Source organism: Miniopterus natalensis, chromosome 4, assembly GCF_054644295.1.
Source record: "Miniopterus natalensis isolate mMinNat1 chromosome 4, mMinNat1.hap1, whole genome shotgun sequence".
In the NCBI taxonomy this organism is placed as follows: domain Eukaryota; kingdom Metazoa; phylum Chordata; class Mammalia; order Chiroptera; family Miniopteridae; genus Miniopterus; species Miniopterus natalensis.
In genome coordinates this window covers 10,601,082-10,846,127 of record NC_142084.1, presented here as the reverse complement: position 1 = coordinate 10,846,127, position 245,046 = coordinate 10,601,082, and the positions used below count along the sequence as shown (strand labels likewise).

The 245,046-nt window shown below is 43.7% G+C and overlaps 1 protein-coding gene and 1 non-coding gene across 2 annotated transcripts; both read right to left on the bottom strand.

Moving 5' to 3' along the window:
* Positions 1–36,780: 36,780 nt before the first annotated feature.
* LOC148093182 (small nucleolar RNA U13) lies at positions 36,781–36,884 on the bottom strand. Its single transcript, XR_015714486.1, has one exon. It is a non-coding gene; the product is annotated as a small nucleolar RNA U13 (small nucleolar RNA).
* A 38,167-nt stretch (positions 36,885–75,051) lies between these two features.
* Positions 75,052–223,947, bottom strand: JAKMIP2 (janus kinase and microtubule interacting protein 2). The gene is made up of 22 exons (XM_087816282.1): positions 223,685–223,947; positions 138,584–138,860; positions 126,552–127,049; positions 122,594–122,803; positions 120,685–120,783; positions 117,057–117,203; positions 116,042–116,182; positions 113,852–113,908; positions 112,610–112,729; positions 111,237–111,365; positions 108,774–108,857; positions 108,053–108,115; positions 105,356–105,454; positions 104,072–104,170; positions 102,316–102,369; positions 101,382–101,447; positions 98,518–98,586; positions 96,269–96,346; positions 93,711–93,914; positions 88,000–88,065; positions 84,315–84,385; positions 75,052–75,611 (listed from the first exon to the last, which is right to left on the bottom strand). Exons 2-21 carry the CDS (start codon positions 138,710–138,712, stop codon positions 84,335–84,337), a joined length of 2,463 nt encoding a protein of 820 aa, XP_087672408.1. The 5' UTR covers positions 138,713–138,860; positions 223,685–223,947; the 3' UTR covers positions 75,052–75,611; positions 84,315–84,334.
* Positions 223,948–245,046: the final 21,099 nt, after the last annotated feature.

Genomic DNA, 245,046 nt, shown 5'->3' with positions numbered 1-245,046 from the left:
GAGAGAGAGAGAGAGAGAGAGAGAGAGAGAGAGAGAGAGAGAGAGAGAGACCCTCCTATTTCACTGACAATCACAAAGGCCTATAATCGACTCAGACAAATCCACACTTTCCTCATACACAGCACCCAGCTTTTGCTTGCACCCAGCCTTACTTTGCCCACAGACAATTACATTACAGATCACAGGCATGCCTAATGAGTCAGTATACGTGAGACAATGACAATAGTTAGTGATTGGCATATTTTCCCTAGCAAAACACTTGCAAAATAGTAATACCCTGTCCTCATACAACCGCAGCCTAATACCCCATCTGCTGACTCAAGCTCGGTTTACCTCAGCCGGAACCCTGCACTTGGGCTTACAAGTAAGTTCAGATTTACCTAAAAAACGCACAGTGAAAGCCTTTGCTTTTTGTTACCTCAGGTACATGAGGTGAAGATTTAAAAAAAAAGAGTGCAGTCTACAGCCACCCATCTGGGTAGCACCGTCATCACCATTCTGTGTAGTGTACTAAACTTTATTTTTTGAACAACCCCCCGCCCCGGCATCATAAGCTCCATAAAGGCATCTGATCTGTTTGGTCTGCCTTTGAATATCTTGAGCCTAGAACACATACAGGCACATAATAGGTAGTGCATAAATCCTTTCTGAATACATGGATAATGACAATTAATAATAGCAGCCACAGGGAACATTTGTGGCGCTGTGCTATGTGCCAATCCCTATTGTCATTGTTTCACATATGTTGACTCATCCGATGCTCATAAGCATAGGGCGGGCTTCTTTGTGCACTGTGTACACAAACACAACCCTGGAAGGCATCTGCACAGAATGTGATGCCCTGAAACTCTGAACTTCAGTTGGGGGGGAGGGGTAGTTAGGATATTGGAGAATGGGATCTCAGGGGCAGGCCTGTGACAGCCTTGAAGGTTTGGGAGATGGAAGTGGACCTGAACTTAGATCAAAGACAGTTATGTTGACACAAGTTATACTTACCCCCAGTGAGGAGAAAAGCATTTGTTTAAACTGCCTGCCCTCTGTTAAAATTATTGATGATTTCTTAAGCTGACTTCCTCTGGGCAGCTGCTCCTTTTTGACAAATCTGATAGGTGATGGATCCAGAATTTCACGTGAGAAATCAGTAATGCAGGCCATTCCCTCCCTCTTGCTCATGTGGATTATTTCCATCTTCTTTCCCATGGCTCTCAAACTCTTCTCCACTCATTAATTCATGTATAGACTTTTAGGGGGACACTTGCTATGTGTCCAGCCCTGTCCTGGGTTCTCTCCTCTTTGGAACATAATTCTAGTGGAAGGAAAACAGACAGTAAATAAGAACCATCAGGACAGATAGTCACAAGAGCGATAAAGGAAATAAGAGAGCCAACTTTTAGATCGGCTGGTCATGAGACACTTTGAGTCTTTGCCCCTTGATTCTACAAGCACCACTGGCACCAACACCGTCAGGACTATAAGGATGTCAGCTAACATTTATTAGGAATCCACTCTGTGCCAGGCTGTGTTGAGGGCTTTCCATATAGGACCTTGATTAATCTTAATAACATTGCAAGTCAGGTACTATCATTTCTTTTTTTACTAGCGAGGAGCTGAGGCTCTGAGTAAATGCCCGAGTTACGGCAGGATCATAACGGGAGGCAAGATAGGTGCAGAGTCTGCTTCCTCTGAGAGGCACTTTCCGAGTGGAGATGCTCGCGTGCGTGTGCTCACGCGTGTGGGCGCAGCGTAGAGATCGGCCCCACGGCTGCAGCTACGTTGCCTCACCACGGTGCTGCAGTGTATATGCTCAGTAATTACATTTATTGATGAAGCATCATATTTAGAGTCAACAGCTGTGTATACACACATGTGTTTAATTAAGCAAGACGACTGAAATGGAAAAGGCTGATCTGGCTTCAGTTCTGCAATGACGGGGCCTTAGGCCATGTGCCTCACTTAGCTTCTTGCTATGTTTCCGCTTTGTATTTGCCTCAGCCACCTAACAGGATTGTTCAGGACTTCATTCCTTGGGTGAGACTTTGTGCTATGAATTTCATGTGCATTGCCTTCATTTTCATATCAACCCCATAAATTTGGTGAGATTGTTGTTGCCATTTACCAGTGGAGAACACGAGGCCTAGACAAGTTAAGTTCCGTGCTCAAAGCATCACAGCCAGCACTGCAAGCTGGAATTCAAACACTCTCCCAGCTAGTTTCAGAGCCTGTGCTCTTAAAAACCACCCCACGATAGAGTTCTGTTGTAAGGATCCAAAGAGATAATAAATGGGAGGACCAGAGGTAAGGTGTTAACAAAGGAAATAATTCTAAGTGACCCAATTGTTCTTAGGCAAATGTTAACTTTAATTAAGAGAAAAAGAAATAGCCTTGGCCAGTGTGGCTCAGCTGGTTGAGTGTTGTCCCATGCGCCCAGAGGCTGCCTTCCAATTTCCTGTCAGGGCCCACACCCAGGTTAAGGGCTTGTACAGGAGGCAGCCGATCCATGCTTCTCTCTCATTGATGTTTCTCTCTCTCCCCCTCTCCCTTCTTCTCTCTCTCTCTAAAATCAATAAAAAACATATTTAGGACAAAAAGAAATATCCTACCATTGTCCTCCTAACAAAGGCCTTAGCCCCAGGAACATGTGGGGATCTTGTCATGTCTCTTCCTAATAAGATAGAGGATGCATTTCTTCTGACAGTCACAGGCATGAGAGCAGCACTGTGTCTATGCCACCTTAAGTCCGACTTCCCAGAGAAGGGGCCCTTCAAAACACCGTGCAGACAGCAAGCTATTTCTATTACACGGCAACAAAAGAGAGCTCCCACTCTTCACATGCCAGATCAAATTTGCATTTGCTGTAACTCTGCACTAAATGACTTGCCACTCTGCACTGAGATGACTCCCGATGTGAGCCCCTAGCATATCCGATTATAACTTTAGGAAATGTATTCCGGAGGCATCTCTATTACCTATAGATCAGCAGAAGGCAGAGCCCGCCAGGCAGCAGCAGCACGCGCGAAGCAATCCCGATAGAGCTGGCGCGGAATGCCTTTTGTGCAAAACGAATGGCGCTGCGTTCTTAGAAAGCCAAATTCTACCCAATAGAAGATAAAATTTTAATACTCACTAAGGCTGTGCCTCCATGCTCAAAATAAGGAGAAATAGAGGAGTCGTGCAGTTTACCTTGGCTCAATAGTGAATGGGAATATTTCCAATCAAAACCCATCCTCTGGCTTTTTCTTTCTTGAATTGCAGGATTTGAACCTACATGATTTCTTTCCTATTTAAGGGTACAGAGATTAGAAACCTCAGTTTTTCCCCTACAGAGGGCATATATGAGGTGATCTTTGCAAAACATTCAGCTTCCTGACCGATACATAGTAGGTGCTTAATAAGTATCAGTCCTTCGTTTCCTCAGAGTATATTCAGATACATCATTAATATCACACAGAGTTTGTAATAATGAGCTCGTCCTGTGACTTTAGGTTTGCGGGTTTTGTGGAGCAAATTGACACTATAATAATGTTTGGAGTATATGTTTAAAAATAACTGCTATTTTCTGCCCGGCCAGGCGTGGCTCAGGGGTTGAGTGTCGACCTAGGATCCAGGCGATCGGGGTTCGATTCCCAGTCAGGGCACATGCCCGGGTTGTGGGCTCGATCAATGACTCTCTCATCATTGATGTTTCTCTCTCTCTATCCTTCTCCTTTCCTCTCTCTGAAATCAATAAAGATATATATATTTTTTTAAATCTAAAAATAACTGCTATTTTCAATATGCCTCCACCACACCCTAAGACTTTTCTTGACAGGCTGCTACTGAGTTATAGCCCAATACTGGTAAACAAAGCATTCATTAGAAACCTGAAAGCAGGTCATTTTTCAGATATATGCACAGTGTTAAAATCAGATGATAAAATATTTTTAATAATCCCAATTGTGCATGCAGAAAAAAAAATCATGCCATTTCGTAAATATACACATGTAGGGTGAAAAATCATAAGAATATATATAAAATATTAATAGGGAATGAGTTGTAGGATTATGAGTAACTTTTAGTTTTCTCTTTCATCCGTTTCTATATTTTTCCAAAAATCTTTATAAGTGTGAGTTACTTTTATAATCAAAAAGTACTTTATTTTTAAATGGGCATCCAGGGTGTTATTTTACATAAACACACATTTATTGGGCATGTCAAAAAAAATCTCTGGTGGGCAATTATTGAACCAAGCCACTAGCTCCCTACTCTATTATGAAGATCTATTCTCTAAAGTGAAAAAGAAAAAGAAAAGAACACTAGACCCCTCATCAGAGTCAAGTTGTCACCTCATGCAAAGCACCTCAGCAGTTGGACAGCTGAGAGAGAAGGTGATCATTATGATGAGGGTGTGACATGAGGGCTTATACATGTCCTTGAGGCAAATCCTTTCCGCCGAGGGATTACTTAATAAGATGCGACGTAATCACCTGCCTAGTGGGGAGTTGTTGGGGTTTCCTTCCCAGTTCCATGCACCCAGCATCTCTCTTTGATGTTACTGCTCTCAGCTGTTCCAAGGCCAATGTCAACCACAGAATCTCTGCCTTAAGCGGGAAGGAGACAAGCGGAGTGGAGTGGGGAGGCAGACACTCCCGACCCCGCAGGCCCGGCCCCCTCGGTGCAGCTTCACAGGCGCAATTGAATCTCCTACCCGAAAATCTCTGCAGGAGGGACAGACAATAAATCCAGTTACAGGCTGCAACAGAAAAACAAACAAGCAGACGCTCACCCCAAAGCCCCTATAACCCCTCCAACCTCTTTATCAGCCACAATGGCTCATGGTTTGTTTCCGAAGTTTTAAAAGATGTGCTTATTTGTTATTTTTCTAGTTACTTATCCTGTTTTTATTCATTTACCAAAAAAAAGATCTCATTAGTTTTACATTATTGTTATGTCTCATTCTGATTATTTAAAATAAATATAGTTTTCTCTTACTTTTTGCCATCCAAAGTAAAAATAACAGTATGCAATGAATCCTTTATTTCTCCTTCCCTTCCTTCCTTTTCAGTGACAATTTCAGAAGGACAGACATGCAGAGGGCAATTTAGCAAACTCCCATGTACTCGCTCACCCTCTAGAATTCATAAATGTTAACTTTTCATTACCTTTTATTCATGTCTCTAAGCAGTAAAATGTGATAGACTTCAAGTGCCCCTTCCCTCTTCAGCTCTTTCTCCCTCTGAAAAAGAGCCACTAACCTATATTAATCTCTTACTCTCCTAGAGACCTGCTCTCTGTTGGAACCTGATCCTTTAATTGGGATTTTTTTTTTAATTTAAATTGATTTTTAGAGAGAGAGGAAGGGGAGAGAGAGAGGAAGGGGAGAGAGAGAGGTTGAGAAAGAGAAACATTGATTTGTTGTCCGTTATTGATGCATCATTGGTTGATTCTTGTATGTGCCCTGACCAGGAATCGAACCCACAACCCTGGTACGTCGGGGGGATGCTCTAACCAACTGAGCTACCCAGCCGGGGCTAGTAATTGGGATTTTTAAACCCTTTTCTCTTACCTAATAAATTATTGCCCTAGTTTAATTAATTTTTTAAGAATAACCATCATATGTTTGATACATAGAAGCCCCTCCCTTCCAGAAAGCCGAAGCTGGCAGCAATAACACAATAAATATAATCATAGTGTATGTATCAGGGCAGAAAATGTCCCACTCAAACTCTTGCAGAAGGTGTGTGTTTCTGATCTCTGGGTTTCTGCATCAGATGATACCAACTCTGTCAGAAAACAGTTCAAAACCCAACCATTTCGCTGTTATGGGGAATATTTTTGTTGTTTTTATAGCTGCAGGGGCTCAGGAAACCTGGCCATGAAACTTACACTGAACACTGAAAAAGATGACTTTTATTTTAGGATTCCCTGGAGCACAAGCTAAGTAATGCCCAAGGAAAAGTAGCCAAATAAAATGACAGTCTGAAAAGAGAAGCTCCTTTCATCGCAGACAGAAACTTGCTGGCTCCACAAGACTAGGGCACATCCTGGCTCCAACATCAAGAGCTAACAGGCGAGAGCATGAATAGCAGATGCTAAGAGATACGGGAGAGAAGATGGAAACATGGCAAATAATACTTTCATTGAGGATTTTAGAGTTGTGTGGAGATTCAGAAAACAGAAATGCACTGGTAATGCCTCCTTACCCAGTGTTTCTGTCGGATTTCACTTTTCTGTTAATAAATTAACTCTTTGTTTAGGCAGCTCCCTGGCAGGCCTTATTCCGCCAGATCTTGCATAATTAAGACAAATGGATGGGAAACAGGATCCATTCACTGTTTCAAGCTCTTATAGCAGCGATTTACATTGGAAACGTGAAAAAATATATAGACAATAGTTTAATCATATAGCCTCAATTTCCATTTCCTTTCTTTTCTTTATTTTAGGGAGAGGAAGGAAGAGAGAGAGAAACGTCGATCGGTAGCCTTCCACTCGAGCCCCGACTGGGAATCGAACCCACAACCTGGGTATGTGCCCTGACTGGGAGTCGAACCCACTACCCTTTGGATGTATGAGAGGACACTCCAATCAACTGAGCCACACCAGCCAGGGCCCAGTTTTCCATTCTTACTAAGAAATATTAGAGTATTTATGTGGAATGTGATAAGTTTGAGAAAGACAAGAGATTTGAAGTGAGAAAATCTGGACTACAACTGTGGGTGCTCCCTTGGCTGAGTGAATTTGGTGGGATTGCACAAACTCTCTACTTCTGTTCCCTCATCAACAAAATGGTAATAAAAAGCTGTGGTGTTGGAAAAAATAAAATTGAGGTACTGCATACGAAGTTGTAACTGTTCTCTGCAAATGTTGTTTTGTTTTCTTCAGAGCCTCACCCTAATTTCTGTGACCCAACAGGTAAAAAAGACACACAAAAAAGCACATTTTGGATTAATGGTATCCAGGATTTTTGTTTTTCAGTGGTAGAACTGTGTGCTGTATATAACTAGTGATTACTAATCAGTCTTAGGCATGCCCAAAGTGAAAATATATTTGGGGAAACCAAGTCAGACCACCTGCAATTCCAATCCTAAAACTCTCAAACATTTGTTCCCTAAAGGTGTCCTAGATCAAAGGTATAGTCAGATGTGTATGTGAAACTTATATCAAAATCCACTAAAAATAGTAAGATACAGATGAATGTTTTTAAAGATTGCTATTTTAAAGCAGATCCCATGTTAAAATTTTCTCAGTGTTGACTATATAATGTCTAACAACTGATCATTTTTCATGTTTGCTGTCACTAGAAATTATAATATTGAAAGTACAATGTTACCTTGCTAAAGTGTTTATTTCTTGCTCTGGTCAGTGTGGCTCAGTTGGTTGGCATCGTCCCATACACCAAAGGGTGGCAGGTTCGATTCTGGACAGGGCACATGCCCAGGTTGTGGGCTCCGTCCCAGGTGGGGGGTGCAGTAGGAAGCTGATGGATGTTCACATGGATGTTTCCCTCTCTCTCTCTCTTCCTCTCTCTTAAAAAAAAAAATCAATAAAGATTCTAGTTTAAAAATAGGCCTTTTTCTCTCCTTTAAAAAAAATAAAGTGTTTATTTCTTATAAAAAATAGTCAATATTAGTATATGCTCAAATAATATACTATAAAATCATTAGTTGTATCAGAAAGGATTTTTTGGCTATAAAATTTATATTTACAAAATGACCTATTATGGTCTTTGGCAACAAAATCGATCAGTTCTAGGAATAACTAGAATATATCAACAGGGCATAATCTAAAATTCTCAAAACCATAATTTATTGAATACATAAATTAGGAGGGTTTTCCAAAGAAGATCTAAGATTAAATACTGTGCAAAAATTATAGTAGATACATTATCTGGCGAAGGATTTTATTTTTAATATAATAATTTATTTTTGTGGCTGAATTTTAACTAAAAGTTAATTATCAAACTAAAAAATGTGATTGAGTTAAACCTGGATAGGATTTACAACACACCTATAGCATGTGGTAAGTCTGGTGGATGTCAAACTTGGGAATTAGCCTGGTAACAAAATACAATAGGATGTGATATCCTTAGCTGGATTACTCATTCTTATGGATATAATTTTTGACAGTGGCTGGCAAGCCATAATTACTTATTCTAAAATTCAATAATCAGTGATTAAAATATAATCTTAAATTATATAATGATGATTAATTGCACTATTTGGATTATTACCAGTGCTTTTTACATCTGGATTCTGAGAAGTCTTTCATTTATTCCGGACAAGACATAAATAAAAACTTCCCACAGGGACGGCAGATCTGATTTTATTCTAATTTAACTGTTTCTGTAGCCCTTTAAGTATTCTTTCTAAAACTCTAGTATACCTCCAGACATGAAAATCAAATTTCCTTGGTTTTTCCGTTTCACCGTTGAAGACATTGGCTAACGTTTAAGAAACCACTTTGAAATGTGTTCTAGTTTTTAAAAAAAAGTGAAACTTTGAATTAGCCTTGCTCAGTCTTTCCCCTTTTTTGTATTCAAAGACCAGTTTCGTTTATTATCCTAAAATAGTTCAGATGCAGGAGAGACGATGTCTGAGCCAAGCACACTCTCCCTGAGCTAGGGGGAGGGCAACTCGGCTGGGGCAACAGAAAGGGGGGCCTGTTTAATCAGTTTCATTCATTACATATGTACTGAGGACTGATTTTTGTGTCAGGGAATTTTGTGGGAGTTTATAACACGGGAGATAAGACAAATATTCCAATCTAATGCCTCCCAGCCTGCGGCAGTGTCACCAAGGGGAAGGGAAGTTCAGGTGGGTGAGGGCCTCCTGAGAAGCAGACCCGGGGTGTTCAGGGGGGAGCGGTGGGGTGGTCCTGGCCGAGGGAAGCGGGGAAGCGGGAGCCTGGCTGCGGAGCAGCTCGCAGGGTGGTGACGGACGCGGCCAGGCACACTGGGCAGGGCTCCAACGTGGGGACCCTGAGTGACAGGGGAGGAACTTTTGGTTAGGAAAGTAAGTACACCCTGGGTCGTACCTGCTTTGTGACACTAACCTGAGCGACAGCCCCGAGGGCCTGGCTTTGATTTGCCATGAAACGCTCCTGCACCCACCCTCTGCCTTGATTTCCCGACTTCACCTGGCTGTCTGAGACCAGCTCCAGGGCCTCTGCTCTATTCCTTAAGGCTCCATGCTTTCGGAGACGCAAGTTCTCCTGACAGTGACAACGCCCCAGCTAGCAGTAGATAGACTTCCCGTCCCTGCTGAGCGGGCCGGCTCAGTCCCAAGGTGTGGGGCAAGGAGTGTCTCGAGAAAGGTTTAGAATCAGGAGGCAAATTCTCACCGTGGAAAAGGCACGTTTCTAAACAAGTCTGCAGTGAGTTTGAGATGAGAGTTGATTTCTTTTGGTCACGGGGGGCAGGTGGAGAAGAGTTGTTGGAAAACCAGTGATTGGACAGCAGAGCAGAAAGCTTAGAGCTGACGGAAGAGATGGGTGGACTTTACACAGAGGATGGGTGGGGTGTGAAACACAAGAGCAAGTAACACACACAAGGCACCTGAAGGAAGGTTTTCATTGAGCGTGTATTAGTTTTCTATTCTTCTACAACAAATTCCTACAAATTTAGCAGCTTAAAACAATACAAATGCATTATCTCATGGCTCCCATGGAGCAGGAATTTGGGTACAGGTTAGCTGGGCCCTCTGCTCGGGTCTCATGTCAGAAGGCTGAAATCTTGGGGTCCTCTCGAAGCTCACTGGTTGGTGGCAGAGTTATTTCCAGGAGCAAAACTGCCAACCATTTTCTTGTTGACTGTTGTCCAGGGACCACTTCAGCTCTTAAAATCCTGGTTGCTTTTAGTCTTTGCCACCTTGTCAAGTGTCACCTGATTGGGTAAGGCCCACCATGATATTCTTTCTAATTTCAAATCAATCAATGAAGGGCCTTAATTACACCTGAAAAATCATTTCAGAGCAGCACCTAGATTAATATTTGTTTGAAAAACTATATATATTTGTTTGGATAACTGGGAGATGATGTATACAACCAAGGTAGATGGACTGTTGAGGGGCATCCTAGAATTCTGCTTGTCACAGACAGACATATGCCAGAGTCTTTAATAGGTGAGGATGCTCTTATTCCATGGGGAAAGTTGTTGAAAAGTGGGCCAGCCTCGCCATTTCTTATATGACTAACAACTCCCTCTACTGCTTAGCACTTAGTGCTTAAAGATTTACTAAGTATCAAAATATCTACATGTATACCTGAGGATGGCTATGCAGATATGATCATATGATTCAAAATCATATTTTATTACCCAAATTTTGTTATATAATATTTAGGTTATCAGCACAAATTCACAAAACAATGAGATGGTAATAAGCAATAAAATAGATATTGAATTAAATAAAATGCTCTTTTTTTTTAGTGTAACTTTTTGAGAGTCCTTGTAGAGCAGTGGGAAGAGCACAGTAGGGGATCAGGATTCTAGTTCAGGTGGCATCTGTTACTAGCAGGGTGCTCTCAGGCAGGCCACTCTAGTCCTCTGAATCTTGACAATGTGCACCATGGACAACAAACCTAACAGGCTTATCTACTTTGCAAAGTTGCTATAAGGACCAAGCAATTTGACTGTAAGGATCAAATGGTAATAGTTGTAGAAATGTATATAATGTGTGAATTTATAGGAAATTTAGGGAGAAATTCTTAGGCCAAATCTTGATGACTTATTAGATGGGCAAGACCTCCCAAATATTTAAGCCAGAGAAGCCAAATATCGTGAGCCAGGACAGTGGCAGACTCTTGCCTCATGTGGTCACAGTAAGATGATCCTCCCAGGTATGCAGCCTTCCTTAATGAGGCCTCAGAAGTTCTCATAACGAGGCTCGGCAGTGGGCTAGACTTGGAGACTTGAGAATTTAATGTATGTGTGGCTAAGTCTCCTGGCTCCTCTACGGGAGATACCCTGGTGGGGCATCCTCCATTGAGTTGAAATAAAAGTTTCTTCTCTATATATCTTTTAAAAAGGAAATGATGGGAGTACAAAGGTAACAGTCAGGAGTTTTACCTTTTATACATGTTGCGAAAGTTCAGTGCTGGTCCAAAATAATTTCTATAATTACACTACAGCAGATTCAGGGGCATCTAGCCTAGCGACCAGCCTATTTTTCTGTGGCACTCAAGCCAGAATTTTTTTTTTTACACTTTAAATGTTGAAAAGAACATCAGAAAACATTTCATGACATGTAAAAATTATATGACTCAATTTTCAATGTCCATAAATAAAGTTTTATTGGATGAGAGCCATACTCATTTGTTTAAGTATTGCCCACGGCTGCTTTCACATGCTTACAGCAGAGCTGAGTAATTGCAACAGAGACTGCAAATTCCAAAAAACTGACACTATTTGCTCTCTGGCCCTTTATAAAGCAATTTTGCCAAACCTTGATCCATGGTGTGCTCAGGTTGTTGAATGTGCAGAGAGGTTCTCGTCACTTCTGGGAATGTTTATAAAGTGCAGCATTTTCGGAGGGCAGTCTGACAGTAGCTATCAAGAGTCTGAACATATTCAAGAAATCTGCCTGTTAAGATGCCTCTGCCGGATATTTCTGCAGCAAGTGGTTCTCAGCCAGGGCACATTCTCAGAAACAGTGTTCTCTGGTGTCTCTGAGACCAGCTTTATTGAAACTCTTTTTTTCTGTTATATGTTGCTGATGTTTCCTACCTTAGAGAGGATTCCCAGGTCTCCCTTCCCAGTCTCGCCTGGTGTAGGTGAAAGAGCTTCTGTAGGAACTGTTCTTTCAGCACCACAACCCACCTCAAATGCAGTTTACACACCTGAACGCAGACTGTAACTGATGGATCCTTCAAAGAGCAAATTCTTACAACTCCCAGGATTCCCTATTTTAAAGAGTAATGTTACTGATCCAAAGTCTGTGTGCCTGGTGCTTCAAAAGACCAAAACTCAAAATGTCAGATTTTGGACTAAGGAGAGGTTTATTGATCAAGAAGGCGCCAACCAAGAAGATAGAAGCTCTAGTGGTACCTCAAATCCATCTTAAGAAGTATAGAGTTCAGGCTTCTTTTATGCCAAGGGAAGGGGACATGGGAAGGGAAGAGGTGACTGACAACCACAGGCATCTGGGAACCAGCAGGGGTCCAAGGAAGATTGTGCTAGTTGATGTGAGTCTGGTCATGAGGTTCCTGCAAATCTTTAATAAGCAATGCATACTTCCCTTATCTCCTCAGGCTGCAAGCACAATCCCTGTAATGATTAGCATGTCTTTATGCAAGACGAGGCAGCAGCTATTAGCCCGAAGGCCATAGGAACAAAGCAGGTTTGAACATGATGAAGTCAGGGAAACTATTACTGTAACAGATTGATTGCAAGCCACACGATTTGGGGGATTTCCCTAACACATTATAATGTTCTAACTGGTTCTAGGGGAGTTTTTCTATAAAGAGTGTGCTTTGATTCTTTGGGGAAACAAATACTTATAGTTTTACAGTCAAGAGAAAGGTTCTGCACATAGTCCCCATGGTATAGCATTCTGTTTGGATTTCATAATTTTTTTAAGCCAAAACAGTCTGCTTTAAATTTTAATATTAATTACAAAGAGCTGAAATGTTGTTTCATTTGTCAAGAAGGACCAAAAATCTGGACTGTCGTAAGCAAAGTAATAAATCTGCTCCTTTTCCTGCTTCTAAATCTCAGGCAAACGATATTTTAGCTAATGCTTCTATGTCTGTCAAAGGTACAGCCTGAGGATGGCCCAGGAAAAGTTAATTATTGAAAAAGAAAAGAGAAAGTCATGGACTAAGTCAAACAGTTCTACATGTTCCTGCCATTTTGTTCCAAATCGCTTTTAGTTCCACTTCACAGGGGTTGACAAGGCAGGGACTGGAAATATGACAAGAGGTGCAGCCTAGGTGGTTTAGTGTGGATTACAGAAAGAGCAGAGAGTTCCCCTATTTAAAAAAAATTCCCATGTGGGGAGAGAAACAAGATGGCGGCGCAGGGAACCGCTGTGCCCGCCGCCTCCCGCAGCCACATCAAAATTACAGCTGAGACACAGAACCACCGTCCCTCAGAGCCGCCTGAGACCTGGCTGCACAGAAGCCCCACAACCAGGGAGCTGAAGGAGCACCGAGAGGGGAGGAGGGGCGGAGACGCGGGCGGGGCGGGGCTGGATCCCAGAGACGCGGCCGCGGGCCCACACCCGGTGCTGCAGGTTAAACCCAGGAGGGAACCTCAGTGGTGGGGGTTTCCCGGAGGAGGGAGGGGTCCCAGCCCCACAGCAGGCCCCCAGCCCAGGGCTCCAGGCCGGGAAGAGACGTCCCCACAACTCCGGGCTGTGAAACCAGCGGGGACTGTGGCTGAGGGTCGCGGAGGCTGCGGGGGCCCCAGCAGCTCCTCTAAAGGGCCCGGCGCGGACTCACTCGGACGCTCCCTCTGAGCCCAGCGCCGGGAGCAGCCTGAAAGGACCCGGGACCCTCGGGGAGGAACTAACCTGCCTGAGATCCGGGCGAGAGGCGGAGGGCGGCTTCCTCCCGGGCAGAAGGGCTGGCGAGGCCAGGGCTCCTTTGGCGAGTCCTCCCCGCACAGCCGGCGGGCAGGCGCCATGTTTGAGTCGCCAGCACCTGACTCTCACCTTTGGCCCCGCCCCGTGATCCCCAGAGGCCCCGCCCCTCCCCACCTGCAGCTCATCCAGGCCATTTCCAGGGGCTTTTCTGTGCAAGTGGCCTCTCGAGCCTCATGCTTAGGACTTTCCTAAAATCTCTCAAACAGGCAGCAGCGGGCCCCATACAGCTTGATAAGTGGCCCCAGGCCTGGCACTAGCAGCAGCTGCACTGGCTCATAGCTTGGCCTCTCCTAGGCACCTCCAAGCCCAGCACAAGGAGCAGCCAACTACGGTTTGCTGTGTAGCTCAGGCTGGGTGGGCCTGGGCAAGGCACTGGCACAGGCTGACTGTGCACCTCCCAGGAGGCCCCAGAGACAGTGCCCCTGGTGGTCAGACACGACCACGCTGGATTACAACCCTACCACATCCACGAGTGACACACTCAAGGGGCGCACCTGGTGAACACCAAAGCCCCACTGAAGTAAATCCTGCTCCACAGGGGTGTCTCCAGCACAGCAGCTCTCTGGCTGTAGTTGCAGCTGGTCCTCACAGCCGATTGGCCTGGGGGTCAGTTCCTCCCAGTGACGCCAACAGCAACCAAGGCTCAACCACAACAGGACAGTGCACACAGCCCACACAGGGGAGCACCTAGAAGGCCCAGCTCAGGCGACTGGGGAGGCTGAGCCACTGGGCCCTACAGGACACCTACTACACAAAGCCACTCTACAAATTCCAGGAGACACAGCAGCTCTACCTAATACATAGAAACAAACCCCAGGAAGCAGCAAAAATGTTGAGGCAAAGAAACATGTCACAAAGGAAAGAACAGAAGAAATCTCTAGAAGATGAACTAAATGAAATAGATCCAAGCAAGCTAACAGATACAGAGTTCAGAATTTTGTTTATAAGGATGTTTAAGCAGACTATTAGGGAAATAACTGAGAAAATCAATAACATAATAAAGTACCAATTTGAAATGCAGGCTACACAAACTGAAATGAAGAATAATTTACAGGGAATCAACAGTAGAGTAGAGGACACTGAGAATCAAATCAGCAATTTGGAACATGAGGAAACAAAAAACACCCAACCAGAAGAGCAAAAAGAAAAAAGAATCCAGAAATATGAAGATAGGATAAGGAGCCTCTACGACAACTTCAAGAGGCTCACCATTCGTATTATTGGGGTGCCAGAAGGAGAAGAAAGAGACCAAGAAATTGAAAACCTATTTGAAAAAATAATTACAGAAAACTTCCCCTACCTGGGGAAAGAAATAGACTTAGAAGTCCAGGAAGCACAGAGGGTCCCAAACAAGAGGAACCCAAAGAGGCCCACAGCAAGACACATCATAATGAAAATGCCAAAGGTTAAAGACAAAGAGAGAATCTTAAAAGCAGCAAGAGAAAAGCAGTTAGTTACCTACAAGGGAGCCCCCATAGGACTGTCAGCTGATTTCTCAACAGAAACCTTGCAGGCCAGAAGGGAGTGGCAAGAAATATTCAAAGTGATAAAAAACATGGAACTACAACCAAGATTGCTTTACCCAGCAAAGCTATCATTTAGAATTGAAGGTCAGAGAAAGAGCTTCACAGATAAGAAAAAGCTAAAGGAGTTCATCACCACCAGACCAGCACTAGAGGAAATGTTGAAGGGTCTTCTTTAAGAAGAAGCTAATGAACAAAAGAACCTGATGAACTAAATAGATCGAGACATTGACGCATGCAACAGACGATCATATTTCAGAGGAAAGAGGGAAGGAGGGTGGGAAGAGATTAACCAAAGAAGTTATATGCATATATGCATAACCTATGGACACAGACAATAATGGGGTGAAGGCCTGGGGAGGGGGTGGGAGCGAAGTGGAGGGAAAATAGGACACCTGTAATACTCTCAACAATAAAGATTAAAAAAAAAAAATTCCCATGGGTCTTCCATATGTGAGCACTTTGTTATGCATAGCTGATGTGTCAGTCATTGTAGCATATGGACTCCCAACATCATGGAGGAGACCAACAAAGAAAGTGCAAATGAAAACAAGCCCTAAGTATACACAGTGGTCCTTGGTTTCCGAATGTGGTCCATTCTGGAGACCGTCTGAGCTCTGAAACATTCAAAAACTGAGGGATCCACAGCCAACAGCTAGGCCTCAGGATCCTGCCCTCAGCAGAAGCCTCGGGGCATGTTCCACTTCAGAGGTGAGTTCGAAAACTGAAGCATTTACCTCTGGGTTTATGGCGCTCATAAACCAAAGTGCTCATCGACAGTGACATTGGAAAACCGAGGCACCACTGTACTCTATCCAATAGGATCAGCTCAGACATGGGCCTCATGAAGCCATCTTTGGAGGGTAAGAGAAACCGAGTTTCTTTTCTGTTTAAAAAATTTTTTTTTATTGATTTTAGAGACAGAGGAAGGGAGAGGAAGAGAGAGAGAGAAACATCGATGAGAGGATGAGAGAGAAACATCCACCGGCTGCCTCCTGCTCGCTCCCTACTGGGAATGGAACCCACAACCAGGGCATGTGCTGAGACCAGGAACTGAACCATGAATTGGCTCATGGGTCAATGCTCAACCACTGAGCCACACTGGCCGGGCCCGAGTTCTAAAGCATGAGTAGGGAGAAGCAAAGTGGTGTTGAAGGAACCCAGTGCTGAAAAAGATTATATGCAAAAGACCAGAGGCAAGAGGTTGCTTGTCTGGTTCCTAGAACAGCAAGCAGTTTCCTATGCACAGAGGGGGAGGGGGAAAGAGTGTGAGAAATAAAGTGAGCAGACATGGTATATGTTTGTAAGTACATATGCGTAATTTTCAACACGTGGAATATTTCATTAGCTAAATTTAAAAATATGTATATGGAAAGTCTCGAAGAGGTAGTTCAAAGGAGAGAAGGCATATACTGTACCCATCTGGTGCCTGGTGAGCCCTCAATCAATGTAAGCTATTATAGTAATAGAAACTCTAAGTGTAGGTTTTCCGAGATGGTTACGTTATTTGCTCTCTGATTTGAGCAAGAACAAAGGGCAGAAGCTGGGAGGGTCAAGAAGGAATTTAGTGTAATTGTTAAGAGCTAGACAGACTTGAGTTCAAATCCAGATGTTAAATATCAGCTCTGTGCCCACAGGCAAGTTTAGAAACCTCTATTTCTAAGCCTATTTCCTCATCTGAAAAATGGAGATAGTACTACACTTCATTCACGAAACTGATGTGAGGGTGGAATGCAAATAATATGTGTAAAATACAGCAGAAATGGAGTGGCACAGAGAAAGCACTCAAAATGCTCTCCTGTACCACTACCAAAGGAGACACAGGACGTGGGCAGGGATCGAGGGGCATCCCCAGAAGGTGTGTGGTGATAAGGACAATTGTCTCAGCTGGACATGACCTGGTCTTGCTGTGGCCGGGCCTGTGGGTAAAGACCAATCTGTCGGATGAAAAGGCAGCCAGCCGAGGTGGCTGGATCCTCCGCACTGGTTGGAGCCAGGGGATGTCTGAGTGTGAGGAGACTGTAAATCACCCGCTTACTGTAAATTAATTATTATTATTCACTCAGCGAAGAGAGAAAATGCTTGGTCAGAATTAATCATCATTCAAAAGCCCAGTTATTTTAAATTCATTATATTTGAATATGGTAATGAGACATTTGTCACTTTTATAACCCTTTGTTGTGTCTATCGTAGGATGGAAAGGATTAGCATTTAATTTTGACTGTGCCTTTTTTTTTCCTTTTTCCATATTTATTGAAGCCTAATATAGTATTTGTTGCATGTTCCCACTCTATGGATAAGAAAACTGGCTTTGAGTCTAAAGCGATTTGTAGGAAAACGGTATTTCAAGTCCAGATTTTTCTGATTCTGACAATGATTCTCAGTTCAGGCTGCACATTCAAATAACCCGGAGAACTACTGATGGCCATGGTCTAGCGATTTTATGGAGTTGTTCAGAGGTAAACAATTCCTAAATATAACCTGCCTTGGTCAGAAGCGACCTCCTTTTTTAAAGCTTGCTAAATACATGATTTTAAAAATATAAAATATGGTGCTGTCACTGAGGAGCCACACTGGACAATAAAGGGACACCCTCCCCCCTCTCCTGCTCTGCTTTATCCAGTTCAGCAACATTTCAGAAGCCGGCTTGAAAGCTTAGAGAATGAATTCAACCATTTATGCTGTGCTGGGGGGAATAGATTTTTCCCTCCTGACCTCTGTGATGAGTCACTGACAGCCTTAAAGTGGTGACTTTTCAGCCTCAGCAGAGAACAAACCCCTCCAAACATCCTAAATAATCAGAACATTATCTAACACGTCAAGGAGCTTGGCCACACCCCTTAACCAGTTGACCTTGAAGGCTTACTTCTCCAAAGAAAAGATGAACCCATTTCTCTTTATTACTACTTTTTTATGGCACTAAAGAAGCAAGAATTTTGAGAAGTGGCCTCTTGTTATTCTGTGGAATTGCAATGATCGCATACTCGGGCTTCTTGCAAACTCTCGCTCCCTCCCCGAGTGACACACTGACTCACGTCCAGAGCTGGCCGTGGAGCAAGGATGGAGCAAAGGCTGAGTCAGATCCCTTCCTCCCTCGCAAGTTCTTATCGCCGGCCGACTGGAAAAATGATAAACTTAATCCATTTTGGAAAACCCTCTAGAGCAGGGGTGGGGAACTTTTTTTCTGCCAAGGACCATTTGGATATTTATGACATCATTCGAGGGCCACACAAAATAATCAATTTAAAAATTAGCTATGAAAAAAGCTCCTAGATTTATTGAATTTCGAGTCCCACCTGCGGCTGCCTCGGCAGGACCAGACCCAATGATCTCTCCAGCCATATAGGGCCCAAGGCCGGACGTTCCCCACCCCTGCTCTAGAGCAATGAGTCTAAAATTTGGGTTCCTCTTGATCCTTTTAAGTAACTAACAAAGAAAGGTTCCCAGAAGAATTTATTAAGATATATATGCTTCAAATATTTACCTGTCTTGACCTCTAAAGGGTTCCATTAAGTCATAATTAAGAAACTTGACACTATGGACAAAAATAAATACGGTTAAGCTATGGAGATGGGCCCCATAGTAGAAAACCGGATTCAAAGTGAATTCAAAGAAATTGGTAGGAAAGCAATTCAAAGCTAAACTATGTATCAACATCTTTTAAAAATTTTGTTCTGATATAGACTAAACAAAAGCAGAAAAAGGCCCTTTGCCTCTGAAATAACAAAGACAAAATGAAACAAAACAACAACAGAAACAGCCCAAGCCTCCTAGGTGGGTCTGGCGCTTCCCATTTCTGCCTCTGACACTTCTGGGTTTGTTACCCTCGTCTTTATTGTCGCCTTCCAGACATTCACTCGCAGATACCATCAAGGAGCTCTGCTGTCATCTGGCCACAAAGGGAGATGGAATAAAGGAAGGTCATCAAGGACCCCAAAATGTCTCAGAAAATACTCCAGCAGGAACTGGCTGCAATGGGATTCTAAACTGACACCTTGAAAATGGTCCCCTAAGATAAGCGTGACCCTGGTAACTGGGCCTCAGCCCCATTTTCTATTTTGGATATTTATAACATTTATTTTGAGTTAGAGGGGAGATTTGTAAGAAATCCTGGGAGAGTGGGCATGGGGGGGCGGTGTCCAAATGTGTGAGAAAGAAACAGGGAGGACCCCTTGTCTTCAATTAGAGGCCTTGGTTTGGGAATCCCACGGCTGGCATTTAAATGCTTTATTTGCAAAGTAGGACAAGACTGCAGAATAATCTCAACTGAGCTTGGTTTTACCTCTTTCTATCAGTTCAACCTGTCCATCTATAAATGGAACTGTGGCTGTGAATACTTGAGACATGTGACTGGGAAAATTTGCTTTCTATCTCTAACCTGCTAATATTTAATGAGACCCAGAATTTACTTACATGTTTCCTTATTAAGTAATAATAGTAGAAGCTAGTATTTATTGAGCTCTTACTATATGCTACACATTGTTTGATTAGCTCATGAGATCCTTACAACAACCCTATAAAAGAAGTACTGTTATCTCCACTAGGCACAGAGAGGGTAAGTAGAGTGCCCAAGTCACAGAGCTTAGGTGGGAAAAGTAGTAGATCAGTAAAGAACTTGAACTCACAGAGTCTAATGCAAATCCTATACTCTTAACTACTACATTTGATTTCCCCTAAAGCCATGCCATTCGGGAATTTCCTCAGTACACCTTGATGAACTGAGCAACTTAATTCATCCAACTTTGTTAAAATATAACTTTGAAAAATAGGTAAAATCCTGACTCTCATATAGATATAAATATGAACACGGGTCAAAGATTTTATCGACTCCTTAATGAGGAAACTCGAGATGTGTTAAAAAACAACAGAAAAGACATTTATTTATATATCAGGACTGTTGAAATGAAGGTGAAATGGAGAAAAACCTGGACCCTTCCACAATGGGGGACAGAAGTCTGTTGGACCCCCAATGGGTAGAATTTGTGTGGCTCCAGGTGAGAATTATTTTGCATTGCTATCAATCACTTACAGCCTACAGAACTGTAGTTCCCATAGAATCAGCTAAGATAACACTAGAAGGCCGTGCTCTCGACGATGCAGTTTTCCACTGAAGCACAGAATCTTCCCTATAATACTTACACTTCACTCCTGCTCCTCAAACCCAGAAAAATTCACACGATAGCTATAAAAGGCATTTGGGGAGATAGACATATGAATTAAAAATGTCTTACAAACTACCAGAGCAGATAGTTATAAATAATTTCATAAGGCAGATTGTTAAAGAACCTGAATAAGGGAAGGGGAAATTCCTTCAGCTCTGGGCACCTGTCAGGACTTCTATATGAGACATTCATGGGGGGCCATCTAGCCGACAGGGAACGGCAGGCTGTCCTGAAGCTGCATTTAGATAACACTTTGCATAAAAATTAAAAAAAGTAGACCATCTCTATTTAAAAATGTCATGACCATGGTAGGGACCATTAAAGCCTCCCAAAACAATCTCATGTACTTCATTTGAAATCTAGAAAAATTCCCTGGAGGAAGAGGTATTTAGGTTGACCTGGAGGTAGTAGGAAAATGCAGAAGCACCATCCAGACAGAGGGGATTCTTGGTCCAAGGCACAGAGACCTAGGAGAGGGGAGGTGTCCTGCGATGGGAATTATGAGAAAGAGGCAGTGAGAGGGAAAGAGTCTGACTCCCTCGGCCTACGCAGGTCAGGACACCTGCTAGGCTCTGCTTCCTTTCACAAGGGCCCTTGACAGCAGGATCCTCTCTCAAACCCAGAGCCATGGTCCCAGCATAAAAACAGAGACTCAATATATATTTCCTGAATAAACAGAAGTATGGAAAGAAGAAGGGAGGGAGGGAGGAACAGAGGGAGGGAGAATGGATGGAAGGAGGGAAGATTGAGCTTCATCTCAGCACTCTGCCCCCAAAAAGAAATTCCCCAGGCTTTCCTGCTCCAGGAAAGAGCTAACCACAAAACGCCAGCCGTCCCGTCTGACTCAGTTACACCCCTCCTCCACTCTGTCTCATGATCCCTTTGTCTACTTCCCTTTATAAAGCCACAGGTCCCCCTTTTTTTTCTTTGCGCTGTCCTTCATTAATGGACATTTTTCTTGTTGCAACATCCTGAGTAAAATCATCTCTTTAATTGTGCTGAGTATTTTGTCTGTCACAGCTAGAAAAAAGGGGGTTTAGTGCATGATCTTGGGGCTTGGGAACCCTTCCGTGGGTCTGTGGGTTAATAGAGGGTGAAGGCGGGCAAGCCTTTAATTTGTCTTAACTGCATCCTCTCATATACATGAAAGGGCAGGGCCATGCTCTGTAAAAGCCTCAGATTATAAACTGGCCAAGGAAGAGCTACCGCTGGCGGGTCTGGCGTTTGCATCTTTGTTTTTGGGGACACAGGGTGAATTCAAGAGCTTCCTTGAATTCCTCGTTTTTGCAACAGGGCTCATGACTGAGGCTATAATAGGGGGAGAGCACGATGTGAGTCGACTAAATTATAGCGTCAACAGAAGGACCAGTTTTGGGGAACAAAGAGGCATGCATTTGTATTTATCCAAAGGAGGTATTCAAGATGGGGCTAAAGGTGCAGGCGAGCAACAAAGCTACCTTTGATCTGCTGAAGGAAAAAACAGAATCAGGGAATTTATTGGAAGGATGTGGTGTAATTGAATATTTGAAGAAAAAGTCGAAGTGTAAGTGTAACCCTGAGATGCATATGGTAGAAAATGAATGGACGGTGATGAATGAGTTCCAGCTCCTTTCTGGCTCGCTGTTCCTCAGCTAAAGAACCAAATTCCAGGGAGAGAGCATCTGATGGGTAGGACTTGGGCCACATGCTCAACCCTTTGGCCCAGGGAGGTCCTAAAGAGCTGATTGACAGTTTTACCGAGACTGTAGCCAAAGGAGAAGGAATTAGCAAAATAGGAGGGAGACAGGAAGGGCTGCTACTAGAAGGAGGAGTCAAGGGTTTTAGGCAGGCAAAACAGGGGCTTTACGTGGAATTTCCATATGGCCCAGAGGTTTCACTCCTACGTATTATACCCAAGAGAAATGAAAACGTACATTCACATAAGAACTTGTAAATGAATATTCATAGCAGCATTATTCATAATAACCATCAAGTGGAAACAACCCAAATGTCCATCAACTAATACATGTGTGGCCAAATAATGGAATATTATTCAGCTACAGGAAACAATGGAGTACTGATACATGCCGTAACATGTTCGCCTTGAAAACCTGTGCTAAGGGAGAGGAGACAGCCCCAGATGACACAAATTGCATTATGGCACTTTTATGAAATGTCCAGAACAGGCAGATCCACAGAGGCAGGAAGTAGGTTAAGTAGATTAGGGATTACCTCCGGCCAAGGGGACTAGGGCGTGGGAAGGGAGGGTGGTGGGGATTGTCTGGTAATCGATACTGGTTTCTTTTAGAGGCAAAACAAAACAAAACCCCACTGTTTTAAAATTATATTGTGGTGATGGTTGCACAACCCTATGAATACACTAAAAACACACTCTAAATGTATGAGAATTAATCTCAATAAAGCTGTTTATAAAGGAGAAGCAGCTTTTCCATTACAAAAGCATAGTTGCATTGATGACATTTGTCCTCATTGACTTTACTGCCTTCGCTTGTAAAGTAGGCAGAAGCTATTGGAGTGGATCTTCAGAGGGAGTAGAGATGGTCACTGGCCTCATGGTTTTTGAAACATAAATTGCTCCTTTGAATTAGTTCATTATTTTCTGATGGAGACAGCTCTCACCAGCATGGCGTCTTAGCTTTGTAAGTTATCAAAAATAAGCATGGGTTATTCTGTCAGTTCCTTCCAAATGTGTCAACCCAACTAAAACTGCCTGGGCTGAAGCTCACAGGAGGCAGTGTGAAACACGGCAGAGAACGCGGGCCGAGAAGCGGGAGGCCTGCATGACTGCCGGTGGGAGGCCTTTGCTATACGCTTAGAAGAGGCTGCAGGTAAGCTGCTCCCTTCTCTAGGCCTCAGCTTTCTGATATGGAAAAGGGGAGATGCAATAGATTAGTGGTGCACAAAGACTGCTTCCTCATTAAGGGTTGTGATTTGATATTTCCTCAGAACAAATTAATCTAAACACAAAAATGACCCAATAGAAGACATTTTTTTGGAAAGTAGCATAACTATTAGGTATATATGGGCGTTACTGAAATCTGGCAAATGCTGCAGGATGCCTTCTGTTGTAACCTGGCTATTTACAAGAGGTGGGAGAGTCCATTGGCTATAAACACCTTATTTTCTAAAGCTATCTTTCCCCCATTTATTTGGTTGGTGACATTAAGTTTCTAAATAAGAATGATGTCAGTAAACAATTCTCATTTGTTAAGAGCTTATTATATGCCAGTTCTGACAAATAAAGGGAAAGTTCAGGAAGGTGTTGTGACCAGCCTCCCTGAAGCACAGGGGCTGGGAGGATAGTAAGATTTAGCGAGGTGAAGGTCAAGAGGAGCTTCCTGCAGGTGAAATGGCATCTGTGCCATTGGACCTACATTGGAAACTGAGCATGTCGCTCATTTCAGGAACAAACATCCCATGTGGTCGGAACATGAGAGAGAGTTACATCAGGGGCGAGTGTTTCCTGAGCAGACACCTCACTTCTCACCGTGTGCTAGAAGCTTTTTTCATTTCATTCCAGCCACAGAAACGCTCTGTGGGGTCAGTATTTTTATTCCTCTTTACAAATGCAGACTGAGGCTTAAAGTTAAAAGATCTAGCCTGTGGTTGCAGAGCGAGGAGGAGGGTAAGTCTGGATGTGAACAGTCAGTTGGCCTGCAGAGCCAGTATGCTAAGCCACTACCCAATGCCGCCTGCTGACTGCACACCAGTCAGCTCAGCTTCTCCAAAGCATCACGATCCCTGGATTGTTTTTGGCCTCAGCTAGGATGATAGGCTGATTTAACAAGAGATCACTTGCTCTGTGATCCTGGTTAGGAAGCCTATTGTTAAAGTAAATAAGACACTTGAAAGTATAGCCAAAGCTATTAAAATGCTATAGGTCAACTTTACCCAAGATTCTGCACTGGGAATGAATGTCAAAAGGACTTGTTATGAAATCATATCTTTTAGAACTTCCATGTAATTTCTTTCTCCTTAACACAGAGTTCAGAAAGGTAAAAATAACAATGTTTTGTTTTTACTGGGAAAACAACATAGCTTTATTTGGGACAACGATTGAAAAATTACCGTTTGGTGAGTTTTTGCTCCCACACTATGATTTGATGCAAAAAGGGCAAAAAGTCCCTTTTTACTACATTTGTAAGGGGCTTGCTTTAAGTTGTGTTACCTCTCATGGTTCAGGGTGAGCTCCCCATAATAGAATCAATATCTAATAATAGCAGACATCACTCCTCCCATTGTTAATGCTCAAGAGTTCTTGTTCCATACCTTCAACCATATTGTTATTGAATAAACGATGAAGAAGGTAATACAATACAAGAATTACACCCTACCCCATTCCAACATCAACAGATAGACCAAGTGACCCAAACACTTGAGTTCCAGTCCAAACTCTGAAAGAAAACCTTCTTGTTAATGTCTGAGTTTATTATCTTGCCATCGGAAAGTTGAAAAAAGAAGAAACAAAAATAAAGACAATGTTTAGCCATGATGTCTGAGGATTGGCCCTGCATGCCATTCTTCCTAATGAAACTGGACGAGTGGGTCGGGGCTCTGTAACTACTTGAGCCAATTAAGCAGACAGGGTGGAATTGTATGTGAGCATTTATTCCAATAATGCTGGCAGTATGGGAGAGCAGCAGGATCCATCCATATAAAATCTGCTCTATTGCCCCTCATAAACCAGCTGCTTAGATTGGGTAGAAGGACAAATATTACATGGGAAAGTTTAGACCATGTAAAAGATTACATGGGAAAGCGTGCAAGGTATCAGACTAACAGGTTACAGGCAATGCGCGCCTCCAGGACTCCACTGTTTCTGGAACAAGGTTGTTAATCTTTCCATGATGATAGGCAGTTCTCAGATAAGGAGAATGGATGGCATTCCAAGGTTAACTCCCATGTCCTGGGGTGTAAAACACTCAGACAGGTTAGAACGTGCTTTTTCTAATCAGAACAAAACAATCAGAGTTAACAGACCATGATTAATATTTCTTACAACTACAGCTAGTCCCCACTATTCTATTTCTGCCCCGAAAACTAATAGGCATTTTAGATTGGAGTCCTAACATCTATGAGTACGTATCATATGCTCTTAAGTAAAATGCTCATTGGGAAAGAGAAACATTTGGGAAGTTAGAAGATTAAAAATCTAAGTGGGGTTTTTTCTAATTGTGACCATTTGATGGTTTCAACACTCCAGCAAAGAGAGGACTCGTGCATTTCAGAGATTTCACTCCATTCTTTCTGGTTTTCATTTCTCTGTGTTTGCACCATGACGACAATAGATTCAAGTTGTTAAAATACAAAAATCACCAAGTAAATTTGAAGACCTCATTGGCTTTATTAAGCAATTCAAGAATCTGGCAGCATCCCAGCTAGCAAGGGCCCTAGAAGAGTTGCACGAAATGGAAGGTTTTTATAGGCATAAAGAGAGTGGGACTAAGAAGTTAAAGAGTGGATTATTTCAGGCAAGAACACTTACCCTAGGTGAAGGCAGAGGGTTTATCAGGCAGATTACCTCACTGGTGTAAATCAGGACATTCCAGGCTGATTGGTTTAAAATGCCACTCCTGGGAAAAACTGGAACTGCAATTAGGTTAGGTATTAAGTTTAGGTTTGGTTGGGAGTCTGGAAAGAAGATTTAGGATGACCAACTGTCCCTGTTTGCCCAAGACCAAAGAGTATCCTGGGACATAGGAATTCTAGTGCTAAAATTAGAACAACTGGCCACCCTAGAATAATTTTTTTGGTTTGTTTTTGGCCTAGATCTTTGCTTATACAAACCAGAGAGTGAGTACCCCACCCCTTGTCCACTGAGTCATAATCTCCTGTCAGCCAGGCACCTATATTTCCAAAAGCTCCCCAGGTTGTTCCGATAACCAGCCAGGTTTAGGAGTTTCTGAAAACCATCAGGGAGCCTACAAGTAGAATTGTATCCGTTGGTCTTGTGGTAGGTAGTTGGACAGACAGGAGCAGAGCAAGGGTGATGGGCCAGGTACAGAGGGTCACAGGGCAGAAAGTCCTGGGTGCCTAGCAGAGGACAATTGTAGGGTGGGACCTCGCCCCCCAGGGTGACCTTTCCTCGCCTAGCATATCACTGGTCGTATAGTTTAGACCCCCTGAGCTTTTCCTCCCCAGAGAGAACATCTAGGCTTCCGTTGTGTTTCAGCTCCAGGCCCAGAAGAGCAGCAAAACCAGATAAGCGACACCAAGGCTGCCCCCAGGACCAGCTGCATCGGATAATGACCCCCTGCCCTGGCGCTGACCAATCATGTGGCCTTCATAACCATTAAGATATTGTATTTTTTAAAAATCTGGAGCAGGTAGGCGGGCCCAGGGCTGCTCCCGGTGAGGCCAGTGGCTGGGATGGGGGGTCAGTGAGGGGAGCTAATGACCCTGCTGGGTCTCATAGCGGTGCCAGCAGCAGCTCCTCCTCGCTGAGCACAACCAGCTCCAGCCCTCGGCCTGGACACTCTTCGGGTGTTTTTCTTTAGATGCTAGAATAGCTTCAGATGAAATCTGAAAAAGAGCAGGATCTCCCATGATTCTACCGCTGTGACACTCAAAGAATATAGGCATTCAGACTTTTATACAGCTACAGCCATGCAATGCATGCAATTTTGAATTCCTTCTTTCCACTTATTACATTACAGCTGCCCTGCCATGTTATTACATAGTCCTTATAAAAATCACTTTTAATGGTCGAGTAATTGTCCGCAAGTGATTGCTTGTGGCAACACCATTCCTTTGGGTTGAGAACAGGTAACAATTATGTGAAAAAAAACTGAGGAAGAAAAAAGTAATTCAAGCACATTCTAAAGCAGTAATTTTCAGATTGTGATCCTTGGCATACCCCAAAGTTTACCACGGCATGGGAGATGTCAAAAAGAAAAGAAGAGAAAAGAAACTGGCCAAAATGGAGTCACTCTTGTGAAGCCACATCACCGAGCCCAAACTTAATACCCAACCTAATTGCAGTTTCAGCCTCTCCCAGGAGTAAAATTCTACATCAGTCAGCCTGGAATGTCCTGGTCAACACTTGTGAGGTCATCTGCCCCGTAAGATCTGTTGCCTTCTCCTAAGGAAAGATGTCATTGCCTGAAATAATCCACTTTTAACTGCTTAGTCCCAGCCTATTTCTACTTATAACAACCTTCCATTCTGTACTACTCATTGGCATGTGCTTCTAGTTACTGGATGGGATGCCACCATGCTCATGAATCGCTTAATAAAGCCAATTAAATTTTCACATTGACTAGCTTGAATTTTTATCCTCAACAGACAGGAGGAGAATCTGAGATGACCCAATCTTTCTCAACAAAACAAAACAAAACACAAACATAAAACACTTGTTTTCTTTTGAAAATATGCTCTTTAAAAAAAATAAAGTATAACATTAGATGATGTAACTTTTTAAAAAATATATGATTTATTGATTTCAGAGAGAGGAAGGGAGAGGGAGAGAGAGAAACATCAGTGATGAGAGTCATTGATCGGCTGCCTCCTGCACGCCCCCGACTGGGGATCGAGCCCGCAACCCGGGCATGTGCCCTGACCGGGAATCGAACCTTGAGCTCCTGGTTCATAGGTCGATGCTTAACCACTGAGCCACGCCTGCCAGGCTAAATGATGTAACTTTTGTGGTAGAGTCTGCCATTTACTAGCTGTGTGGCCTTGGGCAAGTTACACGAATGCCTGAGCTCCTTATCTATAAAATGAGGCCTTTGATTTTACCTAACTCATTGATCGGGTTTCAGTAAAGATTAAATAAGTACGTATGTGATAGATATAGATTGCTTCGAACAATGCTTGGCCCCTAACTGTTGTATAAGGGTTTGTTAAATAAATAAACTAAAACACTGGCAAAACCAGCATCAGGTCAACAAACCTTGGATGCATTCATGTGAACTGTAAAGCCAGAAATGGAACAATTAGACAGTGATAGGTCTGTGGATGGCAGTGATGGCCCCCAATTAGAAAAAGGCTTCCACACAGGCTCAGGGGTGAGACTACCAAAGCGTAAATGACTATACTCCAATATTCCTTACCTTTGGGACTTTAGGCAGTTGACTTAACTTGGATAAGTCTCAATTTTTTTCATCTGTTAAAGTGTGGAATCAACATTAACTACACCATAAAGTTCTTGTGAGCAGTAAATGAAGTATTCCCTATAAAACATTAGGCCCTGGCTGCTATGGCTCAGTCGTCTGGGCACCAGAAGGTTGCCTGTTCCATTCCCTGTCGAAGGCACATGCCCCGGGTTGTGGGCTTGACCCCTGGTGAGGGTGTGTGCAGGAGGCAGCTGATCTCTTTCACTCTCACATCGATGTTTCTCTCTCTCTCCCCCTCTCCCTTTCCCTCTTTCTAAAAATGGATAAAAAAGTCTTTAAAGAAAAACAAACAAACAGCAACAAAAAACCACATTATCCCATGTCAGGCCCATTGTGAATCTTCAATAATAGAATCATCCCAGGTACAATGTATTGTTGATGACTTGCTGAAATGTTTTTGGCACACTCACAACTTGTTTATTTGTTAAAGTGCCAAATATGCTACATATGGTATCCAGATGATCAGGATGGAAATAACTTTGGTTTCATTTGCAAATAGACAATGGAAGAAGGAAATTGATGCTGATATCTCTGTGGAAGTTAATGTGCCAAGACCCCTCCCCCCTTTTTCCCCCCTCATAATTGCAAGCAGTGGAGTTTGGAAAAGCATGGGAATAGTGTGAAAAACAGTCTTAGGAGCTAGGTCCCACTTTTGTTCTAAACTTGTCACATGACCTTAAATAAGTGAGTCTTCTGCCTCACTCTTTGATTACCTCCTGTCCTAAAACAGGTGATTGAACAAGGGACAACCTCAAATATATCTTTATCTCCATTATTCTGATGGAGTAAAGAGGGCTGTGCTATTTTTCGAATCCATGGGGCATCAAGGTTTTGTGGACAAGAAGGTGTTCTATTTTGCAGAGCAGCGTGGAACTTTGGCGAAGACTGCCATTCGTAAATTGGTTATATTGGCTCCAACTTCTCTCTCTATGGGGGAGAAATTATCACACAATAATCAAGATTTGGTGGATAGATTCCTGGAAAATATGAATGGTTTAAGTATATGCTTTTTAAAAAAATATTTTATCCAGATATTTGTAGTCAGAGTTATGTATTTATTTTAAACACTTCCTTGTCTGTAAAATGAAATGAAGTTCCACCTTGCCTTAACATTATCTCTGGCTCTTAGCAGAGGGTAAAACATTTTTTTTGGTCAGCAATACAGTAGAATTAGAGAATGTTTGCCTTATTTAGTCATGGTCTGGCTGAGTCATTCCAACTGATATTGTTTGGAATAAAAACTTGACCAGATGTTCACTTAAACGAACCAGAGAGATTATCAGTCCTACCATATTATCGGAAGGCTGGGTATAATCATCTCCAAAGAATTTCCTGGAGCTGCGCACAAAGGTTGGAAATGTAAGTACAACTAACGCTCTATTAACACACAAGGTGCCAGGCACCACTGCAGGCGCTTCCCACATGTTAATTTAACTAGTCACACGACATTCCTTGGAGGGAGATACTATTGTTACCCTTATTTTATGAATGAAGGCAGGAGTCTCAAAGAAGTCACCCGGCTTGCCTAAGGTCTCCTACTTAGGAAGTGGTAAAAGCTATACTTCAATCCACAGACTTTGACCTCTAGGCCTATGCTTTTAAACCACGCTATACCCATTACCCGACATAATAACTCAACATGCTATTAAAACTTGAATATATTATGTAGGGAGGGACCCGGAGAGTATTATGCTGAGTGAAATAAGCCAGGCAGAGAAAGACAAGTATCACATGATCTCACTCATATGTGGAATCTAAGGAACGAAATAAATTGACAAACAAGATAGGACCACAGACCTGGAAGCATGGGACAGACAGACAGATCTCAGGGGAAGGCGGGATGGAGGGCGGGAAGAGACTGACCAGTGCACTTTTATCATATACGCACAGCCCATGGACACAGACAATAGACAGGCGGGGGCCTGGGGAGGGGAGGGAGGTGGGGGGAGGAGTAAAGGGGAGAAAACAGGGGACACCTGTAATACTCTCAATAAAAAAAGATGAAAAAGGGTGAACATGTAATAAAGATGATGTTGATGATACCAGCAAAAGAACAAAGAAAGCTTGAATATAGTAGGCTCATCATTAATCTATATATGAGTGAAGATGAATTTGAACTTTTGTGAGTGGGGAGAAAACATAGTGCCTGACCCGAGGGAAGGAAGAATGCTAGATTTTGGCGAAAACATTTACATACCTGATTAGAAATCCCTTGGGTTACCAAAACAACATACCCGCTGTTTATTCGTCTTTTGAAGTAATTTCAGGAATGTAAGAGGCACCGAAGTTTGGATCTCAACCTCTTGTCCGCATAAGTTGCCTGGAATGTTTGGTTGTTACGAAGGAGGCCCAGAGGGTAATGTTGGTCGAAGCTTCTCGGTTAACCTTAGGAAGCAGGCGTTGGATTCACCTCCCTTGCAACGGAATCCCAGCTATTTCTTTGTGGTTGCGCCTCCTTGGAAATACTATACTGGTTGACACTGACATTCTTCTGGGCTTAACTTAATGTCTGAGGGCTCCCTTATCTTTTGTTAGGACATACTCTCCAACAATTTAAAGAAAGCATAACACTTACATATCCCTTTAGGGTTTGAAATAACAGTGGTTTGGAAAGGTTGTTGGTCCTGGATGGGGAGATGTGTGGACAGATCCTTTCAAATCAGAGACTGAGATCTTGTAATAAATTTGAATGGCACAATTTCATCTCAGACTCAATTCCCCATTTTTTTTTTCTCCTAAGGACTGTGTTAAAGATATTTTTAATACAGTAATTTTTTTTCCCATTCCTGTCTCCATGAAGGTTTTCAATCCATTTGCATGTAGTGCAAGCTTTCGTCTATATAATTAGGATCCCAGAAACTTGCAACAGTTGGCTGTGACATCTGCATACATGCAACTTTGTCAGCTGAAGCATTGTGACATGACATGTGAATTAAAAGCTTCAGTAATGGGAAAAGAAAGATTGCAAGGGAAGCAGCTTTGACACAAGTTTAAATATTGTGTTCATCACAAGCAACCAGAGAAACTGGAACTTAGATTAAGACTTTGATTAGCTAAGATACAGTCTATCCTAAGAGTAAAAGAAACCATCTCTACTGTGCCTCTTACTCAATAGAGAATTTCTCCAAAGGGAATAATTCTGCCTCCTATCGTCTGAATTTTTTTCCTTTTAAAGAGTATATTTTTCTACTATTAAAAAATTGTACACAATCAATGAGTGAAGCATAGAAAAATAGAAAGATTACCTAGCGTCTCACACCCATCACACTGCTACGTAAATGCTGGCCCGCTTTCACTTGGTTAGAATATACTCTGCACATAAATGCTGCCTCTTTCATTTTAAATGCTGAACGTTACATTGTCTGCATTTTCTTTGTGTATGGAACCATAACTTTTTTTATTTTTTAATAGTTTTTCATTGATTTTTAGAGAGCGAGAAACATCAATGTCATTGTCTGCATTTTCTTTGTGTATGGAACCATAACTTTTTTTATTTTTTAATAGTTTTTCATTGATTTTTAGAGAGCGAGAAACATCAATGTCATTGTCTGCATTTTCTTTGTGTATGGAACCATAACTTTTTTTATTTTTTAATAGTTTTTCATTGATTTTTAGAGAGAGAGAAACATCAATGTGAGAACGAAACATGGATTGGCTGCCTCCTGCCCAGGACTGAGCCTGCAGCCTGGGCATGTGCCCTGACTGGCAATCAAACCAGCAGCCTTTCAGTGCATGAGACGAATTCCAACCAACTGAGCCACACTGGCCAGGGCTGGAACCATAATTTTTAATGGTTTTAATAATAGTCTTCTGAGTGGATGCTCTGTAGTTTAACTACATAGTCCTAGGTTCCTAAACAACTAAGATGTTTCCTGTTTTTCTATTTCTATTCTAATAAATAATAGTCAAGGATTCATCTTCAGGCCTAAACATTTTCCATTTTAGGATTATTTCTTTGGGTTAGCGTCCCTCAAGTGGAATCACTACTCAAAACTGTTGTATTCCGAAGTTTATTGCAGATAAACATATTTCATCAGCATATGCTAGCTTCCTACAATAAACTCATCCACAGTACACTGTTGTTTGGTTTGTCCAATACCCAAAATAAAGTTTGGAAAGCAGGACGTCACTGTTCCCCAAAGGGATTGTGACTTTTTCTGGTGCTTTAACTAGAGTTTCTGCATTTTCCTTAAGTGACTTTACCTTCCCACGTTAGCATGTATTTCTGCCATGGGTCCTTGACTTTACTCACTGGAAGGCCCTGGCTGTGATCGCTGGCTCCTTCCACCCCGATGAATCCTCTCTCGTGACCTCAGTCTCCCCCCTTTTTCCTGGGGAAAGTGGGTACTGTGCTTACTTCCCCACATCCACTCTCCCTATGTCTTTCCTACATGAGTCAGTCCTTTGGGGAATTGGCCCCATCACAGCCGCAGGGTGGCCTCTGGTTGAACCTAATTGGTCTTGCACCTGCCTGCCACTCCACTGAACCTGCTCTGGTCATGTCACCAGTGACCTCCGTCTTGTTAAATCCAATAATCAAGCCCCAGCCCTCACCTTTCTCGACCTTGGGCAGTGTTTAGCAGTCAATTAGCCCGTCTTCCCAGACACACTTTCTTTCCTTGGCCTCCAGGACCTGCTCGAGGCAGCATCCAATCAAGAAAACAAGCTATTCTTGTTATTTGACAAGAAGGACGTTAATTTGGGGCCCTGATGACACAGGAGACAAGAGAGCTGAAAACACCGACAGGAGATAGCGAGGAAACCAGAGATTGGCAGCAGCCGAAACACGGGACCAACCTAGGGGGGGACCAAAGAGGGGAGGAGGTGCCCGTGGCGTGGGGGTTCCAGGGGAAGCTGGAACGATGGAGAGCTCGTCTGGCAAAAGCCGGAGCCAGGCAAGAGATAGGCCACAGCCGGGGACACCGCCCGAGAGGAGAGCAAGTCCCCGAGGGGCTCCGGGCGCCCCGGGAGCCGTGCGGACATTATTTCTGGGTGGGCCTACGAGCATATTTCTGTAAGGGGCTCGCGTTTGAGTCAGCAGACTGAATTAATGTGAGTGGGCACCATCCCAACTGTTGAGGCCCTCAATAGGACAAAAAGCTGGACGACTGGTGAATTCGCTCTCTGCTCCTGCTAGGACATCTGCTCCTGCCCTCAGATATCAGTGCTCTTGGTTCTCAGGCCTTCAGGCTCAGCCCCTGGGGATGGCATAGAGACCCCTGAGGTCAACCCCGCCCCAAAGTTTCACTTTTATATACTTGATGGATTAGGGATCTGCACAAGATTTAATTTACTGCTGCTCCCTTAAAAATGATGGAAACATATTGATATTGGTACGTCAAAAAAAGTTGTAGTCATTCATTCGTTCGTTCATTCATTCATTCATTCATTCATTCATTCATTCATTCCTATGCCTTCTAGGTATTGCATATATAACAAATGAACCAACAGTAACTTAATCCCGGCTCTAATGAAGCCTATAGTCTCGTGGGTGAGACACAAATTAAAGCAGCAAACACACAATAAAAACTGCAAGCGTAAGCAGTGTTGAAGATAACATTTTTTGTTGTGAGTTAATTATTAAATTTATAATGAAATATTTTGGGGGGCAAAATGGCATCACCAAATGTAGAAAAAATGGTGGCTGAACTTGAATGTATTCTATAGAAAGACTAAAAAACCACTTTGTTTTGCAAGAACATTATTCAAATGCATTTCAACATTGAATCTAAAATAGCTAATATTTTTTAGCTAATATTTTTTAAAAGAAAAGTCCTGCTGTGCAGAGCAATGGAAACACTCAGACAAACAGTTTTGTGGAAATGGAAGGTCTTTTTATTTTTCTAAGTCTGGGAACAGCTTTGAATGGAATTAGTGGCTTGTAGAGAACCGACAGTAACATGTGCATTAGTTGTTTAATTCCTTTAAGAAATGCCATTGTCTTCAGGTTATTTTGTGGTGAGGCCAGAGTCTTTTCTGTGGTTTCATCTCTGAACAAGGATGGGTGTTGAAAGTTTGTGATCCCGGGAGCACAGAGCAAGTACCACTTTGGATCTAGCTGGGCTAACACTGTATCCAGGCTCATCAAGGGTCTTCTTTTTTAAAAAGTTCTTACCAAGGTATAGTAGGGCACAAGTTATGAGCGTATAGTTCACAGAATTATGGCAAAGTCAACACCCCTGTGCAGCCACTTCCCAGGGAAAGAACTACAACATTACAAAAGTCCTGCTCAGGCCCCCTCCCGGTCACTGTCCCTGCCTCCCCAAGGTCATTACTACCTGCACTTCTAACACTATATAGTCATTTCACTGTATACTATTCAACACTGTATATTCGTTATATATCCATGATTCTGCATGTTCATGGACGTCTGATCCTTTCTATCTGGCTTTTTCCTCTCAACATTGTTTTTGTGAGACTTGCCCATGTTTTTCATGTGGCAGGTGTTCTCTTTGTATTATTATGGCTCTGTGCTATTCCATGGTATGCCTTTTGTAATTTACCCATTCCATTCCTGACGGACATTGAGGCTGAATCCAGCTTGAGGATACCAAGAATAATGCTGGGATAAACACTGTTCTAAAGAATTTTTCGTGAGCAAGTACTGTATTTCTACTCAGCACACATCTTGGAGTGGAATTGCTGGGCCGTGGCTCTGTGCATTTCAATATTAACAGATAATGTTAGTTTTCCAAAGTGGCGGTGCCCATTTTTCTTCTCCCTGGCAATATGTAGGAATTCTGGTTTAAATTCAAGAATGGGCAGTCTTTCAAATTTTAGCCATTTGGGCAGACAATAACCTCATTTTAATAATGTTTCTTTAGGCAATCATTTTTTGCATTGTCAGCTAATTTTACATTCACTTACAATAGTTGTGCATAAATGTCATAAATCACTACTAAAACTACGTACTCTAAAAGCTTTGGTCTCCACCAATTCCCAACTTCACTACATTATCTCCCACACGCAATACATAGTAATAATAATAATAATAATAAAAGATAGTCTATCAATAGGCCAGACACTATTTATTCCTCTTAATATTGTTTAATTAATTTATTTCTCACAACATCACTAGGAGATAGGTGCTAGCATTGTCCTCTTTTTACAGGGTCCAGAACTAGGGCCCTGATAAGTAAATTAACTTGTAGCAAGTGAGTGACTGGTGACACTTGGGTTAAGTCATAAGCGGTTCAAGTCCAGAGCCGGTGTAAAACAATATTTGCATTCCCACGCGCAGCAGAAAATCCAGCACCCTCCCATTATCCCCCAAAGTCCCTGGAGGCTTACATTTGCTCCTGCCCATGTCTTTCTGACATGCTGGCTTTTGATGAGTAAATACTGTTGTTCTTATTTTTTCCATCTGCCCCATTCTCCTGCAGGCCAGGTATGCGGCATGCTTTCCTTCATTTCCTTAAAACACCCCAGGAAATGCATTACGTTAATTGAAGAGAGTAATGCCACATCATGACAAAGCTAATAATATAAAATGTAGCATAAGGGTTTCGTGTACCTAAAATCCTGTTGCGAGCCAGACCACTGAGCACTGTCGCTGGCTGAGGTCCTCACACTGGTGTCATTTTTATTCTGCCTTTTCATCTTATCTTTAGTGTTTTCCTTTCCGCTCTCCAAGCTATTCATTCATCTTCGCCACTCTTGAATTACTCTAGAAAACTTTAAAACATCTTCTCGTTTGCTTATACTGAACTATTCAATATAAGATCAAGTCTTTTGATGTGACTTCTTGGCCTTTCGGTCATCCTCTTGGGGCCTCTGTTTTCTCAGCTCTAATGGAAGATCATGGTGCTTGGCTGACACTGTAGCCTTTTCATCAACCTGATCAAATTCTTTCTTTTAAATCCTCCCCTGAGGACATATTTTTTCCCATTGATTTTTTTTAGAGAGAGTGGAAGGGAGAGAAACAGAGAGAGAAAGAGAGACAGAGAGAGAAAGAGAGAGAAACATCAATGTGAGAGAGACATATGGATGGGTTGCCTCCAGCATGAGCCCTGATTGGGGCTGGGGATCACACCTGCAACCCAGGTACGTGCCCTTCATTGGGAATCGAACCCGTGACCCTTTGGTGCATGAGTCAATGCTCTAACCCTGAGCCATACTCGCCAGGGCTGATCAAATTCTTAGCCATGGCCCGGCCGGGCGGGGCTCAGCAGTTGAGCGTTGACCTAGGATCCAGGCGATCGGGGTTCGATTCCCGGTCAGGGCATATGCCCCGGGTTGCGGGCTCGATCATTGACTCTCTCATCATTGATGTTTCTCTCTGTCTCTCTCCCTCTCCTTTCCTCTCTCTGAAATCAATAAAAATATATTTTTTTAAAAGAAGTTTACCATTAAAAAAAAAAAAATTCTTAGCCATGGCCTCTTCATGTCTGTCATTTACTTATTTATTTACTTACTTACTTATTTCTCATGTCAGACGGGTAATGTGCTGAAGTCCTAACAAGGGTTGTGGAAGGCACAGCTCACACAGGAGCATGAACACCCCATCATCGTGCTCATGAGCTGCAAAAGGATCACGTCTGTCTCTTTTTCAGTAGAAGAAATCTTGTGTTTGTTAGGTGAAAAGGGCTGCTGTGACAGACAGGCCTCGACATGCATAATGGCCCGACCCCAAGACATTCGTCTCTTGCGCATACAGAACCCATACGGACGTTCCTGATGGGCCAGCTCCTCTCCTCTCCTCCGCAGGGGGGCCAGGCGGGCCCGGGTTCCTGCGTCCCGGGCCCCGCGGCCCAGCACACAGCTGCCCCACTGCTGTCCCCTGTAGTATGGACGATGGGAGGGGGCAGAGTCATGATCCAGCCACATTTAGCCGCCAGCAGCCTGGGCAGCGCATTCCGGTTGCCGCTGTGGGTCCAGGAACAAGGGGACATGGCCTGGGGACTGCCTGGGAGGCTCTGTCCCTGAGCCGCGTGGAACTCTACTCCTCCTTGGACACAAAGCGAGCTTCCATCGTTGTGACATGTTAGTAAACATGTCCGATGGAACACAGAGCAGGGAGGCGCCTATGAAGTAGGCTTCGGGCGGCTTCGCATGCAACGGGCCAGCAGGAGGCCACGGTTCATGAGGACGGGAGAGCGGGAGGGGGGAAGGGAAAGCAGGCTCCCTGTGTCACTGGCCCGGGGACTGGGCTGCATTAGTCACGTCAGTTTACAAACCCTTCATGTTCAATGCACTCAGCAAAGAATCGATACTTTGCCATTGTTTCCTGTGAGAGGTGAAGTAGGAGGGCTGTGACTTCTTAGATGGGGAAAACCGGATTGCAGAAAGGCTGAAGTCCTGCAAGAGGGAATTTGGGGCAATTATGTGAATTTCCTGTTAATTTCATGTCACTGCTAAACACTGCCCTTGGGGTTGAGGGGTGGGGTTATGCTTGATGCTCCCACCTCCCTCTTTTCCCTCTATTGCTTAACCCCACCTCTATGCTTTTTGCTGTAAAAGTCGGCTGGATTGACCCCCCAAAAAGTTTATGAGACAGAATTGACATTTTCCCATTGTTTTCCAAAACGATTTCTATTTGGAGCATGCTGGGTAACTGGCAAGTTGTGTTCGGATTAAGTTATATTTTCTGTCTTTTCCATTTCATTTTTACTCTCAGATCATGAGTTCTCTGGCTTAGGGATATACCTACAAGGCATTCGCTCCTCCTCAGGCTGTTAGGCGCAGGGCCAATAAGTAGAAGCAAGTGGGGAAGGACATGTTTTTTTAAATTATAGATGCTGGAATTTTCCCCTCGCTCAATTTGTTGACTGTTTATAATGGTAGGGAAACAAAGGGGTAGTTTCAAGATTTTTAAAGTACATGTTGGTAAGAACAAATATTACTGATGGATAGTAATATCATACAGACAGGCATCCCTTTACCTACATACACTCCTTTGTGAGAAATGTTTCCCCATATTAAATGGAAAATGGAGAAATCTGTGAGTGGTTTCTTTGTGATGAAGAGAGATTAGCCATCTTGGAATTAAAAAATTATTCTGCTGATAAGCATTTATTTTTTTGCTTTTATTTAAAAAGTAATTAACTAAGAAGCTAAATATTGGTTAAAATGGAAAATTTGGAAGTCAGTGCCACAGTTAGAACCATGGCTCTGCCACCTTACAGAAGTGTGATACTGAGCAAGTTGTTTAACCTCTTTGTGTCTCACTTTTCTCATCTGTAAAATGGGAATAATAATAGTCATCACTGTCAGCATCATCATCATCATCATCATCTCCCAGGGTACTGAAATGATTATGAGTTACTAAACATAAAATGCTTAGCACAGGAGCCTGCAATGCTTAGCACAAATGGCCTGTTCTATAAGAGGAAAACTGATATCCTCACTAATAGAGTCTAACCTTGTATAATTCATCACCCCCCATTCCCCAACACCCACATACGCATATAACAAACACACAATAGCCTACACTACGGGTATATTAGCGTTTAGTATGTATCCAAACAAGCTTTCATCTTTGTAAACACAAACATGTACATGTGGTATTCATATATTATTTATATGCTTTTTATTTAATAAAAATTAAAATGAGATCTAATTTGCAATCCTGTTCTATAACTTGATTCTCCCCCCCTTCATGATTTTTAGCCTCTATTCTATCATAATGATCTATTTTTAAATTTTTTCTCAGGATTCCATTGTATAAATGTGCTATTTACTTAACTAGTCTTCTACTGAAAGACATTTGGGTTATTTTTAAATGTTCACTTTACGACATAAAATAGTGCAAGTCCTATTATATATACTTTTGATATATTTAAGGAAATGTACTGAAGCAGAAGTCATAGATTCCAGTCTCTGTCAAGGTCATTTGTTGTTATTTTAAGGGTATGGACACTGACACTCAAGGACTATAGTACTTGTTCAAGGTCACATATCTAATAAATGCTGAACTGAGACTCAAACCCAAGGCCCCCCTACCTTTCAGCACCATAAGTATCCATGGTAGGGGTGGGCTACTGGGGAAGGTACTGGGTGTGGAAGTATTCAATTTTGATCTTAGAAACTAAGGGTCAGAGATGACATGTGGCTCACCCAGGATCATACAACTAGTAAGAGATAGATGACAAAGATTGCCTCCTTGACGAAACTCTTGCCAGGCTCCCCTGAGCCCTCTTCTTGACTAGGCCTCAACCTTGGTCTTTAAAGACTAATAAGCCCAGCCAGCGTGGCTCAGCGGTTGAGCATCAACCTAGGATCCAGGAGATTGTGGTTCGATTCCCGGTCAGGGCTCATGCCCGGGTTGCGGGCTCGATCCCCAGTAGGAGGAGTGCAGGAGGCAGCCGATCAATGACCCTCTCATCACTGATGTTTCCATCTCTCTCTCTCCCTCTCCTTTCCTCTTTCTGAAATCAATAAAGATATATTTTAAAATAAAAAATAAAAAAAATAAAGACTTATAAAACACTAACATAGTTTCTAATAGCTCAAGCCACATCTTTAGGATGACCCTAGCCCCCCTTAAAGTGCCTGCCTAAGAAATCTCAAGGTTCCCACTTGTTTACTTCCTTGGCTCAGGTTGAGCCCCCTGCTCAACCCCCTCCCTGTTCCCTAACCCTCTTTTTAAACCACTCAGCTACTTCTGTACAAATCAAAGCTGAGCTCAGTTCATGCAGGCCTCTCTTCCTATTGCAATGATTAAAATCTGTCCTCACCACTCTCACTGCTGCGTGGCTTTGGGGGCCTCTGACATGGAACAAGGCTGTTCTAGAACCCAGATCGCAATTTCTAATCCCGAGCTCTTCGGTGGTCCTAGGATCTGGGGGACTGCAAGCAATCCAGAACATTGCTGTCATGCCGACTGAGCCCGGTGACTCCGGTTGCTGGGAAGCCCTTCTCTGTTTTCTCTTTTTTTCCTTTCTGGAAAGTGAAACTCAGCCCTGTGACTGATAGTTTCTATCCCTCTTGGCAGCAAAAAGAGAAAAGATGATGAGTGGCTTTCACTGTGTTTGCTGTGACACCTCTCTAAATATCCCCTCCGTGGTCTGCCAGGTTTCCCGGATTTTCCACATTAGCTCAATCTCTTGGGTATCAGAGGCTCTCTATCAGAGGTCCTCATTAGGCCTTTTAAAAAACATAAATGTATATCACCTTAGCTATTAGGAGGCAGGATGAGGCAGAGGATAATTAGTTTTGATGGAGAAGAAAGGAATTTGAATTTTTGGATAGAATGGGAAGGAATGTCATGGACAGCCGAGGTCATGGCCTGCTTGTCTAGGTACAGGGATTGTTCAAGCAAAGGAGGCTTCTTTCTGTACGTCAGCTTTGTTGAGATATCATTCATACACCATATCAATTACCCATTTAAAGTATACAATTCAATGGTTTTTCATATTTCACAGTTGTGCAGCTAGGAACACAGTACATTTTAGAACATTTTCATCAGGCCAGAAAGGTCTTTTAATCCACTTGCATTTACCCCCCATTTTCCCAACCCCTTGCAGCCTTAGCAGCCATGAATCTACTCACTGTCTCTACAGATGTGCAGGAAAGGAGGACTTTTTTGTTTCTATGAATCTGACCCCTCTAGGTGCATTGTATAAGTGGAATCACACAGTGTCTGTCTGTTCCTTTGGGCCTGGCTTCTTTCACTTAGCACAATGTCCTCACGTTGTGTTTATGCCACAGCATGTACCAGAATTTCTCTCCTTTTTCAGGCTGGAGGATATTCCCCTGTATGTACATGCCACATTTTGTTTATTCCTTCGTCTGTCAGCACACACTTGGGTGGCTTCCATCTGCTGGCTTTTGTGAGTAATGCTGCTGTGAACACGGGTGTACAGATATCTGTCTGAGATTCTCCTTCAGTTCTCGTGGGCAGGTAACCAGAAGAGGAATTGTGCGATTATACGGTAATTCTAGGTTGAGTTTTTTATGAGCTTCCGTACTTCTTCCCACAGAGGCTGCCCAATTTTACATTCCTACGGGCAGTGTGCAAGGCTTCCAATTTCTCTGCACCTTCACTCTTGCTAACATCCTTACTGAGGCTCTGTGTTTCTGGATAATGGCATCTTCGAGGGTGTGAGGTGGTTGGCACCTCATTCTGGTTTTGGTTCGCATTTCCCCAATCGCTAGCGATACTGACCATCTTTTCACTGTGGGTATCGACCATTCCTGTATCTTCTTTGGAGAAATGGCTATTCAAGTCCTTTGCTCATTTTTTTAAATTGCATTGTTTGGCTTTGGTTGTTGAGTTGTAGGAGTTCTTTAAATATTCCAGACATTAACACCTTATCAGATATATGATTTGCAAATATTTTCTCCCAATCTGTGGGTTGTCTTTTCATTCTGTTGATAGAGTCCTTTGAGGCACAAATGTTTTATATTTTGATATAGTTCGATTTATCTATATTTTTCTTTTATTTTGGGTTCCTTTGAAGCAAGGCCTGTGTCAAAAACTTATCTATAGATAGTTCATTTGGGAGGTGATCACAGGAAGCAAGAGCGAGGGAAAGGGGAGATGGATACAGGGAATGATAAGAATCCAGTATAAAGGTACAGGACGGATATTGCTGCCATAAGTGACAGAGGCTTGGCTCTGCCAGGCCATCCGAAAACTATCTAGAACATCTCCCTAGGTGGCCCATCTGAAGAACAGAAGAATGAGGCCCTGACCCCTAGTTTCTGTCTTTACTGTTTGAGGGTTACTCCTCAAAGGGGAGGTGCTAGATCTCTGGCAACTCCAAAGGGTGCCTATGCGTGTGGAGTGGCCTGCTGGGCTTTGAAGGGTGTGCTTATGTGTGGTGCCCACTGGAGACCCCGATCATTATGCTTCAGCTCGCAAAGACCGTTTTCAACAGCTCACACATCAGATGTGGGCCACAGAACGTGATGTAGGCCACCCAAAGCGTCTGCTGTGATTAGATACCAAGATATAAACATCATTTGCATTGACATTTAGCAGAGGGTCAACTTTAGGATCAGCCCTGTGTCTGTGGGTGATTGTAGTGGTAAGATGCAAAATATATTATTTTATTGAGGAGCTCTGATGTATAAGATAAGTATGGTAAATTATAAAAACAAATCAAGCAATCCTTAAGAAGCTACAGTCTAATAGCAAAGATATAGCAGCTGTACAAATCACTCCTCTAAAATGAAAGGATTGACCACCCAGCCGGTGTGGCTCTGTGCCTGAGCATCGACCCATGAACCAAGAGGTCACCGGTTCGATTCCCCGGCTCAATCCCCAGTAGGGGGCGTGCAGGAGTGAGCCAATCGATGTTTCTATTTCTCTCTCCCTCTCCCTCCCTCTCTCTTTAAAATCAATAAAAATATATTTAAAAAAGAGAAAAGAATTGATCAGTGATGTGTGGGAGATACAAATGGGAGGGAGAGATTTTTTAGTAATGGGCAATAAAGGCTTTAGGAGAAAGGTCACAATAAACTAAGTCTTAAAAATGAGGTTTATTTATTTATTCATTCAAAAAATATTTATTGATGGCCTGTTGTGTGCCAGGCATTTTATTAGGTGCTAGAGATTGTGTGGTGAACAAGCGGAAATGGCTCCTGCCCTAGCTGTACTCCAAGGGAGAGACACAGATGATGATTTATCAGTTGATTTATCAAATAAATAAGCAAGTGGATATCAGATAGTGTTAAGTGCTATCAAAAAACCCAAATAGGACAGTTTGATAGAGTGTTGAGGTGGGATGGAGGTGACTGCAGGTAAGGCGGTCAAGAAATTCTCCAAGAATTTAAGCTGAGACCTAAATGACGATGAGAAGGCATCAACCCTAAAACAATCAGAGGAAACTGTTCTGGAATGAGAGAAATGCAAAGGCCAAGAGTAGGAAGGGCTTGGCATGTTTAAGGAACAGAAATAAGGCCAGAGAGTCTGGAGCAGAAGAGCCGGGGTGGGCTAAGGTATAAAATGCAGTCGGGTGAATGGGCGTGGGCCAGGTTTCACAGGACCCCGCAGGCATCCGAAGGCCTTTGGGCCTAATCTATGTACCAGGAGAGTCACAGAAGGGTTTTGAGCAGGACAGCGAACTCATATGATTTAAATTTTTAAAAGACCATTCTGATTGCTGTGTCAAAAATAGACCACGCGGGGCAGGAGTAGGAACAGACCAGTTCAGAGACTTTTGAAGAGGTCGTCCAGGTTGGACTTGAGAATTGCTTGGCTTAGGCTGGTGGCAGTGGAAACAGAAGAGGGGGAGTTTGGGATTCGGTGCTGGAGGTGGACCTGCACGTTGCTTTGATTGTGTTGAAACGATAACAGGGGGCATGGGGAGACATGCCGAGACCAGACAAGAAAGGGTTCTATAAGGAAAGGAGGCCTTTTCCTCCTGGAGTGGCCTGTGGGGGCCACTGACAATGACGAAGATGTGCCTTTGAAAGAGACTGAGAACTCGAAATACTGTGCGAAGGAATCACACTTAATTCTGAGGGCAATGGGGAGAAACTGAAGGTCTTTTAAAAGAAAACAGTGATGGGAACCAAGCTGTGCTCTTAGGTCTTGTCACCATTGGGTCAAATAGCTCACAAATATAACAGTAAGGAAACCAGCAATCACAACAGCGGTGCGTGTGACCATGTACGTGTGGGTACACGTGTATGTTTAAGCAGGGAAAGTGAGAGCAGTCTGAACAGTGAAGCCTGCACTGCTTCAGAGGTTAATTTACTTCTCTGTTTATGGATATCGCTATGGTGACGCAAGAAAGCGAGCCAAGAGGGCAGAGAACAGTGGACTGTCTCTGTGCTTCATAATCCCATTTTATGTAAGACATTGAGAAAGAATGCAACGACTCAGGGCGTTTGCCGTGAGCAGTAAGAGAAACCAGATGAGGCTGAGCTCACATCTCCCCAGCCACAGCAGCGCCTCTCCTGGGTGCGGGGCTTCAGGCCCAGCTGTCCTGGCACTGCCCTGCCTGACATTTGGAGGAACTCGCCCTGCATTTTGCCCCCTCGCTCCCTGTTGCTCCCTCAAGCCAGAATACTGCAAGCGGACCACAAAGTGAAATAAAACCCCAAGGAAAGAGAAAAGGAATTCTGCCTATAAAAGGGATTTGCACAAGGGGGCCAGTTTCATTGGTGGGTGGAAGCTACTCCCTCCCGGAGCATTAGCTGATACGGCCCTGAGCATGGGTCTTGCAGAAGCTGTAGATTTTTATTTTGATTTGGAGTTTTCCACTTTCTTTCAGGAAGTCAGTGTTTGGAAGCTAGTGGTCAAGGTATTTTTTTCCCCCTAATTAGAAACACATTTGTTCTGTTGTTGTTTAGGACAAAATCATGAATTTTTACTCTTCTCAGTAAAAATTTTTACTCTTCTAACTGGATTTTTAACATGAGCTATAAAAAGTGAAAAGAGACCTTTCATCGCCCTGAACTCTAAACCCTGGGCACCCTTGAGTTTTTTAATATCTTTACCCATTCCTCAAGTTTTGAGCACCTACCATGTGCCAGACGCTTAGTAGGTGCTAAGAATACAGTGATGAGTACATGGCCCCTTCTCTAAGTACCGCAACAACAGTGGTGAGAATGACGGCCAGTATTTTTTCATCTTTGCTATGTACATGCCACTGGGGTAAGTCTGCTACAGGCATTGCCCCACTTAACCTCCCAGCAACCATACAAGGTATTAGTATTATCCTAACTGCATCCTATCCTAACTGGGGCTCACTGCCTGGCACGGAAGCCCACTGACCATTCGGCATTATGTGTGGTGCGATTTGAGGAGTAACAAGAAAGGCCCCTGGCATTCGGAAAGAGCAGAGATGAGACACTTTGTCCCTAAGTGTTAACCGTAAAGTAATTACTAGTCTTTAATAGCTTCAACCAAATACCTCTCTAAAATATTTCCCAGCTGCAATATTGTGATTTATAAGAAAAAAAATATATTTGGTCATTCAGATAAGCAAATGATAATTTTCATATATATTTGGCTTTTCTCCATGGCTCCTGGCTCACGGCTCCTAAACTTAGAATTTCCTAGGTGTTGAGGATGATGATGGCGTCTTTTGTTATGTCAATGAAGGGACTATTCCAAAGTACCTAAGTATGGGGGCTGGTTGTCAGCGGATTCAATCCAATGATCTTAGGCCTTTGTAACAAAACCTCCATGAAAACCCAAAAGGACAAGGTTTGAAGAGCTTCCTGGCTGGTGAGCATGGAGATTCAGGGAGTGTGGCACCTGCAGAGAGCATGGAAGCTTCGTGCCCTTTCCCCGTTCCTTCCCCTATGCATCCCCTCCGTCTGTCTGTCCCTGAGTTATGTCCTTCCATAATAAACCAGTCACCGAGTGAGTAAGTGGGTTCCTGAGTTCTGTGAGCTGCTCTAGCAACTCATCAAACCCAAAGAGGGGGTGTTGTGGGAACCTCTGATCTATAGCCAGTCAGTCAGAAGCGCAGGTAACAACCTGGCCTTGAGACTGTATGTGGGGGACGTGTATGTGGGGAGGGGGCTCCTGAAGCCTTAACCTGTGGGATCTGAAGCTCCCTCTGGGTCGATGGTGTCAGAAGTGAGCCGAGTAGTTAGAAGGCCCAGCTGGTGCCATTGCTGGCTGGTGTGGGGCAAACCCCTTCCCCACATTAAAATTGGTACCCGTGTTATCAGTGGAAGTGGAGTTCCCTGGGGAGCATGAAGCTGTGGCTTCCTGGTGAAGCCGCCCAGATGACCACGCTTATAATGCCTGGCCTTCCCTTTGCTCTTTTCCTTTTATTAATATTAACTAGCTAATTACGATGGTAACACCAGAATCTCTCTACCAGCGTGGCAGGTAGCTGAGAACAACTCCCCCTGAGAATCAAACAGGCCCCTGCTCCGTTTCCCACCCTGGACGCTCTATCCCGATGCTTTGCTTTATAGACAGTCCAGTCTCAGCAGCTGCCAGGAGGCTTTGCACTGGCCGAACCTTACTTAGTTCATCAATTCCCTACTCTTTCTGCAACTGCATTCGCTCGGGATTCAATATGGCATTTTCAAGTAGTTTGTTAATATTGATTTACTTTATTTGATATATATATATATATATAGTTTTCATTTCCTCAAACATTAGAGGGTTTCAAGAATCAAAGTCCAGGGTAGAGAAAGTTAAGCTCAAATCTCACAGACTCGACAACTCTATATTTAGCAGAGTAAGAGATCCTTGTCTCCTAGTCCATAACCTCATAAAATCACAATATCCATAGCACAAGCGAGAGCCAGACTGAGTCAACATGTCTATACCCTTAAAATCTAAGAAACAATCATGAGAATCAAAGGCTAATGAATTTATCCAATATAGCTCAGAATATTTTTTAATATAAATTAAACAAATATATTCACATTCACCATCTGCTCCAGGTTAATTTTCCAATAATAAAGAAAAAAATGCTTCAAATCACAATAATAAGACTTTCCCATGAATGGCCTTAAAATGAATATATCTTCAAAAATATAGGCATGGCACGAAGTAGACTGCCATTTGTAACAAGAGTGCAAACAAATTTGTTGACGATTATAAAGTATTCCTTTTAAAATACCACATATAAGGTACACTTGGTGGAGAAGTCCTGAGTGGAGTTCACTGGTGCAGGGAAGAGCATAGTGTGGCAGAGTGGTTTCCTTCAAGAGCATTTATAAGTCTCAAATATTTCCTCTTTTTAAAAATATGTCTTTATTGATTTCAGAGAGAGGAAGGGAGAGGGAGAGAGAGAGAAACATCAATGATGAGAGAGTCATTGATCGGCTGCCTCCTGCATGCCCCCGACTGGGGATCGAGCCCACAACCTGGGCATGTGCCCTGACCGGGAATCGAACCGGGCATCTCCTGGATCCTAGGTCGATGCTCAACCACTGAGCCATGCTGGCCGGGCTCAAATATCTCTTCTTTAGGGGAGATTTCCCTAACACTTTCGACTGGACAATGTCCCTTGATATATCTACTCTCTCACCCTATATCTTTACTTCATAGCATTTGTCACAAATGTAACCTAAACAAATCTTTGGGTAATAATTTGTTAATGAGCACCTTCCACACTAGAGCATAAGGCCCATGAGATGGTGTTTGTCGAAGGAATCCAAGAGTTTATTTCAATGCTGAACGTATATGAGGAGTTCAAGTCGCTTTTGTGGAATACATCAAAGGAAGGAAAAGTAATTACCCCAGATGATAGACCCTAACAATAAAAAGAGTGAATTCATTAAAAGTCAGTGTAGATAATTTCCAATATTCTTATATAAAAAAAGGCTTCCGTGACAGGATTGTACTTTCAATGACACTGAGAAGTATGCAGTGATTTACAGGCCCCGTGAATTCAGTCATGCCTCTACAAGGTTGGTATTGTCTCATGATTCCTTCTGGACACTCCTGGAGTTTTTGCGTGCAACGCGTGAGTTACTCCGCTTGCAGACACGCCGCAGACCACACGCACACTGGGTGCGCTCCTTCGCAGCTCCCTGGATACCAGGGCTCCGTCACCAACAGTTTGGGAACGACTCGGCTTAATCATATCCCAAGGTGCTCCCTGTTCTAAAGCTGAGGGTTATAAGTTTAGTGTTTGGCAACAAGGTGAGTAAATAGACCTAACGCTTAGTAACTGGCACAAACCCCTGCCCCAGATCTCAAGAATGCCTTTCAGTCTTTGGCGTGGCACAGTGGGGACGGTGGTATGTCTGCCCCCGAGGCTTCCTTTAGGTGACAGAGGTGCCTGGGAAGAAGGAGCCTCCTCCCGCTGTCCCACCTTGCCCTCAGCCTGATTACACTGAAGGGGTTCAAAAGGGGCTTCCCCAAGATGTGCCACTCCAGTTGTGAATTATTTTGAGCCGAAGGCAATCAAGACCCTGGTGGCTCTGTGAGCCAGCCGCTCTAGGAAGTTATTGAAACTTAAGAAGGGGATGGGAATTTGTAATTTATAGCCCATCGGGCTTGCTTGATGTGTGAACTCACACATCTGGTGTCAGAAGTGAGTGTTGCAGAAGAGAATGGAGAGGAGACACACAGGAGTGTTGCCCTTAGGCTGACACAGCCAGGAAGCTCACACCTGAACACCTGACAGTCTTTAAACCCTCCAGGCCTAGGACTGGGAAGCCCACGGGAGATGAAACAGAACAGAGCAATCGGGCCACTTGCCCCCGGTCACAGGGCTGGTAAGAGTGAAACAAGGCCCTGCCTGGGGCCACCTGACCTCCCTCTCCTGTCTTGGTCCTGTTTTGCTTCCCGCCTGCCCCCGCCCCGCACAAACACAGAAACCATTGTCGCCAGAGACTCTTTGCTGCTGTGGCTGAGCAATGTGGGTGGTTTGTGTTCTGTTTCTTTTCTGTTTCTTTGGGGGTTTTCCGTCTGTTTATAAAATATTATCTGTCTGTAATTGTTGTTGTTGTTGTTGTTAAAGTGCCCAGAATGTTTCAGACCCTCTGCAGATGAGTGCTGGCTAACGTGAGGTCTGAGCCTTCACACCCCGGGGCCAGAAGGATGGGCCTCTTGCTGCCAGAGTGGAGTCGCTGATGTTTAAAATGCTTGTGAGGCCCCCCCTTTGTGCTCGGTTCGTACCCCAGAAAACTTCAGCAGTGGCATTCTATTGGGCAGCTTTATGTCAATTCGTGGTTTTTCTGTTCATTACTTTTTTTCTTTTTCTTTTTTTAACCTCTGAGCTGGCCAGATTCAGTGATTACCAAAGACTAACTTTAAGAAATTAATAGGTGCTTCGTAAAGAAAATGAATGAAGACCATGAAAAGGGCAAAACTGCCCGTAATCCCATCACCAGAGAGAACATTGTCATTAAAATCCTTCATCTTTATTCTCTGTGTGGATATACGTGCCTATTTATATAAAATTTATTTTTAAGTGGAATTGTTCTAAACGAACCGCTTTGTAGCTTACTTTGTAATGCCATATGGCGTCTTAACGGCATAGGATTTTCAAACTTCACACAGAACTTTTCTATTTTCTATCCCGAGTCATGCTGTAGGGAGAAGCGAATGCCCTGTGTTCTGAGCAGGTGGTTTGGCGGAATGAATGGCAGCTATTGAAACTGAGCCGGGCTTACGAATTACCTGGGGGTTGTGCTAACATGCGGATTGCGATTCAGGAGCTCTGGGGTAGGGCTTGAGCTTCTGCATTTCCACGGGGCTCCTTCATGCCAACTCATGTTCTCTGCTGCGCATGGCTTCTCTGACCCCTCAGCTGGCCAGGGGCACTTCTAACGTGATCCCTGGTGACAGTGCTCCTGTCCATGGCCCACACTTTGAGAAACACACAAGTGTGGTAGAAAGAACTCCAGCCTAGGAGCCAAACACATGTCTCCAGATTTTGGCCATGGATTTGGGGGAATTTTTAAACCTCTCAACTTTAGTTTTCTTGTATAAGGAAGGGATCATAACAATCTGAAAATATGGCAGAAAATATGGGTTTATAGTTGTATAGAACCCTTCTATGTGTATATAGTTACATGGAAATGTAGTTGAATTGAAATCAGATCATCATAGAAAAGCTAGTGGAGGGGAGAAACATAACTCTCTTATTTCATACCTCCCATTCCCCCTCCCACCTCACCGAAAGAATAAATCTGCTCTCAGCATAGAAAAGAATGTTTATTAAATGACTTTTGTGCTGAAAGGAGTCCTAGGCACCGAATTTAGAGAATGTTAAAAAACTAAGACAACAGGCCCCGAATGGAGTCACTCATGCTAAGCCCTGCGTCACCACACCAAGGCTTCATTCCAGCTCCGGCCTCTCAGAAATGGAACCTTCCACGCGTCACTGAGGAGCGCCCTGGGCAGCACCCTGCCTGACAGGCCCCTTCCCTCACGCCAGGAGCCTCGCCACGAGCAACCTGCTGCTGTCTGGGGTCCCTCCCTTGGTCTCACTCCCTCCCCGCTGGGAAAACCCTTTCATTTTGCGCAGCTCTTCAGCGCTCCCTTCCATCTGCCAGGTTGGGCGCTGCCCTATTGAATGATCTTTTGCTCAAATAAACTTATAAATTTTAATCTGCCTCAGTTTCTCTCTCAACAAAAAAGCAAATGGATCCATGTTGCCTTTTCAAAGTACTCAATAAAAAGGGACCTATGCCCTGGCCGGTGTGGCTCAGTTGGCTGAGTGTCTTCCCATGTCCCAAAAAGTCGCTGGTTTGATTCCTGGTGAGGGCACAGGTCGGTTGCAGGCTCGGTTCCCAGTAGGGGGTGTGCAGGAGACGGCTGATGGATGTTTTTCACTTCTCTCACATCGTTGTTTCTCTCTCTCTCTCTCTTCCTCTCCCTTCCTCTCTCTCTCAAACATTTTTTTTTTAAAGGGACCTATAACTCAAATGTGACCGGATCCCCTAGCACAGTCTCTGTTCACCCATCAGCAGCTTGAAGGTTGAGTCAATTCTTTTACAAATAAACTAACATCTAAATAGATGTCCAAAGTTCACAAAATCCATCTTTTCTATTTCCACTCCTTTTCTGTTTAGGTGCCAGACATATTCTTTCTGTCCCCCAAATCTCCTTTTCTAGGGCCTTCCCATCTTGCAGGCTTCAATTTCTTTTCCCTCCCAGATCGTCCCCTCTGGACCTTCCACATTCCTTTCCTTAGGAAATTCTTGGCTGCCCCAGTCTGTGTCTTCATATGCATTCCTCTGCTCAACAGAAGGCCCCTCCCCAGGAGTCCGGTGGGACCTTTTGTTTTTCTCAGTATAATCATTATCATTTGAATTTTATTTTTACATGGGTTCAAGAGCAGAAGAGTATAGAATGAGACTTTCGTATTTCTCTTTTCAGCTCGGGAACTTGCCAGCTAGGTCATCTTGTAATTCCTGAGAATACATTTTTGTTTGTTTGTTTGTTTACAACTATGGGCTTAATCACAGCTTGTCCCCCCTTACAAAGTCAGGCGCAGAGGGAGCATGACTGTCCTGGGAGAAAGGCCTCCCTCCACCTGCGCTGGGACCCACTTGAAGGAGTGTCAGCCTAGTTTCTTGTGTGGAGTAAATGCTGGGCTAAGTCAGTCTGGTGCTTGCCTGTGTCCCAGAAAGTTCTTTGAATGAAAACCGAAAGAACTGATTCTTTTTTCTTTCTTTCTATTGAATTTATTGGGGCGACACTGGTTGACAAATGCTGTTTGAGTCTGGACTCCTGTGATTAAGTTCTGAAGGCTTCACACTGAGATCAAAATTGGGGGATTACATTCTCTTGGAAGACCACCCTGAGGGGGCTTAGTTTGGGAAAAGTTATAGATAGGCAGAGAGAAAGAGCGAACAAAAATAGTTTTATTAATTGGCTAAATCAGGCCAAGATAACATTTTGTAAGGCTTCCATGTCCAGGCACTTAATGAGCAAATGCTGTCCTTGACTTTGTTAGGTAGTTGTGTCTAGCTCACTCTGCTGCAAGGTCTTGCTTATCTCATGAAGCCCAGCATATTCTCCAGCTTCTCAGTGTGAGGACTCTGAGTCCCCTCTGCAGTCCCAGAGCAGTGTAGGAGGGGCTGACTGTGGATGCTTTTCTTTGCCGTGACCTGGTCATTTTTATCTCAGATTCCTGATTTTACATAATTTTTTGTATGTGTGTGGGGGGGATTGGGTTTAATATAAATACATATGAGATTGCTCAAATCCTTTTTAAAACAATTTGGGTATACTTTTGATATAAATAGTCCACCAGTGGCCTATTCAGGTTTTCTGATTCTTCCTGATTCAGTTTTACATGATCTCACTCATATGTGGAATCTAATGAACAAAACAGACTGAGGAACAAAACAGATCCAGAGACACAGAAGCATGGAACAGACTGAGGGGTCTCAGAGGGCAGGTGGGGTGAGGGAGTGTGTGGGGGGGGAGATAAATCAAAGAACTTACATGCACATAGGCATAACCCATGGACACAGACAATAGTGGGAGGAAGGCCCAGGAGAGCGGGAGGTAATGCAACAGTGAAAAGAAATTGGAGTGGAAGGGAATAGAATGTGCCTCTTTGACTTATTATTTTGGGGCGATAATTTTTTTTTTTAATTCTTACCCAAGGATATGTTTTTATTGATTTTAAAGAGAGGAAGGAGAGAGAGAGAGAAACATTGATGTGAGACAGAAACATCCATTGGTTTGCCTCCCATACATGCCCGCGACCTTTTGGTGTATGGGACAAGGTCCAACCCACTGAGCCACCCAGCCAGGGCTGGGGCATCATTTCTGAGAGGCTACAGATACAGGAGACTCTCTGAAAACCAAGTGGAAGTTACCCCTTTTGTAAGAGAAATTTACATTTATAGTGGTCCCCCCTTATCCATAGGATACAGTCCAAGACCCCCGCGGATGCCCGAAACCACAGGTAGTACTAAACACTGTATATACTATGGGTTTTTTTCCCTACACATACATATCTACAATTAAGTTTAATTTATAAATTTGGCACAGTAAAAGATTAACAACAATAACGAAATAATAAAATGGAACAACTATAACAATATACTGTAATAAAAGCTATATGAATGTGGCCTCTCTCTTTCACAGCCGATGTGATAACTGAGACAGCTGCTCAGTGACTAACTGGACACACCGGACAGAGGGATGATTCACATCTCAGGCGGGACAGACAGATGCGGCAAGATTTTGTCGCACCACTCAGAATAGTGTGCAATTTAAAAAGGTGTGAATTGTTTATTTCTGGAATTTTCCATTTAATATTTTTGGGCCATGGTTGACCCCGGGGTCACTGAAACCCCAGAAAACAAAAGGGGGGCTGCTGTATAAGAAAATCTCATTTGTAAGGGTGCCCCCTCTGTACCCGGAGAAGAAGACAACCTTCCTCCAGGAACTCTTGTCACTGGAGAAGCCCCGGTTTCAATCTGGGAACGACCAGTGACCAGCGCTGTGCTTTGCCTGAAAACCCCCCACGCCCGGTCCTCCCCGCCCCCCTCAGCGCGACCCCCACCCAACAACCTCCTTTGTCTTTAGCTGAAGGCATTTCAAGTGGTGACTTGGGGCATTTCAAGAAGTTGCTGCTTTCCTGGCTGTCTCCCATGAACGCAGGAGATACACTTAGTGAACTTGGGTTTCTTTTTCTCCTGTTCATCCGTGTTTTATTCCGGGGAGGGCAGGTCTCAGTCCAGAACGTAAAAGGGTAGAGTAAAAACTATGTTTCCTCCCCTACAAGAGCAATGCAGGGAAGCAGACAAGAAAGATACCATATTTTGATATTTTGGAGAATGATAATTAGGAAACAGATGAAGGAAATTGAGTTTAAGAAAAATGAAAGTCAGCGTGGCTCAGTGGTTGAGCTTTGACTCATGATCCAGGAGATCGCGGTTCGATTCCCGGTCAGGGCACGTGCCCGGGCTGTGGGCTCGATCCCCAGTCGGGGGCGTGCAGGAGGCAGCCGATCAATGACTCTCTCATCATTGACCTATCTCTCTCTCTCCCTCTCTGTTCTCTCCATTCCTCTCTCTGAAATCAATAAAAACAAATTTTAAAAAAGAAAAGAAAATGAAAATCTGGGTAAAATTGATGGAGATGAGACGATGTCTCAGGAATCACAAGGATGATATTCTGGACTGACCTTGAGGGTCATCTGTACAAGGTTATAAATTCTTCCCATCTCAGAAAGAAGCCCCTCACCCTCCGGGGCAGGCCTTCCATGTACAAACTGGCTCCCATTTACGGAGCACTTGCTCTGCAGGTAAGTGCTTTTTCGGCGTGCAGGGTTCTGATCAACGGATGAGTTTATTTCCACCATCCAGGACCTGGCCTTGCTGACCCAGAGAACTGGACGAAGGGAAATACAACTGGCGATACTCTGAGCTACAACATTCCTGCGCAGAGAAGTCTGGACTTCAGAGGTCTCGAGCTGCAGAAACCATATTCGGTGGCCCCTCCTCAGTGGGCAGCGCTCCCTTCTGCAGGGCGGGGAAATGCCCGCGGGCCTCTGTAAATGACATCAGGCCTCAGGGCGCACCAGCCAGGCTGTGAGGCTGGCATATGATGAGGTCCAACAAGCACCCCTTCTCCTCCCTGGAGAGGACTTCATTCTCATGGACGCTCAAAATACAATGCCTTCAGCAGCATCCCTATTTATTTTATTATTGACTATGCTGGCTTTCAAGGACTTCACGCTCCTTTTGAAAAATTGCTGTGGCACATGGCTAAAGAGGGGAGTGTCGGGCTCCTGGGCGAGAGTGGAGATGGGAACACAGTAACTGGCGCATCACCCGTGGTTTTGATGGTGCTGATTCTGCCTCCAGGACAAGCAAAATGTCCCCATTCCCACAGCCCTTGGGTAGAGTAAGCCATTTAATTTTCTTAAAACTTGGTGGCTGTATTTTCTCCACTTTTTCAACTAAGGAAACCAAGTGTCTGAGAAGTAATATCAGCTTGATCAAAAGCACATAATCTGAGCAAGGAAGAGCGAGGCTTCAAACCCCAATCCAGGGCCACCCACAGTCCTGTTCTTTACCTTTGGACACTCTGCCGCCCCCAATAGTTACCCACTACCCACCCCACCCCCAACCGAGGCGAGTATCACTAAGGTCTACGGCTCTGATAATTACTCCTAAGTAGTTACCAGTCCTCTCTATCCAATATTTTCTTTCTTTTTTTTCACGAGGGTCTTTTTTGGTGGGGGAGCAAGGTCCTGTGTGTCTGCCAACTTCTTACTCCTTAGAGCTGATAGATCTTGGGATTCCAGTTCAAATGTCAGTTTGGAGAAATCTGAGCCCAACAAAGCATGTCATGGCCACATCAGGATGGGTTTTTCCTTCCCTTTTCTTTCCTTTCTCCCCTCAGTCAGGCAGAGCTGAATGGATGGGCTCTTGGCAAACTCAGCATATCTATTATGTTCTGATCATGATTTAAACAAATGGTATTCACTGGGGTCCCCGTCAGAGGGACGGGACGCAGGGAAGGCTTTTTATTATTTGGCTGGGCTCACAAGTCTTTTATTATTTGTCCCATCTCACAAGTCTTTTGTGTTCCCTGAGGAGCCATCCAGTGTGTAAGCTCACAAAGGAGAAAGATGGACATGGCCTTTGTCTGGGAAGGGACAGCCAGTCAGTCCCCTTTGCCCCTTTGAAGGTATCTTGATCCTTTTGGCTGTTTTCTATCGCTGCTCAAATAAGAAAACGCAGGCTGGTGAAACACACCGTGAAGGCACCAGGCAAGCCGATGGAGGAGTCGCCGGCAGGGTTTTCACAGGGTCCAGGCTGATAAGGGATCAGGGAGGGACATCGGGGGAAGTGCTGGCCTTGACGGCAGGGAAGGGACAGGTGTTGAAAGAGGCTGGCTCTGCACAGCGCGCCTCAGAGCTCCAGGAATTAGCCAGGTGATGCTGAAAGATGTCTTCAGCGGGCGAGATTAAAATTCTTCATCCGTAAGTGGGGACAATAATTATAGTTTTTTCATAGCGAGGGCTAACGGGTTAAGGGAAACATCATGGGCAACATGTTTATGGGCACATTTTGTGCTTTTATTCAACTCTTGCTTTTATAATTATAGTTGAGAGTAGATTTATGGAGGGAGGTGGCCGTGGATCCTGGAAGGAAGAAAACTTTCAGAATGTTTCAGGCCCGAGTCCAGGGATTCATGGGTTTTGAAGACTAAAGGGATCTGTAATTTATCTTTTCACTCTAGGGTACGAAGTAGGTAAAAACTGTACAAATCTGAAAGGCCTTAAGTAAGCTACACCGGTTTAACACATTGACGTTTGAACATAATTTCCCAAATCACATTCCCACAGAATAAGAGAGATTGTTTTAAAGCTACCTCCCTGAACCCTGTTTAAAAAAAAAGGGGGGGCGGTCCTTTGGTCAAATATATTTGAAAAGCTCAGAATAAACGGCTGAGACGTCTTAGGGGGTAGAACCAGGCAGCCTTGCCTCGGGGAGAAACTTTATCATGACATTGGGACTTCCCAGCAAAGTATGACTGGCTTTTAATTAGCTGAGTTTCCAAGATGTTTTCATTGACTTGTTTCTAAAAACTCAGAAAAACTTTACTGACCCCAGGTTCTTTCCTACTGTAATATACAGATTATGTCACAGGGTGGGGCATTGGGTAGGACCGAGAATGTAGGGGAGAAAGTGTTAGACATGGGGAAAAAGGGCAGGAAAGTGAGAGAGAATGGGGAAGCTATGGTCTCTCAATTTGAATCTATGTACATGCAATCTATAGATGAAAATATTATTCTTATAATAAATCAGTAGCCATATTTTAGATATATCTAGATATATAGTTTGGTTGTGGGGGAGTGGAAAAGCCCATAAGATAACTGAGGGAATTTTCAATTTTCTTTTATGTAATTAACAGCTACATAAATAGCCTGAAACTGGCTAAGCTGAGCTTTTATGAATTACTTAGCATCTCAGGTTACTGGCACCGAACCATGAGAATTTCCTGAGTCTGAGATTTTTCTGGGTCTCAGCCCCCTGGATACCCTGAGTCTTTGGAAAATCTCTTTACCTTATGCATCCCTTACTTTCCTCCCCTGTAAATTCAGAATAATAACTGTGTTTCTGGTTTTCTATGAAGTAATATACTGAAGTCATTCCCAAATACCTGTCCATATACTGGGGTTAGTTCCATAACCAAGTGTTCGCCCTCATATAGTAAAATAAAATTAAAAAAACAAAAAAGATCGGCGTAATGAGTGTCAATCAAATTTTAGAGAGTTTTAAAATGCAGGCAAGCTCTTTCTACTCTTTTGGTTTAAAAAAAGAATCTTCTTTATACATTGTTTTGGAAGTTTTTCCCTATTTTCCCTCCTATTTTACTAGTAGGTGAGATCCCCAAGTCCCAGAGTGCTGAGCTCATGAGTAGAAACACTGGGCTATACAGAGACCAGCTAGTGATCCTGTGAACTTGGCTCTCTGCACGAAGTTATCTCTCTGTCTAGCAGTAAAGGGAGAACTCTTCAGATAGAACTATTTTTGGATCAGTGCCTCTCAGCAGCAGCGTTTTTGAGTGGTTGCCTTAGGGATGTCCCCGGTGCCCATGGAACCCAGGTGAATGGCCTGTCCACAGGAGGATGGACCTCTGGGACGCGGCCTCGGTAGCCTTGAACTTCTGCGGACAGCCACGGCCAGGGGCACTGGGAGGGTGACATGGGGCTTCCCTATCCAAGCGTCTCTGGCCTCATCACCCTGCCAAGTATCCCCGATGGCCTGTTTGTCACTGTTTGGCATTTCCTGTGCCTCTTGTCTCTTCTCTCCTCTCTTCATGCTCATGGCTACAGGTATCATGCTAATTATTTTAAATGCTTTATTATCTCGTTTAATTAATGAAACAGCTCAGTGAGACAGGCGTTAGCTTCATCCCCAATTTTCGCCAATGAGGAAATAAAGTTCAGATCGCTGTGTGCCATGCAAGTGCCACTTATCACGAGAGTCACTGACTTGGTGTCTCATAGTCTAAAGGTCACAGCACCGAGCCATGAAATAAAAGGACAGCAGGGAGGCTTATGGTGGCAACGTTAAAAGCAAGGGCTTCGGAGATATACAGCCCTCAGTTGTTGCTGATGTTTCTGGTTTGTTTGGAAAATCGAGAAGATGATTGTGCCTAACTTCTATGGTTGTTGTCACGAATAAATTGAATACTGTATATAAAACCCGGGACATAGTGTTTGTGAAATGGTGACTGTCAGTAACAACGCTTACAAGAGTAATTGGGCTGTGATGTGAGTCGTATGAGACTTTGTAGAAAGTGAGACAATACATATACAATGTGGAGGAAAGAGGGGGTTTGGGTGGTGGGTTCGGAGTGGGGTGGGAGCCTTGAAGGACTGTAACTAGAGGGGGGAGATAATCGGAGGTGGGCTCCCATGTGGCCAGGGCTCCCTTGTGGAGACCGTCCTGGCCTTGTGGGCCCAGGCAGGACCAGGTTGTTTCTGGCCACCAAGGTCACAGAGCTGTCTCGCTCCTACGGGGAGCGATGGGGCGGATGAGGGCTGAGGTTCGCCAGCCGAGGCTTCGTGAAGGCCTCTGTGTGGAGGAGAAGCTGAGCCAGGCTCCCACCGGGGAGCCCTCCACCCTGGCTGGCTGGTTTGCGTTGAAAAGTAGAGCCAGCCTCTGATGACCTTGGCCAGAAACCCTTCCTCGCAATGGCCCAGGAATGGAAAGATTAGGCGTCTTCTGGCAGCTGCTGGCCTGTTCTGAACCACAGGGTTTGAATCTACTCCAGGGCTGGGACGCAGCTGCCCCATGGAGCGAAAGGGGAGAGGATTTCACACGAGCAGCAACTGGCAAGGGCGAAATCGCCGGGGAGGGAAAGGAAGTCTCGGCTCCCAGCATTTCCTCCCGATCGGGGATCGAAGCCCTGATTTCGAGATCTTTAGAAACAGATCCACTATCAGGACGAGTGTTCAGAAGCTGGCAAAATTTAGGGGGTGTCATGTTTATGTATCACTTATGTGAACACATTTTCAGTGTAGACAAGGCATCTAAGGCGTTATAACTTCTCCAGGAGATGACTCATTGCTCTTGGTTTTTATCTGGGCCGCTGTTGTCTGAGAGGCCTGAGGAGCAATGTGCTTAACTTGAATAACTCTTCTTGAATGTCTTGTACATTTAGATGTCTAAACAAATAGCTTAGCTAACAGTTATTGAGCGTCCACCAGCTACAGTGTCTGGTTTAAATATGTATATTTATGGCAATATGTATATTGCTATATATATACATATACATACATACATATATCTATCCTCTTATTTTGGGATAATTATAGAGCCACAGGAAGCTGCCTAGGTATTACAGAGAAGTGCCTGTTATACTTTATTCAGTTTTCTCCAGTGATGACATCTGACCTAGGCATAGTGCGCCACCAAAATCAGGAAACTGGTATTTCTACAAGGGATGCACACACAGCTCTGCGTCACTGTTACACGTACAGGTTAGAGCGACCTGACTCCAGATACAGACTATTCGGTCACCACGAAGATCTTCTTCTTGCTGCTCCTTTATAATCACACCCATCCCCTTTCCTCCACCATTCCCGACCCCTGGCAACCACTACTTTGCTGGCCATCCCCATAACTTTGACATTTTGAGAATGTTATAGAAACGGAGAGACTGGCCCTTTTCGCTCTGCATAACCCCCTCGGCATCCACCCGTGTTGCATGCATCACTAAGTCTTCGTTTTTTCTTGCTGAGTAATATTCTACGGTACAGTTGTAGCAGTTTGTCTAAGCAAGCTGTCCTCCTGAAAGGGCATTTTGCTTATTTCAGTTTTTGGAAATTACAAATAAAGCTGCCCTGAACTATAAGATACAGGATATGTTTGGATATAAGTTTTCATTTCTCTGGCGTAAATGTCAAGGAGCACGGTTACTGGGTGTTTTGGTAGGTTCATGTATAGTTTTAATTTAAGAAAGCACCGAAGTATTTTCCAGAGTGGCTGTCCCACTTTACGTTCCTCCTAGCAATAGGGGAGAGAGCCACTTTCTCCACACACTCGCCGATATTTGGCATCGTCACTCCTTTCTATTTTAACTGTGTTAATAGGTATGTAGTGACATCTTATCATAGCCTCTGTTTGTCTTCCCACCGGTTGCACCGCCAAATTCAAATAGCCTTATTGGGGCATAATTCACACTTTCAAAGTGTACAATCCAATGGCTCTTTTTATTCACAGACTGCTACATCCAACATCAAAACAATTTCAGAATATTTTTATAGTCCCCCAAAGAAACTCCTTACCCTTTCGCCATTACCCTCCAACCTTCCACCCCACCCCACCCCACCCCAGCTTTAGGCAACTACTAATCTATTCACTATCTCTATAGATTCGCCTATTCTGGGCGTTTTATACAAACAGAATCATACAATATATGGTCCTTTGTGATGGTCTTCTTTCACTTAGCATAATGTTTTCAAGGTGCATCCACGTTGTAGCAGGTATTAGTACTTCATTATTGACACATAACACTTTAACCCACCCATTCATCAGTTGATGGATATTTGGGTTGTTATTTTTTCAGTATTATTAATTATGCTGTAATGAGCAGTGCAAGTGTTTGCGTGGACATGTCCCTTCTCTTGCGTATACACCAAGGGGTAGAATTGCGAGGTCACGTGGCAACTGTATGCTTAACCATCTGAGGAACTAAAGACTGGCTTTCAAAATAGCTGCACCAACTTACATTTCCACCGGGTACATAAGGGTTCCAGTTCCTCCACATCCTTGCCAACAGTTATCTTTCTGTTTTTATTAGTCATACTACTACTGGGTATGAAGTGGCACTGCACCGTGATCTCGCATCTCCCTGATGGCTAACAATGGTGAGCATCTTTTTGTGTCCTAATTGGCCTAATTGGCACCTTCTTTTAGAGAATGATTTAGGGCCTTTGCTCACATTGTAATCGGGCTATTTGCTTTTCATTATTATTGAATTTAAAAAGTTCTTTATATATTTTAGATACATGTCCCTTATCAGATGTATGATTTTCCAAATTTTCCCATTCTGTGGGTTGTCTTTTCATTTTCTTGACAGTGTCTTTTGAAGCACAAAAATTTTTAGTTTTAATCATGTACAGTTTAACTTTTTTCTTTTGGTTCTGTATCTAAGAAAGTATTGCCTAATCCAAGAGCATGAAGATTTACACCTTTCTTCCAGGAGTTCTATAGTTTTAGCTCTTACATTGAGGCCTATGATAGATTTTGAGTTAATTTTTATATATGGTGTGAGGCAGGAGTTCAAATTCATTCTTTTACATGAGGATATCCAGTTGTCCCAGTACCATTTGTTAAAAAGATGATTCCCCTTCCATTTAATTGTCTTGGCACTCATATAAAAAAAAAATCAATGAACTGTATGCCATATTTTTTAGACTTTTTTTTCTATCAAAAAATCTCTACTTCCTGAAAACTAAGCAATTTAAGCTTCCAAAGGATAAACCAACACTTGATCTAAAAAAGCTTCAGGGGCCATACGTTTTAAATCTGTGAAGAGTCACTTGTTCTGTATCTTAAGTGGCTTTTTAGAGAGCCACTTTCTATATGGACGAGAGAAAATACAGTCCCACAGCTTTGGGTACCTGGAGGGGAGACGAATACAAGAAAGGGGCAGAGAATACATCACAATCCTCTACGTCAACTTTTCCTTTCAGTTGTACCTTTAGTTAGTTTGGGGTTTTGTTTGTCTTCCCTCTATTCTCCAGAGGATATAATGAAGCCTCCCTTGGGTTAAAAATGCAGGATTTTGCATCAGACAAACATAGGCTGAAATCCCAGATCCTTCGTTACTTCCTACCTGTCTGATCTCTTCCAACTTCAGTTTCTTCTTTTGCAAAATTGGGATAAAATGTCATCTACCTCAAGGGGTTGTTATAAGTATTATGTGATAAAAATAAATACTTAGCACAGTGCTATAACATATTAAAATACTATTACTTTCCCTACCCAATATACAAACTTCCCTGTCCTGTATTTCATTCCTTTGACTTCTGCTCTGTAATATGCTATCATCTGCTAGTATGATTTTAAAAAATATTCCTACTAACCACTTAGTGTGTTTGAGATTTTTTTGGGGGGGGGGGAGAGAAAGATTTCTATTGCTTTTATGCTTTAATTTCCTGGGTATATTAAATTACTTTTACTATTTGGGGGTTTTAAGGGTCCTAGAGTCACACTTAGTTATTAATATGTGATAGAAAGGGGAAAAGTCCAGGAATCTGCAAAACCCTACGGCCTTGTCACTTGCTCCCTATGACTGTAGGCCAGCTGCTTCCCTTCTGTAAGCCTTGATGTCACCACTTGTAAAACGGGGTATGATATCAGCCCCAACTCATGTTGTACAGAGTTGCCATGACATTCAAATGAGGTAAAAGCTGTATATCGCTTTTAAAATTAGAAAGTTTGCTACATCTGCAAGATTTATAATTTCTTTGCTATATACACAGCAAAGTGAACTCTATGATATATATCAATACATTTTGGTTATTTCTCATTAATACTTGACTATGCTTGGGACAGCTTGGCCAAAGCTTTAGCCATGAAACAAAGCAGAGAGTCAAAGACAGAAAAGCAGAGCTCTCTCTCCACCAAGGCTCTAAAGTGTTTTGAAGGGTTAATGCTCAGTGTTTTTTGGCTTTCTGTTCTGAAGCCTTAGTGGGCTGGCTTGCTCAATGCTTTCTTTCTTAGTGGTATGATCTTTGAGAACAGGAAATAGATGAACCCGACTTATAATTTTAAGGGCCTTAATTTTAGGGCCAAAGAAATGGTTCCAGGGGCTCTGGACTGGTCATTTAAGAAATATAACACTCCTCTCTCTCTCTCCCCCCCCCCTCTGTGTATGTGTGCATGTGTGTGTGGTAACAGCAAACCTATTTGGAGCTCACTGATTCTTATAGTTTAGTATCAGGTTGTTTTTTTCCTAAATTAAATTTTTAAAAAAAATTACAGTTTGCCCGGCTGGGCATTGCTCAGCGGTTGAGCATTGACCTAGGATCCAGGAGGTCGGGGTTTGACTCCCGGTTAGAGCATGTGCCCGGGTTGCAGGCTCGATCAATGACTCTCTCATCATTGATGTTTCTCTCTCTCTTTCTCGCCCTCCTTTCCTCTCTCTGAAATCAATAAAGATATGTTTAATAAAATAAAATAAAATAAAATAAAAATTACAGTTTGCATTCAATATTATTTTGTATTAGTTTCTGGTGTACAACATAGCCGTTAGACAGTCATATAATTTACAAAGTGTTCCCCCCAATATTTCCAGTACCCACCTGGCCCCATACAGAGTTATTACAATATTATTGACTAGATTCCCTATGCTGAGCTTTACATCCCCGAGGCTATTTTGTAACCACCTATCTGTACATCTCAGTCCCTTCACTTTTTACACCCAGGCCCCCAACCCATCAAGCTCTTTTGTTAAACTCGGGTATAATTAAATTATTGACATGTATTTAAAAATAGGATCTCTTCTAGAACTCCATTTCCCTACAAGCAGCCTCAGCCTTTTTTCTTCCACCTGTATATTTACACAGAAAGGTGCCTAGGACGATGCCCACCTGCAGATTGACTAAGTTACTGGCCATTGGTAATTGGACTCAATCTCCAGCGCCTGTCCCCTCCCCTGGGACAGGGGTCGGGGTGGGACTGAAAGTTCCAAACCTACAATCACATGGTTGGTTCTCCTGATGACTGGCCCCCTACCCTTGGATAGGCCCCCAAAGCCACCTCCTTCATGTAACAAACACACCTTCATCATCCTTCAGCACTTTGGAAATTCCAAGGATCTGGGGAGCTGCGAGCCAGAAACTGTGGCTGAAGATCGACGACCTTATAAATCACAATGGGGCAGCGAGTCACTTAACACACGTCACTCAGCACCAGTCATTCCCATCACACGCAGGCTCACAGGCTGCACAGTAGCCACTCAAGAAATATTTGTCGAAAAACGAAGGCATGCACGAATGAATAAACAAAAAACATTTATGGTCTCACCCAGGTTTTCAAGGTGGCTCTTGCGGTGCGCACAGATTAAAAAATAAATGGTTAATGCCCAAGTGAAAAGTCCTCAATGCCCGAGTCAAAGGTACCCGGCCACGGGCCGGCCTCACAGCGGCTCCCCGTGGAGGAGACGGGTACTGCAATGGCGTGGGCTCAGGCTTCCCGGCCTCGCCTGGTGGCATTTTGCCGGGGGTTTGCCCTGCCACTTGCTGGCCCCCCTCTGCCGCCCCCCTCCCGAGCCTGAACGGGAAGACTTTTTCTCGGCCCCGCACATAAATCACTGCGGGTCCGCCTAACACTGCAGCGCTCCGGCGGGATCCGTCTCGCTTGGCTCTGCCAGGCGCCCGGGGGACAGGCGGCCTGGTGAAGGCAGGGAACTGCTCTTTCAAACGTCACCTTCTCCCATTAACCTTTTGCACTATATCCCTTTATACTAGTAAATGAACCGAAGGCCTAACAAATAATAAAAGAGCTGATTGATGAAGTCTACCGATCGGACCCTTTCGCACCGGCCACGCATTCAAACTTTTTGTCTGGATCCTGCTGCGCATCTCATGGCCCAACAGGGGAAAGAGAGGCTTTCGACGGCTCAGTGACTCGATGACACACACCTAGTGGCAGAGGTAGGACCGAGACCCGGACTGTCTGTCTTTTACACACATATTGCCTCTCATACCAGAGTAGAAAGAAAAATAGGTCAGAAAAGGCAAAGGCAAACATAATTGGGGGCCTGCTTTCCATCCATCAGTAATTAAAAGAAAGTGGAAGCACCCGGCTTGCTTTGAGCTGGGCTTTCCCATAACATAACCTATGTAACTGGGGAGACGCCAGCACTAGGAAGCAAGGGTCCTTTGTCCATCAGAGCGACAAAAATGACTCTTTATGGTTAAGAGTGGCGGACTCGTGGGGAAAAGCTTATCTAGCCAACGTTTCGTACAAACAACAAGGAATTATTGCTGTTTTCATTCTTGTACTTCTTGGGAGGTAGATGTTTTATAAGGACAAATCCCTATTTTTCTTCTGAAATTCCTTTAGGAAACATAATCTGTTTGGCAAAGATGTTTCAAACATAACACTTATTTGAAAAATCCGAGTCGTTCACACAGTCAGAGAAACCCTAGGCAATCACATACCGTCCCTTTCTGTTTTCCGGGGAGGCCTCGCTTTGGAGGTAGACAGTAAGGGAGTGGATCCAATGACCTGCCTTGACCCCCTCTGTCTGGCGTCCGGGGGAGTCTGGGCTATTTGGAGACCGTATAATCCGTGGCCGTGTTTCCCGGAGGCTTTGTGTTTGCAAATGAATTTGCCGCCCCGGTGAAGACGACGCCCAGCCTCCCTGAAAGAAGGCCCCGCAAAAGCCGAGGCGGTGGGAAAGCGGGCGGGGCTACGGCGTCCACAGGGTGATGCAGGAGAGACACACAGACAAGGGGCACAAAACACACCGTCAGATCAGTTTCGGGGGTTCCTGCAGCTGACACTTTCCTGGACTGCTGGGCAGATGCTCCCCTCCTGTGGTCAGAGAGTAGAATACAGGGGGACAGAGAACTCCACCAGTGGGACACCGGGAAGCCAGCAGGGGCTGTGTTCATTTTTTAAAAATTGAATTTACTGGGGTGACACTGACCTGCAAAACCATACAGGTTCCAAGCATACAACACGGCAAGACATCGCCTGTACACCGCGTCCTGCGCCCAAGGCCCCAAGCAGTGTCTCCTTCGGCGCCCATATCCCCGCCTTTGCCCCCCTCCCCCTGCCCCGCCTCCCTGTCCCTCCGGCTGTCACCACACTGGTGCCTGTGTCTGTTATATACGCACTTTTTGGCATATGTTTTCTGAAGAGCTTTTGGCTTATGGAACAAAACTCCCCTCGGAAAGAAGAAAGGGGGAGAAGAGAGGGAAATAATAACACAACGGAGGCCCAGAAACAACAGCAAAATAACTTTCCAAAGAAGTGCCCGTTTCCACGCCCACAGGGCCTTCTTTTAGCATCTGAACAAGAAGTGGCTCCCCCCCCCCCCCCCCGCCCCCGGTCCGATACATAAGCAACAGAATTAGAGTAATTCCGCGAGGCTCCGCGGGGGCTAGGAACCGTGTTAGACGCTGATGACCAAAGCCCAACGCGGCATATTCTCTGCCCTTAAAACAACTCAGATTGAACTCGGGGTGTAAATGGGGGTGAACAGAACTAGCGATTTTAATACACAGGCTAAAAGGCAAGATAGGTACACACGGAGTGCTTTGGGAGAGCGCAGGATGTTTTGTCCGACCCCCGAAGAAGGTTATGGCTAAGCTGAGCCTCGGTGTGCGTAAGGTTTATTCAGGACATAAATGGCCACGCTGAGAGGAGCGTCCGACCCTTATTTCCTAGAGCTGGGCCAGGTCAAAGAGCCTGCTGTTGGCTGCAGCGTGGTGCCCCATCCTAAACCCCACGTTCGTTCCGTGTTTAATTTCATCAGCTCCTGAGAGTTGACCTGGGGTAGGCATGGGGAACCAAGAAGGGATTTTAACGATGAAAACGACCTGGTCTGAGCTACAGGTTAACTCAAGCTGGAAAAAGCACGTAGGGTGCACAGATGCTCCCAACTTAGTGATGAATTACGTCCCCATAGACCATGGCGGGTTGCAAATAGTGTAAGTAAAAAGCACATTGACTGCATACATTTACGACCCCCCCCAAATGTCAGAGCTCGGCCTACCTACCTCAAACGTGCCCAGGCCCTTCCCTTAGCCTGCAGTGGGGCAGGAGCCTCTCTCACGGAGCCTGTTTCACAGCCGTGTTGGACGCCGCGTGTCATGACTGACGCGTGTACGAAGGGAAACGGAGCGGCTGTGTGGGTACTCACCACGGGCACACACCGCGCACAGCTGGGCGGGCGGGTGCCCCGCGCTCCAGCAGCCCAGCGCCCGGTGCCGGCCGCTCGGCCCGGGGTCGTGTGGCTCCGTGCAGCTCCCGCTCGCTGCTGTTCCCCGGGCCGCTAGCGGGGCGAAGACAGTCACAGGCCGGGTCCTACGGGCACGTCTCGCTCTTGCACCATCGCCAAGCCTGGCCGTCCTAAGGCAGACCCTGGACGGGGCGGGACCTGCCACGTGTAAAGAGGGCGCAGCTGGGAGCAGTTGGGCTCCTTAGGAAGCCACTGGAAGGGCCCAGGTGGGGAGCCCTTAGCAGCGATCGGGGGTGGAGGGCGGGTGGGTAAGTCAGCGGCACCTGTGCAGGGCTGCATGCGGGGGGCAGGGGGGGCTGAAGCCCATGAAGCCATGACAGCTCCTCCCAGCATCTGTCACCGAGTCGGGGGGCATCGGGCAAGGGGCAGGTCTGGAGTGAGAGGGGAACTCAGGGTGCTTCGTGGTTGGTGGTGCCCTGATGGCTTTGACCCACCCGCTTGGGTTTCTATTTCCTCGTGTCTGGGCCGTATCTGTCTTATTTTACTTTAAGTTCACTGAGAGCAAGGACATCTCGCCTCAATACCCCTCAGGATGCCCTTTGAGAAGGCGCGCCCAGCAAACTGTTAAAACTGGCCTCGCGCATAGAAATGAGCGTGTCAAGGTTTTATAGACTTCGTAACGCTTCAGAATGAAAACAGCCAGTAGAATGAGCTCATTGAGGAAGGATTTAAAAAATGGCAAAAAAACAACAAATACACAACCTGAAATGCAGGCAATGTTAGGAACCAAAGTGGTTGATGTGTATATATGACAAGACCCTAACATTTGGGTTTTTTCTTTTTTTATCAAACAGAAAAAACAGGACATCACACCTTCTCCGTTTGCTGTAAGTTAGCCTCTGGCTTTACAGGGTTGTGAAACAGCTGGGCCTTCATCCATTGTTACATTTCCCCAGAGTCAAATGACTTTCCAGGTGACATTATAAAGCCCCCAGGCCCTGGCTGGCGTGGCGCAGGTGGCTGGGCGCCATCCCGCGCCCTGAAAGGTAGCTGGTCGGATTCCCAGTCGGGGCGTGTGCCCAGGGTTCAGGCTCGATCCCTGCCGGGGGCGTGCAGGGCGCAGCCCATCAATGTTTCGCTCTCACATCAATGTTTCTCTCTCTCTCTCTCTTTTCCTCTCTCTCTCCCTCCCTCTCTCTCAAATCAATAAAAACATATTTTTTAAAGAAAATCATTCAGAAGTGGAATTATAAAGATACAGACACATTCATCATTTTGCTTTATTTCTAAGCTTTAAATATTTTCCTACACACTTTCCAATAGTATCTCTAAGAATACTTCATGTGCATTTAAAAGCATCAGATTTAGCCCAGCCGGGCGTGGCTCAGCGGTTGAGCGTTGACCTGGGATCCAGGCGATCGGGGTTCAATTCCTGGTCATGGCACATGCCCGGATTTTGGGCTCGATCAATGACTCTCTCACCATTGATGTTTCTGTCTTTCTCCCTCTCCTTTCCTCTCTCTGAAATCAATAAAGATATATTTAAAAAATAAAAATAAAGGCATTGAATTTATATCTGTGGCCGTACAGAAATAGATTTGAGGGGGTCTAAACTCAAGGCAAAATTAAAGCAAATTAAAGGCAAAACAATAAAATCGATAAGGTAAAAAGAAAACAGGAAGAATTGATAAGATTTCATCATTAAATTTTAGATTTGTTCACACATGTCTAGGCATTCAAGGCAAAATTATTTACACAGTAAATTATTTATCTCTTATCATAAAGGAGGAAACATCCAGTTCTGGGGTGATTGAGATTTTGTTTTGTGTTTTCCTCTCCTAAATTCTAGAAAAAAGGTATCATATGTGGTTTCACATAGATGACAGATGTCATGGCCTTGTTCTTGACATTTTTATGCTACTTAATAGGCAAAGATTACCAATAACTGTTTTTTCTGGTTTTTTTTTTGTTCATCCTGATTTTTTTAAAGACTGTGGAAAGGGGGGTGGGAGAGAAAGAGAGAAACATTGATGTGAGAGACACATTGACTGGTTGCCTCCCGCACAAGCCCAGGCCGGGGCCTTGGATGAACCTGTAACCCAGGTATGGGCCATTGGCTGGAATCGAACCCGGCACCTTTCGATCTGCAGGCTGACACTCTAACCGCTGAGCCGAACCAGCTAGGGCACTGAGGACTATCTGTTATGGGGGTTTTGATCAAACAGGTTTTTATTTGGAGCATCTTCAGCGAGAAAAATGCCTTTGCAATTCACCCTCACGTTTCATATGAAACTGCAAAGTCGCTCGAATAAAACGAGCATTCTTCACATTCTTCACCAGCCGCTCGGCGCAACTCTTTAGGGAGCTGAATTGCATCCCCCATCTTTAGGGGGCAGGTCAGCACCTCGCTACCCGCCCGCCCGCCCGCGGCTGCCCTTGCTCACCTTGCTCCGCGTCCTGAGCCCACGGGAGGCAGCCCCGTGCGAGCTCGGTATGGGGCCCGTGGGCGTTCACTGGCCCACTGGCCCTGCGTAGGAAGGGTTCCCGCCCCCCTTCGCATGTCCAGGTGTCACCGAGGCGTTTTCCTCTGGAGCTAGAAGTCAGGGGAGTTGACATGATAGTGTATTTGAGTTTTATACCAGAATTAGAGTTCAGCAGAACGGAGCTTTTCGTTTGTAAAACTAGAACCCATAACACCAGCCCACTTCGGGGTGTAGTGATGTGCTTGGTGCCTCTCTCACAGGGACTCTGTCAGGTGTCCATCGCCATCCCATACGGGAGACGGGGCTGTCCTGAGGCCAGGGCTATGTCTTGCTCTTCTCTGTTTTAAAGATTTGACAGGGCACGAACAGGGTGCCTATAAACGGGTCACAGAACATTGTAAGGAGCTGTTGGGCGACACTTTTTGCTCCAGGTAAGAGGTGACAATAGGAAAAACACACACAAACCTTCTTTGCATGGATTTTTCAAGCCCACCCCCAAGAACTATCATTATTTTTAATAGTCTTAACGGTGACTTACAAAGTTCTACCTCATTTCGTGCCATTTCGACCCTTAGTTCGTTCTGTGTGTACACGGGTCGTTTCCCGCATGAGGCCCCTTGAGGGTAGGCCCCTGCATCCCAGGCCACGGAACGGGCGCGCACGTAACGGATGCTCAGATGCCACGTACCTGTTAACTTATTCCAGCAAGCGGCTCCGTCAGGTAGAGGGAAAATGTGAGGTGGGAAAAGGGAAAGGCTATTTAGAATGAGCATGGCAAATAGCTGCCCAGATCCTACCCAAACTGTCCTCAGAGCGGGCGTGTTAATGATCACGGTTCTCTCCTCCTGAGTGCGAGTTCTGCGTGGACTCCTCACCCCAGTGCCCCTGGCAGGTATAGTACAAAGTTCAGGGTGGACAGACGAAAAGAAACCCATTTCCTACTCTTCATGCGGAGCTTGTTCCCTTTGTTATTCTCAGAGCCCTGACTTGCCTCTCGCCCTGTTTCTCAAAAGTAGGTAAGAGTTCAGTTAAAACCAAAACAAAAACCTATGAACAATGCCAGATAAAGTTTTTAAAAATGCAGTTCGTTTTATTTTTATAGAAACTAAAACACCATAGCTCATTGATTCCTATATTAAATACATAAATTATAAAATAACCATTCATAAAACTTTACATACAATAGGTTGATTCCAATCTCTATGGTAATACATACAATACATGTACATGTTCGGTGTACTTCAGAGGATCGTTCTGGTGAAACTCAATTTATAGCTTTCTTCCATTAGTAAACAAGCATGAAGCGATATGTGGAGTCATGCTGATGCGATGGAGAGCGAACCCCGGCTGAGGCAGTTGACTGTAGGAAAGTTCTGAGAAATTGGCCCCCGGCTACATGGATACAGTAGAGATCTGGGGAGTTCTGTATCCAAATACAGCGGCTCTGTACGTGAGTCCTCACAGAATTGGATCTTGAAGGTTAAAACATGCATGAAGCTTTCTGCAAATGGGGTTTTTAGCGGATAAACGTATGAGACTTTGGGCTAATATTCATACTATAGATTGTGCTGGACTTACTGTTGCTCTTCCCAGAAAACCACCGGATCCCTACAAGGCTGGCTCATGGGCCTGCGTCACTGGAAAGCCACAGAGCGGTTCTTTGTCTCAGTCAACCACAGGGAAAAATGGTAACGAAAAGAAGGCGGGGAGGAGGGGGCGAGGCAGGCAAGGAGGGAAGGGCACGGACACCCGGTGCCAAACGAAACATGAGCCACCAGCAGCAGCAGCAAACCCTTCCTCGGGTCCCCAATCCTAGGACAGAAGCACACGTTTCGTGAGCACTCACACCACCATACTATGTACAGGATACCTATGTGCATGTATGTACATCACGTATTTATATGTGTTTGGGTCTTGATCTGCCTCATTATTATGGTTGGGGGGAGCGGATAGGCACATTTTGTGAGATGTCAATAAAATATAAGTGATTGCTGTTACTGATGGGTGTTGGGGATCTGCTTCTGGGAAACAATTTAGCAGGTTTGTGGAGTCGTGATTGTGGGCAAAGCAGGCCTCAAAGTTGCTTCTCTACACCCCTCCCACCCTGTGACAACTTCGATGTCACAAGGATGGAAATATAAGCATGGTACAGAGACCTCAATGCGAAAACAGGGACAAAAAAAGGGAACCTCGCCCAATCAGCCGCTCGTGCTTCCGAGTTAGATACGCTACGTCGAGTACAGCAAATTGCAATCCTTACTTTTGCCACATGGCCCCTTGTACTATATCTTTAGTAATTTCGGTTAAAAATTGGACTCAACAATAGATTTATTTATGACGAACTAAACTCCCAAACTAGAGGCAGCCAAGGGAATGTGAATTTTGCCCTGCCCAATGGAATCATCGGGGACCATCTCCAACCTCCGTTATGTCTGAATCCTCTGGCCGATACGCCTGAAATTCATTCTCCAGACAATAGATTACATAGAAATGACAAGGCAGTTGAACAGAATGGAAGCCTTCATCTCTCAAGACCTGGCGGCCTACCGTTTCCCTTTAGAAAGTAGAAATCCACTTAAGGAAAGGCCTGGGCCGTTCTGGAAGCATTAACTCATTACACAAACAGTCCTCTAAGATTCGCTTTGATTACTGATCTCTCAAAAGGTGTATTGAACTCATTCCATATATATATATATATATATGTATATATATTTTTCTGTGCCACTCTCTGACAGATCGAAAAAAAATGCAATGGAATATTTTAAAAATAAAATATCTATGCTCTCCACCTATTTTCATGTAACATAACACACGTGACCCAATTATTTAAACATCAACACAGAACTGATGGGTATTATCTTTACAGTGTCCATAAAAACCTAGGCAGGTTTAAAAGACTTGCTTCTCTTGAAAACAAGAATCTCATGAGTTACGTCGAAGGCATTGAACGTATATAAATTACACAGAGGTTTTACAGACAAAGTTGACAATAAGTAGGCAGAAAGGAAGTTTGCCAGAGGTTTATTTTAAATGGAAAACACAGTGAGTTGAAGCGAAGCACTGTAGCAAACATTACTTTATTTCCTCTCTTCCTGGTGGAGACCGAATGCCCCCCTCCTACCCCAGCGATGACCCAGGAGCCCCCCCTCATCTGGCCTCTGAGAAGACCAAGCAGGATGTATTCTTCCACCCCCCAAATCTCACTACTGGCAATCATTTCACTCACATGATGTAGGTTAGGAGGGATCTTATACTTATTTTCAGCAAATTCTAGTTTCCAAAAAATAAAACTTGGGTGGCATTAAAAAAAAGTTAATTTAGTAAAAGGTGCTTTCTAGAATGATAGCCAAATATAGCCTTCCGTTCCCCCCATCATCAAATTTTTCCTGTCTTGAATAACTCTACTAAATTGGGGCTTTCATTTTATCTCAAACTATTTTTTTTAAATATTGTTGGTTATCTTTATTTTCCAAGAGATGGATATTTTCAGAAAAATTATGTAAATGAACCCTGAAGAGTGCTGTTCTGAGGGCTGACCCACTGGCCGAATGCGGCAGGATGGTTAAGATGCAGAAATTAAAGATCCGAGTGAGGATCGCCTGCCCTCTGTGGGGACTGGAGCCACAGCAAACCTCTTGGTCATCAATGAGACACTCTTTTTACTGAGCATCGTATACAGGAGCCGCATTCACTTAGAAACGGTCCATTCCACGGATCCAGAACAGACATGTGCAATTTTGCTCATGTGTTTTTTTTTTTTATAACTGTTGAAATGGAAAACAGAGATGCACCTATAAAAATATTTGGCCTTACCCAATAATAATTTTGAGGATCATGAGTAAGGCTAGGTAAAAATATCACATTGCAGCCTAAAATCTAGAGAAACCTGCTCATCTCCTGGCTCTTAAGCAACATCTGCCCTAAACACGTCTAAAGCTGCGCCATGGTCACCCTCGCCGTCATTGCTCCTGTGTGATTTGTGGGTGTGTGTGAAGCGGTGATTTAGGGCAGCTAACGTCTATGGTTGGGCCACCCTACTTTTACAAACGTTTCTAACCCTTTAAACCACAGCCAGTGCTTGGATACACACATTTCTTGGCGGGGGAAGCCGGATGAAGAGCAGGAAAGCAGGGTTGCTGGAGGAGATGGGGCACGAATTCGCTCGGATGGGCCCTGGAATGGCAACGAAGAGCAACGAAAGGGAAACGCTGAGGACAGGGAAGGGTAACGTATCTTCTCCCACACGCTCCGAGGCTTGGAAGCGTCGGGTCACAGGCCGCGGTGGCACCCTGTCCCGATGCCTGCACAGCAAGCCTACTATGCATAATGGACCTGAAACTTACCCAACTGAACCAAGACCTCGGGAGCAGTTATTTCTGTATGTTCCCCAGAGAGCGCATCGCTGGGCCTTGCCCCCAAACGAAAGGGGCGGCCAGGTGATGTGATGCTCTTGGTCCACCCCAGGCCCTCATTTTAGGATCGGCTCTCCCACGGAAGCGCGGGGTTGTGCGCTAGGGCGTGGGTGCGCACGGGAGGGCCAGGAGATCCCCGCCACCGAGACACATTCTTCCGTCTTGCTCAAAAGCATGAGATGATCTGTTTGCTGCAGGTTATTACGGGCCCTGGCTCTGGATCTCTCGGGCTTTATTGCTAGAATGTCCCAGGCGTTGGACAGCAGGCTCCAGGGGGCGGCACTCAGGCTCGGCCCGACTGAAGCGCTACGTCGTTCCACAGGGGACCCCGTTTCTGCCAAGGGTGCGAGAGAGCCTGATAGTCAAGCAGTCAGAATAATTACAAAGCACTGTGTGCTCCTGTAAGCACCTCTTGTTCCAGAATTGCAAACAAGAAACTTTATGAAAAAGCATTTTTAACCTCATTTTGCAGATGAGGAAACTGAGGCACAGAGAGGTTAAGTGACTGGGCCAGAGACACCTGTGTCGGCAGGCGATATAAAAACAAAAAGCGGGCCCCAGCGTTCGAGCTTTTCCTGTGCGGTCCCCAGGGGCCGCGCCGGCTCAGGAAACGCCAGCGCTGCACCCAGGAGCGGGACACGCCCTGCGCGGGAAGACGCGGGTGGCACTTCACAGGCTTCTGGCGCCCCGCGCGGGACTTCTAGCCCTGTAAGTGCCACCTTGACGATTTGAAAAACTGAGGCTGCTTCGTTATCTACAGTAAATGAGGTGTAAAATCAGCTCTTCGGGAACATTTATTCGCTCTCAAACCTGAACCCCAGACTAGGTATTCCGGAACTCAGGAAGAGTACCAGTCCTTTTATTGTCGCCGGTAGAAAACGACCTTTGTCGGTAACATAAATGTTGCTTCTATATAAAAAGGTAGAGCTATCCTGTCGCTGTCAGCTCTCTGGGGAAAAAAAGACACACACCATGATATCCGTTTAAGTGACAAGAGACCCAAGTCCTCGAGGCGTATCAGGACGTATACAAAAATAGTCATAATTTAGTTTAATATTCACATCCCTGTGGCAAACTCAACAGTTGGCAGAAGTTTTCTTATCGCCTCTATGGTGGTTTTTTTTTTTTTTTTTACTTAAAACATATGACATTTATTTGCAGGCCATTTTAAGCAGCCGTTTGAAAACCAGTATTTTGGAAACCGAGAGACTCAGAGATGCTCTCTGGCCCGCGCTCCCTGGAGATGTTGGGCTTAGAAACAGAACGAAGTCGGGGGGCCTCATCTAGAGCATTGGCTTCGTCATTTTCAGGACGAATGAGCTCAGTCCCTTGTTCGTGCAGCAAGACAGACGCGACAGGAGGCCAAGGAAGCATCAGAGCGGCTTCTGTCTCTGGTGGCATTTTCGCCCGGTCGGGTCGCCGTGCCCCACGGCGGGCTCATCTGTCACCCACGGGCTGCACTCCCCCCGCTCCACCTTCTGCAGAAACACCGACCGAGGGCGCTGTTCTTCCCACTGGCACGGCAGACGTCTCTGTTCCTGAGTTTTAAACAATAATAAAGACAGAAAAGCAAATCCCTGTAGTAAGAAACCAGACTTTTCAAAGGAAACATTTTATTGTAAATAGCTCCTCATAGGTATTCCTCGTGCTTCATTCCCACCCGCCCTGGTTTATTTTGCTTTTTTTTTTTTTAAAATGATGTTTATTTCAGGACTAGAGTTTCCATGGGGTGTGGTGTTAGATTAAAATGACTGCCCCTGCACAGCAGGGGGAGAATGTTTTTTTGTAACTTTGGTTCCATGCCCAAGACACATCTTTGCATGATCTGCCGAAGCTGCTTCCACTGCTGATTTTTTTTCTTCCTTTACACAATATATGTTTATAGTTATTTTCTTCTGGCTTGACATATACACGTTTCAGTAAATGCAGCATATATTGTAGATTTCCACCAGGGTCACGTAGGAACTGTCAAGTAAGAAACCTTGAATAATGGCTTTGAAAGACACAGTTGTAGTCCTGGCTACAGGGAAGTCCTCAGCTGTTGCTCTCCCCTCGCGGCTGTAAACATTCCTGCCATCTCTGAAGGTTTAGAAGCATTTGTCTTTCCGGGGTCTCATCCGTGTTTTCGGTTACTCTGTAAAACAGAGGGAATATTCCTTAATCACCATTCCTGTCGATAGCTGAAACAGAAGAAAATCTCAAAATGCTTTTTTTTAAAGGAAAATAAAAAAAGTATTCTTTACCATCTCTGAGTTGTATGATCTTGTGCAAGGTCCATAAAGAAAGTATCTAAGCTTAATTACATTAATTTTTTAATTTTATTTGTCTACTGATTTCAGAGAGAGGAGGAGAGGGAGGGAGAGAAACATCAGTGATGAGAGTCATTGATCGGCTGCCTCCTGCATGCCCCCCGACTGGGGATCGAGCCTGCAACCCGGGCATGTGCCCTGACCGGGAATTGAACCGGGATCTCCTGGGTCGATGCTCAACCACCGAGCCACACTGGCCGGGCTATTTACATTAATTTTCAATGAGGAAGTAGGAGTATGTGTTTCAAGGGTTGTTGCAACATCTAAAGCAATGAACAGTTCTTGCCTCAGGGTAAGTGGCCTGAAACATTTGATATTATTGTTACCTTTTCCTCTGGGGCCTTCCTGAGGCCCAAAGCAGCCCAATTCATCATGCCCCCAAATATTAATTTAAGATATTATTTTAAAAGCGGGTCTGTCCATGCCTTTCAGAGACTTAGTTTGATGCCACACTTCCTCCCCAACAACTGTATGCAATGGCAGGTGGCCTCCACCCTAAGTCCTGACCCGAGGATTCCCTATGAAGTCTGTCCCACAGGCTTCTCGGTTGACCCGAGAGATGCCCCTGAAAAGGTTCCTCCCCGGGCTATGCCAGTCAGGACTCCTGGCCTGTTCCTCTTTAAAGCCACGTGTCTGTGTTTCACTTGGGTAGGCGCTTAGGACATAGTGTTTTCCTCCAAGAAAAGTTGGCAATGGCCAGAGGCTGTACTGCTATGTGCCGCATTAGGTCATGGCCTTCGGAGTCTGAATGACACGGATGGAGAAAATGAGATCCCCATGTTCTCACTGTATGTCTATCCAAGGACAAGCTATTGAACTTCCCTGAGCCTCAATTTCCCCATCTATGTAACGAAGATACTAACTGTGCAGCAGGATTTTACTGGTGCCCAGGAATGGTGACCAAGACCCGAAGCGGTGGAACGGGAGGCACTCAGACAGAGGCAAACTAAAGACTCAAACAAATTCTCAAGTCAGAGATATTTAGAATTCGTGTTTTCAGAGCCGCTTTGTCTGTTCCAAAAGACTAGATTAGACTGGGATGGAAGAGCGATAGAGCCCAGAGGAGATCCTGCAGTGAGAAGGGCCGGGGCTGAGAGGGGAGCACACGGTGGGCGGGAGGGGGCACCAGAGGGCAGAGTTAGAGGCGGGCAGTGCCCGTGCAAAGGAGCCTCACAGGCTACTGTTCAAGCACAGGGCAGTGCTTGAGAAATCCGCGCAGAGAAACGGAGGCGGATGGTGGGTAGCTTCCTCCCCAGCAAGGAGTTGTGGCTGGTACCACCAATGGTGGCATCAGAGTGGCAGTGGAAGAGCTTGGCCCACAATCGGGAGGGAATGAATGCCCTGCACAGCTTCTGAGGGACTCATGCATATGTCCCCCAGAAGGTCGGTCTTCCATCATCTCTCTTCCAAAAGACATTGAGCCCTGGCCGGTTTGGCTCAGTGGTTAGGGCGCCGGCCTGCAGGCTGGAGAGTCCAGGGTTTGACTCCAGCCAAGGGCATGTACCCCGGTTGCAGGCGTGGCCCTGGTCAGGGCGTGTGCGGGAGGCAACCAATTGATGTGTCTCTCTCACATTGATGTTTCTCTGTCTCCCTCTCTCTCTCTCCCTTCCACTCTCTGAAAAGCAATAAAAAAAAAAAAAATCCTCAGGTGAAGATTAAAAACAATAAATAAGTAAAACAGAAAGACATTGAGACCTGGTCGGTAATATCCAGAGGACCAGCACTGGCCACCAGGGAGAGAGCCATGACCCTGCCACTGGAGTGGAGAGGCGTGTCCCCCTGTCCCTCCCGCTCGGCCCTGCCTCCAGGGGAGCCCAGCCTGGGGGAAGGAAGGGAAAGAGACCTCTCAGAGCCAGGCCGTGAGCCTCCACCACTGGGCACAGGGAAGAAATGAGATTAAACAGAGCCTGAGAGGGAAGTTTTAAACTGAGCTAGACTTCTAAGAACTGAAAGTGACTAAACATTTTGGAAACCAACCTAAGACTTAACTAAAGGATGGGAGAGGACAAGACGGACCCTGAGCTTAAGCTATGTTTTGAGACAAATAGATTATGTTCATATTTACACCCCACTGGGACCAGATCCCTAAACAACAGGTGACGACTATAATATCCCCATATTCCCTGGTAAATAAGAGAGCTGATCTGAATGTGCATAAAAGACCCTTTAAGGTATGTGTATGTGTGTGTTTGTATATTTAAAATAAATAGGTAAATATAAAAGTCTTTTATTTGCAAACATTCCACTTACATATTCTCAGAGAGAAATCCTAAATTTCAAAGCACACATGTGTAATTTCTGTTTTTCATGTCTGTTGGGAACGTCCATTTGAGTAAAACCATGTTGGTTTTTTAAAAAAAATGGGCTTGCCCTGGCTGGGTGGCCCAGTTGGTTGGAGTGTACACCAAAAGGCTGAGGGTTCGATCCCTGGTCAGGATGCAGAGGGGAGGCAACTGATTGATGTTTCTCTCTCTCGTTGATGTTTCTCTCTCCCTTCTTCTCTCTAAAATCAATAAACATATCTTCAGGTGGGGATTAAAAAATAATAATAATGCCGGGATGGGCATGGCTCAGCGGTTGAGGGTCGACCTAGGATCCAGGAGATCGGGCACATGCCCGGGTTGTGGGCTCGATCAATGACTCTCTCATCATTGATGTTTCTGTCTCTCTCTCTCCCTCTCCTGTCTTCTTTCTGAAATCAATAAAGATATATTTAAAATAATAATAATAATAAACAAAAGGATTTAAAGGCAGTCTCCCAAAATGTTAAATTTCTACAAATTGAGCATCTGTAAAATTGAGCATGATTTCGACAGCAAGCCAGACTTACTCAAACTGACATTTGGAATAACTGAAGTGTTACCCTGCAGGTCACCACTGATGACCAGCAACACTCAATGAGCTAAAGGTCCGTACGCTATAACTAAAGCAGTATAGGATATAAATTCATCTTTGAGTTAGAGGGCCTTTCTGGATATCACAGAACCTCAGGGCAGCCATCCTTTCTGAGCCTAAGTCAACCAGACAGTCACTGCTGACCTGGGACTCGGGTATCCAAGGACCTACCTCTCTGCCTGGTCCACAGAAGACACTTCGCAGATATTCATGGAGATCAACTAAAAGGCTATTTATGTCCACTATTCTCTAGAGTTTTCTAACTGCTAGAAGTTTCTTTCAGTCCTTTATGGACACATATTTAGAGGGATATTAATTAACAAGTGTAGCTAACTCCTACTGTCTAGTTACCACAAATAACTAAAAACCATGACCATGGTTTCCATGCCTCAGCGAAGGTCATCTCCAGTTCCACGGTCGGGACCCCCGGGGCCATTCCTGGCACCTTTCATTTAGTCAGCCTCCATACACAACTTATCATATAGTAAAGTGCTCCTTAAATGGGAGCTGTGATTATTACCTATGTTTTACAGAAGAGGAAACTGACCTCGAGGATTGTTCGGTAATTGGTTTCTGAGAATCCTACTGAGGAAGGCAGATAATACTGAATAAAATTTAATTGGAGCTGGAGGATCAGGGGAGGCTTCCCCGAATCCCTGATTTTACCCTGAGATGGGAAGGACACATGGATATTAACCAGTGGATGGCGGTGTGGGAAACGTGGTCAGGGAGACGGACACATCTTGGAATGCGTGATGCAAGATACAACGCTGGGTACGATGTGCTAGGAACTTGACCTTCAATGAGCCTTTCCAGACGTCAGGTAACATACTGGTTGCTTTGCATATATAATATCACTTAATCCTCAGAAGAGGAATACATGTCATTATCTGCCAATTTTTTATGTTAGGAAATTAATATTTGGAGAAGTATAATAGAGTCTATTTTGCAGGGTTGTTGTATGTATTAAATAAAATAGTGGATATAAAATGTACTTTTCCAAATGCAAAACAGGATGCTCTCTTCCTGTTAGTGATATCATCAGTATCCTTATAAAAAAGCATTTATTGCCGGGCCGGGAATAGCTTAGCGGTTGAGCATCATCCTAGGACTCAGGAGATCACGGTTTGATTCCCAGTCAGGGCACATGCCCTGGTTGCAGGCTCAATCCCCAGTCAGGGTGTGCAGGAGGTAGCTGATCAATGACTCTCTCATCATTGATGTTTCTATCTCTCTCCCTCTCCCTTCCTCTCTCTGAAATCAATATATATTTAAAAATAAAAAAATAAAAAAGCATTTATTAGTTGACAGCTATGTGCTAGGCACTGTCTAGATAGCTGGGATACAAGCATGAAGAAAACATGTATGGTCCCTGCCTTCATGAATGCATATAAAATTTAGCCAGAAGTGAAATCAAGGAGGACTTCCCTATAGGGAAGCATAGGTGAATAGATCTGAAGGATGAGTAGGTATTTACTAAATAAAGCAGGAGGGAACATGTTCTGTGCACAGGACAGCATGGCAAGGCCTTGTGCTGGCAGGCGGGGCATCGTGGCTCATCAGGGGACATCATGGAGTGACAGGAAGCCTGAGTGATTGTCTGCAGTTAGACCAGGCAGGGCTTTGTCAGTCGCGGGAAGGAACTGGGATATGACCTAACGGTGCTGCTCTCCTAGGAAGAAGGCATGGTCAGATTTGTGTTTCCTAAAACTCACCTGGCTGCTGTGTGGAGAATGAGTTCTAAGACGGGGGTCTGGAGAAGCACTGCACCCAGTTAATAGGGCTCCCCACTGTGGAATTGGGGGAGAATGTGTTTGTGTTTCTTTCCTTTGTTCACTCCGTCTTCAACTTATTCCCCAAATGACATATAAAGAGCAAGTCGGACAGTCATCTTGGTATCCCATTCCTGGGCTACCCAGGGCTCTGCTCTGATGTGTCGCAAACCTTTCCCATTCATCACCCAGCTCTCTCTTCATGTATCCGTCTGCCTTCAGTCCTGGCAATTTAAAATGCATTCAGTGTCAAGTACAAGTAAGGCGCTGCTGGCGACACTGACGATGCAAAGGTGGATACAGCTAAGCCCTGCTCTGTGCTTTAGTAACAGCCCAATGTATGCGACAGGGAAATAATTGCAGTGACTGGATACAGGCTAATGGGTACATTTACAGAGAGAAAGGACTGGGCAGCTGGTAAACCAAATGACTCATCTTATAGACTTCTTTTACCAATGTAAAAATAAGGAGCAGAACTGTCCTATTCTAAACACAAATATAGCAGAGACTGGTCATGTTGCCACGTGTTTTCCACAGGCTGCCCACAGGCTTCGGTGGGAGCAGGGACTGATAAACCCTAAATGCAACAATAAATAAACACTTGCATATTTTAATGGAGAATCTGTAACTAATTGAATGTGGCTGTTTTTATGATATAGTACTTACTTTTTGTTAAGTTTGTTGTTTTTTTCATACTAATACGGTGTCAGGTGCCTTTTAACATGTTCTATGCTGCTAGGCAAGCAGTGAAAATATTGAGCTATCAAGATCAAAACTCCACAGTTGACACTAGAGAAGAATCATTAAAAATGAACCAGACTACAGCACAGCGAATATAGTGAATAATTTTGTATTAACTATGTATGGTGCCAGGTGGGTACTGGAAATATGGGGAGGGGGGCGGGAGAGGGACACTTTGTAGCGTATGATTGTCTAACCACTAGGCTGTATACCTGAAACTAATACAGAATAGTACTGAATGTAAATTGTCATTGAAAGAAATTTTTAAAAAAATTAGACTAGAATATGTGGGTGAAGAATCCTGGTCCCCTCTTCCCTGCCTGGTCTCCGACTTCGTCATGCGCAAGCCGCTGCTGTATTTCTCTACTAATCACTCCTCTTCTATCATAGGATGAGTCAGTGTAGCCAGAATATAGCATAGCCTGGTGCTGGCTACTTCTGTACTCTTCTCGTTTTTTCTTTCCTTTGTATAACTAATGTGAGAGAATTAGTGGTACACTATTTATTTGGAATAAACATGCAGAATGCATGGGAAGATGCTAGCTCCTGAAACTACTGTGGTTCCCTTGCTTAAGGTAAAAAAATCCCAATGTAATCCCTGGAATGAATGATTTAGCCGGGAACCACTGAGAGCAGTAAGGGTGCCTTCTGGGAGGCCTTCGGCGGCTTTTACATCATCGCTGACAAAAATGACTTAGGTAATTGCTAAAAGAAACGAAGCACGAGTCCCTCCATTTTAAGGAGGGTTTCTTTATACATAATTTAAATTAGTCTTGGGTTTAAGAGCAGAATATAAATTATTAATTTAGTAGGAGAATATTTTTATGATTATTTGCAGTATGCTTTTACTACCTGCCAACAAGCCAAGCATTTTTCTTCCTCACGTCCCCTCAACCCCTCTCGCCCGCTTTGGAGATAAAAGTAGCATGAATCAGTTTCCAGTAATGTCTTATTCCCTTGTATCATTAAATCCAGATTATGCCCTGAAAAGACGAGATGCAAAGGCAACTACTTGTTTTGGTTTAAGTGGTAAGCCGCTTGGCAATACCAGAGGTTATAATTTCAAATTTAGACATTTGCAAACTCAGTAAATGTGTTTGTTTTTTTTAAAAATAATAGCTAAAAGTTGCTGACTACTGAATTCTTTTAACATAACATCATTCTGTAGGTAATATATTTTATGGAACAGAAAACCTAATCTCAGGTAGATTAAACCCTACCATGACATAGATAGTAAATGGCAGGATTCAAACTTAGTAGTCTGTTTAACTCTAAGGCTGTACACTCTCAGCTACTCAGCCAGTTTCCTGTGCATATTTCGTACCACCCAGATGCACTGTCACATTAATTTGTTCTATTATTATTAATAATGCTTTTTATTCAACGGACACGAAGTGTCCATTACGTGCTGGTCTGGAGGAAAAGCGATGGGAATCTTGTACCTCCCTCAAGGAATTACAAAAAAATGGGAAAAGGTAGAGAGAGGCGGGAGCTGTAATTTCGAAACCCAGCGAGTAAGGATACTGCACATGCTGGGGAGGGTGCCTCTGGCTGCTGATATGTATGAACATCAGCGGTGCTCGGAATGCGAGAGAAACGCCCCTTCACTTGTGAGGCAGTGGGGTGGCCGCAAGTGGACCCTGGAGCAACCCCTGCTTTATAGGGAGTTTTGTGAGGATTCACGTATCCAGCTTCACACAACACCTGCCGCATAAGTGTTGGCCGCGACTGAGGTCAGTGTTCAAACCTGCGCCTCTCCCAGCGAGTGAGTATTTATTTACGAAGCCGGGCTTTTCCTTCCTAAAGCCCCACACGGTGCTCGTGTCTCATGAGCTGTATTTGCCCTGTTTATTTATTGTTCTTTGTGGGGAGAGTTGTTTGTTTTCGGACGCTCTGGCCGTTTTGGTGCCTTTCTTAGAGAATCCCACCCATTTCACTTAAGCTATTTTCATTCAACTGGAGAGGCGCAGTCGTCGTCATGATGTGCTGCAAGCCTAATGCCCTGCGGGTCAGACAGAGGGTATTTATAGTCAGTCTGAAAAAAAGAGATTTTGGAAGGAATAAAGCCAGAGAGTGGGTTCTGTGATGACACGGCCCCCTGCACATATCTGCGGAGCCCCTCCCTGTACAGGCCGAAGCCCTTCTGCGTGTGCTCCGCCCGCAGGCGGCAGGGCCGATGCCCACGGGAGAGAAAGTGTGTCTCTCCCACCTTCCAACTGGCTGTAGAAAATGTTAAATACGATGAGGTCCAGGAACGGCCCCTGATGAGTTAACTGAATGGGACAAGCACAGTTGGCACAGACGGTGATAAATGGATTTAGAAGAGCAGCCAGCCCTGTCTCCTGTTTAAGTGACGGCACTGTGTTGAGATTTGTTGTTTCCGTACCTGGGTGGACATCAGAATCACCTGATGTGCTTGTTACAGGTATAGACGAATCCTTGCCCCCTAACGCTCCCACCATCTATCTCACCTTCACGTCTAGTAATCTGCTTCGCTGAGTCACAGGAAGGCCACGGAATCTTTATTTTGAATGGCACTGGGAATCCTCGTCTAGGGTTATTTATACGTGTCTTTGTGAGACACGGACTTAATTTAGTAATAATAAGACTTTTTTTCTCTCTTCTAAATTGACGTTAAAATAATAATCTTATTTGAAAACCCAAGATCCAGTTTCACTTCCCTGAGTTCTGATGAAGAGAGATGGAGACAAAAGGTTAAAAAAAAATAAAATCAATCATTCTTAGCTTGTTAGGATTCACAGAAATCAGCATGTTGGATCTGGAAAAGGCACTGACAATACATTTCTTCCTTTTGCAGAAAGAGAAGCAGCTGGCTCTGTAGAGTGATTATGATGAGAACACTGAAACCCGGAGACACTGTGACTTCCCAAAGCAAAACTGTTCATTAGGGGAAAAAAATTCTCAATTCTCACTATACGTCATAGTTGTTTTATTTCTCCAAAAAACACTCGCATGGGTTGGACCCGTTTCTTATCTTATGGCATTGAAGCCGATCAAACCAAGTGTGTGTGTTTTTTTAAAAAAAAAACAAAACCACGGGCACAGTGACTACATGCATGTACCGACCAACCACGTTTTGAGAATTAAACGGAATCTTACCTTGAAGAGGCACCTTGACATCAAGGCCACAGAATAAAGGCGAGAGAGAAGAACAAGAACAGAAACAGAAACTGCAGAGGAAAGAGAAGAAGATTATGCACCTCGGGATTCCTGCAGCGCCGCGCGGCTCGTGCACAACCCCGGCTTTGCCCGCGGCTCGTGAGAAACCTTGGCGTTGCCCACGGCTTGTGCAAAACCTTGGCGTTGCCCGCGGCTCGGCTGATCGCTTCTCACATAACACCACGTCCCTTCCGTTTCCCAAAACGTACCTTTTATTTGCCTGCTGGCAAAGCAACGCAATGAACAACTGACCAGTGTTCCACTAACAGGGACCCACACCTTTTAGAGTTCTGAGGGGCCTTACGGATCATCAGCCCCGCCCCTCATTTTCTAAGTAAGACAGAAAAAGCACAGGCAGGGAATCAATAGACTAACGTCTCATAATTTCACGGCGTAGGGAAGTTTAGCGCTTAGGCCTCCGGAGTCCTACTCTGTTCTACGTGGTCTCCATTCTTAATATATGGGAGGTCATTTCGAAAACACAAAACCGGATCTAGGGCACACACTTAAATCGCTCAACGCTGTCCTTGTCCGGTTGATGTGTTAGGTTTTAGGATAAAGACACAGCAGGAAGACTAGTAACATATGATAGGGTAAACGTATGATAAACGATCCGCAGCGGGATACCCCAGAGAGGGAGCGGGACACTATCAGCGACTGCAGCAGGGCACCGGGTGCACCCTGGGACCGTCCTGTGCGGGGGAGTCTGCGTGGCCGGCCTGCTGTGAAATCTGCCTACACACCCAGCGGCGGGCACCTGGGCAATGCACACGCGACGCTGTTCCAGCCCGGAGAGCCTCTGGGACAGACCTCGCGTCCTTAGACTTCCAAGCGTTAAACGAAGCCTGGTTTGTTTCTGTTCACCACGCATCTCCCCTAGAGAAGCAGATGCCTGACCGACCACCAGGTCTTGCGCAGCCCTGGTGCCTGACCAACTCTGTGCCAGTTCTGAAAGGTCACAGGTCAGGCCGGTGTTTTCAAATACCGGCTTCTCGGGCGATCTGCTCTTACAGAGGCAGGAGGTCGTTGCCTCGCCCTCACTTTTCGGGAGCACCCTGCTGCACACGGCGTCTGGCAAGGCATGGGTGGCACCCTCAGGCTGGGCGCGCCGTTGGCATGTTTCCTGTAGCGCCCCTGCTGAGGAGGCTCTCGCTTCGCTATGGCAAAACCGTAGGAGCACGTCGTAAATGTGGAGCCAAGAGCCGCGTATCGGCCACCACTCTATCAGCCTAAGATGCAGCAACTGTCCTTCTACTTCATTCCTTAAAGGTGGACAGGGGTATGGCGGCCCCTGCGGGAGGTGGAGACGGAGCGGGAGAGCGAGGGGAGGCTCCCATGTACCCAGGAGGTCCCCTGTGGGCACCACCTCCCTGGGCGTGAGCCAGGAGACGCCCGGCCCTGGGTCTGGCCCGAGATCCTCCGTCGGCGCAGTGCGGCGGGCAGGCCTCTGCGCCCGCGGCCGTGGGCTGGTTACACAGTCTGGGGAAGCTGTTCACTCTCCGAGCTATTGCTTTGTGATCCGTATAAAAGGGGATCGTGAGGTTCACTGTGTCTGGATCACAGGACGGTTCTGAGAATCAAGAGAGATGACGGGAGCGGAAGTGCTCGGGAAATGGTGAAACGCTGCACATTTTGGGCAACTCTGCCGTTGGTTGTTATCGCCCGATTCATGGTAACTGTGTGCATGGGACAAGGCACCAAGCAGGAGTATTTCATGTACCCTGTGCGGACGTGCAGGTCCCAGGGGAAAGCATGGAGACCATCTCTGACAGCGACCTTCGGCCTTTTGACTAGGCGCGCAGACCAGGAGAGCTGAGGCCAAGTAAACAGGATAGAAGTCGCTCATCGCTCATCCAAGCTCTAATCAGAAACCAACCGGGTCGTTTTAAAGTGGCTAATTTACTACTATATGTGGGAGATGTTGCTTTGAAGGAATCTATATTTTCTGTTAAGTATAATATTTCATTCTCATAAATGTTTAGGAAGGTCAGGCCTGTGAAATGAAAAGTTACGTGGGATTCGGAACTAAGCATAATCTTTCTCTCCCTCCTTCCAGCATTTCCATGGGATTTAGTTTAGTAAGACAATGGCCAGGGTGGTGACATTAGTAGATATATATATGTATAAAAAAAAAAAAATCCTGTGTTTGTTTTCCTTGGTTGAACTGAACTAACGTTTCTCAGGCAGAACTGTCTTAACTGTGGCTTTGTCCTTGAGCCACCCCAGGACGGTGTGAGGATTCGCAGAGAGAGTGATTAGAGCCAAAACCTCGCCATTCAAAAAGGAGGAAACTGGTTGACAACCAGGGAATCCTGTAGGGAAATCCCTGCCTCCTGCAGGCCTTCCTGCCGGACACTTGGGAAATTAGACCAAGTCCTTGGTTTAACTTTGTCTCATTCAATTCTGCAGGACCTGATAGCACACTTCTGAAATGAGGAAAGTTCACATTTAAAATCCGTAAAGTTACTTTACGTTTGGAAATTTAAAAAAAATTATACTTTTAAATTTGACTTACATTTTCTTAGTGTTTTCTAATGTTCACATAAGGGATGTCATTAGCTTGTCATGGAGGAGAGGTGAAGGCAAGCGTTATGACTCCTATTTTATAAACATGGCTTAGACACTGGCAGTGAAATCACTTACCAAGGTCAAATAAGCACCCGAGGCCCGGCCTACATAACAATCCCCGCGCCGATGGCCGGCTAACGGCCCCACCGGCTCCATCCGATCTCACATATGTGGACAACTACCAAAGCCATTTGGCATGAACCAGATTCTAACCATTGCTCAGAAATGACAGATCATCTGCTATTTTCTTTTTGGGTGACTATGGAAAACACAGCAAAACAACCATATTACTTTGCAACACAGGGATCAGGCAGCTACTTCCAGTCAATCCGACTTGGGCCCCCAGGAGGCCCTCTTGCCATCTTTGCTGTGTTCCCAGCAGGGCACTCCCGGCACCATGGGCAGGATAATTTCCGTTGTGCCAGAATGTTTCCCTCGCTGCCGCTTGCTTAGCACCACACACATCTCCCAGCACACACACATCTGCAAACGCTGCTTTAAGAAGGACGATGCTCTACCCCCGAAGAAGTGCCGGCTCATCTGGAAGAAGCAGTGACCCCTTCAGATCACTGGCAGGAACGGCAGGAGGACATGAGGCAAAGGCGTAATTATCACACGTCAGCCAATCCAAATTTCTGAATTCCTTTCTCAAGTGTGAAACCGCAGAATCAGGAACATAGGGCTTTTTATGAATAATAATGTGTGTGTGTGGTTTTTTTTAAGGTGCTAAAAATATTAAAAAAAGAAAGAGTAACAAAACTCAAAACAAACTTCTGAAAAGGAAATAAAGGTGATGAAGGGGAAACTGAGGAAAGAAAACACTTACAGAAAAGAATGGGAATCAACACAAAAGGCGAAAATGCCCAGGCTAGGTTACTGAAGGCGGAACCTGCGCTGCAATCCTGGTGCCTGACCGGAGGTGGTGTCTGGGCCTACTACACCTGCCTACGTAAAGTACACAGTAACTGGGGGGACAGAAACGGTCACATGGTGAGAAACTGGCATTAATTTCTGATTACAAAATAAAATTAAAACAGATGTTGAACTTAACACATACCTTTTCTTCTAAGTCCTTTATCTGTCTTTTCTGGATGTCTGTTTTATCTTCTAAGTCGCGAATTCTCTGTAGAATGAAGAAAAAGGGAAAGCATTAGTGGGCCTTAGGTTGAACGAAAGGATTGTTCATCGACCTAAAACGGTCAACTTCCTATAGAAAACATTACCATTAGTATTAGTAGCTGGAAACATCACATATACGTTTTTCTGTATGTATTGTTGCATTTTTCAAGTTACCTGACTTCTGGTGGAAAACTCATTGTCATTGATTATATTTAAAAATATTTGCTATCGCTCCCTACTGGGCCTATCCCTGCTCACCCCTTCCCCGTGAGAGAGACACAGTCCCCACCCCGCTGTCCTCGGGATTGGCCACGGGACCGGCTTTGGTGGTGGGATGTGCCTGCGGGAATGTGCATCCTAGCGGACACAGCAGTGTGATCAGAGCTAGTGAGCAAGAAACATGCTTCGTCATCAACCACCTGGATTAAGATACTTGGTGGTTTGTTAGGACAGTAAAAAATGGCTAAAGCTAGAACGTAAATATAAACAAGCCCGTTGCAATTTGCTAACCTTCCTTTTTGACCATATTTTAGCTCTGTTGCCGGGGGGAATTTCCTCACAAAACACGACTGGCCAGTCCTCACACTACACAGTAGGGATTACACTTCCATGAAACTTTCAGGGAGGGAACGGATACATCGGGGAAAACACAAACAAGGAACACAGCACAAATATTCGGGAAGACAAAAACGTTCCGGGACTGTTTTTGAACTTGTCTGTCAAGTATACAATAAAATCCCAGTAATTTAAACAGCGCAGATTGGAAATCAACATTAGATAGGGAATTATTTGCAAGTGACAACTCTCCTGGTTTCTACCTGACCATCCAAAGGCCTCTCATGTGCAGGGCACGTGGTCCCACAGTGCAGGCTCGCTATTTCATGCCTCTGTGGGATGTAACGAGCGAACGGAGAACTGGAGTCTGAGAGGAAAACCCTGGGCGCCAAATGGGGGGATAACAGGAAAGAGGGGTTTTCATAATGCAAGGCGGAGAAGAACAAGGGGAGCTAGGACAAAGAACGCTTGAACCTGGAAATCGTATTTCCCTTTCTCTAAAATAGAGGTTTTCACCTGGGGATGATTTTGCCCCCGGCAGACTCTTGGCAATGTCTGTACATTCTAAAAGTTAGCTAATTTAAACTGTAGAATTTTGTTCTTTTAGTATATCTAGTTGTCTAGATTTTTTTTTTTTTTTTTTAAATCACCTGTGATCACGGGTCACAGTGGGAGGTGTTGGTGTCTGCAACAAGCGTCCCATGGGCAGAGGCCAGCGGTGCTGCTAAATACCCTACGACAGTAGGCCAGCCCCCACCATAAAGAATCCCTGGTCCAACATGTTGGTGGTGCCGAGCCTGAGCAGTCCTGCTTTAAAGGAAAGGGGCTGTGGCTGTGTAGGAGAGGGCGGTGTGTCTGCCAGACAGCTTGTCAAGGCCGACGCTGAAATGACACGGCAATGAGCGCCGGAGAAGGGAGCGGGACTGGAATGCCCACAGTGGGTGTCTGTGGGTGTGATGCGCGTTATTTCTATAGTGTTGCGCTTGCTCCAAAACTACACAGCAAAAGGACAGAGCTGCTGGACATTTCCACTCTGAGGGTGCAGATAATTCCTTGGTGTAGCCCCTGGACACGGAGCCAAGTTTATATCCATATAATCGGGGACATGCGGGGTCACTGCAGCATCTGGTCTGTGCCTGCTGGGCAGCTTCTTACTGCTCAGGTCTGTGCTGGAGGCAACGGAGAATTCAGATGAGCCACCAGTTAGTTCCCGGCCTCCCCAAACCACCACGTCCAGACGGGGAGACGACATCGGAAACACAGGGAAAACCAAGTTAAGCAGGAGAGGCAGCCAGCGGTGAGGCCACGCACCGCGCCAGCACCCACGCCCAGCACCGCGTGCCGGGTTCGGCACGGACAGGCCGCCGGACGCATGTGTTACACGAGTCCGTTCGCCACGCGGGTGCCGCACGCTTCGTGCTGCGGGCACTGCCTTCTTCCTGCCCGCTTGGCATCCAACCCCGCGGGGAATGCTGCAGGGTTGGAAACGGATCCCTTTCCTGCCTACGTCCTTTTAGTCTGCTCTGCTCCCGGGTCACCATGTCACTGCTGTCCCTCATCAGGGCTGGTGTGACAGCTGACTGCCGGCCCCTCCTGCGTCCAGTCCTGCCCAGTCCGATCCATCCACGGCGGCCACTGCCAACTGTTATAATGTGAAACTCTCACGCTGTTCCCCGAGTTTTAAGGGGAAGACGGGAGAGCTAACGGGGTTGTACTCGGAGTAAAACCCAAACTCCTTCCAGGCCCTTCATGATCCAGCCCTGCCTCACCTCGCCAACCTCACCTCACACCAGCCTCCCCTTGGCTCTGTGTGCTCCGGCCACGCTGGCCTCCTCGCTGTCCCCTGAATATTCAAACGCCCCCACAACAGACGCACAGCCCCCGCTGTCCCTATCTTCTGGGCCGCCTGGCCAAGTATCTGGTCCCTTCGGTTCTAGATGTCTTCAGAGAGGCCTTGTCCGACCAGCCCGTCTAAAGTGGCCAATCCTACTCCCAAACTCTCTCTCTCACACACACATGCTGTGTAATTCTCTTCATATTGCCACTCCCTGAAACTGCCTCGGCCGTCGCTCATTTGTGTTATTGTTTTGTCCCTCTGCACGGGAGGAAAGGGGAGAGCGACCTTTATGTCTTTGTCGGCCGACACATTCCCAGCACCCGGCACAAGCAGGCCCTCGATAAATGGTTTTGAGTGAGTGTATAACAAAGTATGAAAAGCTGATTTTTTTTCAGTAGTATGTGGCCCATTATTTTCATGAGAGAGCGCAACCTGAAGGAGGTGGATCTTAAAAGTAGGACTAGAAAAGTTAGAGCATTTGGGTATGTGAAGGGCATTTCAGGGTGAGCACTCATGGAAATGGAAGGCTTGGAGGTGGGAAGACGTGGCCCCGGTGGCCCCAGGAAGAGTTCTGCCTGGGTAAGAGAAAGGTATGCTCTGGAGATTCTTTCAAATCAGGTTTTTTGGGGGAGAGGTAGCGAGCTAGTGAAGGACCTGGAGAGACCCGCATAGGACTAGGCTCCAGTGGACATTGGGATCAGGGAGGCTTTTGAGGAAGAACATACCACGGAGAAAGGCGAGAAGAACCCTGGCCAGTGTGCGGCCCCGCTGATGAGCATTGTTCAGCGGACCAAAAAGGTCACCAGTTCGATTTCTAGTCAGGGCACATGCCCGGGTTGCAGGTTTAATGCCCGGTTGGGGTGCATGTGGGAAGCAACCAATCCATGCTTTTCACATCAATGTTTCTCTCTCTCTCTCTCTCTAATCAATAAAGACATATTTTTTTAAAAATGTGAGAAGAATCTGCAATGATATCCATGATGAATGGAGAGAGGCGAGCGAGAAGTCTTCCTGACAACTGGGTCTCCATGGCACACTGCATAGGATGTTGCTACGCCACTTAAGACAAGATATCAAAATTATTTTTCTTTGTGTTAATCTCCTCTGTCTTCATCTATATAGATCGTGAGCTCTGTAAAGGCAGGGTCCGCGGTGAATTCTCTGTGTCTAGCACGGTATATAACATCTAGGAAATGCCATCGATGATGGCGTTAGGTTATCTCCGAGGACATGTGGCAGCACCTGGAAGCTGTAATAAAAGGTCTTGCATACGCCTGGGATAAGGCGTGTGGACAAAATGGGCCAGCTTCAAAAATATTTCAGGGGAAACGCCAGTTGGACGTAGGGCCACATTAACTATTGGAGACAAAGGACCAAGACGCCTGGGTGCTTTGGGTCATAGTGATGCTACTGCTCAACACGGGCCGATGAGGACAAAAGGGAGAAGTCGGGATTAGAATGAAAAGGTATATTTCACATGACTTCACTGGGAAGCAGTCAAATGGAAATGTCCAACGAATGGCCCGTGATATACTCTAGAATTTAGACTGGATTTTATACTTACACATAACAAATGCTAGCCATTGCCTTCTGCAATAATTCTCTCAAATCAAAGCTACTGACTGAGAGAGTAAAGAATTACTGGAAAAGAAATATCCTAACGAACACTTGTTTTGGAAATAAAAAGTGTCGGTGGAACTCTCTGAGGCTTAGAAATGTAATGTACCTCTCGGCTCAGGCTGGATAATTTAACACAAAACACATTAACCATCGCTTTTGTGAGTGAAGTACCTGAGCTGATTAAAAAGAGACTTAAAAAGAGATGACAAAGTTTTAATCACAAATAAACTTAGATAACAATTTGTCCATTTTAAAAACAAACACTTCTGTGGTTCCATGACACAACTCCTGACTTGTTGAAATGAATTAAAGGCTTCAGGGCATAAGAAATTCATGCAGAAGGTGCTTCCATTCTCCGGTAAAAGGAAAGGATGCCTGCGGTAACGTAACGATGCCACAGAGTCTATCATTAAAGGCTTTACAAACTCTCTCCTGGGTCAAAACCCAAACCTTTCGGACGGACTCTGAAGGGGCATTGAAACAAACACGCATGTGTTTGTCATCCCCTGGGCAGGTGGCTTCAGAGCTCCCTGTTAACCTGGGGGGTCTGTCGGCCTCTAGAGATCCACAAAGCTCCTGGCTGCACCTGAAGTGTGCTAAGTGTCAAGCTGCCCACACTCTGTTCTCGTTGGTGTTATCGAATAACCCCCGTTCCTTTTCCGCTTGCTTTGATCTCAGACGACCACACGGTTCTTACTTCTTGCTTAGCCCATCTGGATTTTGTACCAGTAGCTTGTTACAGCTCCTGAGTACCAAATACTATGGCCTGCCACTTCCAATTCTGGAATTTTTATGGACCCTGCTTTTAACCTATTCCTTACCTGCCAAGCAATGACACGAACTAAAAGTTGGATGAAGAATTTGGCTATAAATGAATATCGGGTATCTAGTTTGAATCATATAAATCATACAGGGTTCAAGCTGCATAAGTCAGCATCGTGCAGAAGTGGTTATGTGCCCGGGCCTTGGAGTCAGGTGGACCTGGGTGGTAATCCTGGTTCTGCTGCTGACCCTGCGTCATCTTGGGCAAGTCGTTGAAGCACTCTTGTTTCAGAGCCATTATCTCCTAAATTGGGATATTAAGGATACTTTCCTTAGTGGGCTCTTGTGACGATTAAATGAAATGATGTAAGCAGAGCCCTTAGTTTATTTGCTGACCTATAGCAAATGCCAGGGAGTGAGTGGCAGCTTCCAAGCTTTGTTGCTGTTGCTGTTTGTTCTGGGAATGAAGAGAAAGGCCCTTGTGTTCTTTTACAATTCAGATTGTTTGGCCAGGCTAGGGCTGGGAGGGCCCGGGTGACAGGAGGAAAGCATCATTCCTGTCCTAGAGAAAGTCCTGCCTTTTTGCATCACAGAGATGATCAGGCTCCAGGAGATTCAAAGGGTATTTTATGACAAAGCAGTTGCAAAAAATAGTAGCAATCTGCAATGCTTCTCAAACGCCAATTTTCTTAAGATGGGTTCATTGCAAAACAGTCCTCTCTCATCTGCACGTAGGTAGAAAACAATAGTCATTTATTTCACTCTGAAAATAGCCTCTGGCTCCAGGGCTTCTCCTTACCCGCACTCAGCAGTGTAATCAGTACTAAGTCCCGTCTGGCAGTCCCAGCCCTACGCAGAAGCCGCTCAGTGCTCACCTGATGCGCCTGCTGCAGGAGCTCCATCCTTTCCTGAAGGATCTGACAGTCGTACTCTCTGCTCTTCCTCAGCATCTGCCGCCGCAACTTTTCCACAGCAGTCCTCAGCTCCTCTTGCTGTTTCTCACTTAATAATTCACCAAACTTGATAACAGTTTCTTGCTGCAGAGCATTGTACAAAGTAGCTTCTAGCTCCTGGATTCTCTGGCAAATAAAATTAGAGAAGTCTAACTCTGGGTCTTAGCATTTCTGGGCGGCATGTGAGTGTATACATGGGTGTGTGTAAGGGAAGGGATGTATTATGTTAGTCTTACAGGATCACAGCGATAAAATAATTTCATAGCTTATCCAGACTAGCTACCCTTCCGATAATCCCCTTTACAGGATTCCCTAAGAGTCATTTGGCCAATATGTTAACTTCTTGGATGGTGAGAAATTTGTTCGTTTCCTTGGACAACTTTCATTTTTAGAAAGTTTTACTTTGTTATAATAACTGTATATCCGTCTATTTTCAAATGGAGCTGAAAATAAGTCTGTTTGCTCTTCCATTTGACAGCCCTTCAGATTTTCAAAGCCATCTATTATGGTGGCCATACTTTTAGAAACAAGTATTGAAAAGTGGTCATAGCTGGAATAAAATACCTGAAATCAGAGATAAATTTCATGCACAAAATGCCACATCTCTTCCACATGACACACCTCTGTACCTGAAAATAGCTTTACAATCTCCACATTTTTTCTTAAGATAATAATCAGAAAATATGTTCTAAAAATGGCCTAGAATCTCTGGAATTGGTCTGTTTCTTAATTATAACTCTGAGATTTACAGTGACTCTAGCTATAAAAATGCCTCTCGAGTCTTTTCTTTTTTAGATGAAGCGTCTACTCTTTCTTACATCCCAGGTTTTGTTTTTAAAACATGTTTCACACACAGTCACCAAAATCTACAACCTTGCTCCCTGTGACGCTGACAGGTAAATGGACATGCCCTGGTGAGGGATGTTTTCCTAGCTCTTGTCCTGGCCTATGCAGATCTCATCTTTTTAAAGTTTAATATTGTTATCTGAACGAGTACTCAGTGATGGGGCACACAGACACACAGCTCAATCTTTTTTTTTTAATATATATTTTTAAAATTGATTTCAGAGAGAGAGAAAAGGAGAGAGAGAGAGAGAAACATCAATGATGAGAGTCACTGATCGGCTGCCTCCCGCATGTCCCCTGCTGGGGATGGAGCCCGCAACCCGGGCATGTGCCCTGACCGGGAATCGAACCTCGATCTCCTGGATCCCAGGTCGATGCTCAACGCCGAGCCACCCCGGCCGGGCAAGAGCTCAATCTTTCACGCACAGGTAGAGGCAAGGGTAAAGGGTGGGAAGGGAGGGGAAGAATGGTTTCCTTTTTTCTCTAGCGAGTGATTCATTCTCTCCTTTCCCCATTAAGTAATGCTCGGAGCCTCTTACTCATTTGGGGGAAATATCAGTTCATCTTTGTTACAAGCAGAAACTAAGTCCTTCACTCTTTTCCCAAAAGTGATGCAGGCCGTGTCCAGGGAAGCACTATAAAAACCACCACAAGCAACTCCTTGAAATGCTCTTCTTCTCAGTTTGCTGTTTCTCTCGAGTCATTGTTGTGAATTAATGGGGCCGGGGCCGTGTGTGGACAGGAGAAATGCAAGCTGTAGCCCAATCCAAGGAATTGCTTATTATGACTTTTGCCCAGGGGAACGGGTCAAGTGCGCTCCTCAATCAGCATGATCTGCGGGAGAGAGAGAGGCACGGCCCCTCTTACGGATACGGCCTGGACTGTGGCAGTTAAGGCCACACTGTCTGCAGGCAGATCTAACTTTTGATCCAGTTTGGGCAGAGTTCCTTTACTCTCTAAGCCTTCGTGTCCTCATATAATGCAGGAATAATATCATCTATATCTCATAGGGTTGTTGTGAGATATAATTGAATTAAAAATGTATATAACAGCCCTGGTCAGTGTGGTCCAGTTGGTTGGAGGGTCGTCCTGTACACCAAAAGGTCTCGGGTTCAATTCCAGTCGGGGCGCATACTCAGGCTGTGGGTCTGAACCCCGATCGGGGTGCGTATGGGAAGCAACCGAGAGATGTTTTTCTCTCTCTGCCTCTCCTTTTTCCCTCTCCCCCAAAAAAAACTAAAATAAAAAATAAAAATAAAAAAACTCTTGAAAGATGTATATAACAAACATTAAAGACTTTATTACTCTGTCACTAGATTAGGTTCCCAATTGGATTTAATTAATTTTCTGTTGAATCTACACTGACATGCAGTCTGTCTTTCATTAAAATATTATATAATGATACACATTTAATTAAAAATTTTTAAAGTATAATTAAATATTTATTAAGTGTTACAAGAATATTGTAACAGCAAAGAGCTAGAGATATATTTTCTAAAATAAGAACTGAAAGCTATTGAATAAATAAACCATTGCATATTGTGAGTACCTGGCACGACCAATTAAACAGGGTGCTTTCTTCCACAGCATATGATGTAAACACTTGGGGTGTCTTGGTTGCTTGCTGTACCTACCATATATGCTTGGTCGAGAGCTTGTTTTCTGTAGTCCAGTTCTTCCTCCAGATAGCCTTTGATTTTGCAGAACTGTTCCTATAAAAAAGGGCCAAGTTGATAAATAGAGTCAGCTTAGTTAACCAGAAAGTGATATATAATTGTATTGATCAGCGTTTTCTCGAATTCCATCACAAGACAAATCACTGGTATTTGTAGGGTCATCGATTCTGTCTGTTAGGGAAATAGTTCAACTTCCATCGTCTCACACAGACAACGTGAAAATCAATGGAAAGAAGCACAAAAGACATAATGAACACTCCGAATGGAATGCTTTAGAGGATTTTTACGCCAATCCCAGAGTATGTGAGCCAGGATAGCTTTCGACAAGATCCATGTTAACTATTAAGTATATCTGTGCAAATATATTATGACAGTGTACTTTTGTAAGAATGTTATGAAATGCGATATCGCAGAGCCGTATAAGGAAAAACTCATCCGAAGTCGCCTGTGTCTGATTAGCAAATACAGAGATAGGTAAGAATTCAGGGAGTGGTGGGGATTCCACCCACCAGCACGGTGGCCCTTGATGAGTCTCCTCCTGCCGCAAGGCCAGCGCGAGCCAGAGACTTAACTCTGACGCTCCCCTGCAGTCCTCCGCTTCTGTGTGCCTCTCATATTGTGTGCAATTTGCCATGAGCATTTAAAAACACATCTTTGTGTGTAATACAGCCCCAAGTACAGTCAGTTATGTCTTTGTGTGGATAACTGCTTTCGGTACATAGCCATCTGCGTGAGGAATTTTGCTGGTGACTTGCCTACCTCTGAGCTCCAGTGCCTAGAACAGTGCCCGGTACAGGTTGAGTGTCTAATTAATATTTGTGCATTTGAAGAGTTTTCCAGGGTATTTTCAATAAAAACAGTTCTTGTTATGTGCTTTGACTTTAGAACCTTTAGAACCTAAGCTCATGATAAAATATAAATGCTCTGTACAATATAAACAAATGGTCTCTAATCTGTCACATGCTATATAAATGCAAGTAGCTCTTATTACAGGATCCTCTAACCTGATAGGAATCACTACCTTTTTTTTTTTTTTAGTAATAACAACATTAATGACAGTACGGTTATAAAATTCTATTATGTATTGCTGTAAGTTAATAATAGCCAATTCCTAGGCTCGGAAATTTAAAAATACAATTAATTATGGTAAAATACACACAATGTAAAATTTGCCATCTTCACCATGTTTAAGTGTACAGTTCACTAGTGTTCAGTATATTCAGGCTGTTACGCAACCAGCCTCCGGAACTCTTTTCGTCTTGCAAAATTAAAACTTTACATCCATTAAACAAAAACTCCCCATTTCCTCCTCCCCTTAGCCCCTGACTGCTACCGTTCTACTTTCTGTCTCTATGAGTCTGACCACTCTAGGTGCCCTTATAAGTGGAATCGTAAAGTATTTGTCTTTGGTGACTGGCTTATTTCACCCAGCATAATGTCCTCAAGGTTCAGCCACATCACAGCATGTGTCAGGTTTTCCTTCCTTTTTACAGGGTGATTAATATTCCACCGTGTGTATGACCACATTGGCTCAGCCATGCATCCATTGATAGACGCTGGGTTGCTTCTGCATTTAAGCTATTGTGGACAGTGTGCTTTGAACACAGGTGTACGAATATATCTTCGAGACCCAGCTTTCAATGACTTTGTGTATATACCCAAGGTAATCTTGCTGGGTCATGCGGTAATTGTGTTCGGAACTGTTCTGCACAACTGGCATACTGTTTTCCACAGTGGCTGCACACCGCCCATTTTACATTCCCATCAGCAGTGCACAGGGTGCCAACTTTTCCACATTCTCACCAACGCTTGTTATGTTCTGTCTGTTTGTTTTCTTGCTAGTATCCATCCTAATGGGTGGGAAGTGGCTCGGAGATTTTTAAAATCAGTTACACCCATCATTTCTGTAATTTTTGCTAGAATGATAAACACGTTAAAATTATTTAACCTGAGAGAAAACTCCTAACTGGATTTTCTTCAGCATTAGTTTTGGAAAAAATGTTACAAAAATACAACATGATTGTTTTGGAGAGTACAACTGGAAACTGTCGGATACTTCTGGGGATTTTGTTCCACAGCCTGTACACAAAATAATGGGAGTGGTACAGACTTTCATCACTGCCACATAAAACTGATAGAAAATAGCCATTTTCCATTTGCCTGGTCAGTCTGTCTTCGCTTTTATGATACCTCATGTTTGTACTCACCATGTCACTTTCCAATTCCATCATTTTCTGGTGCAGGGCAGCCTCCGCTCCTTCAATTTGCTGGATCCACTGAACAAGACAAAAGTGTTCGACATGATTCCTTGATATGGTGTATACGGTGCACTCTGCTGAGGTGCTTAGTCGGTTCCCCTTTTATCTCAGGAAACAGACTAGGACCTGAAGTGAAAACTCGGTGCATTTTATCTCTTAGTTAAGAAACAAGACTATAATCTTTCTATCTTTCCATTCATTCATTCATTCACAAATTAAGACATTCCTTAATGTCTACCATGTGTCAGGCAATGTGCTAGCTGTGTTGGTAACCATTACATTTTTGACCTCATTGGAGGACACCATGGAAGTGACAATTGCACTGGAATCTGAAGAATGGGTCAGGGGCGATCAGGCAAAAATGAGGGGGGGCAAGTTCCAACTGGAAGGGATGCCCAATTCTCCATGGTTGGAGGGAGCATGGTGAAAGAAAGAAGGTCAAGTGAGCCTGGAGATGCAGCAAGTTTTCAATATATAAAACAGCACAGCTAAGTGTTGAAGAATCATTCTTGTTGAGTACCGGCATTTTAAATCACATAAAAAGAACTTAGATATTTTTTCTAATACTTAAAAACATATCATTTTGTTATATGGCATTGATGTTAGCATTGATCGATACCCTGAATAAATTTAGACTTTGAATATTATGTCAGCCTACCACATATATAACTTAAAGAAACAAATTCTTATAATGTGTCTCTACCAAGTTAAACATCAGTTATTCCTTCGGGAAGAAATTGGGGATAATAATGAAGTGTGTGGCTTCTAGAAGCAGACTACTTTGGGTTCAAATCCCAATTCTAGCTTTTCATGGTTGTGTGGCCTTGAAAGGTTACCTGATTTCTCTAAGCCTCAACTTTCTTATCTGCACAGTGGGATTAATAATACTGTGAAGATTAAAAGATGTATTTCATGTAACCAGGGACAGCAAATCCCAGATATCATTTCACATGTAAATTCCTTAATACACATCCCTAACAGATAAGGTCTTTTTATAATTTAAAAAAAAAAAAAAAAAAAAAAAAAGCATAACCCCAAAGCCATTTCCACATCTTGCAAAATTAACAATAATTCCTTGTGTTGTCTGATACCTAGTTCATATTAAAATTTCCCCATTTGTCAGCAAAATATCCTTTTTGTTACACTTGGTATGCTTGAATCAGGATGCCAGAAAAGATCATTTCACTATTTCTTGAGAACCTTTTTGTTTTACAGCAGTCCTTCCCTCTCCCATTTTTCCCTTGATGTCATTGTTTTGTTTAAGTCGACTGACTCGCTCGATCTGTAGGATCCCCTCATTTCAGATTGTTGTAAGCTGATTGTTCATGGTTTCATTTAATTTATAACAAGCTTTATATTCGTTTAGGAATTAAGGAAGCATCTCAAGGGACTTAAAAAACAGCTCTCCTTTTATCCAACCACGTATACGTGACTCTAAACTATATGCCGATTCTCAGGAGCCCTTAGTGCAGCCCGTGGCCAGGCTGTGGGCCGGCTCCCTCTTCTCTCTTTCCGCCATTACCAGGTTTAGACACAAGGGGGCAGAGCGCGCCCTCGGGCTGGGCGTGCTGACAGACGCAGTGAGTCCCCGAGCCACAGGCTCAGTGGGAAACAATGTGATGTACACACACCAGGAAAGGCTCACGAAAAGAGCCACACTCCAAGTTTACGGCCTCTAACTGGTCACGAGAAAACCACAGGCCCCAAATGGCATCGCTTGTGCGAAAGCTCATGATCCCAAACCTAAACTTAATATCTGACCTCATTGCAGTTTTGACCTTCACAGGAAATATAATCTTAATCAACCAGTCGGGAATTCTCTAGTCAACACCAATGAGGTAACCTGTCATTGAGCCTTTCTCCATCCCCCATAGGATGAAGAGGCAATTGGCATGATAAAACCTTTGCTCCCCCCTCCCCCCAAAAAGATGTCCTGGCCTAAAATTATTTTGTTTTGTGAATAGCTCCCTTACCCTAGCCTCCGTCCTATAAAAACTTTCCATTGTGTACAACCTCTAAGAGCACCTTTCTAGTTGCGAGATGGGATGCTGCCCAATTCATAAATCTCATTAGGTCTTCAAATTTCAGAAAGACAAGTACCACTTGATTTCACTCATATGTGGGATCTAATGAACAACATAAACTAACAAAAGTAGAAACAGACTCAGATAGAGAACATATTGACAGCTGTCAGAGGGGAGGGGTGTTGGGGGGCTGGTGAAAATGGTGAAAGAATTAAGCAGAAAAAACAACAACAAACTCATAGATACAGACAACAGAATGGTGATTACTAGCCGGAAAGGAGGGTGGGAGAGGTAGAAGAGGATATAGGGGGATAAATGATAGAAGGAGGCTTGACTTGGGGTGGTGAACACACAATGCCATATACAGATGATATATTATAGAACTGGACACCTGAAACCTACATAATTTTATTGGCCAAGGTCACCCCAATAAATTCAATAAAAAAGAAAAGGAGATCTTCAAAATTAATCTGAATTTTGTTCTAACGAAACCCTTCTTTATTGGTTTCTCACGTTGGTAGGGACTGCTTGAATAATGTAATTTAGGTTTTCCATTTTTTAAGAATTACATTTTTAAGAGACTTCAAAGCAAGAATTATCCACCCACCCCAAATCAGTGTGTAGACCTTTTTGGTGTGCGTTCTCATGTATCACCCTGAAAAATAAAACATTTATTAGGTATTCAATAACGCAAAGTCCTGTGCAAAGAGAATGTCCTTTAACCCTACCCTGCTCTTTAGGTGTTAAGCCAGACACTGACATGATTTAAATGTCAGGACAACGTATTACCTTCTCTGCCAGGGACAGCACCGTGCTGGCCTGAATTATGGCCACCTGTTCTTCATTTCTCAAATTCTGTGAAAAAGAAAGAAAAAAAAATAAGGTGAAGACACTCAAGATATTGACACTATCAGAAAATATTGCCTAAGTGCCTGCCACAGGCACAAACGCATGGAACCTTAACAAATGTTCTATTTAGTAAGAATTCTTAACAAAGAGTTCATTCAAAACCTGTGTAAAGTATATTGTGATTTTTCACATCGCTCAAATACCGACTTGATTTTGCTTCACTGTAAGCATACTTCATCAATAGTCATGCTACGAGAAAAGCATAAGTCAAAATGGAATAAGGCGTAATCTCTGCAGAGCAGTTATATGTGATTTAATTGATACTGTTCTCTCCTTTGACAATTTTTTTAAGAGAAAAAAATGGTGTGACTCCTCCACCTACATGCATCATTCATCTAATATCTCAATGAGTGGCCCTCCCACTGAATTAATATGCCCTGACCCTGCCTGGAAGGTGTTTTTAGAAAGAAGAGGGATTATAGTTTCCTGGGCCATTTTTATGGGGCTGCCACCAACCCTACTATTTAGCACCATGTGCAACTGCATGACTGAGTAATTTCACGCTGGACGCCTCCAAGCAACAGTCAGAAGGCAATTAGCGTTAATCACTGCAGATGCGGCTGGCATTCAAATCTGAACCCGCTCCCGAGAAGCATTTTACCAGTTCCCGTTTCTGCCACTGCCTCCCAGAGCGCCTTATAACCCCTTGGCCAAGCTGTCTGATAAACTGTTGCTCCTCTCCAGGGAGCTCCGTCCTTCGGCGAACATGGCCTCCCACCTGCGACTATTTCACACGTGATACACTGGCTAGTATTTCTTGCAGCTCCTTAGGCAAATTCGTATCTTTCCTGCACTTAATTTAATTCATACTTACCCCATTGTCACCCAAGATATCAAGCTGCTTTATGAGATCAGGGATGTTCACATCCTGCAAAATCAAGGAGACACGCTGAAGTCAAAGACACAAACGTGGCTCACATCCTCCTGGTGCCTCAACCCTGACACAGGGAAGACATTTGAACACCCGTATTTCTTGGGCTTTCAATCAGGGACTCCTGGTTCTAAGCTTCCACTCTGCTTCTTATAAGCTGTGTGAACTCTGGAAAACAACAGTTCACTCTCAATTTTGCCAACTGCAAAACGGAGGTAAAGAAATACCTCCCTCATAGGCTGATCTTGAGGATAAAGAGATTCTGTAAGAGATTATATACCAAAGAGTCTAGAACGTAGTATAAGCTCAAATTAGCTTATTAACTTTTTTCTTATAGTTGTCAAAATTTTTTTTTTTTTCAGTGATGGCAGATTTCAGGTATAAAGAAAAGTAATAGGTAGTAAATATAAATAACAAACTAATTTCATGCTAATGAACGGAATTCTGGCCTGGTTGAGATTTTGACTGCCACATAAAAAAACTCGGATGCAGTTCCATTTTTTTGGTATTGAGTTTCAATTTCATCTTTTGGAAACAGCTGAGTTTTACTTTAATCCTTGAATCAGTTTAAAGCAGGCGAACTCCATTGGAAAGAGTTCCCTTGGATATAAGTTACATTCACTGGATTAGGTTGTTTATGACTTATCTAAAGGAAAAAGCATCCAAGGAAAAGACAAGCAAAGTGCTTTTCATTTAATTAGAGCTAAATAAAAAGTGGCTTTGCTTTACAAATTTTCACACAGCCTGAGAAGGCCAGAAGCTTAAACGCCGTGAAATGGTTCAAGATGGAAGTCAAAGGAGCACAATTTCCACCCCACCCCACGCTTTTTACCTCTTTAGTACCATTTTCACCTCTCACTTAGGTTCAAACGCTGTATGACAGGTCCTACCACGGGGAAAGTCTAGCTCAATCTGATAGGCGGAGAGAAGGCAACTCAAGCAGTATATTGAGCAGCTCAAAGTGGGAGCAGGAAGGGCCATGCAGAAGGTAAGGGAGAGACCAGGAACAGCCGGAGGCTTCCCAGCTTCATCTCCGGAATAGATCTTCACATGTGATTTCATTACGCCGAAGGGCAATATTGATTTCAGGAGACGGAACCACCTCCATTCAACCTTAATGTGCATCTACAATGTGTTCCAATATCACTACAGACAGAACTCTGCTTCGTCTAACTGAGCAATATGTTATAAACTTTCAAAAGAGAAACTTCCCTAAGTTAAACATACCTAAAGAGACAGTGGGCTAGATGAGTCAAGGTCTCTTTTAATGCTGAAATTCCAAGATTATGAACTCCACAGCATTTACGACAAACACCACCACAGAAGGCCTCGACGAATACATTTTTATCTGGCATACTTGAAATACGTTTGTTGAAGTACTGAATTCATTTAATATTTCTCCTAGATAACTAAAGGCCATTATCTTAATATTTTGATTTCATAGCATCATTATGTTACTCCGTTCTAAATAATCACGGCTTCCTGTGTTCTTAGTTGTTACCACGCACATGTCTGTCGCACATTTATTTTATGGTCTACTGATTTTCCAACGGACGTGACTATTTTCAATTCCTACGCAGTCTGTATCAAAATGACACCCAGGGACAAAAAGACAAAACAGTCATCAGCAACCTCCCTTTTTCCAAAATTCCCAGTTTTTCTACTTTCTGCAAACATAAAACATTAAGTATCTGCCTACCTTGACACCTTCTTTCATACAGTAGATCTGGAGGGCACTCACACCATCTGAGAATGGGTGAATTTGTAGATTAAATGGAGGGGACCGTCTCTCTCTTTCCTTGAAATACAGTGAAGAATATATGGGCATTAAAAAAAAAAAGCAACAACTGATTAAAGACTAAACCAGTCGTCTGCTATTTCAGCAGTGTATCAATATAACATTTGGCAAAAAAAAAACACCCCAAAAACAGAACTCAAGATGTTCATGCTTAAATTTAATGTAAAGACTGATTCGTCAACAAAGGTATAGAAGGGAATTTATTGATGGTGTCATCCAAGCTTGCAAATTTTTTGATCAGGGAAATGAGTGAAGAGAAGTTACCATTCAATCTATAGGAATATTTCAAGCTTTCAGGTATCACAAAGAGTTATCTTTCGACCATGAAATTTTATGGCAGCCAACAGACTTGCATATGCACCCCATTCAAGCTTTATGAGTAAGATACTGTCGATGGGCTTCCAAAGACAACTCTTTTTCACTGAAGCATACCGGCTGCTAACTTTACCCAGACTTAATTTGAAATAACCTCAAGCAAAAAATTGCTGGAAGATTAAGAGAAATCAAATGGGAATTTTTCTTATTCTTTGCATTTCAACATACATTCAACCTATCCTTAGCCAGATTCTGCAAGATACAATCAAAATCTGACTTGATTGATGTTTTACTTAAAAAAACCAAAAAAACAAACTCTGAAATTTGGTCAGATTTAACCAAAGTATTTCCCAAAACAAGTTACTTAGCTTCTTAGCCTTTGGCATTAATGCATTATAGACTAAAAAAGCTGACTGACAAATTCAAGTGTCTAATGATAAAATCGTTTCATATATATAGCACATTTTGAAATGTAATTCTTAAGGTGACATTTTTTTCGAGTAAGAATTTGATGAAGGATGGAAATGATTTTTTAAAAGCAATGAATTATTGATGAAGTTTGATATCTCTTCTTAAAATTATTTAAAAACTATTCATTAGTCTTGTTCATAAGGGCAATACTAGCGTTGAAAGATACGGTATCTGAGCAGATAATCCCAAGTTGCATCAACGCTTTACCACTCACTGATCACAGGACTTGGGCGGGTGATTCTACCTCACTTGCCACATCTGTAAAATCCTGATCCTGGTTGTGAGGCCCGGTGAGAGCATGCAGCTGAAATGTTTAATTCGGCACCTCGCACGCAGGACGTGCTCAGTGTATGTTAGTTGTTACGATGATTATGATCATTATGAGCATCATTTCCTTACTTCTAGCTCTAGGTTTCGAAACTCCAGCAGCTCATTCTGGTCTCTGGCATCCTGCAGTTCCTGTTGTAACCGGTGGTTTTCTGCCTCCTGCTTTTCTATCTAATAAAGTAAATCCTCAGGTTAGGTGAACGTCGCCAATACAACTTTGCAAAGCAAGCATGGACAGCACTCATTTACTCAGTGAACAAGTCATCTAGACCATGAAAAAAATCCCAAGGAGATGTGAACAAGCTAAGTCTCTGGCTTTCCTTTCAGTTATCTTGTAGCTGAGTTTTTCGGGTCATAGAAGAACAGGCTGGAGGACACCTCTATTCACTGAGATGAAGCCTGGAGACCCGTGAATAGGGAACCTGAGGGTATTCATTATGCCCTTGCTGTGGGGCAGGGACAGGGTCCTAGAACTAGATTTCATGATGTAAATAATGGAGACTTATTTCTGGAGTTGCAAGTTGTTGGAAAAGTAATTAAAAAAAACCCCATCTCTAATCCTTTACAACCTTTGCTGAATTCCAGTTACCTGCAGAGTAGAGTCAAACTCCTCCATATGGAATTAAAAAACCTTGATATTCTGGTTACCGTGGACCTTTCCAGTTTTAAATGTTACCCCTGTCATCTCAACACATTCACACACTCACATGGGATCACACACACGCTGGAATCTAGGAACCCAGATCTACCCCATGGACCGACTACCTCAGCAGCTGTCTCGGCTCCTCTCTCTGCCTAAAAGGGGTTCCCCCATTCTTTTCTAGGTGAGAATTCTACACTTCCTTGAACACCAAGCCCTAGCATCTCCTACCAAAAGAGGCTTCCGTGTCCATCCATTCAGAAGTGACACCTCCACCTTCTGTCTTCCCATAGGGCTTCCCTACAGGACATCTAGTGTAACTGATGAAGCATGGAATTAAGTTCGCTGTGTGCAAGTGTGCCTCACCCTATAGACACGGCCCATGTCGACAGGAATCAACACACTTTTATGATCTGCAAAGGGTTTGGGGCTGCTTTTTGTATTAGCTATGTGGGTGAGCCTTAGGCACAGTAACTATTTAAAATCTTAAAGTTAGAAATAAAAAAATAGGGGCTTTTTAGCATAGGACAAATTGTACTTTCCCAAGTATACACAATTGAAGTAGGATGTTTCCCTTTATTGCTGTTTTGGTTTTCTTTCACTCTTAAAAAGCTGAGCTCAAAATTCTGCTTTTAGACCAAAGAAATCAAGACCAAATGAAATCAGACAGAAGACATAATGGAAATTATTTTTTAGATGATAAAGAGATAGAATAATACATAATACTGGGCATCTCTGAGACCACTAAAATCCTCTTTTCTCATCGCCTCATGATATACAAAAATTAGAGGGAAAAAAGTTGGGGAAATAGTGAGAAATCATCTGACATTGACTAATAGAGTCAATTCAAGGTGGTCTTGTGAATTTTTGAAAGTTTTCTGAAGTTGATTTAGATCACAAAAAAGATTCTACTTCCTAGCATCTTAGATTGGGGTCAGAGACAAAATATTTGGGGAAATTCCTGGTCCTGGTGGCTAGTGCTAGCAAGCAGATCATTGGTTTGCAGGTTGTAATTCACAGACCAGAGCCAATGTCTAATGAGGTTTCTTTGAAGGGACCCTTACGCTTTCTGAGAGTACGAGTTCTCAGTCCTGAAACACCCACCCACTTTGCACATATCGGCTCTGTCTCTCGTCACACAGAAAGTGAGCTGGGCTGTCCTAACTTGGCCAGATCAGAGGGGAGGGAGGACAAGTCTTCTTTCCTTTATTATGCTTGTAAGTTTGTTATAATTTTTATTACTTTCCAAAGCTAGTAAATATTGGTAGAAAATACTCTAAGATAATTTCTACACAATTTTGGGTAGACCTACAGAATTATTTTCCTTATTCCAATGGGCTTTCAAATTGTTTTTGTCAAGAATACCATAAGATTATTTTGCAATTTTAAAATTAGATTCCTGGAAGGTAAATGCCAAAGGAAAAGCCACCTTTGAACTTAAAACGATCTCTGTTATATTCATAACCCGAAATCAAAATATCGTATCTATGGGGACTAAAATGACTTCTATCGATGGGGACTGATCCATGCTTTTGCATCTTGATTTGTTGAACAAAATCCTGGACATGCAATTCTGTGCTTTGGAAGCATCTTTTTAAAAAGTTATTTTATTAAAAAAAATTAACAGCCACGTTTAGCAAAAAAGATGAAAAGTGAGAACACTGTCTGTGATAAGCTGCAGCATGGCTTTGGAGTCACAACCTGTCACTTCCTTGCACAAAATAACAAATCCTATTCAGAGTGTGCTTTTGGCAGAGGGACATCCACACAGGGCGTGTGCACGTGTGCGTGCATGTGTGTGTTATATATATACACATATATGTGTGTGTGTACATATATGTATGTGCAGCATATATACAGTATATATATATGGTTAACAAATCGATAGGTGTCAGGGATCACATCCCTCCGCGCCGGCGCGATGCCCAGCCCAGAGCCATGCACACGGGCCACTCCACTGATGGCGATGGCGGTGACAGAGATGCAGGCGAGCACGCAGCGGAGAGCGCAGCGCCCAGCAGCCTCCCCTCCCCGGCCGGCCGGGTGCCACTCCTGAGAGGACCCCCTGCTGCTCCTGGATCTCTCATCATTTTCTCCTCTGTCCCGCTAGGGTGTTGCGCCCAACATACCTTTTCTAAAAGCTCCTGGTTTCTCTTAATGAAAAGTTGTTTATCTTCTACCCAGTGTGAATCCTGTTTGACAAAGAATATCGCGCAGTCAGCATTTCAGAGGGGCACGGAAGAGCCTGAGCTGTCACACCACTTGGCCAGAGCTGTCTTCTTTCCGCCCAGTTTGTGTGCCTGCCAACCGCTGGCGAAGGACACCCGCCCCTGCCAGCCCCTTATTCAAAGACGCTGGGGCCAAAGTTGCCAGGAAAATTTAACCCCCTTTTCGGTGTCACTCACTACTCTCTACCCTTTTCAGTCTGAATAATCCAGGACCAGCCTTTTGGGGACTCAGAAGTGACCACACAGGCAAAAAGTGACAAGGGTCAGAATGCACACAGGCTCGATACGTACGGATGAGAAACATTAAAATGCAGAACCATAAATGCAGCACAGAGGCAAGGGGTGCAGCTGGAGGGGGTCTTTGCTTAGTGTTAGGACCACGCTAGGCTCCTGGCAAGGGCTCCTCTCCCTCCGGCATTCCCTCTCTCCCCAACCTCATTCGCTGCTTTCGCTGGGCTCACGCTCTGGCCAGAAAAACACCAGGGACGGAAACAGAGAGCTGAACATTCTGCCGCATTTGAGAAGGGTCACTGTGGAGAGCCAAGCCGTGTCCTGGGGGCAGCCCATGCACAGGGTGGGCTGGAGGAAGGTCAGGTCGAATCAGCAGCAACCAAATGCCTACCTGGCCTTTCTGAGCCAGAGTCGCTTCCAGATCTTCGATTTTGGCTTTATACCTGAGCACCTCTGCTTGGAGCTGCTCTTGAGCCTAGTGAAATCAAAAACCCAGACCTCCGTAAGTAAGTGGTAATTCAAGGTTCTCCTTCCCCTCACCTTCCTGGGTTAGAGCTCAACAAGAGAGTCTATGACCAAAGAATCTCTTACAACTATTTTTATGATCGAAACTCTTGCTGAAAACTTTCAGTGGCTCCCTCTGCCATTGGGTTAAAATTCAAACTCTTGAACTTGGGATCTGAGATTTCCCCTTAGGTTTCCGATCTTTTCCCACTATTCAGGAATATCCAGAGTCCACCCCTCACCGGCAGGCCATCTCCCTGTCTCCCAATATGCTTTGTGGCTCCCCACTGTGCTCTCGTTTGAACAGCTCCCCTTCTGGAAAACCTCCCATTTTTCCTCCACAGTCTTTCTGTTCTTTCAGAGCCAACTTCGGGCCTATATCTAAATCTAAGTCCAAGTCTACGTATATGTATATGCATGTATGCATGCGTGTATCTATCAGGTGTTGTGTGTATGTGCATGTGTGTGGGTGTGAATCAACAGTTCTGAACACCGATCTTGCATGGAACCCCCCTTCTTCATTTAGTCTGGTAATTTATTCTTAGATTCTCTTGTAGTCTCTCTGTTTATGATCCTATTTTCTACAAAAACTTAGGGTTTTCTTGGTTTGTTTTCCGCACATACACATATTTTTATCTTTTCTTATGATCTGGATAGGTGCTTTGTTACAAAGGTGAAAAAGTCAGCAAGGGCAGGCATCCTTTCCGTATCCTTACCATGACGAGAATATTTCTTAGGACTATTAAATATCATATTTACCTTTATCAGGTTGAAAAAAACGCCAAGCTTAATTTTGCTAAGAATTATTTTAACTTTGAACGGGTGTTGAGTATAATCTACTTTTTTGGGTATCACAATAATTTTATCTTTTATGTCATGCATACTATTTCAACTATATTTTTTTCATTTCTACTTCTTTGAATTTACTCTGTTGCTCTTTTTCTAACATCTTGATTCATTTTAGATGATCTTGCTTTGAATGTTAAGGCTTTTTTTTTTACTTTAATGGCCAGAGACAATGCTAAACCTTTGGTTAGATGGGAAAGTGAGATGAGAGCAAGAGAACTGGTTTCTCCATCATCGCCTCTCCAAAACACAAGGCATATGCTACTATTTTAAATGACAATCCTATGTTGGAAAGAATGCTTAATAAACGCGGACAATGAAAACCACAACTCTCATCACAGTTTTAGGCATAAACACGAAGGCACACACATGCATCCCTTTCTGATGATTGCATGCCTGTCTAATCCAAATCACAGTGGCTTTTTAAACATATTTACTCACAGATAGGTATGTGCATGTATGTATGTATGTGTGCCACCACTAGAATATATAACTAGAATATCTATCCTTTCCCACTAAACAACTACCAGCAGGTTCTACAACACTCCTCAGCATACTGAAGGCCCTCTAAATGGGAAAGGGTAAAAGCCCTGGGCGGTCACACTCCTTCTTGCCCCTTGTAAATGAATCTATGGGCCCGTTATGGCACAGCGGTTCTGACTCTGAACTCAGAAAGACTAGGTTCATATCCTAGCTTTCACCTAAGCTACATATCCTGATTTAAATTAAGCTAACTAAGCTACATTTAACTCTTCCTAAGATGTTATTTCCACTCCTGTGGAAAGAAGATCACAATAGCATCTAACGCAGAGGGCTGTTTTAGGGTTACATGAAATAAATGTATATAAAGTGCTCAGCACAGTGTCTGGGACACAGCAAGTGCTAAGTGTTAAATGTTAGCATTGTATGTGTTAATTTTTTTTGAAATAGGCTTATGAGAGGAACATCTGACCCAGTAAGACTTGAGTTGGAATCTCAGTTTACCATTTATTACCCTGTGTGATCTTGGGCAATTCAATTAATCTCTCTAAGCCTCAAATTCCTCTTTTATAAAATATCTACCATAGGGGGCTGTCACAAGGACTAAATAAGATATTGACAGTGGAAATTCTTGGTAAGCTGTAGATTTAATGCTGTGTACTTACTACTAAGAAAAGAAACTAGCTAACCATTGCTTTTGGAAGGTAAAAGTCCCCCCGCCCAAGCAAGAAGCTGAAAAAAATGGATTATCAACATTCAATATTGTCTAGCTTTGAAAATGTTAAGTTTTCCTATAGCAAGATACTCAACTGTCTAAAAGAAACAAAAGCATTGATCCAAGCTGGTTCTAATGTCTCTAGATCCAATGTTTGCTAACAGAAAAGATACACTAGTTCAAAAGCCACAGAAGAGAGAAGGCACATGGAAAGCTACCCTATTGATGTTTTTAGGTCCATGATTCTTTTATGTTGTGACCGCCGCGTAAAAAGCCAGTTCCGAGCACTCTCCGCAGACACACACTAACCTTGGCCTCTCTTTCAGCGTCGATGATGCCCCCAGTCTGCTCCTGCAGGAGGGCGTATGCTCGTTGGAGGGCCTGGTATTCTTTTGTTAGTTGTCGAAATCGCAGCTCAGATTCTTCAGCTGCTAAACTCTTAGGTGGGAACAACAGAAAGCCGAAAAATAATTATGTTAAGTTCAGTTCCTGTGTTCAATGTGAAATATTAACATTTGTCCACTCTTTAAAGAGAAGTTAAATGTTCATTTGGTTTTGAATTCTGTGCGATTTATTCTTGATTCGAAAGTATGTGGATGGGAAAAAACACTGTAGTAGATTAGGCGAGGGGGTTGGGGGCTGGGCGAAAAAGGTGAAGGGATTAAGAAGTAAAAATTGGTAGTTACAGAACAGTCCCTGGGATGTCAAGTACAGCACAGGGAATCTATAGTCAGTAATATGGTAATAACTATGTATGGGGCCAGGTGGGACTGGAAATATCAGGGGGAGCACTTTGTAAAGTAGATGCTTGTCTAACCACTATGTTGTACACCTGAAACCAATACAAAATAATACTGAATGTAAACGGCAATTGAAAAATAAAAATTTAAAAATATTATAGTACTTTTAAGATGGACACCACAGAAGTACTTCAGTATTTATTTTAATAAAAGAAGCATTTGTTTATATATTTCTGACTATTCCCTATTTGGGCTTGGGTTACAGTCAATTTTGGATCCAAATGAGAAGAACCTATACCCTGACTATGGATCCAAATTTGAGGAAATGATATTCAGAATTTTAGTCTCACTTTTTTCCAGTGCATTCATATCCAACAACCCCTTCCCCAGATCAATTATGAAAGACAGTTTTACAGCTTAAGGTCTCAAGTTTCAGAGCACAGGACAATCACCGGGGAGTTCTGGGAAAGATGCAGATTTGGGGGTTCCACCGTGGACGTCCTGGGTCAGGAGCTGTGTGGGAGAATCTAGGAGTCTGCACTGTGACTGAGCTCCCTAGATGGTCCTGAGGAAGGCGGGCTACGGCGCACACTGCTCAGCACTGGCTTAGATCATATCTACAGGCTTGTTCTCTCTCCTAAGCGTGTTCCTTGGTTCCCAGGTTCCCCAGCTGAAGAATTCGGGACAGTAACTTTCATTTTGAAAGAAGTCTTCAGGTTACAGAGATGAACTTTAGAGACGGTTCTAAAAGGGCCACAATGACATAGATGAACTATTTTCTAAGAAGTATCAAAGTCAAGTGTGGTTTCAAAATTGGTCCCTGTTATCAAATCAATTTGTGCTGTTTATAAAGGAGATAGGAAGTGAAACGGTTTTTTCCCCCCCTTAAAGGAAAGATTTGGTGACAATATCACAAAAGACTAGAGCAGTGGAAAGGCTTACCTCATCCAGGTCATCGTCGGGAGTGGCTGGGGTTCGGTCTGTCCTGAACGAGGCCATGGATGATGTCTCTGAGTCCATGGAGTCCTCATCATAGCCAATAAATGGGTCCAAAACAGGCCTCTAATGGAGGAAAAGGACATATTTACTGACACAGGTAAAAGGGGGAAGAGTTGACATATTTTTAAAGCACTGTCAGCAGGCATACGTGCAAACGACAGAAGACATGGATCCTTTAACACTTCTTTGATGAAATAAAAATATGGATAAGACCACAATAATTCCAGTCAGTGTTTGTCCATATGCAATTTCTGGTTTTTTTGAGGGGGAGATTCATTAATATTGACTCTCTTCATAGAAACACCGTAGCCTCTTTTATAGCCCATTTTAGACCATGATGAGTTTATGTAACTTACTCCTTCCAGTATTAAAACTAATCAAGGGGCTCCCTGAGTCCAGGCATCTATGTGAAGAGGGTGATTCAAATCTTAAGTCTCGTTGCCTAATTCCATGTCCAAATCAAATGATGTCCCCGAAAAAAACAAAAATCAAACCAATAGACAATTTAAATAACAATACTTGGTGATCTTATTGTTTAATAAGACGCTATACAGCCCAGCCGTGGCTCAGAGGTTGAGCATCGACCTAGGATCCAGGTGATCGGGGTTCAATTCCCAGTCAGGGCACATGCCCGGGTTGTGGGCTGATCCCCAGTGTGGGGCGTGCAGGAGGCAGCCGATCAATGACTCTCATCATTGATGTTTCTCTCTCTCCCTTCCTCTCTCTGAAATCAATAAAGATATATATAAAGAAAACAAAGAGGCTACACAGATATCTATGAATTGGGAATATCATTAATACAATTCAAGTGAATGATGGAAATATATTAATCAATTACAGGGTGGGTGTCAGATGCTACTATTATTCAGTGGGAGACATACAATCGTATGTGTCACTTGTATGTTCCTGGAGTGTGACTCTCCAACTTGCCAGGGAACCCTTTCTTCTATGTCAAGCCTTGTGGCTTCTTAACTCATATTTAAAGAAACCCTTTCAGGTTAAAATGCACAACCCAATCATTTTTGGGCTTCTGAAAATGGTTAGGAGGAGATTTTCTTCTAGTAAATATAGCCCATGGTTTGAACTTCTCCAGAACATTTGACTTATCACATCTTCGCAGGAAGGTTCCTTGGCAAGCCTCTCTCTGGCTGTGGCGAAAGCCCGCTAACCCAGTTTCCTCCTTACCTTAATTGGCTTGGAGCTTCTTCTGTGCCTTCTCCTGCGGATGAGCTTTTCTCGATCCTGGAAACAGATGAAGGACTTTTCAGATCTCGAATTAGCACATTTCCTCCTGTAGATTTTTGTTGTTGTTGTTGTTGTTTTGTTTTATAAAGAGTTGTTTTTCCTGGAGGCATTACATACTTCTATTTAAAATGAGGTCATGTTGTGTAAATTTTAGCAGCTTTTGGGTTTGAGGCTTGAATATTTTCAAAGTAAGAATATTCTACAACTTGTCCTGATCGCACCGTGTTCCTAATCAGGATCCTTTGTTTTATACCCGAAGATCAAGTAGCTCTGAAAAGAGTTACTCGTGTTTTCCCAAAGCACAATTCTGCAGTTGTCTCAGACCCCAAATTACTTTCAATGTAAGTGTTGAAAAAATAGCACTTCACAATAAGGGAAAGCCTCACTCTTTTCATGTGATCGCTTGAAAGGCGTAGAGAGCCACCCGACTACTCCTGGAGGCTTGTTCTCAGGGCAGCCTCTGGAGGTGGGAACAGAGTGTCTTGTTTGAAATCATCTAGGGCAGTGATTTTTCAGCCTTTTCCATCTCATGGCACATAAACTGATTACTAAAATTCTGGGGCACACCAAGAAAATAGATTTTTTGCTGATCTGACAAAAAATAGGTATAATTTTTATTCATTCACACCAGACGACTATTGTTTTGTTGGCTTTTGTTGTATTTTTATTTGACAGTCTAAGAGAAAAGACATCAGTGCCCCTCACTACATAGTCAGATATTGCATGTTTCGAAAATTCTTGCAGCCAGGCTATTGAAAATCACTGATCTAGTAGCTTTTACGGGGTTTGGGGAAGTTCTCATTAGAATTTTCTGGGAAATGCAAAGAATGTCTAGAAATAATGATTTCTTGATTCATTCCTATGAATAGAGATATCCTGGGAATTTGGCATTCACCTACTAAGTACTTTAGGTATTTACTGTACAAATTCAAAGGTAGAGGAAATAAGGGGGCACTAATTTCTCCCTGAAAGTCTGGTTGACATGCCTCAATGTGTCAAAGTTCTATGAGAAATTTTTAGCTTAAACTCAGATACTTAAAGCCAAGCACATTCCTGGACTAGAGAACCTGTGAGATGTATGTGCTATGAAGGGTGTGGGAGGGAGGGAGGGGCACAGTGTTTCAGAAGCACATGTTTGATAAATAATCTGGATTATGTCAGTGGTCTTAACCTTTCTGATTTCTTACCTTTATACGTAAAAATACTTGGATCATGCAAAGTTTCAATATACCTGAAACTTTTAAAAATGTATGCTTAGATTACCCTCCTAATAGAGTATATGCATTATAACATATACTCAACAAAGAACATTTTGAAAGGGTAAACCACAAGTAATTACATACAAAATTGTAATTTTTTCTTCTCCCATTGGCTACAAATCACGTGCTCACCTACTCTGGACACTATTGCTTGAAACCCATCATGAGTTCCTCAACTTTCTAGCCCTTGCTTGGTCCTGAAGTGAGACTGGCCAGAGATGCCATTCACATTATAAAGACAGGGAGGCAAAGAGGAAACCCAAAGGCATTCAAGGTCTTCATTCACAGCTGTTGGTGACACAGACTTTAGTCAGGTGTAAGTGGGAGTAACAGCTGCTCTGCCTGCTTCACCAGGTACTGGAGCCGTGGTCTGAAGATCTGACTGCAACTTCAGCTCTGCCATTACTCACGCTGTGGCTGTTCATTCAACAAATACTTATGAAACTGCCGCTATGTGCTAAGCACTGAAGTAGGAGTTGAGAAGCATATAGTCCGGTTATTGTAGGCGAAATATTTAATCTCTGAGTCCCAGAATCTTGCTACTAGAAGTCAACTCTAAGATATACCCATAGGACCTGCCTCCTCACAGTACAATGCATTTGAAAGTTTAATGTGCTTTGCAGCTATTATTTGTTACCAAATTAGCTAACAAATTAACTTATTACAATTACTGATAATCAGGTTATAATGGAAAAGTTTAATAATACCAAGTGTTTTTGAAATAGAATCTCTTGAACCTGCTTACATAGTGAACATGAAAATTTGGGCCTTTGGGGCTAATCCAAGATTATTACGTGCTTCCAGCGTATGCTGATGTCTTGGCTACTTGTCCTTGGGAACAGCTTAGGTTTATGGGTCGATCAAGACCTACCCTGGTGAGCTCATCAATAATGTTCTGCTGCTCGATGACCTGAAGCTTGAGAAACTCTGTTTCTTGTTCTTCGTTAGCTTGGTCGAGGTCATTCAGAGATTTTAATTTCTTCAAGGGGGGATGGGTTGTTATTTTTTCTCTCTGGGTTGGAAAAGAAGGATGTACAGGTGGAGACTTTAAAAATCCCAAACTTTAGTGGTTAACATAAAACATCTGTAGAAGCTTTACGAAGCTCTAGCTAAATGTGAAAATTGCCCAGCTTCCATACACACGCTTCCCAACGAAAACTCTCAAGTACATTTTATCTGCCATAAGAAGTCGAAATCATTGGGAATGAATGAAGATCTCCACCCCGGCTGTGGTGACCGTCTGTGAGGGAGTGCATTAACACGTGACTTATCCATACATAATACACGAGATGGCATCTATTTCCCAACTATCATGAGGGCTCTTAGAAGATGAAGGATACCCACTCTACAGTTCTGTGAAGAGTGCCTGAGTGAAATTCTTGGAAGGAGCTCTGTTGAAACTTGGCTTCTCTACTTTGGACCTTTTGCAGAGTGTGTACAAATTCCTGGAAGCAGCTAGGCTGGTGTGGTTGAGTGACAACCCATGAACCAGGAGGTCACAGTTCGATGCCCGGGTTGTGGACTCGATCCCCAGTAGGGGGCATGCAGGAGGCAGCCAATCAGTGACTCTCTCATCATTGATGTTTCTGTATCTTTCTCTCCCTTCCTCTCTGTGAAATCAATAAAGTAATTTTAAAAAATCAAAAAAAAAAAAAAAGAAAAAAAAAAGATTCCTGGAAATACTCCTACTGTTCTGCAAACTTAGAAACTTTGTAAAACCCAGAGACAGCAACCTTTTTGCCCCTTCACGCTTCCTTGCTTACATAAGGAAAAATCCAAGCTTTCATAAATAGCAGTGTATTTAAAATCAAAACTGGGAAGGAGCAGTGAGTGAGTGAGGGTAAGATGAGAAGGGAGGCTGCCGGCTGGGGGGCCGGGCCACGCACCATTTCTGCGTTTTCCTTGGTCACTGCTTTCAGCTTCTCCTCCATGCGCTGCAGGGATAGCATCAGCTCGTCGTTTCTCTTGGCCAGGCACTTGTTCCGCTCCAGCAGAGGTTTACATTGCTTCTCGGTTTCCCGCACGCGTTTCAGCTGAGAAGACACAAGGCACGGTTTCCTCGAATGGCTTGTCATCACATTCTTCGTGACCCCCCAACACGCCATCACCCTAAAGGAGGTGCCGCCGAGATGCTGCTTCGGGAAATGTTCAGGGGGAGGGGTCGCACCCCGTTCCCCTCGACTCCTCCAGCCCAGGGCCCCCCTGCTCACCCCTCTCCCTGGGCCTCCCTGGCTCGAAGACACAGAGCAGCGCATCGGAACCTCAGTCACTAAGCGATACAACCGGGGCCCGCATCCAAGCCTGGCTGTCCCCGAAGCCCGTCCTTTCCACCAGACGTCTTGCCAAGTCTCCTGACTCACACTAAAGCTGTTTAAGACAGCTTTACTGAGAAAACAAAATACAACATACTTCTGAAATTCTGAAATTTGTGCTTCCGGACAACCAACTCTCATCAAGCCTCGGAGAAGCACGGTTCTGCTGTTACCTCCCCACGGTTAACTGTGACCATACTCTGGTTTGCCCAGCTAGTCTAAGGCCGGGTTTCTCAACCTCTGCATCCTAGACATTTGGGGCCGGATTTTCCTTCCGATGTGACAAGCTAGCTGTTCTGCGTATTGTAGGATGTTTAGCAGCATCCCTGGCCTCTGCCCACTACATGCCAGTAGCACCCTCCCAATTGTGACAACCCAACAATGTCTCCAGGGAGTGCCCCAATTGCCTCTAGTTGAAAAACACTGGTCTAAGTTTATAAGTGTTGACGCACAGCAATCATTAACAGTCTCCCCTTTTCCTCTCAAAGCTCTCCCATTCGGATGACACATTTTAGTGCCTATCCATAATGAATTTCCATGTTCTCATGATTACTTCATTCATTGCATACTGATGGTTCTGAATGCGAGTATGCACTGGGGGAGGGGGAACCAAAATAAACAACGGGGGCGGGGGGAGTGTGTATCCAAAATATCTGAAAAGACTGTCTAAAGTACTCCCTCCTGTTCAGGTACCACTTTGGGAATTGCTGGGGTAGGAGACTTAGCCACCTCTAAATATTTCAAAAAGCTCTGAGAGTCTAAAGCAGTACTCCCCAACTCTGTCCTAATCGCCATTCGAAAACCCCCGTCGTAGATCAAAGGCCAATGCTGAATTTATATTTCATCAAGAATCCCATTTAATCCTCAGTTTTGAGCTTTAGTACCTGAAGCATTAATATTAAATATTGAGTATATGCAAGGAAAAATAAATTATTCCACTAGGTTCACTATGTTAAACTTTGTCACTTTTCTGGAGGTCAGTGACAAGGGTTTTAAATATTTAAATTTACCCGTATATGCTGTTTGTAGAAAGTGCAGATAAACACAAAGAAAAGGAAACATCTGTAATTCTAATGGACCATACATCAATAACCACAGTTCCATAGTACCCAACAAAATGTTCCTTTTAAAAGACATACTTTCAATACAATAGAGAAAGACTCAATGTTATATATTTTCATGAAAGCACTAAAGGAAAAGAAATCTGATATAGTTAAACCACTGTCAGGCAAAAAAATTATGTAAAGCATTACTAGAGATAAAAAAGAATTTCATAATGATAAAAGGGTCAATGTACCAAAAACATATAACAGATTTTAATTTACGTATACCTAGAACCATAACTCAAGTATACATAAAGTAAAACTGACAACACTAAGAAAGGGCAGGGACAAATCTGTTGGGAGAACAGGTAGACAAAGATATCAGTAAGGATACAGAAGATTTAAAGCAAGACTATTAATACACTTGACTCAAACTGATTCTAAAAATTGCAGAGTATACCTTCTTTTCGTGTGAACATAGGACATTTCTAAAATTGACTGTATGACAGAGTCATCAAGCAAATCTCAACAACATTTTAAAGGAATGAAATAACACAAAGTATGTTCTCTAACTGTAGTGGAATTAAGGCAGAAATTAACAACAAAAAGATAACTAAAAAATCTCAAATGTTTGGAAATTAAGCAATACCCTTCCAAATCACCCAAAATTTTAAAGAAGAAATTATATGACATTAGAAAAGATATGAATTAAATAGCATTACATTATGTCTTAAAAAACATGGGATAAAGCTAAAGCCATGCTTACGGAGACATTTATGACCAAAAAAGAATATATTTGGAAAAAGGAAAGACTGAAAGTAGCTTCTTTATACCAACAGCCACCATTAAGAAGGTGAAATGGCCCCGGCTGGTGTGGCTCAATGGTTAGAGCATGGGCTTGCGCACCGAAGGGTCATGGGTTCGATTCTCAGGCCAGGGCATATACCTGGGTTGCAGGTTCGATGCCCGGCCTCGGCTGGGGCATGTGTGAAAGGCAACCAATTGATGCGTCTCTCTCACATCAATGTTTCTCTCTCTCTCTTTCTCGCTCTCTGCCACTTTTTCTAAAAAAACTAAAAATAAAATCAATGGAAAATATATATCCTCCAGTGAGGATTAACAAAAAAAAAACCCAAACAACAAAAAAGAAGAAGGTGAAATGCATCATATTAGAGGCAACAATGAAAAATGAAAATAAAAAAATAAGGTGAGATGTAAGCCACAGAGCAGGATATTTTAAATACAAATATTGAAAAGATGGTGTAAAATAGTTTCCTAGTATTAATAAGAAAATGAAGACAGTACAATCTGGGCAAAATAAAAAGGGCAAAACACACAGGATTCCCAAAAGGCCAACAGATAGCTGAAAAGTTACTCAGCCAAGTTTTTAAGAAGAAAAATAAAAATGAAAATCACAATGAAAGTATACCACGTACCCATCAAGATGACTGAAATGAACAATTACCTTTGTGTTTTGGCAAAGATGTGGAGAAATGACAACTCGCATACACGGCTGGCGGGAATGTAAACTCTTAGAAAAACTGTGGAAAACTGTTTCGTTTCTAAACCGACTGGAGCTGACTCTATGATCCGGGAATTCTGCTCCTTGGTACAGTCCCCCCAGAAATGAACACATTTTCTCACCCAAGACATGCAACAGCACCATTCACAGCTTAAAACTGTTCAGAAGCAATACGCATGTTTATTAATAATAGAAGAATACGAAACTGGTGGTGTCTTAATTGAACACTAGAGGGTGAAAATGAATGGATGCTACATGCCCCACAGTGGATGACTCTCACAAATGTAATGCTGAGCTGAGCAAAACAGACACAAAAGAGTAAATATTGTATAATTCCATCTACAACGAATTGTAAAAATGGCGATAGACATCTGTCACGATAGAAGTCAGTAGAGTGGTTAACTTTAGAAGAGAAACGATTGGGAGGGGTCATAAGTAGAGGCCTGAGATGCTGGTAATCTTCCACTTATTCATCTGGGTGGGTTAAGTGGGTATAGCATTTTGGGCATATTTATTGAGCTGTGCCTTTATTATTTGTGCACCTTTTTCTATTGTTATGCACCTATAACATCATATATACTTCTATTATATAACGTTTAACAAAAAATAAAAGAAACATTTTCTGATTCGAACTCACCAATTCATTTCGTTCATCTCCAAGCAAGGTATTTCTGTCTTCTAATTTTCTTATAGTGGCGTTCAATTCAGCTATTCTCTTTTGATTTCTCCGCAAATCCTACACATGAAAATTAAAGTGCTTATTTTGTCATTAGCACTTTTCACAAAGTTTTGTAATGCGGTTCATAACAGTAACAGGCTTAGGTCTTTTCACTTGGCTATGAGGTGAGAGTGAAATGTTCTCCTGCTCAGAGGAGAGCAAATATTTACCCTCTTTGAACCCTTAATATTTACCACTTGGGTTTAAGACCAAGCCTAGCTGAAACTGCAGATGAATTTTATGTGGCAGCTACTCCCTTGAGCCCTGGCTCCTGGCAGAGGCAGAGGGAGATGTTTAGACCAGCTTATTAAATCTGTGAGCTGTGAGACCACGGTCATGTTGTGATTATATGAGGTTCAAGGAGCATCCTTGCGTCGTGGCTACACATTGCTCCCCACAGCTCAGACAGTGCTCCGCTATGACCCAGCCAAAGGAGAGAGACTTGGAGTTTGTAAATTCCTGCACATTCCTGGAGGTCAGAGTGAGCAGGCTGGTGCGTGACCCCCACATATAAAGGAAGTGGACTACAGGACAGCCGTCGCTGGTATATTTTGCCCGGATCAACTGGCTTCCCAACTGGCATAATTGTCACGGATCACCTTACACACAGCAGTCATGGCTTAATTCTATTCTCTAGAGTCCACAGGACCATCATTACCCTCCGCTCGCAATTCCCTTATCAGCTTACATCTTGATAGTGCTGCACTGTTGACAAGGCAGTTTCACACACACGGTGCATCCGGAGATACACAATATCCTAGAGGATTCAGCAGAACAGGGAAGGTTCGGGGAGGTCAGAGCTTGTGCAAGGTCTTGTGGCTGGTATCAATAGATCCATGGCGAATATGTATTAAATGCTAACTATGTGCCCGGCACTTTGTTCAGCATTTCCCGTATCTTCTAAATCATGGACCCGCCTATGAAATACCACTACTGTCTCTCTTTTACAGATGAAGAGACTCTGAGCAGTGAAATGACTGGCCTAAGGTCACGCTATAAACGGCCGATCTGGGATTTGAACTAACGGGTCTGACTCTAGAGCCCCTTCTCTTGACAGTTACGCTAACTTGCCTGCTGGTAAGTGTCAGGGATACAAACTTATATCTGCTAAATCCAAACTGGGCAGTCTTTCCACCACCTACTGGGATTTGGAAATCCTGAATACCAACTCATCAATTATTCATGACTTGGTTCTAAGTACTACTTTGGAACCTGTCTCTGTTCCTAAATAATTCATTTTCATCTTTTTAGCGGCTAAATAATCTGAAAGGGATAAGGTATGAAAGTTAATTATACACAAGCTGATTTCTACTGCTGCTCTTCTGAAAATAATTTCTTATATAAAATGACGAACATCCACAGACATAAGTGGCAAGTTCAATCAGACTAGAAGCATTCAGAGGATATTGCTTTGGCCTTTTATAGTCACACATTTTGACCCCTGCAGATGATAACCGTCTTTACTAATTTCCAACCCAATTGTTCACACAAGGGAAAATTACCAGCCTTGGCAAGAGGCAAAGTATTTTCATTTAATTTATGATTCTCTATCATAGGCTGAAGTTTGGATAGGTATCAATGGCTAGAAGAAGTCTATGAAGGATTTTAAAGGAGCTGCAATTCTCTTGTGATCTGCTAATGCAGTGTACACCACTTTGTTGTCTTAAGTTTAGAAAACCGTGTTCCCAAGATACTAGCTGGTTTTATAGTAGGAGATACAATCGATTTCTTTGGAGTAAACAGGAAAAGGGCTTAAGTGAAAAGTAAAACTTGGGAGCTAAATAAAAGATGACTCCCATGTTCTTAACTTCAACTGGAGTAGACTTACAGGGCTGCTGCAGTGCTCGGAGCCATCCCCGGCTCTCCCTGGAATTTCTCGCTTCGGGCTGCTCATGTTACACTCGGCCTCCTTGACCAGAAAGAGTTGCTCATCCAAAGCCTCCTTCTGCAGCTGGAGCTTCTGGACATAGCCTGTTTGGGTCTCCAGTTCCTTCTCCAGGGAAAATATGATCCTGTCCTTGGCTTTGATTTCGTCCATCTGAATTAAATGACACCCAGGACATTTTATTTAACAATGCTGTAAAGAAATGTGTGTTTACAGTGGCGTGAGTTTAACTTCCCTCCGCTGATTGCTACAGAACCCAGTCATGGGTACAAGTGTATCGGATTCATGAATAAGACCAGGAGAGGCTGGGGAATGAAGGGCTGCCCCAGGCTAATTAGGCATCAAAGAGTAATCTTTCTCTCTCTAGTATACTCTGCGTAGATGCTTTGACTCAATAGATTTTTTGAAATGGTCTGGGTTGGCTGACTATGGAAAGAAAGGCTCACTTTTAAATGGGTCATCAGTGTTAATAAAAACAAATACTAAATATCCCACTACAGTGTTTCCTGGGACAAGTTTTAATGTCACCTCCTCTTTGGGGGCATAGCCTTTGAGTTCAGTTCAAACAGCAGTAGCCACCAGGACTAGGTCACTTGTAACGGAAGAAGCTGCAGCCTTCCCAGGAGCCCAGCCATTTCCAAAGGCCAACATGTTTGCATCCAGGTTGCGACTCTGGAGTGAGATCCTTCCATGGCTCATGTTCTAGATCTTTCCATTCCTACCCACGTTTCAGAGCAGCCAATACTTAGCAACCATTTTACCTTTCCCGTCAGAAAACCATGGTTGGAACAAGAACAGGGATGGAAAATGCCTGGTTTTATTAGCACGACCTTCCCTCCTACACCCGTGGGATATATTTATTGACTCCAACACTCATTTTTGCTAAGCCTGGTCATGGCCTCAGAAATATTTCTCAACTAAAGATCTATAAACATTCGATACCAATTGCTCAGGGTTCCATTGGACTGAAATGTCTCTGCCATTCCTGGATGAGGGCAAGCGAAGTGAACGTCTGTAAATACTGTTTAAAAAAAGCATAGTCATGGGGTGAAGGCTTCCTTCTAATTTCATCACATTCTACATGAACGTTCAAAACGGAGGTAGAGGAAAGATGTTCAGTGCAAACAACGTAATTCTCTTCTCTTTAGAAAGACGTCTCCTTATAATAACAAATCACTCTGTATAAAGCTTTCCCTGCTGTGTTCCTTAGACAGAAAACAAAAAAAAAGGGACAGAAATTGTGTTATAGAGTCACTTATTTCCCTCATGTAAGTATCTGTGAGCTATTCACTTATTTCCCACATGTAGATATCCGAGAGCTGCTGCCTCCAAGTCACACAATGAAATTTTAGGTCAATTTTGGGTGGCCACTGGGCTAACTTCTGAACTATCCTGTGATACCACCTGGTAACTTAGTGAGGAATGAAACACTCTCCTCTTGATTTGGGAATAAAAGCACAGTGTTTAGTCTCTAGCTCCTTGTAGAAGATTGACTCCAACGCTACTCTTCAGTGAAGAGCTCATTCACTTGTCGGACCTGCCATCTACGGTGTTATTTATAGTTTACCCTAGTTCCAGATATGCATGCTCCTGGAGGCTCTGAAGTACTCTACCCAACCGAATTTGCTGGGGAATCATTCCAATACTGCTCATATGATCATCTTCATCATCACCATCATCGCAACGGAAAGGTGCTGATCTTTTACCACATTCGAGGCACTAAACTCAGAGCTTTACACACCTTATCTCATGTTGTTAACAATCCTCTTAGGTAGGTTCTGTTATCACCATTTTAGAGATGATGACTGAGGACCTGGAGGGTTAACAACATGGTCATAGTCACACGGCTAATTGGTGAAGCCTGATTTTAAATTCAGTCTTCTGACTTTAGAGCCCATTCTATTAGATTCTATGTTATACTGACTCCAAGATTATTTCCAGCATTTTTTCTAGCATTTCCCCAAGTGGTTTTCTGCAGGGTATCTAGTAATTAGTGTTGAGATGGCTCTGCTATCTAGTGGTTATAAGCATGGGCTGTGGTCTCTGAATACCAAAAATTTCCATAGTTCTGTTCTTAGATGGCATGGGAATACCAGAATTCAGAATTCTCAGTGGATTTTCTCAACAGAACTGTTCCTGTTTCTCTCAATTCTAGTTCCAAAAATGGAGCTGGGGGTAAGGTTAGGAACAGGTTAAGAAGGTAAAAATGAAAAGTGCATCTGTATGATTGAAAAAGTTTACCACGTTATTTGGTTTGCACCCAATTTTTAAAAAAAAGTTTTTTAATTGACTTCAGAGAGAGGGAAGGAGAGAGAGAGGGACAGAAACATCAGTGATGAGAGAGAATCATGGATCGGCTGCCTCCTGTGAGCCCCCTACTGGGGATCCAGCCCACAGCCTGGGCCTGGGCCTGTGCCCTGGCCAGGAATCGAACCATGACCTCCTGGTTCATGGGTGGACGCTCAACCGCTGAGCCACGCCGGCCAGACTGCACCCAATTTCTGAGCCACTCTTCACATAGCTTAGATTTTACATTGTTATTAAGAGAGATTCACGTCTACTCCAGTGGAATGCTGGTTAAAGAAAAAAACAACACATCAACAAGTGGATGTATCTGTAGATTTTACATGGAAAACCATCGACAAATGAAAATATTTAATGCAAAGCTCCCCCTTTCACTTACCTACCTGCTGACTCCAGAGTGCACAGATCTGATTCTTTCTTATCAGTCACTGTTGTTTCAAGAATCAAAGGCAGGGCAGGGACCAGTATTTCTACACTGTGTTTGGTCTCTTTTGTCAACCAGTACAATAGAATGAATTGCAGGTGAAGAATTTGAAAAGTGTGGCAAAGGCAACATTGTACAGTCACATCAGTACAAAGAAAAACACACACGTTTAGCTTTTCTAAATGTTCTATGGTAACCACATTTTACTTAAAATTGGAACCCTCGAGATATCATCCAGGGAACATAATTAGAATTCTTAGAAAAGAATTGCTTGGAATTGGAAGACACAAGGGGGAAAGTGTAATTTCTCCCTTGAAAGTACTGTTCTTAGAGAAACATAAAGCACGTTCTAACAGGTGATGGTTAGTTCGCTAACATATAACTGAAGCTGAACATTCCGAGTATATGCATGAAAATGCTTCTTCTAAAATAATTAGACAAGGCGACCCTAGGATACTAGAGCTTCCACACAATAACGATACTCGTTTTATTTTTTAACATAGTGCGAGACCGATGGCTTTGGTCATATATATTCAAAAGAAAGACCAAACTCTACTGGGGTTGACGTCAGTCTTTGAACTTGGTAATAGCAAACTTAGGAATAAGCTACTTAGGAATGACATCCATTTTAAAAATTACAATGACCCCTGTTTATTTAGGAGGAAATCTATTCTAAAAATGACTAGGAATTTTATAGCTCTACTATTGTTTTTGGACATGGTATCTAGAGGGAAGACTGGTGAACTGCTCAGGATGGTCCCAGCAGCTGCCCTGCTCAGATGTCATGAAAACTATAGAAACGCCCCTTACCCCTGTGAAAACCCAGTAACATTTTCATAAGTAGAAAGCACATGAAGCATGGCGATTTTGGAAGCATTCATAATTTAGAATATTTTTATAGACTCCCAATAAAACAGGAGTCATTGAATACATACTCTCTGTGTGGACTGGGCTGGAAGGGTCCCGTTTTTATGAGAAAGGCGATCCAAAATCTTTTACATTTTGTGACTCCGTCTATCTGTCTACCTACCTACCTACGTACCTACCTACCCGCTTATCGACCTATCTTGTATTTTGGATACAACAGGAGACAAAAGGTGGGCGCTGTTTATAATCCGCTTGCAGAAGCGCCCGAACCCCGGAGAGAGAAGGGCTCTGCACTGGGTTACTAACCAGCCTCCGAATGTCCCGCTCCGACTCCCACTTGATCTTGGAGATGGCCTCCTGGTGGGACTGGTGCTCGCTCCTCAGGTCCCCGGCCTTGATCTTATCGGCTTGGATCATGTTGCTTAAGGCTTCGTCTACTTGCTTCTTGGCCGTTTTCAGGTCCGCGATCTCCTGCAGGAGCTTAAGGCGCTCCGCGTCGAACAGTTTCCGGGCCTCCTCCCGGGCCTCGATGGTGAGCGCTGTCCTTACTTTGTCGCTGCTGCCGTCGCGGAGAGCGCACAGGGCCGACTTGAGCCTCTGGATCTCCCCGTCCCGCACCTTCACCGTCCTCGCCATCTCCTGCTCGTGCTGCTTGATGAGGTTCTCCCTCACGGCCTGCAGCTCCTTCATCTTCTCCTCGTGGAGCTTGGCTTTCAGTTCCGTCACCAGGACCGTGTGCTTGCGTTGCTCCAGCTCCCGAATCCTCTTTGCTTCTTGAGTCTTCTCTCTTTCAAGCTTGGAGACCTATAGGCACAAAGGCGAAAGGATGCAGGAGATGAGCCCCCAAGGAAAAGCGTGCCCCCAGGCAGGACCTGCAGATCAGCCCCCCACCCCGCCCCCCATCGCTTTGCAAATTCCAGGCCCCCTGTGCTGGGAGGGCAGGGGAGGGGACCAACCACAGGCTCTAAGGCTGGGGGTCCAGTGTGTCAAAGGAGCAAATGCCTAGCATGCTTCTGTTCCTTTGTTCACACAAATATTTGTGGCACTGGGTGGGGCCTCTCTATGGGATACACGTGTGGTCTGCAGACAAGGGGCAGGGGCATCACCCAGAAGCTTGTCAGAAACGCACCATCTGGGGCTCCCTCCCAGGTCTACGGATCGGAAGGCGCGTCTTAACAAATCCCCGGGTGAGTGGTGTAAGCAGTGAAATCAGCAACCGGTGCTACAGTGGTTTTCACCTTGGGAGAGAGGCCTTCAAAACAGACCACCAAGCGAGCGTCTCAGACCGCACATCCCTAGCTAGGCCCAACCGATAAACGCGGGTGCCTCAAGAATGTTCACCGTTCAGCATGATCAGACGAATAAATTATGCCTAAAGGAATATTATGAAAGAGTTTCCATCTTTCTTTATTCTTTGAAGGAGAAGATGCTGCTACTGAGTGGAAAGGGAAGGATGAAGTTAGGTGCCATACCCCCCACCTCCCCTTTCTCATTTGGCAACTTTATAGGCACACACCTGCCCCAAATCCCTGCAGGCCACTGGGCCCTCTCTCTGTTGAAAGAGTGGAGTAGCTGTTATTTCTCATGCTCCATGGATGTTTCTTTCCGCCCTCCCCTCTCCCACTCTTACTGCTCTCTCTTCCTCCCCACGAAGCAGACACTCCAAGTAGTTTAATAAAGTATTCCTTCTAGTTTTTAAAAATCTGTTTTGTTACATATCCAGTGATAATATAGGTCTCCTTATAGATTAGCAATGGCACTACCTTAACCCAGCTGTGAATTCCGCTCTGATGGGGTGGATCAGGGTGGGGCCCTGGCATCTGCAGCTTGGAAAGCCTCACGGTGGCTCCTGTTCTACAATCTTCTTCCCCCACCTCATCTTCGCTGCCTTTGTTCCTCCTTGACTCTGTTGTGAGCCTGTCCGTACACACACACACACACACACACACACACACCTATAAAAGGCAAGAATCTGGCAGCCCCAGGAGTAATATATAGTTGAGTGATACTGAGTGTCTGCCATTTGTAGAACTGGAAGGTGTCATAAAATAATTGTTAAGAGGCTTTTCAGCTGAAAGGTGTTAAGACTCAAACTCCTTACCGAAACCACTGTAATGATAATGAAAAGTGTCTGAGATTTACTTACCTTCACAGTTTACCTACCTTTATCTAGAACAGAATTCTCTAAGTCCACGTGACACTTACGAACATTTTATTTTAAAGGCACAGCCATTGTTCCATGTTGGCTATTCTAAAAGAACTCAGGGCACCTGGAGACTCGGCGAAGTTAGCAGCCAGGCATCCTCATATGACTGGCCTTCGATCTTGCCTCCCGCTTAGACCAAGGTCCCTTCCGATGCCCCTTATCTCATATGCTCTAGAGCCGAGTGTCCAAGACCGCGGCCACGAGCCACACTGAGCCCTGGGAATGTGGCAATTCTGAAGTAAGACTTGGGCTAAGTGTGAAACAGACGCTGGATTTCGGAGACTCAGTGTGAGGTAAAGAATGTAAAATGTTTCATTAACAATTTTTATGTTCATTACATACCAACGTTTTAATATTTGGGGCAAAATAGGTTCAATAATTAATACTAATTCTACTTACTTTTAGAATTCTAATTATAAGAAATTTAAAAATCGCATATATGGCCGGCACTGTGGCTCGCATTGTATTTCCCTCAGACAGCCCTGCTCTGGAGTTCCTGGAGGTTCATCAGTGAACCCAGCTTCCCCCACACCGTGGTGATGTTCTCAGAGTAAAGCCTAGCTCTGATCTGATCCATGTGCCTGCTCCAAAGGCACCCAGGGCTCCTTTATACTGTGGCATAAACTCCCAGCACTTTGCTTCGCCCTTCAGGCTCTCCGAAGATTTGGCCGGGCTTCCAGCTCCAGCATCTTCCTCTCCAGGTACACGGGGGTAGGCTACTTTCTGCACATGCCATGCCTTCCTGCACCCATGTGCCTACGGTCTCCTCTCCCTGACCTGCATTTCCCTCCTTGGGAATCTCCCATTCTGCAGGGCCCAGCTAGATGTCACCTGTGTGGTCATGCTACCCCTGATCGCCCAGGACAAACCTCATTTCTCCTGCCTCTGTCTTTTCAGTGCACTTTGTTGATACCTCCTTGCTTGTCCTGTCCACATATTTCTTTATGCTGTGTGTGTTTTTTTGTACACTTTCTGTCCTCACCTCCTCCTCTCCTACCCTTACCCAGACTGGAAACTCCAAGAAGGCTGCCAATGAGCCTGGCTCATCTTTGTCTACCCAGTGGCTGCCAGACAACACATAAGACGAAGCCAAAGAGACTGTGTGGGAATAAAGAACATATACCAGTATGTTTCCCTGGCTAGCTACCTAACCAGAGGCGATAATAGTATGTCCTGTCATACGGTTTAGAGAGCACAGGCTTCTAGGGTTACCCAGAGCAGCCCCTCATCCGTCCCTTCCCCGTGTAAAACAGGACCCAAACGAAACCAGCCCTGACACATACGAATGCCTGCTGGCCCTCGGCGTGATGTCTCTCTCAACGCTTCCATAAGGGCAACCTAAAATTTCCTCCCGGTTTTTCTAGGTTGAGCCGAAATGGGTGTCTTCTAGCCCGGGAGTGGGAGAACTACAACCCCTGGGCCAAATCTCTCCTGCCCCCCTGCTTTTGTGAATGAAGTTTTATTAGAAGGCAACCATGCCCGTTCGTTAGCCAGTTGCCTGTGGCTGCTTTCAGGCTACAGTGGAGCTGAGTGGTCTGAGAGGCCCACTCACAAAACCTAAGATGTTTACTATCTGGACTTTGCAGAAAAAGCTTGCTAAGGCTTCTTCTAGATGGAAAAGGAATCTCTTTGAAAAGGGGTCTTCATTTTTCACCGATCTAGAAACTGATAATTTCCTCCCATCTTGGACCTTGGGAACATTACGTTTAGCTCAAATAATAGGACATTAGTTACCTCCCATTTCAGCAGGATGTTTTTACATTAGGCCTGTGGAATAGCATTGTGACCATGAGGGCTGTCTGGTTACAAGTTACTAAAGGAAATTTTAGCAATTCTTCCTAGAATAATGAGAAGCTATAGTAAAGTGGACAAAGGGTAAGGAGTTCTGGGTTGCATTTCAGTTTCACCATCTGCTCTAAGAAAGTTGCTTTATCTTTCTGAGGATCTTTGATTATACTTTAAAAATACCTAAAAAGGGGTTATTTTTAGGGTTAAATTAGATAAGTCATGGGAAAGTAGCTTGAACTGTAAAGTTCTACAAAATGTCAGGTATTATTATTGGATATAATAGAAGATACATATAATCTAAAGTTATTTATGTCAAATGCTCTGTAGGTACATTAGATTGTATCACTTTGTAATTAATTTCTCTCAAATTATAAACACTAATCTTTCATGTGTAGACTGTAGAGATGAATTAAAAAAAAAACCATGAAAATACATGTGCAAGGGAAATACAGGGTTGGTAAAAGGTTTACAGTTGTGAGTAGGAGAAACACAGAGTTTAGTCTTACATTATTATATATTTATTTATCATTGTACTATTTATTTGTATTATTTGCTGTATTGTCATTATTTTGTATCCTTACTTATGATTTATCTTTTAGGTAATGATGGCTGGTAATTTAACCTACCTTTGCCCACCCCTGTGTATTCTAGCTTGAAGACAAGAACAGATACAAACACTGGCTGTCTTGCCCATCACTTAAGTGAATCCATAGAACCCAAACAAAATTCAAAGGCACTGAGTTACATTTGGCAGCTTCATGTTACCTTATTTTGGTTGTCATGGAAACTGGAGATTTTGTAGGATTTCTAGGTATGACTGTTTTTTAAAGCTTGAGAGAAGTGTTTCACTACGAAGGAGATACAAAGGATGTGACTGACATTTACCTAAAAAGAGCCAATAAAATTTTTGTAGTAAAATCATTTTCTGAAAATTATTTGTAGTCCATACCACACCACTAAGGAAACCGATGTTAGTATCTTAATGCGAATTGTAAGGATGCGTATACAAAAAGATCAAGAATTATTCCTGTGCAACAATGAAAAAGTACGAAGATGATAATGTCTGAAATAGAAAAAAATATTTAGTGGAAGAAAGAATCAATTTTGATTAGTGGACATGTTTTATGGAGAAAAGCTTCAGCTGGATGACCAAGCCTGTACGGAGGCCTTACTGTGAGTCGGCACCTTTCTAAGGGGCTTTTCCATATTCCAATACATTTAATGTCCCCGGCGGCGGTGTGATGTAGGCAGTGCTTGTTTCATGTGAATTTCAGGTGAGAAAAGTGAGGAACAGTCTCCAGATAAGCGCAATGTAAAAGGGTTGATGAGAGCCCAGGGTGTGGCAGGAGCCGGGCCTGGGTCAGAGCCCAGATCTCCCTGTTCGCTCTGAAACCCCGGGCAAGCTGCCTCCTCTCTCGGCTTCAGTGCTCCTGTTTGTAAACCAGGAGTGGCGCCATCATTCTCAAGTGATCGTGAGGGATGATTTAGATAACGTATCACAGTACTTTGCAAAGGCTGGACCACATGGGGGATGAATAATTATTAATATATAATAGATAGCACAATATTAATTTTGCTAAACAGTGCTATGCAATGCTATATGAATATTGACATAACTGTAAGTACCCATAGCACTGTGAGAAGACTAACATTATTGCAGTAAGACTGTAATAACTATTTTCCCAATATAAATGACGCTCGAAGGTAAAACTGGGTTTCCTCAGGATGTACTGAGTCCCCTGACATTGGTGGCATCTAATCTGTACACTCAGAAGATGTGTACACAGAAGGAGTGGGGTATGGTCTGGGACAGGGCAAGAGGAAGGTGAGCATTGATCAGGCTTTGACTGCAACAGCTCCCCAATCCCTTCTACCGAGAGGTTTTATGTAAAAAATAATCAGTAGGGAAATTTAATCCTATCGGGGAAAGCTTACATTATGAGAGGAGGAAGGACATTCCTGACTGCCACACATGCATTTTCCTCTTCTGTCCCATGTCTAGTCTGTTTGCAAAATGCCAGTGTAAATTCTGCCAAGATCAAGCTGGCCGTTACGTGAGCTCTCACAGACCTTAGAAATCTAGGATTAAAAATTGGACAGTCCCGTCAAAGGCGAGGAGGGCTGAGAGGTTATCAAGGCAAGACGAGCTAACAGAAGCTTTGGTTCGGATTATCTGCATCGGCAGTTGTTGGAGGTCTAGGCTCACAGCAGGCTGGTGGGGATTTTCATGGGCACTAAATAATCCCAAACAGGAGACGGAAGGAGGGAAAGTGGCAGCAGGTTGCTTCTAGGGGAGATTTTATACAACCTGGGGAAGCACAAAGGATTCTATTCTTTCATGTCTTCATTTTAGCCACTTAGGCTTCCTGAAAACAAAGCTAAAGATACAAGAGGCAAGAAATACTGTATCCTAAATTTGGGCCCCGAAGCGGGAGGCTCTGAAGCAGCCCCTTGGGGATGGAGAAAGCTGCTGGTTTTCTGAGAGTGCACCAGCAGCAACGAGCCCAGCAGAACAGGTTTCATCATTACCTACGTCACCGCCTTAGAGAAGGCTGAATTCCCATTTTGGCTCCTCTACTCGCATGTCACTGGGAGCAAATGAGTTAAAGGGTTTGAACTCGATTTCTTCCTCGGTGAAGTCAGAATAGTAATTGCGGCCCTTAGTCCCACGCTCACCGTGAGACCTGTGACAATGCACTGCGGTCTCTGAGGGCTATTCCAATGGTGGAAACTCCTGTCTGCAGCAGACCCCCCCACACCCTGCGCTCCAGGCCCACTGCTCTCTCCTACCATTGCCTTTATCACCTGCAGCCGCGGGCTACCTCTGAGGGAGACTGGGAAGCCCTGGGGACCGTGGGGGAGGATTGTACATCTCACAGCAACCCCTGGTGTGCTCACGTGATCTCTGGGCAGTGGATCACGGCCTCACAGAGTCCACAGAAGGGGCGATCAGAGGAAAACACCCCGGCTCAATAGCCCAGAGTGCTAGTCCAAGAAAAAGACAGACCTGCGTGGAAATCCTCTCTCCCCCAGAGCCTGGGGTTCCCCACCTAAATAAGCACTATGCCAGTACTTACGCCACGGCGCTGCTGGGGAAGTTTCTAAAGGGATCATGAGCATTCATTCAGCAAGCGGTACTGCGCGCCTCCTCCATGGCGGGCGGCACTATGAGCATGGCAATTCCTGACTCGGGGGGCCTGACTTAGATCTGACTTAGGGGACACGTTAGCAGGCATGGTCTCTTACACACAGAGGCTCACATTTTACTGGAGTGGGGTGGCAGGCAATAAACAAGCAAATAACCAAGGTAACTTCAGACGGGACAATTCCATGATAAAAATCTAAGGGTGATGTGGTAGAGTAAATGGAAGTAGGGGACAGTGTCATCTACACCAGGTGGTTGGGGAGGGCTGACAACTGAAGGGTCCTGAGAACTATCCCTGTGTAGGAAGAGCCAGAGCAGCCCAATGCCTTTCCTGTTGAATCCCGGTTGTAATGGAAGGACCGTAGCTCTTCAATCTCATCCAATCCCCTCGTTATGAATGTGAAAATGCAGGCCCAGGAAAGACACGGTCATCTGCACAAAGGGTCCACTCAGTGTTCTTCGCCCTGACCACAGGGCCCTCTCGGGGCAATCCTCTCGGCCCTTATGCCTGGATGTGGTGACAATGACCTACTTCTCTGAATGTCTATTCCTATGAGTGCTTGGCAAATCTTTTAGATAATTTCTACTCACTAGAAGTTGACTGTCTAATATTTTTGTTTCATTTCCCTGTGGTGGAAATGCAGTCATCTACGGGGAAAGGAAATGGGTATGTTCCCACGAGCCATCCCACTGATTTCTCCATTTGAAATATGCATAATAGTGGGAAAGACAGTTCTAATATTCTCTCGTTCTCTGCCTAAGGTTTCCAGGTTTTTCCAGACCTCCATGTATTTTAAGAGCATAGGCTTTGCAAGGCATGGAAACAACCTAAGTGTCCATAGAAGGATGAATGAAGACAATGCAGTATATACACACATAAAAAGGAAGGAAATTCTGCCATTGGTGACTACATGGACAAACCCTAAGGGCATTATACTAAGTGAAATAAGTTAGACAAAGAGCCGGTTGAGGGTTGACCTAGGATCCAGGCTATCGGGTTTGATTCCAGGTCAGGGCACATGCCCAGGTTGCGGGCTCGATCCCCAGTCGGGGGCGTGCAGGAGGCAGCTGTTCAATGACTCTCTCATCTTTCTCTCTCTCTCTCTCTCCCTCTCCTTTGCTCTCCCTGAAATCAATAAAGATATATTAAAAAAAAAATAAGTTAGACAAAGATAAATATTGTAGAATCTCATTTATATGTGGAATCTAAAAAACAAAACTCATAGAAACAGAGATCAGATTTGTGGTTGCCAGAGGCAGGAGGTAGGGGGTGAGGGCAATGGTGAAGTGATCAAAAGGCACAAGCTTCCAGTTATGATAAATACGCTCTGGGGGTGTAATGAACAACATAGTAGTATAGTCATAACAGTACTGCGCTGTGTATTTGAAAGTCGCAAAGATAGATCTTAAAAATTCTCACACAAGAAAAAAAATTTAACTATGGGAGGTAATGAATGTTAACTAAACTTATTGTGGTCATCATTTGCAATATATGCGTATATCACATCATTACATTGTACACCTTGAATTTATACGATGTTATATGTCAATTATATCTCAATAAAACTGGGAGGAAAACATAAAAATAATAAGAGAACAGACACTGGTAAAGAGGGGAGGAGAATTGGGAAACCAGCTCTGCCACCTTCTAGCACATGACTCTGGGCGAGCTGCTTTACCTCACTGAGCCTCAGTTTCCTCAGCTATAAAATGGGGGTAACAACAGTGCCCGCCTCAGAGGGTGGTAGTGAGGAGAAAATGAGACAATGCAGCCATTTCTGATCGGTGTGCTGCAAGAATTCCCTTAGGTTGTCAAATAAGAAAATGACAGCAGCCAACACATCAATAGCCGTCCATTGTGGAGGCCCTGTCTTGAACCATAAATATATAGGTCATATAATACAGTTGCAGCTTATTGGTGATGTTGCACAATAAGGTTGTGTCTGATTGGTAAATTCTTGGCACCAGGAATCCTTACCTACAAGTATAGGCATCTGATTTAAAAAAAAAAAAAATCACTTTGGAGCAAAATGGGTAGGTTATTGCTATTATTTTTTTTGTAAATCAGCCAAAATTATACTTTTTTTTTGTCAGATCAGTATAAATAAAATTTTTTTCGGTGTGCCTTAGAAATTTAGTAATTAGTTCATGTGTGCATGAGATGAGAAAGGTTGAACACTGCCCAGATAATGAATTAAAACACCTAATGTGCTTGACACAAACTGCTCAAAAACGAACACACACAGATACACACCCTTATGAAGTAGACACCACTATGATCCCATCTGACAGATGAGGAAAGGAAAACACTGGGGGATTTCATAGTCTGCTCAGGCTCACTCAGGTGCCGAGTGAAAGAGCTGGGATTATGTCGGGAGAAGATGCGTTTATGACAGTGTGTGATCGATGGTAAACATTCAGTAAAGTGTAGCTATTTCTCTTATCAGCTCTAAGCATTTATGACCCTGCTCTCTACACAATGTGTTCTATAAATGTCAGTGGGATGATCCGTCTTTCTGGAAAAATAAGTAATGCCCCAGTGCCCCAAGGGCCCCCGCTCTCTAACTAGCCTATTCCCCAGGAGCTAAATTGCCATTTTATCATCATAGTCTTGGAACCAAACCGAGAGTGAGCATTCACATCTTGACACTGTTCATATCCTCTCTCTGAAAGCCTGGGCCTTGGAAACACAATCATATTTATTTTAATAAAACTGCTTCATGACTTGTTTGCCCCCTAAATTCCCTTTGTTCTTCGGGGAGGCTGCTGACAGGCGGTGAGGCTTTGCTTTCGCCCCTGAGCTGGGACTGTAATTAACTGCCAGGCAGAGGGAGACAGGGAGGCACCTGCAGAGCAGAGGATAAGGGCAGTGCTTTTATTCAGGGGGCTGGTTTCCAGCCTCTTGTCAGGGGAAGGGGAGATTACGCTGACCTTCCCGACTTAGACACTGGTGCCAGGTCCTGGATAAACAGGCAGCCCATCCAGGCTTAAGTTACCCCTTTAAAAGACTTGAATGTGCAGAAAATTGGCAGCAGTGGGGTCCTCGGGGCCTCTGCCTCTTTGAAACCTCCTGAGCTTGTTCTCTGTAAATCAGTGGCATTGTATGGTTACCAGTCTCCAGCCCAACAGGCTCCTCCGATGAACGTAGTTTGTCATCCTGTCCTGGCTACAATTAAAGGAGTCTGCTCTCTTGAAATGTTACGCTGCCCCGGGGAAAGTTAAAACCAATGAAATGTTCACAGACTGTCAAACTGGAAGGAATCTTAGAGTGCAGTGTTTGTCAAAGTAAAGGCGGAGAGCCACCTGAGTGGGGACTGTCGGAATTGTTTGTTAGAATTGGAAATCGTGGTCCTCACCCCACCTAGTTCATCAGAATCCTTAGAATGTGGGCCCAGGGATCTCAATTTTTAATAAGTTCCCCCACATTATTTCTAACGCTCAGTGATGCTTGAGACACAGATATGGAGAAATGGATTCAGTCATCTGAATTACAGATCGAGACACTGAGATGCTTAAATTTGTCCCCAAGGAGAGATAAAGAAAATGCCTTGGTCTTCTGACTTGCAAACAATTATTTTTTAAAAAATAACATCATGTTCCTTTTACCTTCATGGGAACTAAGAAAATTTCCATCACAAATTTTACACTGGAGTCTGCTTATCCAAGGTTAAGGTTTTGCCGAGACAAGGGGCAAAGGGCTTTGGGCGACCTAATATTTATTATAACTGAAAGCAGGAGAAATAGATTTGGGGGAAAATAACTAATTAAAATTTAATAGTAATGTCAAGGAAGAAGAGAGAGAGAAAACAGAATAAGGGCATTTGTTGGTTTGTGATCTATAGTTTGATCAGGAACATTTTCTCCTATATAAAAAATTATCTAGAGAAGGCAACACAGTGCGGACACGGCTGTGCCCAGGGAGCAGACATGTCCTAATGCATGTTGCTATTTCCAAATGCTCTCCTGCCCATTACCCTATTTGATTTCCACACAGCCCTGGTGAGCTAAGTGTTAGCAAATCCATCTATGTGATTCAGAGAAGCAGGGACATTCCTAAGCCTAGTTAGTAACCGACTCAGTGCAGAACACAGTAGAGAAAACATCTCTATTACCACTTTTTGAGAGTTTACTGTGTCCCCAGCAGCTCTCTGAGCACCTGTCATGAATTTTCCCATGTAATCCTCATAACTACTTTAAAGGCTTGTCTAACTTAAGCCTCATCACAGCTCTACGAGATAGGATTGTGTTGCTGGTAAAGAAACTAAGAGGTAAGGAATAAATTACCTCTCATTCATTCCTTGACTCATTCAAAAAATACATGTTGAGCTTCTCAGTTCTGGACATTTAGTTGGGCTCTAGGGATACAGAGGGAAATTAAGTCTCTGCTTTCCTAGAGCTCGTGCTTGACTGGGGAGAGATAAACACTAAACAAGAACATAAATAAATATCTAATTTTCTACGAAATAAATCAAGAATAACCAGGCTATGGGGGAATAACTGGGCATTTATTTAAACAATAAATAAATATATAATTTTCTGCGAAATGAATCAAGAATAGCCAGGCTATGGGGGGTAACTGGGCACGTCCTGTGCCAGATTGTGGCCAGATGCACGTACCGTAGCTGACACCTGAAGGAGGTGAGGACAGAGCACGGAGCTCACTGGGGGAGGAACGCGTGCCAAGGCCCTCAATGTGGTCGGCATCTCTCTCGATGCTTCCAAGAGGCGGGAGCAGAGTGATCCAGGGGGAGGGGAGTGGGAGTTGAGTCAAGAGAAAGCTGCAGGGAATGTCCTGTAGTTGGTAGGAAAAACTTTGATTCTGAGAGACAGAGGCAGCCACTGAAGGGTTATGAGTGACATGATGTGATACACTTTAGAAAGGCTGCTCTAACCGCCACAGCGGGAATGCCCTATAGAGGGCAAGGGTGGGACTTGCCCAATTATTAAGTGTTGAGGGGAGGCGGTGGGGGGGTGTGTGTGTCACTGTATCAATGTTTATTATCTGGTTTCCTGAACCAGGTTTTTTGAGGTGGCAGAGATCGGCCTCATGACCATGTTACTGTCACCTTCTGTGACTCCCGTGCTCCATTCCCCCCTGCCACAAGCAAGAAAGTCCCCACTGGTACAGAAAGGCGACCGGCAGAAAGGAGCCCACGGAGGGGGCCGGCAGGCAGAGCTGGGCAGGGGCCTTGGACTCACCTTGGACTTCTCCTGATGCAGCTCTATCTGGATGTCCGTGAGCTTGGTCCTGAGGTCTTCATTGGCAGCTTGAAGGGCGACAACGAGCGCCTCGGGCTTCTCGCCCTTGTTTCGCCCTTTCTTGGACATTGTTTCTTTCTAAGTGGAGTCTGCTGAGTTTTAATTCCTTTCACACGGGCGCTGCCATGTTACTGTCCCTTATCCCGGAGTGCGATGTTGCAGCATCTACTGCGTGGTGGTCCTTGGTAAGGTCGCCTTGGCCGCTGCCCTGGAAGCCCTGAGAAGAGACAGCAGTTACTGCTGGGGCAGGGACCCGGCCGGTGTCAGTGCCACAGAGGGACTCGCAGCCTGCGCTGCCCGCAAGAGCCTCCTCCCGCGGGTGCCTGTCTCCACTATCTCCCGTCCACTTTGCACATGAATTTCCGGCGGTCTTTCTAAAGGGCCAGGCTGGCCATGCCAGTGCCCTGCCTCAGATCCTTCAAAGACCTGTGAGGGTGGCTTTCAGGTCTCAGAGTGCTCTTTGCGCCCAACCCTGCCGGCTCTCCTCGCCTCATTGCCCCTTTCACTCACTTATACTCTAGCCATAGGCATGCCTTTCGATCTGCTGATTCTTTCTCCCTTCCCATAAGGACTTTTCCTACTCTGTTCATTTTTATCCATCCTCTGAGCAGCCTCCACACATGGTCCTCCTCATTTCCTCACTCTCACACCCTGCCACACACACACAGTGTGGTTTGACTGTAGTTTAGGACCCCTTCAGGTCTCAGCTTCCACATCAGCTCCTCCTGGAAACACCCCTTACGTTCTTACACACCCTTCTTGTTTAAGTTTGGTCACCATCATGAAACTATGAGCTCGGTGAGAGCGGGAATGTGCTTATTTACAACTTGCTTCTCAGAATCCATCATAAGGCCTGGTACTGACCAGGTATTTAATCAGTATTTGTAAAAGGAAGTCACCTATGTGATGACCTCATGGTCACCCCATAAAGAGCCCCAACTTTAAGAAAATCTGACCTATGAAGACCTAGAATTATACAATGAATAAACTGTGAGTAGTGAGGATGAATTATATTGGGCTAATTGGGTCACTTATTCACTAAGGCAATATTGTTAGAGTTCCTTCTATATGCTGCGCTAGGTACAATATGTTGCAATTGAAAATAAGTTAGTTCCATTTTAAATTTTTTGAGAAAACTCCACACTGTTTTCCATATTGGCTGCACCAGTCTTCATTCCACTAGCAGTGTGACCCAGTGATCCCACTTCTAGGGATATATGCTAAGAATCCCAAAACAACAGTCAGAAAGAATATATGCGCCCCCATGTTCATAGCAGCACTATTTACAATAGCCAAGATCTGGAAACAGCCCAAGTGCCCATCAGTAGGTGAGTGGATAAAAAGCTGTGGGGCATTCACACCATGGAATACTACGCAGCTGTGAAAAAGAAGGATCTCATACCCTTTGGGACAGCATGGAGGGACCTGGAGAGTATTATGCTGAGTGAAATAAGCCAGGCAGAGAAAGACAAACATCACATGATCTCACTCATATGTGGAATCTAAGGAACAAAATAAACTAGTGAACAAAATGGATCCAGAGGTAGGGAAGCATGGAATAGCAGGAGGGATGCCAGAGGAAAGGAGGGGGTGGGGGAGTGGGTGTGGAGAGATTAATCAGAGAGCTTATATGCATATATGTATAGTCCATGGACACAGGCAATAGTGTAGTGAAGGCCTGGGGTTGGGGGGAGCGAGGCAGAGGGGGCCAATTGGGGGAAAAAGGGGGACATTTGTAATACTTTCAACAATAAAGATAAATTTAAAAAAAAAGAAAAAGAAATAAAGAGCCCAGCTGGTGTGACTCAGTGGCTGAGCAGCAATCCATGCACCAGGAGGTCACTGGTTCGATTCCCGGTCAGGGCACATGACAGGGTTGCAGGCTTGATACCCAGCAGGGGGCGTGCAAGAGGCAGCCAATCTATGTTGATGTTTCCCATTGATGTTTTTCTCTCTCCCTCTCCTTTCCTCTCTCTCTAAAATCAATAAAGCATATTAAAAAAATAATTTCCTGAACCCACTTTCCTTAAAAAAAAAGAAAATAAGTTGGAGTTTCAAGGGAAAAAAGCCCTCAATGAAACCTCTGCCTCTATTATCTATCTACATGTATATCATCATCATCACCATCTATTTGATAACCGTCTTTAATAAAATAAACCAGCTGTACCAGAAGGACAGACAAGGCTTCTCCTTCTGAAGGGATAGGAAGGCTCCCTGAAGAGGGCTGCACGGGCCTGGAATTGGGGCGCAAGTAGGATGCTAACAGATGGAGGAACAGGGGAGGCATTCTGGGTGACAGAAGTGGCAGGCACTGAGCTACGGCAAATGGAAATCAAGGTAACTATCTCGTGGTAAAAACGGGGCCCTGGAGAGGAATCAAGATGGCGGGGCAGAGAACCGCTGCACCCGCCGCCTCCCGCAACCACATCAAAATCACAACTAAAATACAGAACCACCATCACTCAGAGCCTCCTGAGATCTGGCTGAACAGAAGCCCCACAACCAGGGAACCGAAGAAGCACCAAGACAGGGAGGAGGGGTGGAGACGCGGGCGGATCGGGGCTGAATCAGAGACGGGGCCGCGGGCCCACACCCGGTGCCGCTGGGTAAACCCAGGAGGGAATCTCGGCGGCGGAGGTTTCCCGGAGGAGCGAGGGGTCCCAGCCCCACAGCAGGCCCCCAGCCAAGGGCTCCAGAGCCAGGAAGAGACGCCCCCACAATTCCGGGCTGTGAAACCAGCGGGGACTGTCCCTGAGGGTCGCGGAGGCTGCGGGAGCCCCAGCAGCTCCTCTAAAGGGCCCGGCGCGGACTCACTCGGACGCTCCCTCTGAGCCCAGCGCCGGGAGCAGCCTGAAAGGACCCGGGACACTCGGGGGGAACTAACCTGCCTGAGATCCAGGCGAGAGGCGGAGGGCGGCTTCCTCCCGGGCAGAAGGGCTGGCGGAGGCCATGGCTCCTTTGGCGAGTCCTCCCCGCACAGCCGGCAGCAGGCGCCATGTTTGAGTCGCCAGCACCTGACTCACCTTTGGCCCCGCCCCGTGATCCCCGGAGGCCCCGCCCCTCCCCACCTGCAGCTCATCCGGGCCATTTCCAGGGGCTTTTCTGTGCCAGTGGCCTCTCGAGCCTCATGCTTAGGACTTTCCTAAAATCTCTCAAACAAGCAGCAGCGGGCCCCAAATGGCTTGATAAGTGGCCCCAGGCCTGGCACTAGCGGCAGCTGCATTGGCTCATAGCTTGGCCTCTCCTGGGCACCTCCAAGCCCAGCACAAGGAGCAGCCATCTGCGGTTTGCTGTGTAGCTCATGCTGGGTGGCCCTGGGCAAGGCACTGGCACAGGCTGACTTTGCACCTCCCGGGAGGCCCCAGAGACAGTGCACCTGGTGGTCAGACTCGACCATGCTGGACTACAACCCTACAACACCCACGAGTGACACTCAAGGGGCGCACTTGGCGAACACCAAAGCCCCACTGAAGTAAATCCTGCTCCATAGGGGTGTCTCCAGCACAGCAGCTCTCTGGCTGTAGTTGCAGCTGGTCCTCACAGCTGACTGGCCTGGGGGTCGGTTCCTCCCAGTGACGCCAACAGCAACCAAGGCTCAGTGCACACAGCCCACACAGGGGAGCACCTAGAAGGCCCAGCTCAGGTGACTGGGGAGGCTGAGCCACTGGACCCTACAGGACACCTACTACACAAAGACACTCTACAAATTCCAAGAGACACAGCAGCTCCACCTAATACATAGAAACAAACACCTGGAAGCAGCCAAAATTCGGAGGCAAAGAAACATGTCACGAAAAAAAGAACAGAAGAAATCTCTAGAAGAGGAACTAAATGAAATAGATCCAAGCAAGCTAACAGATACAGAGTTCAGAATTTTGCTTATAAGGATGCTCAAGCAGACTATTAGGGAAATAACTGAGAAAATCGATGACATAATAAAGTACCAATCTGAAATGAAGGCTACACAAACTGAAATGAAGAGTAACTTACAGGGAATCAAAAGTAGAGTAGAGGACGCTGAGAATCAAATCAGCAATTTGGAACATGAGGAAACAAAAAACACCCAACCAGAAGAGCAAAAAGAATCCACAAATATGAAGATAGCATAAGGAGACTCTGGGACAACTTCAAGAGGCCCCACATTCATATTATTGGGGTGCCAGAAGGGGAAGAAAGAGACCAAGAAATTGAAAACCTATTTGAAAAAATAATCACAGGAAACTTCCCCTACCTGGGGAAAGAAATCGACTTAGAAGTCCAGGAAGCACAGAGGATCTCAAACAAGAGGAACCCAAAGAGGCCCACAGCAAGATACATCATAATGAAAATGCCAAAGGTTAAAGACAAAGAATCTTAAAAGCAGCAAGAGAAAAGCAATTAGTTACCTACAAGGGAGAACCCATACAACTGTCAGAAACCTTGCAGGCCAGAAGAGAGTGGCAAGAAATATTCAAAGTGATGAAAAACATGGAACTACAACCAAGATTGCTCTACCCAGCAAAGCTATCATTTAGAATTGAAGGTCAGATAAAGAGCTTCTCAGACAAGAGAAAGCTAAAGGAGTTCATCACCACCAGACCGGCACTACAGGAAATGTTGAAGGGTCTTCTTTAAGAAGAAGCTAATGAACAAAAGAATCTGATAAACTAAATAGATCCAGAGACATTGACACATGCAACAGACAATCATATTTCAGAGGAAAGAGGGAAGGGGGGTGGAGGGTGGAAAGAGATTAAAGAAAGGAGTTACATGCATATATGCATAACCCATGGACACAGACAATAACGGGCTGAAGGCCTGGGGAGGGGGTGGGAGCGAGATGGAGGGGGTCAATTGGGGGAAAAATGAGACACCTGTAATACTTTCAACAATAAAGATAAATTAAAAAAACAAAACAAAAAAGGGGGACCTCATTAATTACAACCCAAGATGTGATTTATGGGCACCAATATTGAAAAAGTTGCCTGGAAATGACAAATTGTGGGAGACCTGGAATGCCAACTTTAGGATTTTGGAATCATTTTTCTTTCAATAAGCACTTGAGACTCTCTTGAAGTTCTGGGCAGGTGGATCGCATACCAGAGCAGGGCTTTGGTGTGGTCACGCTGGTGGCAGAGTGGCGAGAGAATGGAGGGGGGGACCTGCCTCCTGAGCTTGCTCAGGTGGAGGGCGATGAAGTCTTAATCAGAACAGGAGGGAGAGGAGAGGACAAAAGAGGGGTGGGCCTTAGTTTACAAATTCTTAATGTTTCACAGGAATAAAGGAGGGTAGAAGAACATGCACACTGACCTGTCGAAGTCAATGGGAAACACGAAACGAGGTGCTAGAGGCAGTTTACCATGCAACCTTTCCGAAAGTTGAGTATTGCATACACGGATGTGCTGCAGTCCAGGACTAAGGGCAATTCCTACAGATCGCACATCTGTTCCAGCAGCTGCTTCTCTCTCAAGACCCCTGGTACCTAGGTTTGAGGACCACGCTGAGATCCTGGGCTTTCTGCCACCCACCCGCTGTGCACTGGGGCCATGCCTTTTGGATGTGTCTCTAGGGAAAGGGGGTAGGGAAGCGTTAGGGGATGGGGAGAGTAAGCCTGTCTCCAGTGGCCATGGAACTGTCCCCCAACACTCCGCCCTAAGTCGGAAGGTGGAGTTGTCTTCATGCTTGATTTGCAAGAGTTGCCAAATCATGCCTGGGAGACTTCTAAAGGTCCTCGCATTCATTCATTCATTCATTCATTCATTCATTCATTCATTCATTCTTTCATTCATTATTTTTCTTCACCTGAGGATATTGTCTCCATGGATTTTTTTTTTTTTTAAAGAGAAAGTAGAAGGGAGGGAGGGAGGGGGAGAGAAACATTGATGCGAGAGAGACACATCGATTGGTTGCCTCCCTCATGTGCCCAGATGCCCCGACTGGGTGTGGGGACCAAACCTGTAACTGAGGAATGTGCCCTTGAGCAAAATTGAACCCAAGACCCTTCAGTCTGCAGGCCAATGCTGCAACCACTGAGCCACGCTGGCCAGGGCCATCCTTTGCTTTTAAAATGAAAATGAATTCAACAAGCATTATTGAAAATTCATAGGACAAACACCACTAGGCACAGAGATAAACAAGACAGTGCTTAACTTCCAGCAGGTACTGGGTGAGGAAACTCCCATGTCCATGTTTAACAGGTTTCTCTTCCTCTAGTTGGTCTCTAGATGTTGCTGGTCCCTGAGCGTCCTCAACATTATCTCCACTGGCCCCAACTATAGATTGTGACTCAGTTTTACATCCATAGTCCTGACCATTCCCCAACCTCAGACTCATACATTCAACTGCTTACTTAGCAAATCTACTTGAATATCTGACTGCATTTAAACCTAACCTAATATAGATGTTTTTATTCTTTGTCCCTCAAACACTTATCATCTCCAGGTTTTCCCCTATCAACAGATGGCACCACCCCATACCCAGGTGTTTTAGATTTCAGCTTAGACATCACCCTTTCTTCCTTCCTCCCTCATTTACCTAGGCCACCAGGAAGTCCGGTTTGTTTTAGCTATAAAACAGGATTCACTTTGGTCAACTTCCCTTGAACCCCACACAGGAAAAAGCATCACAGTCCCTTCAGAGCCTTATAGCTAGTGTTCCTGAACCAAGAACCTGAAAATAGGCTCTTCTGGTTGGAGACAGAGGAACGGCAGAGGAAAGAGCTTGAAAAAAACCTGGAGTCACAAATTTGCCTGATGTACTGAGAGACAGTTGTGAATTAGGAAAATATACCTGGAGGTTAGATTTCACGGGTTCCTGCATGATTTAATTGATAAGGATTGAATTTGATTATGCAGACATGAAGAAACATTGCAGCATTTGAATATAAGTGTAATAATAAAGGCTTTGCCCAGCCGGCGTGGCTCAGTGGTTGAGCGTTGACCCATGAACCAGGAGGTTGTGGTTTGATTCCTGGCCAGGGCACATGCTCGATCCCCAGTATGGGGCATGCAGGAGGCAGCCAATCAGTCATTCTCTCCTCATTGACTTTTCTGTCTCTCTCCCTCTCCCTTCTTCTCTCTGAAATCAATACAAAGTAATAAAATGAAAATAATAATAAAAGTGTATGGTGAGTGACTGCTGTGAACGTGCCATTAGACTAAGCACTTACCCTACTGCTCTCATTTACTGCTCACTAGAAATGGGGGGAAATGATTCACAGAAAGGTTAAGTAACTTGCCTAAGATGACTGAGTTGTTACGTGGTGAGGCCCAGATTCAAATCCAGGCAGCCTGAGAGAGGCTGGGAGCCAGGCTCTCCTCCCCTGGGCCCCGCTGCCTCTTATCTGCATCACAGAAAGGGGCTCCGGCAACGTGGGGCGAGATGAGTTACTAGGGGGAGCGAGGCTGGAGCAGGAAACCGGCAATGGTCCAGGCAAGAAGGAAGGCAGCCCTGCAGCCGAGCAGGGCCATGGGGTGAGCACACCGGGGTGGCAGCTCTGACACATGCGACTTCGATGGAATCGTGTCTTAACTTTTACCTATTCCTAATGGTCTGAACCAGTCCCCTTCTCTTCTGGTATTGCTTGCAGCAAAAATGTGCGAAACAATTTTACATTTTAATTTATAATCCTTTCCAAAAAATATAATAGTATGTACCTGACTCCAGGTATTTTTTGGTCTGTGAATCAGTGTTAAATTAGTCCCATTAGGGCTGAGGGAAAGAAAACGGTTTAAAAAATGGAAACATGTTCAGAAGAGAAAAAAAGCATCGCAGAAAGTTCCTGGTAGCATCGACTTGTGGACACCTTCAGGGGCACAGCTGTCAGCGAGCCTGGCCCTATAGACCCCTCCCGGGAGGGGAACTTCCCCAAGTCTTTTCAGGCTGCGATGGGCGCCCAGCAAGCTCATGGTCTGCATTATAACTTGGCTACAATGCTTCCATCCTCTTGTCCCGCCTTTACTTTTTCTTTTGGGGCAGCTTTATTGAGATATAATTCACATACGTCTCAACTGTATTACACCTTCCAAGCAGATGGTTCAGGGGTTGCTAGCACATTCACAAGGCTGTCCAACCATCACCACAACTGATTTTACAGCTTTGCATCACCTCAAAAGGAAACCGTGCACCTGTTAGCGTCACCCCCTGCTCCCCACCCACCTCTCCCAGGGCGAGGCAATCGCCAGCCTGTGTTTTGTCTCTATGGACTGGCCTATTCTGGGCACGGGGTATTAAACGGAATCACACAATCTGTGTGTGTTTGTGTGACTGGCCTCTTCTGCTTTGGCTTCATCTTTTCCAGGCTCATCCATGTTACAGCGTGCAGCGATATTTCATTTCTTCTCATTGCTGAATAATTTCCATCGTACTGCTAGAACTGCATTTTATTGACCCATTCATGAGCTGGTGGGCACTTGGGCAGCCTTTTCTTAAGTGGCTTGAGGTCAGCCTTCTAGAGAAGCTGCCGGGCATGAGGAGGGACACCCCCTCCCCCCAAGACACTTACTCAAGACCATAAAGGAGCGCTTGAAGGCATCACTGCATGTAGATGGAAGGTTCTGGGCCAGCCTAAGAGTCCCTGTCACCAGTAACGTCTGACATAGCAGATGATCTGGAGGAGGGATAAAAACCTTGTTCAACTAAGGGCCAGTCCTGGGAGGTTTCACACCATAAAAAACTTGAAGCTTCCAGCTCTTAGCTGCATTGGTGGTAGCCCCAGGCAACACCGTGAGGTACCAGAGGTGAGCATTTTAGCTTATCCTTCTGGTTCTATCCTTTCCTTCATCAGGACCTCTCATCCCTACCAAGGTTGGAGTTGCTTTGTGACCGAGTCTCTGACAAAGATATCAGAAAAGTTAGAGCTAGCCTCTCAGGAGTACTTGCATTTTAGAACATGGATCATTGCTTACGAGTAAACCTTAAGGCAGGAATGGTTATCGATGGAAGAATTACACCAGCATCCATGCGTTCGTTCGTTCATTCATTCATTCATTCATTCATTCATTCATTCAAACAGACATGTTCTGAGAGTAATGTAGTATTAGAAAGTAGAACTTCCAGATCTTTGGTCTGTTTGTGTTAAGTTCTACTGAGAGCTTTAGTAACTCTGGAGCTCCACCTATGGGGATTTCCATGTAGTAGTTGCCAGGTCCCACTCCTGTGTTTAATAGATGCGGACCTTGGATCAATCACTTAGTTCTCTAAATGCCTCATCTTTGAAATGGGGATGGGGGCAAGGGAAATGGGGATAGATAGTGCTATGGCACTGAATTATTTGACAATTAAATGAAAGAATGTAAGTAATGGACTCACACAGCTTATGACACACGAGAGTGGAGAGTGGCCATTTATTAAGTGCTTTATTTCTACTATTGGCTAAGGCAGTGGAAACAAAATAGCCTACAAGCGCTGTCTGCCCCTCAGGGTGCTTAAAGTAAGAATGGTAGGGGGCGTGCAAAAACGATGGTAACCCAAGGGCCACGGATGGAAGGCCTCCTATTCAACATGCTGCTCTTATTCTTGGCTCTCTGTAGACTTAGTTATGGACTGGCACAAAACCCTTGAGAGAAAGAAATCAGTGAGAGAGGGGAGTGACATTAACGTGAGCAGAAGAGGCCTCTTTCCTTCCTCACCATGGTTCTCTGTGCACACTTCCAAGACTGAGCAGGATGCTGCTTTGGAGATAATCTTGAGATCATCCACTCTCAGGTGCAGCTAGGGCGTTTAGTATTTAGGGAACTTCAGCATCTATTCATTCTAACAAAATGTCCAGGTTTAAAAATTCCCGTTCAGCATTATTCTCTTTTTAAAACACAAGATTAAAGTCAAGAGATTAGAAACATTTATTAAATCAATTTATAAGTATTTAAATATGATGAGCCTATACTATTGATCATAGGTTATAATCCTGTTGCATAGTCTATTCAGAAAAGTAAAAATGTCCTAGAAATCCCAACATTTTGAGTTCCAACTATATTTTCTACTGGCTCTCACACCCTAAAATACCATACAATTCTTTGTCAGGAATGTGGCCACATATTTGGCCAAGAAAATAGGGCCACTATTTATTAACCACTGTTCTTGCCTACCTTCTAGTGGCTTCTAGGCTATAAAAGGAGACAAGAGAACATTCTAGAAAGCAGAGAACGAAAGGAGCTAATTGGTAAATGATGCAGCTTAGAGTGGACTGAGGAGAAAGATCTGATAGAGAAGGCGACCTGAGCTGGGCCTGAATGATGCTGCCCACCTGGCTGGGTTCTTACTCGGTGCCAGGGACGCTGCCAAGTTACACTAACTCCAGGGACACAAACTACTCCAATTAACCTTTTCAGAAAGTTACTCTTCTTTTAGACAGGGAAATGGAAGATCAGAGAGGTTAACTAACTTGAAAAAAATTACGCAGCTATGAAGGGGCAGAGCTGCAAGTCAGATACACGGTACCCTCTAAGCTTAACTATAGTAACACACTTGAAGGAAGGGCAGGAGTCAGCTCTGGTTGGGGGTAGGCTAGAGATATGGCAAAGGCATGAAAATGTCAGTTGGGGGCTTACACAATAGAATGGTTGGTAGGATGTAGTGGTTAAGAGACTGGACTCTGCCTGGCTAATGTGGCTCAGCAGTTGAGCACTGACCTATGATCCAGGAGATTCCAGTTTGATTCCCGGTCAGGGCACATGCCTGGGTTTCGGGCTCCGTTCCCAGCAGGGGGCGAGCAGGAGGCAGCTGATCAATGACTCTCATCATTGATGTTTCTCTCTCTTTCTCCCCCTCTCCCTTCCTCTCTCTGAAATCAATAAAAAATATATTTTTTAAAAAAAGAGGCTGGAATCTGAAATCAGAAAAACTGGCTTTGAATCATACTTCCTAGCTGTATATTCTGGAGAAATTAAAATCTTGAAGCTTCTGTTTCTTTACTGTAAAATGGGGGAAAGGATATATCTACCTCATTGAGCTCTTGTGAAAAATAAATGAACCAAAGTGTGACCAATGATTAGCAAATTATTAATATCAACAACATAGTTATTATTTTTCTAGGCCCTAACATCCACTAAAATCCAGCTTAGATTTTAAGGGAAGAAGAAACATATTTATCACCCATTAGTGTTAAAAACATGGGTCAAGAAAAGCTCAGAGATCCCTGGAAAGACTGAAGGAATTCACGCTTATGCTTTTGGGGAAATGGGACCAGCACTGACACGATCAGCATCCCCAGGAGTCTTGGCTTTGTAGCTGGTTCTGCCCTAAGCTCTAAGCTGAGTAAAGTCATTATTAACCTTAGAGTTTCCAATAAGGCTGTTGCCTCTGAGCTATGATTTGAAAAGCAACTGTAATATGAAATAGCTGGACTTCATATGTATGAGGCTAAAGGCTACAGCACTCCTGCACGATTAATATTTGGATACATCCACTCTACCAGTGCCTGCTGGTTTAAGCCCTTCCCCCTTCTTTCCCAAAGATGATGCTTTAGGCTTTAAAATGACTGAATTAAACTGACTTACTCTAGTCCCAGTAACCTGTGGAGCTATGTTATCACTTACTAAGCCATTCTCTATGCAGGAAAAATGTCTCACTGTGCATTTATTAAGTTGACAAAGCCATTTAATATAGAGGAGGGGGGCTGCTGTGTAAGCCACCCCAACCCTGGAGTCTAGATCCCCTATATAAAAAGAATGCGCTGCTGCGGCAATGGATCTAAGGGCTTTGAACCCCTTCACGTGTGTTAGAAGAAAATGAATTTGAAAGGCTGACCTTCAGCCTGGTAGTGATCATGCATCTTAGGATTGTAAGGGGTCAGGCTGGTCTGTCCCCTCACGTGTTCTTCTCTCTTCTACTCTTTCACTGGATGTCTTCTTTATTACTTAATAATAATAGCACTTACTATAAATTGTTTAAAGTCAACCCATTATGTTTTTCATACGAAAGAATACTATATAAAAATACAACCAAAATTTATTGCTCTTGCCCGGCTGGCGTGGCTCAGAGGTTGAGCATCGACCTAGGATCCAGGAGATCGGGGTTCGATTCCCGGTCAGGGCACATGCCTGGGCTGCAGGCTCGATCCCCAATCAGGGGCGTGCGGGAGGCAGCCGATCAATGACAACTCTGTCATCACTGGTGTTTCTCTCTCTCTCTTCTTCTCCCTTCCTCTCTCTGAAATCAATAAAGGTATATTTTTAAAAAAAAGTACTGCTCTTAATGGATGTTTTTAGATCTCTGGTTTAAAACTTCACTTTAGAAATACAACTCATAAAGTCAGCAGCAAGAGAGAACTCTCAGCACACATCTAACTTCTTTAAGGGGGGTTGTCGGGAAGGCCTGGTGATATTTGACTTGAGATCCAAAGCAGGTTGGATTCATCCAGAATGATCTACTCTGCAAACCCTTGACTTTGACCACACAGTCCCTGTTCAGCTTCCACTTCCCTTCCTCAGCCCCTTAATTCTTTCCTGCTCACCTTTTAGGGCCCAGATCCAATGCCATCTCATACACTTTCCTTCATATGTCTTCACCGTTCCCTGGTGATAGGACCAGCTATTCCCTCAACTGGGTTTCCATTTTTAGTTTGAAGGCACTTCTTACAGTACCCATTTCTCATTCCTTCATTTATTCATTCATCAATTCACAAATATTTACAAAGCATCTGGAGGGCAGAGGATGCCTGTGTTACACAAGAGGGACAGGGTCCCCCCCCGTCCTTCCCAGAGAAAGAATCAGCAATTTCATACAGGGTGGTAACTGCACGTAGCACAGGCGCTAAGCATCCTAGGGGTCTGGGTGGGTCAGGAAGGACACCTTAGGAACAGTAATATACATAAAACAAAAATCTGCAACGAGAAGGAATCAGCCAGCAAAGGGCAGGAGGGGGACCAGAGAAGGTTCTGGGTCAGCAGAGTATTGAGTATGAAAGTCTAGGGGCAAAAGAGACTACGAAGGGTGCTCAGAGGGAAATACAGACAAGAGCTTGGTGAGTGCATGAAAGCCTAAGAGATGAGCTTGCAGAGGCGGGCGGGCGGGCGAGCAGCAGCTGGCAGAGGCCCGGATAAGCTGCGTTAAAGGGCATGAACTTCATCCCCGCAGAGGGCGCAGTCAGCAAAGGGTTTCTCAGAGGCGACTGACTTGACCACATTCTGGTTTTAGTAAAAGTCTTCTGGCAACAGAGGATGGAAGGGACCAAGAGAGTAAATAAACACAGATGTGGAAAGAGCAGCCGGGAGCCTGTGGCCATGTCCCTTTATATTACAGTGATTCTTCAGTGACTGACTGAGTCCCACTTAAGAGTAAAACTGTGTTTTTCTTCATCTCTGTACTCACAGGACCTGCCAATTTAATGCATATTGATTCCGATCTGAGGAAAATGCTGAGATTGAGAAACATTTCACAATGTCCACAAAGATCATTTATAATCAGGTTTATTACTGGAAATGTATTTCATTTTGCAGGAGCCCTTGAATGACGGTTCCGATTTCAGGCAGAAGTTAGAGCTTGGTGTAACAACTCAATAAACCATAAAAGCCAATGGCTTTGCATTTAAGCCGTGTGTTGAGGTGTCCCAGTGCTTGCCGCCACCCTGCATGCTCCAGGCTTCCTCTCACTCCTACGCCCTGAGTTGCCTGCACCGCACTCTCTGGTCTGGATGTAGAAGGCATTCCTGAGGATGAGTTTGGCAAACGAAATCTCGCAGCGCTATATATTCTTCTTTACATTGTCCTTTCGTTCTGGATTTGAATTACGTTACAGCTGAGATGTTAGGATGAGAGAGAGTAGCAACTTCACTGGACACGGGGTGCAACTCTTACACTCAGCAGCAAACAGTTATGTACTCAAGGTCAGGCAGAGCAGGAAAGTGAATCGGGGCCCTTGCCTAACGTAGGATTTGCTCTGTACGTACACGGTTACTGAGAGCAAACCGGCACATAAATACCCAACGCATGTGAGGGAGTCGTCTTCAGATAACTACACTTATAAGGGACACCAGGGTTTTCTATTTTAGGTTTAAGTGAAACATGTGAAACCTATTCTGTTGTTTCCTTGGTGACCATTTTCAAAGACCTTGAATTTAAAAAAAGAAAACTATTATAAAAAAGGCAACTTTGCATGTCCAACATGAGCAGAGATTTCTATATATAGGATACGCATAACCTGCACCTGCTATTTAAAAAAGGCAGAACAATTCCTGTATTAAGACTTATACTGATCAGTATCATTTAAGTAAAAGCACATAAAGTTTGACTAGAATAACTTTTGGATACACTACATAGTTCTATTATAAAGAAATGCATTTAATTTTCCACATGCTACTAAAAAGAAACTGGCCATCAATATTTTCCTTATGTTATAACATGGTGAGATGCAATATAATAAATTACACAACAAGATAGGTCGTTCCTTCTGTAAACATTAAGGATTCTGCTTTGAGTTCTGGCCCAGAGGCCAGTGTTTAACTACATTTGTTTTTTCAGTTGATGGGATCTTTAGAGCAAGACTATGAGGTTGACTAACAGAAGGAAATCAACCTAACCCCAATGTGGACCATACGCTAGAGGAAAATCATTTCAAAAACCACATCAGCTACGTCTTGAACCATAATTGTGTATAACATTTTATGTTATAGATGAAGATAATACAGTATGTATCTACCAAACAAAGTGTGTATACTATGTGCCAAAGGAGTGGGGAAACGTGTACACACACGAACAAGAGGAAGGGGAGCGTGAGGGCAAGGACTGTGTCCCTCTGGCTCCTTGTTGGCTCTCAGTGCCAAGTACAGTGCCAGGCACAAAACAGATTCGGGATAAATGTTTCCGAATAAATGCATGACTTCACCAAGAGTACGGGACTCGTGTTTGGGGCCAGGACGCTGAAGGGTGGCTAAGCCTGAGGGAGCAAGGAAAGGCAGGCAGGTAGCACCGGCAGAAGGTAAGTGTGGGGAATAAATTGTCGATCACAAGCCTGGTGGGGGGTTCACTGCAGGGAACCAGTGGATGCACAGCTGGGAAAACAAGGTAAGGATAAATTACGCGTGTCTTGACTGCCTCGATACTGAATTTCCATCCCATTTAATAATTACTGGAAATATGACGAATGTTTTTAAGAGAAGCATAATCCAATTTTTTAAAAGACTGATCTTGAAGTTATGTGTAGGGTGGAATGAAACAGAAACAACTGCAGGCTAGAGGTCCAGGTAGGAATTCATCGCCAACGTTCAGATGTAAGCAGATGAAGATTGGATTAGGGTGAAGGACAGAAGGGCTTTTCTTTCCCAAGCTAAGGGGCCCCTTACGCATCTCACCATCGCCACTTTCCCCGTCGCTCAACATCACCTCGCTACTGGGCACTTAGCCTGCGCTGAGCACTGAGTAAGGCCGCAGTTCACATCCACCCTCCGATTCCTGATTTCGATCAAGACTATGCGAGAGGGGCCGTTAGCATCCCGTTTATACAGGAGGGATCTGAGTCCACAGGTCAAGTCCCTACTCGAAGGCGCAGAGCTGGGTGAATGGCAGTCAGACGTGTTTAATCTGAAGCTTCTTATGAACTTAAGCCCAACTCTTCTTTCCTGCGGGTCTGTGACGTGCGAAGGGTCCACATAACGTGCCGATTGCTGGGAAGCAGAGAGAGAGAGAAGGGAGGTCGAAGATGACACCAACCCTGTGCTTGGGACGCTGGAGGAATGCGGGAGCCATCAAGGAGCTCACGTAGCTGAAGGAGTCACATGAGTGCTTAGAAATAACAAGAGCTATGGAAAACAGTATGGAGGTTCCTCAAAAAATCAGAAATGGAGCTGCCTTTTGACCCAGTGATCCCACTTCTAGGAATGTATCCTAAGAATCCTGAAACACCAATCAGAAAGAATATACGCACCCCTATGTTCATAGCAGCACAGTTTACAATAGCTAAGATCTGGAAACAGCCCAAGTGCCCATCAGTAGGTGAGTGGATGAAAAAGCTGTGGGACATTCACACCATGGAATACTATGCGGCTGTAAAGAAGAAGAATCTCGTACCCTTTGGGACAGCACGGAGGGACCTGGAGAATATTATGCTAAGTGAAATAAGCCAGGCAGAGAAAGACAAACATCACACGATCTCGCTTATATGTGGAATCTAAAGAACTTAATATACTGATGAACAGAATAGATTCAATGACATGGAAGCATGGATCAGACTGATGAATGTCAGAGGGAGGGAGGAGGGCGGGTGGGTGGAGGGGGAGAGAGTAACCAAAGAATTTATATGCACAACCCAAGGACACGGACAATGGTGCGGAGGGGGCCTAGGGAGGGGGGTGGGATGGGGTGGAACGGGTCATTGGGGAGAAAAATTTTAAAACAAAATTTTAAAATGTAATATTTTAAACAAAAATAAAATTAAAAAAAAAAAAAAGAAATAACAAGAGCTAACACTTTCAGGGTGGTTACTATAAGCAGGAACTATGCCAAATGCTATGCACTCCTTTCCTCAGTTCATCCACAACATCCTAAATATTACAGAAAAGGGAAAAGAAGCCCCCCAAAGACACATGGATTGTGCAAAGCTATGTAGGTGGGAAACAGCAAAGCCAGTACATGGTGTGGGCGGTCTTACTCCAGAGCCCGGGAACCCAATGCCTATGCTCTACCAGAAACACTCCTGTTTGTCTTTAGGGAAATCACACTTGAGGGACATCAGTACCACCTTTTTATTATCAACTGATTGATTTGTCTGTTTTTAAAAACTTATTCCACAACTTATTTGAAAAAAATTTCCAAGGGCTTTATGCAAATAAATGTACCTCAACATAGCAATATTTAAGACACTTAAAATAAAGTAAGCAAGTACATGTGTGTATATATATATATAAAGACGGGTGTTCACATAGCAAGTGTTCATGATGAGGGAGGTTAATTTAAACTTATTAAGGCTTTTCTTCCCCCTCCCCAAGATTTCTCTAATAAGTGTTATGTAAATTCTACACTGAATAAAATAATGTTTCTGGGGGAAAATGAAGAATTCAGTGAGGGAAGTGGAACAAAGAGAAAGTGAGGGTAGGGAACAGCTGAAAGCGGGAGTACAGCTGGAACACATGCTAAGGACGTGCTAAGTTTCATGCTTTCAACGCGCCATCATGAAAAGTTGGAGTTAATGCAAACAGAAAGATTTTGCTCCTAAATCTGAAATGCTTTGGACTCTAAAACACCTCTCCTCTGGTTGAATGGAGAACCAGCCATGAGGCTCAGCAGTGCTCTGCAAAACCGGACAACCAAGATCCGTGAGGCCGGAACCAACCCTTCTGCGTGGACGCTGGGCCCCTTCTCATAGTGAATTACATCGAACCTTCACTAGTCATTTTTTGGGAATCACTGGGGGCACTGTAATTGCTGCTGTTGTTGTTTAAATTAAACCTGCCTTTCTCCGGGAAGCCTTCACTGCCTGCCAGACTCTCCTGTTTATATCCTATAGACTCAGAAGTACAGATCACTCAGGGTAGTAAACTGTATTACCTATGAAATTAATGCCCCCTTCAATATCTCTATCACTTTTTGCTGCACAGAGACAGAGATTTCCCTGGGCCTGTTCACCACTTTATGTCCAGTACTTAGCATAGTGCCTGACAATAGGTAATAAAAAATAAAAATGTTTGTTGAAGTAAATGAATGGAGCCAAAATGAAATTTTCATTGGCAAGAACAAAGAAAGCCTTAAACCAAGATATTAATGTTCCTCTCCCAAAATATGGACTCTGATAGGAGAAGGTATAATTCACCATTGACTTAATCAAAATGTTATTTTACCCGTATTAAACTCAGTGGCATATTAATAATACCTAAGTATTCAGAAATTTAAGTAATATGCTATCACGCATCAGCAATTTACATTGGCAAAACATACTTTTCCTGGTATTTTCTTTGGTTTGTTACCTCCTGGCACAGAAACCAGAAATTATAATTTCTCATTTAAGTTTTTAAACTATTTCTATAAATAGTTTGGTTAGGAAAAACAGTCTCCAAGGCTCTTTTTTTTTTTTTTTTTTGTCTCTCCACATGGACCCTCGAGGAAGATTCCGAGAGCTGGTATTTCCTCTTTGCGTAGTAAGCAATCTTTGATATTCCGAAGCTCTGGGGCTCTGGTGCCCTGGCCTGTAATACTCTAGATCATAACAGCGTTTGTAGAGATAATTGTACTTCACCCACTTACTTGCCGTGTCCCGTGACAGCTGAATGCCACACTACTGCTAATCACCCTCATTACCACCAGTGACCACTCTCTCCCGCTGGCCGCTGCGCTAAGCTAATGCCAAGCATTATTTTTTTAATGCTCTGGGCCGCGTGTTAAAAGTCATCCAGCCCAGCCCCGAATGTATGATTTATGATCCTCTCTCCAGCTCTGCCCCCTGGGAGGGACTGACATGTAAATAATGAAGCGGAGGCCTGAGGATATAATGAGCCCTGGAACCCAGGAGCCAACCAGGCAGGGCCGGGCGCCGAGGGCAGGCTTCCCGGGGGAGGACAGGGACCGCTGCCAGCAGAAGGGGTGGCTGCGCTGTCCTCAGAGATAACACAGGGTTTGTCGTGCGGTTGAGGAAATCGGGGAGAGCTGAGTAATTATTATATAAGAAGATTTGGTAGGAATTAGGGATGCACCCCTACTATTGCTTACACGGAGCTGGGCCGAGGGGGGGAGGAGAGAATTCGGGAAGGGCTCATTTTTATATCTGCTATTAAGCTCTTCTGTGTTCTCACACTTCAGGGAAAACATTACATTTGGGAGCAGAGGGCTCCATATTCTGAACTGTAGGGTGGAAAAATTGTTTAATAATAACAGTTAAAATCTTTCTATATGTCAAGCACAGGAGCTACCACTGCACACATATTATCTCACAATATAACGATTCATGGTATAAATATCATTTCCCCATTATACAAGAAATGAAAAACTTTAAATTTTCCCAACATTATACAGGTTGTACCTCTGTGGGCCATTCACTGGTTTGTTTATTGAGAGCCTGTGATGTGTCTGTGAGGATTTCCACTGGGTCAGCCTCATTCACCAACATTTGTTTTAACCATTCCATGGCACTTGGCTCTCCTTGAGTATCAGAAAGGCCATCAGTTTTTTCTTTGTCACAGCTATTATTATCTTTAAATTGATTTTTCTTCTCCAGAGAGAGGGGAAGTTATTATCTTTAAAACTCTCAGACGGCTTGAAAACAAGTCTTGTTCTGTAGAAATGTGATTGCAAGGCTACTAAACACATTTCTTGCCTAGACTATGACACGGATTTAAAGCAAGGCTGTGTGTCAGTATCGAAGCAACGCTGAGCGCTGAGCGCGTTAATGCACTGTCACCGATAAATCCCATTTTCCAGGGCACTTAGGATCTAACAGTTAGCATTTCTCCTGTGTGAAATAGGGTAAGACAAGGGAGTACTTTACTCTTGCAAAACAGTATGCACAAAACAGTTATTAAGACTTAAATGATCACATGAGATAGATAATTTAAAAAGATGCGATTTGAAGCCTAAATTTAGGGCTGCGCTTCAAACACTTCTTAGTGTTGACCTGGTTGCTTCATACAGAGTCTGACAACATACAACCAATAGTAGTAAATAGTAACCATTAATATTTCCTTTGATTTTCTTTGAGATGGGGTAATGGGGACTTGGCGAACACAGATGATTGTTGACCTGGGGCCCAGAGCTACTAAGCAATGGAGCAAGGATTTAATCCAAGCTGTCTGACTATAGAGCCCATTGTCTTCTCATAGGGCAGTGATGAAAATTACCTAGAATAATGCAGGTAAAGGGTTTAGCAGGGTGGGTGTCAAATAAGTGCTCTCTTTTAAAATCAATTTCTTGGACAAATATGTATTGAACACTTAAGAGCTGCCAAGCACTGTTCTTGGTACTAAATAAATAAAATATGCCTACACTCTGGCTCATGGCCCTAGCCTGTTAGCTGGAAGAGACACAATAACTATGATAAACAAACAAACAAATAAATAAGCACTGTGCTAGATGACCACAAAGTGTTAGGGGAAAATCATCATAAAGCACCGAGGTGCCAGGACGTGTCCAGGTGGGGTTGCAGTTTGAGATAAAGAAAAGCCTAAGTCCTGTAATTTGGCTAAAGGCTGGAAAGGAAAGCGCCATGCAGATGCCTGGGGGAAGCCTCCCAGGAGTGCAGGGCAAGTCCCAGAGCCCCACAGCGAGGACAAACTCGAGTTCCAGGAACTGCGGAAGCCAGCAGGCTGCAGGGAGCGAGCATCTAGGACGGCAGCCAAGCTGAGGGCAGACAGCAATGAAAGGGCAGGGTGTGGGCACCATGCTGTGCTTCTGGGGCCATTACCCATCAACTGGGGCTTTTACTCGGAGCAAAGTCCCACTGCAAGTCTCGACAGGGGCTGCCCTGATCTGAGGTTTCAGCATTTCACTGCCGTGGTGACCGTGGAAGGATGTGCGTAAGAGCGGAGGTAAGGAGGCTGGTTTGGAGGCCCCTGCGAAACTCCAGCTTAGAGACAGTGCTGGCTGACGCCAGGGTGGGAGCTGTGGAGGTGGAAAGGGGAACCAGATATAAGTTGCTGTTAATCTTTTCAAGTTGGTGTTTGGCCCAAATCACCGCCAGTCACTTGTTGAGCTGAGACGTGCTATGCTGTGTGTCTCTGATACGTATTAAGCTCCCGCTCTAACCAGAGAGCGAGTATTCCTGCCCCCCTTGAGAGCTTAACTCTAGTACGAGGTCAACACATTGCGACGACGCGAGGAGGCGGAATGCGGTCATATCCATTCGTCCAATGAATATTTTGGGGTGCAGTTTTAGGCTCTGCAGGGAGAACTGTGAACACACGAGACAAAAGTTCCCGCTCTCGTGGAGTTGGTATTTAAGTCGAGTGAGACAAAAAGTTAGCAAGGTAGATATATAAATTATATGGCATCTTAAAAGGTAACAATGAGCGACTTCCTAAAGATCACACCCATACCTGCACAACACTGAGAGTGCAAAATTAGGGACAATGTAATGTCCACGTGAAGAAAGTGGCATGTCCAGCCTACAAATCAGTATGCGATAGTTACAAGCACACGAGTAGGTTTGATGAACCAATGAGACCAGCTGCACTTCGAACATATTCCTCAGAAGAGCAGGATGATGAATGAAGTGCAAGGTAAAACATCTCTCGCACACACAACCCTATGGTACCTATATGCACATAAGGCCATAGCACACCTTGGGGAGATGCACCGGGTGGCGGCTTCCACCGCATTCAGGGGTTAACGAGGCTTCCTAGATGCTTCACATCATTTGCTCCGAACCCTCTGGGGAATGTAGCTCCAGCCCCTCCCTTCTCAGCCGTGGGTGGTCTGCAGGTCATTCTCCACAGCAGTGCGGCTGTGTCATCCTGTGTGACAGAAGCCTCGCCTCGAGGACAGCTCTGACAACCGCATGCTGTGATCTGTCTCTGGGAAAGCTGAAACCCTCAGAGTGGCCGGGGTTGGTCCTGGGTTAAAACAAGATTTCTTCAGTTTCTTCCCCGTCTCCCAGGGCCTTCTTAGGGGTTTGGGGGTGACTGGAGCCCCATTCCGGCCTCCTGTCTCTTCCTCCTTTGTCACCACCTTCTTGCCCAGGGCCTCCCTCCATTGGGCCTTCTCAAGATCAGTAAAAGTGATAACCCTCTCCTGCCAGTGCTCGCAGATGAGGTGTGTGTTTACACACTCGCCCAGCCCCGATACTGAGTTTGATTTTTAAAAGGGGTTTAGGAGCCACAAACATTGCCCGAGACTGTATATGAGAAACTCAATGTATCCCATAAACCACTGGACATAGATTCAGTGGTTAAAATGACGCATATTAACTCCCACGTTCTCCACTGTACACAGACGAAATGTTATTGTTATTATTAACCTCACCTCCTCCACGGTACACAGATTGGGAAATGCTCTTCACACATCCCCTCCCTGCCCTGCTCCTTCTGTCCCTGGGGAGGCACGTGCATGAACTGCGCCAGGCTCAGAAGGTCAAGGATAATTCATCTTCTCTATTCCCAGTACGGCTCAACACTCTTACTCCTTATTTTATAAGTTTACAAGGAGCTGGAACATACTTTAAATGAGACTGAGGCAGATGCCACCCCCCCTACTTTACAGATGGAAAATCGGGCTCAGAGCGAGAAGTCACCCAAGTTGTTGTTCAAAAGCTAGGACGTAACTAACCTAAGTCTTCTTCCAGCCCCTGTGCTCAGGTTTCACGACCACACTGGTCCTGAAGAAGGCTTGACCGGAGGCTTTCTCTCCCATAAGAAAGTGTTTTCCCTTCTTTCTGATCAGCAAGATGCAGAAGGCACATCTGAACTGGAATGAAGACCATTAGGCTTGTGACTGTCCTCACCTTGTGTCAGGGGAGTGTGTGTGGCACACCCGAAAGTACATGTCCTGGAGTCTCTTCCCTTCTGTAATTTGCTGTGTATGTCTGTCTCTGTGTTCTTTTTTAAGTCATCAGATAGAATGTTCCTTCCTGCCTCAGGGCCTTTACACACCCCATTCTCTCTATGAGGCCCCCTCTTTCTTAGATTAAATCTCAACTCAAATGTACTTGACTCAAGGAAGCTGTTGTAGGTTGAGTTGTGTTCTTGAAAAAGACATGTCAAGTCCTAACTCCCAGCACCTATGAATGTGGACTTATTTGGAAATAGGGTCTTTGCAGATATAATCAAGTTGAGGTCATACTGCATTAGGGTGAGTCCTAATCCAATGACTGGTGTCCATTTAAGAAAAGGCAAATTTATACACACACAAATAAGCAGGGGAGAAAGCCATGTGAAGCTGGAGGTAAAGGCTGGAGTGATGCTCCTACAAGCCAAGGAACACCAAAGATTGGCAGCGACCAGCAGGCGCCAGGAGAGAGGACTGGAAGAGATCAATCTCTTCAGAGCCTCCAGAAGGAACCCCCCTTGTAGACACCTGGATTTCAGACTTCTGGCCTCCAGAATGAAGAGCGAATAAATTTCTGTTGCTTTAAGACACCCAGTGTGTGGTAATTTGTTACAGCAGCCCTAGCAAACTAATATAGAGCCTTCCCAGTTTTTCCAGATCAGGCCACGGTCTTCGAGTTTTCATAGCATCAACAATTTTTTTCTAAATAGCGTTGTATCACACTTTGGGTTATACGTTTGCTTGATTTTTATTTTTTTTTAATCAATACTTATCTCCCTAGTTAAAATGAAAGCCCTATGAAAACAGAGAGAATGTTGGGCTTTGTTCATCAGAGTGACTAGCATAAAATAGTACTGAATGCAATAAATACTTTAAAATGAAAGAGTGAATGAGTGAACGAGTGAATGAATGAATGAACATCAAGAATAGAGTATAGCGCTTGTAATTTTGGCCTTGGGGTGGAGGTATGGAAAAAGGGTCCATCTGAAATTGAAACAAACATCTTCCTTCCTTCCTCCCTCCCTCCCTCCCTCCCTCTCTTCTTTCTCTCTCTCTCTCAATCTGTGTCTCTTTTTCATTCTCTCACTTCTGTCAAGTTAGATTCAGAGCCTTTGTCTTTTTGAAAGTCTGTGGGGAATGATAAGATTGACAAAACAGTTCCTACCATCAGGGAGAACTGTCAACACCAACACTGATGATAAATACTATAAAACTGTGAAAAATGAAGACAAGTCAGTTCTTTCTACAGATTAGAGAGACTGGATGCCGTTTATCACTGTCTCCTTATCAAACAGCACAATGACCATGATTTGTACCATCAGTTTTGCATATAATCTAAAATTGCAGACAGTTTTTATTTGACACAAACAGTAAAAGTCTTTCTTTTTTCTGTCTTTAGAGTTAGCTATTTATACACACAGTCACATACTTTTAGATTTTAAAAAGCACAGAAAAGTAATGTTCGTAACGGTTAAGGGCAAGACCTTAGACTTAGAGACCAGCTCTAACCACTTATGGAGTGACCCTGGACATATTACTTAACTCCTCTCTGCCCAGCTTTTTAATTTCTGTCTCACAGGGTTGCTGTTTGGATCAAATAAGCTAATATATGCAAATATATGCAAGAGTAATTGGCACCTGGTAAAACTCAATACATTTTAGCGTTATTATTGCTACCAGGCATCTGATATTCGACGAGGCCATGGTGAGTAGTCACTGAGATAATGCCATCTGTCTATGTCACGCGTACAAATTACAGATATTTTGCTTTTCTTCTCCCAGAATGAGAAAGCAGTGAAGAACAAAGGCAGGTGAGTGATGGGCGGGGTTAGGGATGGCACAGAGATTTTGCAAACACATTTCTCTGTAACAAAAAATGCTGAAAGCTTAATTAATCTTTTTATTTTGGGCAAGGGAGTAGGGAGCCTTAAAAATGTCAAAAAATTGAATTAAAATGCCCTATTTCCATTCTTTTGAAGGCATTGATTTATTTTTATGGTAATTTTTAAAGTTCCAGTTTTTGCACTTTAGTTTCAGTCCTGTCAAGTCAAAATTTCAAAGAATTGTTAAAAACTCAGGTTAACAGAATAAATGGTCAAAAGACTTGGAATTACAATTAATTTGGGGGTTGAACTTCTGATCAGACGAATCAGATCTTAGGAGAAAATCAAATCCATTAAGCGTATCTGTGGTGCTTGCTCCTACTCAAAGAAATAACTTCTCCTGACAACACAGTCAATAACTTCTTTGTTAAAGAATTTTATGGCCAATTCATGTCTTCGGACTCTGGAACAGAGCAGCCGGGCTCGAGCTTAGCTGTTCTCTTGGTGTCAATAGGACCACCATCATTCTGTCCCAGCTTTAAGGATGAATTTGCTGGCAGCCACTACTACCTCCCTTGGGGAAATACTGAGGCTTAAAGCATTCCTTTATGGTTCTCTTTGGGCTAGAGAAGATAAAGTTCATTTTCCGGGGATGCCAGCAGCTTGTTATTTTTTGGGGGGGATGTTTCCTATCTTGTCTTTGTGGCTAATTTTGGGATCACAGTCATATGAGGGGCAGCTAAAACAGAAACGGGACTCCTCAGTGGGCTGTCTACACCAGGAGCAGTCATCACCCCAGGCCAGCGACACGGGGAGGCCATGCAGGAAAGGGAGCCACCCAGGCAAGATTCCTGCAGATCCTCCGACGGCTTAGCGAAATTGATAGGAATAGCTTGTCAAAGCCAGTTCGTCACCCTCCCTCCCTCCCTTTTGGTGGCTGGCGGTTTCCATCTGCAGCTCTCACAGCCTGGTGTGTGATCGGGCCTCTCACGCCTCCCTGAGCGTGTCTTCAGGTTACTCCTGCTCCGGAGATTCTTTCTCAAATTTTTCTCCTCTCTCAGTATTGTTCAGATTCATTCTTTGTGGCTGAGAGCCAGAGTTCATCTTTGAAAAAATACAGTAATGATGGGAACTACTATCAAAGGAAGAAAATAAAGCACAGAGAACTAAACAGTTCTGAAGGGCGTAGGAATTAAATGTCACATCTGCTGTCCTTTTGACCGAAGTAATGCATATATGTGGCTCAGAGCTTATCAAATTGTGACCAATTCTGTGCCTGTTTAAGATTCTACATTGGAGGCTGAGTAACTTGAAGGCAAGGGATAAGAGAGCACATGCGAGCACGCTGATCTGTTTCCTAAGGGACCTCTTTTAGATGCAGAACTAGAAGGATTTTTCTCCCCCTACTCTCAAACTTAAACTGGGAATAAGTATCATGACCAAGTTCAAGTCAAGCCAAGCTGAGGGCATAGGAATTAAACTCAGGATTCTCATGGAGTGATATTTGGCAGTTTAAAGATAGCTACCAATCCAACTAGAGTAAGTGCTCTTCAACACAAGCTTAAACAAAGAAAAGCCTATAAATTGGCCGTGAGGATAAAAAAGGTAAAGCAGCCTGGCTGGTACTGCTCAGCGGTTGAGCATCGACCTAGGAACCAAGAGGTGACAGGTTCGATTCCCGGTCAGGGCACATGCCCAAGTGGCGGGCTCGATCCCCAGGACTCGGTGTGCAGGAGGCAGCTGATCGATGTTTCTCTCTCATCGATGTTTCTATTTCTCTCTCCCTCTCCCTTCCTCTCTCTCTCAAATCAATAAAAAAAGAAGAAGAAAAAAAAAAAGTAAAGCAGAATGGCACCATTTGAAGAGTTTCCTTCCACACCCGCTCCACAAGGTAGAACACGCTTAACGGTGCAGACTTGCGTTCCTCAGGCTCAAGGCAGGTGACATTTATGATGGCTTCTCTGTCTGCTGCTTGGCTCCAGTTCCAGATTCCTCTCTAGGGAGAGTCAGATGATAGGATTTCTCCTACGGCATTAGCTCGTGGAAATGGCAAGGCTTCAACTAAGCAGCCCCAGCCGGTGCCCTGGAACCAGACTTTGTGTTCCTCTCTAACCCTGGCCATCGAAGCAAGGCTTGCTCCACTCCTTTCTTCCCTTAATGTTACAGAAGTGGAGCTGTATCTTGTGTGTGTGTGTGTGTGTGTGTGTGTGTGTGTGAGAGAGAGAGAGAGAGAGAGAGAGAGAGACCAGCTAGCTGGCCCAGGGATTTTCCCTCATTTATACTCATTTACTGCACACTGATTGAGAGGACTTGACGACTGACATAGGCATACTTGCTTGACTTAGACTGCGACATAAGTTATATAAGCCAGAACATTATAATGGCAAGATCATGCTGAATAATACATAATTATATTATACATTTTAAAGTCACGGCAGATCCCATATCTAAAATCTGAATATAATTATTAGGATTATTTGCTTCCGTTTTAAAGGAGAGACAAAAGCAAAACCATGTTCTGCGAAGAGCTTCCCGGTATGCAGGTCGCTACCTGTCCTAACTTTCCTCATCTGGACAAGGCTGGGTGGTCACTGAAAGGATGCCAAGGTGTGTCCCTTTGGAGGCTGGGCAAACAAAGCTTAGGAAGCAGGTACCCAATGCCAGCTGTGCTTAAGGTCCTTTCCTACACGGTATGAGGCTTACTGAGACCGACATGCTTCTGTCACTCACGAAAGAACACTACTGTCCAATACACTTGGGAGACTTTGCAAAGGATGGAATTTGTTTGCAACAGCATCGGAGTTTCACAGGAAAGCGCCCCCGAGATGAAGAGCACGCCATGGAAAGGCTCTGGCTTGCTCACGTCCCATCCACTCAGTGGTAGGCTAGTGCTCCAGTCCAGGTCCCTTCCTTTCTCAAGAAGACAGGGTGTGTACTTTCCCTTTCTCTCGGGCCTCCCCCTACTGGGGACTTCGGTGCTGAAGAGGACCACATCAGAAGCGGAGCAAGGTAGGGAGGAATGATTCATTCTCCCAGGGGACCGAGTTCTCTATTGGCAATCAATCGGCTTCTCCATGGGAGACCAACTGGAATCTCTTTGATAACCAATCAGCATGACCAGTTACTCAATAGCGAAGTCTGGCAGAGGTTGGGCTTCCTTAACTTCTAAATATCTTTGGTTGTCAATAATCATTTGTATTTGATATTGCTGATTATTCTTTTTGTTGTTGTTATAGAGAGTTTCAGACAGAAAAGTTGGTAGAAGAGGGTATGGGGGGATAAATGGTGGAAGGAGCCATGACTTGGGGTGGTGAGCACACAATACAATATACAGATGATGTGTTATAGAATTGTACACCTGAAACCTATGTAATTTTATTAACCATCACCCCAATAAATTCAATAAACATTTTAAATTTATTTTTCAATTATAGTTGACATACAATAATATGATATGTTTCATGTGTACAACCTAGTGGTTGGACATTTATATGCCTTATGAAGTGATCACCCTGATAAATCTCATCTGACACCATACATAGCTATTCCAATATTATTGACTATATTCCATATATTAAACACTTTCCATCCCTATAACTATGTTTATAACTTGCAATTTGCATTTCCTAATCCCTTTCGCTTCTTTCACCTGTCCCCCCAAACCCCCTCCTATCTGGCAACCATCAGTTTGTTCTCTGTATCTCTGAGATGGTTTCTCTTGTTTGTTCATTTATTTCGTTTTTAGATTCATATCAGTGAAATTTATGGTATAAGTGCAAGCATATGGTGTTCTCCGACTTAGTTCACTTGCTGGACATCGCTGGCTCTTGTGACTTGGAGGCCGCGCTGGGTGGAGGGAGGAAGCTTCCCCAGAAGGAGGCTGCAGTGGGGCTGTTTGCGAGGCTGGAGGTTTGTTTGCTCACTTTTCTGAAGGACGCTGCATTTACTGGAGGGAGCCAGAGGGAGAAAATAGCACCAACGCCAGAGCAGGGTGTGAATTAGCAAGGTGCAGGCAAACATCTGCACGCCTCCCAGCCAGGATATTTTTATCTCATCGTCTGCTGCGCTCAGGAGGCGTGAATCTCTCTGGAAGCTGCTCGCTGGTGCTGCGGGGGGGTGTTCTTTATTCTCAGGGATAACTGCCTCTGGTTTCTTGACTCCCTGGAAAGCCTTGTGCATCAGAGAGGCCCGTTGTAAGTGTATGGAACAACCTGTCTTGCTCGATCTAGATCTGAGGCTGAGCTCTCACCTTTGCAGCACCTGAAGCGGTGGATTTCTGGAGCCAGAAAAGAACTCCAAGAGCACTTAACTCAGAGACAGTGAATGGTCACCTGTTAAGTAAAGAATATATTTGAGGTGCCGTGTGACCCTTGGCAAAACCCTCTCCATTTGGGCTTCAGCTCTGCAAAGCGAGGGAGTTGGAGCAAGTGAAATCAAGGTCAATTCCAGGGCAGAAAAGCTCTGAGCCCCTACCCTTGGGTAAAGTGTGTGGTTGGGAGGTTGGACATTCAGTTAGACACAAAGTGAGAAAGAAAGCAGAAGTTCAACCTTATGCATAAGTAAGGACTTGCAATTTAAAACTATAATTGTATTTTTTACACATTAAAAGAAGCGAGTTTTAAGTACACTGCTTTGGCGTGGATGTGAGGAAACGCTCCTGTACTGCAGCGGAGTGGAAACCAGCACAACCTTTCTGCAGAGAAATCCGGCACCGTATTAAACGACTGCAAACGCACCCACCCTTTGATTTAGACTTTCTCCTAGGAGTTTATGCTACGGGTCTCCTCGCTCACGCGTGCGATGACTTCTGTAGAAGGCTAGTCATCGCACATTGCTTATAGCAGCAAAACACTGGAAAACAACTGAAATATCGGTATCTATAATAGACCAGCTCTAAGCAAAAAATCATGCAACTATTACAAGTAAAGAAGCAGGTCTGGCAGAAAGATCTTAAAAATATATGGAGAAAAGACTCTTGCAGAAATGGACTGCCTTAGCTAACTGATTAAAGAGATGCTCACATGGGATGCAGGCGTCGTTCGTCTTCCCCAAGACTTGAGTGTCAGAGGCGGGTGTAAGGCCAGCAACCACATTCTGACCAAAAATGGACCAGCGACTCCTTCCAGTCAACGCTGGCAAAGCCAGGGCGCAGGGGCTCGCTGAGGGTTCCCCTCGGGCCCTCTTCCTAAACCCCCCGCTTCCTCCCGCACCGTCCCTTCCCCGCGATGCCTGTGTGTGAGCACCTTCTGTCACACAGACCTTACTCAAAGCTCTTTTCCTTAACACCTTTTTCATGGCCACCTGAGAAAATGGGCATCTCTTTAAAAAAGAAAACAATGACATACAGTATTGAGCACCTACAACGGCGACGCAGTATGACTAGACATTTGTGTAGATGCTGCCTTTTATCCTAAAAATTGTGATCTACTTAAACAGTATCTGCATTTGTTAGATAATAAACTCAGGCTCTGAGAAGTTTAATAATTGATACTGAGAATGACAGTAAGGGGTTGAGGTTAGTGCACTGTTCTTTCTGCTACCAAAGCTTAAGTGTGTTTCCTAGTGCACCCCTAAGCCTTCCCGTAACGCGGGTGAACGTTTTTTACACAGGAAGCGAAGCATTTACACAGGCATTGTGATTTAATACAGACTGATTAGTGCGAGGTGCCAGGCCCTGTGCTAAGCCGAGCTAGAGAGCCGCGGGGAGGACAGAAATGGGCCTGTGCTCTCAGTGAGATGTGCAACCAGTATCGATGAACATAGTGTTTCCCCAATTTCAGGCATTTGCATACCCCCCTCGAAATTCACACTGTCCGCACATGCCAACTTTAATATTACTTAATTACTTTTCTTTAAATCAACTCATTTTTCCCCCTTAAAGCCTACCTCGTTTAGCCTCAATCTAGGCAGACATATGTGGAGAGCCAACGTTTTGGTGTGCTAGTAAAATTTTTCTAGTATATGCTACAACAAATATATTACTGCTGGAAAAAAGTCCATTCGTGTCCCATCTAATACCCCACTTTGGGGAATTCTGGATTAATGCCAGATGGTGGCAGAGTGACAGTGCCTCTCTCCCGTGCCTCATTCTCTCACTCCACTTTCATTACACTATTGCTCACAGAAATGCAATGTGTAGCTACCACAGTTTTTCACTGGCATTCGCACACCCTCCCCGGTGATGTATCCCACTCCAACACACACACAGACATGTCCCACCATGCACTCTCTTTCCAAATGTCTGACTCAGACTGTGGATGTGATGTGTGCAGTGGGTTTGTGATAGTGAAGTTGTGATGAGTCAGTGATTGAAATCAGGTCAGAAATAGTAAAAGTGTTCTTAGCAAAAATGAACTGGGGGAGAGGTTGGGAAGGAGCCACGCTCTGAACTGAACTGGATGCTTCCAGGGGACAGAACTTGGGCTGGCTTGATGTAGGCGACATGCATTGGTCCGGGGAAAGTCAGGGAAAAGCTTAAGCGGGGGGAGATTCTGAGCAATGTCTCCCAAGAGCATAAGTCTGAATGAAGGGAAGTTTCAATGTATATTATGTACATATCCACAAATATCTGTTCATTTTCTAAAGAATTTCCTTAGGATACATTCTTGGAAATGTGCAATTATTGAGTCAAAGATTATGAAAAGAAATTTACACATTTAGATACACATGGGGAAATTCCAACCAACTAGGTTTCAAGTGACAATAGAAGGAGTGTCAACTTGAAAACAGTAAGACAAACAAACAAATAAAAAACAAATAAAATAATAAAAGGAGTGTGGCCCAAAGAAGGCTTCACATTTCCCTTGGCACCAGGTGTCAGACATAGATTCTCAAAGTCTGAAGAGAATTAGTGTCACCAGAGGAGTATGTTAAAAATACAGAAGTTGGGCAGGCTGACCCTCTATAAATTCTGATTTAGGACCCAAGTTTTAAGAGGTTAGGGCTGGGGATCCCATTTTTGGCAAGCTCCCCAGAGATTCTGACGCACAGGGCATTTCAAAGCACTGGCTTAACTGACAGCTAGTCATGTGGGAGGAGGGACAGTTGGAATTATGACTGTCAACACATATTTTAAATATGATTAGTTTAATAACCTACAGAATAAATGCCTCTTAAAACTAATTTTTCATTCAATTTTAACTTCTGTTCCTTCTACTCTAATATGAACTTCCTCCCCCACATTTCAAGGTTCCTGAAATTGAGGGGCTTCTTACAACCAACATATTATTTTTACCTGAAAAGACATCAGTAAGTCAATGCTACAAAAATACAATGACTTGTGTCTTAAAGAACTACAACATTTGCAGGGGACCTCGAAGGTTCATGACACGAGGCCGTGTGTGATATTGCACATCCCTGGGTGGGAACTGGGGGGACCGAGGTGACTCTGCTGTGTGAGCCCAGGCAACTTCCCGACGTCACATCACAAGATAGGGTCCCTCTTCAGCAACGCAGGGACCCTCCGAAGTAGGAAAGCAACCATCACCCCGCCAACAACAGCACATCTGGCTTCCCTGTGAAAATCATCCCCTAACAGAGCCAGCGGGTGGGGCTGGGGCTGGGGCTGGGTGTGGAAAGGTCTAAGAGTGATCGCTTAGTCTAAAAAGAGGTATTTTCAATAAACCAAGGAGCTGAACTATGGCAGCAAATAAGATCTTCTCAATGAGTAATACAAATAGTTGGAACTCATGGAGCTGTCCAATGTCTAAGTGATCTTTTATAACTTATGAAAACTTAATTACACTACGTGAGTTAAGATGATGTCAGATATTTGCTGAGAATTTAACGGTCTGCTATATATACTTGCATGTATTTGTGTGTAAAAATAGCCACATAAGTGAAATAAATCAGACAGAGAAAGGCAAATATTGTATGATCTCACTTATACAGGCTGGAGTAAAAAAGTAGGTTTACAGTTGTGAGTACGCAAAACACAGAATTTATTATTATTTATTCATTACTGTATTATTTTCTATACAAATGACTGTAAACCTACTTTTATCCCACCCTGTTTACAGAATCTAAAAAAAAACAAACGAGCTCATAGAAACAGAGACAAGAACTGTGTTTAGCAGAGGGGGGGGACAGGGTAGGGGAACTGGGTGAAATGGGCCAAAGGTACAAACTTCTAGTTATAATAAGCTCTGGGGATGTGATGCACAGCATGGCAACTATAGTTAACGATACTGTATTGTATATCTGAACCTTGTCAAGAGCGTAGATCTTAAAAGTTCTCATCACAGGGGAAAAAAATTTGTAACTGTTTGAGGTGATGAGTGTTAACTAAACTTGTGAATCATTTCACGATATATACCTACATCGAATCATTCTGTTGTACACCTTAATCTTATATAATGTTGTATGTTAATTTTATCTCAGTAAAACTAGAAAACATTCACAAAACTTGTACACAGGAAAAAATATACACATACACGACTCCCTAAAACATTTATGTACATACACATCTACACTTCTATATCCAAACATGCCTACAATTACACATATATAAATATTTCTATACATACGCACATGGATCTATAAGCATCGCTCCATGGTTGTGTCCACATGTACTGATGTATATAGCATGCATTTCAAGATATTTAAAAAATTATGTATTTTCTGTGGTCTATCCCACAGACTGAGCAAGTCATGTTAATGGCTTACTCTGAAGTCAGTGTAAAGTAAATGGGAGGTGAGAAAACTGTTCTAGTCTTTTTTTAAGGTCCCGTTGCACTCTGCCTTGCGCTTCATTCATCAATGCGCATGAATCATCTCTCCATTGGACTAGAAAGTGTTTAAAGGCAATGGTAGTCTACTAGTCTTCGCTCCTTCTGTGCCTAATAGAGTGATCTGCATGTAATACAGGCTTAATGAACCCCGAAGGAGCACGAAGTGAACAGGTGAGGCCGGACACATGAGCTCCATTCTGAGCTCTTTACCAATTACCTTCTTAAACTTGGGCCCGTCAGCAAGTTTCCTTGAAACCCAGTTTACTCAGCCTTACAGTCACAGGCTTGGTGGAGCTATCCTCCAGGGAGCCTTGGAGATGTTTTGTTTCACATATTAAACATTTTCCAAAAAATACTATGAATGCTTTATAACATCATGGTGATATATATATCTCTCATATATGTGTATATATGTATATTCTGATATATATATATATTCTGCTGTTACAATTTTATCATTTGCTCCATCAAATATATTATCAAAAAAGAAAAGTAAAATAAAATACCTAAAATCACAAGGTGTGCACTGTACGTACACCAGAGTGTCAAAAAGTAAAAAACACAATAGATGGTCTTCTGCAGCTGGCTTATTTCACTTAGAAGAAAGAAATCCCAGAATCTAGACTGGGCTTTGTCGTTTGCTGGCTGGATGGCCTTCAGAAACAAGTCAACTAACTTCTGAGGCTCCCTGTCCTGGTCTGTAAAATAAACATTGTAATACCTGCTCTACCTCCGTCTCGGGGTTGCTGTGTGGTCCATTAAGATAATATATGTGAAAGCAGTTTATATAGTGCTGTTCAAATGAAGGCTGTGGTTTTATCCCTCAGTATCAATGTTTTAATGGTACTCAACTATATATTATTATGGCACAGTGAATTTAAAATGCTCCAAGGCTCTGCTAAAAAGAAACGTAAAAATAAAATGATAGATGTGATGGGAAACAGCTTTGAAAACTTAATTACATTATGCAAATGTAAGGTAATATTTTAAATCTTGATGCAGGTTTCTGAATCAGCTATAGGAACACATTCCAAGCTGTCAAATGTCTAGGTAACAAATGGATGTTTCTGAACAGAGAGAAATAAAGATCTTTATACTATTTATTTAAGCCAAGAATTCTAGGATCTTACATCCTCCTGAAAATTATTCCCTAATGTTGAAAATGTTAAATGGCAACAATCTGTAACAGCAGAGACAGGAATGGATCTACCTTAAAAATAACTTCCCTTGTTTTCATTTTCATGAGAGACTGGAAACGTGGGCTTAGCAGCAAGAGAACATGGCCATTACTGCCGAGAAATAGATGCTCGTGCCTGATTCAAGGGGACACATACATCAGGGGCAGAGTCTGTGGTCTCCTCCAGCTGCAATGAGGTACCTGCCAGTCCACATAAGTGATGATAAAATGGCATGTGCTTTTCATTTCCTCATGTATCAGTTCATTCAACAAGTATTTATTTTGCACTGGGTACTAAGCTTGGAAGTGGAGGCCCAGGAGTGAGTAAAGATGATAGGTTTCTCTCTTTCCCAGACTTGTCAATCAGAAAAGAAAAAAATATGTTAAAGAACGTGGAAACAGGGTGGCACCCTGGTGAGACTGTAGACGGCTTCACGAGACAGATACCTGTGGGATTTGGGGGCACATTTTATTAAGCCTTGGTTTCCCCAGGGGTAAAAATGGAATAGTGCTGTCACTGATCCCATGAGTGTTTTAGAAAATTAAATGGAACAACAGACATACATCACAGTGTGTGGCCCAGAGTAAATTCGTATTAAATGGTAGACGTCAAGGTGTTGGTCACACTTTCTGCACTGGCTATGCAACTTTAACCGACTTCCAACAGGCTTTACGTCAAGCTAGAACATTCTAAGAGACACCTTGCACTGTTCATAACTGAGATCTCAAAACTGTGTGCCACGTTGCTCTTTGAGAAATAAAATGTGCAAATGATCCTACTTTGTGTATTGTCCCTTCTGAAACCAATTGAAATTTCTTGAAAGAGGAGGCACATAGACCAGGGAACACATTGGGGGTCCTTCAGCTAATGCTGCTTTCCTGGGGCGTCACTGCCATCTCTCTGTGGGCTCCCTCACATTATGAAATTGCATCGCCAATACCAGTTAGTGGACGGGGCGGGGGCCTTTTAAACCAGGAATTGGCTGTTTCACTCGGTTGCTCCCCCATCCATCTTAATTTAGACACCATAACCCCACAGCACCGACCACCCACCCTCTCCCGTGATGGAAATAACGGCCACGGCCATGACTATTTAAAAGCAAAAGTGGAAGGGCATCCATTTCAGCTTCAAACACAGATACCGCCCACTCCCCTCCTCAAGGAAAGCCCAAAGCAATAACCCTTCTAAGGATGCTAAGGACTGAAACAGTACTCTGACATGCGAAGGTCACAAATCCAAGTAATTCTAGTTACACGGGGTTCCTGCAAGGAATGTGGCTAACAACTGAGAAATGTGTGGGTGAGAGGAGGCAACCAGAGTTAAAGCAATGGTCAAAACTGGGATTCTCCAAAAGTAAACCACATCCTGAATATTAATAAGTTGCATAAACTTCATTTTTTACATTTAAACTATTTCTAGCCAGGAATGTTATAATACAGCTGGTTCGGATTTGTTTTCACTTCAAGGATTATAGAATTAGCATATCTGTGTTATGTTAATACAAAATTGTTTAACATTTGTTCAATTTCTTGACAGTTTACAAACTAAGAAGGCTTTTTGCAAGTGTGAGACTTCATTAAAGTCAAAGTTCCATTTTTTTTACGTGACACATTTTTAACAAACAGCAATAATGATAGGAAAAATCATATACACTTTTTTGAATATTCCCTAAGTACCAGATACTACTGTTGGGGTTTTACATTCATCTATTCACTGAAAATAGTCTAAAAAGGCAGATAATCCTTTTTATACTTATGAGGAAATAGTAGGGAAAATGGCAAAGTTTTAATTACACTGGGGATTCTACTTAGTTAATGGCAGGCTGGATAAGTCTGAGCAAACTAAAGCCAACAGACCATTTTTAAAAAGCCTGGGGAAAAAGTCCCAAATATTAAAAAGCATTAAAGAACAAACAAGATTGTAGAGAATTACCAGGCTGATATTTGGGGAAAAACAGAAACCCAGGGCTAAGAACACAGAGCACTCAGAGGCTTTTGGTCTGATGGTATTTGTTGATCCAGGAGACGTGGCTAAAATGCTAAGTTTTTGATAGACTAATGATGGGGTGAGCAGAAAAAAGTTGAAATCCAGGTAAATGGTGCTTGCCTTGAGCTGGGACCTGCATACTAAAGGAAAAGATGAAGCATTAGTAAATGAACACACACAAAATTTGCAGCCTGGCAGTGATTAATCTGGATGACCTAGCACATCTTAAACCCCAAATTTAGATTATCCAAGATAGGTATTATCTGTGGGAGCCTGGGGCAAGCAAAAGAAAAATGACTTGGAGGGTTCAAGTGATTTCTATTAACAATATTAAAATGCAATGCTCGGCACACAATCAAAAATGACCAAACACATGAGGGGAGAAAATAGGATGCATAAGAACCAGGAAAGACAACAGAAACACTCAATTCAAATCCGTAACTCTCAGAAAGGTCCTGTAAAGCAATTATGCTTACTTTGTTCAAAGAGGTAAAAATCAAGCCTGAAAATTTTGAAAGGCAACCTGAAACTAGAGTAGATTTAGGAAAGAACAAAATTTGAATTATAAAAGTGAAAATAAGAGCAACCAAAATTAAAAATCAGCAGATGATTTCATTTACTGTTTAGGTGCAACAGAAGAGAGAACCAGTGAATGAAACATAGGTCAAAAGCATGGAGACATCAAAAGATGTAAATGATCCAGGATATTACAGAAGAAAAAGAGGATTTATATGAAAGTCTGGCATACGTTCAACAGAGCCAGGAAAGATCCAAAAGACAGAATGGGGCAGGGCAATGTTTAAAGAGATAATGGCTAAGTTTTTTCCAGAATTGATAAAGCATAACAATCCATAGATTCAAGAAGTTTAATAAGTATCAGAAAAAATTAGATTTTTTAAAATCTTAAAAATTGTACACAGCTTGCCTACAAAAAACAAGTTATACTGACAACTGACTTCTCAACAGCAACATGAGAAGCCGCAGACAGTGGAATGATATTTTCAATATGTTAAAAGAAAATAACTGCCAAATTGGAATTCTGTATCCACTGAAAATATCCTTTAAGAATAAGTATAAAATAGACATAAAAGATGTATACTGCAAAAAAAGTAAAGGGTATCCTTCAGGCAGGAGAAAAATGATACAGAAAGGAATAGGAGCAGGATAAAAATCTGGCCAAATCTAAATGAACACTATTTAAAAATATGAGTATTTCTTGTGATATATATAATTAAAATCCACCAAAATATAAGCACATAATTTTATAATTCAGGAAGAATAAATACAGTTTTAAGGACTTGAAGATATGGATTAAAGTTAGATTGATAACTCAGGGATGTAATTACGAGGGTTAACACTAAACAAATTTTAAAAAGAAGTCTATAACTTCTAAATTAATAAAGAAATTTCTTGATTATAATTTTCCTATCAACACAAAAGAGGTTAAAAATGGAGAGAAAAAACTGCCTGGCCAGGTGTGGCGCAGTGGTTGAGCGTCGACCTAGGATCCAGGCGATTGGGGTTCGATTCCTAGTCAGGGCACATGCCCGGGTTGCAGGCTCACTCTCTAATCATTGATGTTTCTATCTCTCTCCCCCTCTCTTTTTCTCTCTCTGAAATCAATAAAAATATTTTTTTTAAAAAATGGAGAGAAAAAACTAATATAGAATTGTTGGGACATAAAAAAATTACCTGATGTTTCAAAATGTTAAAGCCAGTGAACTGAAAATTTCTAAAGAGTCCTCCGTATCTGTAACATTTTTAAAAAATCAACTAATTGCTGTTTGCACTCTCTCTCCAACTTTGCTGGAAATGACTAATCTTAGTATTTTGTTTCTGGTTGCAGTTCTCACCCTGACAGTTTTATAAATACCTGTGCAATCTTTAAAAGATGCTGCTATAACTTGCTATGACAGATCTCAGGTTTGTTGGCCTGCTCTTTTTAATTATTTCTCCCTTGCCTTCTCTTCCCTTCCCTTCTCTTTTCTCTCTTCCCTCTCTCCCTCCCCACCTTTCATTTTTTCCTTTGTTTTTGATTGTGTTTTTTGGTTCCTTGTGTAATGAGTGGCTGTTTCCTGACAACTCCTCTTAACCATTTCCCAATTTCCTAAGTCTTTCAGGATTTGCACCAATTGGCCCAGAATATCATAGACTGAAATTTCTTGTTTCTTTCTTTTCTCACAGAGTGGAGAGTACTTGACCTAAGATTTAAAAAATATATATATATATGTGTGTGTGTGTGTGTGTGTGTGTGTATCTTTATTGAGTTCAGAGAGAGGAAGGGGGAGAGAGAGAGAGAGAGAGAGAGAGAAACATCAATGATGAGAGAGTCATTGATCGGCTGCCCATTTCATGTCATTTATTGCAGGAGAGATTGTACTACTTTGACAATGCTAGTGTAGTTACCAGCATCAACAAAGCATTTGTGGGGGAGGAAAAATAAGAGTACTATGCAATTAATTACATGTTGAATTTTGAAAAATGTAACCATGCACCACTAGCAGAGCATTGGTGAATTTTGAAAAATGTAACCATGCACCACTAGCAGAGCATTGGTGGGAATTCTAGAATATCATCCATACATTTTCCATTTTAATAGGACAGTCTTTCTAAGCTACTTGGACTTGATGCCTTGTTACTCTTATTTTAATATCAGACCTAAAGAAAAACAATATCATCCATTATACACAATCAGAAGCACAAAGTCCAGATATATGTGTACTTTGTAAACATGTTGATTTACATGACATTTAATAGACTAGCTAAATATTTTATAAACTTGCATATAATACTGCGGTTTTAAAATCCACTTTCTAGCTTACATAAATCTTTAAGAAACAAAATAGTTCCATTTCCCACACTTAATCACAGAAAAGACTTCGTCTTCAGAGGATAAAATACAATTCAACTCAACAAATTAGCAACCGCCCACATATGTTAACTGGAAGGCTTTTCAAATTTACATGGAGACCATGTGAAATAACTCTCCCCAAAACAGAAAACATTTGTGAGATTTAAAAAAAAAAACACCCAAATTTCCAAGAGGGTAGGGGAAGAGTTTAACTCAATGACTTTGTACATTCTAGGTGGTTTGTTCTATTACAATGCCCCTTTGGGTTATTAACATTAATGTTGGGTAATACCCTGGGATGAAAGTTGGTCACTGCTTGTTTATTTACTTCTTTATTTAAATATGTCTTTATTGATTTCAGAGAGAAGAAGGGAGAGTGGGAGAGAAAGAGAGAAACATCAATGATGAGAGAGTCACTGATCGGCTGCCTTCTGCACGTCCCCTATTGGGGATCGAGCCTGCAGCCCGGGCATGTGCCCTGACCGGGAATCGAACCTCGATCTCCTGGATCCTAGGCCCATGTTCAACCGCTGAGCCACGCCAGCCAGGCGGTTCCTGGTTTTTTTTTTGTTTGTTTGTTTGTTTTAAAGAATGTCTTTTCTTTCATTGCTGGGTGTCCAGTCATAAGCAATTTTTTAAAACAGGTCAAAATTGATCCAAATATAGTAAAAAGTTGGCACTCCTTAATATTCAGAAGAAGATTCTCACTCTTCTGTGCCTTTTCACGTAGTTATGTTTAGCAAGCACAGCGCTGCTCGTATCTCATGATGGTCTGCAGAAACCATCATTAGACGTTACAGAAATAACAGCACATGGCTCAAAAAGCACTAATTTTTCTTACCCACCAGCTATCGCTACATAGTTGTCTCTTCACAGTAGCCTGGGGTTAGCAATCCCAAACACATTAGCTCTTTAAAAAATATACAGAATGGTCTAAACCCCAAAAGGAGAGAGGCATACCATATTTGGAAGATAGTGTGGTAAAAATAATCTTATGATTTCCCACCACCTGTGTAAAGGATTTTTACACGTCCAAAGGGGCTTCAATCCAATTCAGCTCACTGTCTAGAAGATACTATTTATTATAAAAAGAATAATCTACTTCACCAGATAATTAATCGAGGACTTATTTTGTGGCAGGCTCACAATAAAGTGATGGGATTACAAAGACAAGTAAATTATTTCTTTATTCATAATTCTATGATTTTCTTGAACACTTACTCATTTTAAAATTGATTTTAGAGAGAGGGAAAGGGGGAGAGAGAGAGAGAAAGGAACCTCAGTTGGTTGCCTCCTATCCTCACACCCACCGGGGGTGGAACCCACAACCTGGGTATGTGCCCTGATGGGGAATCAAACCCGCAACCTTCTGATGCACAGGACGGCGCTCCAGCCAACTGAGCCACCCGGCCAGGGAACACTTACTATTTCCAAGCACTGAGCTCGGTCCTGAGGATAAGAGACATCGGACCTCAACTCAGCTGTTTATTCTGAGTCCTTACAATGCCAGGCAGCTTCCCTTTACTACCTACTGCGCCATATGCGCATGGGTGAAGGCCAGGCAAACATCTAAACTTACATTTTCCAGCACCATCCTTCTGTACTCCCATTTACTATCACACCTGCAGCTTGGTATTAACGAGACAGGGTGTTGTAGAGCGGTGCCTTTTGATGTCGTTCTTGCTCTCCGACAACGATAACAATAAAAAGAATAACATCTCATGTGCTGTGTACTTACTATGTGCCCAGAATTGGGCGAGGTCCTTACAGGCATCACCTTTAATCCATCTCAAATACTCTATCAGATAAGAACCATTACATTTTACTTTCATGTGCAGACATTGAGTTTTGCAGTGATTTACTAACTTTCTGGAGTTAACCAGGCTAATAAGAGGCTCAGTTCAAACTCAAACTCAGGTGTGTTCTGTGGAACGGTGACACAGAAGAGAGATTTTTCCCGTGCCTATTCCACATCGTGAGGACTTCACAAGCCTGGGCAGTTTGAACTGATTTTTAGAAGAGCTGGATCAGCAGTTTTCTCTTCCTGTTTAATCACTCCAGATAGAGATTAGATCAGATCAGATAGACAGATAGACAATAGATAGATGACAGATAAAGTAGGTAGGTAGACACGTAGGTAGGTAGATGATAGATAGACAGATAGACATACTGCTCTCCTGTGCAAGTCAGGGTGTCCCTGAATTAAGAGTTGGCCAATGTCAGTTTTAGTCACAGATGCAGGACCATGGCCAACACATTTAACCTTCCCATGTTTGTTTTCTCATCTATAAAGTCTTAATCCCATCCTTGCCTAGCTTAAGTCCTCCCATCTTTCATGGGGACACAGGGAGGATGTCTGAGGCAGCATTTAGGAAACTGAAAGGACGCTCAAGTGTCATCAATAAAAACTGGGGGGAGGGGAGACTAAAGGACAGAGAAATCACCAAGACTTACCTGCTCTAAAGTGTTATAATTTCAAGAGGCTAAGGCAGGGTTACATACTGTCAAATAAAAAGCTCTGTTCTATGAAATATTTATTCCCTGAAACGGTTTCCCAGCACAGCAGAGCGAACAGGAGGGTTTGCCCTCACGGAGGCTGCAGTACAGTGCAGCTGGCGTCAAGGTCAACTATGCCCGGCTTGAGGTGGGCATGGCCATTTCATTGTCTACAAGACCACAGGAGTGGGTTAGCGTCTCTAGGCCTCGCTTTCCTATCTGTAACATGGGAATAGTAACAGCTATCTGAAATATGGTTGCAAAAGTTAAATAAAAATAATGTACGCAAAGTGCATGGCATTGTGTTGGGCATCGTGCCTGGCACATAAAACGTGCTCAACAAATGGTCTCTGCGGAATGATATGTTGGGTGATTTCCTACCAATGCACTTGTGTTTGTTTTTTTAACTGTGGACCAAGCCTGTGTGATTTCGGGCATTTTAGGTTAATAAAGAAGGGAAGCAGACAGAGGGGACAGGAAGAAACAAGGCAAGTCTGTTAGACTAGAACAAAGGGAATGAACAGGGAAAGGAGGTCAGTGTCCCAGGCCAGATGCAGAGGCGATGGGATGCAGAAATAAGAATATTGGTTCTGGCCCTGGCTGGGGAGCCCAGTTGGTTAGAGTGTGGCCCCAATACACCAAGGTTGTGGGCTTGATCTCTGGTCAGGGCACACACACAAGAATAAACCAATGAATGCAGAAATAAGTGGAGCAACAAATCAATGTTTCTCTCCCTCTCTCTCTCAAATCAATAAATTTAAAAAAAAATCACAAGAATTAAAAGTAAAAATATTGGTTCTCTTTTGAATGGAGAAATGTTCAATGAGGCCTCAAGGATCTAGTTTGACGATAAAAGGCATTGCTTAGAATTTTTAGGAAAAGAAATCATCGAAGATGAAGAAACTCCTTTGGGGAGTGTGAGATAATTTAGCCTCTGAGAAGAGCAACGGTGATATTCCAGCTTGCTCAGGACAGGCATGCTTCACACCCGCTCTTCTGGTGTAACTGCTACCAGCGCTCTAAAAGTATCCAGGCCTGGGCGATGAATTACACACTGCTCCCCTATTTCTGAGGCCTCCCAGTAAGGGGGGGCCTCTGGAGAGACTCCGGAGGAGGTTTCCATAGGAGCTGTGGAAGCAGCAGATCCTTCAGGACCATGCTGTGTGCTTTAGAGGTTTTGTACCTCAAATTCACGGTCATGTTTCCTGAGCAAAAGCAGCCTCTGATTCAGAGTTCCAGAGACCACAGCAATGCTCTCCTCCTTTTTTAAAAGCCTAGGTTATTTTCCTCCAAATTAATCGCAACAATGGTTTTGAAAAATAGGTCACCTAGATTTCAAAACGATTTTGCTTTGAGCCATCTGGGGCCGAGGATGATTTTGCAATGAGCTGTTACTGGTTTCGTGGCAGAAACCCGACACAACACATGTACTTGCACACCTGCCAGTGGGGCAGCATTGTTCTGGGTGTTTGATATTCAGAAGATGCATCAAGAATTTGAACCTCGCAGAAACAAACCACTCAGCATTTCAATTAGGCTCAGCGCGCCGTGCACACAAAGGATCGCTACAGAAAACCTTGGAGCACGTTTGTAATACACGGGTTTGCAAAACTAAACATCACAGAGCAGTTTCCAAGTTAAATCGGATCACACATGGGCCGTCTCCTCCCCTGTCCCCAAGCTGCTCTGAGAAAGGCCATTAATGCAGAATCCAGATTTGCATCTCCAAGTTCCTACCACCTTCCATTTCCAGTTCATGTCTAATGAATTGTTTTCAGCACATTTAACTGACTCTGTATGAAGCATTGATTAAATGGCATGTAGGAATGCAGGTCGTGTGACTCCTGCATTATGTGTATTTCCCATAACGTCCAATATAACTATAAAAAAGATTAGTGGCTTCATCTGGAGTCATTGCCATTTTCGTGCCCTTCCCCCACCCGGCTGTAAGGATATTTAATGTTCTCTTTTAGCATGTGTTTGCGGCCCCTCACTTTCTGTTCATAGCTGCTATTCCCAACACAGAGATGGCTCCATCTCTTGTAAGATGCGGAGTGTGTTAGCATTTAAATATGGCTATTTCCCCCGTCTGCCTTGATGACGGATATAGGAGAAAACATAGGGCTTGCTTTGATCTTTCAGATAATAATAATAATAATAATAATAATAATAATAATAATAATATTAAAGGGATACTAGTACCACGACTACCACTACTGCTAATAATAATGGCAAATGCTTATTAAACATTTACCAGGGGCGAAGCAGTCACCTGCATCCTGTCATTAACCCTCATGAAAACCTGGTGAGGTCAGGACCAGCACTCCTGCCGCTTGAGTAAGGAAAGGAAGGCTCAGAGAGGTTAAGTAGCTTGCCCAATGTCACAGAGCTGGTACTTTTTCATGAGGTCAGGATTTAAACCCAGATCTGTCTGACCTTTGACATTTGCTCTTAATCTCATGCCGTGACATTTCTCTTCCACAGCAGGAAGTTCTGACGTATCTAACACCATCCTGCCGTTCTGATCTTACGATGTTTTATTAGAATCCTTCTGTCTTCCCAGCACCTTCAGGGGAATATCTAAAATTAAAATCTTTATGATGCTTACAGGGTTTAAAATTGACAGAGATAGCCTGTGTGAAACTGTTACTTACAATTAAATCATGGTTTGGGGGAGGATTTTTTTAATGCACTAAACTCTGAGGATCTTGAGGGGAGAGATGGTATCAATCATTTCGTCCCCAATGATGGGCACAATGGTTGACAGGTAGATGTCACCAGGTAAGGCTTATTGAATGAATGCAAATAAAATAGAAGAAAAAAAAACAACTTCACTCATGATCAGATGGTTCACTTTAGTCGTGAAAGCAAATCAGCCACAGAAAAACAAATGAGCAACTTCCATGCCGTGGGCTCTGCAGTCGATGAGGGAGGGAAGGGACAGAGGAGGGCCCCGTCTTTACCCCTGTGCCCTCCCCGCACATCCTTCTTGCCGGTGCCTCCCACTGAGTCCCCTGCCTGTGTATTCCTGACACACGCCCACCCTCCCACAGCCGCTGCTGCTTCAGCGTCTTTGCAGGTAAGGCTATGGACAAATTGATTTGGGGTAAGATTTACAAACTGCATGCAGATCATAACAAACTGCTAATAAACTGCTTTATCTTCCTAATGCGTGTGAACACAGCCTGATTTATCCTCTGTGTAAAGGGAGGGTGCAGGGGGCACCCCGAGGCCCTTTGCAGACATCTGCGTGAGAGGAAAACGCTATTAAGGAAACAGCAAACTCTCCTGCAGGCCGCCTTTCCACTCGCTTGCAGGGTTCCGGCAGGGGTCAGAGTGGGGGTCCCCGCAAATGGCTTCGTGTGGGTCTGCACATGCGGGCTCAGCACCCAGAAGAGGGGCTCCTCCGAGACCCTTGCTATTCGGGTGTCTCTATTTTAAGGTGTTTCTCATCTGTCAGGCCTCAGTTTGAGTGCTGGCTCTGCCAACAAGGCCACCTTGGTCAAACTGCTGAAACTGTCTTCGTTCCCTTATTTGAAAAAAGTGGGTGCTACGAAACTCACGTCAACAATTTACAGAACATGAAAGTGATTTTCAAGCAGTAAATCTGCTTCCAGTGTTGCTTGTTTTATATTTATATTTCTTTAAATGTGTTTTTATTGATATCAGAGAGGGAGGAAAAGGGAGGGAGAAACAGAAACATCAATGATGAGTCACTGATGGGCTGCCTCCTGCACGCCCCCTACTGGGGGTCGAGCCTGCGACCCTGACATGGGCCCTGACCCAGAATCAAACCGGGACCTCCTGGGTCACAGGTGGATGCTCAGCCACCGAGCCACGCAGGCGAGGCAAACGTTGCTTGTTGTTATTACAAGGATCATCTTCCAAATATTTCCACCAACTGAATTCTCATATTTAATGATTACCTGGAAATTGTGTTCGGGTGGTACTAAACGTTTCTGGCTGCTGTACTTTCTAGTAATCATTGCTATTGGTCGCTCAATGTAGGCACCATTTCTATGAAATAATGAAGTCAGCACGTGGACTCGAATGAGCTCTGGTTTAGAAGTCAGGGGTTTGGTAGCTCTGGTCTCAGTCCGTAGTCCCACTCACTGCCACTGTGGGCAAGTCGATCTCCTCCTTGAGCCGCAGGCAGATTAAACAAGGCAATTCCTGAACTAATGCTCTTTCTCACCCCTTATTCCTTAACCCGGTTTAAGAAAGAAATATAGTAAACTGTTTGCCCCCTACAAGTCTCAAGAGAGGAGGTTTTCCAGTTCATTTAATTTCCTGATTAATTACAATTAAAATTTTGTTTAAGTCATTGCCAAGAATAGTCTAAAAAATTAATCCATTTAATTTAAAGAACATTAGTGACTAAGGGGTATCTTAGAGTTCACTTAATCAAAACCCTGGATTTTTAAGTTGTCTGATGTTGAATATTTATATGTTATCTTTTACACAGATTTTATGTGAGCCCTGTATTGTTTTTATGTTAAAATACTGGACATATTCAAGCAACTGGTAGCAATTTAAGGAATTTAAGGTCAATTTCTCACACATATCTGCTGATTTTACTATTTCCTAACTGAGCTCCCAAGGGAAAAGAGAAGTTTACTAGGAGAGACACTGTGGCTGATAGGAAGAGACGTGAGGTGTCCCTAGTTACTATTATTGCTGGAGATATTTGATTTGTAAGAACATTTAGGTGCTCATTTATCTTTCTCACCACAGAAATGGGCATTTGTCCTATTAGGTAAAATATTGGCTGAGTATCTGATGTCAGTCTCAGCAATCTGCATAAAAAACACAAAATTGGAGGAAGCAAAAAAAAGCCAGAATATTTCCAGAAACAGTCATTGCAATAATAAATTCTGAATGTTATGTTTAATTTTTATTTCTTTGATTTAAGTATTGCCTGATCTTGTAGGATGAAAATACTTCCCCCTTTAATGTCAAAACACCTCCTAATAAAATTAATTAGACTGCAGCATATGACTATCACTGATTTTTTTCCCTGTGCCCTGTTCCAGCCTGGCTGTAACTCAGCTCTTTCAGTGTTATAAATCAGGAATGTAAATAAAGAAGGATGTCAATTTTTATTTTTTCATTTTTACACCAAGGCATTCAAGTGCTGCTTTCCTAGAGGCAGGGAGAAACAAAGAAGAAACTCACTAATAAATAGCACTGAGATTTAATTTCCCTTAAATCAGGGTGACAATATAAATTTAGAATTAAAGTCTTCAAAGGTTGAAAATGTTACAGCTTTTTCCATTGCTACTTTTGTAATCTTTAAGGTGTATAGTCTGACCAAGAATGCACTTAAGCTGCGATAAGGCTTGTAGGTACAGCTATTTAAAATATGACACAGGGACTGGTTCCAACAGCTCCGGACTGGGTTTAAGATTCTGCTCATGAAATATGTTCATTCTATTGGAAAATAACATTCGCATTATAGGTGATCAGGATTCTTGCAGGATTAATTTGAGTGACTTAAATGTCTCAGTTGATACAAGTACCTTATGGAGCACACACATATACAGATATACTTTTTACAAAACACTAATATAATGGGTTTTAGTAGCTTATATTTTGTAAGAAAATTCAAGGTATGGAAATTCAATGCATGGGTGAGGCAGACAATTACTTAGGAGGAAACCCTGAAATCTGAGCTTCCTTTACAGAACTGTTAGATGTGCAATGACACGTGTGTTAGTAAATATGAAGGTGATGATTAAGGGCTTGGGCTTTGGAGGGAGAAAAAAGTTAGAACCAAATCTTGGCTCCGCCACTCACCAGATGTGGGACCTGGAGCCAGTTACTATGCTGAGTTTTCCCCTTTCCATTGGAAAAGGGATGATGGGTGTCCACTACCCCACACAACTGTCATTAGGGTTTGATGTGACCACGAGGTGATCATGAGTAAAGGGGTGCTAAGGCTGAAACCGTAACCAAGGCCAAAGGCATAAGAGATGCTGCAGCTGCAAGCCAAAGAGACACAGCAGATCAAACTATAAGTTTTCAGTGTATATCCCGGGAACCAGTTTAACCACTCTAGGGCCTTTACCCAAAGATCTTAAACGAGTTGTAGGATATTTGTTTGGGGGTAAAGAGGAGAAGGGCTTTAGTCGGCTGATTTTAGAAAAGAGGCCTCGGAGGACGGCCTATCACACCTGCTCCTTACCTCTCAGCATGGGGAAGGGAGGAGGGGGTGCCGTGCTCCCCACGGGAGCCTAGGGAGGGGCTTTAACGTGCCCGCTGGGAGGCTCGATGGGGGTCTCTGGGAACCTTAGAGGCAATGGACCTGAGCTGACTTCCACCACGGAACTGGGGCAGTGGGAGAGTCCCTGCCTCCCCGGGGTTCCCCCTAACACAGACCAGGGAATATGAGAGTTTACCCTCACATTTAAGCCACATGGAAGAAGCAGCTGGCCTAGGGGCGCTTTCACTTCTCTAAAGAGTATCACCTGGAAGGGACAATGGGACTCCATCCCTGAGAGTCCATATGGAGCGTCCTCCAGGTGACCAGGCGCGGAGTGAGGGGGTGGCCAGCCCAAGGAGCGACGCTGCCTGGGTCAGGAGAGTAACAGCTCCAGGGGCCCACAAAATATCTACACGAAGGACCCAGCAAAGTGTCCACAGGGTAAAAGAGTCAGCTCTGAACTCTTTTCTCCTGTGACAAGAAGAAAAAAGGTCCACAGGAGAGGAGAGCCTGAAGTCATCATGAAACAGAACAGGTTCAAGTGATAACAACTCCTCCAGTCTCTTTTCCAGTTCTGCAGCCACAGAAAGGGAGTTGGGGGAGTTGGGGGTGAGAGGGACAGGGGCCCTCCCTCCGACGCGCCACCCCCACATACATACACAGGGCAGGGGGCCGGCTTCCACTGTGGGGGGAGAACATCAGCCTTAAATCAGGTTCAGAGCTGTGGCCATCCTCTGGGACTAGACAGTGTCATTTCAGTAATTTAAAGACATCGCAGGACTTTTTCCAGGACCTAAGATGAACCACAAAAGTCTTAGCCCCTGCCTTTTCCACCCAGGGTCGTAGAAAGACCACGCCAAGTACGTAAACTTTAAAGGGAGCAATGAAAAAGAAAAACAAAGTGTTTTATTGTGTTCCATGAGCTGCACTTCTTCAAAGCACAGCCGCCTATGGGTTCAAACAGCTCTCTCGCTCTTTTTTTGTTAACTGGAAACCCTTATTTGCTGGATACCAGGGCCTCATGCATACAACTGTACGGTGCTGTGTCCTGAGTCACACATCTACCCTGCTCTCCTGGCTTTAGTCAGATGCCACCGCGGAGGGGGAGCGCTTGCTATACACACTCCAGCAGGATGTCACATAAGGCAAATACGTAAAGTAGGAATGTAGGCAGCGCTAAGATCTAGGGCTTAATTATAGAATCAGAATGAAAGACACACATTAATTACATACATGTAAGAAAAACATTGAGGACTGACTGTCATTCCATATTTTACATTTATGCATATATGTTATCAGTGCTCTGTGAAGCCAGACTGAACAGTACTGGGGGGAAGGGGAGGGGTTAGGGTGCTAACCACGGCAGCTGTGATAAGAGGGCAAGGTCACGGTCTCGCTCCTAATGGACAAGCCAATTTCATAAAATTCCTTTTTTCTGCAAGTTAACTAAGAGCATTCCCCAGGCTAGAACCTGGTGTCCACCATGAATCTGCCCTACAATGCCAAGTCTTTCCCACTGGTGCTCAGCATATCTGCGTTTCCAAAAACTTTTGGACAACTTAGAAGTAGTATGGGATGTTGCAATAATCCCCAAATCTTGCAGGTTCTCGCATCTTCCAGGAACCCCCTGGCATAATGAAAGGGCTAAAGCTAGAGCCCCAATATCAGCCTTGATCTCTACACCAGACCTTAGCACAGTGATTGGCACTTAGTATGTGATCAATAAATGGCAGTTAGGGCAGGGGGATTGTCTCTCTATCATTACTGCAACCCACCTTGAAGCACAAACCTCACATATAAACTTGGTGACGAGGAACACTGTCTGTAAAATGAGCTGTGGGTTCCTTTTCTGCGAGAAGGAATTTTAATGTAATCATAAATCACTAGAGTCGGGGTGCCCAATGAGATGATTTATTGCAGCTCCTCACGGTATCCTAGACAACTAACACTTCCTACAGGACGGACTTCTTAGGAGGGAGTCGATCAGTACAGAGCGCCCTGTCCATCCAGGCCTGAAGAGCGTTATAGCTAAATCCTGCTGCAAAAAACCCAATGTGTTTGTAAGCTAAGCTAGGTGTTAGGACATCACCATATGAAACAATATTTTAAACCGTACCTACATACTAAAATGGTTTCAGTACTTCTCCAAATACAGATTAAAAACATCTGCACAGAGTATGTTTAAAATAATCCTGATAACTCATTGCAAGAAATTATCAGATATATGCTTTTCAAAAAGTATACCAACCCCAGCTTCAGAATGTGAATGCCAAAATTCTACTTCAGAGAGGAGAATTGTGGGTGGCATTTATTATGTATCTATTCCTTTGAATTTTATTACTTTATTTTCTAAAATGAACACACATAACTTATTTGATATATAAGAAGGTGAAAGTTATATAAGTATATACTTTTTCCAGGAGCTAGGAAGTGTGCTAACTTTCTTGATTAATTCACCAGAAAATGAAGAAATCTTTGTTTTATTTTGTTACTGTCTGTAGACTTTGGTAATATATTTGTTCTTTGGTGAAAGAAAATGCACAGAAAACAAACAGAGATGGGCGTATTCATTCTAGACATTAACTAAGGAAACTAACTTTCCTTCAGCAATGCCCAAGAAGGTTTCTCGGTTTAGTTTTAGGGAAAGCCTGTGAACTACAGTTAAGTATTGAATGAGCGCTACTAGCTTAGGATCAGTGGTCAGTTATGATCAATACCTGAGCCTGAACGAAACGCGAGTCTGCCCACCAGCAAAACTGCTGAAGGGACAGCAGCCAAGAGGAGCTCCGCTTCTTGCTGGAGGTCACCTAACCTTCACAACCATGGTGGCAACTCAGAAAAGGTCCAGCTCAAAATTTCACTTGAACACACGTGTGTGCACATGCAAACACACAGCACAGAATATTAACAGACAACAGCTGTGCCACAACTGAACCTCGCTGCTAAACAGGCGTGGTCGCTTTGATTTTGCATTATCTGTGACCTCTCTTCAGCCATGCGGATCCTATCTACTTCTCCATAAGCGGTGGATTGTATATTTTATAATACTGCACTGTATTTTTTAGTAAATTTTTGTGGGAATTCTCTGGGATAGCAACATGTTTCTTAATGCCAATGAGAGGCACCCTGAGCTGTCATAAGTAGGGCTAGTCCGTACTGAACTACTGGCTCAAGGGGAGCATTATACCCTGACGCTTGTTTATGGGGTGCAAGTAAGGTGCAGAGCAGCCCCCCTCACCCTTGGCCTCCCAGGGTCCCTCTGAGGTCTTGCTCAGTTATAGCAAGTTGATTTGCATATGGCAACTTATTCTGAGCTCTTCTGTGACCAGCAGCAAGTTTGCTTTCATTCATTCACGCCTTCATTTCTTCAGGAAATATTTATTGAGCATTTACTACATGCTAGGTGTAAAAAACCAATGAAGTCCAGCTCTCACGGAATTTAGTCTTTTGAGGGCAGACAGACAATAACAAAACAGGTATGCAGAATGACAGGTGACTAAGGGGAAAAGGCAAGGCAGCGTAAGGGAGAGAGACGGGGCTTTATTTACGCAGCACGCTCAAGAAAGTGCATTGTGGGCGCCATCAATGCTTGTGGCCTAAGCACACGAGCCTACATGTGTTCAGTTAGCTGGTCCTTCAGGAAATGATGACCTGTAATGCTTAACTGTAACCCACTCCCCAAGGCATTTCCTTTTAACGTATTGGGCTGTTAATAATCCCTACACGATTTTCATGTTAGGAGCAAATTAATTATTGAAATATGAATGTTAATGGCTTAGAAAATGCCTAGCACAATGTTTGGTATAGAGTAGGTATATGACAAGGCTTGTTGACTTACAGCGTGGATACCCTGAAATAGGGATGAATTCTCAGTCTCCCTCTAGAATTTTACACACTATCTTAATCCACAATGCTTGGCTTTTTCTCTGTGAGAAAACCCTTTAAATAATAATTGTAACAATAATTGACCCTATTGAGCACTTACTGTGATAAATAAATGAATTGCTTTGTTAATTCTTTAGATTATCATGTTATGAATCCTCACACTGACACTATGAGGGATGTTTCTGTCGGTTCTTTCTCTGTGGCTAAGGAAACATGCTCAGAGAGGTTAGGTGAACTGCTCTGCATCACACAGCTAGGAGGAATGACTAGCTTGCAGCCAAGGTTATCTGGTTTGAGCCGAGCCAGCATTCTCTGTCACTCTCACACACACTGTCCAAATAAACCTTATATTATCCATTTAATTTGCAATAGCTTTCACGGAGAAGGCTACTTGGCCTGTTGAAGATACAAAAATTGCTTGATGACGCTTGAATAGCCGTACGTGAATGGGTGTGTGTGTGGAGGAGAAATCCTTTTTTAAAAAAATCGGAATCTGTGTATCTCTCACAATAAAATGCAGGCATTTTATTGACTTGGATCTCAAAGAAAACTTATAGGTCTGATATTGTTAAAATGCTTAAAATAAATGTTAAAATAAATGAAATAAATGATGCCTGGCCGGTGTGGCTCAGTGGTTGAGCACCGACCTAGGATCCAGGAGATGGTGGTTCGATTCCCGGTCAGGGCACATGCCCGGGTTGTGGGCTCGATCCCCAGTAGGGGGCGTGCAGGAGGCAACTGGTCAATGACTCTCTCATCATTGGTGTTTCTCTCTCTCTCCTCCTCTCCCTTCCTCTCTGAAATCAACAAAGATATATTTAAAAGAAGGGAGGGAGGGAGGGGGAAAGGAAGGAAGGAAGGAAGGAAGGAAGGGAGGGAGGGAGGGAGGGAGGGAGGGAGGGAGGGAGGGAGGGAGGGAGGGAGGAAGAAAGAAGAAAGAAAGAAGAAAGAAAGAAAGAGAGAGAGAGAGAGAGAGAGAGAGAGAGAGAGAGAGAGAGAGAGAGAGAGAAAGAAAGAAAGAAAGAAAGAAAGAAAGAAAGAAAGAAAGAAAGAAAGAAAGAAAGAAAGAAAGAAAGAAAGAAAGAAAGAAAGAAAGAAAGAAAGAAAGGAGCCAACTCAAGACGTGGCCTGTCTTAGATGGTATCTGCAGATACCAAGGAGAGGACCTACATGGCTAATGAAAATATTCCCCAACTATGATCGGCAAAGGAAAACAAGTCTTCTCCAACTTGCCATGTTGTTGGGGGCAGAGGTGCTGATCATGCTGTGTAAACTGTAACTGTGAAAGGGAGGAGGGCACCTAATAGGAATAGGACCATAGTTGTTTAATGATAATTCACCTTACTAACTATAGGTAAGAAGTTGTCCTACAGCCCCAGCCGGTTTGGCTCAGTGGTTAGAGCGTCGGCCAGTGTATTAAAAATTAAATAAAAGTCCAAAACAATTCCCCCAAAGTTGTTATATATTATAAACCTATTAAACCCATCAATGCTGTTTCAATACAAAAGATACAAAACAAATAGCTGTGCTCCTCACAAAAATAATTACAGTATTATATAATATTAATCACAGTTCACTAAAGCCTGTAAGTTCTTACCCTAGAACATTTTGGATTTTATGATGGATGCTTTCAGTCCTGTCAGGGTATCTCTGTAGCTGTACACAGATCCTCATGTGGACACAGCATCGAAGTTTAAATGTGAGATTCCCTTTGGAAATGTCTGCCCTCAGCCCCTGTAATAGGCCCACTGAGTGCTCTCTGAACAACAGATCCTATGGGAAAACACAGACAAACAAGTCTTGGGGGATAAAACTTACATTACTCTGACAAACACTCACCAATAACCTGAGAACCGCCCATTGGTAAAATATTTGCCAGAGCAGGAAAATAAAGACTAAAACTGTCTTGAAATAATTTGGATAACCCAAGACCTATTCTTTTAGATTCCTAAGCATTTAGATTTTGTTAGACTCTGCTGGATTAACCACTCCTTGCTTTATTAAACAGAGATGACCAAGAGTAACCGAGTCCTGGCTTAGAGTCTCTGCGGCCATCATCCCTATAATGACTAGTGACAGTCTTTTCTGCGGCTAAATTATTCCCTCAGTGTGCACCCAGGGATGGGTGGACAAAACTGCCCACCCATCCCTATTGCTCCAGACGGCCAGGGAGGTTCCAGCTCTTCTGTTTGATTTTTATGGCCTTTTGTACTCTCCCCTTTTATTGTTAATGACTATATTTCTCACATCAGCTACTGAGCCTGCAAATGACAGACTCTCCTCTGACCTGTGCTTTTCTTTTCCCCCCTGAGAGTTTAAAGATTAAAGGAGCAGCTTTGTTAGCTGTGTCTAAAAACAAAACACACACAGCCTTAGGGTGATGTTACTATGAATTCCAGCTACAGGGCAGCAACTTCAGAACCTGAACGCGCGAGTTTATCTTTGTGGTTTTGCCTGTTCAAAGGCCTGTTCAAAATTCGGGAAACTGTGCGTAGAATTTTGGTGAATATTAATATTGTTGCATGGTGTAATGTTAGTCATGTCCTCATAGTAATACAGACAGGAATTTATAGTTATTATTTTTTATTATTAGTTATGTTAAGGATAGATGAGGTTATCAGCTGAATTCTGATGAGGTGACATCAAATTTTGAAGTTTGAGAGTATAAGATCCAAATTGAGAACACAAATAAATATATATGTGTATATATATGAATATATATATGTGTGTATATGTATGTATATATACATACACATATGTACATATGTGTATGTATATATATGTATGTACATATATATCTTGAACGAAATGGGCTTCTGCATGAATCGGACTCAGCCGGAGGAGACCGGTCCAGCTTCTCAGGGGTCTTTGGCGCACCCGAGCTACCTGGAGCTGGCAGGGCTGCACCAGATTTCAAGCACTGCTCGACGGCCTCTCATTTAGACATGCCTGGGAGAGGTATTTCCTCATCTAATCCTCCCTAGAGAAGGCCTGATGGCCTAAATTGTACCCATGGATTAATAATAGGAATATAATTAACCTGGAGACAGACCTCCAACCTGTCAGAAGAACAATTTTCTGGAACCAACTGCTCTTCTGAGACTTTAGGTGCCCTGACCCCTAATATAAACTATTGTTTATATAGGAATATAGGCATATATACAAATATCACTAATATAGGAAACATAAATAACAAATGTATGACATAAAAATATATATTTTATGAATTTATATCATCTATATATGTAAAGAATTTACCACGGAACCTGAAACACGTAAAGCATTCAAGAAATATTACCTAAGTTAACTAATTATATCTCTGTATTTTCCTCCATTTTTGCATATGCATGTTTATTATTCATTCTTTAGTATGAAAATAATAACTTTTAGTTTTTCAAAAACTAATTATTACTCAGAAACACTCATTTCCATACATTCGAGGCATTATTGCTGCTGGAGTATTTAACTTTATAGCTGGTGACTTGGTTGCCCAGTGGTTTGTTAGTGCATAGTTTGCTTCATGATTCCATCTTTAAACATTTATAAGCCACTTATTCTGCCAATAAAAAATAAAATAAAGTCACCAAACTGAACCAGTGCTTCTAAGTTAGTGCTTTAAGGCAGGAGATTGAGGTTTCTTCCTAATAGCCTTCACCAGGACCACTCCTCCATGCACAAAAAGCCGTCTATCTGTCCAATGCTCATCAACAATCAGGCAGTGTTATGATTCATGGGCTGTGAAAAAGACTCCCTGTAGGTACAAACGCTCCCTTACTTGCCCCCATGCCACAGTGCTTACATTTTCACCCAGTAGAGTCAGTAGGTGTTCTTTTAAAAAGACAAGGTTCTTATAAATGTTGGCGGCACCGCGGTGCAACCAGAGAAGGCAGTGCAACCAAGCGCAGGAAAATGAATTGCTCTCCATTCCTCCGCTGGGGATAAAGTCTGGAAATCATTACACATATAAACGACCCTGCAAGAAAAATTGCTGAAAACATCACTTCTACCTAGCCACTGAGTTCTGGGGGTAAATTAAACAAGTTATAAAGCAAAAATCAGAACACTGGCACAGCTGAAAATACAAAAATTCTAGCAATTAAAAACAGGTAATTACCAAAGATATAAATAAACAGACAGAGGCTGACTTTGATGTCGTCTCATGCCACTGGGTCTGCCCAGGATCATCATCTGCCACGTGAACGAATTCAGTAGCCTTCTACTAGTCTCCCCCTCCCGAAACCCGCCTTCAGGTACCATCAACATTACTGCCTGAAGTGCCTTTCTACTGAAAACCGTCAGTGACTTGCCCTTAGCAGATCCCTTCATTCTACTGAAACCGCCCCACTGTTCAGCGCCGGCTGATGTTTTCCAGGCTGATCGCCCCACACCTCCTCCCTCACCCCGTGTCCGAGCCGACGTGAACTCCCCCCTGGTCTCCATGGCCATGCTGCGTCTTCCCGCCTCTGCGTCTCTGCATAAGCTGATAACTCTGTCTAGAACGTCCAAGGGCACAGATTTCCCCGAGGCTTGGATTTGCTTAACTATTTACTCGGTGACATATATTCTTCAAAGTGCATCTCATGTGCTACCTCTCCTAGGGAACCAGTTTCCCGTATGTTATTCTTTATAATAATAACTGGGAACATTTACTGAAGGTCTATGCACCAGGCACTCTGTTAACGGTTTCACAGGCTTACACAGCAAATGGGAAAAGCGTAACAGTGATAAGAGTGCCAGTGCTCAAACCCTGGCTCTAGGGCTTATTTGCTGATGAACTTGGGAATGTATTTACATTCTGTGTGTTTAGTATCCTCATGTGTAAACTGAAGACAGTTTAAGCCAAGACCCTAATAGAGCCATTATGGGGATTATGTAAAATAATTCCTACGAAGCCCTCAGGACAATCCCTGACACATTGTAATTACAGTATAAATATCTGATGCCGCTAGTATTATACCTCAAAATATGCTACAAGGTAGATGTCATCATCATGTCCATTTTATAGATGAAGAAACTGAAGTGAGAAAGGCAGAAATGTGTCCTAAGTTACAGGGCTAATATGTGACAGATCCAGCACACACACACCAACCCGTCAACTCTAGACCTGTGCTCTTAGTTTCAGAGATACAGGTAGACTAGTTGTCTTTGTTTTTTGTGTGTTTTTAAAAAAATATACCTATATTGATTTCAGAAAGAGGAAGGGAGAGGGAGAGAGAGATAGAAACATCAATGATAAGAGAGTCCTCACTGATCAGCTGCCTCCTGCACGCCCCCCAACTGGGGATTGAACCCGAAACCCAGGCATGTGCCCCGATGGGGAATGGAACCGCGATCTCCTGGATCCTAGGTCGATGCTCCACCGCTGAGCCACGCCGGCCAGGCTAGACTAGTTGTCTTGGGTTTCAGCCTGGTGATTTTCCTGACTGAGGCTTGAACAATAACAGCGACGACAATATTTACTGACATTTACTGAATACTTACTAGGTGCCAGCACAGCGCTCAGCACTCATTAATTATCTCATTAATTGTCACGGCAGACTCAGCAAGCAGAGTCCACCTTTATTCTCATTTTATAGAGGACATGTGCGTTAGAGAAACTTGTTCAGTCACCCAACTTATAAGTGACAGAGCTGGGACTCGAACCCCGACTCTGATCTGAAACGACAGCCTGCCTTGCTTTTAGCTGAAATTATTCCCCAGCCCCCCTGCTCTTCTCTCTCTTAGCAGAAGCTCCTTCGATATCACCGGGCACTTTGTGAGCTGTGCTTATGTCGGACACACTGCCAACCTGCCAATCACCTGGAGAGCAGGGCCCTGCCCCATCCACACTGCCTGCCCAGCAGTGCCTTCCAAGTGCCAGACGCCGAATAAAGTATTGGGCTGAGTGGAACTTCATGTTGGAAGCCGAATCCTAAAGGATCAACTGTTGCATAGAAAATATTTTGCATTCACACTGGCACTTTAAGTTATGATGACGCAGGGCCTGAGTCCAGTCCCACTGAGAATAACTAATAAACAAGAAACAACTTCCACATCAGTTAGGAGGCTCAGCCTGGAAACTGGGCTGAGCTCGAATCAAGCCCCAGCCTCCTCATCTATAAATAAAAGACAAGGATAATACCTCCCCCTCAGGGCTTTTGACGGGGTTCAATACAAATATTCATCATAGCTCCTTGGCATGGCGACTCCTACGCGGTAAGCACTCAGGAAAGTTTGCTTGATAAATACAAACGTAGGATTCTTTTTCAAAAGTCAAATAACTAAAGAATAGCTCCTTGATCATTCAAGCAATTGCCCCTATTCAGGTCTAAAGTCTTTCTAGGGAAAGATCACAAATACGGTGAAATAAACTCCAGCAAAGATGAAGGAACAGGAAATAAATACCTCTCTAGAAAAAGGTGCTCTGAAGGGGTCCCTTTTGTGGTAAGCAGCTTCCTTCTTAACCCAAGGGACACAATCCCCAGAGGGTGGCTTTGCGTTGTTACTATGTGTGCAAAAGGCCCCACAGAGAGGCTTTTCCGTTGTCCTCCAGTCTCGCCGACAGAGTAAATCTCACATGTAGTATTCACTTATTTGGAGACTGTGATCTCCGATTTATTCAGAGTTGCAAGACTGACACCGGCTGTAAAGTATTAGCGTCGACAAGAGAAAAACAGTAAGTACATAGATTTCCCAAGGAAGGCATCACTTATGCTGCCAGTAAATACAATTATATCTATTTCCACTTCAATCAATAACGAAGTTTAGCCCAGCAAGCATGGCTCAGCAGCTGAGCATCGACCTAGGATCCAGGAGATCGCAATTTGATTCCCGGTCAGGGCACATGCCTGGGTTTCGGGTTCAATCCCCAGTTGGGGGGCGTGCAGGAGGCAGCTGATCAATGAGGACTCTCTCATCATTGATGTTTCTCTCTCTCTCCCTCTCCCTTCCTCTCTCTGAAATCAATAAAGACATGTTAAAGAAAAATAAAGAAGTCTATGTTACTGCAGTGTTTGAAGGTTCTTGACTGTTATGGACTGAACTGTGCTCCACATGTAGAAGCTCTAACCCCCAATGTCACTATATTTGGAGATAGGGCCTTTAAGGAGGTAATAAAGGTTACATGAGGTCATGAGGATGGGGCCTTAATCCAATAGACCCAGGGTCTTCTTATGGAGAGGAAGAGATACCAGGGCTCTCTCTCAGCATGCACAGAGGAGAGACCATACGAGGGCAAAGTGAGAAGTTGGCCTTTTACAAATCAGGAAGAAAGGTCTCGGCAGAAACAGCCTGAACAGACTAATAATAATACTAATACTTATATCAAATCATTGCCTGTCCTCCTGCAACAATAATGGTTATGTTTTTCCAACGGAGAGTAAGGATGGCTTATTGAACAAAGAGCTTTTCAAGTCAAGGAGTCCATTTGGGAGATGTAGTTGGGATCTTCTGGCCTTTATACTTCAGACAAAAAGAAAAAAATATTAACATCCCACACATAACACTTGTTTTGTAAAGTATCTCTTTATTAAGGGTCTTTTCTTGAAGTATCTCCCTCTAGACATCAAGCATGGGCAAAGGGCCGTGGGCAGACAAAGACCAGGCACACAGAAGAAACCAGTGTGAATTTAGCAATGATGCCGGCTCTTTGTTACACGGATTGTCCTTTTTTTTCCTTCTGAAATTTAAATTCTTTCCCACTGAAAGGGATTTGCAATTGCATCTTTTTAGGCCAGCCCCGGTTGTCAATTGATCAAGGAGGACAGAAGGAAGCCGTGGCCTGCGCAGACAGATAAGGCTCCTCTGGCCTTTAAGGACTGCAGGCTTAAAGCGCTGCTGTGGTTCACACCGATCGAGCGCATTTACTTAATTTCCCCTTTTTTAAGTCCTGCTCTGTGCCTGGTACTGGGAAGGTCCTAGGGACAGAGCTAAGTCTTTGCCAGCAGCTTACAAACTAGTATGTAAATACAGACCACCATCCAAAATGAACCAAATTCATAAATAGTTCCCTGTGACGGTAAGTACTGAAAAGACCCTAAAAGATAGTAATGGATGGCCTTTAATAGTCATTTGAAGTGAGTCTGAATCGTGGTCAGGCCATGCTAAAATCTGGGAGGAGAAATCAGGGAATTGGCACAACCACCTAGGGCAGGCGTTAGCTGGGTGCGTCTGAAATCAGGGTGAAGGGTGGTGTGGCTGGGGTCACATTTAGTGGCGTGGAAGCGGGAGGAGCAGTCTGGGGCTGTGCAGGCATCCGATGCGGAGGTGATGATGCTGGGAGCAGTGCAGAGGTGGGAGGTGGACAGGTCTTCTTCTTGGAAGAAGACAGGCCAGAATTTGCTGACGAATTAAACACAGCGGGGACAGAAGAAGGGATAGAAAGGAATCAGAATATTTCTAGCATTTTGGTTTGATCAGTTGAGTGGATAACAAGGTCAAATGCAGAGACAGGGAATTCTAGGGGGGAGCAGCTCCGTGGGAAGGGGGAGAACGAAGGGCTGTTGGGGAATGTTTAGTTTGAAATGTCTTTTAATAAAGCCTGTCGGTTGCTTTTCTTTACAGTCCAGTGCAGTGATTCTCAAAAGAACCCAGTGACTTTTCCTCTCTCCCTGTTCCGTAACACAAACAAAAGCCACGTGGCCAGGAGAATGCTAACTGCCATTTCCCTGGATGCCAAACAGTGGCACTCTGGAGGCAAGAGCCATGCCTGTATGGCTCACCATTGTATCCCCATGCCTGGCCCAGTACCTGGTACACAGCAGAAGCTCAATAAATACAGGTTTTCAAAGAGAATGGAAGAGACAGTCAGCAACCATTTCCTGAGAACTTACCATAACATCAGGAGCTCAGGGAGGCACCTCACATGGATTACATCACTGAGTCCTTACAAAAGCACAACCCGCTGGTTGCTGCTACAGCAGTTCTACAGACTTGGAAGCTCAGGTTTAGAGCAAGGGACCAAAAGCACAAATGCCTGTCCTACTGGGTGAAGGGGACCGTAGGGCGACAGCCTTCCTTAAGTGGGCAACTGCTCCTTGGCTGCCAGTGAGCCTCAGTCTGTGAAAAGCACCCACCCAATACTGCCAGGTCTGATTTTTCAAGAGAAGCTGGAAATCCAGCTTATTTTGTAAAGATGAAACCTCCAAATTAAAACAACAACAAAGACCTTGTCCTAGAGCAAGTATTAGAGAATCCAATCATGGCAGGCACTTCTCACAATTTCCTTTGCGGACTAACAACCTTTTTCAAGGGGAGAAACACTAATCTACTCCTTTGTAAATATTATTGGTGAATCTGGGGTAACACACAGTCCCCGGGTGCTCAGTCGACTGTATTTGCTGTTGGAGATGTGTCTTAGAATAGCTAAGGGTTGCACAGGCACTTGCTTTTTGTCTCGAACACAGCAGCCATTCTCTAATGTCTGAACATCTGCTTGATGAGTAGAGTGAAACCCCAAATCATATTGTGCACGTGGCTAATGAATTCATGCGGTGCTCCTAATGCAATGACACAACTACGCTGGCCTCGCTGTGCCAACAAGCCCTGGGATTTTAGAACTAAAGATATCCAACGTTTCCCTTCTTTCCTTTCTCTTTTTTAAAGATTTCTTGGTTTTGGGGGACTGGGTATCATTTTGATGGTTCCAACTGAGGTTAATTTCATAAAAGTGGGAGATTAGAAAATGCCTTCACTGGCTTATCTTTTCCATTTTAAGCACAACCACCTCTAAATAGTATAACGAGGAGGGGAATGAAATGCTTAAAGAACCTAACAAATTCAATTTGGTGAACAATTACCGAATGCCTGTGATATGCCAGGACCTGTGCTAGGTCCCGGGATACGAAACGAACAAGCCATTGCCCCTGGCCGTGAGCACTTATGTTCCAGTGGGGGGAACAGATCCATAAACAAGAAGAGATTGAGACACATGCTATAATGGCAGGATTACAAAACGCTCTGGGAACACAGACAAAAGGATGATTAATCATGACTTCATGGGAGCAGAGCTGGGAAAAGTCTAGGTCAAGTAGAGCTATACACGAAAGGCTACCACTCAGCTCTAACTTTAAGGATGGCTAGTTTCAGAATTCAGGTGTAAGAAGAGGTGCATTGGGGGTAATATCTGCTAATATCTATCAAAGGTTTACCATGAGTACACATATATCTAATTCTTCACAACAACTCAGTAAGTTAAACTCGTTTTAAACGCCCATTTTTCAGATTAAAAGACTGAGGTCAAGAAAAGTAAAGTAATTTAACCAGAGCTTCAGAGCTGGTCTTCGCAAGAACTTGTATTCAACTCCAGGTCTGGGTGACTTGACAGCCCGGGCTTTGAAACCTATGCTCTGTCATCAGGTAAGGTAAGCAGCATGTAGACATAAAATGTTTTTGTTTGAGATTCGTCTATTGTGCTCATGTGCATTGGAGTGGGGGGCTCAGGCAAGGAGCAGCTCTAAATATTTAGACGTAAGACTTGTAAACTGTGTCCAGATTTTAAGACTACAGAGCTGGAGCTTTACTCCGCAGGCAGCAAGGACCCCTTGAATGCTTGTAAGAATCAGATTAACATGGTCAAGAATGAGCTCATTAGATAAACCCAGGAACTTTGAGGGAACCAAATGCGAGAAAAACCTGTTAAAAGGTTACTGAAATAATCCAGACAGAAGATAATGACGTTCTAAACTTGGGTACTGGCAGTGAGGACCAAAAAAAAAGATAAGGGTGCATCTAGGTGTTGTGGAGAGAACATCAGCACGGTTTTAGAATGGATTAACTGGAGGGATGAAGGAGAGGTACCGTGGGTGACACTAGGGATTCAGGCTTGAAGAACTGGGTAGGTGTTGATGTGAAATTTGGGACATAAAGGGGAGGTCCATGGGTGTTCAAGTTGATAAGTCCAAGAAATAACTGGTAACAGAAATTTGTCTTGAAAACACAGATGTAGGAGCCACAAGAAAGGGTCACCTGCACCCAGGTAAAATGTGGGAATGAGAAGAAATAAAGGCCTAAAACGCAATCCCAACACCAACAATAGTTATACACATATTTACAATAAAGTTAAACCTGATATTATCCCAGCGCCTCTGTAATTTTTTGTTGATTGTTTTTAATTAAGCAAGACAGAGTAATTTTTTTTCTTTATCTTTAATTATTTATTGGGGTAATATTGGTTAATAAAATGAACTATGTTTCAGGTATATAATTCTACGATTCTACAAATCATCTATATATTGGAGACTTGACTTGGGGTGGTAAAAACACATAATTTTTATTTATTTATCTTTTTTTACAACTAGTTCATGTACCAGTATTTAATGGCTAAAGAGTCTCAGCAGTCACTCGTACTAGCATATCAGTAAGTTGGACATATTCCAGCTGGGACCCCACAATGAGAACTGAGATAGTTTAATTAACCTACATATGTATGTATATCCTATATTGCTTTAACAAAAAGAAACACAGATTACTTACAAACATCCCTATAAAAGTATCATAAACAGCTGAGTCTATCAGTGCAAGAGGAAGGACCCCTTATGAATATTTAAATGTTTTTCTAAAAAAGAAGAGTTGCTGTGATTACTAACGTCGCAACTATAGTGAATTAAATGGAAGTACAATGCTTTGAAAGAACTATTTTTAAAGCATCTTATATTTTTACTTAGTGACTGAAGTGTCAGAGAGAAGAATTCTATCAAAGACAATGTGCGTTTGTGTTGTCTGCAGGATAAATAATTTGTCAGTAAAGGTCAAAAAGAAACTATAGGGAAGCTCCTGCCCTTACCCCTGACCCTGGGACGTGCAGAGATGAGAACACTAACCGCTTAACCTTAGAGTTACTGTGTACTTTGCCCTCTGAGCTATTCAAAAAGGTTTTGTTCATGAAAAGTTCTCACGGTTATAAAACATTAAACAAAAAAACTTACCCAGCGTGATGTGCTGTATTCATATTTCTTTTTGTTTGAGGAATTGAAAAAGCTTTACAAACAAGATCTAACAAATCTTATTTAAGACTGTTGCTTGTGGGACCGCTTCCCCACTGAATGGAAACTGGGGACAGAAAACAGGGACTGAGAGGAGGGAAGGAGGGCGGACAGGTGCCCACTGTCATCCAGTCACCAAAGGGCAGGGCTGCATGCATTTGTCCTCCGATAGGACTTGTCAACATAAACAGCCAGCGCTCTGCCCTTCCCATGTGGCAGCCGCTGTTTCTAGACTTTGCCATCTGTTAACACAGGTGAGCAGCAGCAAGGGACACATCGGAAGCATGGAGGGCAGGGGGGTGGAAAGAAGGCAAGGAAAAGGGGTAATAACAGTGCTCCCTGTGCTCAAGCAACTGTGCCAGACGCTGTCCCATTTATAACACGCACTCAGTGAGCACTTGGCCTCTTCCACGATGTATGCCATTTAATTCACACGGGGAAGAGGCAGTGCAGTTTCACATATGTGCTATGATTTATGCTCTTTGAGTAAGGAAACTGGTTTTTGTAGAGAAAAAGTAGGGTCCCCGTGACTTAAAAAGGCACGAAGCCTTTTCAAGGTTGGCTAGCAGGCTCTGCACAGCGATTACACCCAGTGGAACACATTCCACTCACAGGAAAGATTGCTACCCCAACTGAAGAACCCAAAAGACAAGAGGACAAAAGTAGCCACTGGGACAGAAAATACAACTTATCCACAGATCTCTCCTCTGGTGGCCTGGACTCTCGGGGAGCGGGAGACTCTTAGAGACGAAGTCCTTGCCTAAGTTCTTCACTTTGGTAGCAGAAAGGAGGCTGCAAGATGTGGCATTGGGGACACATCTTCTTATTCTCTCTACCCACAGGAATAAACTTGGTCTTTAAATTTTTCCAGAAATCTAGAGAAGACCTTTGAGAAGCTATGGATTTCATGAGACAAGTCAACCAAGTCAGGGACAGTGTCCCAGTGGCGCTGGGAGTCAGAGAGCCTGGGTGTGAATCTAGCCTCTGTCACTGAACCTGACTCATCACGTAACCTCTGGACTCTGGTTTCCCTTTCCATGAAACCAGCGATAATATGAGCCATGCCTTTGTTTAAACTCATGCATAAACGCTATCGTGTGCTATTGAACTTTTAAAGGACACATTTCTCTGCTAAAAGGTTTTCATCATAGACTTTATTTTAGGTGAAATACTCAGATGCAGTAATGAACAGTTGAGTCAAGATTCAGGAAATAATACAGTTCCCCAGAGTTTGATTCCTCCAATTAAAATGTTACTAGACCAATAAGGAGAACACCAAAGTACTGGGGCCGTCGAAACGTTGTCCACTATTTCCCAATTTACAACTTCATCTAATCAGTTAGGGAAAAGCACGTGGCAGTGTCTGAGGAACAGAAGGCGGAGCCCATGAGGAAGGCCAGGAGGAGAGGATATCACAGCTGTACGCAAAGCCAATCTGCAGGGCTGTGCAAACTGGGGTAAGGAGCTTGTCTTTACTGGATGACTCTGAAGTGAGAGCTACGATCTGACTCACGTTTCAAAGGGCTGCTCTGTTTCCTGTGAGAAGAATTCACTGTAAGAGGAGCAGCAGCAGGCAGTCCCTCTAGGGGTTACCAAGGCGGTTTGGACAGAGGAAGATGGTGGCTTTAACTAGGAAGGCAGAAATAGAAATAGAAAAGTAGACCACATTAGGGAATGCTTTGAGGTAAAAGTCATAGGATTGTTCGTAGATTGGATGTGGGGTTTCAGGCAAAGCAAGAACTCCAGGGCAGTTCTGCAAATTGGCTTGAAATTTTTAGAGGATTAATGTCCTTTAATAGGATGGAGACTGGGAAGGATGAGCTTGTGCTGAGTGTGACATGCACCCAAGTCAAGAGTTCTACTATGACCCTATGAAGTTTGAAAGGCTAGTAAACACATTAGTGGACGTGTTAAGTAGGTGACCGGATATGAGTCTGGACTTCGCAGAAGTCAGGACTGGAAATGAGAGTTGTCATCCTATAGATGAGAATGCATGAGATGACTAGGGGACAGTGTAACTAGAGAGGTTAACAAGGTATAGGACTGAGCCTGGGTGACTCAAATGCTTGGGAAGCAGAAGTAGGAAGTGGGAAGTAGAAAAGGCACCAGGCACGAGAAAGGAGAAGAGGGAGCTGGTGAAACAGAAGAAATAATCAGTGAGTGTACAGTAATAGAAACCATGAAGGGAAAAACAGTGAAAAGGGACTGGTCAACAGTCTCATCTGAGAGGTCAAGATAAGAAAAGGTCAAAATTTAAAAAAAGACTAGAATTTGGCATTACAGAGGTTCTTGGGGATTTGACAAATCTGTCTCAGTGGAGTGATGGGAATGGAAGGCCATCTAGAGGAGAAAGTGTGGGGTGAGTGGGTGTGGACAGCATTGAGAAACAGATTATCAACAAGTCTTGCTGCAAAGGGCAGAATGAAAATGGGGGAGGGATTAAACGGGATGTGAGGTCAAAAGAGGAATTTTTAAAGGTGTGAGATTCAAGAGCCTATTTATATGCTGATGTCAGTGACTGAGTTAAGAGAAAGAAATGGATGATTCAGGAGAAAGAATACAATTGCAGAAGAAAAGACCTTGAGAAGGTGAGAGGAATGAGATTCAGAATCTACAGGCTCCTCTCAGGCCTCCACAGGTATGGGACACTCTCCCACTGGGACATTCTCCCTACACAGAAGCACATACGTCCTAGTTATAACTGACCTCACGCATGTGTTAGGCAGGTTGGAAGGAAATATGAGTAATTGAAGAGTTAAACGAAGATACAGGGGAATCTTCCTTCCTCTAGTGTTGCTTAGTATCTGTTTATAATAAATAGAATTTTTTAAGGTAACAGATTCTCAAAAAAGCTCCTAAATCAAGGTGCTCTCATCGGTTATACAGTAAGAAAGAGCTGACAAATACATAGTTATTTCTGATATATGCAAAACACCTGGGCTACTATATTTGACAATGCGGTGCTCCTGATGATAAATTCTGTGCACCAGCCCCAGCATTAATTCTTCATGGAGTTAATAAACACCCACAGTCTTTCTACTTGTCAGTACAGCTGTAATAATTGTAGAAATATAGTTAATTTGGGGGCAGCTAGGAGGCTGTCTCCTGCTTCCTGCTAAGCTAACACAGTTGAAGGGGAGCCCTTTCCTACTCAGCATTCTCTCCATAAATGCTCTGCTCTGCTGTCTCCTGCTGGGGTCAGGTTACCTGAACTTCTGAGTATCCAAAAGGCGCTGCAGGGAGCATAGTCTGGAGTCGTTGCTTCTCCTTAACTGCCTTTTGTCTCTGGGGTCTGGAGCCTCTACAATTGGGGGAATGTTTTAATTTGGAGGTGGAGGGGAACCTCAAATTTAAAGAGAAGGCAGGCTTTTCACGCAGGGAATAGAGAGCGCTTAGTCATGCATTTATGTCCTTAATACTGTTCCTGGGCTAGAGGAGCAGTTTAATGAATTGGGCACTTTGAGGTTTAATGCAGTCTTGGTGAGTGGAAAAAAATATCATGGGGAAGACACCAAGAGAGGAAGAAAAACTTGGCAAGAACAGGGCAGGCCATTTAAATGCAAATAACCAAAAGTTGATTATTTAATGTTTCCACCATTACATTTTACCTCAACTATGCCAACAAAGCAAGAGTATGGAAGAGTAGAAACGGAAATAAAATTATAAATGAGCTACCACATTAAAGTGACCACTCAGACAATACGGTGAAACAGAAAACGTTTAGAGGCCCAGAGGCAGATGCTTGGACACTCACCAGCTGTGTGGCTCAGGAAAGCAGGCAGACTCTCTAAGTTTAGCGACTTCCCTGACATATGAGAGTATTAATATCAACTGAACCAGAGCAGTTCCCAAGTTTAAATGAGATAACATGCAAAACACTCATCAGAGTACATGACATACAAGAGAGCCTCATAAAATAGAGGTTTCCTTCCACTTCTGGAATAAGGAGAATTGTAAATTCTTCAAGAGCCTTTCAATCCAGTTGTGGAGACAAAGTGAGAACATTTGAAACAAGGAGAGCAGTGACGCCCTGAACAGGGCGGTAGGGATCACAAGCACGGGGGAATTCGGACAAGGCGACATCTGCGCGCCCTGGGCCACACTGCCAGGCAAAGGTCCCTTCCATTCTGGGTGCCCGGGGCAGGTAACAGAGCAGCAAGGTGAGGAAGATGAATGTTGAAGGGGGTCGGGGATGACAGTGGATGCTGGAGCCAAGACACAAATAAATGATGGGGACACTGAATTAAATTCAGCAAAAGTGACAAATGAAACTCTTCAACTGATCTATAGTTTATGGAAAGAGCAAGTATATCAAAAATAACTATAAAGACTAGGAAGCATTACATTATAAGTATGTACTGAATAAATACTAATTGATGACAACAATGGTTTACTACAATTCATTTTGTAAATTAAGAAAAAGATGCATGAATATAAGCCAATAGGCCATATTTTCCAAAAAAGAAATGACCCCAATATTAATTTGCATAATTATTAGTAGATAGAACATCAAGAAAGCTCGGCTCTTTTCCTATTGAGGGGGGCAATATGATCACACTGGTTTGCTTGACCAGATCTGTGGCTTTCCGTCAGTATCATTACAGCTTTGAACCTGGTAGGACAGCTTTGCTGGTCTTCATCTACTTATCTAAACCCTAGGCTTTTCATTTCCTGCATATATTTAGCGTTAATAATTATTTTAATTCACATTAAATCCAGGATTTTGGAATCCCTGTTTTGTGCTTTCACAGGGTATCACACCAGGTCACCCTAAAAAAATAATCACAGCTGGAATATTTGAGTTTGGTACCAAGACAGAGACAGTGGGAAAGAATACCTGTTAAAGTCAAGGGATTCCCTAATTTTACGAGAAATTCTACTGACTCAATATACAACAGCAAAAGGTGTCCTGAGAAATGGGAGACAGTGTGGAAAAAAAATCCTGTACCCTTTCATTTCATTTTTCTTTCTTTCAAGCAGAGCTATATTCATGCCTTGATTAAACTGTTAAACACATGGCAAGCTGGCTTCCAACACGGCCCCTAAAAAGAGAAATCTAGAAAGTGACTTTCTGAACGTGCACGAGTAAATATTTTATAGGACAGAGAATGCTCCTGCCTTGGGGCCTCCTCACCATGCACTCATAGTGTTGAGTGGAAGAGTCCTTAAAAATAATCTGATATAATAATCCCTTAAATACGCCAGAAAACCTCTCAATAATATCTGTCAGTCAATCATTCACCATGTACTTGAACGTCAGCACTATGGATCTAGTATCTGGGCTGAAGTCAAGAAAAAGCGAACTCAATACTGTTAAGCACTGGACTGACAATTAGCCCAGCAGTATTCCACATTAACACCGTATCAGTGGCTTTTTAGATGTAGGGCTTGGATTTAATGGCCTTTTGCTAAACTGAACGGCAACATCCTCTCTCTCTCTCATACACGCACACTTATACACAGTGAAAGAAAAAAAATGACAAAAAACTGATATTGCTTTATTACCCTGGGACGAAGCATTTATTAGGACACTGGACTGCCAGAAAATGTGAGGGACAGTCACAGAATCATAAACATCTTTAGAGCTAGAAGGGTCCTTACTGCAGGTAATATAGCCCAAGGCTTTCTTTTTACTTAAAGAGAAATAGAGAGTTTAAAAGATTTGCCAGGGTTTTAAAGGTTTTTGCCTCAGTGGCATTTGAAACGAGAGTGAGAGAGAGAGACAGAGAGACAGAGACAGAGAGAAAGAGAGGAGGGAGAGAGAGAACAGGCTATTTAAGACAGAGACTGGAGTACTGATTATTGTAGCTCAAAGAAGGAAAAACAAAGTGAAGACAGGAGAATCAGGATCAATACTCTCATTAAATACTCAGTGACCTCTTTTCCCTCCGGATTTACCTTTTTCCTCACTTTCTGGGTTACTTTTTCTGTATTAAACACAAAGAAAAACAATAATGAAAGAGTCCCTTGACTGTTTCTGGAATCAATGGATCCAACACGTCTTCCAATACTAACTGTGCATATGGCCTCCTTATATTCACAGACCAGGGAGGGCTTAGCAGGCAAAAACCCTCGGAAAGCCACTCGCACTTGCTGTCCCCAACTGAACAGCCCTTCCCCGCGGCACCTGCAGGCCCCCCACTGGGGATCGAGCCCGCAACCCGGGCATGTGCCCTGACCGGGAATCGAACCCCGATCTCCTGGATCCTAGGTCGATGCTCAACCACTGAGGCATGCCCGGCAGGGCCACTTTATTTTTAAAATCTACGCTGGGCACTCTTCTCTGGAAAAGGAGGCCATGGTGGCCTGACTCTGTGTCACTGGTGACGTTCTTTTTTAACTTTAAAGCAAGGTAGGTTACAATGCCCCCCCCCCCCCCCGCTTTTAGGCAAATAAACTCAATCTTTGTGAATTCACTGTTTTTCTTCATTCGCAGTGTCAATACCCTTTGACTGATGTCCCTCACCAAGCGTTCCTGCACACGGTTTCAGATGTTTGACACCCAGGCTGCAAATGCCCTTATGTTCTCCGAGCAAGGCCCCCGTGTCGCTTGGCATAGTTTCAGTGTCTAAATGCTGCTGCTACTGTACCTTGGGCACTGAGTCTGTTCCCCACCCTCTACTCCTCCACACATACCCGACGTAGAAAAACGCATTACAGATGTTAGAATTAATTTTCCTTTGTATTAAAATCAGAACCACACATGTAAAGAATATTTATTTGCATTTGGTTTGAAGAATATACTATACTTCTTTTAATTTGAAATCTTTACATATATCCCTGGTTTCTAACTGAACAGGTTCCCTAGGTGACGTCATGAAGGAAAAAAGATAACCTTCCGTTAGTAATTCATGTAAGACATAAGATACTTGAGTTATCTTAAGATTTATCAATGGAGATGGCTTTGGTCAGATAGTATTAAAATATACGATCTAATGTCCAGTATGATAATGTGTAATGTATAGCAACAGGAAACAGTCACTAAAAATCATTCACATTCTGTTTTTATTTCTTCAGTAAAGAACTAATAGGCCCAGGCTGAGTCGCTCAGTTGGTTAGAGCATAGTCCCGATATACCAAGGCTAAAAGTTCAATTCTTGGTCAGGGCACATACAAGAAACCACCAATGAATGCATAAATAGGTGGAAAATCAAATAGTTGTTTCTCTCTCTCAAATCAATTAAAGGAAAAAGAAAAAAAAAGAACAAATACCATTTAGCTTAAATAAGGCTATATCCTGATGGCAAGAGGTAAGGTATTCAATTCTCCATTTTTGGTGGCTAAGTGGGAAAGGCAAACCTTTACAATATTTGCCATGTTTTATCGTCAACCCTTTGTTTATAGACCTACCTGTCTCCCTTACTGCTCTAGAAACCTTTTGAGAATAGGGCGCTGATCACTTAGTATAAAAACAAGCACTCGGAAACCATGCAGTACACCATCTGTTAGCTGGCTGAACATTTCTCTGTTTCCTCAGCCGAAGGGGTAAGAAGCGGGTACAGCAGGACCTCCACCCGGAGGGGTCACCCTTGTAAAGTGCTCAGGACTTCGCCTGGCACACAGCGGATGCCAGGTCAGCGCTGCTCCTTGGCACAGCTCTGGCAGATGTCGTTCACACAGCCCTCCCTGGAGCTGTGCAAGTCCTGACCCCGCCCTCGAAGCATGAAGTGTCACCTTCCTTAGCATCACCACCACCACCATCACCGTTACGGGGCTCAAGAACACAAAAATGTCACTTCATCTGAAACTACACAGGGCAGCCGCAGGGTACGCAGGCCCTTTGTGACAGAAATAACTGTCTACCACTGAGCAGGAGAAAAGTCAGAATTTTGAATCATGTGTGTGGATTTTGGCTCTCTCACCTAATTACCCTTTTTTGGGGTCTTTCGTAAAAAACAAATTGACTGAATCACGTGGAGTTAAGCTTGGCGTTTTGTCTCATTAACACTGATCCTAATGAGTACTGTGATCTGAAACCACTAGAGGCTGGTGAAAATAAGATGAAAACCCAAGTGAAAATTGAAAATGTTCGTGTTTAAAGGAATTAGATATTTTGGCACATAGGGTATTAATGATATCAATTACGTCCTTGGGTTTCAATCGATTTTGTGACAGGATCTCTTTCTCAAAACCTTAGGAGTACATACAATGGGCATTATGGACAGAGAGCCCGGGCCCTATGCCAGCCTCACCTCTCTCTCTGCCTCATCAGGAGCACCGTGGCTGTCTAAGGACACCGGTGTGAGCCTCTGGCCCACAGAGAGTGGAACTCCCAGCTCTCAGAAGCTTTGAAGAGTCACTCTAACTAGTTAAATATTTGGGTTAGTGGATGATTTCAAAATTTTGATGACAAAAGCTCTCATTTAAAAACATTCACCACATTCTGCTAATTAAAGAAAATGCATTTTAGTAAATTTGGAAAACACCAAAAACTCAATGAAGAAATTTCTCATAAACTTACCATCCAGAATTAATTATCCCTGTTAATATAATAAATACTCCTTGGTATATTTTGATTTACACTCTGTTGGTCCTTCTGAAAAATGCAAGTATGTTTGTATAATTTTTCCCCATTTCATGAAATTGGGATTAAATCTCATCTTTTGACTTTTGACCTTTTTTAACTTAAAAGGCACATCTTACATATTTCCCTAGGTCACTAAACCTTCTTCTACAATGTCCTGTTAAAGGGCTCCACTGTATTCCACAGCTGCGATAGGTCACAATGAACTTATCATGGACAGCTGACCTACACACAGAGAAAAGCAAGTCAGGGTTCCACTGTTTCCTCACCAAATCCTACTCTTATCAGACCTCCTGCTATTCACTCTAGGCAAAAGATTCAAACACGAAAGTCTTCAGTTACATTGAATTTTGCACCACGGAAGCTGCAAGTACACAGGAACTGTATTATTCGTGGCATTAAGTTCTGGGGTTTGCGCTGCTCAGTCATTTTGCAGTTGGGGATATTTTCCAGAGAAGAAATGCCAGTAAAACTATTCTCTGAATCTCTTCAGAGCAAAAGAAAATGCTCATAGTTTAAGAACTGTCAAAAACACAGAACAAAAATGTTTTCTTGCTTTTTTTATTGCTTGAGAAAACTCAGAAGGGTAGTTAAGTAATTTTCTTTTTTTAAAAATATATTGAATTCCTATTTAAACTTTTGTTTTAAAATGAAAATCCTGTATTACAGTGTACAAGTACACACAACTCACACATGATCTCCTAATAGGTATTTAAACACAAGTCTTCAAGTGGCTTATTTTAGGCGTAGGAATCATGCAGCTCCTGATTTATTTCCTCACTGAGGAAACTGCTTATGAGGACTTCGCTCTTGAATGTAAATTTTAGCAGTGTTGCTATCCTCCACTTAGCAAGCATGGGGGCTTGATTAATATTAACAACAACAATACATATATGTGTGCCTTCCCTTCATTTACTTTAACTTTCAGGAGCACAATCAAGTTTTCATAACAAGAGGAAGAGCTTATTAGTTAAGAGTGGCTTTGGAGTGAGACGGGCTTGAATTCAGAATCTGGCTCTATCGGTTATTAGTGAAATACTCTTGAGTAAGCATTAAATTGCTTTACCTAAGTAAACCTTAGTTTAGCTACGGGTAAGATAGGGATGCCATTCCCTTCTTCAAAGAGTGTGGTGCAAGGCATGCAACAATCTCAGCGCCATGCTTGGCATCGAGGCAGCGCAGTAAAATAAAAGCCCACACAACAACTAACATTAATGTCAACTATGTTTTGGGAAATTTTTCTTAGACACTTCTAAACCTACATTTAGTCCAAAAATCAGATTGCTATGCCTCAATAATCTCTATTTACTAACGTAAACATTATTGTAGTTGGCTCATCAACTGAAAGATATAACTTAGTGCGAGAGAGAAGGGAGTGGATACTGATCCAAAGCCATTCTCCTCAACATGCTCATCTGTAGTTTGGGCCCGTTGGCTAGAAGCCACAGTGGTCAGTTCTCAAAAACACAGACTTCCGCTGGGAACGGTGGTGCTATTTATGCATTCCATGTAAGTGTTCAGTGCGTTAATATTCTAGTTAAGTCTGGTCCTTTTAAAAATGTAAGTTCCTTTTGGACAGGGAGTAGGGCTAATAATTGGCATCTATGAATGCCTTCTATTCTAAGGACCTTGTTAGGCTTTTATGGCATTGGTAATGACGATAATGATTCCCATGTGGCAGCTATTTATTCGCACCCCCCGCCAAAGCTCTTGGTTTATTTAGTTGTTTCATATACAGACACATACCCACTAGCTGTATGTGAAAGGAAGGACCTGGTGAGGACACCTGAAGGCTAAGTCACCCCAGTGCCCGAGGCAGGACTTACGGCCAGGTCGGACCATGTCATAATTCCCTGGCCCTGATTCACACCACTGATGCATCCTTTGGTAGTTTGGGGCAGCATTTTATAAGACAAACAAGAAAATTCTCAAGTAAAAAAATCTGGATTCAAGTTCTATACTTTTTTTCTCTTAGTGGATATGTGATGCTGAATATAGGTAAACTCTCTGAACTTTACCCTGAGGATAATTATAAATAATATAACAGAACATAACGTAATATAATAAACATAGTATATAATATCTTTTCTATCTATATGCTTGTGAGATTTCAAAAGTTCTTTGTAACTTGTAAAATAAAGTATTAAACACATTAATTGTTGTGGAAAATGCCTTAGCTTACTAATTATAAAAGAGACAAGCCCTGGCCGGTGTGGCTCAGTGGTTGAGCATCTTCCCGTGCACCAAAAGGTCACTGGTTTGATTCCTGGTCAAGGTGCATGCCCAGGTTGCGGGTTCAGTCCCCTGCCAGGGCGTGCTGAGGGAGGCAACTGATCAATGTTTCTCTCTCTCCCCTTCTCCGTTCCGTTCTCTCTAAAAAAAAAAAAATCGATAAAAACATATTTTTTAAAAAAGAGAGACAAAAACAAATAATTGATGGGGCACAAGAGAAAACTCCTGAAGCAAACTAAAAAATGTCACTGTGATTGCCCCCAAACCAGATCGGCACCATTACATTTCATGCAGATAGTTCATTTGTATCAAACGCTTATCTGCTGGGTTAGTCTTTACACTCATTTCAGCTTCTATGTTAATGAAATCCGAATGTTTCTCCGAGGAGCAAAAACCATGCTTAACTATGGGCTAAACCAGGGTCAAAACCCCAGTCGCCTCAAGGGCCAAAGAGCTAAGGCAAATCAAATGAGGGCGCAGGGGCGCTGGGGGTCAAGGCAGCGCCCCTATAGAGCACAATGCCCACCCGCAGGAATGCCCGTTACCAGCTCCAGATGTGTCTGCCAGATGAGGGCCTGGTGATGCCTGACTGTCTTGATTTCCAAGAGGAGACAGATAACTCAGCTGGTTTTTGAAATATCAAAACTATAAAATTTTGAATACAAATATGTTTTTAAAAGCATTTATATTGTTGTTTACAAACTCTCTACACGTTTACGAGCACTTCCCCAAGGTGGGCCCAGCCCACCAAGCTCCAGCTTCCAGGCCCTGTGCTAGGTGCCCAGCCCTTCCTTCGGCCTCAGCTCCCCACTCCCCGGCTGGGCGGCTCTGGCTGCCAAGTGCAGCCTCTCTGGGCTTCATTTCTCTTCCCCGTGGGAAGAACCATGCTTCCGCCGCCAGGGCTGCACAAAGGGACACGGTGAAAACACTGATATATATGTAATAGGCTCAAAGAATTCAGCTCTTTTGCCTTTTTCTCTGGGTAACTTAGAAAAAAAAGTAAGTGGTTCTGTTTTCTTCTTGTTATACTTGTTATATCCAGAGCACCTCGGATATCCTTGCTATTAAGGAGGTCAGAGCTAGCCCATCCAGTGTTGAAATAAGTTGTTTTCTTTGAATTAGAAAGAAAATGTGAAACGATGGCTATCCCCAATTCTTCTCGATAAGAGATGAGTCAGCATCAAGTCGGAAATATTTTTCAGATTGACCCAAGGGAGGGCGCTGTTTTGCAAAATTACTGTCTCCTGGACAAAACGCTTTTGCACTATTTCATTAGCTACCCTCAGTCATAAAGGGCCCTGCGTTAGTCAAACAGCATTTAAGGGCGTCGAGAATGTGGGAGGTGATGGCACCGTGAGAGCTGAGAGCAGATCGATCCTGCTTAGATTACAGTTGACTGTACAGCCAAAGATTGATGTTTCGAAGCAAGAGGATTATATAAAATAAATTTAGGCCATTACTGTTTTCAAACTATACAAATGTTAGTGTAAGTTCAGTAAGCAAATGACCAGTGACTGACTAGAAATATTAATCCTGTCTCTTTACTGCCTTCTGGGGTCCTTGTCTGAACCATTTAGTTAGATTTCAAAAACTGTTAAGTAGAAAGACAGAAGAAAAACATAAAATCATACACCACAGCTAGAAGAGATTGGACAATATGGGTATCAAACCTGTCCAGTTAGGAGCATTAGTATGAATGAGGCGTGTTTCAGCATGCATTTGGAGACTGGGCTCTACAAAGGACGGAAACCTGAAGGTCGCACAGCGGTGGAAAAATCAATGTCTCCGTTGCAGGCTAATATTTCCCTTTCTCTTGTTTCAGAGTGTAGCCTTGTGCCCCGTGGAGCCCAAAATATGGGCAACCTAGCAAGAAGAGAGCAAGGTGGCTAAATGTTCCCTTTCTGCAAAGTTGACTAGGGGTATGCTTTAAAAATAAAAATAAGTCATAATTCAAATGTTTTCCTTAATACAGCAAAAAATGCCATGTTTTCTAAAATTCAAAATTCATTTTATGGCTAATTAACTACCACTTAATTCCTTCTCGAGAGATGCCAGGGACAAAGACTCAGCCAATAAAGTACGAGTAGTACCTTCCCCAGGGTCTAGATAACCAGAGTGGAGAGTGGAGAATAGGGAACCCCAGTGACTGCCGGGGACCTGTTTTCATGAGCCAAATCATCCAGGTGACATGGGATCTGCAACGTCTTCAAAACACCAAAGTCCTTCCCTCTGGCTTGTCAGCGCCAATTGGCAGAATTAGAATCTTGTGAATTCAGCGTTGATTTTTTAACATAAACTCTCCAGGTTGGTTGTTGTTCATTAAAGAAAATATTATCAATTATCTTGCTTTTCTTTTAGTGGTTTAGTGGTAGAATGACACCATATCCTGTATTTCATGGAATGGTACTTATTTAAAGTAGTCTCTCTAGTTGTTTCCATCAGTATTCTTGCATTTAAAAAAACAATTTTTGTTTTAAAATACGCGTTCAAATTATGTCTATCTTACCTATGTATAGTTTTGGGGACTTAAATATGGATCAGTAATGACTATAGCGGAAGAACTTAGCTTATTTGTGGAAGGTACCTCTCTCCATGAAATGCCGCACAAGAGCGGGCCAGGGAAGAAACGTGGGTGAGAAACATTTGCATGGTTTACATTTTCATCGTGGTTATCATGGGCAGGCTTTTCCAGGGGAAATTTCCCAGCTTGCAACACAAGGCACGATGAAAATATCACCCTCTTTTCTTACGCACGTGCTCACAAGGCTTTTTTAGATTCACGATGATCTCAGCAAAATTTCCTTCTTGAAAATAATGCCAATGAATTGTTTTCGGACCAGATAGCATCAATAAAACTTCGATTTGGTCTTCTGTGGAGATTTTATTTGCAGTTGGACTCCAGAATGTCAAGTCAATGACCTTGATATAGATTCACAGAAAGGGAACAAAGACTTTCTCCTCCTACTTGAGTTTAACTGTATTAGCAGGTTAGGCACCTATGGAGGTGGCTGTTCCCGTTGGTTTAAAGACATTTCCCCGTATTTGCCAACTATACCTCACTCTTCCAAGTTATTCTGTTCACATTTGATTTCAAAAATTTCATGAAAGCAAGGTGCTGCCTTAATTGATCTTTTGAGTGAGGTTATTACTCCAATTTCTGTTTCAGCTTGATTTTTGGACATAGATATGAAGAAATGGTTTGTTTATGATGAGTGGCTTTATTAGGGTGGATTTCTAGAATAGTAAAATAGCTATGAGTGTGTATCATGTAATTTGATGCTAATATTGATTAAATTACTAATTGATTTTAATAAATTACACTGAAACCAAAGGTATTCTCATAAGGGTGTCAACACTTCTGACTTGTAGTTCCTTCTGAAAGGGAGTAAGAGGAACCACAAGGGAAGAAAAGAATTGTCCACAGTTTTTCTTATCTACGTCAGAGCATATAGCGTACAATTTTTAATGATGGATGTTTAAGGACGTTTGTTACCTTTAAAATTTTGGTTTTCTTTCATCACAATTTAAAATCCCGAGAGTATCACATATATGGATACAAAATCCGTTTTATCTTCACAGCCCAAATCAGCATGGACGGACCCGTAGAGCGTTATGCTCAGTGAAATAAGGCAGCCAGAGTAAGAGAATAGCATGTGACTTCACTCCTATGTGGGACTTAATGAGCAAACTGAACTACGAAGCAGAACAGAGACAGACTCATAGATAGAGAGCAGGCAGACAGCTGGGGGGGGTGGTGATTGCGCAAAACAAAAAAAATGAGCGAGACCTCATGGTCATGGACAGCAGCGTGGTGGCTGGGGGGGGGGGAGGTACAGGGCACAGAAGGGATAATAGGTGATGGGGGAAGGGGTGCGAACAGTGCAAGGAACTACTGGAGAAAAGGCTCTTCTACAATCTTAGGCCGGAGGTCAGTCCATTCATTCATTCATTCATTCATTCATTCATTCATTCATTCATTCATTCAACCAGTATTTACTGAGCACATATGTTGTGCCAGAGCATCTGTTATTAACTGTCTTGTTTGCTGCTCTCATAGCACTTACATTCTAGCGAAAAGCTAGATTGTCTACAAGGACAACTCTGATGAATGCGATGAAGGAAACACAGTGCACATATACACGGACCGCTACAAGGGGCCATAGTGAAGCTCACGCTTAAAGCATAAGAAGAACCCAACTATTCCTATTTTAAAAGGGGAGGAGTCTGATGAGTGGGCCTCAGTTAAAAACCATACGCACGTTTAAAATAAAACAGAAACAGGCTCATAGACACAGAGAGCAAACCGACGGTTGCCCGACGGAAGGGGCGACAGGAATGGATGAGAAAGGCGAAGGGGAATAATAGGTATAAGCTTCCAGTTTTAACATAAATAAGTCATGGGGCGAAATGTGCAGCATGGGCAATGAGGCGGTAATAAATTTGTGTGGCGACAGATGGTTAAGATTTATTGTGATAATCACATCATAAGGTATATAAATGTAGAATCACCATTTCACAACCCTGCAACCAGCATAACATTGTATGTCAACTACACTTTAATAAAAAAAATATATATAAAATATGAAAAGATAAAATATATACAGGTTTAAGGAATATACATACCAAAAATAGGTCTCGGTTTAGTCTGAGAAGTCATGTGACAGCTAATGTATGTACTAAAATATCTTTTCATAAAGGAGTTGGCTGGTCACAGAGGTTAAGACTGCAGGATGCCACTACTGTACTGAGGAAAAAGAACATGAATCTGAAAGAGATGTTTGGGTTTGGCTTTGTGATTGCTGGTGATGCATGCACGGAAATTCCTGCTGAAATTCCTAGTGACCCAAACAGAGATTTTGCAGATTTGGGCTTTAAACTCATTCATAACCAGCAGACAAGAGATGACTGAGGTTAACTTAATGCCCATTGTGAGAGGTATTGGTAAGTCTGGGTAACAGATCTCACATTGCCGGAAAATAATGCTCGACTCACAGCTGCTGTAAATCAGCAGGCTCTACCTGTATCATAAGTATTTAAAGCAAAGTGTAAAGAGCCCCAAGTGGGGGCAAAAACATCTTGAATCATCAAGAAAAATGCACAGCGATTAAAATTTTAGTAGAGACATATTTCATTGACACGGTAAAAGAACTACAGAACAATGCATAGAATATGGCCCTATTTATGAAACTGTATTCCTGAGTATGTTTATAGTGTCATACAGAAAAAAAAAATCTAGAGAGAAATATCCTTTTTTTTTTTTTTTTAAATAATCTTTATTGATTTCAGAAAGAGGAAGGGAGAGGGAGAGAGAGAGATAGAATCGTCAATGATGAGAGAGTCACTGATCGGCTATAGAGGGAAATATTCTAAAATGCTAAGAGGAATTATTTCTTGATGGTAAGATTAAGGGTGATTTCCTTTTTAAATATTTCTGTATTATCTGTTTTTTCTTTTTCCCTCAAAATGAGCATGTATTTTTAAAATACATTTAAAAAAAAAAAAGCCTTTCAGAGACAAACTTTAATGGTACTGGTGATACTGACTTAAAGCTGAATGTCTTTGGTGTGACATCTCACATGTACCGCAGGCTAATCAACGTGGAATGAGAGTCCAGACGGCACAGTCTGCTCTTTGGCCAGCACTGAGTCACCAAACAGAAGTATGTGCCGGGGCCTTCGCCAAGAAAGGGAGACACCGACATGAGAATGTTTTGGAGAACGGTGCTTAGTTGACTTTTGATATTTCAGAAAAGTGTAAAAGTATTTGTCCAGGGAAAATACTAGGAAGATGTTGAAGTGATGTACACTTATTTATTATTTAATGTCATTTTTATTTCCAAGAACATGTGGGTGGAAAGATATTTAGAACATATAGGTAGGAGGTATGGCGAAGTTCTTTCAAGGTGCAAAGCACAGAATAAAATTATGTTACCTCCCAACCTCTCATTAAAAATAAAAATAGTGCTTAGTCATAAAATAAGTGCACATCAGCCTAACAAAGTTCTGAGTCTTCTCTGCTTTTCTGAAATATTAGAAATCCCAAATTTTCTCCAAAATAATTTTTGTATGCACCCTTTCTTTTTGGTCTGATACCCTAAATGTGTACTTAGTCTACTGGACCAACTCAATATGGCCAAAGAACAAATCATGGCGCCTGAAATATTAAAAAAAAAAAAAAATGAGGCACATTTAATGCAGATTTACTATACTTGATATTTAAAAATTCAAATTGGCAAGATAATTTGTTACATTTTCTTTCTTTTTTTATTGATTTCAGAGAGAGAGAGGGAGAGAGAGAGAGAAACATCAATGATGAGAGAGTCACTGATCGGCTGCCTCCTGCACGCCCCTGACTGGGGATCGAGCCCGCAACCCGGGCCTGTGCCCTGACCGGGAATCGAACCCCGGTCGCCTGGATCCTAGGTCGACGCCTGCCAGGCTGTTACATTTTCTTATATGGCAGATTTGGGCTCATGAGATTTGGAGTCCAGCTTTGTTGGACCATTTACTTAACCCAAACTTGAACAAGTCTAACCTCTTTGACTGTTTCCACTTATTTAAAATAATTACAGTGATAGAATTTGGGGGAATAAAAGTTAAAAATAAAACATTGTAAAGTGACTGAGAACTACAAAAGATTATATTAATATAAGGCATTAATGATGAATATAAGATGCATTATTTTTGTCATGAACGCTTTCACCTGTGTACATCTTATATTCTCCAAACCAACTCTGTTGCTAGCATATGCAAATTTTGCCAGTCATATAAGAGCTCTACAAATAGTTGTTTTTCAGTTAATTAATTTTCCTTGTTTGAAAACACATTTTCATCTGAAAGATGTGTTTTCAGTTTGAAGAGGTGAGTTATAACTGACCTCTCAGAATAACACCCAAGTATGAATCTGGTTTATTTATTTCAGTAAAAACCAAATGTCGAGTTATTTATGTTGAAACTTCCATGATAAATCTGGTTTTCTTTTAGGCTCCAACCATGGAGAAAAAAACATTAATCTTTTGATAAACCTATGAGAAATGAAGATCACGGTTTTGACTCTCCAGATACTTTCTAAGTCACCCTGAGGGGGACTTGAAGCATGTACATAAAACTGAAATATGTTTTGAGGTCACTTGAAGAAACAAGGAACATCCTATCACAAAGTGAGAAATCAGATAATGCATTTTACTCCAATTAAAACAGGTTTTAAAGTTTAAATACCAGTCAAAATATTCACTATCCCAACAAGAAGAATAGGATTTCCAAGACAGTGTTTGAGAAAAAGATAATTAATAAAATTAATTTGCTGTTAAACAGCACATTTAAACAATAACTTGAATGTATCTTTGTTTTAAAAAAAAGAATAGTTTACTGATTTTTAGAGAGAGAGGAAGGGAGAGAGAGAAACATTGATGTGAGAGCATAACATTGGCCTGCTGCCTCCTGCACGCCCCCCACTGGAGATTGAGCCCGAAGCCCAGGCATGTGCCCTGGCCAGGAGTCCAACTAGCAACCTTTCCGTGCACAGGACGAAGCCAACCAACTGAGCCACACTGGCCGTGGCTAGAATGTACCTTTTCCATGTTTTGTTTTTGTGTGTCATCAACTTGATGGCTCTTGAATTATTTTGTATGTTGACCCCACAAAACCCCATTTCATTTTTCAAAATCAGCCACCCAGAAGGGGATATTTTTTAAATGGCTATAAGGCATCGCATTCCATAATGTTGCTGGGAAAGGACTCTTGTGAAGCGGCCAGTGTTCAGTTCCCTGCATCCTGACAAGATGACACATACATGTCTCCCTGCAGATGATCAACTGATTTCTTTAAAAACTTCCAGATTCTACTCAGCTGGCGTGGCTCAGAGGTTGAGCATCGACCTAGGATCCAAGAGATCGAGGTTCGATTCCCAGTCAGGGCACATGCCCGGGCTGCGGGCTCCATCCCCAGTAGGGGGCGTGCAGGAGGCAGCAAGTCAGTGACTCTCTCATCATTGATGTTTCTCTCTCTCTCTTCCTCTCTCTGAAATTAATAAAGGTATATATTTTTTAAAAATCCAGATTTTGTCATTTAAAAGCCCATTACAAAATGAAGTCTTACTATTTCAGGTGTAGAAGGACATGATGTTAAAGTACTAAAACACACTCTTAAACGGACAGTTTAGAAAAAGTCAGAGAAGTTTTTGAGAAAGAATCTAGTCCATCCCAAATAAATCCATGTCTAGGTCATACTTATGGAGGTTTTGATGAAAAGAGAATTCACGGCCCTATCTGGTGACCCAGCTGACCACTCACATTTGCTGTCCGGAAGCTCTACATCTTGTATTTATAATCTTCATTCCTCCTAATGCAGTTGAATCCCAGTGACCATATTTTAGGTTCCAAAAAATAGCAAGAAGCAATGCCCTACGTCCAAACCCTCAGCTCTTCTAAAGCAAATAATTGTCCCCTCTCAGCTTCCTCCAAACATAATAATCCTAGTTTCCTTATTCTTTTTTAAGAGTTCAACTTGTAGCCCTTTAAACATGCTTCACTTTTCTGTGGCTACTCTGAGAAGGCCAAGTAATCATCTCAAGTTGTGGGACTAAAATATAGACCTGGATTCCCATCATGGTCTGAACACATAGATGAAACATATGACTGTTAGTTCTGAGTCCATGGCCTACAGTGATTTGCCTCTGCTCAAATTGTTCCAACTTCACCTATAAAACCACATCCCAATGAAAAGTCAACACAAAGGAAATAAAACAAAGCCCCAAGATATCTATTTTCATTGCATGAAACAGAGTCAACTAAGTCTCAATTCTTTAAATCTTACTGTAGATATATCTAACATTATAATTTTTGGAGGTCAAAAGTTATCATTAAAAAATTCAGGATGCAGTGTGTTAAAATTTTGATATGACATACAAGCCCAGGACCTTTCCTTGCCCAACTTTATATAGTTGTTATAATTAGGCACATAGTAGCATCACTTTACAGAGTTGTGAATCTATATAATAATATATGACATACCATAAGCATATTAAATGCATTCTTCACATTAAAGTCTCTAAAGGGTCTTCCCATATATAAACCAAATAGGGCATTTATTCTCAGAGAAATTAAATATAAACCTGATTCAAATACATATAAAATTTTTAAATAAAGGGGGACAATAGGTCAAATAAAATGAAAAATTGAAACAAAAATAGGGATATTTTACACTGAAAAATGTTTGCTCTGACAGTGATACTGTTAGAGAGAAGATCGATGGATAAAACTAGTCCTTGTGATGAATGTAACACTACTAACACACTTTTTACCTGCAAGGATTTTTCTGGCTTTAATTCAATGAAATCCATTATCCTGGGTGGTAATGGAGCCCTGTACCCTACTCATCTCAGGCATCTTTAGTATCCTGGGCTGCCTTAAAGCCTTGACATACTAAAAGGTCAAGCAGATCCCAGCAAGCATTTGTAAACTACAATAACCACCCCTCCACCCCATTTAGGCTACAAGCCACACATTCTTGCGCTGAGCTTTGCTCTCTCTTATTGCATTTCATTGTGTAAGAGGTGAATTTGGAAATGGCTAGGGTACTTAGGAAATACCTAGATCTTTCAAAACAATCCCACTTTCCTAGTTAGCCACCTAAAGATGTGAATCTACAATACAGCATTTGAGAGAACTCTAAAATGGTGCCCGATACTGAAGGAATGAACAGCAAATAGCAGCACTATTAAATAAAATAGCCCTTCTATTTAATAGGCCCTGCTCGCCTGTCCTTTCCCGGACATAAGGCACGGACGTGAAGGGGTTGGGGTAGAATTTCAAGAAAACTGATTTGTTTCCACAATCATTTGGCAAGAGGCTGTGCACGAAATAATACCACGAGCCGCCTCCCTTTCCCATCATTGTCAAGTCAGGGCTCTCAAATCACCCCCCACAAACCTAATTAAAAATAAAGAAAAGAGGCAGCCTACGGATTCGCAACCGGGGCTCCCATACACATTAAATGATAGGCATCTGTCCTAATTGGTCACAACAAAACTGAGGGGCAATCGCAAGAATAAATCTCACATTAATCCAGATGAAGTCAATGAATGATATTACAAACCAGAAGCACAGTTTCAAGAACATCCCATTGCCTCCAGGCACGCAAGGGCATTTATAACCCATAAAAATGACTGCAAAGAATGCTCTGCCCATAAATACGTTCCATAAAGGCACTCCAAAATGCTAAGTAACGTGTATAGATGATCTGCATATCCACGGAGTACACACTGGGCTCTTCACAATCACATCTAGGCACGAAAAATGACACTGTCCCCAGCCAATGGTGTCTCAACAGGAGCACATGAGACTCTGGAACAGGGCGCTAAATTCCGGGCACTGAAGGGGGTGAGCAAAGCCACCTTCTCATCAGGCAGGGAAGCCCAGCAGGCAGCGACTGTGTTTCCCAGGAAGGCCCAGCCCTGCAGGGGGGAGCCACAAACGCCACCCATTCCTCCTGAGCGCTGTCCCCAGCCCCGGAGTCTGCTGCTGAGCTTGGAAGGGCAGGAACCAAGTGGCCCGCTCTGCGTCCTGAGCCAGCTCAGGATCAAATCAGAGCATCATTTAAAAAAAAAAAAAAAAAGAAAGCAAACCGGAGCGGATGCCTCCCTTCTCCCGTCCTGGCAGCCTGCCCCCCCTCCCTCCCCATCCGTCCCCCACCTCCCTCTCCGGCTCCCAGGGAGTCATTGTTCCGAGCAGGCCCGGAGGTCCGCGCGCGTCCCGCGGGAGCCGGCTGCGCCCCCCGGTCGCCGCGCGGCCGCCTACTCACCACGCCGAGACCCGGAGAAGCTGCAGAACGGGGGCAGCGATGCAAACTGGACCCATCTTCCCGGTGCGCGAGTCGGATGCAGCCTCCGAACCCAACATCAGCAGCGGCTGCTGGGGTTTTGGGTTGTTGTTTTTTGGGGTTTTTTTTTTCTCCTCCCTCCGTCTCTGGCTGGCGATGGTGCCAACGGGAGCCACCCTTCCAGCCCCGCTAGAGCGTCCGCAGGCGCGGCGGCGGCGACACGGGCATCGCCACTGGGCCGCCTCCCTCTCGGAGGATGGGGTGAGCTCGGCGGCGGCCGGGAACGGGCAGCAGGCGCCGCCCCCCGCCCCGCCCGCGCGCCCCTCCCCCACGGCCCCACCCCTGCGGCGGCCGAGCCGCCCGCCCGGCAGCTGCTGGTTGGCATGGCAACAGCCAATGGGCCGCCAGCGGGCTGAGGGGGAGGGGAGCTGCGGGAACCGGGCCGGGGGGCTGGGGGGCTGGGGGCTGGGGGGCTGGAGTTTGGGCTGCTGCCCGCCGGCAGGCTCCAGGTCTCTCCCACCTTGGGCTCCGGAATACGGTCAATTGAATGCAACCTAGACTCTGACATACAAAACAGCTCCGCTTTATCTGTGCATTTTATCGGCGATCAGGAAAAAAGAGTAACAAATGCAAAGAAAATGACATCCAGGAACAGGAAAGGATCACTCCAAATGTTTGTCCTTTGCAGCATCAAGGTTGTTAAAAAGCAAAATGAGCGAGTGGACTTTGCAATAAAGCACGAATCTGAGCCTGGGCGCTCCTCTCCCTTGTTCTTTCCAGGGGAGTCGCTTGGTTTGACTGTTTTTGCAGCTGCACCCCGAGGAGACCCAGAGTTTATGGGCAAGACCCTGTGGGAAAGGAAAGATGGAAGCGAGGAAACAAATTCCTTGAGCAATCAGGGGTCTCAGGACACAAGGTGGTGGGCAGTTCCAAGCCTTTTTAGAGTCAGACTGCTGGAATGCCCTTTTCCTGCATAAGTTCATGCCTGTTTCATGAGTGCTGTTTTGGAGATCCCAAGACAGATGGTAGTCAGGGTGGTAGGTAGGTAGAAGGGAAAAAAAAATAAAAGTGAAGTCAGCAGTGTTGAGTTCTAGGTGAGTTCTGTTTCTGACCGTAAGTTACAGATTACACTAGTCTTTATCTCGTGCAGCAGTTGTAAAGATCAAATGAGGCAATGCACTAAAAGCATGGCACGTAGTAAGTGTACAGTAAATGATTACCGTTAGTAGGGGTACCTTGTATTCATGTCCTAATCCAAAAAGTTAAAGGAATAGCGTGGCAACTGCAGATATGGGGAAAAACTAAGGTGAGAAAACACTTAATACATGTTATCTGTGATGATGATGATGATGATGACAATGACTATGATAAAGACTGGGAGGCCTGAGAGATTAAAAGTTCTCTAATGTGTGACAATGGAGGACGTTCTAAGTCCTAGAGGAGTTGGATAAGTTTCCGGAATTCACACAGCCAATAAATGGCAGAGCCAAAATTAAAACTCTGGCTCTTCTAACTTCAGATTTAACAGACAGAATTTCCGGTCCATATATCATATGTGAAAATTAACGCACTGTTAATTTAAAAATGTTTTTAACCAAGATTGCTTACAATTAAATTAACAGGTTATTTTTTTGTTATTAATTCACTGTTATTTTTAATAAATTTTAGTGAATAGGCCATATGTTGGAAAAAACACTGTAGTAATTTCGCCGACATAAATATTACATATCTACAGCTGTAGTCTACATATTTAAATCCAAGAGTCACCGCTCTTAAACTATGCTTGGCAAATGATTAGCACGTGGTCACACTGCACCGTGCACGGTAATTGGTTGTTGTCTCGCCCCTGACTTTCTGCAACACTTTTAACAGGCGCCAGCCCATGTGGCCACGTGCACTAAGCCACGCCCTAGTCCTGTGCATTTGTTTACTTGAGGTGACTGGTGAACTCACACGTTTACTAGACCTATTCAGGATCGATTTAAAATTGCAGTAATACATATAGAAAATGTTCTGCGAAGTTAAACTTTTCATACATACTTAATTCTAATTACACGAACATGTCTACGTAAGTAAAAACAGGTAAATTAATTGTCAAATTTTTAACATACGCATTCGCATTTGGAAAACCTAGTTTATTATATAACAGACTTATGGCTTTAACAGACACCCTCTCGTCCGAATTAGGTCGTTGTATCGAGGTTTTACTGTACATTTTTCTGCCACTCTGCCAAGGAGCGGGGATACTGTTTGTTCTTAACCCCTAGGGTTATTTATAGGTTCAAATGGGATTAGTACAAGTTTCTGAGCCGGACAGCCAGGGCTTGATTTACTATTAGATGTGATTTTCGGCGTGTTAATTAACTTCCTTGAACCTTGCCTGGGAAATGGAACTAACCATAGAACCTCACAGTCATCGTGAGAATGAAACAGAACGATGCATAGAGAGCGGTAGCAGGGCTAGTACATAGTAGGTGCTCAATAAATATTCGCTATGATTGTTTGCTACACATTCTTACCTAATTGGTACTAACACGTGAGAGAGCTTTTTCCTGCACTTATTTAGGTTGTCGGGAACAGGGTGGCCGCCTACCCTCAGCGCTCCTGCCCGGTGCCGCCGGCGCACCCGCCTTCCTAGAGCCCGAGCGAGCACACGGCCTGCGCTCACCTCCACGTCCGCATCACCGACCGGGATTTTCGCCTTAAGCATCTTTGCCACAGCATTTTTGCAGCATCACTAACTGGCGGTCAGGCAAGTTTGTCGTAAAAGATATTATAAACTGATGAACTGTTTGGGGTTTTTTAGGGGGGGAAGGGTGTCATTTCTCCATTCATCAGTCAACCTCCGTAAAAAAGGTGAAATAACTGGCTGACAGTTTGGGTGTTTTTGTTTGTGCGGTGGGGATTTTTAGTTTGGATGAATTTCTCGCGGTTACTCCCACTTTTATGTTATATAGAAATCTTAGCTCGCCCTCGTAGTGGCCTACATACGGTTAGTAGACCTGGTGCTGGTGATCTGGAAGTAGCATCCCTTCCAGGTGAGGAGGATTTGCCCCAAGAGTTGGTGGCTTGTTATTTTGAAGCACATTGTATTGAGAGAAGAAAGAGAGGCCAGGGCCCTCTGAGGATGGAGTGGAACCCACATTTCCCACAGAACAAAGATTCGTGCTTAGGCACACACAACAAAGATCAGTTATTTGCGTAGTATCGCCATGAGGCTGTGGACATTTTAAATATATTTTTAAATATATCCTTATTGATTTCAGAGAGAGGAAGGGAGAGGGAGAGAGAGAGAGAAACATCAGTGATGAGAGAGTCATTGATCGGCTGCCTCCTGCAGGCCCCCGGCTGGGGATCGAGCCTGCGACCCTGGCATGTGCCCTGACCGGGAATCCAACCGTGATCTCCTGGTTTATAGGTCGGCGTTCAACCACTGAGCCACACCACCCAGACAAAGCTACAGACATTTAAAATGTATTCAAATACTTTGTATTTCCCAATAAAGTCTTGTTAATTTTGTTACCCATTTTTTCCTGTATCTTCATGCCCTTTTAACATCCCTTCTTTATTTGTCACTCTTTTATCTTTTTTACTGCAAAGCTGCCTTAAGGCCCATCACTTACGCATAGAGAATGTTGGGGGGGCAATGCCTGGGGCAAAGAAGCCGGGGGCAGCCGCCCCTGAGCCCTGGGGCCCTGGAAGTGAGGCTGTTAGGTAAAGGGCTGGGCTGTGATGACCCCGCTTCTTTTGTGCGGTTCACCTTCCGCTGTCCCCACAGAGGTGCCCGCGAGGAAGCCCAGGAGGAAGCTGCGGGTGCAGGGGCGCCCTGTGGAGGTGACAGCACCCTCCCCACTGGCCTGTGAGGAGCATCGCGCCCGGCGGGCCTGGCGGGGCAGGGATTCTGGTTCTCTCTCCCCGTCAACACGACCAGCATCAGCTGGCGGAGAGAGGAGGGTCTGGGGTTCCCTGAGGAACAGCCCCAGGTTTGAACGTCCAAACACACTCGTTCTCTTCTGTATCTGTGCAGCACGCGCATCATTATTTAATAGTATTTAATGATTAGCTAATGATTTCTTTAGATATTTAATTATGCAGGAGTTATTGTTATTTAATTGCTTGTTACTTATTTACTTGGAAATGAAATTTGTCTCTGGCTTCAGCAGAACAGTAATAGAAATAGGCATGGTAGGGAGAGTGTCCCCAGTGAGAGGATCTTGAAGCGAAACCATACTTTTTGGGGGGAGAGGGGAGTAAAACAGGGACTTCAATTGTGTTTGTAATAACTTTTATTTTTAAAAATTAAACTTTAGCCCGGCCGGGTGTGGCTCAGCGGTTGAGCGTTGACCTAGGATCCAGGCGATCGGGGTTCGATTCCCGGTCAGGGCACATGCCCGGGTTGTGGGCTCGATCAATGACTCTCTCATCATTGATGTTTCTATCTCCCTCTCTCCCTCTCCTTCCCTCTCTCTGAAATCAATAAAGATATATTTTTTAAAAAAATTAAACTTTAAACAATAGCCCTTCTCTTCATTGCCATGCCCTTTCTTACCATGCTTTATTTTCCCTAGTATTTATCATCTAATATACTATATTACTTATTTGTACTTTAAAATGTTTTGTCTGTCTCTCCCCACTATAACGTAAGCTATGAAAGGGTGGGGATTTTTGAGAAAAATCTTTTTTCAATTACAGTTGACATGCACTGTTATATTAGTTTCAGGTGTACAACACAGTGATTAGACATTTCATAGTATATGAAGATCAGCCTGATCAGTCTAGTACCCGTTTGACACCATGCACAGTTATTACAATATTATCGACTATATTTCCTATGCTGTACAGTACTTTATATCACTGTAACTGTCTTTATAACTGACAATTTGTACATCCTAATCCCTTCCTCTTTTTTACCCATCCCCATGCCCCAACTTACTACCACCTGGCCACCATCAATTTCTTGAGTAAGACAGTAAATAAATATAATATCAACAAGTTTTTGCATTGAAGCATGGCTATATAAGTTATTATAATATTCTTTTTCTAGTTATATATTTTTGATATTTCTGAAAATTAAAACGTAATAATTATTTTATTTGTATACATGCATATTAGCATAATGTTTATCTAATCCATATCTTAAATATACATGGTTATTAAAATGGAAATGCTTGTGCATGTATATTCAAAGTCAGCTAGCATTTGCCAGTGGTATGCATGGATTCTTTGGGAACTACTGATTTTGTACGAAGAGTGTCTTCTCCGGTAATACTAACAGTGAGCAGGCTTGTCTCCCTCTTCTGGGACCTTTCCAACTTTGACTTCTGAATTCTAAGGCATTTCTAAAAAAGTACAGGGTGTGGGTCTTGGCTCCAAAAGCGTCATTAAATTTTCAGGAGAAACCACAGTGTAATGGGAGGAAGCTGCAGAGTGTGGGCTCTGGAGACAGGCTGCTTGGATGGAGGCCATGCTTCACCATTTGTTTTCTGAGTGACCTTGGGTGAGTTGCTTAATTTCCCTGTGCCTCAGTTTCTTCATTGCATGACGTAAGAGCAGTACCCGCTTCGCTGGGTTGTTTTGAAGATCAGCGTACATGTGTGCAGAGTTAACCAGTATGTGGCAGGTAGTAAGTAAGTGGCAAAAATGTTAGCTAATGCCATTATTAACATAACTTTTAGTAACTATAATTATGCATAACACATTTTCCTGGATGTTTTCAAAACACTCAGATCACTTAGGGTTATTTTAAGAACTGCTGTTAGGGCTGCAGACCAGCTTTCAGCAGACTATGAGGATTTCTGGAGATGTTTATCTCAGAGACAGGCCAATGTCCTGATTTCTCCCAAAAATGAGGCAAAAAGGGAGGACTTCAAATGAACGTGTTTTTATTCCGTTTACTCTATAAGAGATTATTAACATGCTATATATTTGCAGAAAACGTTAGATGTGAACAGTCAAGACCCTCTGAGTCCCCTAAGAATAATGACACCCCTCTGACCCGTGTCAGTAGTATCGGTAAGCAAGTGTGTGAGAGGAACCTTTTCATGAACTCTCCATTCCCATGGCCAACCTCCTTAGGGGTGACTCCCTGCAGAAGCAGGTGGACGCTTTTGCCTTCGGTTACCCCATTCCCTCTGGAAGTCCCTCCTCTTTCCCAAACTCTTCAACCTTCAAGATTCATCCATCACCTCTTTCAGGGGGGTCTTCGGTGATACCAGGATTAGCATTAGAACTGAGGCTCCCATGGTCCCCTGTCGTGGCTTTATTGCTTCACTTAGGATGTTGAAGGGTAAGTCTTTTTTCCTTTGTCTTTCCCTCCTTTCTGACTTTAAGCATTTTGAGGTCAGGAATACTGTGTATTCAGTCATTTATGGATCCATTAACAAATATTTCTTGCTAGCTGTTACTGTGTACTATCCTAGGGCCCGGGGCTTATAATCTGAAAGGGAAGTGAGGCTGCGTAATTACTTAACATCAGTGAAGTTGAAGGCTGCACCGGAGGACAGCAGGAAGCTCTGATAGCACATAAAGGGGGGAGGTAACAGTGTGGAAGCCCCGGGAAGATATTACTGGAGGGAATGTGGGGTGAGGCGGGGAGGGGCAGATGGTTTCAGACCGAGCGAAGGAAATGTATGCAGATCCCTAGGTCCAGAAGAACATGGCATGTTACTCAATTTTCGTTTAATGCTCTTATGTAGCTTAATACCTGTGCACATAAATCACGTGCCACTTACATGTTTGTTGAAAGAATCTGCCTCCTTCCCTTTCTAACACACATAAACCCAGAACTTCTTTTCTCTGTATATCCCTTCTGCTGATTTACTTGGGGGACTCGAGGTCGTCAGTCACTCAGGAGCTGACAGGCTGTGTGGAGTGAGAAAGATGCAGAGAAGCCAACAGGTTCAGTGGTCTTACGGTCGAAAAGAGGTGTGATGCTAAAGTAACCCCTGTTCCATTGCAGATTTGTCAAATAACATTACACAGTAATCTAAACTTTCGCTCTGATGTTGGAACAAGAAGCAGTTTTTCCTTTCAGGCCCTGTGTAATTGGTTACGACCCAGTGGCAGACAGCATCCGGGCTTAGGTGTCCAGCAAGTCAGGGACAACGAAGACATGAGACAAGTTCTGTTTCAATGATCTTTTCTGAAACTTTATGATTAGAAAATCTACAATAAGTTTGTTTAATTTCACTATACATGCAAGTTTTACTTTAATTTTAGTATAGTTCTTTCTTTTAGTTGTCCATGGAGGCACCATAGTTTTTATAGTTAGGAACTCAGAATGTCTTATTACATGCGGCACAACAGTAGAAACATGAGCCAGGTAATATGATTAGCACATACATCCCACAGTGAACAAAACACACACAGTTCTTGTCCTGATGGAGCTGAGCATCTAGGGGGCGAGTAGCCAAAAAACAAGAAAACAAAACACCAAAATCGCAGCAAATTTCCCCAAGTGTTGTGAAACAATGAACTGAAAGGGAGTGTGGGACTGGAGGTGGGGAGAGAGAGCACGACTCACTGTGGGGGTGACATTTAAACTGAGGAATGGAGTGTGGATCATGCCGGGCCTGTAAGAAGGAAGAAGAGAGAGTTTCAGATGGAAGGATGAGCTCAGAGGAGAGAGCTGAGGCATGAGGAATGTTCCTGAAGGTCAGTACAGCTGGAGATGGTGAGCACGGGCAATGCTGCATGAGAGGAAGTCGGAAGGATGGGCAGGAACCAAATTACGCAGCACCCCGGAGCCCACAAAGAGCCATTCGAATTTGGTTGAAAGCATTGGGGGAAATGAATTGGTGGTGGGCAAAAGTGCGCGTAGTTAGGATGATGCTCATCTAGGCTGGAGATGCCAGTGATTAGACTAGGGTGGTGGCAGTGGAAATGGAGAAAATTGGGCTGTTTTGAATAAATACATTGTGAGGACTTGCTCATGGATTAGATGTTGGGCTGAGGGGCAGGCAGATATCAAGGATCCCTTCGACACAGACAACTCTTCCGTTTTGAAGGTGTCTCTGTTGAGGTTCAGTTCTCACCTTCTGCAGTGAGGAAAAGCCTCAGGGCTCTGTCTCTGGGAATTTGGGGGGAAACTTGAAGGGTTTCCAAGCACCCAACATTCAGGGGTCTTTCCTCCCTCTCTCCCCAGGCCTAGTGCTCTTGAGAGTTAGGCATTAATGACCAGTCAGAGTGTTGGGAAAACCATCACCACACATGAGTATTTTGGCTGAGAGGGACAAATGAGGCCTGGAAGAACACCAGGATTTTGACTCCGAGAATCGCTCCGCCTTGAGAAGTGGCTTGCCGAGAAGAAATGGCTTTCTTCTACCCGGGCCTCCTAAATATTCCAAAAGTATATTCTTCCACAGCCACTGCTTCCTAGGGTTATAGGCCCAATTCCACCGCCCTCTAATCATGAGACCTTGCAGCCATATCTCCTCTCAGCCTCACTGTTTCATCTATGAAGCTGGGTTAAAAATTGCCTTTGCCTGCTGAATGGAGATTTAAATGAATGATGTTTGAAAGTACTTTACACACGCCTGGCGTGGAGCGGGATCTCCATGCATTTCAGCTGTTCGAGTGCATGACCCCCTCCCCCAAACCTGAACCTTCCTCATTAAAGTCTCTAAAGCCATTCTTTTCCTTCGAGCCCCCAAATTTTAAAAAATCCCCTAATACCTCTCACCTCAAGACCCCCAAGTGATCCCTGGCGTCCCTCGAATGGCTGAGTGCTTATTTCCCTGTGACAGACGTGACAGGTGCACAGGGACTGAGAGGGGAGGAAAGGGGAGTCCACAAGTACAGCATCCAGATTTCACGGCCTCATACTTATGAGCCAACTTTCTTTAAATGCTTATGTCCCGCATTTACATTTTATTACTCGTCGATTTGTTTCTTACAGTTGGTCTGAAGTGTGAAATTGGGAGCCTGGAGCTTGCTAATACTTCCACGTTGGAAAAATACATACTGAAGGAATTTGAGTTTTGGGGGGCCTCTCCCCCACCAAGGAGAACCAAACTCTGTCAACAAAATCTTTAAGATTCTTTGCATCTGCCCACGACCCTTTCTGGGGGACTCTTGCTTATGATGCCCCTGGTCCCAGGGTCTCTCCTGAGGACTCAGAGACCACGGCTCTGAAGCACATGGTTGGATTTTGAGTGAGGTTGATGGAAGGAAGGCAGAGCCAAACCCAGAGAGGGGCAGTTAACATTTCAAGAAGCGGCTTTCCTCCTTTTAACTCTTTTTAAGCCTCCTTTCTTTTACCCTAAGCCCAAATTGCTTCTCCTTTCTCGGCATCTATGTCTTTTCTTAACACATTTATCAGTCCCTAACAAAACCCCGATCCGTCTCGCAAATAAATCTGTGAAACTCTAAACTCTTGTTGAAGTGAAATTTTCAAAATGATAAAGCCAGGACCCTCGGGCAAATGCAAATGTGCACATCAGGGGTTTATTTATCTCTTTTCATCAGAGGACCTGTAATGTGTTAAAACTGGCCCAAAGAGCTTTTGAGAAGCTGGATATTTATAGGCAATATACAAAGGAAAGGACAAGAGTGGTTTTACTTGTGCAGTTTCCCTTGAGCTTCAAGCCTTGAGATATAAATTTTATCCACAGGATTGATCTTTATGACCTTGAATAAACTAAGCTAGTGGTTGACCCTTTGTAGGTCCTAGTAGCAGCCCTTGTATCACCTGAATCAATGGGGATATCCAAGGGGAAGAGCAATGCTTTGTATCGTGCAGAATCCTAAATTCTCAGAATTCTCTGAAAAATAATCTAGGTCCGAGTTTATGCTGAGATCTATGTGGAGATATTAAAGGACAAGGGTAAGTTGTTTCATGTACCTTTCCCTAAAGGGCCTTCATACCCCAGACCTCAGGATGAGATATCAAGCCCAGAAAGAATATTTTATGCTTACTCGTGGCCTCTGTGACCTAAATTAAGGCTTGGCCTTTTATAAGTCACAATGTCAGTCTTTTCTATCTCTTGAGCCCAAGGTTTGACTGGATATTAAATTTAGTTTGGGGGCCTTAGTTCCTCTGATCAAGTTATAAAGGCTCTATAAACAGGATTTTAGAAGCAGATGGTATATGACCAAGAAAAAGGAGCTTCATGTTTCAGCTACTATCACCTCCTTGTCATCCCAGATTTCTTTACTCTAAGCTTTAGCTAATATATCACAAAATAATTGTTTGCTTCATTCAGTGTCCCCCAGTCCTCACACTTTCCTCCATTCGGCACCGTATTCTCAGGTCAGGCAGATTCATGCATAAAGTAGCGGAAGGAAAGATGAAGATGACTGAGACTAATAATTCCAAGTACAGGATGGTAATTTCTTAGTTTGGAGCCTAGTCTGAGAGACCAAATTCGGAGAGCAATCCTGGTGCTGTTTTTCTCCATTTTCTTTGATGAGTATTTGAGTGATGTGTCACCAGCATTCCTAGTGTCCTCTTGGTGTGGGCATCTCCCCTCTGACCATGCCCCTCCGTGGAAAAGGGACTCCGTGACTGTTGCCAAGATCCCCCAGACTTTGTAGCTGTGCATGGGAGCTGCAGCTGGAAACTAGAATTCTTCCTCCCTTCTCCAATGAAAAGTCTTTAGAACACATTTCACTTAATTCTTCCTCCAATCTTGGCTTGATTGAAAGTTCACCAATGGAACACTGACTATCATTCCTTCTAGGATCATCCCAGAACTTTCTGGGTCTAACCATCAAGACCAAGACCTTTTCAGTCGTGCCTTCTGGTAGGACCTCATCGAAACTATGGAGCAGCCATGGATATTTCCCATGTCTTATGCTATTAATGGTCTGGGATTGGCTTTAGCACGCACACTTTGGTGAACAAATCTGCTGCGGCAGAATCAAGTGGAACAGAGCTTCTGCTAACTCTTTTTATCTTTTTTCTCCATTCAGTCACCTTTTACTCTGGGCAGGAATCTTGACATTGAGAGCAGGCCAAAGAGGAGTAATAGGACCCTTTGCTTTGTCATAAGCTCATTTCCCAATATTCCTTTCTACTCTTAATTGTCTTGGTGGCAAGTTTCTATGTGAGCCTTTAAAGCCAAAATAGAGGATTCTTTTTCGCTGACAAACCTCTGAAGTCTCTAGAGTTAGCAGGGGTTTTAATACTCCAAGTCTAATATCAGGGACCAGATTTTGAGTCAGGACTTCAGGTGTCTCCTGTAATTTGCGCTCTGATTTGTGTGGGCCCTTTTTATGTCTTGCATACACAAGGGGATGGGTGGACAGAGATTATTCGGAAATACCCAGCCTGGTCTCTATGAGAGCTGCAGACAGAACTTCAGTGGTAGACGGCCGCCCTCAGGGGAGCCCTCGGGAGACACGTAGCCACCCTGTGCCTCCGGCTGGAGCGCAGTGTCCACTTCGAAGCACACTGTGAGCATGGCCCACTCCCGGATCTGCGTGAGCCTGGCCTTATGACTACAACAGACCGTTGGAAACGGTCTCATTAAATCAGATCCTTGTGAAAACAGCTTCTGTTGATGCTGCGGTGAAACAGACACTCTCATAGATTGTACGGATCAAGTTGAAAGGGAGATGTGGCGGAGAGAAAGGACACGTACACACGTTCGCCGGCTGCCTGCTGCGGGCCCTGGCAGCGATGACGCACCGCCACCCGGAGCATGACCTCTAAATGCCACACTTCCTTAAAAGCAAAGAAACGGGGACTCCTTGGAGAAATGGCCGATTGCAGGGCAGGAGCGGCAAAGCACAAGATGAGCCTGGAACATCTTGCCATGAGGAAAGTAAAGGGCTATTCAAACAATGATGGGGACAGTCCAGAAGTCAGTGGCACCATCTTGAAAGGACTCCCACTAGCAAAATATGGGAATGTCGGAGCATCACAGTGAATAATGGTAGTCATGGAATATAGTCCATGGAATAAAATTAGAATCCATGAGTCTATACTGTTATAAACAAACAAACAAAATGGAATAAATGGGGAGAAGGAAAACCTCTTACAGGAAGAAGCCTACTAATAATTATAAAAGGAATGATCCATCATTTGGCAAATTGTTATTTTGCAAATATCATCATAATATTTTTAGGCATGAATCATCGTGGATGCTGAAACTAATGAGTTTGAGGGGGAAAGGAAATTTAGATTTTCAATCTATTTCCTCACAAAGTTCCTATTAATTACTAAGGAAAAACAGTAGCTTCACAGTGAAGAAAGCTGGTTGATACTTCTTTAATCAACCGACTAAAGTTAGCTCCAAGAGTAGAGGAAAGAAATCACGTGCCTCAACATGATGCCTGAAAAGAACAACATCCCTTTTGCGGTATTTCTGCCAAAATGCATCACTGATTCTAACCCATGAGGAAACAGCAGGCAAACCCAAGCTGAGGGACACTCTACAAAATAACTGGCCTGTACCCTTCAAAAATGTCAAGGTTGTAATAGGTAAAGTAGGACTGAGAAAATCTTCTAGGTTAAAGAAGATTAGAGATATGATGATTATTATTTTTTAATCCCACCAGAGGATATTTTTTCCATTGCTTTTCGGAGAGAGTGGAAGAGAGGAGAGAAGAGAGAGAGGGAGAGACAGAGAGAGAGACAGAGACAGAGAGAGAGAGAAGCACTGATGTGTGAGAGACACATCAGTTGGTCACCTCCTGCATGCACCCCGACGGGCTGGGGCTGAGCCTGCAACCGAGATACGTGCCCTTGGCTGGAATCAAAGCTGGGACCCTTCAGTCTGCAGGCCAGCGCTCTAACCACTGAGCCGAACCAGCCAGGGCTAGAGACATGATTGTTAAATGCTATGGAATCTTGGATCGGATCCTGGGGAACCAAACCAAACCAAAACGAAACACCTTGCCATAAAGACACTAACGGCATAATTGGCAATATTTGAGTAAGGCAGATAGAATTATATCAATGTTAGTTTCCTGATTTTGCCAACTGAACTTCTGTTTTGAAATAAATTGTCCTTGCTTTAAGGAGATACACGTAGAAGTAGTTAGGGGAGAGAACATAGTGTCTGCAACATTTTTCTGGAGGTTTTTCCCTTTTCCTCCCCTTCTTCCCCTCCACTGGTTCTTTCTCAAGCACCCCCATCTCCCGCCCATTCCTAGTGTTGCTGGAGTGATGCTCACAGGAACCTCAAGCCCACAGGATACAAACGGGAAAGAAAAATCCCCTTCTCCCTCCTACAGCCTTCTAGCCTCCCTCCAGCACCGCCCCCCCTTTCCTCCGCCTCATTGGCAAAGTTGGCTGACTGGTCATGCAGCAATGGGGTTTGCATAGCGTCAGCGCTAACATCATAAATCAAAGACTGAAGGGAGGACTTGAAGCTGAGACACAATGCTTTCTGTGTCTTAGCCCATCAGTTTTCCAGGAGGTGCCTTCCTGTGTTAATTATACTTCAGTGTAAGAGACTGAGCCTTGGAGGGGGAGCTTCATGCTGCTTTGCAGGGAGGCAGGACTCTGGCCTCTGAGTGCTCAAAATTGCTAGTGTCATTTTCTTAAAGGGGACGTTTTTATCATGTAGGAAGTAAACCATATGCTGTATGCTTGTAGTTAGAAGTTCCTTTGAAATCCTCAGCAAGTTTTTCACACTGGTCTTGGGACCTGTAGTGGAGAAGCAAGTATGAGCTCCTTCTCCAGGGACAAACCTTTAGGATTATCTAACTCTCTCCTTCAGGCTTTATGGAATGTAAGACACTCCTGTTGCATGTTGAATGAGAGTCTCTCCCTCCCAATAGCATAACCAGATCTCTCTGAATTTGACCTTCAGGGCTGAGATGTTTGTTTGCTTGTTTATTTATTAGATTATGTGAGCTCTCTGCTCTACTGTCCCTTCTAAGGGCCTCAACTGCTGGACAGTTCCAGTAGGTCACCGCCTACCATGGGCAACAAATCAACTTGAGTGGAATCAGGAGGAATGCAGCTTTCTGGGCAGCTCCAGTGCATGTTCCACACGCACCTGTGACTCTTAGTATCAGCATGGATGGGGTCATAGAGAAATAGAGCAGGAGCCTGAGTTTTATTTCAGACCCTTCTGCGCTTTCTTTGCCCAAATGAGTAGAGCAGGAGCTAGAAGAGGTAGGAAATGAAATGTAATCTTCCGTCTCCTCCCTTTGTCTCCCGAGGACCTGTTCCATGGTTCTCACATGATAGGGGTGCTCAGTTGAGTTTTTGAGGGCTGGGGGATTATCTTAGCCCTATACCTGGTCCAGTAGCAATTTTCATTGTTGACCAATTTCATGATGTAATCATACTTCAAGAGAGTACAGTGCAAATGTCCTATAGAGTCTACTTATATAACAAGTTTATAAACAGCTCGACTCTGCCTTTCACATTCCCCGGCCTCACATTTCTCACTGCACTGGCACTGATGGGATTTCTGCCAGCCCTCACTGAAAGGAAATACCTCAAGGATGGTGCATAAAGAGCATTAGGAATATGTTCTCTGAAATGGGAGAGAGTTCCCTGCAATTAAGCATTTGAGAAGGGAACTTCAGGTGAAAAGGGCAGGTCGAGCAAGACTAATCAGACAGTCAAGGTAAGCAAATGTGGCAAAAACAAGCTAAACATTTGGGCGGGTTTACCGCAGGATCCAGAAAATGCTAGATCTTTAGGAAGAAGCCCGTTAGTCAGGCTCTCCTGTTCATAGTTAAATAGTCTTTCAAGCCCGAGAATTAGTATTTCTGATTTCAAAATTTCTCATATGCTTCCATATATGCACCATCCCTGGCTTCACATGGTGAAAGTTAGTAATTTGGTATTTACTTAATAACTTTAGAAATTCCAGGTTTTATATAGAAGACCCGATTGATTTGTGGCCTAATATTACTACCAAAATAAAGGAGGTCACTTAAATAGCTCTCTCTTGTTTCAATCAAACATGCTTTCCATTGACTCATGCTGAGAAACGTAGCAACACTTAATGCAGGCTCTTTTCGTTACATATGGTGAGAAACAAATCTTGGCCCATCATTCTGTCCCAGCGGCTTTGAGAAATGACTCTGTCCCAGTTTCCCCGAAACATCAATTTTAAAAAAGCTCTCTTGTTTGAAGCAGGAGGACATGCTCATTTGAATGAAGTTGATCTGGGGAGACAGATGGACATGCCTCACACCTGGTCTGCCTGGGGCAACCATGCAGCCAGAAATACTGAGAACACAGCAGGATAAACAGGTAATTACAAGAGTTAGGAGCCGGGCCGTGTGAGCGCCTAGGGTTAACCTGGGACTTGGCAGGGAAGACTGAAGGGCTTTGTGGGGACGGAGGGAGGAAAACACTAAAAATAGTTTTGATACGCTTATGATCTGAGCATCCTGCCCTAACATTTGTTTTTCGCTCTGCCCCTTACCTTACACTTTCTGCCCCTTACGCCTGTGGGTCGCCTTCTCTGACACCCCAAGTGCTCTCCCAGGTCAGAGGGGACAAGCAATCCTAGAGAACCTTGCACACTCAGAGTTAATTTCAAAAGATTGTCTGGGAGCCTGCTTAACTGGTTTCTGCAACATGAGGGCCTCGCCGGGGGGAAACTACAGTATATTCCCCTCTGTACTTTGGGGCTTCCAGGGGAATTAGACAGGTAGGACTGGTGGCTGTCACAGGAGGACAGAGGCAGATGATTCTGTCTGATGCCCAACCCTCTGTTTTCGTTTCCAAGGAATGAAAAAGATGTGACTCCTGGAATTCCCTTTATTCTGAAAGGACGGGCGGGTAACTGCACAGAAACCTCCTCGGCTGGTGTCAGGGCCCCGCGGGGCATCATACAGGGCACAGGTGTCCCCACCCGGGGTTTCTGGGTCGTAAGAGGAAGAGGAACTTTATCGCAGGCAATACAGGGCTGTCCAGGGCACTTGGGTCGGAGTGGAGGAGACAGAGCCACCTGCTCTTCCCTTCTCTTTCCATCCCTTCTAGGGACGTTCACAGTTTTCTCTCCTGGGGCCAAAGCGCAGACCTTCTCATCGCTAAAAGAATCCCGTCAGCCCTGGCCGGTTTGGTTCAGTGGTTAGACCGTTGGCCTGTGGACCAAAGGGACGGAAGGGTCCCAGGTTTGATTCCAGCCATGGGCACTTACCTCGGTTGCAGGCTCCATCCCCTGCCCCAGACGGGTGCGTGCAGGAGGCAACCAATCGATGTTTCTCTCTCTCTCTCTCTCCCCCTTCCACCCTCTCTGAAAAGCAATGGAAAAAATGTCCTCATGTGAGGATTGAAAAAAAAAATAGAATCCTGTTACAGAGGTGAATTTTTCCTTAGTTCCTGGCCTGTCACCTGAAACTGGCCTCCAGGTAATGACTGATGAAGAAATCAGGTGCTGCCTTAATGTTAGATGTCTCTGCTCTGCTCCAGCCTTGGTCTCTGCCAGCTCCAGATATGGGCATCCCTCAGGGATACTGCAAGCCCGGTTACAGATGACTGAGATAAAGCGAACAGCACAATAAAGCGAGCAGTCATCCTTTCGCTGGTGGAGGGTCTTGTCTTCAATTTGTAAAAAATTAACCCCCCTACATCTGTGAAGCACGGTAAAGCGAAGCACAGTGAAACGAGGTGTCCTGTACTTCACACGGATTCCTCAGGACAGGCCAGATCGCGCCTCTTTTAGAACTTAACAACATTGATACCAGTCTCTCTCAATGATGTTTGGTTGAAGGCACTTTATATCAGATAAATAACCTCTGGCTTTTGATTCTTTCAATGTCTGAGGTGAAAACTCTGTGCCACTTTCCAAAATCATCGATTCATGGGCTTCCTCCTCAGTCAGGTGGGCAAAATGCCCATTTTAGTTCTCATGGACACAATTCGTAGAGGTGAGACGCTTCACTGTCTTGAAATAAAACTCTAGCTAAACGTGGTAAAAACAGGGAAAGACAAGACCGGAGGAAGGTAGGAGTGAGAAAAGTGAGGCATAAATTACACCGAGGCAGGCTTCGGAGGGGTGTTGGTGGTAGGGGTGTGAGAAGAGTGAGAAATCTGGCACAGGGACGATGTCTTTGAGAGCAGTGACAATCTTTTCCCTGAAGATAACTTGCCCTGATGCTTGGGAATGTCCCCCATGCCTTACCTGTCCCTCTCCTCTGGGCCCTAAGAAGCCCTGTGCTCACTGCCAGCTTCACTGAAAGCATCAGTTCCCAATCCTTGACCTGCCTCCTTTGATGGTTGTGTTTTCTTTTTCCATGGATTTCGGCCTTTTCTCCCATCCTAGTGTGTCCAGGATTTTCTCTGTTGAACAGAAGGGGTCCTCCATGCTCAGGACATTTTGCTGGATGAAGCTTGGCATCAGCAGCAGTTCCATGGAGGAGCCTGGGGAGCCTGGGCACTTAGGCCTTTGGACTCACACGAGGCTCCCCCTTAGCAGTAGCTGTCAGGGGTACAAGTAGGAGTAGCGGTAGGGGTGGGGCTCTCTGGATGAGGGGAAGGCGGCATCTTCCACATGCTTCTTCCCCAGACTTGCATCTCTCCTTGCTCTGGCTCACAGACCCAGCATATTCTTTGATGTCTTACCCCCTTCGCTCTGCAGGGAAAGGTACGTCTCCCCTGGGGCCAGTAAGCTCAGCTCCATCCCTGGATAGGATCCTGATCTTTCCCCTTCAGCCTGGACCAGTATCTTGCTTAGCCAGCCCCCTCCGAGTTTCCAAGGCTTGTTTTTAGGTACCTATGTCCCATGGGGCTCCAAGTTAATTGAACGATACCTGAATTGCAGTTCTACAGGCTTTGAAACTTCTCCATCTTTTGTTTGCATGGCGTGCTCGATGGGGAACACATATGAAGTCGGCTAAGTTAGGTCTGTAGTTCTAGATGCACATGCTAGGATAGTGAGCCTACATTGTCAGTGACCTTAAACTTGGAAGGGGGGAGTGGATTGCTAATAGGGGGCGGAAACATGAGTGAAGAAAAGATGAGGAAGAAAGTAAAGAGATAGAGAAAGAGTTAAGTGGGAAGAGGGAGGGAAGGGGAGAGGGAAGGAGGGAGAGAAAGGGAGGGAGAGATTGATTGATTGGGGCCGGAGGGTAGGAGACAGACAGAAACTTCAACTCCTGTAGCAGCCAGCTAGCCTCACGTCTATTGATTTCAGTTTCTTTTTTAAGTTCTAAAACCATTTAACTCCTTTCACAAGCAAATGATTTGTGTAGTGCAATTAACATAATTATCTCCATTTTTTGGAGCAGCAACCTATATTCATGATTCCATTTTGAAGGAAATTTGCCCTGAAAGGTAATTTTCATTTGCCCAAGATCACGCAACTGTTTTTCTGCTACACCACACTGTTGCCCTGGCTGAGATGATCGGACCTATTTCCCAAATGATATATCAGACTAGGGCAGGAAATAGAGACCAGAAAGAGCAGACAGCTTCAGAAAATAGTTTTCTCCTGTATTTCATAAGCCAGAGGTTCACATGTGTATCAGTTAGTGTCATGCCCAGAAGTCAGAGACCGCTCTAAATATTTCTCGGAGGGATTTCATGAGGGAGTTGGCTACAATGTTCTTAGAAGGGCTGGAGGAACAAAAGAAAGAAGGTGATACCAAGGGCCTAGAAGCTGGCCAGGGCCTAGCTTGCTCTGCCAGCTGTCGGCTGGAAGCCGTGCATGGGCCTGAGAGCACCCTGCGCTGAGCAGCCGGCGGGAGCTCCTAACCTGCACCGCGCCGCAGAGCTGAGCGGGGACCCGGGGACCGCCCGCCCGCCCGCCCGCCGCCCCGTGTGAGGGAGGGTCTGGCACATGGAGCTACTCGCTGCAGGTTAGCTTCCACTCCCTTTACTCTCGCCTGGGGCTAATTTACGTCTTTAAAGTTTGGCGGTAATTTCTATGAAGACGCTTGAATAGTTTAATGGTCTCTAGAACTCCAAAAAAAATTTATTTCAAAAAATATACTTGTGGACAAGAGTGTGGTGAAGGCCTGGGGCGAGGGTCGGGGGGCGGGGGTGGGAGCAGAAGGGGTCAACGGGCAAAAATAGAGGACGTCTGTAATAGTTTCAACAATAAAGATAGGTTTTTAAAATATATAAATAGTTGTAAGTTTTAAAGAAAGGCACATACAGTTCGTTTCAGTAAATAAAAGGCCTTTTAAAGAAACTGGAATTTAGCACGAGTAGTTCAAAACAGAGCTTGCTTTGCTTGTGGTCTTCCAGGGTCTCACTCACGACGGAACTTACTAGATTTTCACTGTCTTTCTGCTTCTCTTTTTCCGTTCAGCTGCTTATCTTCCTGGTTTGGGTTTGTTTTGTTCTGTGTCACTTGGCCCTCTCTGCTGCTTTCCCCTCGGACGTCCACAGGTAGGTTTTTCTCCATCCCTCTCTCTCTCTCTCGCTTTCTTTTGTGGTTTTCTCTTTGTGTTTACTTTTTTGTTTCTAACACAGCTCTTCAGCTGGTGACCCCTAGTCCCCCCTTTAGTCTCCTCCCTGCTTCTTCCTTCTATGGGGAATGCTGAAAAGCCAAAATGAATGGATTCTGTTTTACACTCTTAATTCCTGGCTGCACATGCATTGAGTAGAGTGGGTCGCCTGTTGCCACAGCCAGGCTCTGTTGCAGTCGCTCTTGTTGTTTGTTGACTTTTCGGTTAATCTTGTTTAAAAGCAAACTGTATTTTTCCTTTTAGTGAACATCTTTTTCTCTACATAGTCCATATTTTTAGCTAAAAATTAGCTACCACTTGCCCCGCCGGGTGTGGCTCAGCGGTTGAGCATCGACCTGGGATCGGGGAGACTGCGGTTTGGTTCCTTGTCAGGGCACAGGCCAGGGTTGCGGGCTCGATCCCCAGCAGGGGGCGTGCAGGAGGCAGCTGATCAATGGCTCTCTCTCATCATTGATGTTTCTCTCTCTCTCTCCCTCTCCCGCCCTCTCTCTGAAATCAATTAAAAAAAAATTAGCTACCACTGAAACAGTGAAAGCAAACAAAGGAAATTGTTGGCAGTGCTAAGACTTTGAATGGTAGAGCTTCGCATGTTTCAGTGTAACTGCTGCCTCTATTCTGCCAATACATTTTATTTTTACTTTGTTGAAGTAAGCCAAGGTTTATAGGGGCTATATTGGTATTTCCATCAGTGACATGAAGATAAGGTTGAATGTTTTTCATGTTCCTATGTATCAGGAGGTTCAGTATAGCTCATTTAAAAAAATAAATTTAATTTCAAACAAGTTTACTTTTCCAACAGGACAAAATATTCTTGGTATACTATTTCCTTCTGATAGTCCCATATTTCAAATACTCTGAAGCCAGTAAAGGCAACTACAGAAATCTGTTGTCCCTGTGGCCATGCCCCTTGGAGTGCAGCTGCAGCTGTGTGGTCCTGTATTTATGAGGATTGCAGGACCCAGGGATGGGGACCTACCAGTGGGAACTGGGTTTACTACCCTATCCCTACCAGGGCCACAAAACCCTTCTCAGTCCACAAAACTCGGCCGCTATGCCCGAGTTCCTACTTTGAGGGTGTGGTTTATAATTCTGGAATTGTTTTACAGTTAAAAGCAGAGAGATGTCAGTCCAATCTCCTACCTAGTCGAGGAACCTCTTCCATAAAATCCCTGACAGTCCACGAATACGATGAATTGTTACCAGAAGAAGCAGAGCTCCTGCTCCCAGGGAAATGTTCACGCACCACGAGACCTTTTTAGTGAGCTTGAAGGTCAAGGAGATGAGTAGTAACCGTAACAATAACAATAATAATAGCTAATACTTCCTGAGTGATTGCTGTATGGCAGGAACTGTTCTTATTAACCTCATATTAGATATAAGGAGACTGAGAAGTTGAGAAATTCTCTGACTTTCTACCTTAGAGGAAAAGGCACCTCTCAGCCAAGCTGTCACCATAAGGACGTTGGGAAAATTATTTTCCTTCTCTACAGTTTCTGGTGACCCGGATGAGACCCATTAGGACACCCCGCTTGCTCCAGAGCCTGCAGACAGGATCCAGGGAAAACTGGCAGATGCTGGCAAAGAGGAAGAATTCTTACCAAAGTCAGCTCTCCCATCGCTCTCTCTGTCTGTGGTGCCTGGTTGAGACAGGAAGGTCAAATCTCACTTTGTTCCTTCCTTTCCAAGTTCAGATTGTCAGGCAAAAAAAAAAAAGGAATTAGATCTTTGAATTGTGGCTTGTGTATTTGCTTTCAGTCACCCATTGGCTGTAGATCCATTCTCCCCCAGGGACAGCTATGTCTTCTTGCTTGTCCTCTCTCGTGTCCTGAGGACTTGACTTGGCAGCAGTCAGGTTGGAGGCCCCCCAGATATGGCCGGGCAGAAATACGAGTTGCCTCAGTTTATTTTTTAACAGGTCAGAGAGAGAGCAGAGCATTAGAGGCAGACAATCTGCACGTATGCATCGCCTCCAAACCTTTTGTCTCAAGATCTGTGAAATGGTCCAGTTAGAC

Excerpts from the sequence above, each read along its gene's own strand:
- JAKMIP2 (XM_087816282.1), bottom strand. The coding sequence starts at position 138,712 with ATGTCCAAGAAAGGGCGAAACAAGGGCGAGAAGCCCGAGGCGCTCGTT. Across the intron at positions 112,730-113,851 it reads GAAGCTCCAAGCCAATTAAG|AGGCCTGTTTTGGACCCATT; the intron begins GTAAGGAGGAAA and ends TTCCTCCATTAG. Across the intron at positions 108,116-108,773 it reads CTCTGGCTCAGAAAGGCCAG|GATTCACACTGGGTAGAAGA; the intron begins GTAGGCATTTGG and ends TTTGTCAAACAG.